The 288358-nt window shown below is 43.1% G+C and overlaps 1 protein-coding gene and 1 long non-coding RNA gene across 2 annotated transcripts; one reads left to right on the forward strand and one right to left on the reverse strand.

Annotated features, from left to right (window-relative positions):
• Window positions 1-61353: 61353 nt before the first annotated feature.
• Window positions 61354-98152, reverse strand: LOC144328672 (uncharacterized). Its single transcript, XR_013393860.1, has 2 exons — window positions 98017-98152; window positions 61354-61892 (listed from the first exon to the last, which is right to left on the reverse strand). It is a non-coding gene; the product is annotated as an uncharacterized LOC144328672 (long non-coding RNA).
• On the forward strand, window positions 97131-241635 carry ANGPT1 (angiopoietin 1). The gene is made up of 9 exons (XM_028736293.2): window positions 97131-98265; window positions 169192-169347; window positions 172931-173052; window positions 187092-187324; window positions 195630-195757; window positions 199916-200017; window positions 211663-211832; window positions 226631-226761; window positions 237983-241635. Exons 1-9 carry the CDS (start codon window positions 97969-97971, stop codon window positions 238141-238143), a joined length of 1500 nt encoding a protein of 499 aa, XP_028592126.2. The 5' UTR covers window positions 97131-97968; the 3' UTR covers window positions 238144-241635.
• The last annotated feature ends 46723 nt before the right edge of the window (window positions 241636-288358 follow it).

Here is a 288358-nt window from a genome sequence, read left to right on the forward strand (position 1 = left end):
CAGTTTCCCTGAACCAATTTAAACCACTGTTAGTATGACAGCTACATCTTTACCTTGATTGGTTCAGGAGGCTGAGAAACAGAAATACCTTCTCTTTCTGTGCCATGTGTGCAAAAGCTAAGAGACAACGCATAGGAAGTCTTTCCTGAATGCTCCTTAAGTTGTTTTATACTGCTACTGCCTTTGAGTACTTTTTAAGATAACCAAGTGCAGCCTTGGAGCTCACCAGATGTTTCTGGACTGCAGATCCCATCATCTGTGACCATTAGCCAATGGGGCTGATGGGAATTGTAGTCTAAAGCATTGGGAGGGCAACAGGCCAGTAAAGACTGTTGTATATATAGATTGCTGATACTTATTACAATATATTGTTATAAGCCAGCTAGGTTGGATGGCCATTTGTCATGGATGCTTTAGTTGAGATTCCTGCATTGCAGAGGATTGGACTAGATGACTCCGCTAACCCAGAAATAGTACCTCGGGTTAAGAACTTTGCTTCAGGATGAGAACAGAAATTGTGTGGCGGCGGCAAGGCGGCAACGGGAGGCCCCATTAGGTAAACTGGTGCTTCAGGTTAAGAACAGTTTCAGGTTAAGAATGGACCTCCAGAACGAATTAAGTTCTTAACCCGAGGTACCACTGTACTCATTTTGTCTCTTCCTTCCCTTCTTGTTGGCCTCTTTCCACAGAATTGGAATAGTTGGATATAAGTGGATATATCTTTCTTATGTTTATATTTGATATTGAATCTTGGCATTTCCATGCTGAAAAGCACTTGCAAGCCACATAGACTCAACACCATGCATATTTCCTACCCAGATATTTCGACATGACAGAAGATTGTAAAGGACTCCATATTGGGAAGATCTACATACATAATAGGTGGATAATAATAAAAAGAATTGAGCAGAAAGCACCGTTTTTAAAGGGCTGGCTCATACATTAGCTTCTCTGAATCCAACAATTGTAGTTAAAGCTGACTCTCTTTCATGCAGAACACTGGTGTGCTAAAAGCCACAAAAACCCTCTGCCTCAGATCACATGGTTGTGGCAGTGGCTAGTGCTTGTATTTTGTCAGTGGGAGATATAGCGGCACCTATACACACATTAGAACAACAACTGAAAGCACATAAGAGCAATTAAAATCCATTCTTAAGACTGATAACAAAACGGCATTGGCTACAGCAGATTTGCAGCACTTTGATGCAATAACAAACCCGTCATTTTAGAGGCAGTAGCCATTGCTACTCAGAAACATGGTGAGTGACCTGCTCTGAAAAACAAGAAGACTGTATGGTTATTCTGATTGCACCAATATACATTACTTTCTGCCCTAAATTTTGACAGAAAGTTGTGCAACTTTGAAGTGCTCCAAGTTAATCACTGGAGGGTCTCAGAGTTTCCACTCTTCCTACAGCACAGGATAATGAATTTTGCAAAAACTGCACATTAAGAGACAATAGATGGCAGACTTATCTCTTGAGAATAGCTCCTGTCCTTAAACATGAACTAATGGCTCATAACAGCAGTGTACCGTGTAAATTATAGACTTCTATTTGCTCAGGGGTCTTTTATCGTTGTCTGTATCAAATACAGACATAGCCAAATGGAATGATATATTCTCACTCCTCCATTTCAAAGATTATATATTGAAGCCATAGATATCAATTTACAGTACTTACTTTTGGCTGGGTCCTGAGGTCCTTATTATTATTTTTCTGTTCCAGTTTTCGCTCACTGTAATGGGACTCTACCTAAGTGAAAAGTGAAGCGTGACCTCAGGATTTGGCCACATAGAAAATGATCCTTTCACAGATGTCCATACCCGAAAACTGAATGGCCTTAGGATGGGGGCATTCTGCACAAACATATTGTGGATCTGCTCCTGATTAAACTGTTTAAAGGCTTTCTGATGACGTTTCCAAAACACTGTGGAATTGTGGACCTGCTTCTGGTTCCACTCAGAGGAAGAAGATCTGGCTTCAAAGTTCTGTGAGAACGGATCAATCCCTAAACATGCCACATCTAGATGTTCTGACACAGGCTGCTCTGACCACAATTTAAAGGCCATTGACCATAGGAGAAGAGTTGTGCAACACAACATCAAAAAACAGAAAGCTGCCTTATATGAAGTCAGACAGTTTAGCTCAATATTGTCTCCAGTGAATGGCAGTGGCTCTCCACTGGAGATGCAACCATCCAAGTCTCCTGCTTCTTCAGATAACCGCCCTGAACAGTCTCCCAGACAACATGTATACTCCTATCTCTTTCATTTCTCCAGATCCCTCCTCAAGTCACCTTTTTGCAAAACCCCACGGACCTTCTAATGGATGTCATGGAGTTCTCTGTTCAAATTAAGCAATACTTCTTAAAGGGAAATCATCACGGTCCCCATATCTTACTGCAAAGGTTAACCAATGGGATGCCCTCTGAATAATGTTGGACTACAACATCTCTGACCACCACTGGTGAAGCTGCTTGGGACTGATGGGAAGTGTAGCTCAACACCATTTGGAGGATGCCATATGGCTATCTTTACCCTATCATAAAGGTAAAGGTAAAGGTAAAGGGACCCCTGACCATTAGGTCCAGTCGTGACCGACTCTGGGGTTGCAGCGCTCATCTCGCTTTATTGGCTGAGGGAGCCAGTGTACAGCTTCTGGGTCATGTGGCCAGCATGACTAAGCTGCTTCTGGCGAACCAGAGCAGTGCATGGAAATGCCGTTTACCTTCCCGCCAGAGCGGTACCAATTTATCTACTTGCACTTTGATGTGCTTTCGAACTGCTAGGTTGGCAGCAGCAGCGGGAGCTCACCCCATCGGAGGGATTCAAACTGCCAACCTTCTGATCGGCAAGTCCTAGGCTCTGTGGTTTAACCCACAGTGCCACCCGCGTCCCTACCCTATCATAAAGGTAAAGGTAAAGGTACCCCTGCTCGTACGGGCCAGTCTTGACAGACTCTAGGGTTGTGCGCCCATCTCACATAAGAGGCCGGGGGCCAGCGCTGTCCGGAGACACTTCCAGGTCATGTGGCCAGCGTGACAAAGCTGCATCTGGCGAGCCAGCGCAGCACACGGAAACACTGTTTACCTTCCCGCGAGTAAGCGGTCCCTATTTATCTACTTGCACCCGGGGGTGCTTTCGAACTGCTAGGTTGGCAGGCGCTGGGACCGAGCAACGGGAGTGCATCCCACTGTGGGGATTTGAACCGCCGACCTTTCGATCAGCATGCCTTAGGCGCTGAGGCTTTTACCCACAGTGCCACCCGCGTCCCTACCCTATCATAGTCAAGCCTAAATACATGTCACTTTATTAGAAACTGCTATCTGAAGCATCTCTCCCTTTATTTTAACATCACTCCAGGAAGATTACTTCAGAGATAGTAGATTCTAAGCCTGTTCAGTTCAGTCTTGTGACCCAGTAATGTGGCATAGAACATTGTTTTAAAGGCTTACAGAGAGCAGCAGTGGGAGCAGGGTTTAGATCTGCTGTAACGCTATGCCCACTTAATTTACAGTAGCTTGTTTTATATCAGCTTCTTGTACATAAAATTGCTCCAACAGTCATTCTATTTTTAAAAAAATCCTATCTGGGCTATCAGTCCTTAGATCTGAATTATTATTATGAGTATGCAGTATAAATATAATGTAAATATGGATGCAATTAAAAGCATTACTTCTCATAACTAAGGATGAAGAAATGCAACCAGACAAAGCATTATTATTTCCATTGTTTCTGGGAAAAGGCAATGCAGCCTTCATTTTTGTGCCTGGTAAAATTCTGGACCACAATTCCCCACTATCCTCAGCTCTTGGCCACACCAACTAGGGTTTATGAGAGTTGTAGTCCAACATCATCTGGAGGGCACCACATTGGTTACCGTTCATGTAGACAACACCGAACTACGTAATCCATTGGGCTGATTTAGAATAAAATCATTTCCTGTGCCCCTCTTACACATTGGACACAAAGCCAGAGGAAAGCCATTTTGCCCAGTAAAAAACAGCTTCATAGATTCCCCAAAGGTTACACTAGGGGAAATAATTGCATTGTGACCTGGCAGCAGCCATCACAATAGGCTGTAACAAATGGGGTAAGAGAAGAGATGCATTGATAGCATGACCTCTGCTGAGAAGTCTTGCTCCTCTCCAGCTTCCTAGCATTGTGACCTGGTAGCAGCCATTACATTAGACAGTACTAAACATGATGACTGTGCTCTGTCTCTGGAGTCAGCAATTTGGCCACTGTGAGAAAAGGATGATGGATTAGCTGGGCAATTGGCCTGATCCAGCAGAGCCTTCTCATGTTCTTATGTAATAGAGAAAGGCATTGTGCAATGGTGGAGCTGAGAGGCCAGCAACTCTGGCTCCTCCTCTTCTTGAACTTTTCCACCCCCAGCCAGTCACTTGTAAACCAAGATCTTGAAGAAAGCTCATTTCCTTCTTCCATTCAATCCATTTTCCTTTTGTGTCATGTCTTTTTAGATGCCTGTGGGAAGGGACTGTTGTGTCTTTGTGTACGATGTTCTGGGAGCCTTTTTGGCATGAAGAACTTCAAATAAATAAAGAGAGAAGAGGCAGACTCTTTTTGGGTGGGCTGGTAAGCCAGGCAACTCATCCGTTCCATCGAACCTGCTATCCCTCCATACACAATGCCCTGGACCTTCTCTACATACCTTCCTGAGTGACTTGTTGACATGGAATTACTAGGTGCTACACAGTCTAGCATGCTGCACTTTTATATGAGTTTCTGGAACAAATCACAAATTGGAGCAGAAATTTTAAAGCGCAACTGTTTGATTTCCCTCTCTAATCTTATACCAATAAACATATTGGCAAGGAACCCTTTTCGGTTTTTCATTTGCTAGTGGAACGATTTCAGCAGGGGGTCAAGGTTCAGAGGGATGCAAAGGTCCCCTCTGGGAGACATTCAAGGTTGCAAAGGAACATTTAGTGGAATTATTTTCTTGTTTATTCTTCACAAAAAGCTACAGAAATTTTATTGACACAGAACCACCTCCTCCCACCATCTTTTTGGAAGCAACTCTTTTGTGAAGTGAAGAGTTTTGTGCCTTTGGCACACACGCCAAATACGCAGGACCATTTAAATATTTACAGAAGCTTTCCCCAGCCTGGTGCCTCCAGAAGTTGTTGGCCTACAACTCCCATCATGCTTAACCAATGGCCATGCGGGCTGATAGGAGTTGTAGTCCAAAACACCAGGAGGGTGTCAGGTTAGGGGGAAATGGTGGTTTATAGCAATAATCAGCAGGGATGGAGAAGATGTAACTTTCCATAGGTTGTTGGACTCCAATTCCCACCAGCCCCAGCCATTGTAGTTAAAGGCCAGGGATGACAGGAGATTCACCCCAGAAACTTCTGCCTCATCTCAGGCATTTAGATTGTTAATTTTCTTCAGGAACTGAAGGTATTTGGGGCTATGTGTTTGGTGACCGAGTATGCATTCAGGGATAGAGGGGTTTGCTTTATGGTCTGACCACCTTTTTGTCTGTATTGTATCAATGTTTTAACATTGTACTTAACACTGGATTTTTTGCAAGTCACTTTTAAGCCTGTTTTTTGAGAAGTGACTTGTGAACAGAAGAGAATCAGGCACCATCTTTTTACAGCTGGAGGTGGTTCCTCTTCTCCTTGACCTTTGATAGATGGACTACTATTACTCATGTCCTCCAATGTATATCTTGTTCCGATGTGGCATGTGGTATTTCGGAGTTTGATTCTTTCTATTTGTTTTTATGGTATGGCCTTTCTGTACATGCAATCTGCCTTGGGACCTTATGTTGAAAGGAGGGCAACAAATACGACTACTACTACTAATGGCTTGTATCCAATGTAGCACTATGTAGCCATCCTATCAGCGAAAGGATTTCCACTTGTGCAATGGGTCTCTCCCCTCCCAGGCCCATAAATCTGTTCCGAGGGTTCCCCCAACCCTCCAGAGCAGATTTGGGGAGGGCATGGGATGCACATAGGGGGGAGGATGGGAGAAGTCCCATTGCACAGGCAGAAATCCTTTCATTGATGAGACAAAGGAGTTGGATACCACCACCACATATCAAGAACAAGAACAAGAGCAGCAGCAGCAGCAACAACAACAGTTAATAATAACAGTAATAATAATTCTTCACTGGAGTGAGTTGGACACAGAAACAGGTGTTCCTTCAGGAATAAACATATATGACCTGAACATCGGTGATGGTATACCTGAAGGAGTGTCTCCACCTCCATCGTTCAGCCTGGACACTGAGGTCCAGCTCCAAGGGCCTTCTGGTAGTTCCCTCACTATGAGAAGTGAGGTTACAGGGAACCAGGCAGAGGGCCTTCTTGGTAATGGCGCCCATCCTGTGGAACACCCTCCTCTCAGACGTCAAGGAAATAAACAACTACCTGACTTTCAGAAGACATCTGAAGGCAGCCCTGTTTAGGGAAGTTTTTAGTGTTTGAGGTTTTATCACATCAATAATAATAATAATAATAATAATAATAATATTCTGTTGGGAGCTGCCCAGGGTGGCTGGGGAAACCCAGCAAGATGGGTGGGGTATAAATATTATTATTATTATTATTATTATTATTATTATTATTATTATTATTATTTATTGTAGGGATAGCTCATTTCCTGTCAATATGGCATTCCTGCTGGTCCATAAAGTTCAGCTTGCACAATTAACCTGTTTTCAGGAAGGCAGGGAGAGCAAATGGGTCGAGTGAGTCTTCCTTAAAGCAACCGCTGTGCGTCCCTTCTTGAAGATTAACTGCGTTGCTGAAATAAATACATGGTGCATTGTGACACTCTCTGTGTGCATCCCTGCTTGCTCTGGGTGGCTTCCAAGGACCTCCTAGAAAGAAGAGTTTTCATGTCGAGGGATTGCTGCTCTAATGAGAAATATTGGAAATATGTTTTACTTAACGGCCATGTGCTTTGACATCTCATCATTCCTATCTAACAGATGGCTTAGTGGAAATCTGGCACGGGTTGCTTTGAGTCACGGAAACCTCTATAAGCTGTGGCTAACTAAAAAAAATAAAAATAAAATTCTCTGGAAAATCCATTTCAGAATGGGGCCCTTTTCTAATTAGTCCAGTGATCTGGAAATGAAACAAGAGGGGTGGAGAGGGAATCCTGCCAAGCTGGGCATATTGGGCCAATGCCATCACTGCACCGAGGCTGTTGGCCTCTTACACAGTGATATGGGGGGACCCCTTGCAAGACGTGCTTGAGACCCGCTGCTCATTACCACATTTTGTGGTTTGAAAAGTATGTGTGGGAAAGTATGTTACGAAGAACCTCCCAAGAATACAGCATGTCTAATGCAGATGTAGCATGAAGACCTTGTAATATGCAGTGGGGGTTATGGAAGGGTTGATAACATGGGTGGACTAGGGGTGTCAGCTACCGCAGATTTCAAACTGGGGGCAGCTGGTCTCATTAAGCAGCTGAATCTCCCAAGTACTGACAACTGAGTCAACAGATTCAAGAACTCCTTTGTCCTGCTGGCAATAATGACATATATATATCTCCCCAAACTTTGTCAGCTCTTTCGTCTGAAGTGCTTGTCAGAAAGACTTGACATTGAGCTGCTCTCCAGAGCTTTGCAAACTCTTCAAATCCCTCCTTGCTTGCTAGTCTTGACTTTCCAGCTTTTGCATTTTTCTGCCTGGTTCTAGACACCAATGGTTGCTGTTTTGAGAGCTATTTGTGTATGCCCAGAGCAGGGGGTGCCCACTAGATGTTGCTGAACTACAACTACAACTGTTGGTGTTGACCTTTAAAGCCCTAAACGGCCTTGGCCCAGTATACCTGAAGGAGCGCCTCCACCCCCATCGTTCTGCCCGGACGCTGAGGTCCAGCTCCAAGGGCCTTCTGGCGGTTCCCTCATTGCGAGAAGCAAAGCTACAGGGAACCAGCCTTCTCGGTAGTGGCCCTGCCCTGTGGAACGCCCTCCCACCAGATGTCAAAGCAATAAACAACTACCTGACATTCAGAAGACATCTTCAGGGAAGTTTTTAATGTGTGACATTTTAGTGTATTTATGGTCTCTGTGGAAGCCGCCCAGAGTGGCTGGGGAAACCCAGCCAGATGGGCGGGGTACAAATAAATAAATAAATAAATAAATAAATAAATAATTATAACTCCCGTCATCCCTGACCGTTGGCCATCTTTGCTGAGGCTGATTGGAGCTGAGTTAATGTATAAAGGGTTTATGCATGCAGAGAAAAATGCAAAGAAAGGGTTAATTTAGGTGCACTGGTTAATTTTAGTTGTGCTTGTCCTGCACTTGCAAGTAGTTAAGTGTGAGTCAGCAAGCATGTGAGAGTGACTCAGCACAATCTAAAGTATAAATACCCTTGTGTTTGAAGCAAGGTTGCTCTTCACCCCTGCCCATAGCTAGAGCGTAATCTGTGTTGAAATGCTGCACAGAGAATATATTACAACTGTATGTAACCGCTAAGCTGTAGAACTGCATTATACTGTCCATAAAGGAACTGACCCTACCCAAACTGCCTGGTGTTTTTCTATTCTATTAGCACATTCCACTGGCTTGTTGAGTGGGCACTCTACACATGCCCCAACAATGTATAGTTCAACAACGTCTGGAGAGCACCACACGAACTAACCCCCATAGTGGCTGGTGCCCTTTGAGGCTCATAGGACAGAAGGAAGGGAGGCCAACAGCAGGTGGAGCCAGAGCCAATGACAAGCAGAGTCATCTAATTCTTGCTTTGTCACCATCCTCTTCCCGGTTGAGTTTTGTAAAGGCAACACCAAGACAAAGGAGAAGGGAGCTGACAGCCATGGTCATTCCCTGAACTGGTTGCAAGTATTAAGGCAGGCAGGTGGGGACTCATTGAGGGCAGACAGAAGTTGGTAGGGAAATGTCTTAGTTCACCTGATGGACCAACCCCCACTGGCTATCGCTGACTTAGAGATATATTATTCATCTTACTGAATCATAATCAACAACCCTTTCACCTAATCCTATCTGTTTTTTGCCCAGGATAGGATTGGGTCTAATCAGTACAGTTGTACCTCTGGTTAAGAACTTAATTCATTCTGCAGGTCCGTTCTTAACCTGAAACTGTTCTTAACCTGAGGTACCACTTTAGCTAATAGGGCCTCCTGCTGCCGCCGTACAATTTCTGTTCTCACCCTGAAGCAAAGTTCTTAACCCGAGGTACTATTTCTGGGTTAGCGGAGTCTGTAACCTGAAGCGTTTGTAACCCGAGGTAAGGTAAAGGTAAAGGGACCCCTGACCATTAGGTCCAGTCGTGACCGACTCTGGGGTTGCGGCACTCATCTCGCTTTATTGGCCGAGGGAGCCGGCGTACAGCTTCCGGGTCATGTGGCCAGCATGACTAAGCCGCTTCTGGCGAACCAGAGAGGTGCACGGAAACACCGTTTGCTTTCCCGCTGGAGTGGTACCTACTTATCTACTTGCACTTTGATGTGCTTTCGAACTGCTAGGTTAGCAGGAGCAGGGACCGAGCAATGGGAGCTCACCCAGTTGCGGGGATTCGAACCCGAGGTACCACTGTACAAAAAATGCTGTAACACCCTGGAGTGTAAATGATTTTTCATACAGGCCTAGCTTTCCTTACACAGAGACAATTTCTATGTAGAGGAACGATTATGTATGTTGACATTTGCAAACATCATGGGGCATCTGTTTCCACACACTAACACATGCTTGCAAGCTGTAGTGGCTTTCATGCATAGTTTGCACAGAAAGTCTTGAGTTTAGTCAACAGCACATCCAATAGAATTGGGAAAGGCTCCTGTTTGAAACTCTAGAGAGATCTGCCAGTTATTGCTGCTACTGTTATTATTTTATTAATTGCCTCTGTAATTGACTCAAAGTGATATACAATAAAAACAGGAAAATAAAAACTGAAAACACACAAAAAACTGCATATACATTTAAAACAAAACTAAAACTAAATAAAATAGACACTCATGGCAAAGTCCCATTTAAACAGCTGTGAAAAGCTGTTGGAACAAAATTGTTTCTGGAAAGCGCAGGCAGTGAGCACCTGTCGTATCTCACCAGGAACGCTATTCCATAGAGCAGGAGCAGCCCCACTAAAAGCCCTGCTATGAGTTACCACAGATCCTGAGATCTTTGGAATTTTCTAGAGAAATTTTCCCACAGACCACTGTGAGCTACTGGCTGTAAGGGATGAGGCAGCCTCTCAATCTAATGCTGGCAATACAGTGGTACCTCAGGTTACAGACGCTTCAGGTTACAGACTCCGCTAACCCAGAAATTGTACCTCAGGTTAAGAACTTTACCTCAGGATGAGAACAGAAATCGTGCGGTGGCGGTACGGCAGCAGTGGGAGGCCCCATTAGCTAAAGTGGTGCTTCAGGTTAAGAACAGTTTCAGGTTAAGAACAGACCTCCAGAACGAATTCAGTTCTTAACCCCACTGTACCACTGTACTGGGTTAAGACCAGAGGCATAAAGCAACTTGCCTAATTCCCTGTGTTATTTGCATGCATCATGTGACCTCTGTTTCTCCACAATAACACATGTTCAGAAGCTGCAGTGCTTTCCATGCAAAGTAGAAATAATTCTCTCAAATGCTGGTGCATTATAGCATAGTCACTGTTTTCTTAGTGGCTGTTCCCAGACTTTGGAAATCTGGAGAAATTAGACTGGCTCCATCCTTGTTGTCCTTCTGCTGGCAGGTGAAGCCTTTCCTGTTGCAACAGGCTCTGGGAAACTGACTGCTTTTAATGAAAGGGCTGGATTTTATTGTAATTATCTGTATGGCTTTAATAGACTTTTAAAATGTATAGATAGTTTTAATTCTATCAATGCTTAATTGGTTTTTTTAAAAATGATTGCTGTTTTTTGCTGTTCTTATCTTTATCTGTAAGGCACCTTGAGTCCCTATCAGGGAACAAAGTGAGATATAAATCATCATCATCATAATCATCAATGATGTGCTTTTCTTCTGGAAAAAATGGTACTGGTACTGCATAACCTTAAGTACCCCCAGAAAAGTAATAATAATAATAATAATAATAATAATAATAATAATAATAATGCTGAATGCAATGCTCTTCCTCAGTAAACAGCGTTTCTCCAAAAACAATGAGGACTAGATATTTGTTCTCTCTTTCTTTTTAAAAGAAAGCTGTGGTTTTCAGGATTCTCAATTTCACGCTATCTTTAGTGCTAGGCAGCTGCATTCTCTGGTGCGCAGGCTTGCTGCACCCCCTGTATCTAGGCATCTGCTAGCATGTGCTCTGCAGAGTTGTCCTTTCTCACCAGCTTGAACTCATTAATCAAATCAGATATCAAGATAAACAATCGATGTATTATGGTGGCTGTGTTATGAAAATAGAGTTACCTCACAAAGGCTTTTGGTTTCTCCTCACACATTTTTACAGCTCGTTCTTCATGTTTTCATAGAAGCTTCCTGTTTTCCACGTCTTATTCATCGTCACTTTCACACAATCTCCTTTTCATGGGTCCGCATTCCTCAGGACACCCCCCCCCTCACAAATCCACATTAATCAAGCCCAGCGCATGACATGCATTGTGCTGGCAAGGCCGCCATCAGACCTGTTTGAAGGATAATGGAGCCTGAAAAGTATGAGACTCTAAACAGATCTCTGGCAAGCCAGTATCTCCTTGGGAGCACTGGAAACCAATCAATGGAAACTCTGTCTTAGCTCAGTGGTGCTTGTGGATGTTCTCAGTTTGTCCGAAAGGATTTAGTAAGGACTTGATAATCTCTTTGGAAAGGCAAGCAAACCCCATCTCTCCATTTTCCATTGAATGTTATAATGCAATGACTCCTTTACTAAAGGCAAGTTGCTCCCCCCTCAAAAGTTCAATCACCTCCAGTCTTTTTTCTTTCATAAGATTCTTTGGTAAGATGCTCTCACCTCATCATCCAAGTTGCATTGTTCTCCTTTTCAAAAGAATCAGGTGACTTTAAGATCCCTACATCATGCCAAACCACACTTATTAATAATCATTTCATTTTAAATATATAATGAGGGTGATATGTTTCTCCTGCTTTGCTGGACTATGTATACACAAAGGTGTGGAGGGCACCAGCAGTATCAATGTTCTAATGTACCAATCATTTTCTGTTTGGATAGTTGTTACAATGAAGTATGTGCAACCAGACCCAACAAACCTGAAGGAGCGTCTCCACCCCTGTCGTTCAGCCTAGACACTGAGTTCCAGCTTCAAGGGCCTTCTCACTGCAAGAAGTGAAGTTACAGGGAACCAGGCAGAGAGTCTTCTCAGTAGTGGCGCCTGCCCTGTGGAACGCCCTCCCATCAGATGTCAAGGAGATAAGTAACTAAACAACCTTTAGGAGATATTTGAAGGCAGCCCTATATAGGGAAGTTTATAATGTTTTATTATGTTTTTGTATATGCTGGAAGCTGCCAAAAGCAGCTAGGGAAACCCAGCCAGATGGGTCGGTTACAAATAAAATCATCATTGCGTGGACAGGCGGAGTCCCCAGATCCCGCGCGGTCCCCCCGTCATGTGGAATAACGACTCAAGACAACGTGCTATGGGATTAAATTGGCCACAACTTTATTAAATTTCAAATGTGGGTAGACCTTGGCTCAGGCATTGGGCGTTCTCCCTCCCCAGTCCCCAGCCGGGGACCTAGGGAGCATCAGGGTTATCCAGTGTGTGTGTGGGGGGGGGGATGGGCCGGCTCTGGAGAACATATGTTCAAGCAGAGATAGCCGCCCCCGTAACGCCGCCGCCGCAGGGGAGAGCAATGACAACCTTTCGGTGCACGGCCAAAGCCTCCCTTCAGAAACCCCTTTAATGGGGAACCCTGGTATCGCCGCCGCAAAGAGGAAGATGGACTAAAGGATTCCGCCCAAGGCCTGATACCGCCAAAGTTGTGACGTTTTGCTACGGGAAAGGCGAAACCTGCCAATGCAGGGAAATTCCTTTCCAGCCCTTTAACAGCGACCTTATCGTAGCAGCGCCCGCATACCTGTGAAGAAAAGTTAACCTGCAAAACCTGTGAAGAAAAGTTAACCTGCAAAAATAAGACCTTAACTGAGGGTGGGTAGGGTGGGAGAAGCTCTGGAGCCAAGTGAGGATTCCCAGGTAAGATCCTCCCTCTATTGTGTGGGCAGGTAATCCCTCCCCTACTTGGCCTGGTCTCCTTGGCAATGCTTCCCCCAGGTGGGATTGGACAACTGACTGAGGTAGGCGGAGACCTCCAGGTATCCCACCTGAGGGAAGGCAAGGCCAAGCCTATGCTGTTGGAGCCGCTCTAGATCTAGGGGCTGCACGCGTCCACGCAAAGGGCGCCCCCCGTTTTAAGCAGGGAGCGGTCATTATCACCATTATCACCATTATCACTATCATTATTGTTAACACGCACCAGTCACCACTGCTAATATGGGAGCCCTCAGGCAGAAGAGTAGTGTGGAGATAGATGTTTCAAATGCAATACATAAACAAAACAAAGCAACATGTCTAGAATCTTTCCAGAATGGCCTACTCCAGAATGTCAGTTTCACAAAGACTTCTATACCCTGCTGGCTGAAATGACCTTATTTCAGCTAAGTGGCATCACCCACCATCACCCTTAGGGGAGATGTGATACAGTGGTGCCTCGCAAGACGAAATTAATTCGTTCCGCAAGTTTTTTCTTCTTGCGAGTTTTTCGTCTTGCGAAGCACGGTTTCCCATAGGAATGCATTGAAAATCAATTAATGCGTTCCTAGGGAAACCGACTTCAGACCAGGTCCGGGGACAGTCTGTCCCCCGACCTCTTCTGAAGGCTGGGGGGGGGGACGAAGGGCTTTTCTTCCCACCCCCAGCATTTTAAAAAACCCCGGGACAGCGGAGGACTTCTCCGCTGTCCCGGGGCGATTTAAAAGCCCCCGGGAAGGCAGGCAGGGGGGACAAAGACTTTTGCCCCCCGCCAGCCTTCAGAAGAGGTCCTGGACGGCGGCGGGAGGAGGTCCGAGGACAGTGGGGAAGAGGCGCTGCGCTTCCCCGCTGTCCCGGAGATTTCCCTATGGGCTTTCGTCTTGCGAAGGAAGCCCATAGGGAAATTCGTTTTGCGAAGCGCCTCCGCGACGGAAAACCCTTTCGTCTAGCGGGTTTTCCGTCTTGCGAGGCGCTCGTCTTGCGGGGCACCACTGTATTCTGATAGCAGCCTCTCTCTCTTTGCTTGGTGAACAAGGAGTTGTCCTAAACCAAATCCATGCTAGCCTCGAGTGATTCCACAGTAACAAAATGCGAAAGAATGTGTGTGTACAAAAAAGAAGAAGAAAGCAGACCTTTTCTTAATGCGAGGCTGGGAGAACTGTACAATCATGAAAGTCTATCAGAATTAAAAACATAATGCATCGTGACTCTTCAGGGAAATATATAACAGACTTCTTTCCTGATATTCAGCCAGCAATCTAGGCAGATATTCTAAAAGAATACAGATACATGCAGGGAATGGGGTAGAGGAGATGGAGTAAATCTGGGGAATGAATCTTGCAAAGGTCTGCATGCTGGTTGTCCAACATAAATATATATAAGTAGACTGGAGACCTGCAGCCAAATATTGTATGCCTTATCCTTCAGGCACTTGTACCCATTCCAAACAACTGCATGTGGCTCTAGGCATGATGCACCATTTATCTCTTTGGCTTCTCAAACTTCATGTCTTCCCACTCTCTTTGCCTGCATTACACAGCTCTCCTTGTATAAGATTTTAAACCCAGCTGCCATATGAACCATGCTGGCCTTTCCCAGCAGCTACATTATTTGTCTTTCTCTCTCTGTCTCCCCCCACACCGATCACAATGGGCCAACTTTGACAGGAGCTGATGATCTGCTCATTGTTGGTGCTTGCAAAGCCCTGCGGGAACCACACCTTTACCCCAGCCACACCTGATGTCATGCCTGGTATAGGACAGGTTTGGCCCAAATCACCTGTTGGGTCAAATGAGGAGGCTTGATGGGTTTCATTAGACCCACTGGTGGGAGGCCCCCCACTCCCACTACTAGTTTGCAGGATGCTCCAAGGCACCCTGTTCTTTAGTTCTAACTGTATGCTTTTTGCACCTGGCTCTGGTTCAATAGATCTTGGGCTTCTAGCGAAAGTAGATCCAATAAACCTGTAATCTCTTGCTACAAATCACCTGTTCCCATTATTACACCATAGTGGTTCTCAATACCTTTCATCCAGTCTCTCTGATGGTGAATGCTTGCGATTTGATGGACTGTTTCCTAGCTTCCTGGCCCTCGCTCCTTTCCCCTGAGGAATGCAGGTGTTCCCACATGGGAAAGACAGAGAGGGATGGGCCAGGTGTGCCTGCTGTGCCACAGGTGTGCTGCTGAGTGATGGCAGAAGGACTTAAGAAGAACACTGCTGGATCAGACCAAAGACCCAGCTTCTTAACCATTCTGTTCCCACTGCAGCCCACCAGATGAGTCCGATAGCCCTGTTGTTCTCCACTGCAGGTGCCACCTTCTCTAGAAGATTGAGGGGGCCCAATGTGATGTTGCACAATGTTGTAAGGGGCCAAACACCCCCAGGAAAAAATTTGGGCCCCCAAAACTGCCTCAGCAGTTCTCTACCATCTGCTATTCAGAGGTACACCGCATTTTTGATACTGGAGGTAAAATACAGTGAATAGAGACATGCATCCTCTGTAGCCTTATCTTCCATGAATTTGCCTGCTTTTTAAAGCCATTCAAGTGTGTGGATATCACTACACTTTGTAGTTTCCCCACAGTACATTTCCTCACACTTTAACTATGCACTGTGTGAAGAAATGCTTTGCCCTGAATCTCCCACTCTCGACCTTCATTGGTTGACCCTGGGGGTCAGAATGAGAGAGAGAGCAAAACATCTCCCTCTTCACTTTTCACACACCATGCACACTTATATTCACTGTTGCAGCCTTACCTCGCTGGGGCGTTGCTCTGGCTCCTTGGTTATTTAGGTTTGCCTTTTCTACAATCCTTCCAGCTCCAAAATACGATTTTAAAGGAGAAGTTGGGAGGCTTACACAGAAGCCACCATGTCAGCTGAGCTCATTCTTCGATATGGCTCATAACTGCCAGTCTCAATCCATGCCCGTCATTCACATTCTTTCCTTTGGAAACCACTTTACAGTGGTGCCTCGCAAGACGAAATTAATTCGTTCCACGAGTTTTGTCGTCTTGCGATTTTTTTCGTCTTGCGAAGCACGGTGTCGGGAAAGTTTTGGAAAAGCTTCAAAAATCACCAAAGTCTTTAAAAACCTCAAAAAAGGCTACCACACCGCGTTCTATGAGTTGCTCCTCGAAGTCAAGTCGCAACTGTATTAACGGTGTTAAGAAAAAGGAAACAAACTTGCAAGACGTTTCCGTCTTGCGAAGCAAGCCCATAGGGAAAATCGTCTTGCGAAGCAGCTCAAAAAACAAAAAACCCTTTCGTCTAGCGAGTTTTTTGTCTTGCGAGGCATTCGTCTTGCGAGGTACCACTGTATATCTTTTATTTTTAATTAATGTGTTGATCACATAACAAAGCATCTCATGCGCAGACCTCTTTGGAGTATAATGGGATTGGTTAGGGAGAGGAACAATCCCATAAACCTTTTCCTATTACTTAACATAAACCAATTCATTTTAACAATGCCAGCTTCTACTGTATGCTCAGTGACCAGGTCTCAATCACTCTCTCTGTCTGTCTCTCACTGTTTCTTCAGTGAGCTACCCTACCTGCAAGATAATCAAAGTGCGTGTTTTCAGCCATAATTTCTAAGGGAAATGCAGATCATATATTTTAAGTACTATGCTAAAATAAAAAATAAAAAATTAAAGCTTGATATAATTTGTTCTTTGAGACCCAGTTTGACCTGTTCAAGGAAATAGGAATGTTTCTCTTTCTACTTTGAAGCTGAAAGTCCTGGGAATTTTGATCTGCTATTGATGCTACATTCTTGAAGTGCAGTATTAATCACTGTGGCCACAATTTGATAAAAGTAAAGATGATTATCTCTCTTGATTTGGTGCTATTCTTGCATACTCTTAAATCCTGCACCACTTTTTCTTTTCCATAAAAACAACTGAATAATAATAATAATAATAATAATAATAATAATAATAATAAATTTCATTATGTATACCCTGCCCATCTGTCTGGATTTCCCCAGCCACCCAGCATATATATTAGTAGAACAACCTTGGGCAAAGAGCACATCTGACCTGCCCAGTGTAGCAATTAATTTAATTATTTGTGACATTTTTATATCCCACCTTTCCTCCAAGGAGCTCAAGGTGGCATGTATCACTCTCCCCCTTGACCTTTAAAGCCCTTTGTGGCTTAGGGCCCTCGTATTTATGGGACCGCCTCTCCTGGTATGCCCCGCAGAGGACCTTAAGGTCCATGAATAACCATAGTTTAGAGGTCCCGGGCCCTAAGGAAGTCAGATTATCCTCCACCAGGGCCAGGGCCTTTTCAGTGATGGCTCCGACCTGGTGGAATGCTCTGTCCCATGAGACTAGGGCCCTTCAGGATTTAACCTCCTTCCGCCTGGCCTGTAAGACAGAGCTATTCTGCCTGGCTTTTAATTTGAATTCAGCCTGATCTTTTATTTCCCTTCTCTCCCCTTCCCCTTCCCTTTTTATGAAGATCATCCGCTCTGAGACCCCACAGCTAATTCTCCCCTGGCCTTCTCGCTGGCCCAAGTAGGACCAATTCAGCCAGCTAGCCCTGGGGATTATCTAATGCTTATTTCCCTTAAATTGATTTCTGAATTTTGAATTTTATTGTTATTCATGTTTTTATACTATATTTTATGCTGCTTTTACAATTAAGTGTTTTGAATTTGTTGTTGGCTGCTCTGAGCCCGTTTTTTGAGCTGGGAAGGGCTGGGAATAAATAAAAAATTATTATTATTATTATCATCATCATCATCATCATCATCATCATCATCATCATATTGTCCTCACAACAACCCTGTGAGGTAGATTAGGAGTTTATGACTGTCCAATGGTCCCCCAGTGAGCTTTATGACCACATGGGGATTTGAACCCTGGTCTCCCCTGGTCTCTTACATTAACCACTACAGCATGATGGCTCTTCTGCCTTCCCCCAAGGTCCCAGAGATACAACATCCCTTTATGTAGGTGAGTATTCATCACATACACCTGCCCTACTCATGACATCATATATGACATCAGTTGTGGCTGAGGTACAGCTGCGGCTAGATAGAAACAAGCAGAAGGTTAGGTACAAGAGAGCTGGATTTCATTTTGTCCCTTCCTCCTCCCCCCAAATAATGGATGACCAGACAGTCTGATCAGTGAGCAGACTGTAACAGGGGGAAATGTCTTTGAAGCACCAACCGATATTTTGTGTATGTTTTTCTTGAAGCTGGTTGAGACAAAATATAAGACAAATGTAAGTGGCTTTTTGGAAGACCCTGAGGACCTATCATGTTCAATTGGCCTTCCAGGCGTGTGATGTTTATTAGCTGGGATGATGGTCTGGTTGAATTACATCCCCCCACTCCCCAACTCTCTTAAAACACACACACACACACACACACACAAACACACACGCACACAAAGAGTGTTGCTGACTTGTCCTTTTAAGTTCTAAACCTTTGTATTATTATTCTTTTCATCTTTTGTCATTTTAGATTGCTAGCCTACTTTGGATGGGCATTTGCCCAGAAAAGCAACTTTGAAGCGCTGTAAATAAAACAAATAAATGAAAATAAGTGAATGCCTCTCAGCTAAACAGTATTATCCTACGTTGGCAAGGGATATACAAAAATGTTAGTCTGATATTCTAACATGGCCGTTCTTCGAGTTTCTGTTATCATTTTGCACAGCCCTTGATATCCAGGGGATTTTCATTTGGCAAAAGCGAGGCACAGAACAACTCTCTGCCCTAAATTATGCACGACTTTCCTAAGCTCAAAGGGAGACTCACATGTTTAATGCATTATAATGAAACCTGTGCTTTGGCAGCTTGCGGTAATACGTTTGCTTTCTGTCTGAAATTTGGCATGGTCCTGTCATTAATAACATCTTAATCATTAGCAAATGAGTACAAAAGACTTGTGGAGCTCGAGCATCTTGTATGAGTTAAATTAGCTAATCAAAATAACAAGAATTCATTCTGGGCCAGGGCACACTTAGAGACAGCTCAGTAGTACCTAACTTCAAAGTGGGCCTCGTCTACTTAAATTCTTGCTAACATTTAGCAAGACTTGGCAAGCCCTAGGATGCACAGCAGACTGTTGCATTCTGACCTTTTATCGGGTATCTCTTGCCGCTACCCCACTCCACTTGGGCTAGTTTCCACTAGGAGCTCTCCAAGGTCCTGTAGATCTTGTCCAGCTTGCTGTCTGGAACCTGCTACTTGTTGGCAGATGGCCTTCACTTCAGCTTTAGCACTACTGTACTCAGTCTTTAGACCAGGGATGGGGAACCTGTGGGACAGATGTTGTTAGACTACAATCTCTGACAATGGGCCAGGCTGGCTGAGGCTGGTGGGATTTGGAGCCCAAGAACGTCTGAACGACCAAAGGTTCCTCAACCCTACTTTAGACAGTGTATCATGAGTTCTTAGTCCAAGTGGTATAGAACAGTAGTTCCAGTTAAGAGGCATCTACTCTTTTATCATTTAGGTATTTGGTCAATTCTACAATGCTATTTGATATTTATTACTACTACTGTTTTTAGTTTATGATTTTCCCCATGCAGTTTTACACATTGATCTGTAAGGTGCTTTGGGTATATTATAGATAGGAAATGCATAAATCTTTCAGATAGGCATTTCTTTGATTGCTTGATCCACACTCTGCTGTTTTGAACACTATGTTGTTTAACTGGATTGTTAAATTTGGTGTATTTTAATTATGAATATATAAAAAGTTAATGTTTGTGTAATTGGTTTTTACTTTGGTTTGATATACTATATAACACTATATAAATTAAGAACAAACAAATAGTAGAATAATAGTAGAACAATAGTTACTGAGTAACCTTTTGCCTGTTTTTTCTACCACAATGCCGTTCCCAGCTTAATGTGAGAATCTGTAGGGTGTGGGTGATTCTTTTGGAATTGTATTTTTGTATTCCAGATTATCCCATAAAACATAACAACCACTTGTGTGGCAACACTAGTTTATTTGGTAGTATACACAAAGACCTTTTAGACAAACCAGAATAAAGTAATGGACTGGAAAAAAATCAGAACTTTTTTGTTACCTTCAGCTGAAGTAGAGGTCATTGCAAATGGAAGAAATGCAGATTTGTGGAAGCAATAAAGCAGATTTAAATATAAATAAATTCAAAAGCATGTAACCATAAAAAGACATCACACTGGACATCATATAAACTCAAAGCTTGCACAGTTTATATATAAAATTTCCTAGAACATTGATATGTACACCATGCATTCAAATAATATGTTTGGTTAATCAGATTTAAATTCTGAAGAACATGAGCTGTTCCCTCAAGATGTTATTTCAATATGTTCTCCCACAATGCTGTTTACATATTACAAAAGAACATGAGATATTTGACTACAGAACACAAAAAATTATAATGCAACTTTGTAAATAAAATGAAAACTCTCTCAAGGCTTGATTTTTCAGTGATGGAAAACTCTCTATTAAAGAGAATAAGAGGTGGATTAAAGCCTTTAATAAAGATATGCTATGAGAAGGCCAAGTCTACCAAATGAACAACACAATATGTTGCTAGGAAAAGAATATTTGTTATTGCATTTCTATAGTATACCCAGTTCCAGTTGTGAGAGATCAATATCTTTGGAACAAAGTGTCCCAGCTATATCATATAACATAATTTCTCTCCAAAATAGGAAACAGAGGACCAGTACAGCATTCAGCAGCCTATTACAAAATTTTCATTTGCCTTGTATGTGGGAATATATATATGCAGGTTTTGGTGTCCTCGGGTGTCTTCCCGTGTAAAAGATGGGGTGTCTAGGCGACGTTTCGACGAGGTCTCACTCGTCATCTTCAGGCTGGTGCTTTCGGCTTCTTGTTACTGGAACAGAGTTCCTCGTCGAAACGTCGCCTAGACACCCCATCTTTTACACGGGAAGACACCCGAGGACACCAAAACCTGCATTCCTGTACCCGTGAAAATCTACGAAAGCGAATATATATATATATATATATATATATATATATATAGAGAGAGAGAGAGAGAGAGAGAGAGAGAGAGAGAGAGAGAGAGAGAGAGAGATTTCTTTACACTACAATATATACTTGGAAGCTTGGTCTGTACATCTGCTTCATCCAGATCCTGAGGCAGACATATTCAGAATGAAGCAGAGACCTCCTGAAGAAGAAGAAAAAGAAGAAGAGTTTGGATTTGATAACCTGCTTTATCACTACCCTAAGGAGTCTCAAAGTGGCTAACATTCTCCTTTCCCTTCTTCCTCCTCCACAACAAACACTCTGTGAGGTGAGTGAGGCTGAGAGACTTCAAAGAAGTGTGACTAGCCCAAGGTCACCCAGCAGCTGCATGTGGAGGAGCGGGGAAGCGAACCCGGTTCACCAGATTACAAGACTACCGCTCTTAACCACTACACCACACTGGCTCTCTTGAGGCAAGACAAGGCCCCTTACAGGTGATCCAAGTGGAAGTGGGCCCCACAAGTTCTTTGGAGATATCTAGAGTTTCAAAAACTGCATTCTAAGGCTGTGTACACGTTGGCAGCTTGAAACACAGGGAGGTCACACCCCACCACCACTACGTTCCAGTCACATTCTTATATCGCAGTACTGACCACAGAGGGGACAGGGATGTCTTCACCCATTATCTGATCTGTTTACCCACTGAAGCTGCCATCTGCATGTGTGTAATGGTTGTCTGAAATGTATGCACACCTCAGCTTAAGTGCCCCGTGGTGTGTATAAATTTCATTAACAACAACAACAACTGCAGCTTCTGGTTTTTTAGCAAGATGGAAGGTAGTTGAAGGAAAGTGCATCAAATGGGCATATCTCTCAAGAAGCTACAGGGCTGTGGTTAATTTCACATGCACTTAGTTTCAAACACCAGTGTTGGGGACAAAGCAAGCAGTAATATGTACATTGCTTATGCTAGGCAACCCATCTTCATTTTTTTAAATGTAAACAATATCATATAAAGAAAACACCGGGGGAGGAGAATGGGAAGGGAGATGGAGTTTGCTGACTTAGAGCTGCAGCTTCCAATCCAGGGCTAGACTCTCACCCAACACACCACAACTGAACTAAGAGGAAGGCACATTTGGCAAACCATCACTGTGATCAACTTCCACCCGGAAACCTATTTCCCCATCGTGGAAGGATGTATAGATCCAGAATTTGCCTCCACAGTCACTTACGGACACATCGTTAAGACCATATTCATGGAAGACAATCTTGCTTAGCTACAAGCCAAAGAAGAAGACAATGCTTAGGGTGAGGGATGTTGATTCTATTAAAGATTTCCCATTTTTGCACTCTTTGGTTAGTTCTCTGAACATTACAAAGAGTTTGTTAGTGGCATTTTGAATCAGCTTGTATTTCTTCTCATCCCAGCCTTTCTACCTGTTCCTTTTTCTTCAGTTCTTTTACATCCTTCTCAAGCTATCCCAGCTCCTTCTTCATTATAAAAACAGTAGTTAATATCTACTATTTTATTTACTGTCAGTCAGTAGTTCTTATCTACTATACAATGAAAATTCATTTATGAATCTGCCTCAGCTCAATAACTAACAGGAATACAAAAAAGTGTACTTTAAGCATATTAACTTTAAGTTACCTGCATAAAGATGAGGGTGCAGAACAGGAGGTTCTGGCCAAATAGAAAAAGGTGTTTTTAATATGGTTAATGCAGTTTGTCTTTAAGTATGGAAACTAAGCGTATTCTACCTTTACCTAATTTGTGTGCATGTTGTCCTTAACATTGCCCGTCATTTAAGTGCTTAATAAATACAGACTCCTAATGTGTCAAATCCCCCCCACCCTTTTTCAAACTGCACATTGTTGACTTTCTAACTGCACAGCCCCCCCCACTCTACATTTTTGGCCAACTGCCCACTAAAAAGAAGAAAGCAACCTCGTGACATATGCTAACCAATATAAACAACCCCAGTGACATGACATGCTCCTGGAGAATTGAGGGCATGGTGTTTCTTATTTCTCTGTCACGACAGGGGAAGCTTTCAGCCAAACAACACAAAAACACAACCTGAGCTCTGAAGAAATATGCCAGAGAGCGGAAACCAGCTCAGCTTTCACCGCTCCTGGTATAAACAGGGCAGCTGCAGTGAAGGAAAAGAGATGGATCCCCTTACACTCAAGGCTTAATATGATAGCCTTTCACCTATGACATTAAAACAAACCAAGGTGTGTGTGTGTGTGTGGAAGGGAGAAGAGGGGGGGGGAAATTTCCTATTCAAAGCAGGGTGCAGCAATAGCAGGAAAAATGCAACAGAGTGAATTGTGTGTGATCATAATTTAACAAATCCCAACACATGTCGACTTTAAATACTAATGGTACCCTAAAGTTGTATTGCGTTAGCAACATTGGAACATGAATCATATTTTAGGGGGTTATTGTTACGATTTAGGCTTGTGTGTATCTTTCTATCTACTTACCTGTCTGTATTGCAGCTTCCTCTGCTGAAGACATTTGGAATGAATGGATGAAAATATTTGTTCATTGGTTTATTCGATGTAATTGCTAATGGTCACAATCTAAACAGATGTTAATCCATGTCAGGTAGGGATCCTCAAGCATCCTGCTGTTTGCTGCAAGAGGGGCTCACTCCTTCATGTGTGCTCCAAGAAAGCATGTGCAAAGCACTCATGGGGCTCAAAACACCTGCTGTCTCCAGCAATGGCTTGCCTGTCCTCCTGCCTGCTAGTATCCCCCCCCCCTTCTGCTTTGATTTCCATTTAATTGTAAGGCTGTGCCCTTTGCTTTCTGGGATTAATTTCCGTGTCCCTCCACCTCCAGTGTTTTAGGCTTAAGCCTGTCAGGACAGACATCCCACCTTCTGGTGCAACTGGTCACCTCTACTCACAAAAGGAATAAGTTCACATAACCCATGAAAATACTGAAGAAATGCATTCCATGGAACCACATAAACATGGTACATCTCTCTGCTTTGAACCCAACACAGCATTTGGAGGATGTAAGAAAGATTTTAGTTCATAAATGAATACGGAATTCCAGTTTCCATAGAGTGTAGCCCTGTAAGTCTGAAAACAGAAAAATCTTGTGATGCCTCAAAGACAAACATGGCATATTATGGCGTATACCAGCCTATCCCAATGTACAGCAATCCAGATATGGTTGGACTGCAACTCCCACAAGCCTCAACTGGCCTAAACAAAGTGAGCCAGAAGCCAAAGTGAGAGCATTTGGGTCAAAATTAAGGGAGAGAAGAATAACAGTGACCTCATTGTGGGAGTTTACTATAGATCCCCAAGCCAAACGGAGGACATAGATGATGCCTTCCTGGAACAGATGGCCAAGCATGCAAAAGGAAGGGAGATAGTAGTAATGGGGGACTTCAATTACCCGGATATTTGTTGGATGTCAAACTCAGCCAAGAGCATAAGGTCAAACAGATTCCTCACTGCCCTTGCAGACAACTTCATTGTCCAGAAAGTGGGAGAAGCAACAAGAGGAACAGCCATTTTAGATCTGGTCCTAACCAATGTTGATGACCTGGTTAGTGGGGTAGAAGTGGAAGGATCATTAGGCGCGAGTGATCATGCTCTTCTGAAGTTTACTATACAGCGGAAAGGAGCAGCCAAGCATACTAGGACTCAATTTCTCGACTTTAAGAAAGCCGACTTCATAAAGCTTAGGGAAGTGCTGGGTGAGATCCCATGGACAGTAATACTAAAAGGAAAGGGAGTTCAAGATGGCTGGGAGTTTGTTAAGAGGGAGATAGTAAAAGCACAACTTCAGGCAATACCAATGAGACGGAAACATGGAAGGTGCCTAAAGAAGCCAGGGTGGCTATCTAAAGAACTTTTAACTGAGTTAAGATTAAAAAAGGATGTGTACAAAAAATGGAAAAGGGGGGAAACCACCAAAGAGGAATTCAAACAAATAGCCAGCACGTGTAGACACAAAGTCAGAAAAGCTAAAGCACAAAATGAACTCAGGCTTGCTAGAGAGGTTAAAAGCAACAAAAAAGGCTTTTATGGGTATGTTCGTAGCAAAAGGAAGAACAAAGAAACCGTGGGGTCACTCAGAGGAGAAGATGGTGAAATGCAAACAGGGGACACAGAAAGGGCTGAACTCCTCAATGCCTTCTTTGCCTCAGTCTTCTCCGATAAAGAAAACAATGCCCGACCTGAAGAATTTGGAGCAAATGATTCAGCAGAGGAAACACAGCCCAGAATAACTAAGGAGATAGTACAAGAATACTTGGCTAGTCTAGATGTATTCAAGTCTCCAGGGCCAGATGAACTGCATCCAAGAGTATTAAAAGAACTGGCAGATGTGATTTCAGAACCACTGGCAGTCATCTTTGAGAATTCCTGGAGAACAGGCGAAGTCCCGGCAGACTGGAGGAGGGCAAATGTTGTACCTATTTTCAAAAAGGGGAAAAGAGAGGACCCAAATAATTACCGCCCAGTCAGTCTGACATCAATACCAGGGAAGATTCTGGAGCAGATCATTAAGCAAACAGTCTGTGAGCACCTAGAAAGGAATGCTGTGATCACCAATAGTCAGCATGGATTTCTGAAAAATAAGTCATGTCAGACTAACCTGATCTCGTTTTTTGACAGAATTACAAGCCTGGTAGATGAAGGGAACGCAGTGGATGTAGTCTACCTTGATTTCAGCAAGGCATTTGACAAGGTGCCCCATGATATTCTTGTAAAGAAGCTGGTAAAATGCGGTCTTGACTATGCTACCACTCAGTGGATTTGTAACTGGCTGACTGACCGAACCCAAAGGGTGCTCATCAATGGTTCCTCTTCATCCTGGAGAAGAGTGACTAGTGGGGTGCCACAGGGTTCTGTCTTGGGCCCGGTCTTATTCAACATCTTTATCAACGACTTGGATGATGGACTCAAGGGCATCCTGATCAAATTTGCAGATGACACCAAACTGGGAGGGGTGGCTAACACCCCAGAGGACAGGATCACACTTCAAAACGACCTTGACAGATTAGAGAACTGGGCCAAAACAAACAAGATGAATTTTAACAGGGAGAAATGTAAAGTATTGCACTTGGGCAAAAAAAATGAGAGGCACAAATACAAGATGGGTGACACCTGGCTTGAGAGCAGTACATGTGAAAAGGATCTAGGAGTCTTGGTTGACCACAAACTTGACATGAGCCAACAGTGTGACGCGGCAGCTAAAAAAGCCAATGCAATTCTGGGCCTCATCAATAGGAGTATAGCATCTAGATCAAGGGAAGTAATAGTGCCACTGTATTCTGCTCTGGTCAGACCTCACCTGGAGTACTGTGTCCAGTTCTGGGCACCACAGTTCAAGAAGGACACTGACAAACTGGAACGTGTCCAGAGGAGGGCAACCAAAATGGTCAAAGGCCTGGAAATGATGCCTTATGAGGAACGGCTAAGGGAGCTGGGCATGTTTAGCCTGGAGAAGAGGAGGTTAAGGGGTGATATGATAGCCATGTTCAAATATATAAAAGGATGTCACATAGAGGAGGGAGAAAGGCTGTTTTCTGCTGCTCCAGAGAAGCGGACACGGAGCAATGGATCCAAACTACAAGAAAGAAGATTCCACCTAAACATTAGGAAGAACTTCCTGACAGTAAGAGCTGTTCGACAGTGGAATTTGCTGCCAAGGAGTGTGGTGGAGTCTCCTTCTTTGGAGGTCTTTAAGCAGAGGCTTGACAACCATATGTCAGGAGTGCTCTGATGGTGTTTCCTGCTTGGCAGGGGGTTGGACTCGATGGCCCTTGTGGTCTCTTCCAACTCTATGATTCTATGATTCTATGATTCTATGATTCTATGTTCAAGGAGGATAGGAGTTGTAGTTTGAAACACCTGAAGGGCACTAAAGAAGGCTGGCGCACAAACTTTGTGGACTCACCCATTACTTGTGATGAAATGAGCTGTCCCAGGGAGGTTTATACTGTACTATGATTAATTGTGTTAGCCCTGATGTCCCCCCCCCCCCCCAGTCACAATTATTCTATCTCTCTCACAAACACACATGCCCGCCTGAGGTATTTGCTTGCATTTTGCAATCAACATTGGGCCTTGAAACTTGGCACCCTGAGGGCTCTAATATTTATAAGAGGTGCCCAGAGCCTAATTTTGCATAGCTGTGCAAATTCCCCTTCGGTATGTTAGTCCATGACAGGAACACATCTATAAGCAAAAGGGAGCTCTCACTTCCTAGAAGGAAATGGGAATTGGGTTCCATTGTTCCTGTGGACTTTCATCAGGGTTGTGGACCCTCAAACCCCACTGAAAATGTTAGGGTCACAGGAGTCTGTCAAGTCCATATAATGAGGGAAATTCATATTGATTGATGACTCTCCAGAGGCTTGGAATCTGGGTGAGTTTTGGACAAGTGCAGATCCTTATCTAAATATCTAGTATATGCAGCATTGTGCTGGTAATCTTGCAAGACCGGGCTTCTTTTGGGAATAACCAGAATGCTCAGGTCATATCACAGAAACTCTTTTGTTTTCCTGTTTTGGCTTTCCTATAGCATCTGGAAAATAGAAGTAGAAGCTAATTCTTTATACTTTTTTGTGATTTTTCACCATAACCACAAGCACACCTTTAAAAATATATAGATCATTTTACCCACTATGCATTATGCTTCAAACAACAGGGCTAGCCATTGTGCGGTCACCCTGCAATGTTGTTGGATTCTAGACTCCCACAAGTCAATGAGAGCCAGTGTGGTGTAGTGGGTAAGAGCGGTGGACTCGTAATCTGGTTAACTGGGTTCGATTCCCCGCTCCTCCACATGCAGCTGCTGGGTGACCTTGGGCCAGTCACACTTCTCTGAAGTCTCTCAGCCTCACTCACCTCACAGAGTGTTTGTTGTGGGGGAGGGAAAAGGAGATTGTTAGCCGCTTTGAGACTCCCTAGGGTAGTGATAAAGCGGGATATCAAATCCAAACTCTTCTTCTTCTTCAAGTGGCAGGCAGCATGGATCAGGGGAGTTGTAGCCCCATAACACCTGAAGGGGTCACCATGTTGGTTTCTTTAAGTGAGTGGGATTGGTGCAAGAAGATAGTTCTTAAGTGCAAACAAATGAGGAATGCAACATTCCTCTCAAATGTATGTTTGCTATGAAGGGCTACTATCTCATGAGAATATATTTGAAAGCCTGGATCTCCTAAAGGAATTTTGAATGGGGCGGGAGAAGTTTGTATGTAGGGGGTTGACGACCAACCTCTGATCTAAAAAAAATAATTGCTGCTGTTTTGCTGATGCTAGAAAAGTTATAGCTTGATAGATGGTTGCAGTTCACTAAAAGATGGCATTACCTGTTTCAGAAAGCTACCAATTGCCACAGCCAAAATGATATGGAAATCTTAACACATTCAACTTAATCACCTTGTCAGGAAAAAAGAACTCTGTGTCACTGATTAACTGATTGCATAAAACACAAATCAAGTGCTTCCAAAGAATAAATCAGCGATCTTTCCAAATATTGTCAGAGATGCAGACCAGACTTTGAAGGAACAAAAATGTTCTCTTAGCTAGCACTGTGTTTTGCTCATTTTGCTGATCTTATTTATTTGCAAATTTCTGTTCATGAAGATCTTACAGCAGAAATCAGGAGCAATATTTAATTGAATTTAAAACAGCTCTGTCAAAAACATGTGAAAACTCATTTTAATTTATGTCAATGGCTAAATGAAGGAGCTGATCCTACTATCATTCTCTATATAGTCTGTTAAAAATATTAGGCCCCTGAATTAAAAAAAAGAAAAATCTATGCCACAAGGGAAATCATGGAAAGTCATGAAAACATTACAGTTTGGATCTCAATTTGCCCCCTTGGATGTTCTGTGATACAGAGGATCCTCATACAATATGCTCAAATAGCTCCCAATTTTGCCCCAAAGTCAAGATTAGGCTTTTAGTGTTTATATATTGATCAGAGGACATTTTTAATTATATTTCTAGATCAACTTGCAACCATAATGGGTTCAAAAGCTTTTCACAATTAAGCTGTTTAAAGCAATGAAATGAAACAATTCTATGCATGAAAACAACTCCAATCTTCTTTTACAAAACAACAGCATCAGAAACCCAATAGGGAAAGAGCTCAACCAAAACGCAGCAACAACAACAAGAAAGCAAAGAATGGAGAGTTACAGCAAAAAAGCTGATTAAAAAAAAAAAAATGCAAAAATAGTTTGGCAGTGAGAATTTTGGCACCACAGAAGTGGAGAAATGTTTCTGCACTATCACTTAAGGAGTAACTAGTTAACATACGGCTGAAATAGGATGGATTCAGGCATATGTGGAATCAATAGGACTTAGGTCTAACTTAATGGGACTGACTTAAGCAGGGCTACTGCTGTGCCTAAGCCTGGCAAAGGAAAAGCAAGCATTTAAAATGGTGTTCTCTGCTGGGTTGCCAGTTCACATAGGCAGATCCTAAACCCATTCAGCTTCTCTAAGTTCCCCATTTCTGGTCCCACCCTGCCACACTCTTGTAACAACCCCCTTGGGGAACGTATGCCAGCCTCAGCTCAGCTAGTTTTGGCTGAGCCGACTATGCCATGATGAACAATTTATGTTGGTGTATCTTTTGAGCCAGGAATCAGCCAGTCAAGTCAGAGATCTGCTGCATCCATATATATACATCTATATCTATCTATCTATCTATCTATCTATCTATCTATCTATCTATCTATCTATCTATATCTATCTATCTATCATCTATCTATCTATCTATCTATCTATCTATCTATCTATCTATCTATCTATCATCTATCTATCATCTATCTATCTATCTATCTATCTATCTATCATCTATCTATCATCTATCATCTATCATCTATCTATCATCTATCTATCTATCTATCTATCTATCTATCTATCTATCTATCTATCTATCTATCTAATCTATCATCTATCATCTATATCTATCTATCTATCTATCTATCTATCTATCTATCTATCTATCTATCTATCTATCTATCTATCATCTATCTCTATCTATCTATCTATCTATCTATCTAATCTATCTATCTATCTATCATCTATCTATCTATCATCTATCTATCTATCTATCTATCATCTATCTATCTATCTATCTATCATCTATCATCTATCTATCATCTATCTATCTATCTATCTATCTATCTATCTATCTATCTATCATCTATCTATCTATCATCTATCATCTATCTATCTATCATCTATCTATCTATCTATCTATCTATATCTATCATCTATATCTATCTATCTATCTATCTATCTATCTATCTATCTATCTATCATCTATCTATCTATCATCTATATCTATCTATCTATCTATCTATCTAATCTATCTATCTATCTATCATCTATCTATCTATCATCTATCTATCTATCTATCTATCTATCTATCATCTATCTATCTATCATCTATCTACCTATCTATCTATCTATCTATCATCTATCATCTATCATCTATCATCTATCTATCATCTATCTATCTATCTATCTATCTATCTATCATCTATCATCTATCATCTATCTATCTATCTATCTATCTATCTATCTATCTATCTATCATCTATCTATCTAATCTAATCTATCTATCTATCTATCTATCTATCATCTATCTATCTATCTATCTATCTATCTATCTATCTATCTATCATCTATCTATCTATCTATCTATCTATCTATCATCTATCTATCTATCTATCTATCATCTATCTATCTATCATCTATCTATCTATCATCTATCATCTATCATCTATCTATATCTATCTATCTATCTATCTTCAACAATAAATCAATAGTAACTAATACATCAATTCACTACAGTTGACCATCTTTAACAATAGTTAACAAACAACAAAACATCACTTCGAGTTAGTCAACTTTTCATATTTAACTTTATCTCTTTCTTAGCAAATCAGAAAAAAGGAGACTAAGAAAAGAAAGTGAGAAGAGAGAAAAAATTAAGAAAGAAAGAAAATGAAAAAGAAAAGAAGAAAAAGAAGAAATAAATTAATAAAGAAAGAATTAAAAAAGAAATACATTTAACTTCCGATTAGATTATTATTATTTCTATTGTTCTTTCACACAGTTCCAAATTACTGTATTACTTTCTTTGTTTTTATCAGATAACAAAAACGTTATGTTTCTTAGTTTACAAGAATCATTCTAGTTCTGCCAGGAGATGTTTATTATAACAATAATTTTCCAGGTATTCTTTAAACATTTTTCATTCTTTCTGTACTTTCTGTACTTTCTGTTTTGGATATAATAAGCCTTGCAGTCAATGAGACTTTCCCTGTCATCATAGACAACTGGAGATATTCTATCATTTGGACCTGCCACTCATTTATCGTAGGTGTTCTATCACTTTTCCTGTTTCTTGCAATTAAGATCCTGGCTGCTACTGTCGTGTACATAAAAAGTGGTCTAACATCTTTTCTAATTTCTGATGACATTATACCTAGGAGGAAGGTTTCAGGTTTTTTCTTAAATGAGAACTTAAATAACTTTTTAAATTCATTGTAGATGTTATTCCAGAATTCCTTAATGGCTGTGCATTCCCACCACAGGTGCATATATGACCCTATACTGTTTTTACACCTCCAGAAAGTTGGTAATCTATTTTTATACATCTTTGCAAGTTTTGCTGGAGTGTGGTGCCATCTGTATTGCACTTTCATAATATTTTCTCTGAGATTATAAAAGGTAAAGGTAAAGGGACCCCTGACCATTAGGTCCAGTCGTGACCGACTCTGGGGTTGTGGCACTCATCTCGCTTTATTGGCTGAGGGAGCCGGTGTACAGCTTCCGGGTCATGTGACCAGCATGACTAAGCCGCTTCTGGAGAACCAGAGCAGCGCATGGAAACGCCGTTTACTTTCCTGCTGGAGCGGTACCTATTTATATACTTGCACTTTGACGTGCTTTCGAACTGCTAGGTTGGCAGGAGCAGGGACTGAACAACAGGAGCTCACCCCGTCGTGGGGATTTGAACTGCTGACCTTCTGATCGGCAAGTCCTAGGCTCTGTGGTTGAGACCACAGCGCACGCTGTAAATTTAATATCCTCCCTCCATAGTTTCTCCCATTGATCCATATAGATGTTATGCCCTAGGTCTAGAGATCTAGAGATCTGCTGCATCCTAAGCTGCTCATTCTGGTGGACCTTGCCATAGGATTTCCCCTTAACTCAGATAACTTGCAGAGCTTAATATTGAAATACAACCAACCTGAAGAATTTCAATCAATAACCTTGGCACGAATAGGGGGAGATTCAATGTGTCAAACAACTTTCTTATGTGAAAATTTAGGAACTGTGCATCTCATACAGAATTTCTGTTTAAATCCTCAGGAGGTTAATAATAATATTATTATAAATAATAATAATAATAATACAAGAACGAATTCCTGCTCTTTAGTTTGCTGAACCCAAACAGATTAGCAGGAGCCAAAGCTGCCATGCAGAAAAGCACAAATCCCAGTAACTTTATTTGGTACATAAAAATTCTAAAGAGCATGTTCACATTTCCTTTTTTTATTACCGTTTATGGGAGCATTCAATTTTGCAGGTTTGAAGAAAAACACAGATGACTCATTCAGGAAAAAAGCAGGTCTAAGAATGAAATGTGTTCCTTCTATCCTGTGATACAGTAAAGAAGGAGGAGTTTCAGAAACATATCTGGAACTGTTCATGTATTTGGAATCAGGTGCCTTCGCAGACGCATTTGTCATCCCTCCCACAGAAATTGCAGATGGATTTACTGTGCAAAGCCTGTCAAAAGACAGTTGTAAGGCCTGACTCAAGAAAGACATTCTTCAGAGCTCCATTCCATCTGCTGAAAGCTTTCTTGGCTGGGAAATCTCATCACCTGAAGGTGTTCTGAGGCAGGGATGCACTACAAATTGGCAAGCTCCAATGAGACTTTGCAGAGCTCTGTATGCTTATTATTAAGCCACCTCAGTAGTTCAGGGCTGCTGCCTATGCTTCCTGGTATAATTAGTCATCCAAGGCAATAAGCCTTGCAGTCAATGAATGTTCATAAACATTTATCACCTCTTCAGGTGCTGGTAAAGGAACACACACCAGATTTATGGGGAATAGCTTGTGTTTGATTACCACCAGTGTGAGGAGGCAAATACTCAGACTTCTGACTCGGAGGTGCAGACAAGGAGGATAGAACTGAATTGGAGGAAGAGCAATCATCCTCACAAGACGCAAAGCTACAGTAAAAGGTGATTAGTTCTGCCCAACATCTCCTGTATAGATGTCAGTCCATTGTGGGAAACCAACTTTGCTTCTGCCATAATGACAGAAAGAGATCCAGAATGGATTGTACATGAAACATACTTAGGTCTGCTCTTTGTCCCCCCTTCAAAACTTAAAACACTTCCCAGGGGGTATTTGTATGCGGAAAGGAGCTGAAATGGTCATGGAAGGTAACAGGAAGTCAGAGTGTATGGTGGTGTGCCAAGGTAATATGCTATTGGCATCCTACCTCTGTTAGAAATTATGATGAGATTCTGCATCTTATGAATCTGCCAAAACACCATAAAGGGCAGCCTTTATGGGTGACCTCTCAGCAGAAAGGGGTGCAATCTTTTGGCCAAACTGGGTTGTTGAAAGGTGCTCTTGTTGCTCTCAGAACTTAGCTGCAGTGTTGAGTCTAGGAGCATACAATGGCTGTAGTGAATTCCCCATAGTCCTCCGTTTGCTTCTTACAAGCCAATGAAGGGGCTTAAAGGTAAAGGGACCCCTGACCGTTAGGTCCAGTCGCGGACGACTCTGGGGTTGCGGTGCTCATCTCGCTTTCTTGGCTGAGGGAGCCTGTGTACAGCTTCCGGGTCATGTGGCCAGCATGACTAAGCCGCTTCTGACGAACCAGAGCAGCACATGGAAATGCCGTTTACCTCCCCACTGGAGCAGTACCTATTTATCTACTTGCACTTTGACGTGCTTTCGAACTGCTAGGTTGGCAGGAGCTGGGACTGAGCAACGGGAGCTCACCCTGTCGTGGGGATTTGAACTGCTGACCTTCTGATCGGCAAGTCCTAGGCTCTGTGGTTTAGACCACATTGCCACCCGCGTCCCTAATGAAGGGGTTTACCTGGGATCAAATATGTAGAGAATAATATTACTGGAGACAATGAACAGTGCCTGATAGTTATGTCTGACAAAGAGTGCAGGAATCCAATCAGTCATGCAACTTTGCGAGGGTGTGGCGAAGTTGTCTTAACTGTTCCACCAACACCTTGACAATGATCCTGACGAGATTTCAGTGCAGATACTGAATATGGGGAGTTCTGTATCTGCTGGGATATGGATGAGCTTTCTTGATGGAAATTGTGGGGAGGAGTCATTGTGCACAAGTAGAGCTTTGTATATCGAAGGCTTCAGGTCTGAGCCATTTATTTCTCTGTTTATTTGGAGTATTACACCCTGACTTTAAACTCAAAGAATTTGCATGGCAGTTTCCAACCATAAGATATTCAAAGGCAACAAGAGAATAATAAAAGTAGCATTATACTGTTCCAAAAACATAGAATCATTCTAAAATAACAGCAGCTAGAACAATAGCCATAGCAGCAAAACAGCGATCTGATTGCACACACACACACACACACACACACACACACACACACACAAAACCATGGGCAAAATAAAATGGTTTTTGACTTAGTGCCTGAAACCTCAATGTAATACGTGTCAGGCGAGGATCCCTGGTGAGCATGTTCCATAAAGTCCTGTGAGTTTCTAAGGGCGTGGTGCGGTTATCCAAACTGCTCCGCCAACAGGCAAAGATATTTTCTATTCTCGCAGGCCCTTTTGGAGTAGCTTTTCAATAGTTTTTAATTTGGTTAAAATAGATTTAATGAACTTGTCTGCTGCTGTCTTCACTGTGGTTTTGAAGCTTGTTCTTTGTCTGTTTGGATGCTTAAATACAGCTATTAAAATGATTTTGTAAATTGCCTTGGAATTTTTGAGGAAGGCAAATACAATGTTGGCATGCCTACATAAAGGAAGGAAGGAAGGAAGGAAGGAAGGAAGGAAGGAAGGAAGGAAGGAAGGTCCAGTCTTACTATCCTCCAAAGCCTCTGGGAATGATATTCATTGGTGGTCAGGTTCAAGATTCTCCTGTTATAACAATAGGTAGCTGCCCTTTGTCCAAGTTATCATTTATTTATTAATATTTTAGGCATTTGAACCAGCCTTTCAAATATGTTCACATAGCAGCTTACCACAAATTAGGCAACTTGTGAGCTGGACAGACCAGCTGGTCTGACTCAGAAGAAGGTAAATAAATACGTTGCTTGCTTGCCACTTTTATGAAACATCTGGAATGGTTCTGGAAGCAGAAGATCAGGAAGGCAGCATGTTAATAGATGACTGTTTCAGATACTTCATTGCATGGATATTCTCTGTGCTGTCCAGGCAGAAAAAGGCTTGCATTTTTTAAGCGGAAAGGTAGAGCTTGCTGATCAGCCTTAGAAAATACATGAATTACAGTTCACACGATGGGCTTCTTTCCAGGATCCTCTCAGTTGCCTTCAGAGATGGATTATGTTTCCACAAATGGTTCCCCCCTCTCCCCAATTCCTCCAAAGCAATAATCACCTCGCTAACCAGAAGGAAAGAACTTAATCTCTACTTGAAAAGGGAGATGAGGTTTCCTCTTTTCTGGGTACCAAGAGAGGACAGTTATAAATTGTCCTTGGAGTCTTACCAGTGGAAGCTGTCAATGAGGTACTTCCTTCTTCCAGGTAAATACTTCCAGGCAATTTTGCCAAGTGTGGCAGATGTTATGGCAACCCCATTAGCAGAGCAGGTGCTAAGGCACATGTTATATCTCATTATGGCTTTCTAGGCAAAGCTCCACTTAAAATCAAGTGGCTTACTTTATTTCCCAAAGCTTGTAGAATAATGCTTGATAAAATACATTTTGTTTTACAGTTTAGTTTGTACTGTATTGAGTTTAGTTTTGCAACACACATAAAAAAGACTGATTCATTTGCTTGGCTTAGATAAAAATAGCTCTAGTCACACCAGAGGGATGACTGATATTTGTCAAGGGAGACATCTTGGATAATCGTAGCCTGATTCATTTGAAACAACAATAGACTATTGAATCAAAAAGCACAAAACCAAACCGAACATTTTCCACATAAATCATAAGACCTTAGACAAAGATACAGAAAAGTGTTTTGGGGTGTTCCTGTTATTTGTATTAAACAATACCCCAACCCAAGAGTCTGTACAGATCTCCCTTGTTGTTGTTTAGTCATTTAGTCGTGTCCGACTCTTCGTGACCCCATGGACCAGAGCACGCCAGGCACTCCTGTCTTCCACTGCCTCCCGCAGTTTGTTCAAACTCATGCTGGTAGCTTTGAGAACACTGTCCAACCATCTCGTCCTCTGTCGTCCCCTTCTCCTTGTGCCCTCAATCTTTCCCAACATCAGGGTCTTTTCCAGGGAGTCTTCTCTTCTCATGAGGTGGCCAAAGTACTGGAGCCTCAGCTTTTGTCCTTCCAGTGAGCACTCAGGGCTGATTTCCTTAAGAATGGAGAGGTTTGATCTTCTTGCAGTCCATGGGACTCTCAAGAGTCTCCTCCAACACCATAATTCAAAAGCATCAATTCTTTGGCGATCAACCTTCTTTATGGTCTAGCTCTCACTTCCATACATCACTACTGGGAAAACCATAGCTTTAACTATATGGACCTTTGTTGGCAAGGTGATATCTCTGCTTAAGACAGCATCTTAAAAAGCAGAGACCCTAGACCCCCAAAATACCTACTATAGTATACTTTGTCAGGCAAATCTTCTCCAAGGTTTCAGGGAGAAGCCCTTCCCATTACTGCTACTTGGAAATGTTGTGGACTAAACCTTAGAACCTGCATGCAGACTAAGTTATGTGCACTGCCACTAAGCTATGACCAAGTCCTCTGTGCTGGAAAGTGTAGTGATTTTCTTGATTCCAGAGAAAGAGGAAATCCTGCAGTTCAAGCCACCACAGTCTACAGAAATGCTGTGGCTCATCTATTTTGAAAGGGAGAATGATTTGAGGGAGAATGTTTTTAGCTTAAGCATTAGACATTCACAGTCTTGAAGACTGAGTGGAGGAACTTTAGATCGCATTTGCATTTTATCCTATACTGAAGCCAAGTGAGTGAGTGCTGAGTGGAGCAAGTAAAGGGGGAGGGGGAGGGAGGAGGAGGAGGAGAGTTTGGACTTGATATCCCACCTTTCACTCCACTTAAGGAGTCTCAAAGCAGCTAACAATCTCCTTTCCCTTCCTCCCCCACAACAAACACTCTGTGAGATGAATGAGGCTGAGACTTCAGAGAAGTGTGACTAGCCCAAGGTCACCCAGCAGTTGCTTGTTGAGGAGCGGGGAAGCGAACCCAGTTCATCAGATTACGAGTCCACTGCTCTTAACCACTACACCATGCAGAGCTGCCATCATTGAAGCAATGTGCTTTCACTCCTGCCCTCTCCCTTTGTGTGGCACTTGGGGATGGATGGATGTGCCTCAGTCTATTCTTACATTCATTCCCATTTTCACCTGCTCTTTTTCATTCCACTGAAATTGGTTTATTTCACACAAAGCTCCCCCCCCCCATTTCACCATCAACCTTCAGATTTCCCTTGGGTCCACTCCTGGGGAATGTAAATAAACCTTCCCTGACCTCTGCACCCAGTTCATCACCAGATCTCCCACCCTCCTCCATTTGTTTCTCTTGTTTTTGCTTGACCTTGTTATGGACTTCAATGGCTGCCATATTCAGGACCAGACAGGAATTTTCCAACCAGGCCAATTGGCTCTTGTCGGGTGGCTTTTGCCTGTCTCTTAGCAATTGTCACAACTTTGGGCGGATTGGAATTGGGTATGCCTTAGTCTTGGTTGGAGGGGAGGTTGTAACCTCTGCTTGTCCCTCCAAGGGAAAGGGATTAAAGGGATTTGAGAAGAGATTATTTTGCCCAGACACCCAGGTGGGTGTTGGCTATTTTTCTGCGTCATACAGAGTGATACAGTGGTTTTACCCTTGAAGCCCTAGTGATGAAGTAGACTCCACACACAAGACTTTGAAGAGGACTCTTTACTTGCAGAATGGCAACTATTAACAAGCAATAGTATTTATGCATATCAAGTCCAAAAATGTGTTTCTCTCCCTTGAGCGCCTTTCTTGCTTCTTGCTTCTAAAACTCCTTTGTCTGTCCTCACAACAGTGTGTTCTTGGAATCTCCACACACAGCAAAACAACCAGCCAATCTTCAACTCCCATACTTCCCATAAGACACACACATATTCACTTTTAAAGAGAGTTAACAAATTGAAAAGGCAATGATTCAGCATTTCTGTGACCTGAATTGGAGACAAGATTTTGCAGCTGTTACATTACATTACATAGGTTTTCTTTCCCCCAGTATGATTTATTCTTTGTAAAATACATCTTCTAACAACTACAGTACAAATAATAACAGCGGGGTCTTGGGCCACAGCGCTGCTCAAGACGGCGATTCCACAGAGGCATTCTTATTTGATGTATGTCTTAGGACTCCGTCACTGCTGGGTTGACCCAGGAAATACTTCCAGCAGGCGGGCTGGAAGTCAACAGTTATACTCTATGCCTGTGCTAAACCTCTAGTGTAGGACTGACTAGCAGAGACCCTCCAGGCTTTCAGATACGCATTTCCCTCCAGTCCTACCTGGAGATGCCAGGGATTGAACCTGGAAGCTCCTGAATGCAAAGCAGATGCTCTACCAGTGAGCTATGGCTCTTCATCTTGTGTGGGAAAAGCCACTCTGGAAGTGGGCATGAGAATAAGAAGGATGCTGCCTCAGCCAAAGCTGGCCTCATGACAGTATTTTCTGCATATAAAATGTGTGGTTAATTATTGTTAATAGAGGATGTGAACAATATGTAGATTGGTTGTGAACTGCTATTTCACTCCTCATCTGTAGGCTGTTGCAGATGATTTCTGCAGCTTCTAATGCAAAGGAAATAAAATCCAAGCTAAACAGAGATGCATACCATCGTTTTTGGAAAACTGGGACACCAGTTATGAAATTCAGAAGGGAGGCAGACTCTCTTCATTGTCATGTTGTGTAAAGATAGATGTCACGCAGATCTGCAAATGCTTGGCTTGATTAAACATGTGCTCTAATGAGAAATTTTTGAGGTTACGCATGCCTTTGGGTTCCATAAATCAGAATCACACTCTTAATCGTCGGTAGTTTCTCATTGTTTAAAACCTTCATCATTAAACTAATCTGGGCACTTAAGGTTTTATGAGGCTGGATTTAGAGTTCCTGCAAAAAACATTAGCCATCAAAGGCTGTTGATGGTGGTTCTTGAAATGTTTTGATGGCAACAATGTGTTGATGTCTAGAACATTACAGATCGGTAAAAAATTCCTGTATGTTAACACCCTCCAAAGCACCCTAAGAGAGGGATATAGTTCAGTGATAGAACATCTGCTTTGAACACAGAAGATCCCAGGTTCAACCTCTGGCATCTCCAGGTAGGACTACTAGCCATCCTACCAATGGCTGCCAGCCATGAGGGCTATGCTTTGTCTCTAGGGTTGGAGGCAGTAATGCTATTGACTACCAGTTGCTGGAAGTCACAGGAGAGGAGAGCACTCTTGTCCTGCTCAGGTCCTGCTTGCTGGCTTCTCACAGGCATCTGATTGGGCACTGTGACAATAGGATGCTGGACTACAAGGGCCACTGGGTCAATCCAGGAGGCTCTTCTTATGTTCTTATGCCCGAGAGATACACTCATCAGTTAGTGTAGACAATGCTGAGTTAGGTGGACCAGTAGTCTGACTTAGTCTTGCAGGTTCCTAAGTTTCTCTATCTCTTCATCAGCACAGCTACGTTGAAGAACACTGGTGGCCGAACATGTTTATTAGGGGCTCCTGTGAAGGCCACCAATGAATATCTCTGTAATTTGATTTTTGCATTCATGATACAGCCTAGTGTGTTTTTCATTATTTCTTATTCTTCATCCATTACTATCATTAAAATAAATAAAAAATTGGAAACTGCAACAGATTTGATTTGGATGTTCACAAAATCAAATCAAAAAGTGTATATTAAGCATGGAAGATGCTGGCAGAGATCTCCAAATGTGGGCACAGATACAAGTTTTGGTGAGCTTTACAGGCCCCCAAACTCTTCTCTGACTCAGAATAAAATTCCAGGCGTACCCACCCAGCCGCCATGATGCCCAAAACACTCTTCCTCCCAGCTCCCTGATCTCCAAACCCTCATCCCTCTCCCTTTTATATTACAGTTACGGGGTAGCACAGGGATAGCAGCAATGTTGGCACTCCAGCTGCAATGGAGGAAGACTAATGTGAAGAGGGAGGTTGGGTTTCTCCTTTCCTTCTCTCTTGTGTGCTGTTAGGACAGTAGTTGTGGAGAAGTTTCCAGCACCCTTTGAGAGCAATGGTTTTTCTGAGGGCTACTCTGATTTCCAAAGTCAGACTAGATTGTAAACAAGATGAGCTGTTTCTTCTTCGGAAATAGTTGAACTGGCAAAGCTCTACAAGCTGAACTATTTAATGTATATTGAACTGTGCCTACATCTTGTTACAGCTGGCTTACCAGTCACAAAAGTTACTAGACGAAGAGAGCTTGTCTTCAGTAATCTTTGCTCTAAATAAAATCATAATTGGCTACAGTATTAAATCTGTACATATTCTTCTCTTCATCCAAACCAACAGGAGACATTTCAAGCAAAAGCACCTGAGTAGGGCATGGAGCAGGATTGGCCTTGAGAAGGTGCAAGGTCTAGAGCAGGCATAGGCAAACTTGGCCCTCCAGATGTTTGGGGACTACAACTCCCATCATCCCTGACCACTGGTCCTGTTAGCTAGGGATGATGGGAGTTGTAGTCCCAAAACATCTGGAGGGCTGAGTTTGCCTATGCCTGGTCTAGAGAGACTCTTGAGGACCAGGTATAGAGATCTGAAGGGCTGCATTTGGCCCCCAGGCATAAGGCTCCTCAGCCTTGAGACATATGATTTTGCTTAAGATATGTGTCAGGCTCATGTCCCAAAATGCAAGGACAACAACTTTTAGCTGAAAATAAGGAAGAGCTCTTTACTCATTCTAAATAGCAGTACAGGCTCAGCAGCAAGCACAAGATCTAGAAGTCAAGATTCCACGGTATATGAGCAAGGCAAGAGATTCATACCTAACCAGAAGCTATGAAGATGTCCTGACTGGTGACATGCCTCTTCTGCCAAGCTATTAAAGATGATGTAGGATGAGCTCACTCATCTTATGCTTTTTCTCTATGGTTCTACCATGCGTACACACAAACATTACACCTGGCTGGGTGCATCTGATCCCACTTTTGAAGGCAGCACCTGGTTCTCAGCGTCAACACTGTGTCCTGCCCCTCTTCCTCCAGCTCTGCTGCCGCCGCCTCCTGTTGGGTCCCTCTCTCTGGCACATGAGGCTCTGTGATCTGTAGGAGGGGCAAGGGAGAGAACTGGTAGATCTGCTTCTCCCTCTCTGGCATCTGGAGTAACAAGAGAAGGACCTTCTTCCTTCATCCCTGAGATGCTCACCTTCCAGCCTTCCATCTGTTCCTTTTCCTTCCTCCTCCACTTGCGTCTGGGGCTGTGAAACCATGCCAGATCCTGAAGAAGTCAAGGAGCCTGTGATAATACATAAATAACTTCGAAGGTATCACCTCTCTTGGTTGACATACACTACATCTGGAAAGGTTAGAGTGGAAGAAAATGGTTAATGCAGCAGCGGAAAGCCTTCAGGGGTTACACTGCTATAAAATAATACTAGTCATTCTGAGCATCTGCCTAAGAAAACTACATCTCAATTGGTCCCATTTCCGCCCCCTCTGTTCCATGTCAATATTCCATGCCTCATATCCATACAGCCATGCAGATCATACTGTACATAGCTTTTCATCACTGCCATTTTTGTTTTTCATTCTTGGGAAAGGTATCACTTTACCTATTCTCTCTGTGGGACATTCCATGAGACTTAACCCAGCTATAATTCTCCATGTGAAATGTTTATTACGGTTGTCATACAACATGTGCAGTGCCCATTCTTGGTACCCCTCCATCCCTTCATTTCCATGGTATGCTGGTTCTCCTCATTGGTCTTGACTTTGTTGTTTATACACACACACAAAGATCTGTGTCTGTTTCCTTTTTCCTTTCATTAGTGAGTCAAATGGCCCAATTTTTTTGGCAGGCAACATTTCGGAGAGATGTGCTATTGCAGGTGTTCCACTAGAAAGCGAGGGCCAATTCACACAACTCTCAGTGTGCTCCCTGATGCGAGCTGGATCGTTTCTTTATTCAAATTGGCCATTGGGCCAAGCCACTTATGTGATTATCCTGTCAAATGCTCACTTTACCCATCAAGATAGATAGGTTAGAAAACTTGGGGCTCCCCTTGCTTGCTCATTGGTAAACAGCAAATCACACAGTTGCAATGTGCAGTCACCTTAAGCAACCACATTTTCACAAGGGGGGGGGGGGCTGAGAATGCCATTCCATCAGAACACATCATTTCTCTTTGTTGTCCACAAAGTAGAAATTGGAAAAAGACATTCTGAAATATAATATTAGGGCTGTCTTGACTGATCATGGATGAACACTTTTGGATTTAAAAGGGAGCTTTTGGGAAGGATTGAATCATTTGGCCAAACTCTCAAAAGATTGCCATTTTTTTATATTTTCTAACCTCTGGACAGCTGTTGGGGCATTTTTTTGGTCTTCCGTCAAGACTTCTTCATCCTTACAACACAATCCCAGCCAATCAGGGATCACCTTGGGAATGTATCGATGTCACAATGCCCAAAAACCTGTCATATTTGCTTGTTTGCAACAGTGTTAATGTGAGAAAACATAAGCCAATTCAGAATGACACCCAATGTTTCTGTACCACTGCACCAATGTTTCCTGTTTTTAGGGTGATGAGAAAAAGGAAAATGGGAGGAAAGGTTGTCTATGAATAGGTTGATAGTGCATGCTTGAGTGTTCTGCAGCACAAGTGACCTATAGAACATACCCTCTAGCCTTCAGACTTTACAATCCCAAAATGTACTTTTAATCTGAAACTGCAATAAAGGTCCCACTTCATTTTTATGTACCTGCCTGTCTTTCTCTCCCCCTCCCCATCATCTCGTTCTCAAAAGCCCTTCCCCAAGTCTAAACAACAAAGAAAGAAAAAAAATGATGGTAGTGGACAATGTGTGACTCACTCATGGATCCTGGCCTTGACTTCTAAACCAGCGATCTTGACAATGTAGCTCTTAAATTCAATATACAGATATGGGAAATGCCACAAACTGACTGACGCACTGGAAAAAATGAAGTAAACATTCACTCAATCCACATCTTGGCATGCTCAGAGGTTTGCGTGTATTGGCCACGAGGGGAGCTGGCTTGAAACCTTAAGTCATTTCTCAGGGTTTTAGTTTATTTTATTAGTATAACTACATCAATTACAAGAGCAACTGCCAATGGACCCTTTGTCAACTTGATCCTACGAATGTATACTTAGAGAGCAATCAACCCCGCCCCTCCCATCAACATTGCTGCAGGGGTTTAGGAATAGGCAGAGGAGTCCCCCTGCCAGGCTCTATTTGCAGTGGGGAATCTCCCGGTCTGGAGGCTCTCACAACACCCGCCAAATGCAAGCATGGGCAGCCAAGAAGCTACCGCCAACAGCATCCCATCAGAGGTAGCCAGCGAAGGCCATCTAAATGGGGCATTATGGGAGAAGGCCAGGGCTGGGCATAGATCTGCAGGACCCTGGGTCAGTCCATTTCCTGGAGAGGGGCCTGACCTGGGACTCTCTGAGGATGCCATAAAAAACAAAAAAACAAAAACCCACTGCAGTCCAAATACCCACAAATAGATTCCAGTACATATAAATACAAAAAAACACACACATACGACTTGGACATTGGATAAAACTAAGCTACTCTGCATGTAAACATCCAGTCCCTCACAGCTCTATGAGAATTTAGTGTAAGTGATCTCACTGTAATTTCTTTCCACAATTTTGTAAATAAATGTAGTATTATCATGCCTTCATGGGTCCATGTCCAAGCGACACTGGCTGGCTAAGCCTGGTTTCAAGCTGGCATGATAACTGATCATGTAAGTCAGTGGTGGGGTCATTAGGTTCAGTGCAGATCCCAATTTGGCACATTAGGACATTTTCACCAAACTTCCCCCCATGACCATCACATCTATATCATGTGTGCTCAGAAGAACAGGAGAAGCGGGACACTTGCTTTTGGTGTCTTCAGACTAGATCAAACATTTATGGAACACAGGAAGCAGCAATTCATAAGCAGTTAAAGCCCTACATGCTCCTCTCATGATGATTACAGCACCTTTCTAGGAGCAGAAATGCACTTTGGAGTTCAGTGATGTATATATCAGAATATCATTCACTAATGTTATGAATCAGAGATGGCTAACCTTTCTCTTTTTTTTTTTATAATAAATTTTTATTAGTTTTCCATAAGTAAAGAAAAAACAAAGCAGAAACATAAACATAAACAAACACAAAATCGACTTCCCCATACCACCCCTTTTCTGCATTCTTGTTTCAAGATTTTTCAGCAACCCTCTGATAATAAACTTGATATTATTTCATATATTTAACTTCTGTTAGTTATTAATACAACTGTAGTTCTTTATCTCTTATAACTCTGAGCCCCTAATTTTCCAAATTACAACAGTTTTTGAGATAAACTTTAAATTTGTTCCAATCTTCATCCACCGCCTCTTTCCCCCGGTCTCGAATTCTGCCAGTCATCTCTGCCAGTCCCATATAATCAATCACCTTCGTCTGCCATTCTTCCAACGTGGGTAAATCTTGCGTCTTCCAATACTTTGCTAGAAGAATTCTTGCTGCTGTAGTGGCATACATAAAAAATGTCCTATCCTTCTTTGGCACCATTTGGCCCACCATGCCCAAGAGAAAGGCCTCTGGTTTTTTAACAAAAGTTCTCTTCAGAACTTTTTTTATTTCATTATAGATCATTTCCCAGAAAGCCTTAATCTTCGGGCAGGTCCACCAAAGGTGATAGAAAGTTCCCTCCGTTTCATTACACTTCCAACACTTGTTGTTGGGCAAATGATAAATCTTTGCTAACTTAGCAGGAGTCATGTACCACCTGTAGATCATTTTCATAATGTTTTCTCTTAAGGTATTACATGCCGTAAATTTAACACCAGTGGTCCATAACTGCTCCCAGTCAGCAAGCTCAATGTCAGATGGCTAACCTTTCTCCCTCCAGATGTTGTTTGTCTTCAGTTCCCATCACCCATTGGAAAAATCAAATAAAAGTCCTTAGGAGAACACCAGAATATAACTATTTTTTCTCCCTGTATTTTCTTCACCCATCTGTCAAGCACTGTGGTGGGTGGGTGGGAGGGAAAGGTTTTGAAATCTTTTGCATCACACAGAGATCTGCATTGTGAACCATTTTTAACACAATGAATAGTGTTTGGTTCCCCGTCTCAGATGTTAAATACCGTATTTTTCACTCTATAAGACGCACCAGACCACAAGACACACCTAGTTTTTGGAGGAGGAAAACAAGAAAAAAAATATTCTGAATCTCAGAAGCCAGAACAGCAAGAGGGATCGCTGTGCAGTGAAAGCAGCAATCCCTCTTGCTGTTCTGGCTTCTGTGATAGCTGTGCAGCCTGCATTCGCTCCATAAGACGCACACACATTTCCTCTTATTTTTTAGGAGAGAAAAAGTGAGTCTTATAGAGCAAAAAATATGGTAATTTAATGATCAAATATAATTGGCTACATGCTGACTGTTGCTTATTTCCAAAACACACACACATGCAACGTCATCCGTTCCCGATTTTATAAGTCGTGACAATAATGCACAATCCTTTGTGGAAAAGACTGCCTATTTTTACCATTTGAACAAAAAATACAAACCATTTTGTGGGCCACATGAAAGCAATAAAGCCTATAAAAATAATGAGAAAGTCTGCTTTTCATTATGGTGAGACATTAAACTGGGTACATTTTTTAAATTAAAAAAATGCATATTGTAGGTGACACATGGTCATATTTTGTCCTGTTCATAGGTACTTTTGATTTGGAGGCTGTCGATGTTTCAGACTGTGATTTCCTGTTCCAATACTATATACATGCATATATATTTGCCAGGTCAAGAATGTAAAAATGAGCATTGGTTGCATTCTATTTATTCTGAGGACAATTTGGCTCTGCAAACAGCATCCTTTCTATTAATTTTCTTAAGATTCCACATCTCGGTGGTTTTCTTCCTAAGATATAAAAGTGCCCGTATTATGTAGGAAGTCCACCAAAACGACTTCATATGTGAAAGATTGTACTCCAGAGGTTTCTGTGAAAAACAATTTCAAATGCCGTTGTGCAAGAGCATTCCGTTTGTCAAAACCCAGTAATCATTTATATGGGCCAATTACATGTTCATTCCTTATTAATTGCAAACCTGTCTACTCCACATTCCCTCATAAAAAGCAGCTAACGACAATCTGAATGGCCAAAACATAAAATGAAAATCAAAACAAGTAAGGACGATCCATTACAATGGGGATGGGGAACATGTGGCTCTGCAGATGTTGCTGAACCCCAGATGTTGCTGAGCCCAGCAGCCCCAGTCACCATGGACAGTGGTGAGAGATAATGGCAACTCCCCTTCATTAGCTGAGCTCTACAAGGCATGAAAGCCAGCCTGGCCTCCCCTCCGTGCTTTTCCCCTCGAAAGGGTGGGTTCAAAATCTGATCCCTGCACAAGACAGCCTGGGGATCATTATTTCCTGAATTAAACTTGGAGGTACGCTTCACTCTTACAATCAAGATTTCTTTTCACTAGATCATTAAAATCGTAAATAATACCCACCCTTTGAGGACCACAGACACTGTGTTCCTGTGTTTTGACACTTTTTGAGCATGGCAACAAAGACTCTCCTCCTGCAAAAGATTCCGTTAAAGGAATCCGGCGGTCGTGTATTCTGTCCGATGCCTGCGTGGCAGGAGGCCATGGCACGACCTTCGGTGACATCAGGGGAGAGCTTATAGTTGGATTAGCATCAACAGGCTCCACCTACTGGTGAATAAACCCCCCTTTTTAGACTCACCCCTCTCCAAGTGGGTGGAGTCAACTGACGTAATCCAATGCCTAAGCCAATACCTTTTCACTTGCTGTAATCAATAAAGTTGTGGCCTTTTCTTGCCCATTAACCTTATATCACATGTCCGTGTGTTTTCATTCCACTATGCGGGGATCGGGTCCTCGAACCACAACTTCCAGGTGGGTAGCTGTGCTAGTCTGCTGAAGCTGAAATGTCAAAGAATCTTGTGGAAGATTTCTTCCCTGAGATTTATTGTAGTAGAGGCTTCCGTGGTCTGGATTCCACTCCATCAGAGCTCTGGTGCATCTGATGGAAGCTTCCAGGAATCTCATCCGTGGAAGCTTCTTTGGTAACAGATCAGTGGCTCTACAAAGATTGTTTTCAGCATAACTCTCAGTCTGAAGGGGTGAGAACACTGATATGGATAGATACAATGGGCAGCCTCTTTTGGAAACAGGTAAATCTCCTGTCTTTTGGTAACGTGAGTGACTAGATGATTTGTTTATAGCTGATGGAAGAATGGACAAAGTACGGCACAGACCAAGGCAAGATCATGAAGAGATGGTTTCTTTTGTGGATAGATCCTTTGGGGTTCCTGGGAGCCTTGAATTGCTCAGTGGAGCAAGATTGAGCACACTGCATCAATCCTGGCCTGATTGCACTGGCTGCCAATTAGTTTCCGGGCCCAATTCTAAGTGCTGGTTTAAGAGCCTTAAGTGGCCCATTGGAAGAAATTTAAAGACTATTTGCAGAAATACTGTAAAATTAATGAATGTTAAAATGATGTTGGATTGAAAATAAGTGGTATTGGTACTAAGATTAACAAGAATATGCAAATATGGATTGATAATGAATGAAAATATATAGTTATAATAGGTTAAGATATAGAGTAAAGATGGTTGAAAGAGGGTAAGGATTTGCTGAAATATCTTTGTGAATGGGAATACAAAAAGGGGAGGTGAGAGGAGGTCAAGGAAACAAGTAAACGAGTCCAAAGATATTGAAAAATGGATATTTTTTTCTTTTTAAATTTTTTTTCAACTGTATGCTTTTTTTCGTATTTTGTACTCCTTTTATTCTTTTTTCTATGTGTGTTTTTTCTTAGTTTGTAAACTGTTGTTATAATTTTAGTTTGTTCATTGTTGTTATAATTTTCTCTATTTTGTAAACTTATGTGTTTTTTCTTCTTTTTGGAAAATTTGAATAAATATTTTTTTATTAAAAAAAAAAAAGAGAGCCTTAAGTGGCCCAGGACCACAAGACGCCAAGGATCACCTCTCTCCAAATGAATTTACCTGGACCTTGAGATCATCCTCTGAGACCCTTCTTTGTGTGGCTCCTCCATAAGAGGTCCAGAGGGTAGCAACACGATAACAGGCCTTTCTGGAGTGGTTCAGTTGGTATCTTCATTATACACCTTTAGGCGCCAGGCAAAAAGGTTCCTCTTCAACCAGGGCTTTGGCTGACTGACGTTCAATGTCATTTTAAATGTGTTGTGGGAGGGGGCAATTTTTTGGGGGGGGGGATGTTCTTAATTTTATTATGTATTCCATGGTCTGTTTGTTTTTTTAAGATTGTAATTTTATATTGTGATTTGCCCTGAGATCTATGGGTAAAGGGGAGCAGACAAATTTAATAAATAATAATACAAAAATAAATAAATAAATTGAATTAATTCATTTCTTGTGATGCACAAATAGTGTTGCCCCAGCCTGCTAATGTTCTGCAATATTTGTAACTTGCTGATTTAACAACTGACTATATTTCCCATAACTTCTGAAGACACCGGGCCAGTATGCCTGCTGGATTAAGAGAAAGTGTTTCGTGTCCAATTCATATTCCTGGGACTGAAAGCCTCTCCATCCTCTGGGCACATGGCCTTGGGTTTGCTGGCACTCCCTGAGTTCTCCCCAATTCTTCCTTACACCACTCTTACATCCAATATAGTTGCATCCATACACACATGCATGTGTTCATCGCTTCAGATATGTGTTGCCTCACACTCAGCCTTTAGGGAAAGAGGGGATTTTAAAATCTAAATAAGTGCATTTATCAGTTCCACAGTCCCAGTGTGTTCATAATAACCAGGTACTTAAGGGGAGAAGAGGGATTTTGAGGGTTTGGTCACCCTGCTGGGTGTGAGAGAGTTTGAATGATTCCAGCTGTGGCTAGTTGGGCAGCTAGTAGGATTCCTGGAAGCTTCTTCCAATCTGCTGTGCCTGCAGTATGTTGCCAAACTGGCACAGTTGCCTTGCTTTGTTTGCTCTGAAAGCCAGCTATTTAGCTAAGGCAATGTGCCAGGCGAGATTTCGAGATGACAGGAGATGACATTACAAATGCAAAATAGCAGAGGCATATGGAATAGGTTCTCCATTTTGGCTGGACGTTGGCAGTGTGACGCCCGTATATGTTTGCAATCCAGGTGGTGATCTCAATCCTCTCAGCTGACGTATAAAAGGAAGGGAAGAGCACTCATGTGTCTGCTGTCTTGAGAAGAGTAGTTAAGTGATGTGACCAGCTTAAGTATGCAGAAACAGTGAGCTACAAAGCCAAGTGCAGCTCACCAGCAATAGATCATGGTGTGCCTGTAGTTTCTCTCCGCTTTTTGCTACATGCCTGGGACTACAGAAAGAAGCTAGCGAATATATATTTATATTTAGAAAGACACACACACACACACACACACACACACACACACAGTCAGAGGAATTCAATTCAGTTGTCATTTAAAAGTGAACCCACATAATTTGCTCTTTCTGAAACAATATGCAAACACTGAAATGTGTGCTTCTTTGAATTTTACAGTGCAGCACTCCAGCTAAGTATAGAAATACCCATACTAAAGTAAAGTAAGCATAGAAATAATTGTGAAAAGAACATGCGATTTAAAAAATATCATTGACATAGTGATGACAGAATAGTTACAGTAGACACTTTTGTTGTTGTTGTTTAGTCGTTTAGTCGTGTCCGACTCTTCGTGACCCCATGGACCAAAGCACGCCAGGCAGTAGACACTAGGGCTGTGCAACCACTTTGCCCAAATCCTGAACAGAGTCAGGTCAATTTGTATTGAATCCAGATTGGGTTTAGGCAGCTATAAATCACAACAGAGCAGATTGGATTGACCCAAACTGATTTGTAATGATGTGTGCCAATTGGGAGCTCAAAACAGTCTCTGACAAAGTCAGACGGACTTTCTCCTAAGTGTCGCAAAGCGTGTTCACATCAAAAGAGAGCACGTGTTGCGGTTGGGGCCGAACAAAACCCTAAGTTAGTGAACAGGCCTTGGATGACCAGAGGCCTGGGAGCAGATTGAGGTGGCTGTTACTAGGGCAATTTGGATGTTGCCAATTTAGGGGTGGGATCAAAGGCTTTATAAGCAGGGTCCACAGCTTTCTCTTTCTCTTTTGCTGTGGACACCGGATCTATCTCTAGCACCGGAGTGAACCAGCAAGAGACCTTGGTCGTATAACCAATTTTCCCTTCTTTCTCTTTCCTCCCCCCTTTTTTGATTTATCCCCTTAGCTATTCCAGGGTAATTATTTTGATCTCCCCTTTCATTATACTCCCTTACCTCCTCCTTGTGGCCCTCGGGACGCCGGTGGGGGGGGCGCAGGACCTCCCGGTCCAGGGCGGCTTACGGCCCGCTCTCGGCTGAGCCGTTAGCCCGGGCGGGAGGGTGGAATTTTCCCCTAGGCCTCCCCGCAGGGCCCGGCTTGGTTGGGGCCCGGTTATCTGGACGGCCTCCCTGGCCTTGGGCAGAGGCTCCCGGCCCTGACCCGTGGACTACGGTGCCCGGGGCCTGTGGGGGCGTCCGCTGCTCCGCCCGGCCAAGGGCCGGTGCCGGAGTTGGGGGGGGCTCTCTCCCGAGCTGGGCCCGGCCGGCGGGGGGCCTCACTGCGTCCCCGGCTGCTCCCCACCGCGCTTCCTGCCTGCGGGCCTCTCCGGGCCTACCGCGCCACGTCGCTGCCGCCTTCGGCGGCGCGGGATCGCCCGCGGCCCGCTGCGGCCTGGTCGGGGCCTGCGGTCCGCGGCCGCCTTTGACCCCGGGCCTGCGGGCGCCGGCTAGTTGCGGCCCCGGTCCGCGGGTTTTCTGCTCCCCGGGGGCCCGCTCCGGCTGCCGGTGCGGCGCGGGCCGCCTCGGGCGGCGGCGCCGGGGGCCTGCGTGCCGCGGCCGGGTTCGGCCCGGCTGGGGGTGGGTTTAACCGCGTTGCCGCCCCTGCCTTACCTTTGGGCCCGGCTGGGCCTGCAGCTCCGCGCTGCTTCCTCTCGCGGCGCGGGGATCGGGCCTGCGGCGGCCTAGTTCGGGCCTGCGCGGCCTCGGCGGCTTCCCCCGGGCTCCCGCTTCAGCCGGTGCGCCGGTGCGCCCCCCCCATCCAGCACAGGCAGTGCGGGGGTGCGTGGGGCTGTGAGGGCCTTGGGGGCTTGGAGCGGTCTAGGCCCTGCTGGCCTGCCTCCGGTCCCCTTGGTGGGCAGAGGCCCTCCATTTCTGGGGTTTGAATTGGCGCGAACGCCATTTTCCTCCTAACCCCCTGGCTCCTTCCAGTGAGCTTTCCGGCTCAGTAGTGGCCTCTGGTGGCCAGAAGGTGTAACTGCAAGGTTTGCCTGTAATTTGTGAATTCGCTCCACAGTGACCTCTAGTGGCGGTTTTGGTATTGCAGGGTGCCTGCTTGCCTGCTGTTAGGAGCTTCTGTACCTATATTGGCATAAGCCCTGTTGTTACGCCTGCGGCGTTGGGGCTATTACCGTACCTGCTGATTCTCCTTAATTCCTTTGATTAATTCTTTTTCCAGCGTTGTAATCTTTATTAATTTATTATTATTGTTAATTTTATTTATATATATATATATATATATATATATATATATATATATATACACACATATCTATTTCTATTCTTCTCTTACCTTCAATTAGGCTACTTAGTCGGTCCGGATTTAACCCTTCCTGTAATTGATTTTCTGTTCAAGCTTCAGCAGGAATGGCGCCAAAGAAGGCAACGAAGAAGTCTGGCCCTGCTATTGCTGCAAAGCGGCCCATAAAAGGCCCATCACAGGCGCTGCGCTCACCGCGCCCTGCCCAGTCTCTACAGCGCATCCAGTCCATGGTCAACAGCCTGGCGGGTGACCCAGAGGCCTTGGCGAGGGTGGAGTCCGAGATGGATGGTCTGCTCCGTCGCTCCCCTACCCCATCACCATCTTCTGCAATATTGAGTCCTACCTTAGGCGCCTCGTCTCCGGCGGCGTCATCTAGCGAAGATGAGGCAGGAACGTCGTTAGCCGGGGGGTTGTTGCGTGGTAGCCAAACAGCACGCACCCCGGTCCTGCCTGCGTTGCAGGTTACTGCGGCAAGGGGTCGTAGCCGTTCCAGGGTGGGGGCCAGCCGGAGGGGAACAGCTCGGGACCGCATTGGGGGTTCGCCTCCGCGGTCTCCGGTAGCGGGGTTGCGAGCGCCTCGCCATTCACAGTCTATTTCTTGTCAGTCGACCCCAGGTGCGGTGCAACAGGCTGACTTTTCGGAATCCTCGGTGGAGGATAGCCTTCCCCTTCCTCCAAGGTCATCGACTGGCGGGATGCGTCGCCGCAAGAGGAGCTCCAAGAGGCGTGCCAAGAAGAGACATAGAGGCACCTCATCCTCTTCCTCAGGTACCTCCTCGCATAGTTCCAGTAGCGATGAGGAAGCGTCGCTTAAGCTATATTGGGGGTTTGGCGAGACCTCTGGGCTCCCAAAATGGGTGTGGGAGCGGAGGGCCAACTCCCATAGGGCCAAGTATGGGACAGTTCAGGATTGCCTTGACGGGGCATTGGTGCCTGACGTAAAAGTCTCCACCAATTCAGCCAGGGACATCATCCCCGGGGCCCACCTGTCTGCCAAACTGCGGTCCCGAATCCTGGATGGCCGCTATGTCGATATTTTCAGCCTTGCCCCCCCGCTCGAAGGTCAGGAGCCCTTGGACAAGGGCCTGCCGGTGTCCAAGAAGCGGTCGGTCCTGCCAAAAGCAGACAGGACTTTTGAAAGGTGGTTAGATAGCTTCCAGGTTTTTGCTGGAGTTGTGTCGGCAGCTTATCCTAGGCGATCCCTGCACCTGTGGGTATACCTGTCCATCGTCCGCTCGGCTTTTACGATGGCCGGTGAGACCGCTGCGCTGTCTTACGATCAGAACTTCAGACGTAGGGCCGCCAAGATCCCCACAGCCCGCTGGGATCGGAAAGATTTGGACGTATGGACCACTTATGTGGCCCCTCGTATTGACAAGAAGCTGCCTGATCCGCAGAAGTTTCGGCCCGCCCCGGCTAGGTTGGGCCGCAAGCAGTTCTGCTGGGATTTTAATAAGGGTACTTGCTCAAGGCACCCTTGTAAATACGTGCATGCGTGCGGCAGGTGCTCTGGGAATCATCCCGCATCCACGTGCGCAGGGGGTCGCCGGCCCTTTCGAAAGGGGGGGGGCTCCCAGCAGCCTCCGAAAACAGCCGCCCAGGCCCCCGCTGCCGGAGCAGGAAAGTAGTGTTTTATCCTCCTTAGCTTACACCCCAGTGCGGTTGCAACCGTTGCTATCATTGTTGGAGTCCTACCCGGACACCAAAGCGGCGTCTTATCTGCGTGAGGGTTTCTCCGCAGGCTTTAGAATCCCGGTAGTTTCCACCCCAATGGCCAGGAACCCGGCAAATCAGAAGTCGATCAGGGACATGCTAGAAGTAGCACGCAGAAAAATAGAGAAAGAATTGGCTTTGCGTCGCATGGCCGGTCCTTTTGCCGCACCGCCTTTTCCCAATTTCCACATTTCACCTTTGGGCATGGTTCCCAAAAAAGCTCCGGGGGAATTCCGCCTAATCCATAATCTCTCTCATCCTACAGGCACGTCAGTAAATGACGTGATTCCCCCGGAGCTTTGTTCCGTGAAATATGCTTCTCTTGATCACGCGATCAAGATGATACGGAAATTTGGGAGGGGCGCTTTACTGGCAAAGTGCGACATAGAATCGGCTTTCCGGCTGCTGCCGATTCATCCCGACGATTTTTGGTTGCTGGGATTTCAGTTTGAGGGTGGATTCTATTTTGATAAGGCCATGCCCATGGGCTGCTCGGTGGCCTGTGCGGCTTTTGAGTGTTTCAGTTCATTTTTAGACTGGGCCTTGCGTGTAAAGACCGGACTGGGCGGAGTCACGCATTACCTCGATGATTTTTTGGTCGCCTCGGCAGACAATACAGGGGACTGCGTGGCGTTATTGCAGGCCTTTGCTTCCTTAACGGAAGATCTGGGCGTCCCGTTAGCCGCTGGGAAGACCGAGGGTCCTTCCACGCAGTTGACTTATTTGGGTATCTTGTTAGATACTGTGGCGCAAACTTCTAGCTTGCCGCCTGAGAAGATAATCAAGTTGAAAGAGGTTATTCACGATCTTCTGCCCTTAAAAAAGGTTACCTTGCGGCAGCTCCAGTCGTTGCTGGGCCATCTAAATTTTGCGTGTAGGGTGGTCTCCCCCGGACGACCATTTTGCTCCCGATTAGCCAAACTTACCTCGGGGTTGCAGGCCCCGCATCATAGGGTACGCCTTCCTAGTCAGGTACGGGCTGACCTTCATATCTGGTTGGAGTTTCTGGAGGACTTCAATGGGGTGTCCTTGTGGCAGGACACATTGAACCTGCACAACGACTTCCAGGTACATTCTGATGCTGCTGGGTCTTTGGGTTTTGGGTTGTATTGGGACGGCAGATGGTGCGCTGAGCGCTGGCCGCCCGCCTGGCAGGGGCAGGCTATTACTAGGGATCTAACTTTTCTTGAGTTTTTTCCCATCGTAGTGGCAGTGCACCTGTGGGTCGAGCATTTCAGGGATCATCGTATCTGTTTCTGGACTGATAACCAGGCGGTGGTGAATGTACTGGCCAAGCAGTCTTCACGCTCCCCCAGGGTTTCGGCCCTCCTACGGGCCTTCGTGTTGCATTGCTTGCGTTTTAATATTGTATTTTCAGCTCGTTTTGTCCCGGGAATTTCTAAGGAGATTGCCGATGCTCTGTCCCGTTTTCAGATGCAGCGATTCAGGTCCCTGGTGCCAGTGGCTCGAGACCGTCCGGAAATTTTCCCGGATCATCTCTGGAACCTTGGCAGAATTTAGTTTTACAGGGAGTAGCTGCATCTGTTGCACCCTCTACCTTGAGGTCCTATGAGAAGGCCTGGGCTGACTTCTTATTGTTTAATGGGCAGTCTATTGGGGAAGTGATCCACTCCCATTCCACCTCTCAGGTGCTCCGGTATCTGGCGCATTTGTTCCAGATGCGTCGTGCGGCTAGGACCCTTCGTCTGCACTCAGCAGCGATTTCCTTTTTTAGCAAGGCTTATTTTAACAAAGACCCATGTCAGAAGTTTGTAGTCCGTAGGGCCTTGGAGGGATGGGGGCGTCTCACTCCTTCCAGGCCCATTCCCAGACGCCCCATTACATTTGGATTGCTGGCGCAAATGCGCGCAAAACTGCGGAGCATCTGCTGGTCCAAATTTGAAGCTCGGCTATTCTCGGCAGCATTTTCATTAGCCTTCTTTGGGGCCCTAAGGGTCGGTGAGGTGGTTCTCGAGCCTAAGCGGGACGGAGGCTCGAGGGGCTTGCTGATACAGGACGTTAGCGTGTCTTCACGTGACCTGCAGGTTAACGTCAGGAACTCAAAGACGGACCAATTGGGGAGGGGTGCCTTTATTACGCTCCCTGCAACTGGTGGAAGCGGCCCTTGCCCAGTAAAAGACCTTACCAGGTACTTAGCCTTGCGTCCCGGCGGTGAAGGCCCCCTTTTCGTTCACGAAAATGGCCGCCCGCTGGCGAGACACCAGTTTACCAGTGTGTTACGAAAAGCTGTTGCGGCTTGCGGCCTCCCAGCTTCGGAGTTTGCCCCTCACTCCTTTAGGATTGGAGCTGCCACGACCGCTGCCCACTGGGGTTTGTCGGTTAAAAGGATTAAGGACCTGGGTCGATGGAGATCGGACGCGTTCAAGGTCTATGTGCGGAAATGAGTTCTTGTGTACTTACATATGTGTGTTTTACCCTAGGTCGGGCTGCTATCCACATCTGGGTAGTAGGGCACAGTATTGTGCACTGGGCTGCGGACAGAGCTCGCCAGTCTGGACGGGGCGAAGGCCTGGGATTCCCGCAGCACGTATATGTGTCCTGGATCTCCAGAAGGGGGATGCGGTGGAGAGATTTTTTACCTCTCATGCGAGGGCGTGTCCTCCAGTTCGGCCCTCCTTCGGCGATCGTGGTGCAGCTCGGGGAGAATGATATGGTTTCCTCTTCCTGCTACGGGCTGCGCACAGCCATCTTACAGGACTTGGGGGAGCTGGCGGCACTGGTGCCGACTTCTAAGTTAATCTGGTCACAGCTTTTGCAACGCCGCATTTGGCGAGGTAGTCCTTGCCCTGCTGCCACGGAACGTGCAAGGAAGCGGATTAATTCCGCAGCGAGCAAGCTGGTGGTGAACCTGGGCGGGTTCATCATCCCTCACCCTCGTATTTCATTCCGGGCGATTGAGTTTTATAGGGATGACGGGGTTCATCTCTCGCCAGTGGGGAATGATGCATGGTTGGATGCTTTGGTGTCCAAGTTGAGGGTGTGGCTTGATTTGTGAGTGGTTGGCGGCGAGCGTAAGGGCTCGAATGGCGGTTAGGCATTGGTTAAAAATTGCTTGGTGGAGGGGTACGGATTGGCTGGGCCTGCCCCTCCAATGCTGCTGCTGGCGGGTATTCCGTTAAAGGAATTCTGAAGCTTACCATCCCCTTCGTCCAAACCCTGACGGCAGGGTGCGGGCCGCGTAAGCTTCAAGGGACAAGCGCGGAGTAGCTGAGGGTCTGTGACGCAGCTCCAGCTGACTCTGTCCCTTGTTTCTCCGGGACTGACTAGGGAGTCAGTGCTGTCCCCCCAAGGCGGGGGGGTGACAGATAGTCATAACCAATGCCTAAGCAACCACTCTCAATTTGTATTTAAATAAAGTTGTGGCCAAAATTATGCCACAAACCTTAAACAAAAATTATGTGTGATGTGTGAGTTTTTGGGAAGGGGGGGTTTTGGTGGACCTCAACACGCAAAGCGTGTTCACATCAAAAGAGAGCACGTGTTGCGGTTGGGGCCGAACAAAACCCTAAGTTAGTGAACAGGCCTTGGATGACCAGAGGCCTGGGAGCAGATTGAGGTGGCTGTTACTAGGGCAATTTGGATGTTGCCAATTTAGGGGTGGGATCAAAGGCTTTATAAGCAGGGTCCACAGCTTTCTCTTTCTCTTTTGCTGTGGACACCGGATCTCCCGCCCGCCCTCCCTTGTTTGGGCTTGCGCTTTGACCTTGCTCTGCCTGTCATGGGGTCGTCCGCCTTGGTGCGGGGGCCCAGTAGGAATTTTTCCAATCGGCTGATTAGTGCGTGCCTTTTGGGTTTTGCCTACTGCTTAGCAAATCGTCACAACTTGTAAGGTTGGCGGTTAGGCATTGGTTAAAAATTGCTTGGTGGAGGGGTACGGATTGGCTGGGCCTGCCCCTCCAATGCTGCTGCTGGCGGGTATTCCGTTAAAGGAATTCTGAAGCTTACCATCCCCTTCGTCCAAACCCTGACGGCAGGGTGCGGGCCGCGTAAGCTTCAAGGGACAAGCGCGGAGTAGCTGAGGGTCTGTGACGCAGCTCCAGCTGACTCTGTCCCTTGTTTCTCCGGGACTGACTAGGGAGTCAGTGCTGTCCCCCCAAGGCGGGGGGGGTGACAGATAGTCATAACCAATGCCTAAGCAACCACTCTCAATTTGTATTTAAATAAAGTTGTGGCCAAAATTATGCCAAAAACCTTAAACAAAAATTATGTGTGATGTGTGAGTTTTTGGGAAGGGGGGGTTTTGGTGGACCTCAACACGCAATTACAAAATAAATACAAAATTAAAGTTCTAAAAGAGTTGTTTACCCTGTTCAACCCACATTTTACCAGCTTCCTTGCAAGAATATTATGGGGGACTTTGTCAAAAGCATAACTGAAATCAAGATACACTTTGTCCACAGCATTCCCCTGATCCAACACATGTCTGGCCACAATATATGATTGGTGGCCTGTATGTTGGGTCACATTGTAGTTTGGTAGGTTGCTTAACCACTGAAAACAAATGGGTTTTGTGTCTTATGAGCCACAAGCCAGGATGTGAGTACCATGAACAGGAATGTGTGGAACATAAAGGAATTTCCCTTGTACATTTGCTTTTAGGTGCATTCTGTGGAAGATACGCCTGCTTGTTTAGAATCGGCCACTGGAAGCCAGCTGTGCAGACTTTTTGCATAGGATGCATTGTCAATGATGGACATCATTCCTGCTGCAAAAATAAAGACCCTCTGTATGGTAGCAGCATGAAGAACGTGCAGTGTGCACAAGCCCAATCTTCTGGCAACCAGGGATGTCTGGCTTGTGTCTCTGCTGCTGATAATGACATGGGCCCACTGCATCCTGAAGAGACCTTTGCACAACAGGATAAGGCCTTCCCCACTCATCCCACACTTAGCCACTGCCAAGCAGTGTCAACACAGCAACACAGTACTGTCTCTAGAGTGGCTTAACTGACTGCAATTCATTGGAAATATATTAATTGGAGCAATTTCCCCAACTTCTTTGCTGAGCAGCTCAGTCATTTTCTAAGCACACTTTCCTTGTAACCAACACAACCCACTTTAGATTGACAAAAGCAGTTTTGACTCAGACATCTGGCTAAGTGTTCGTTCCAGGATATTAAAGAAAAACTTTCAGCAGCCACAGTTATTTGTGAATTTCCTGAGTTTTACATGTGGTTCAGAGGAGCGATTGTTCAATCTGCGACAATATTAATTAGGAGAGGGAAATCTTCGAATGGATTTGTGTGTGAAATATTGATTGAGGTAATCTGGAAATAAATATGGAGCGCAACTTTAAAAATGCACCTGATGGCTTTTAACGTTTTACAATGTACATGCGTATGAATAAATACAAACACCCCTCTCAACGGTATGTATTTTTCATAAACCTGTCATGCCATCGCTGGTATATTTCCCCAAAACATGCATTGTTTCACAGTAGAACATTTTTGATCAGTTTCAAGAAAACGTCAAAAATGACAGGGAGACTGGTGAAAGGAAAAAAATACGATGAATGTAGAACTGAAAAGATTTCATGGTAAAGGGAAGAGGAAACCTCGTCTCAGTGGTTAAATCCCCAGCTTGGCTTTGAACCAGCTGTAAGACAAAATGCTTCATATTTGGATTCAAGCTGGGACAAATATCTCCCCCAGGCACACATGTACTTTTTTGGGGGGGGTGGAGGGGTTTAAAAATGCTGTCTTATCTTACAAGGTGGCCAAGGATTTCCCCGTTTTGCCTTATTTCTATCCAACAAAGCCTTTCTGCGACTTCAAGCAGCAGCGCAGCTGTTGCAGCTGCATTGCTGGCCAAGTACCATCGCCCCCTGGGACACCCCAGCCAAAACTGTGCCCATGTGTAGCCTGTGACAAAGACTGGGGACACTGATGCCATGGCATCAAGTCTAGAGTTCCAAATAACTTTACAATCCTGAATTTATAAGGACTGGTGTCCTCAGAATGGGAGAGATTTGGTGACATGACGATCCTACCTGGACAGGTCTCATAGGCCAGGGAATGGCTGTAGTTGAGCGGTACAGCATCAGGTTACCATGCAGCCTCTCCAGATATGGCTTGGGATGTCCCCTGTCTGAAACCCTGATGAGACACTGCTGTTCACTGTAGAAAATCCTGGGCTAGGTGAACTAACACTGTGACTTCCTGTGTCTGAGAGACATGGCCCAGGACAGTATTTTTTTAGTTTTTGCAGGATCTGTGTATTTCCGCTGATGTTGCCTTGGCTGTTTTCTTGCCATCTACAGATGGTTCCCATATCATATCAGAACTTACAGCGGTCTATCTGGTGAGTGTGCAAAGGAGGGCTGTTTCTACCACGTAGGACTAGAGTAGTAGTAGTAAGGTAAAGGTAAAGGGACCCCTGACCATTAGGTCCAGTCGTGGCCAACTCTGGGGTTGCGGGTCTCATCTCGCTTTATTGGCCAAGGGAGCTGGCGTACAGCTTCTGGGTCATGTGGCCAACATGACTAAGCCGCTTCTGGTGAACCAGAGCAGTGCACAGAAATGCCATTTACCTTCACGCTGGAGTGGTACCTATTTATCTACTTTCACTTTGATGTGCTTTTGAACTGTTGGTCGGCAGGAGCAGGGACTGAGCAACGGGAGCTCACCCCGTCGCGGGGATTCGAACTGCCGACCTTCTGATTGGCAAGTCCTAGGCACTGTGGTTTAACCCACAGCGCCACCCGCTTCAGTAGTAGTAGTAATTTATTTATTAACCCCCCCTCTATCTGGATGGGTTTCCCCAGCAACTCTGGGCAGCTCCCAACAGAATATTAAAAGCACAATAAAACATCAAACATTAAGAACTTCCCTAAACAGGGCTGCCTTCAGATGTCTTCTAAAAGTCAGATAGTTGTTTATTTCCTTGACATCTGATGGCAGGGTGTTCCACAGGGCGGGTGCCACTACTGAGAGGGTCCTCCTGTCCTTGTTATCCAGATATTTTAGGATGAATTTGCACAAATCCTTTAAAAAAACAACCTCTCAGGAACTTTCACCAAATTCCTGTCCTATCTATAGCTTGGACCCAGCACTAATTTTGGTGGTGGCATGAATATAACCCATCAGTTGCAGCTAGCCCTAGACCCAGAAGCTAACCATGGGAACGGGAACACAGAGTTGGAGATCATTCCAGGCCTGGATTTGTATATGGCTTCCAGCAACCCCAGCCTAATTTTGACAGTGCATTCCAGTTTCTAAAGGCTGGCTTGCATATAGGCTTTGTGAGAAAGATGCCAATTTGGAGGGCATGAGGGTAAGCCTTGGGCTAATTTGTCATCTGCTGGCATCCGTTAATATAAGCCAGGGCTTAAACACATCGTTCCAAACAGGGCCTGTCCATGCAATCTATCTATCCTGAAGAAAGGATGGGTGAGTGGAAACCCCTACAGCAAAAGTCTGCAATTACAGCTGTACAAATGTATTTGTATTTTATTTTAACAATCCTCATCAATTAACGATATAAGAAAGCACCTTGAAAAGGAGAGAAGAGAAACTTTCAGCAAAACGCTTTTCAGGTGGGGCATAATTTGGTTTTTTGTGAGTGTGCTTTCAATTCTACAAATCTTTTCTCTGGTCATCTGCCTTCTGTAGTCTTCCCAGGTGCCCACACTTCCTGAACACCTCATGGTATCTTTAGCTGGGCCTCTCACGGAGGCCCATCTCCCATGATCCTGACATCTGTTCATGGTTTTTTTTTAAGTGAAGTCTTTTTGTTTTTACATAAATCATTGTGAAGTATGTGTGTGAGAGAGTGTGTGTTTAAAGAAGACAAAGGGAAGAACTTTCCCAAAAACAAAGTCAGCAAGTGCATTGATTGCTGGAGAAATCTGGCATCCTGAACTTCACTTAAAGGCTGTGTGGAGGTAACATAAGGTAACTCCACCCCGGGGCTTTTTCAAATCACAAAACATGAGGCGTTTTCAGATCAGGAAACCTGGAGCTTTTTCACCCTAGAGGGGAAAAAAAAAGAATATGGAAATAAAACACACACCACACTAAGCCACCTCACAGTGGCAAGGTAAACTCAACCTTGCACCCACCTGAATTCTAAATCATTTATACAGCATCTTGTAAATGAGGCCCCAAACCATAAGCCTCCTTAATGGGGGAAGAAATCTTTTGAGAAACTGGAAAACAGGTTTCTGCACATGCTTACTACAATGCTACATTACTGTTTCTCTTGACAAATTATCCAAGTGTTCTTTTCTCCCCACAGAAGAGAAAATATTACCTTTTATTCTGCCTTCTACACCTTTTCAGATATATAATTAGATAACTGCCATATAACAGCTGCTGCAATTAGTTTGCCAAGGCACAACACATTTATCTCTCTACAACTTTCTGTTTAACTCAAGTTTCTCCTCTTACTTTCTCTGTCAACAGCCTCCAGTTTCCTAATCTCTTTAATAATGTGGTGCCCAGACCTGAGCATAAGATTCCAGAGGCAGTCTCAGAAGAGCTTCATGAAGAAGGGCTTGCTTCTTTCCGATGCTCACAATGGTGCCACCCCAAAGCATTCTGGGATTTTAATCCTGGCACATAGGGTGCTACTTTGATGACTTGTTTTTATAGATTGCTATATATACCAAACCCCTTCATGGATCACTGCCTTGTTGTGGTGAAGGGGCTTGAATAATTCCATGAAGCTATGAGCTATTCCGTGCAGGGCCACCCAGGACGGACAGGTCATAGCCAGTGGCGTAGCGTGGGTTGTCAGCACCCGCGGCAAGGCAAGTAATTTGCGCCCCCTAAACCGTGGATTTGCGCCCCCTAACCTGTGGATTTGCCCTAACCCCAGATGTTGCGCCCGGTGCGGCCGGGCCCCCCCTGCACCCCCCACGCTACGCCACTGGTCATAGCCGAGAGTTTAGACTAAATGTGATCCACCTGGAGAAGGAACAGGCAAACCACTCCAGTATTTTGCCAAGAAAACTCCATGGAGATAAAAAAAAGGAGAAGCTTTGAGAAGAAAGTGAGAGTTTTCAAGGCATGCTCTGGTTCATGGGGTCACGGAGAGTCAAACACGACTAAGACGACTAAAGAACAAATATATACCAAAAAGAAGAAATTCACTTGTGATTTTGTGCTACAGTGAACATAAATTCTCAATATTTCTCCATTCTTCTTTTTCCCCCTCTCCCTATCATGCATTTTCGTATGCTATTTTTGCTTTTATATGCCCAACTTGTTCTACAGAGTATATATATTATTGTATACATTACTTTGCATTGCAGCATTTGGAGAAGTGTGAATTTTGAAATATGGTTGTGTTTCAGTCTGTGTATTGTTTCAGTAAATGTGAATTTGTTAAGTTTACCTTTAAATGTGGACTCAACCAAATTTCTTCCCCGTTCTTACTTTCAGCGGAAATAAAACAATGTGGAACTTTTCTATAGACCCATCATGAATTATCTTCTGTCATGCACTTTAGGATTTATGTGATGCATGAAAAGAGATCTTGAATTTGAAACAGAACGTGAACTGTTTCGTCATCAAAAGCAGATATCTGAACTGAACTGAGGACTGAAGAACCTCGTCAATCATAAGAAGAACATGTGGCTTAGACAAATGTATTGAAAATAAATACAGCTGTATTCATTGGTGTAATTTTAGTTTGCTTTTAAACTCAGATGTTCAATAAAAGTCACGTGGCTTGCAAAAACGGATTGCAATTGGCTGAGTCTTGGCTGTGCCAGGACAATCAAATTATGCCAGCGAAACTTTAGCTGAACTGGGGCTGGGTCAGCTGAGTCAGGAATCAGCTGGCTGAGATCTACTGCAGCCTAAGCTGCTCATCCCAGTGGATCTTAGACAGCATTTCCTCCCTAAATCCAACCCTCCATTGCCTGACTGACTCCCAAATAGATGAATGAAGCTATTGATCACTGTATATAGAGTCCCATCTTTTGGCTTGGGCTTTTCTGTCTGGAAAAACACATTCATGTCATTAATCCGAATACATGATTCATACTGTTGGATCACAGCACATTTTCCTGATCATTTGTCTCAGTCATTATATTTGTCTAAAAATGCTAAGAACTATTTGCAAGGGTAATAAAAACAATGGGTGAACTGCCCTTCTGTCAGCTTACAATTAAAGTTCACAGAAATTTCCTAGACCATTTATGCGACATCACTTATGCAGGAAGGCTCAGTTACTTCTTGTTAGATCTTTTTTGCCTTCAGACAGTCAAATGCTTCTGTGTTTAAAAAGATAACACAATTGAAATGGGAAGCTTTGCCTATCTTTATAAGAAATACGCACATATATTTATGAGCTTTGCCTGTCACATAAAAAGTCTCATCTGGATTGTTTAACATGTTTGGTATTTTTTATATGTTCCAAATGCCAAATCAGCCCACATAACACACAGCCCAAAGTCTTCACCTTGCAATTATTTCTTAAGCTTTTTTTTTTTTATGAGGCTGCCTTCCCCTGCATGTTGTATGTCAGTTAACACTTGTTGCATAAAGCTGACAAAGAGCACTTTATGTAACTTCGCAACAAGAATATATTTGCCAACACTTCAGAGCTATTTTGGGTTCGATAGGCTGTAATTATCTTACTCCTCCTAGATTTGATAACAGAATAATAAACTTGAAAGGCCATGGCTTAGCAACACCTGGATGTTGAAAATATGGCTAAGCTCATATCATCAAACTCACGGCTTATTCAGAATCCAGTACATGACTCCCTTTACAGGCTGTAAAATATTTGTGATATATGCACTATAGCAGCTTCTGCTAAGCTGGTGAAAAGAATACGAACTGAACCCGAAGATGAAACACTGAATGGAAAGGCAAACATTTGCTGGGAAGAGAAAATGTATTCTGCCATCCAGGACACAGGGAACAAATTGCCTTTGGTATATTTATGTGCCTGCAGTAAGTAGTAATATGTTGGGGGAGGGGAGTAAAAAAGGTAGACACTCTTGGAAATGGTTGCAGATGAATCAGTCTATTTCTGGACTGTGTTGCCATCACATCTGCTCACTCATAAATTTGTTCTGTCTCAGTTCCACATCAACCTGCAATTTACTTCTTCTTTTTAGTGGAGAACTGCATTGCAATATTTCAGAAGTGCGAAAGCTGGTGGATAACTAAGTTCTGATTCACAAATCAGTGGAGGAGGCGCAGATGAGGTCACCTCAAATCGGAATTCACAAAGATAAATTCTGCAAGCATTCCTGGGAAGAAGAAAGTTGCTGACTGCTGTGCATTCATGCAGTCCAATTTCTGGATTATATTGGGCAAAAGGAGTGGCTCATGAACACAGGGAACATGGGTGAACTCCAGAACCCATACCCACCCAGTTTGTGGGTGTAGTTTAAAGGTAACCATTAGGTCCAGTCGTGGCCGACTCTGGGGTTGTGGCGCTCATCTCGCTTTATTGGCTGAGGGAGCCGGCGTACAGCTTCAGGGTCATGTGGCCAGCATGACCAAGCTGCTTCTGGAGAACCAGAGCAGGAAATGCCGTTTACCTTCCCGCCAGGCCGGTACCTATTTATCTACTTGCATTTTGATGTGCTTTCGAAATGCTAGGTTGGCAGGAGCAGGGACCGAGCAACGGGAGCTCACCCCATTGCGGGGATTCGAACCACCGCCCTTCTGATCGGCAAGCCCTAGGCTCTGTGGTTTAACCCACAGCGCCACCCGCGTCCCTTTGGGTGCAGTTTAGGTCCAGTCAAATGTTTTTTGTTGTCTGAGCTGAAGAACCAGATGACACCCTCTCCCAGTTCCACAAATTGGGACTGGCGGTTGAACCTTTCTTCAGCACTGGCAACAGGACATTCCCCTCCAGCGCATCAGAGGGCAGTAAGCCAGCTTAGCCCTGTGTGGCACACTAAGCTGTGCCCTCCAGCATCTGTCCCCTGGGGCAGCTGCCTCAGTCTGCCATGCCTGGCCCACTTTCTATGATTTTATGCCCTGGTTGAGGACCTCCACAGCCTCCTCAGAGTTGTTTCAAGAAATACAGTGCTGGGTGCTGTCAACATATTAATGGAGAGGAATCAAATGTGATTGGTAGGACACATATTTTGATGCTGAAATTCCCATGCTCAATCCCTAAGAGGTAGCACGTAATGGGACAGGTAATGCCAGAGACCCTAGAAAGGCATTAAATGAATAAGGCAGAACCTCACAAGAATTAGGGCAGGATTGACCTAAGGAGCCCCATCAGTGTATACCCTGTGCAAGGACTTCCACTGCACAAAAGGCTCTCTCCCCTCCTTCCTCCCCAGGAAAGCACATATGGGAGGAGAAAAGAGATTATTCTGTCTTGTCAGCTGCAATGCTTGCACAGAGGGAATGACTATAAGAGTGTGACACTGAGTTCCAGCTGTATACAGCCTAACCCTATGCATGTTTACTCAGCAGTGAATCCTACTGAGTTCCATCATAGGACTCACTACAAAATAAATATGCATAGGATTACAGCCTATGACCTTTAACAGTACAACTCTATACAGGTCTCCTCAGGAGTAAGCCCCCCTGAGTTAAATGCAAGTTACTCCAGGTCAGTGTGCAAAGGTAAAAGTAAAGGACCCCTGGACGGTTGTATGGGATTGCCACCTAATACGCAGAGAAATCGTGTCCTCCCTAAAAGAGGGCACATGTTGCGGTGAAACCTGGAGACCGAACTCCTGTGTTGTTGGGTGGGTAAGATTGGATAGCCACAACACCCGATTGGTAGGTCCCTTGATGTTGGGTTCAATCTGGCCAATGGGACGCAGTCCAAACAGATAGAAGGACCTATATATACCCATGCACGTGACCCAGAGCTTCCTCTTTCAGCTCGTGCATTCGGAACACCTGCCCATCTCTCCCTACTTTTAGGGCATTTTGCGATTGACATTGCTATGCCGTCGTGTGTCGTCTGTTGTTGGGACAGGGGGGCATCTGGGTGATGAAAATAGTCTGTTCCCAGCTGTTTGCCTACCGGGTGTTCACCCTTGGCTGACCTATGCTGGTGCCCTGGGTCAGTGCTGCCTGCAAGGGTGCAGGGAGCTAATCGAACCAGAGCCTATGCAACCAGTCACTTTCTGTAATCAATAAAGTTGTGGCCTAAATTCTGCCAAAAACCAAAATTAAAATTTGAATCAAATGTGACTTTATTTAGTGGGGAGGTATCTGGGTCTGAACACGCAAACCAGAACTAGCTTGTCATATGCAAGCCTTTCACCTGTGTAGCAAATGCATACAGTTCCTTCTCAATTAACATTTTTAGGCATGGGAAATATTTAGCAGAGCGCTCAGCTCATTATGTGGGAAATGGTGGCGAGAAAACCCCTTTTACCCAAAGTAAGATGTCACTTTGGGAATAAAAATGAGGGGGAAACATTTTTTTCCAAGGCAAATGTTTAATACATCATAAATGAGATGACACATTTCTATAGAAGTTCATGCTGTGTTCAAAGAGAATCGTAATATTTCTCCAGAAAGAGCTGGAGCCCATTTCAGATTTGCTTTATTGGAAACCTAAGGAGCCATGTAATGTTTGTTTACCTGAAGAGCATTACTAAATTCCTGAAATAACATCTGAAAGTTTCACAAGCCATTTTATTTCTCTCTGTGAAAAGCTATCTGTCAAAAGTTAACTGATATTAAAAACCGCCAGCCACCAGCAAGGCAAGACTTGCCTTCATATTGGGCTTGGCAGGATCCAGCTATTCAACCCCGTTGCCTTAGAGGACATCAGTGGGAACCAACAGCAAGGGAATATTTGCCTCCATCATTGGCTGCGGAAGTTCCAGCTGATCTGCCTCAGAGGTCCTCAGTGAGAGCTGTTGCCTATCAACTGCCGCCATCTTTGAAAGACTTTTGGAGTTTTGAAGCAGAATATCAGTATTCTATAGAGAAGATAGAAAGAACAATATCCTGGCATGTGTAAAGATCCCACCCTTTTAAAAGTTACTTGGAATAAAATAAAATAGGGTATTTTTAAGTGGTAATTATTTTTATTTCAATTTGAAATTTGAAACTTCAATTTGCCTGCCTGGGAAATGGATTATAGATCCATATCCATTATGGATATTGTGGACTGTTTCATGCCTGTACTTCTGAAAGGGTAGCACAAAGCTCATGATGAGAGTGTGTTCCCTCAGCTGGGTTCCTTACCATGCATATGATGAGAAAAGGTGCTGAAGACTGCAACTGGGAATCCTAGGGATGGGAGACGTTTGTTTGAAATGTCCTCCAAAATAGGAAGAAGGCCAGAGACCAAGCAGTGACCAAAATCAGAAGAAGAAAAGTCTACATGGAAAGGTGCAGGCATTGAGGAGAAGTGTGTCCCGTCGTGTGAGAATGAACGAAAATTGGGTCTATTGGGTTCAATTTTCATTCATTCCAAAAGTCATGAGTAACGGATCGGCATGCTTTTCATTACCCATATTTGTTTCCATTCAGACCCATTTGCCAGTGATTTGGAGATTGTGAGGGTTTTCCTTCCCCAGGAGCAGCTGCTCTTAGTTTTGGTGACTGCTCTTGGCAGTCACCATTTTTGTTTTTCCAGAGCATCTCATATGTTGTATCTTTCTGGAAAACATTGCCCCACCCACCCACAGAATGCCTTGGAACGGCGCAACGTCTGAGGCATCTTGGGAAAACAAAATGCATCTGCCAAGAGGTGACTGCTGAAATCAGCTCTGTCACTTTTATTGCCGTTTTGCATGATAAGCCGTGGCAAAAAAAAAAAAAAAAAAAAGATGTGAAAGATAGATGTAAGAAAAGAAAAGGTGGGCAGCAGAACAAACCATAAAATTAATGAGAGTTTTAAGAACAAAAATAAACCAAGAAACAGAACAAAATAGAAACTCTTGAGCACCCAAGGAAAACCACAGGGCCACTCAATAAAGAAGTAGGAGTGCAAGAAAGAAAGAAAGAAAGAAAGAAAGAAAGAAAGAAAGAAAGAAAGAAAGAAAGAAAGCCTACTCAAGAAGTGATGAAAGAAGCAGAAGCACATTGGTCAAGATGAGGGAGTTGCATTGTTTAATCAAAGAACTGAAAATAACCTCTAAGGCAAAATACAGTGGTACCTCGGGTTACAGACGCTTCAGGTTACAGACTCCGCTAACCCAGAAATAGTACCTTGGGTTAAGAACTCTGCTCCAGGATGAGAACAGAAATCACGCGGCGGCAGCGGGAGGCCCCATTAGCTAAAGTGGTACCTCAGGTTAAGAACAGTTTCAGGCTAAGAACTGACCTCTGGAACGAATTAAGTTCTTAACCCGAGGTACCACTGTACTTCAAAGGCTGAGTTGGGAGTTGTAGTTTAGCAACATCTGGAGTGACGAAGGTTCCCCACCCCTTATCTATCCCAAACCCCTGGAAATCTGCAGCTAGAGCATCCTTAAAAATTGGCCATTGAGCCTGTGCTTAGAAACCTCTAATAAAGGAGAGACCACCACTTTCTGGGTCTGTTTGTACTGTCAGTATGAGGTAAAAAAATGAGGCATAAGGCAGATGAAAACAATGTGGAAAGTAGGGGTGAAAACCCATATAGATTTCATCAGGGTGAGCTCACTGAGAGCCTCCTATTCAGGGCTTTTTTTCCCAGTGGGAACTCTCCAGAACGCAGTTCCGGCACCTCTCAGGTGCGTACCATGGCCATGATAACAGAACAAAGGAGGTGTTCATGGTGAGTTCCAGCACCTCTTTTTCGATTTCGATTTGATATCCCACTTTATCACTACCCTAAGGAGTCTCAAAGCGGCTAACAATCTCCTTTCCCTTCCTCCCCCACAACAAACACTCTGTGAGATGAGTGGGGCTGAGAGACTTCAGAGAAGTGTGACTGGCCCAAGGTCACCCAGCAGCTGCATGTGGAGGAGCGAGGAATCGAACCCGATTCACCAGATTACGAGTCCACTGCTCTTAACCACTACACCACACTAGCTCTCTTTTTCTAGAGGAATAGCACGGCTCCAATTGTTTCTAAACGTGACCACGTCAGTACAACGCAGGGGGCATGCATAGATCTCTTGGGATACGTTAGCACTTTTGGTAACTTGGATTTTTTAGTCTTTGTTATACTTTCCTCTTGTGGCATGTGGAAACACCCAATAAAGATTTTTTCTTCTTTTCAAAAACAGAGTATAGTGCCATCTCCTGCACCAATACACAAAAAAGAGCGTGAAAGGAATGTTCTGGAAACACCCCTTCCATCTGGGCCAACCAGTTCCACATTGTAAACCAGTTCCACATTGTAGCGATAATGTGAATGCTGGAGCGTGTCACAGGAAAAGCAGCATAATGCATTAACTTACTTGAGGTGGAGACCAAGAGGGATAATGAAAAACGCAACATAGCTGCAGACTCACAGCTCATGTCCTCTGTCCCTGAGCACTTAGCCTATTATGACCTGAGGGCAACAGTGATGGTCAACTATCCAGATGAGTACCACATATCAGCAGGGAATATTGTTTAGCTTCCTTTTCAGCTCTTTTGTTAGTCTTGTTTCACATATAATTATTAATAACTTCCATTCACGATTTGTTAATCTTACGATACAATTATGTGCTGGAACTGTGATTTTTTTTTTTTTAATTTTGCTGTTCTTTATTGATTGCAATCTGCTTTGGAACTTGTCTGAAGGAAAATCACCATAAAAGTGCCATCAATTAAGTCCATATATAGGTAACAATAAGTGATAATTAGCAGGTGGATAAATGAGAGAATGACTCCGAAAAAGTTGCACTGAGGCCAGATGACGTACCGTACTTAGATGATGAAGTTTATACAACTTGTAGATCTTCAGAAAATACTAGACTGATAGTTTTTCCTTGTGTCTCTCCCACCCCCCATTATCTGGCTGCTTAAATTGTAATTTGTCAGAGTTGTTTTCCATTATGTGGCAGCGCTGAAGTTCTTTGCCAGAGCTTTGCATAACAAGTCATTTTAACAGTTTAGACTGCGGAAAGGACCATAGCCTCATCTGCAGAGCATTGGCCTGCTCTCCTTGATGGATCCTTGACGGATAAAACCTTTCTTCACTTGTGGAATTGGCCCACAAGTATAAATGGACTGAGGTAAAGGAGTCCGGGTGACCCAATATATAGTCACAGTGTTCTTTCTCTTTAGAACGATGCCTGGAGACTTCATATTTGGTCACCAAGGCAAGGCTAATTTATGGCTGGGTACACTGCTAGATTTTAACAGTATCGCTTCTTTCTTTCTTTCCTTTTGTTTTAACAAGCAGAGATAATGACAAATATGACCTGTGTCTAGCCTCGAAACTTCGCCTTGTTTACCTTCTAAGGGAAAAGAGCCTTGGACAAGACCAGCGGTTAAATAGCATGACTTCTTTATAGGGACATAGAATGGGAGAACAGAACCCTCTTAAATTGCAATTAGTCAGATAATCGTTTGCAGTTTGAATGGACCATGGCAGTAACAATTATTCCTACAGGCAGAGTAATACAAAGCACATGTCTCCTAATTAAAAACACGGGTCAGTAGGAAAAAAAACAAATATAAAACCAAATGCTTCGCAAGGTCTTTAACATGGGTTTTTCTTTTCTTTTTCTTTTTAGCAATGTCCACAAAACTACAACAGAAACCCAGGTCACACAGTAAGTCACTATAGGAGCCTAAGTCACAAAATTCCCATTAGAGAAATGTTACTGTCAAATAATTAATCTCACTTTAATCCATTTTTTAATTGGGGAAATGTTTAAGCCATGCTTTGAGCCAAAATAAGGATTCCAGAGCAGTGTGCATAAACATAATACAATGAGCCGCATTCAATGAAATCACAATGATTCTGACTAGTGCAACAGAATTACCTGCTTCTCTCTTTCCCCACGCTACCCGAATCGGCTCTGGAGGGTCAGGAGAACATCCAGAACAGCATGCAAGGGAGGTGAGCGAAGATAATTCTGCTGTGCAAGCAGAAGAGTTTGCACTGATGGAACAAGTGCCACACTGAATACAACCTTATATTAAAATAACTTTTTTTAAAAAAAAAAAAGCAAGACAATGTGATATCTGAAAAATAATAAACCAAAATCTATTCCAACAGCTAAAACAATGCCATAAATTTAAAATGGCCAGGCAAATAAAAAAGTCTTAATCCAGTACAAAAAAAATCACCATATAGATATTTTAATGTAGTTTGTCTGTATGCTTGCCTATGAACATTTTAATTTTGTTTCCTATTAGTGAAGGGTAAATTTCACTTGCTTGACATTTATGAGATTTTTTTATTGTGTAAGTACAGTGTTAAGAAAAGGTTGCTCCATTCTGTTTTATAATAGTGGCTCGGCCATACTGCTCCATCCCTATTATGCTAACCGGTGCAATTTGCAGTTGCCAGCTCCAGTTGTAGTGGAGAACCACTTGAAAATTCAGCCACTTCCTCTGTCTCAATACCTCCACTCCTAACCTCAACACATTCATGAATGCAATGGAGTTTTAGATCTGGCTGGGGGGGGCAGACACCTGCCCTATGTTTGTTAGAACCAATTGAGTGAACTGATCAAAATCACAGAGATTTTCACTAAAATGACAAAAACCACAGAGATTCATGCGTGCTTAAAAAAAACAACCACTTCTGTTTTGCAGTGGGGTTTTCACTCTCAGACAGAGAGCTGTGCAAAAAGCTGGTATGTAAGGTTCTAGAACATAGGTTGGGACCTTTTTTCAGCTTGAGGGTGACATTCCACTCTAAGCAACCTTCTGGGACCCCATGACAGTGATGCGTTGGGCCAGAGGCAAAGGTGGGTAGCACAATTAATGTAAATTTCATCCTTGTACAACACACCTCACAAACAACCTTCTCTATCCTCCAGACCCACATCTGGCCTCCAGGCCTGAAGCTCTCCACCCTTGCTCTGCAGAACTGTGCAACATACAGCTCAGTGACAGACCCAAACATCGGGAACAAGAGACACCTAGAACCCCTAAGCTCGTGTATGTACTGATATGCTGGTGAATTTTCATAATATTTTTTTTTAAAAAAAATTGCAACCTGCTGTGCAAATGTTGTGCATTGAACTTAAGCCCAGAGCAATGAAAAACCTTCCATCCCTACAACCAGGGCATGAATGCCGAAGACACTGCTGTTTGCCCCATTCCCCAGCAGCTTATATTCACTCTTGCAACCGAATGTGGAGGTTTCTTTTACTCATCATGGCTGAAATCCCCTGACCTCCATAAATTAGTCCAATCCCCATATTTAAAACCATCTTAAAAGCCCTGAAGTAACCTGGCCCCTTCTCTGCGCATGGTCTATAAAATTATGCCTGGTTTGGAGAAAATGGGTAAAAACATCCCCACCTGCACTCACATCACTGCTTAATTCTAAATATCTATAGTTCTGTGGCTGTGCCGCCTTGCCAAGCATTGGATCTCTTCCATTGTGGAGACAGCAGGGGGAAAAACAAAAACAAAGGATACTTCTGGTTTCTCCAGATTTGTAACAATTAAATCCTTGTTCTTGACTCACCTTCTAAAGAATTATTATAAAAGAATTTCACTTCACTGGGTCCAAGTTTTCTAATTTTCATTTGCGTGATGAGAGATCCTAGATACCATAAATCTTAGATTGAGATACTGCTTTCTACTTAGGTAATACTGGAACCCTTAGCAGTGTGCCAGACATTTGGCAAAGCCAATCCATTTTTCAGGTGCCAGATTTCTGTGGCCGCAAGCGAGAACTGGCAGCATACTACTGCAATGTCACAATATCTTATATACAGACTATTCCAGTTCCCTTCTAATACCAAATCTGATGGTTGTGTGACTATCAGTCTGGCTGCAGAACGAGGCTACCCACAGATAAGGTAGTGGCAGTGTCTGGGCATAGTTTATCTGGGCCTGGAACAAACTGTAGGAAGAAAGGCGCCAATGATGGAGCGAGAGGGGTAGATCTTATTGGCCAAACATTATATATAATGCTCACAGTCTCTACAAAATAATTTCCATCCTGGAAACAGAAACCTTTGTTTTTCTGCATCTTTGAGATTTCATCTCTCGCCCCCTCCCTTCCTACCACCCAGTACAAACCTTGAACATGAGCTCTCACAAAGCTGCTTTACACAAGGTCATGCTGTTTACGCATCTAAGCCAGTATGGTCTACTCCAGATATAACCAATTAGATGCCCTCCGGATGTTACTGGGCTTCAACTCTCATCATCCCTGACCATTGGTGATTCTGATTAGGACTGGTGGGAGGTGGAGTCCAACAACATCTGGATGGCACCACATTGGCTGCCCCCATTCTCCACCGATTGGCAATCACACTTCAAGGTCTCAAGCATAGGTCTTCCTCATCACCTGCTACTAGGGATGGTGGGGATTAGATTCAGTTCACATTTAAAGGTGAAAAACAACAAAAATTTCATTATTTATATGTTGCCCATCTGACTGGGTTGCTGCTGTCACTCTGGGCAGCTTCCAACCAAATATTAAAACACAAAAACCCTCAAACATTAAGAGCCTCCCTGTAGGAGGCTGCCTTCAGATGTCTTCTAAAGGTCAGGTAGATGTTGTTTACTTTCTTGACATATGATAGGAAGGCATTCCATAGTGCCGGTGCGACTACCAAGTAGGCCCTCTGCCTGGTTCCCTGTAGTCTTCACTTCTCCTCCTCATTGCTGTTAAGGTCTAGCAAAATCCAGATACTAATACTTAAAAAAATGTGTTGTGAGCTTCCATGGGTAAACACTGAATTGCTTGCATCTGTGGGTTCAGTGTCACCATACTACAGATCTATGAGCCAAGAGCACACAGTGTTGACATGCTAATGTTGCAGGTACCAGTGACAAAATGTTTACATGACGCTGAGCTTGTAGAACCACACATGGCTAAAAAAAAATTTCTCTGCATTCTTCAGTTAGCCTGCATCACATTTGATTTGGGCCCCAGTAGACAAAATGGAAAGCTTCTGGTGATCTGTTTACATAAGGGCAGAGCTCTATAAGACTCCCCTAACAATCCTGACCAGATGACTCCTTTGAGGTGGTAAAAAGTTGTTCCAAGGGGCTTGTTCTGTGGGCTGGTTCCAAAAACAAGTTCCCTGAGATGTGGATCATGGGCTGCCAGCCCATAAACACAGAGCTGGAAACAGCTGGAAGCCTGGTGGTGATTGACAGTAACACAAAACACTTGGGACTCTGAAACAGCTGGGAAGCCAAATGTCCATCTTTGCAACAAGCCAGGAACCAAGAGATTTTCTTTCCTTGATGTTATGATACAGTGAATTAGATAGCTACCAATGTGATATTAAAGGGCCAAGCACTGTACCAATCTGCAAAAATAAAATAAATGGAAGTTGCACCTTTTTGTTCAACTTAGGCAGGCACCTGCAATTAACCTCCAGAACCAGAGGTTCCACCCTAAGCATTCTTAGGAGTCGTCCCCACTTCGCCTCTATCTCAGTAACCAAGGGGAAAGGGTCAGTGAGAAGGTAGTCCTGGGCCCTGGTGCAGGTACGAACATCCATTTATACACTTGATCTGCCATGCTGGAGGGGCTGTGGATATACAGAGATGCTCCTCTAATCTGTTTCAACTGTGGGGAGTCACTGCCACCACAGAGATCTCTGCTGTTCCTGTCAAAGGCAAGCAGAAACCACCACATGCTGCAGCAGTGTCCTCAGGAGCTGGGGTTCCAGTCAGAGACTTGCATTGTTTCCAGCAACTGGAAGGCTCAAAATGATGACCTGATATACCCTGGCCTCCCTTGCCATCCCCAAGGGGTGTTGAAGTGCCTGGACACAGGTAGGTACTGTGGCTGCACCAAATGGATTGGTGGCAATGGGTTGGACTAGGTGACTCCCAAGGTCCTTTTCATGGAGATTTTCTGTAGGCAGCAGGTCATTTTAGCTGAATGAACACGCAATCTTTTGCCCCTTCATCTTTTTAGATCAGTGTATCAAGGATTATCCCAGGGACGCGGGTGGCGCTGTGGGTTAAACCACAGAGCCTAGGACTTGCCGATCAGAAGTTCAACAGTTCAAATCCCCACGACGGGGTGAGCTCCCGTTGCTCAGTCCCTGCTCCTGCCAACCTAGCAGTTTGAAAGCACGTCAGAGTGCAAGTAGGTGCCGCTCTGGCGGGAAGGTAAGCGGCGTTTCCGTGCGCTGCTCTGGTTCGCCAGAAGCGGCTTAATCATGCTGGTCACATGACCCGGAAGCTGTATGCCGGCTCTCTCAGCCAATAAAGCGAGATGAGTGCCGCAACCCCAGAGTTGGTCACGACTGGACCTAATGGTCAGGGGTCCCTTTACCTTTACCTTTATCAAGGATTATATAGATGACCTTCCATTTCAAATTTTGTCCACATGAATGAGTCTGTTGGTTTTGGTTCCCAACACTTTCTCATTTTTCCAGTTTCCGTGTGTGTGTGTGTGTGTGTGTGTGTGTGTGTATTCTGCAATAAAATGTGTATGCATTTTTCACATACATTTCCCGTTATGTACTGTATTGCAATTTTTGTACAGACTCTAATATACACATTTTACCCCTTATAGAATGCATTGTTGCACATTATTTTCCCTGTCATTAACATTTTTTTTGTATGCACCTTTCATATCTCTCTCTCTCTCTCTCTCTCTCTCTCTCTCTGTGTGTGTGTGTGTGTGTGTAAGCGTCACATTTTTGGATTAGAGACATGCATCACAACATTCAGAAAAGTGAGAATTTCAAAGGATGGCAGAGTTTCAGACCACACATTCGTTTGGAAAATATGACCTCGATAGGTTACCTTCAAAAATCAATCTGAAAGAATTCCTCCACCCTGATTCCTAAGAGGGGCATGTAGACACTACAAAACGCATGCCTGCCCTGGACTCTTCTCCTAGGGATACTCCAAGCATCTCCCAATTGTCGCTGGTCATGTGAGTGCTGAGAATTGGTTAGGAATCTCGACTCCCCCACTTCAAAACTACAGTTCTCAGAGTCTCCTGGGGAGAAAATGAAATTATTAAACCACAAGTCTGTGGGATAGATATGCCTTAAGATTCAGTTGTGACCCTGTCCTGCTGAGCTCGGGGAGCAAAATGCCCCACCACATATTTCAGCAGGGATACTGCAGCCTTTTCTGACCCTGTATTATTTTAACTTTTAAAAACAAAACAGTGCTGTTTCTCCTTTGTCTCTCTGTTATGTAAACCATGTGATGATGCCTCCCAACCGCATTTGTTCATATCCCCCACTTGCTGCTACGGGGTGGGAGTTCTTTTCAAAAGTGACACTTGAAAGCATTGACTTTTGGGTGGGCAACAGCTTTGCTGCTGTTGAAAGGCAGGCAGCATATATCAATATTTCCAATAAATATGTAATAGTATCAGATAAGTTTCCCTGCAGCTGCTGGTAGTCAGCCTTAGGCTAGTAGCGCAGGAGGAAGTGGTGTGCATTGATTTATTTTGAAAATGCAGCCAAAAGAGCCATTCTAAAGAATACAGAAGGGGGTCTTATATGACACTTTGATTAAATTTAGTTACGAAATTGCAGAGCAATCCCAACACTCTGATCAGAGTTTCTGAATAGGGTTAAACTGTGGTGCCCAGAATTGGGCACAGTGCTCCAAGTGGGGTCTGATCAAGGCAGAATAGAATGGCACTATTACTTAAGCAATGTATACCTCACCTTTACATTCCCTGGGCAGCTAACAGAGTCATAGGAAACACACCATCCTCTGAAAAACACCCACACACTTATTCTTAGGTCCCTTAATCATGAACTGTTGGATGAATGAGAACAATGATGTTCTTTGCATTTGATATTGTTGGCAGTTTGGGTGCAACTCAAATAGAGTAGGGAGCCAGTGTGGTGTAGTGGTTAAGAGCGGTGGACTCATGATCTGGTGAACCGGGTTCGCTTTCTCGCTCCTCCACATGCAGCTGCTGGGTGACCGTGGGCCTTCTCTGAAGTCTCTCAGCCTCACTCACCTCACAGAGTGTTTGTTGTGGAGGAGGAAGGGAAAGGAGATTGTTAGCTGTTTTGAGACTCCTTAAGGGGAGTGAAAGGCGGGATATCAAGTCCAAACTCTTCTTCTTCTTCTTCTTCTTCTTCTTCTTCTTCTTCTTCTTCTTCTTCTTCTAGGGTGCGATTCCCATACTATCCCTGTAACTTTGTCTGCTGACTTCTCTCTATTTCTTTGATGCTTTGATGATAAATCTTAGGTTGCGTCCAGTGCAGGGGCTGCTCATCAGTGCCTGAGGAGGGTGTGTGGGATGCATGCCAGGTGGGGGCAGAGCGTGCTTGCCCAGCCTTCTCTGTCGGGCGGGCATGGGGGGCAGGTCACAGGGGGTGCTACTGGTGAGAACAGAGGGTGACGAGCACTCGCTCCCCGCCTGGTGCTTAGTGGGGGCAGAGGGTGCTCTCCGCTCTCATCAACCCCCCCCCCACCGCTGGAGCCAGGCAGGGTGTGGGGATCTCTGCAGGGGCCGGGGGCACCTGGTTTATGCCCCCCAAGATTCTGCACCCGGGGCATTGGCCCCTCTGCTCCCCCCTGCTATTCCACTGATCAAATGAACAACTTGATGTTAGAATTCCTGCTCCGTGATTGCAGTCATAGGATTGTTGTCTATCACATGACGGTACATGTTTTGACTCCACAGAGTGGGAAGTTATGGAAACAGGATGTTTGTGTTACTGTGTTCCATGAACTGGGACTATTGTCCTTTGTTCTTTTTCTCTTTGCCTGTCTGATGCTAGAGAGAGAGGGAGGGCACATGCCAGTTGGGCATGTGTCTCTGCCAGGGTCCTACTCGAGTGTAGGCTGAACTCCTGACACTTCCTGCTCCTCCTCACATTCTTTCTCCGGACCTCAAGGCAAGAGGTCATCTTGGATCTATCCTCTGAGAACAAAAGGCAGAGATTAGTTTAGGGCAACATGACCAGTTCTGCTGCACTGGGCATTGAGCCTAGAGAGCACTCTAAAGGTAAAGGGACCCCTGACCATTAGGTCCAGTTGTGGCCGACTCTGGGGTTGTGGCGTTCATCTTGCTTTATTGGCTGAGGGAGCCTGCATACAGCTTCCGGGGCATGTGGCCAGCATGACTGAGCCGCTTCTGGCAAACCAGAGCCGCGCATGGAAACGCCATTTACCTTCCTGCTGGAGCGGTACCTATTTATCTACTTGCACTTTGACTTGCACTATTTATCTGCTTTTCAAACTGCTAGGTTGGCAGGAGCAGGGACCAAGCAACAGGAGCTCACCCCGTCGCAGGGATTCGAACCACCAACCTTCTGATCAGCAAGTCCTAGGCTCTGTGGTTTAACCCACAGCGCCACCCGCGTCCCTAGAGAGCACTCTAGGACATGACAAATATAATGTGGCATACTGAGCAGAACAGAAGGTGAGAGGCGGATTTTGGCCTCGCATAGGACACTGCTGAAATTTGAAAGACCAAAGTCTGCTCCTGCAAAGGAGCAAACATGGCTTCTTTGCTTTTCCAACTAGATAGTTGACTAGAACTATAGAACCCTAACCCAAACAACAATAAAATAAGCATGGATAAACATCAGCTTTCCTATTTTATACCAAGTCTCAGTGTAAGTACCTTTCAGCTGAAGGTCTGCTCCAAGCAAGGATTCGTTTAATGAACATTAACTTTTGCTGCTACATGTAGGGTCTATAGGCTAACACTCATATACTTCCCGCAGAAGATTTTTATTTTGTCTGTTGAATATTGGAGTAAGAAAAAGATTGTCAGCTTGTCTGCCACCCCTCCTGCCAAATCCTAACTGCTTAGTGTTTTGGTTTTATTTTCCAGGAAGCTGTAACAAAAATCCCTATAATTGGCTATCCTGTAGCATGCTGCGAACTGAATCCAAAAATATTTTTAAATGGTTGTTTGAGATTGCATATGTAGGAAGTTTCACCCCTGGAGTTTCATTTCAAAATGTATGAATTAGAAGCAAAAATTAAAGTGAATTGTGGTGTTTGTGTGTGATCCAGTCACCTGCCATTGTAGGAGGGTGCCACAGACAGACTCTGTGTAATGATTTTAAAGTGTGATGTCAACTCCCAAGGGCATGTAAACATTTCTTCTGATAAATCTGGCTCACAAACAGGGCAATATCTAATTGAGTTATTGGAATGTTTATTGATACAACTATCAGGTGAGTTCGCTCTAATTGGCAGGTCCCAGAAAGCGTAACCTTCACATTCCTAAACATGATGTCTATAATAATATGCTGACAGCAGCACTGCCATTTTAATTTTTTGATTCCTTGCTAGGCTTCCAAGACAGAACACATACAGCTAAATCACTTAGTAAAACAAGTCATTTGTACAATTACTAGGCATTATCCAACCCAAACTAAGAAATTAAGTCTGATAAATTCCAATTGGAAGAACTTAAGTGCACACTCAGCTATATTGTCCCACAACCAATATAAATGTTTATTTATAAATGTTTTATAATGGCTTTACTATCGTTGAGATATCTGCATTCAATACGAAATTTTCCATTTTTCAAGATCAGGGAATTAGAAAGTCTCTCAGGTGAGGTGGTTGGTGACAAGGGACTAGTCCTAGTGACATGCCAGGAGAATATATGGCTAATCTCCCAGGCTATTATTTGCGTATGGCTGCATGTTTAAACCAAATTCTCTACTGCAGTATGTATGCTAAATTTAAAATATATTATATTTATAATTTTATATGTATTTTTTTTAAAAAAGTTTAATGTTTGTTATTTTTGTGTACTTTTTGTGATTGCTGAACTGGCAAACTGTGGTTTGAACAATCATTAATAGTTTGCAATTTACTTGCAGTTTACTTATTCAGACACCACAGTAAACTATGGTCTGAAGAATTGATTACAAAAAAAAAAGCAAAGGAGGAAGAAAGTTTGTTCACTATGTATTTGAACATTTCTTAAGCACCACTCGAAGTCCACTCTGAGAGGAATAGAACCTCTCATAACCAAATTTTGCATGATGGTTCTTGAGATTCAAGAGCAGGTTTTTCCTCTGTGTTTGGATACAAATGGACCTCATTCTGAATCAAATGGTATAATAATAATATAATAATTTATTATTTATACCCTGCCCATCTGGCTGAGTTTCCCCAGCCACTCTGGGCAGCTTCCAATCGAGTGTTAAAAACATTAAATATTAAAAACTTCCCTAAACAGGGCTGCCTTCAGATGTCTTTTAAAGATAAGATAGCTACTTATTTCCTTCACATCTGAAGGGAGGGCATTCCACAGGGCGGGCACCACTACCAAGAAGGCCCCCTGTCTGGTTCCCTGTAACCTCACTTCTCGCAATGAGGGAACCGCCAGAAGGCCCTTGGCGCTGGATCTCAGTGTCCAGGCTGAACGATGGGGGTGGAGACGCTCCTTCAGGTATACAGGACCAAGGTTGTTTAGGGCTTTAAAGGTCAGCACCAACACTTTGAATTGAGCTCGGAAACGTACTGGGAGCCAATGCAGATCTCTCAGGACCGGTGTTATGTGGTCCCGGCAGCCACTCCCAGTCACCAGTCTAGCTGCCGCATTCTGGATTAATTGCTGTTTCCGGGTCACCTTCAAAGGTAGCCCCACGTAGAGCCCATTTCAGTAGTCCAAGCGGGAGATAACTAGAGCATGCACCACTCTGGCGAGACAGTCCGCGGGCAGGTAGGGTCTCAGCCTGCGTACTAGATGGAGCTGGTAGACAGCTGCCCTGGGCACAGAATTTACCTGTGCCTCCATGGACAGCTATGAGTCCAGAATGACTCCCAGGCTGCGCACCTGGTCCTTCAGGGGCACAGTTACCCCATTCAGGACCAGGGAGTCCCCCACACCTGCCCGCCCCCTGTCCCCCAAAAACAGTACTTCTGTCTTGTCAGGATTCAACCTCAGACTGAAACTGGCAAAACTGCACTGATATTAATCACTGATTTCAAAACGGCACACACTGTTGTTTTTCTTCTTCTTCGAATTCCAATACAACCCCTGGTCCAAGGCTGTTAGTTTCATAATGGGAATTATTGGCCAGCATCCATGGAAGGAACATGTGTATGCAGAAGAGAACCATGCATGCTGCTGGAGCATATTTTCACAGTTTGTTGCTAAAGAGATAAGCCACTGTTTTAAAAGTGCAGAATTATATTTGTGGCAAAAATAGGATGCCAAGCTTCAGTTCTCTCCTAGATGCAATTTCTCTCCTTTCAGTCTTGGACATGGTAAACAATGGGCCGGATCTATTTTCAAATGTTATTGGCAAACTCTTGTGTATGTCATACTTAACTGAGGGCCAGGACTGGATCGACTACCAAAGCACTCAGTAGGGGCATCAATATATTTAGGGAACCAATGAAGCACAGCACAGTTTAAGTGATTATTTCTTGCACGGATACAAAGTATGCTGGGTAGTGTCATTAGGACTGCAGGCATACGTGCCCAGTTTCAGAGTTAACAGCCTCCTCAGCAATGTGGCAAGGACTTTGAATTGCACAAGACATCCACTTGGGGGAGCAGGATGTCTCAGCCTAGCCACATGCATGATTGAAAAGTTGCTTACAGATCAGCAATTAGCAACTAGAGTCGATCTTCTTGCAAAACCGTAGATAGTGCTTTTGATTAATGAATCTCAGCAGGCTTGATACTGGTCAAGGTTAAACAAGCAAATGCCTCTGAAGAGATTAGCCAAAGCTTGAGTATTTTCTCAGTGAGCTGCAGATAGTCCCGTTCACATAATTAAGAATGATACTGTAATCAATTCCATAATATTTCATATAGTACTGACAGGTCAAGCCATGTGTTATGTTATGCCACTTTTTTTTTTTAGGTGTGCATATCTCCATTTAGGTGCACCAATATTAAAAGAAATTAACTGGCTGCCAATTCATTTCCAAGCCTAAGCGAAGCTGCCCTCATTACTTCAGTTAGGTTTTCAGGTATGTCTTTCATCATTTGAACCTGCCCAGATGTCTTCTGCCTATCCTCTCTTTCAGATCCTCTCACCATCAGGAGGTCATTATAAGTTCTTCCTGTGTGAGGGGAACTCCATGTTTGCAGCACTGAGTTAAATGAGTTTATATACTAGGTATCCATGAAGCCAAAGGCAAAAATCCTTTTCTTGCTGTTCTTTTTCAAAAGCAACTTACAGTGTACCTCAGGTTACAGACGCTTCAGGTTACATACTCCACTAACCCAGAAATAGTACCTCAGGTTAAGAACTTTGCTTCAGGATGAGAACAGAAATCGTGCTCCGGCAGCGCAGTGCAGCGGCAGCGGCAGCGGGAGGTCCCATTAGCTAAAGTGGTGCTTCAGGTTAAGAACAGTTTCAGGTTAAGAACGGACCTCCAGAACAAATTAAGTTCTTAACCTGAGGTACTACTGTATTAGAAAGTACAACAAATGTCCTCAAAGCACACTGCCTTTTAAAATGTAATATTGAGTGTATCCTTTGTTTTGTTGTTTAGTCGTTTAGTCGTGTCTGACTCTTCGTGACCTCATGGACCAGAGCACGCCAGGCACTCCTGTCTTCCAGTGTCTCCCGCAGTTTGGTCAGACTCATGTTAGTACCTTCGAGAACACTGTCCAACCATCTCTTCCTCTGTCGTCCCCTTTAAATCCGATTGCAATTGTATCATGAATGCATGAAGTGGTTCTATGAAAAAAGCATTGTGACAGACATGATGGTAACTCTATCACAATCAAGATGAACAAAATTCCAGATACAGTGGTATCTCGGGTTAAGTACTTAATTCGTTTCGGAGGTCTGTTCTTAACCTGAAACTGTTCTTAACCTGAAGCACCACTTTAGCTAATGGGGCCTCCTGCTGCTGCCGTGCCGCCAGAGCACGATTTCTGTTCTCATCCTGAAGCAAAGTTCTTAACCCGAGGTAATATTTCTGGGTTAGCGGAGTCTGTAACCTGAAGTGCATGTAACCTGAAGCGTATGTAACCTGAGGTTCCACTGTAATTGAAATGTATATTATTAAGCAGAAGCAATTGCAATAGATTACTTAAAAAAAAACCTCCAACCAACCACCAGTTAGAGAAACACATTATTTCTTTATAACTGCCCCATTGTTATCGGGTACTTACTGTACATTTGATCTTTGAAGTATTGTAAAGTCAAAACATATGGCTAAATGGTTTGGGAATCACATTACTGGAATTTAATATTATTTAGTCCAAGTGAAGCCAAAAGACTAAACTAGGTTAAAGCTAATGTACCTTAGCTCAATTGGTTTATTGATTAGGCTTTGAGTTGAGTTTATACATAAAATATTTAAATACTTATAGACTGCATTTTTAAAAAATACAACAAGGAGAGAGAGAGAGAGTTAATTGGAAAACTGAGTTACTCAATTGCTGTTCATTGAACGGCTTATCAACCCTGAAGAAATCTCCTCTCTGTACATTCAGATCTCTCGGAAAAAGTCACAGCTATTACTACTGTTCCAGTAAAGAAAATCATAACAATATGCCATGAGTATTTTTTTTTGAAACATGCTGTGCTGTGGTCTTTGTGGGTTAGTGTGGAAATGTGTGTCCCAGATTAATGTTCTCAACTGATTTTTAAGAAAGCACATGGACTAGGGCGTTATGACAACTGAATACCTGCACCTACACAGTGTAACTCTGCGCATGTCTACTCAGAAGAAAGTCCCCAGGAGTTCAGGAGTTCTAGATAGGTATATATCAGTCTGCAGCCTCCGACACTGCTTGAGATTCAGCGAGGAACTGCAACGCAGGAGAAAGAGGAAAAGAATAGGGGTTTCAAAACGGAAAGCAATTCAACAAAGCTAATGAATTCCAACTACTAATATTACAGAGAGAACCAATGAGGGTGTGAATAAACTATGCAGGTGCTGTGCTGAAAGATCACACGTGCGCCATGGTTCCTGTTGTCAGGGTTACCATTTCCTCTGTCTGAAAATGTTCAAAGCAGCTGCCTTTATTACCAAGTTATCATGCAAAAAGGAAAAAGAAATGGGACATTGGAAAACAGCTCAAGGAAACAAAACTCAGTGTGGTGTTTCCCTTTCCAGTGTATAAATTGCATTGAAATTGCCTGCCGATTATAAGCAAAGGCCAGAAACGTAAATATATTGCTTGCGTCGTGCACAGGGCAGCCTAATAATAAACAAGGGAGGATGCACATTAAGAAGGGGCAACTAAAGGGAGGCACAATTCCAAGGGAAGCAGAAAGGATGAAGAGCAAGAAGGAGGTCCAGCTATGGTTGCATAAAAAACATCAAGGATAAATTATGGTGGATGCATATCCTAAGATGAAAATGGGGTTTGAGAATCCTTAAGAGAGAGCACCATCCCTTGCTTGTGTAATTGGAAAGAAGCTTCTTCTTCCTCCTCTTTAGTGATCACTCGTAGCCATGTAAGATTGTCTTCCAATAATAATAATAATAATAATAATAATAATAATAATAATAATAATAATAATAATAATAATAATATATTATTTGTACCCCGCCCATCTGGCTGGGTTTCCCCAACCACTCTGGGCATCTTCCAATAAAGATTAAAAATACATTAAAATGTCACACATTAAAAACTTCCCTGAACAGGGCTGCCTTCAGATGTCTCCTAAATGTCAGATAGTTGTTTATTTCTTTGACATCTGATGGGAGGGCGTTCCACAGGGCGGGCGCCACTACCAAGAAGGCCTTCTGCCTGGTTCCCTGTAGCTTTGCTTCTTTCAGTGAGGGAACTGCCAGAAGGCCCTCGGCGCTGGACCTCAGCGTCCAGGCACAACGATGGGGGTGAAGATGCTCCTTCAGGTATACTGGGCCGAGGCCGAGTGACTGTGGAGGCCAATTCTGGATCCACGCGTCCTTTCACACCGTAACTTTGAACTTCCTCCTTGGTAAGAGTGCAAAGATTTTAAAGCCTTTGGCAGGATCACATTCCACAAAAATAAATTTTACGGTAGTAACATCAAGGCTGCAATCCTGTACCCCAAGAATGAGGAACCTGTGGCCCTCCAGATGTAGCAGAACTACCTCTCATATCATACCTGGGCCAGACTTGCTGGCTGGCACTGATGGAAGTTGTCCTCAGCAACAACCAGAAGGCCGCAGATTCCCCCATCTCGGCTATACCCACTTAACTGCAAGCAAAACTCTTTGAATTCAGTGGGGCTTATTCTGGATAGAGTGTATTTATTTAACAACTCGATGTACTGCTTAACATTGTACCAGACCCAGCAACTCAAATGTAACCCTGTAAGGGAGATGCAAAGAAAAGAACAAAAATAACAATAATCCAAGGAGGTAGCAAACATAGGGTGCGGCCAGGTGGTCTGTAGTGGTCCTCCAAAAATTATTGACGGCAAAGACTTTAGCTCCTTCCCTTCACTCTTATTTACCTGCTCTCTCCCATACTCAAGGACCTTTAAAAAAATCTTCTGTAAAGTGACAATTCTGGAAACATTGGGCCCAGGGATTAATAGTTGCTGCTGAAATTTAGCAGCTAACAGCTCTGACAAGCATTTTTACTGTTCTGCTGCTCTTCAGTAGTATGAAAACACAACAGCTTCCTGATGAGTTTATAGTAATCCCAATGAAGAGTTGCAGACACCAGTTTAAAACATGCAGTAACCGTGGCAATAGGTCACTAGGGTGCTATATTGTTAAAAGCGAAATACCATTAAGAAAAAGAAAGCTGGCTTGCTGGCTGGGCGGGTGGGTACTATGCAGATGATAGGCCGTTTTGCACCACAAAATGAATCTGTGCTCTGTTTACACTAGGAAATGAAACTCATTGGCTACTGGAAAGCTACTGACCCAGGGCATAAATCACATGTGCTCTTGGTGACATAAATTTAAAGAATGGAGGCTCATATTCGGGGCAGAGCTACGATGAAACTAATGAAGCTTAAGCTTCATGGCCCGTATTCCCAGAGGGGCCCCAGAAGCGAATTTATTCATGCACGTGTATAACATCTCCCTAATTTTCATCTCCTCCATTAATCACCCTCTTCAATGGTGTTCTATGTCTTTGTTGTGCTGTATACCACCCTGATATCTTATGAGAGGGAGGTGTATAAATACTTTTATAAAGTATATCACACACACACACACACACACACACACACACACAGTATAGAGGTATACAGGTATAGAATTGCATTTTTTTTCTTTTTTAAAAAAATATTTAAATTCAATTTCTTCCAAAAGTTTTTGACATGGACGCAAAAGTTCTGTCTCGTTTGTGGCAAATCTAATTTGTGGCCAAAAGCCCCATGATGAATTTATTTAAGTGCAGCAATGCTACTTTGTTCCACTATCCATTCCTATTAGCAGCACCCTATTTTTAGTATAGCAAATAAGTGATAATCTCGGTTCCTATTTTCCCTTCTGATTGCAAGCATGTGGATAGCTGTCCTCCCTCCTCCCCCCCCCCATACATTTTCTCAATTAAAATTATCTTTCCTTTCTAGTTGCTGTTTGTTCCATGGAGAGAAACATACAGCACCATGTAGGTATTTGCATGTTTTGTCCTATTGGGCAAAATCGGAATGCAAAAGGGAAAGAATTAACTCTCTCCTGAAGAACCACAGTTTGGAATCAAATAGGCTTCCCACAGCTGTTATAACCTTTTAAATAGTTGTAGGAGATCCTTTTTATAGGTCTCATATTTTGCAAGTAAAAAGAGAAGAGTGGGAATGAGCTGTGTGATGCAGGGATGCTAGTGAGTTCTCTCTATATGCCTTCCAACAAAATATCGCAACTCAAGTAATCTTGGATTATGCATGTGGTCAGTTTGTTGATGAAATATGTTAATGATTTCATGTCTCTTGTTCAAAGTTAAAGGAAGTTCCTCTCCCAAAAGAACTCTAGGGAAAGTGTTCCCTTGGAATAAGGCTGAATCTACACATGTGAAAAAAACACTGTGAAAATGTTTTTTTAAAAACATTTTAAAATATATGAGGTATTTGCCATTAACTTACCAGCGTTATCTAGTGTCACATTTGTATAATGCACTTATATTTTCAGCTGCATAGCTGAGTCCCAAGTGTGCACCAATTTCCTATTCTGGTCTGGCAATACCTCAGTCATTTGGGAGTACACCATATTTTCCCTTTCAAACAAAGGATGAACAAATCTATTTTCAGTTTGTTCTTGTGGTAGGTGTCTTGAACCACATGTGCACTATATTCCAGGTCTCTATCTGATGTGGAACTATCAACTAATCTTGTACCCCACCAGTAAGTAAGAGTCAAACATTAAAAACTTCCTGATACAGGGCTGCCTTCAGATGAACTACTGTATACAGTGGTACCTCAGGTTAAGTACTTACCTTATTTTTCGCTCTATAAGACGCACCTGACCACAAGACGCACCTAGTTTTTGGAGGAGGAAAACAAGAAAAAAAATATTCTGAATCTCAGAAGCCAGAACAGCAAGAGGGATCGCTGTGCAGTGAAAGCAGCAATCCCTCTTGCTGTTCTGGCTTCTGGGATAGCTGTGCAGCCTGCATTCGCTCCATAAGACGCACACACATTTCCCCTTACTTTTTAGGAGGGAAAAAGTGAGTCTTATAGAGCAAAAAATACGGTAATTCATTCCGGAGGTCCGTACTTAAACTGAAACTGTTCTTAACCTGAAGCACCACTTTAGCTAATGGGGCCTCCTGCTGCTGCCGCGCCGCCGGAGCACAATTTCTGTTCTCATCCTGAAGCAAAGTTCTTAACCTGAGGTACTATTTCTGGGTTAGTGGAGTCTGTAACCTGAAGCGTATGTAACCTGAAGCGTATGTAACCCGAGGTACCACTGTAGTTCTTTATCTGTTTGACATCTGCCACTACTGAGAAGGCCCTTTGCTTGGTTCCCTGTAACCTCACTTCTCGCAGTGAGGGAACCATCAGAAGGCCCTCAGAGGAGGTCCTCAGTGTCCGGGCAGAACAATGGGAGTGGAGGCACTCTTTCAGGTATACTGGGCCGAGGCTGTTTAGGGATTTAAAGGTCAGCACCAACACTTTCAATTGTGCTTGGAAATGTACTGGGAGCCAGTGAAGATCCTTTAGGACCGGTGTTATATGGTCCTGGCAGCCACTCCCAGTCATCCGTCTAGCTGCTGCATTCTGGTTATAGACAGATATGCATGACTCTACTTCCTATATATAAATGGCTCCTTCTGAGCACAGTGTTCAGGGTCCTGCTTCTTCGTTTATAACCATGCATATACTCAGAGCATCACAGCATGAAACTGAAGGCTGGGTATAAAAATAAATATAAAGTTCTGGCAAGCCAAGCACTGTATAAAAATGTAAGTGATCTTTCATTAATAAGCTGCCTTGCTTAAATAAGAAATAGCTGCAATTCTTGAATCTGAACTTTGTCTCCCTCTTTGTCTCTTTCTCACTGTGTCTGCACGCTTGTTTACTTACCTTCTAATCCTTCGTAGACGTCTCCTGCTTTGATGGGTGCTGTCTTCAGGGTCCAAAATAATTAGTGTTGAGCCAAGAATAGAAGAAAAAGGTATGCTTGGGGTCCATGGCAGTGCCCTATGGCAGGATTTGACGCCTTCTCTTCTGAAGAACCAAGGCGTTCCAGAGAAACAGCCTGGGGAGATGCCATCATGTGGAGAAAGTAGATAGAGTAAAGTCCTCACCCCCACAACACAGAATTCATGTATATCCCGAATATTGGAAGGTTCAAGAACTTATAAAGGAAAGTACTTCTACACATAGGTAAAGGTAAAGGTACCCCTGACCATTAGGTCCAGTCACGGACGACTCTGGGGTTGCGCGCTCATCTCAATCTATAGGTCGAGGGAGCCGGCGTTTGTCCGCAGACAGCTTCTGGGTCATGTGGCCAGCATGACTAAGCCACTTCTGGTGAACCAGAGCAGTGCATGGAAACTCTGTTTACCTTCCCGCCGGAGCGGTACCTATTTATCTACTTGCACTTGGACGTGCTTTCGAACTGCTAGGTTGGCAGGAGCTGGGACTGAGCAACGGGAGCTCACCCCGTCACGAAGATTCGAACCGCTGACCTTCTGATCGGCTAGTCCTAGGCTCTGTGGTTTAGACCACAGCGCCACCTGCGTCTCCTTCTACACATAGTGCATAATTAAACTATGGAACTCACTGCTGCAGGAAGCAACAATGGCCAGCAGCTTCCATGGCTTTAAAAGAGGATTGGGCAAATTGATGGGAGGTCAGGGGGCTATTGATGGCTGCTAGCTATGACGGCTGTGCCCTGCATCCACAGTTGGAGGCGATAATGCTTCTGAATACAGTGGTACCTTGGGTTACATACACTTCAGGTTACATACGCTTCAGGTTACAGACTCCGCTAACCCAGAAATAGTGCTTCAGGTTAAGAACTTTGCTTCAGGATGAGAACACAAATCGTGCTCTGGCGGCACGGCGGCAGCAGAAGGCCCCATTAGCTAAAGTGGTTAAGAACAGTTTCAGGTTAAGAACGGACCAACGGAACGAATTAAGTACTTAACCCGAGGTACCACTGTACCAGTTTTCAGAAACCACAGGAGGGGAGAGGGCTCTTGGTCTCAGGTCCTACTTGCCAATTTCCCATACACATCTAGGTGGCCACTGTGAGAACAGTCTACTGTATTAGATGAGCCATTGACCTGATGTAATGTGTTTGCCATTCAGATTTCAGCCATTGTCCTCTCCGTCCTGCAACCGCTACTGAAAAACCCATCTTGCCCTGAGGAGAAATGGCTACAGATAGTTGCCTATTCTGTTTTGCTTGTAACATTTTGATTGGTGCGTCTTGTTATGTTCTTGTGTAAACTGCCACAGAAAGACCTCAAGGGCACCATTGCTCACACCAGGGCCATGTTAGCAACATCTGAACTATGCATTGTGGTTTGCTTGGGTGCTTTGCAATCTGTTTTCAATCCCAGGCAGGTGCCAAAACACGGAGGTATACCAAGCCCCTCACAGGCCACCTCAAGGTGTGTATGTGTTGGTTTCTTTCTAAGCCTGTATGTGGTAATTCCTCCGACACCCAACAGAATTTTACTAGAGTATAGACAAGGCCTCGTCTGTTCCCTGTCTGAAAATTACTTTAACAACAATAGCGAAAACCCCACTAACAAACAGGATGGGAAATGAAACTGAATTAAAGCAGCTGCCTTAGTCAGTTGTGTAATTAGGGAACCTGCCCAAATAACCTGCAACTGATATTCCTCACAATATAATCACATGTGATAGGAATGTTCAATGAGCCCAATTTGACTGAAAAATAGCTTTCATCTTTCCTTCACCTGCATTCCCAAGCACGAAAAAGAGCCCTACCTTACCTTGAGGAAATATCTCTAACTTTCCCATCATGAGTGGGAAAATTAATTTCTGCCATCTGATAAGCGTCTTCTGAGGGAAATGCAGTCACTTCAGCTCTGGTGGTGCCCTTCTTCAAAGTAAGTTTTATTCCACCCCTTTTGAGGCAGGTCTAAGGAGTGGGAGACTGGCATGGAGGGCTTGGAGACTGCAGGGATAGGCTGCAGCCCCCATTACATGGTGGGCCCAGCTTTTGACGGGGCTTGATCCCGACTCAAAACAAGGCTGGGATTTTGAGAGGGGAGACTCTGCATTTTGAAACTCCCCCTCCTCCAACATCAGCACCTTCGTTACTCCAAAGTAGGCATCGTCACACACCAGGTTGTGCCAACTCATGTGGGCCAAGCCCTTTTCTCTCCCCAACCCAAAGTATTTTTGGAAGGGAACCAGCCCCTCCCACATGTCCCGAAAAATCCGGGGGCGGAGGAGGCCGAGTGCAGAACCGAATGTGGCATGGTTTCAGTGGCTGGTTCCTAGCTGCAGGGGGAAGGAGGGTTGAAGCAGCCCCCCACCGGTGGCTGCGGCAGGAGGAAAGGCCATCTGCCATTAAAGCCACGCTACCAATGTGTTCGGCTCCACCCGCAATTCCACCCAACATCAGGACATTGAGCACGTGTGAGGCCATGCAGCATTGTGTCAACCCCCTTAATTGCCCTCGCAAGATGGCGCATCTGGCACACACCATACATTTAACCCCCTGGCCCCCAAAATTGTGTGTGTGTGTGTTAAATGGTGTGTATTCAGGTTGCGTGCTTGGCATGCAAGTCTATATGTCTATATGACCTACTTTACAGCGGGCAGTCCTCTAATGGGAGGGCCCTCAGAGGTCAGGGCTCTCTATTTGAAGATGTCCTCTGTCAGGCTTCAGGGAATTGACTTTCTCCCCACGTGGCAGTAGATAAGCAGAAGAAAGGAAAATGAGTCTTCTTACCAGTTTGAAACTTTAATAATCACAGTGAGAGAACAAAGAACACATCTCCTAGAAATGGCAGTGCTTCCAGATAAGGTTCACACCCTCTTTCATCCCAATTAATCTTCTACGTCTTGTAATCTGAGTTTGTACCCTCTGTGCTTTCTGTTCGGCAGCTTTCTGAGCTCTTGGTGACTTTGGAGAAGGGTGTGTGTGAATGCTGTCCAGAGACTGTGAATCTGTTAACCCTCTCTCTTCCAGTGTTTCATCTCCTAGCTGTTCCCCACCCAGTATTTCCCAGCTTCTGCCTTCTGAACTAGGTCCCTCTGCAAACCACTGTTCCAAATCTATACTGTCTTCCTGCTCCTAGGAAGATTCAGGAACCAGATCTGGGGTAGGGGAGGGGGAGGGGGAGGCTCCCACCATTCCTCATCTGTGCAGCCCTCTTCAGCACGGTCCTTGACACCCTCCGTTTGAAGGACTGTCAGCCCAAGGCCAGTTTAAAGACAACAAGAACAAAAATAATGGGAAACAGGGCCCCTGAAGCTGCCCATCAACAGTTAATACCTGGACAACCTCCTGGCCACTCTTGCGCTTTTCTGCTTGAATGTCCATCTGCACCTACCCATTCCCAGATATCGACTGGTGTTGCAGGACAACAGCTTCCATCAACCCTGAGAGTTGGCCATGCCACGTACCATTGCCACAATGTAGGGGCAGCCAGTCCGGCAAAGCCCTGATGTTAGACTTCAGTTCTCACCAGCCCCAGTCAGCATGGCCAACTGTTAGAGATGATGGAAGTTGTTGTCCTGCAACATTGGGAGGGCATCACGTTAGCTACCCATGCCTTAATGGAATAGTTTGGGTGACATAGATTGGTCCCTGCACCTTTAAGAGTGTTCCTAGTGTGTGGTGAAGATAGTTGAATGTCTCCCTTGCTGCAAGTTGTTCTTCATTGGCTTGGGCTCCTGCAGTTATGATTTATATGGTCTCTGAGGCAAGTTATCCTGAGACCTACAGTGTTTGCTGTATATATAGACTTCATATGGATCTGAGTGTCTTCCTTATAATTTATTTACTCACGAAGCGGATAGGAAGGTATTTCAGCAATGCACGACAAGTACAGACCCCACCGTAACCTCAGTTTAGCCCCAAAATCTCCTGCAGCTCTTGGCGCAAGGAAGTCAAAGCTGCTCCTTTCTTAATCTCTGATTAGAAGTTCCTTTTCCCGTTGTGGGTAGGTGTGCCTTCCAGGAAAGTGTTGTGCATTCAACCGACATTTCAGGGCCCCCACCACCCAAGATGGTTTAGTAGATCATGAGGCAATTCATCATATACTTGCTAGAGTCTTGAGAGACAAAGGAAGTACTTCTTTCACATATCTATATATTTTAATGGATGGCTACAAATTAGACAAATCCAAGGGGGATATGTTGATTGTTCCCTCTATTTCTGATTGTCAGGGTGTGAGTATCATTTGTTTTGTAGCCCAAATTGCACAACCAATGCACCAGAGGGAAATATTAGTAGGCTTGTGGAGAACCCCAAGGTTTGCAGAAGTACAAAAAACTTTATGGGGTGGGGAGAAGCCCATGGGAAAGTCTCACCACTGAAGACTTAGCAGTCTCCGTTGTCGTAGAATGATGGACGAATGTGGCTGCATACATGCCATATATTTAAAGCACAAGATGTCCCCCTCCAAAACCCCTAGGAACTGCATTTAGCTAAGGCCTCTGGGAGTTGTAGCTCTGTGAGGGGTGAAGACTAGAGTTCCCATGATTCTTTGGAGACGTCTTGCGTGTACACAGCCTGTGTGAGTGGCTGGAGGAGAAACTGAGTGAAGGGGCTAGAATTCTGAACAGCAGTCCTTCACAGTGCAACATTTTATTACAGGTTCTACCTGTCTGTAGCCATGATGGCTAAGGGTTTAGAAGAAGGGGGGTTTCCTTCTGAATTTTCACTGCTAAGGCCTAAACAACAGGGAATGTCTGTCACCTTTATATCCTGTTCGAACTTTCTGAAGGCATATAACTGTGTTTGAAACTTACTGAGGAACTCAAAAGACCTTTGATCTGAGCTTTATGGTCATCTTCTTATGTCCACGCAGTTCCTTCCGTTACTATGATTCTGTGCTTCTTTAGTCAAGGGCTTCCCACTTTGACAGTTGTTAATGCCGGCTATTAATTGAACTGTGTGAAGGTTGTGTCAGAAGCACATTAGGTTGTAAATCATGTGTCTGGTAGAAAAGAGTTTATGATTTCTATTTTTGCCATGAACAGGAAATTGGGTTGGAAGGGATTCAGGTATTTTGTGTGACGTGAACGTAACTTAACTTTATCTAGCAGCCTCAAAAGCGGGCAGGCAGACAAGCAAGCAAGCAAGCAAACAAGCAAACAAAAAAACCCTCTGCCAAACCCAAACAAACAAACTCTGCAAACAGTTTGTCACCCTTTTCAATGCCAAAGATATCAATTCATGCACACTTGTACTGATGCCGGTGTGCACAGATAGACAAGATATAGATTATGAGATAGACAAGTGGATATAAAAGCATCTTAAACTCTGGGCTGCAGACACACCATATATTTAAAGCACTTGGCTTCCCTCAAAGAATTCTGGGAATTGTAGTTTATTAAGGCTGCTGGGAATTGTAGGTCTGTAAACTGCAGTTCCTGCAACTGGACTTTACCTACCACAGATCTACAATTCCCAGCAGCCTTAACAAACTACAATTCCCAGAATTCTTTGAGGCCATGTCCTTTCAATGTGTTTTAAATGTACTGTATGCTGTGTACGCAGCTTTAGGGGCCATTCCTTCTCAAGTTTTTTTGTGGGTGTGTTCTGCAGTGTCCTTGACACAGTAACTGGGCATTGGCAGTGAATTTGTTCGGCTTTGATTTCTTCTGCAATGCTACCACAATTGGTTGCACTGCAGCCCTTCCAGACAGTGATAAAGTGAGACAAAAATGAACTTGAATATTTCAACTCTTCATGGAAGAGTTCAATTTACGAAGGCCTGGGGGCACATACCTCTGGGTGGCGGTGAGAGATCATTCCAGAGTTCAGGTCCCACTATGGAGAAGGCCATTCTATGTGTTCCCTCCTTCATCCCCCAATCGCAGTGGCAATCAAGAGAAGAGTGTGCCTTGTCAGGATTGAGTTGGGTGGTAATGAAGGGGCTTCTCTTACAGATACTTGGATCATTGAGTTGTTTAAAGGTAAAGGGACCCCTGACCATTAGGTCCAGTCATGACCGACTCTAGGGTTGCAGCGCTCATCTCACTTTATTGGCCGAGGGAGCCAGCGTACAGCTTCTGGGTCATGTGGCCAGCATGACTAAGCTGCTTCTGGTGAACCAGAGCAGTGCACGGAAACACCATTTACCTTCCCACCGGAGTGGTACCTATTTATCTACTTGCACTTTGACGTGCTTTCGAACTGCTAGGTTGGCAGGAGCAGGGACCGAGCAATGGGAGCTCACCCCGTCGCGGGGATTCGAACAGCTGACCTTCTGATCAGCAAGTCCTAGGCTCTGTGGTTTAACCCACAGTGCCACCCGCGTCCCCACTGAGTTGTTTAGGGCTCCATAAAACCATTACTATCTGAGCAAATGTCTAGTTCACACCCACCCACCCACTCTTACACATATACCATATTGTTATGTCTGGCTATAAATACAAATCAGGGAGCCAGGGATGTAAGGAGGTTGAAGAAACCGAATGATAAGGGGTTAAAAGACACCAATTAATCCTTCAAAACAGACGAGGACTTTTTCCCAGTCTGGCTCAAACAGTCTGCTAACTAAAGTAGCAGATGAACAAAAACAACAACAACAAAAAGATTTTATCTATGAAGAAAAGCTGTAATTCTGATCTGACGCTTTCAAAACACATTGGGGTGCGAAAACAATCAGAATTTTTTTTATGAAGTTAATTGGTTCTAATTATAAATTGTAGCTATGTCGGTCAATTAGATTTGACAAACTGCCCCGTGATATTCTTGCAAGGAAGCTAGTAAAATGTGGGCTGAGTGGGGTACAGTAACTGTTAGGTGGATTTGTAGACGATAAACAACAGTGGGCCCAGAACGAAAACCTTTGACACCCCATTTCTTGCTTTTTCCCAGGATGATGATGGTCTGGAGAAAGCCAAAAGACAATGACAGAGATTGTTTTTTTTTTTCTGCTTGACAAATAGGCACTGGGCTGAAATCTGAACATATTGTACAATATCTGAATTTGCCATCGGCAACAAGACCCATTGAACATAATGATGCACTTCCAGTTATATAGCCACAAGAATCTTGGAATTTTACTAAGAATGACACTGAAAGTGAAAATCTTGGCTCTGAGGTGGAAGCTCAGTGTGAAGTACAGGACCACGACCCCTTATTTGCAGGACCTGGTTCCTCAACCGGCCCTCATTTGTTAAAGCTAAGGAGGTCTTTTGGTGGTGGGTCAGCACCTTGAAGGGAGACCACCTAGTAACCCCATGCAAGTGAATTATAGGCATGGGATTATATACAAAGTGAATACCTGGTGTGATATCCTATGGATATAGAACACTATTATAAAATGCATCTGTGGTGATAATTCAATGCAGCGCAACAGATCCAGGTTCCAAGTAGGGTTTTCCTTAAGTCATTCGTCCTCAAGCAGCTTCCCCAGTTTTAAAAGTCACGTGCTGAGCTGCAAAGGGGACTGCAGGAGGAAAATTGCCATTGCAGAAGTTTAATGTGTACACAGTATTAGTTGCAAATGTGCAGTGCGGCTCAATGGATCAGTGCCAAGTTGTTTGAAATCTTAGTCGGGGGGGGGGGGGAACCAGCATTATTGCTTCCCTCTTCCACATTATATATACAAACACACTTTTCAATCTTGTATCGACATGCAAAGAAATAATCTGGTGAGTTACATTTCCCAAACTGTTTGCTTTTGCTTTAATCACATCTCCGATGCAGAAATGATTCTGTGTTTTGATGAAAGAAATGAAATTGGTCTCTGTTCTGTTATCATGCCTGCTTTCTACACCAATCGTTTGACAAGAATCGCAACCCACTCTCCGATTTAGCATTCCCTGAGAGAGTCGCTCGGTCACATACCCATTATACGAGAGCAGATATTTTCCATGTGCGGCGGTCTGTGTGTTAATGTTTACTGGAGGGGGACGGGGATTACAGCAAGCCTGGACCCTGCAAGTCCATTTAAATAGTTCAGTTTGAACATGGGAAGTCTATTAAGGTGGACTGTTCGACTCGTTAAACTTTGTCAAAAGGCTCTTAGCCGTTTTCTGTGCAGAGGGAGCTGAGCAGGCGTGCATGTTTGAGGTCATGCTTCGAGCCAGAGTGTAAGATGATCCTTCTTTGCCGAACCCATCAGGCATCCCTTCGCACAGGGACACACTCACTCACACACATTCCACTCAAGTCATCTTGTGAAAGGCTGCCGGCTTCCAACTTGGCTTGAATGTACAACCTTAATAAAACACGCCGAGGTCTCCGAGAAAATAGCAGTTCAGCCGCAGCGAGGGTAGGAGAAAGAGGCTGGGGTATGCCTGGGCAGCTGACTCAAAGAGGCTGCACGCTGAAGTGTAACAGAGAGGAAACGATAAATCCCGGCTACTATGCAATAAATTGCTCAAACTCCGGCTAAGGAAGCAATCAGCTCTGGTGCACTTAGTCACTGTTGTTGTTGTTGGTTTTTTTTAAAGTCACCATTTATTATCTGAATCTTCTTCACTTTTCTTTACCTTCTCTGATCCCCCAAAGGGATTTCAAAAGACAAGGTAAAGCATTTTTTTTTTTTTAGAAAAAAAGAAAAGAAAAGGAAGGAAGGAAAGAAAGAAAGGGGTTGGGTCAAAATTGTCTCTAAGAGCAGGAAAGGAAAGGGACAGTAACATGACCATATTCCTTCAGCTTGCTTTCCTTGCTACACTTCTGACTCACCTAGGCTGCAGCAATCCACGCCGGGGTCCAGAGTCCAGTGCCAGAAGATATAACCGGATTCAGCATGGACAGTGCACCTACACGTTCATCCTTCCAGAACAGGATGGGAACTGTCGTGAAAGCACCACCGACCAATACAACGCGAACGCTCTCCAAAGGGATGCCCCCCACATGGAGCAGGATTTCTCTTCCCAGAAACTGCAGCGCTTGGAGCATGTGATGGAAAACTACACTCAGTGGCTGCAAAAGGTAAGCACTCCATTTTTTTCCGATTCCTCGCACACCTTGCTCAAGTTGTACATGCTGTTCTGACTGAGATGTTATATTGGCTGGGCGAACATTGCGTACGTGCTGATAAAACGGTGACAGCATCCTCTCTGTTGTGGAATAAAGCAAATCAAGCTTGGTGCATGTTTCTTGAAGATTCCCCCCACTCCTAAAACAAAAAAAAGTTTGATCTCTTTAGTTTCCGAACATAAAAGCTAAGGCTTATAATAATCTGTTAGGAACTTCTGAAGAAATATATTTTATATCATTTGCTGGTAGCTTATGATCAGCTAACCTGTCGACAAGCTAAAACAGGCTCTTAAAAAATAAACTGCATGCAATATTTTAAGCATGATCTTGGTGCTCATGGAAATAAGTATTGCCAGTTGGTTAGATAAGAGATTAAGCATTATGGATCTATAAAGAGAACTGTAAAGGTTTTTTTCTTTTTTAACCCTCATAAAAATAAAACAGCTTGCATCTGATATCAATATCAAGTTGAAATTTATTCCAGTAATAAATTTCAACACTGCAGGGGATAACTGATGAATGGTTTAAGGGTAATTACGGTAATCGTTCAGTACATTGTGCCTCATCAATAAACCACTGGACTCCTACCATTTTTATTTTTATTTTGGTTCAGCTAAGAAAAAGTTGATACAAGTTAGGAATGTTATAAATGTGCTTAGTCAGAAGAATAATGCTGGAAGTTTTAGATGAGACATGCATGCACCTTAGTAGAACTGTGGCTAGGTAAAGGGTTTGCTGTTTTTGTTTACACTGGGTTGTCATCTGAAAAGCAGCTTTGAATCACACATCCCAATACATCACCTAACTAGTGATTTGAAAACTTTTTGGCCATTCTCTGTGCCTGAATATTCTGAGGCTGCCTTTCTACATTCTATGCACAATCCATTCCTTAATTATACAAAATGGTCACCAAATGTGGTTTATTATATCACAACAGTGATAATCAGCTGGACAGGTGGATTTCATGAGCACAATCCTGCACTACAATCCTATGCACCTCATCTCAGAAGTAAGACCTGCTGTTTTCAGTTGGATTTACTCCTACATAATGGTGCATAGAATTGCAGCTTTAAAGCTTTCCAGAGAAGATCTGCCTCATTTAGACTTATGAATGTGTTGCTACTGCAGTTTTACTGGTTCAATGTTGCATTTTAACCTGAAGAATAGCTTGGGAGGAACCCACATGGCTTCCATGTTTTGGTGAAATTGTACAAAATTTGATATGCTGTGCTGTCTTTTACTCTTCATAGGCATGCATCACAATTCCAAGTGCATTTCCCTAGAGATAAGACTAATCTAATGCATTGGGAATTCCTCCCAGTTAAAGGTTTGTAGGATTCCAGCCTGTGCCTCCAACTTCATTGAGAGGAGACTTAAAGTAGTGGAAATGCTTTTATAATAAACACTTGTTCTATTCAGCATGGCTTTGAGCAAACCTTATGCAGGAGAGAAATGCCTGCATTCACAAATCCTCTGTGTTCACGTGTTATTGCTTCTCTTGTGGAAAGAGCTGCTCTGCTAGAAGGCATCTAGGATGTTGTTCCGTGTTCTGCATTTGACCACTAGGGACTGAACTAAGCCCACTGTTTTATTTGCAATCTGCACAAGAGGGGGGGGGCGAGAGAGGGGGGAGTAAGGGAGGGAAAAAACCTACTTCTGAATTGCAGTTGGCACCTAGGCTCCAAGAGAAGATAGCCACTGGCTGACTCATCACCTAAGTGGTATGTCTAGGGAGAGCACCCTTCAGTGGTTATTGGAATTTTGAAACTAGGCAAAAGGTTTCCTGACGGGTCCATTCAAAGCAGCAAACAAACAAAGGTCACATCTCTTTCTGTGTCACAGAACAAAATAGCCTGCTTCCCAGCATGATAGGTGGTGGTGCAAACGACTCTTCTATTGGGCTCCGTTATAACATACCAGCACAATCCATTTGCTGCATTGTTGGTGTCAATGTGGGCCATTTATATTGCAATTCCTCCTTTCTAATAGCAAAGACTATATTACAGTTCCAAAGCTGAGGTTTATGCCCCCTAATCCCCCCCAAAAACCCCTGTCTGTTCAAATAAGTTTCTGTTTGAGCAATATATTGCCACAGACAGAGTAAATGAGAAATATTACTAGTCCCATGGCTATGACCCAAGCGCAGCATTAGAACTGCTTTAAGAATCTGGGAAGATATATATTTATATTCACAGTGCTTGTGTCTATGTGGGTTCCTGAGCCTTTCCTGTAATGTATCACATTCATTAAAACTGTTCGGCATTAGAGCACGTCAGGACATATTACTCCTATTAGAGCATATTCCAAACACAGTCTTGTACACTTTGGAAAGCAGGCTGGCAATGTAAGAAAGGATTGTAGTATGCATTGTTTAACGAGGAAGTTGACATTGCGAGGGTCTTAGTTTAGCTAATCTGGAAGAAATGTAGCCTGATCTTTCTTTAACAAAAAGCGAAAGGCAGCAGATTTTGGGAAACAAAATAAATATTTTTAAACCCCTCTTAAAATGAACTGTCAGTTTGAATCTTTCTGAGGATTGCCTTGTCTGAGTTTCTGCATTGTCCAATGACATTTGCATATTCAGGGTTGGTGTGGAAGTGATTGGCTGGAAGAAGACCCAGCTTAGCAATGAGGGGCTCTTTTGCCGAAACTACCAGAAGGTGATGGTTTGGGAAGCCTATTTAGCCCTTTTCCCTAGAAGGATTTGTTTTAACAAGGGTAGCTTCCTTCGTTATTTAACCCTGGGCTGCGCATCTGCCATGTTTGTTCTAACAGCGTCAAACAGACTGCTTACTGGTTTTTATTCCTTGCAATAACTGGCTGTCACGCAGCATTGAAATGCTTAGGTTGTAATTTCAGTGTTTAAACATTGTCAAAGAATAACTGACATTTTTAGCTTGGCAACTATTCAGGATTTTTTTCCCATGCTGAGCGAATGTATGGTATCAATAGAAGTACAAATAGTTTCACAACTGTGCAGATGTATGTATGGTATCCATTTAGTCCTCTCTCAACACAATGCTTGAGATTGCTGTAGGTGGATGGAGTTGCACATCGGCATAATGCGGCCAGCATTATTTTCTTTTTTCTTTTTTTAAAAAAGAACCTCTCTCAAAACCGTTTCTAGCAAAAGTGTTTGGCATTCAATACCCAACAGTTAAAAGCATAACCTTGTTAAAGAGAAACCACTGGTGGTTGTTTCTGTAATCAGACAAAATCTAAATTAAAAATGGGTCTGTTAAGCCGATCTCCCATGAATCAGATTGGAAGATAATTCAGGGGAATGTTCTCTGTTCCTCTTACCATGTTGCAGAGTTTTCATGACTGAGTAATTTGAATATGTTTTCATAAACCTCTCCATATACGCTTGGGATGCCTGATCGCATGTTGTACCTATTTTCTGACCGTAGACCACTTTAGTCTGTTAAGGGTGTTGTGTATGGAAGGATGGCTCAGCATTTATGATAGCCTTACAATGTTGACGTTTCCTGAATTGAGGCAGACAGAATGTCTTTTCTGTTGTCATTCTCAAGATCCTATCTTTCCTGTCTGTTTCTGTCCTGTTCATATGTTGCCTTTCTCAGGCCACATCCACAACTATACATTTAAAGCAGTATCATGCCACTTTAAACACTCATGACTCCCCGCAAAGAATCATGGGAACTGTAGTTTGTTAAGGGTGCTGAGAGTTAATTTCACAGTGCTATAATTCCCGGAGTTCCCTGGGAAGAGGGATTGGCTTAAGCTACTCTGAAAAAAGATGGAGGAAGGCAGGTTTCATCTCAGACTCCAAGTACAACTTGGCAATGCAGTGCAAAGTGCTAAGTGAGCCCTTGTCCTTCAGTGCTTGTTTTATGCAAGCAGGGAGATGAGCAGGTTGTCATTGTTTTGCATACAGCAGCTGTTGAAAATGTTATCCCCACTCACAGTCTGAGGTAGTACAATCCATTCTACCATCTCATTCCCGTCTGGTTTTGCTCCATGTGTAGCTCAGTCCTAACCATCAGTTAGCAACTAAGAATGATAAGTGCCATAGCATAGAGAACCATGGTCCAATTTACCTTTTAAAAAAGGCCTTCTGAGCAGTGTGACTTGGCCATTTCATAATGTGTGCTGAATTTGTGGAGTTTTATTTATTTATTTATTTTAGATTTGCGCTCAAATTGTTGTGTATGTATTTATTTCTCTTAAACGTTCTGTTTTCTGATCTCTTTACTGAGCACCACTTCAGAAACATTGGTTGGCAGCTCCTTTATAAATTCTTCAATAAACAAACAAACTGAAAAGCCACTTACCGGTAAGTAACACAGATGGAGTTCAGAGGGAAGAGAAATCCCAAAATGCTTTACTGGAGAAACTGTACAGAACAGTCTATAATATGAGGAGAAATAGAGGCTTTATCTTTCTGACTTCAGGCCTTGTAGACAGCAGGGAGCCATTCAATCAAACATACAGAGGAAAACTGGCTCAGTACTACATAGCCAGTGAGGCCATGTGCTACCTCAACCAACATCATGCCGCTCTGGCTGGTTGCTAAGCAATACCTTCACTTGTCCAGTCTTGGCTAGTTGGCTAACAGAACTAACCCTGAAGTTGCACATGAAATTATCCTTGCAGTTACACTTCAATTAAAAGGTACTCTGAACATCAATGTTCTACCCTGAGTAGTTGGTTTCTAAGGGAGTAGGAAATCTGTGTATGGATTTCTGCAGTTGCAAGGTGTTGTAGATCACATGCCCAGGGTGGATGTGACCCCTTTTCTCTCCTTTTGCTATTCCCTTCTCACTTTTTTCTGATACCTGAATCTCCCTCCTCCTCTTTTTCCCACTTTTTCTCCCCACCCCAAAATGAACCAACTTGAATACTCTCAGAATTATTATTATTATTATTATTATTATTATTATTATTATTATTATTATTATTATTATTATATTCCACCCATCTGGCTGGGTTTCCCCAGCCACTCTGGGCAGCTTACAGCACATAATTTCTTTTGGTAAAACATTAGGCATTAAAAATTTCTCGATACAGGGCTGCCTTCGGATGTCTTACAAAAGTCAGATAGTTGTTTATTTCCTTGAAATCTGATGGGAGGGTGTTCCACAGGGTGGGAGCAACTACCGAGAAGGCCCTCTGCCTGGTTCGGAACAATTGTATGGGAAGCAGCTGAATCCAGTAAGAAATTCTCCAACTCCACGTTCGACCAGTGCTTGCTGGGATAGAATCCTTAGTTAGAATATCAGCTGAGATTTATAGTTTTTCTAAGCATTACTGAGATTTAAAATGTGGCAATAAACCAAATCTCTTCTTGGCAGTGTCCATGAAACACTTTTCTGATCATTTTGTACAGAGAAAAAACCTAATGCACAGGCTTTAGTTCATTCAGTTATGATAGCCTCCTCTCCATCTCAAAAACGAGAGAGATGTTGGATGATGCTAGTTGGTGCTATTCAATGAACCTCTTTTCAGTGTCACCCAACTAGGAATGGAGGAGAAATTAGATTCGGTATGCATTTAAAGATGAATATATCAGATTCACACTTTCCAAAACAATATGCAAATTGAAACACATCTTTCCTTTGAAATTCATAGTCCCTCCCCCAACAAACATCCTTTAGCAAACATGCATAAAAATGAAGATATTATTGAAAAGAACATACAAAAGTCTATTTTCTATTAGAGGAAATTGCTTGTGAAATGTGTGCATTACTCAAAACAGCATTTAAAATTTGGAGACATTCACATTACAATGCTGGTGAAATTTCATGCGGATTTACATAGATATAGTTATAAATTGCTGGAAAATGTGGAGAGCTGTATTCAAGATTGGGTTGATGAGAAATGGAGAGAAGTGAAATTGACAGATCCTTCCATCCTTATGGTTAGCCACCCACTTTGCCTCTAAGCCAGAATGACCAGGGAAAGTAGTGTTTTGGGAAACTTGTGGCTGGTGACGAGGGAAAGACACGAGACAGATTTTAAAATGCAGTGGGTTGCTCTTTGTTGGTCAACCCAGGGTAGTCTCAATCTGATCTGGCTGAAGCCCTGATCCACCCAAATCAGGCTGATTTGGGTCAGTACTTGAGCTTTGACCAAACTGGCTACACAGCCCTATTTTTCATCACGTAGTCCTTTAAGCTGGAAATGCTAGAGACAGAACCAGGCACTTTTTTAGAATGCAAAGCATGTGTCTGCCCCTGGGTTAAAATGCTCCTTGTATGACAGAGCAGTATTGCCCAGGGTCTGGGAAGGAAATTACCCACAGCAGGACCAATGGTGGTTACAAAGCAGTCACTAGGAGTGGGCAAGAAATTCAACTTCCCTACGGTCTGTTTTGGGATTCTTTTACACCTGCGGCCAAGAACAGAGTCAGGCTGGAAGCGGGATTTTATTTAGCAATGAAAATTGTCTCAAAAGCATTGCACTTTGTGTCCAAAAATAAAAATAGTTGGCTGCTTTGGGCATTAAAAACATCTTTCTCCTATTCATGTGGCTGAATTTCGTTAAGAGCTTTATTCATTCACATTCTGGTAACCCACAGAGATATTCCAAGTGCCCACAACAAAAGTCAAGGGATCCCCAGCGTAGAAATGCTAAGGATTGGTCAGAATTGAGAGATTACTTATTTGGCAATGATAAAATAAATACACGCAAGTGGAAGCATCAAAGGGCCATTAGAAAAGAGAAGCAGCCTATCTTGCTTTGGGGGGGGCATCATCACATTTCTTTAGTTTCTCAAAATGTTTCCCAGGCTTTGATGGAGAGCCTTGTCACAATGGGCCATCCAGCCCCAAATTATTTATTTTCATTAATAACAGTGGTAGGTCGGCGCTTTGCGGTCACACTAAATCATAGAAAACTATCAGTCATCAGACTTGTCTCTAGGCTTGTCCCTGACATTCTCCCTGGGAGAACTCGCTATCCCTAAAGCACCAGTGTATATTTTACTAATCAAATGCAGAGGACAAATGGAGGCAACTGCTAATGTGATGAATAAATGGTGTATGTATGAGTTGATAGGGTCCAACAAGGGATATCTGCAGATGGCAGTCAGCATCTTCCTGCACATCTGTTGCTGGTGTGGACATGCATTTGGATGTGGGTCTACTGGCTGGACCGAAATGGCCCTCTGCATTTATTTATTTTTAAAATTAAAGATTTTCTTGTCTTAAAGAAGTATGTGTAATGTCTCTCGTATTTTTTCCATGTAACATTTTTACAAATCACTTTCATTTGTTGAGACATTGGGGGGGGGAGGGGGGAAGATGAGGGGGTAAGGTCGGGTGGCAATGTTTCTATTTTGCTTAATGTATGTAGGGTTTGGTGTCAGTGTTGCTTGTGCTGTTCATTTGTGTTTCTTTGGTGGTGAGAGAGGTTGGGGTTGGCCTAGGGTGTGGTTGTTTGTTTGTGATTGGCTGTGGTGATCTTTGTTTGTGAGTGGGGTGGGTGGGTGTTTTGGATCACGTTAGCCATATTGATTTGTATGCTGTTGGTGGCCAAGAATAAGCCCCAAATACCTGCACCTCCCCAGCTCAGAAGGAGGATGGGGAATCCCCAGCATAGAAGCATATTACATTGCCAACCAAATACGCTATGTTATGCCATATATATTAGAAGATGAGACAAAACAATGGGTACACCTAGAGAGGGCCCTCTGCATTTTGTGGCCCTGTTCATAAGCAATGAAGCAGGGGGAGATTTATCCCATTGTGGCAGGGGAGGGAGGTTTACACATTGAAATTTGCCACTGTTGTGGGGTCACTCACCTTTAGCAGATGGTGTCTTCTTCGTTCTATTTTTAAACTTCTGTGAGTGGGTGCTTTGCTCTCTCGTAGCTCCCAGATGCCATACCTAACAACCAAGGGATCATGAGACATTGTTGACAAGGCTGAAGACTATGAGAACTCTTGAGTTGCAAGGGTCATACATACATACATACATACATGCTTAATGTTATGATTTTTGAGAGAGCATTCAAACATGCTATTTGCCACCTGGATTCTCGTGGTGTATTTTAAGTGAGCTGTGCCATATGATGATTTCTAAGAGAGCATACATAGGTTTTCAGCAAAGCTTGGGACAAAGACATCCTTATGAATCCTCTTGGCAAAAAAAGTCTATTTTGCCTGGGTTTTGCTGGACAAGATTACAGCTTTTAATTGGGAAACATTTAAACCTATGCATTGATCTCGTCCCACTCTTATTTACATTGAATGGTTTTGTGTGCGGTTCTATATTGCAACAATGAGTTACCATTTGTAATATGCTTGCTGTCTTTCAGCATTACACAGGTCACTGCTCTCAAGGAGCTTACAGTCTACAGGTCCCCATCTCTTATTTTGCTTTAAACCCCGGGAGCAAGGATTTAATTTCACCCCATTCCTAGATTGGTGTGAGTTTCTTGGAAAGCGATTTGCATTCCATAGGATGGGTGGAAGCAGGGAAAGTTGTCGTTGTGTCTTTGGGTGGCATGCAAACTACAGCTGTATGTGCATTTAGATGCTAACAGACTCCTCCACCAACCCAACCAGTGGCTGTTAGGGCTGGTGCAACTACTTTTTGACACCTTTCTAGACGCAGTAACATACCTAGAACACCCACACATATACACTCATGGAGCTCCATACAAGTAAAGATGTATCTGTTTTTCTGCAGTGTTGGGGAAAGCTTGCTTGTTCTTGCACAGTGCTTCTTCCTTGCTGCAACAAATAGGATAGCCTACCTGAAATTCTGGATTGCAGCCAGCAGCAGCAGCTTTGCAAAAATACTGGGCCCTGGGGAAGGTCGATTCTGCAAAACGTTCATAATTGCTCCAGATTAATAGTGATGCTTGTTTCAGTTTCTAACTAGATCCTCTCCAAAACGGACACAAGTTGGGCAACAAATCTGATAACAAACATGGGGAGTTATTAGTTAGTAGGACATTTTAAAATTGCACTGTTCCAAAGTTTTACAGTACTCTCTCCTGTCTGTTTCAATATTTACCTGATCTACATTTCCTTCCTTCCTTCCTTCCTTCCTTCCTTCCTTCCTTCCTTCCTTCCTTCCTTCCTTCTATTGCTACCCATGATTTATCTTCAATAGGGGCGTGGGTGGTGCTGTGGGTGAAACCACAGAACCTAGGACTTGCCAATAAGAAGGTTGGCGATTCAAATCCCCACGACGGGGTGAGCTCCTGTTGCTGGGTCCCTGCTCCTGCCCACCTAGCAGTTCAAAAGCATGTCAAAGTGCAAGTAGACAAATAGGTACCACTCTGGCGGGGAGGTAAGTGGTGTTTCCGTGTGCTGCTCTGGTTCGCCAGAAGCGGCTTAGTCATGCTGGCCACATGACCCGGAAGCTGTACGCCGGCTCCCTCGGCCAGTAAAGCAAGATGGGCACTGCAACCTTTATTTATCTTCAGATCTACTCCCCCAGTACAGCTTTTCAATGTTTCTATATAGAAAATGGGTTTCAGAGCTGCTTAAATAACAACATTCTTATAGGCTGAAAGAGCAGGTGGTGGAGACTTCTATCAAGCATTTATACTTTATGTTTCTCAGTATTTTAAGGTCACCACGCAGTAGAGCTTTAAATGCATGTAGGGTTTTGTGGCAATCACTATGCATTATGAAGTTATTCCTGACAGCCCTTGAAACTAACACTGCTCTTAACTTGGGTGCATTTTATCTGATAATTTGAGAAGTATATCAGTTGCTGACCTTTGGAGCATTCAGTGATCTTGGAAAATATTTTATGCAGCTCTGAAAGTTCCAGGGATAACTCTTCAAAGCTATATCTTAAATAGCTTTTCTTTTTCTTTCTTTTTATTCTCTTTTTCAAATTTTGCCCTTCAGAGACACAGAGAGTTGACTTGCCCTTTATGTCTTATTTATGTGTGCTCTAAAGTTGTCTGCCAATGTGTAAAGGAGCTTCCTTCCTAAAGATACCATCTCGGGATTAAATATATTGCCTTGCCCAGGTCAGATCTAAGGAGCAGCTGTTTGGGACATTGGCTCTCACTTCGCTAGGGAAGAATTGGAGTCAGTCTTCCAAGGCGGGGAGACATTTATGGGATGCCAACACTGTTTGGAGATGTGAACTTTACCTTAAAACCAGAGGAAGCATGTAAACATGAATAATGTGTCTCTAATATGTCCTGGTTTTTATATTATATTATTATTTTATTTTATCATTATTATTATATTATTATTCAGATGCCTCCTGATTCTGTGTGGAATGGGAGGGCAACACTGCTGTTGTTAAAATGCAGATTGCATCCTTTGCAGAAGCTGATAACTTCCTTGAGCAGATATTTTGGCACAGAGAACTTTGGCCTGGTTTCAGTCAGCCACACCCAACATATGCCAGTTTTGTTTGTTTGTTTATGTTCTGTTCCCTATAGCTGCCACAACCCAGTTATTGCTGTAGTGGTCTTTCTCAAGTGAACAGCCTATATACCATGGCCATATTACATGTACATACACTACAGATGGGGAAATTGTGGAATTGTCTGTACAATGGTACCTTGGGTTACATACGCTTCAGGTTACATACGCTTCAGGTTACAGACTCCGCTAACCCAGAAATAGTGCTTCAGGTTAAGAACTTTGCTTCAGGATGAGAACAGAAATCGTGCTCTGGCGGTGCAGCGGCAGCAGGAGGCCTCATTAGCTAAAGTGGTGCTTCAGGTTAAGAACAGTTTCAGGTTAAGAACGGACCTCTGGAACGAATTAAGTACTTAACCCGATGTACCACTGTAGTGGATGTATTTGCTCATGCTTTGTAAGTGTAATTATTTGCAGTTGTGAAAAATTCTTCCCCTACCATGTCTAGGTCACACTAGAGGAACATTCTGAAGATTCACCACACCTTCTTTGCCTTGCACCACCACTATTATCTTACAAGCACCTCCCCACTCCCTTGCTTATGGAAAGTTTTACACATTTGCTGTGCTATTGTTGTGTGAAGTCCTCTGCCAGAACTTGTACGGTAGTGTCATGGCTGTAGTCTCTTCTAATAGGTTATTTTTGTATCCACCAGAGGATATTTTTTATTGCATTTTTAATAAAGAACATTATCTAATATAAGAATGTCGTGTCTTGGACACAATGCAAAACCAGTTGTCAATGAGAGGCATGCCAGATATATCTTGCATGATGCCGATTAACACAGAAACATAGATTTGCAAATGTTCAGGCCATGTTGTCTTTCAGCTATTGCCAACATGTTTTTGAGGAGCTTTTTGGAATAGCCCAATGAAATTAGGTCACCTCTCCTGTAATGAGATCACTTACCTCATCTGGGATCACCATAAATAGACACACATTCTATTTATTCTGTAGGACTTAATTGGTGTGTCTTCTAGTAATGGCCGGATAGGGAGGGGTCCGTTCTTCTTCCCTCAGAATTAGGCCTCTGTGGGATTTCCCAGGGCAGCTAGGAAACCCTTGTTCCCCTCATAGAGCTACAATTCCAAGAGTTCCATGGGAAGAGCAATTGATTGTTAAGCCATTCTGGGAATTGTAGCTCTCTGAGAGGAAAAGGCGACTGACTCCTAACAACTCTAAGTATTCTTTGGGTGAACCCACTGTTTAAAGTGGTATATTGCTTTAAATATACCTTGCTTTTTAAATGAAAGTTGGGAATCTGGGGTTTATGGGGGGTTTGGGGGGCAACTACTGGAGTGTGCATTCATGGGGTGGGTCCTCTGAAGGGTAATCTGCTCTGGAGAAGTTGGAAGGCCTCAGTACTGCAGTTTTTGTCAGAGCAGTTGGCTCACTCTGAGATTCTGCAACTCTAGCCTCTGTTGCTGATGATCCCATTGCACCCTGTAAGCTTGTGCTTTAGGGTCAAGAAAGGAAAGGAGGGTTAATTCATACTCAGCTCAAAATGGTGGTGGTGCACATGCTAGCTTTCAAGCTACCATAAAAGATTTTTTTTAAAAAAAATGCTGTAGACCACTGGTCCTTACATTTACATAGCTGTCAACTTTCCCCTTTTCTTGCGAGGAATCCTATTCGGAATAAGGGAATTTCCCTTTAAAAAGGGAAACGTTGACAGCTATGCATTTATCAGACTTCATTGCATTCACGAGTGACAGCAACTAGCTGACACTATGAAAAAGAGCAGCTTTATGTAAACTTACTATAAAGTGTTACATTCCTTTTGCCCTTCTGCAGTAATTAAAATGAAAAAGAAAAACATTGTTGAAACCTTGAGTGTGGTGTAAAGAAACCGAGAAGTGTGTTACCAGATTTGACTTTATGAATCAACATTTTTACACTCCCACATATCCCGGAAAGATTTAGTGGTTTGTCCCATAGAAACTCTGGAGGAACTGTGAAAAGCTGGAAGTGTCTCACACTCCCTTCCCCAACTGTTACACAGAACACAACCATGTGACATAAATGCTTTTAGAATGATGGGACCTGTGACTTATGTACAGAGGAAGAGTGCATGTGAACTTCTATGAACAAAAGTCTTGGCTTTGAAGTCACTTGAGTTTTCTTTGTTCTTTTTCCACTGAACGATAATTTAACGTGATGGAATATTGGAAACTAGCTGTAGACTGAAATCCCACTTTTTTATCCTTAGCGAATTTCAAGCTGGATTCCGTCAGCTCTCCAAATGTCCATGTGGTTTTGAATCCTGTCGTATAACTCATTCCTACTTTGGAAGGGTATCAGAAAGTCTAGGGCTGTACCTATTTTGGGAAAGTGTGTTGGGTTGTGTAGTGTGTGTATATTTTGGGTTGTGTGTGTGGTCAAACCCCTTCCCCCCATTATAGTACAGACTTCCTGGCACACACATGCTGTCTTTATAAATCAGAATTAATCTATCCATTTGCATGCCAAGAAGTCCGTAGTTCCATTGTTGTTAATTTGATCATTCTGCATAATAGAGGCCTAATAGAGGCATCTAATTTATGAAGTGTTTGAAATCAAATAGCAGTGGGATGTAAATCAGTATCAAATCTACTCAGACAGTTTTGCCCAGTTTAGCATTCATTAACCCCATCATTCCTCAAATAATTCACTTGTGTTTTCATGTTCTTCCATATTATTTAGTAACATGAAATTACCCCAAAATAGCAACCCACTACTCACCAGCAGGTCTATCAACAATTATTAAGATGATAGCTAAATGGAGTGTTTGTTTTCAGAGCTAGTGGACCTCTGAATACCAGATGTTGAATACCAAATGCTGTGGACAAATAAGAAGGGAAGCCTCCATGCCCTGCTTATAAGCTTCCCAGGTGCTTGTAAACATCTGGCTGGCTAGAATTGTTCAACTGTGAGGATTGCACTCCTGCAGAGCTCCTATTAAGATCTTATCTATTTTCAGCTTGACTCACATCTGTTCAGGGGTGAACCAGATTTATTATGTAGGGTTATTTGCTCTTGGCTTAGACGAGGCTCTGGTATTTGAAGGCCTCTGCACTATGACCAAAGACCACTGCAGATGTAAAGATATGTAGTCAAACCCCCAACTTACCTGTGGTTCAAAGGGAGTTGGAGAAGCCAGATGATCAATGCACCCACAGCTGTACTTGAGAGTACAATACAGGACTTCCTTTACACCAGGGATGGATGGCCTGTCACTCTCCATATGTTGTGAGACTCTTTAACTCCCACGAACACCTGCCAGCATGGGAGCTGTAGTCCAACAACACCTGGAGATTTATAGGTCTCCCATCCCAGCTTCAGGCTCTTTGGTCTGTTCAGAATGCTGAAATCATCTCTCTCTCCTATTATAGTTATCTCTTTCTGTTTCTCTGCACTCTCAACTCCATCAATTTCACCAGGTTTGTTCAACAAGGCTAAATACAGCTCAGCAGTCAGGTATTTTGGCCTACCAGGTGCCACGCAACTCTCTATTTTGTTTTTACACTCCTCGAAATGCAGTAAAAATAGGACTTAATCCATTTTCTGGCGGGCTGCTTGCACGTGAGTGGATATTCTCAGACATTTCATGGGTGAAAATACAGACATTTGGATCATTATATGTTTTTCCCCTGGCCAATTGCAGGTAGCTAAAGAACGTTTTCTGCCTGCTACATGCTGTGCTTGTCTAGAATCTGTCTTCCAGTGGCATTTGAAGCAAAGAGTCTTAGCAAACCAACAGCAACAGTGTTCAAGAAAGAAAAAGAGAAAGAAAGAAAGAAAGAAAGAAAGAAAGAAAGAAAGAAAGAGGAGGATTTGTTCATTCAAATAATGTCAGTGCCTCTTTTCCAAATGTAGCTCAGAAATGTAACAAACAACATTTTTTAAATAAAAAAAATCAGAAACATTGCAGAACAGGACCAATATAACAGCTGAGTTGTAGCCATCAGCTCAACCACTAAGAATACAACCCCAACTCTGGGAGGAAGTTTGGCTCAGTGGTAGGGCATTTGCTTTGCCTGTAGAAGGTCCCAGGTTCACTCACTGGTGTTGTTTCCAGAAAGGGCTGGAAGAGAACCCTGCCAGTGTATACAGTACGGGGCTAGATGGCCCAATAGTCCAACTCAATATAAGGCACCATCGTACATTCCCTTTCAAAAAAGCAGACAAGGAACATCTCCCCAGCATCTAATGGTAGCTTACTCCAAATTCTTGCAGCCTTGACTGAGGATGGACTTCAAGTGTTGACAGACAGATGGGCATGTAATAGAGTCCAAGTCAGAAGTCAGCACCTTGGTCAGTGCACTGTGGGAGTCAGACTTGGTGTAGCTGCAGCAGGTGTATTTGGATCAAGGAATCAATAGCTTGGAATGTTGCTGCAGCACTGGGCTGGCATATTGAAGGCTGAAAGTAGTCCTCTGGGGACGACTGTGTCTGAGATTCTTCCTCCCCAGTTAAAGAAGCCATGCTTTCTTTCTGAGGCATATGATTCCATGGGGGTTTCACACCTCCTGCTTCCCACTGATAATGGTGAAGGTGGGATTCCCAGCAGATCAGGGAGCTTTTCTGGATGAGTTGTTGATGTCTGAAGATATCCCATTGTTGCAATGAAAAGTTTTGTTTGTTTCTTGCATGCCCTTCTCAAGGTTTCTTATAAAATATGGTGTCTTATGGTGAGTTGATTGTCTGAACTGGACCCTCATTTCTGGAATGGTCATTGAGAGTTCAAATCTCCATTCCTGCTTAATTTATGTCATAAGCAGGTGTACACTAGGCAGTGGTGTTAAGTTGTCCAGTAAAGAAAGGATGTCGTCTCTCCTTGAAAAACAAGAACCATGCTCAAATACAAGGAACTACAATTATATTTATAACTGAAATCACCATGAGCAGATATCTAAGCTGGAGCTGGTGGAGCAATGCCAAGAGATCACTTCTGCATGGAATGAAGAATGAATGAATACACATCCAAGGAGCAACCATATCACAATGTATCTTTTTAGACATGGAAGGATTGCCCACAGAGTTAGAATTTTGTGATGCATGAAACCCCAAAACATATGTAACTTAGCTTCAGCTAACCAGATTTCAGGTTGGGCACGCTTTTGTGAAAAGCAGCTTGGCCTGGATAACAAACTCTATTTCTCATGAGAACTTCATTTCTTGAGAGATTTTTTTTCCAGGATATTCTTTTTCATTGACTATATCCAAAATACAGTCCGAACAGATTTGTCTGTGGTTTATCACCATCTCTGGTTGCTGTTCTCTTGTTTGGTTTTTGGATCCCCTCCCCCCCCCCCCCCCCCGTTATGCCAGGAGATATCCTGAAGACCTGAGGTGCACATCACTTAAAACAGCAAACAAATAAAAATTACCAAACCATTTAAAACTAGAAAAGTGATTTCCCCTTTGGTTGTGTTTTTTCTTCGGAGGAAAGTCAAGATATTATGGAAAACAGGTGGTCTTTACTGCTGCCTTGAATAAACAAACATGGGAGATATTTTCAAGATGTTCTGACCACAGTTAATGAAACAATGGAAAGGAAGAGAGTCAAATCATTTCTTTACTTACTCAGTCTTTCATTGACAGGGCGCTAAATGGATTCTGAGCTGCAACCTATAAACGTCAATTATGTAAAATCTAGCCCCACTAGGGGAGATATATATATATATACATACACACATTCTGTGAAGATCAGCATTCAAACTCAATCTTTGATTAGTGTGTGTGTGTGTGTGTGTGTGCGCACACACACACACACACACACACACACACACACGTGTGTTGGAACATTTTTTAATGTATTTATGCTAGAAGAGCGCTCTGGAGAATTCACTCATCTCTATATCTAAGAATTCCTTTTTAAAAAGCAAAAAACTAAAAGCACATTCAGAATAATAAATCAGTAACTTCCCCCCATGTGCACTAGTTTTTGTTTCAGTTCAGAACTAATACTCCTTGTTGACAATTCTTTTAAGTCATCCTGGAGGGGAAAAACCTTCCTCCAGAATGCTCAAGAATATATATGTGTATATATATCAAAACCTCCCTTAACAGCTGAACTGGGAAATAAACAAGTGAGATGAAGGATGAGGGTCTTTACAAAATAATATATCACTGTTGTTGGTTCTTCTCAGTGCTCCACTTAAAATGCAATCTTAGAATCACTGAAGGAGGAAACGCGTCTTTTTGAATTAATATTTTGGTTGTGATGCAAAATAGATCATTAAAAGGCATGACTCACTGTTACTTGTGACAATGGCTATTGTTCTCTAATCATTCCCTGCAGCCTCTTGTCTACCCTCTTCCTCCGAATGCCAATTCTGCACAAACATATTTGAGCAAGTTGGAGAACCTTTGGTCCTCCAGATGTTGCTGAATTGCGACTCCCATCATCCCTGGCCAATGGCCATGCAAGCTGGGGCTGATGGGAGTTGTAGTTCAGCAACTTCTGAAGGGCTGAGATTTTCCCACCACACATCTAGATACTCATTTTGAAAGAGTTTCAACAGCGTTGCTCTTTTGACGTAACCTGTAATGTTGATTTACTTTTGCCATCTTGCAGTTCCTTCAGTGGCTTGTTGGGTTTCCCCTGTTAGTTTACCTGTGAAAAGCTAATCTAGCTGCTTGAAAGAGCCTTCACAATGTCTGACTCAGCAAGCCAAATACTGTTAACTGGTCTGCCATAGCCCTCCGGGGTTTGGGTGCTTGTCTGAGACTGCAGAAGCCCCAGACAGGCCACAATATATGACTGCTGATTGTGTTTGGCTTTGTGGTTAGTAGGCTGTGCAAAGTTTATAGTACCTTTATCCATAATCATATGGATAGGTTAATACAAAGCCAATGGTAAGGCAACATTTCCACCTGAGTGCATAGATTCCCGCTGATGTCTCTGTACTGTAGGAATGCTTAAAGAATTCAGTCTTTGCACAATCCATAGAATGCACTCCTCTCTGACTACTTTGTTTATATCTTGCATTCCCATAAAAATGATCAAGGTCTCTTGAGCCAGTGTGGTGTAGTGGTTAAGAGCGGTAGACTCGTAATCTGGTGAACCTGGTTCGCGTCTCTGCTCCTCCACATGCAGCTGCTGGGTGACCTTGGGCTAGTCACACTTCTTTGAAGTCTCAGCCCCACTCACCTCACAGAGTGTTTGTTGTGGGGGAGGAAGGGAAAGGAGAATGTTAGCCGCTTTGAGACTCCTTCAGGTAGTGATAAATCAGGATATCAAATCCAAACTCTCCTCCTCCTCCTCCTCCTCCTCCTCCTCCTCTCTTTCTCTGGCATGCAAAGTTTATGTGAACTACTACTGAGACACTGCCACTCTGCAATATCATTTCAGTTGTCTCAAAGCAGATGCGTTCTACCAGCATCCCTGAGTGGTATTGAAAATTTAACACCACACACAGTACAGTGATATGTCTGCCTGCTTGTGGAGTTACTTGTGAGTGATTAATCAAACCAATTATTGTCCCACATTGCTCATGATCTCAGTTTATTATTGCTTGAGAGTTACACGTAAGCAAGGAAATACAACACCATCAAATAGTTTCTGTTTTATTTTTACAATTAACACAATGGCCTTGTAAAACGACTGCTATGTTCCCAAGCAGAGAAAACCACAAGCACGACTTTCTTGTAAGTATCTACTTCTGGAGTCTATGTATTCAAAATGGGCTGCCCCTGCAACTTTATGAAGAGATGTGATCCTCCTGAGGCACGTAACAATGATTTCTGGTTGATTTCAGGTTCATGTTGTGTTAGAATAGCAAAGTCATAGGTAAACCACTTACCCACCACAGTTTCTGATGACTGAAGAACATGTGTCCATCATCGTATGTGTTAGCATATAGAAACATCTGTTATTAATACAGCAACTGAATTCACAATAACCATTTGGTGGATTTTATCCATGGACCAAGCATTATATTACTGTTTCATTAGCAAAGATTTGGTCGTGCGAAGGCATTGAGAGTAAACATGTCCTTAAACCTGGAATGGGTAATCCATGGCCTTCCAGATATTGCTGGACTCCATTCCCATCAACCCCAGCAAGCAAAGCTCCTCTCCCCTCTGGTCTCCCAGGACCAGAATAAGTATGAAGGGAGAGGAGCAGAGACAAACATGTTGACAGAGTCTCAAATTGCTTGGGAAGGACCTGGGGAAGAAGGAGGTTTAAGCAACTGTGGGAAGGCGGGGACCTTCAGTCCTCACAACTGCTTCATTGGGGGCATGATCTACCAGGAAGAGTTGCTGTGCTTACTAGGCCTGGCCTCCTGAGCTGTTTGTTCCTTTGAATAAAGAGTTAATTTTAGGAGCCATAGGTTCCCTACCCCTGCCTTAAATAATCTTCAGTTTCCAGATAATTTTAGCGTATTAGATTCCTTTTTTAAACAATTGAATTTTTACTAGCAATTTACATTTACAGTCTAACCTTAGTTCCCAAACACCTCCGTTATTGTACGTTTTGACTTCTGAATGCCGAAAACCTGGAAGTAACTGCTCTGGCTTTTGAATGCCTTTCGGAAGGCGAACGTCCAACGTGGCTTCCATTTTGAGTTTCCCTATTGTATTGAGGCATCCTCTTTCAGTTTTCAGTTGTCATACATTTCGGAAGTTGAACGGTCTTCTGGAATGGATTACATTGGACAACCAAAGTTTTACTGTATTTTTATTTCTTCTGCCCTTGCTTCACCACAAGGTCCCTGGACTGGTTATATATACAATTATTAAACATATCAGACAGTTACAACCATAAAGCAATGGTAAAACAGTCCCAAATATTAAACAATTTTAAAATTTCATATCTATCTATTTATCATCTATCTATCTATCTATCTATCTATCTATCATCATCTATCTATCTATCTATCTATCTATCTATCTATCTATCTATCATCTATCATCTATATCTATATATAGATATTAAAACACCACATTATTTTTGCTCTCTTTTTTATCTTTTCTGTCCCCCCCTTTTTTATTGTGCTTCAGTGGTAAGTTATGCAAAATGAGAGTTTATGTCAAGTTAATTTGCCAATAGAATCTAAGTATAAAAAACTATGCACATTGCAGATTAACATTTGATGTAAAATTAAAAATAAAACAAGTAATACTGTTATATAACCATAAAACAAAGCAGTTCTGAATATAAAACAATTGCAGGTGGAAAACAATACAAAATATTTAACAACAATTCCACATATAGAAGCAGGTAAAAGTATTCCCAGTACAGATGCAAACTGGAATGAAGACGAACGGGATATAGGCAGAAGTCCTGAATGAATGGCAGCTGCTTTAAATTCACTTTGGCAATGCACTTTTGGTCACACAGATCGAGAAACAACCTTATGATGATGTTACATTTGCATTATAGGAGCTGTTGCAGCACATCCTGTTCTTGTGCAGTTCCAGTGAAGTCAGAAGACTTGACAGATATGGCAGTGAGCCTGGCAATGAGGCTCTTTCCCATGAAATTATTGCCTCACCCCTGAAACTTGGGCAAATGGAACAAGTAGTGTTGTGGAGTAGTAAATGAACAATACATGTTGCAGCAGGTTCTGTACCATAACAATATTTTAAGGGCCCTAAATTTTTTCAATATTGATACAACCTGATGGAACATAGGAAGCTGCCTTATTCTGGCTCAGAAATGCCATCCATCCAGTTCAATATTGTCTATGGTGCCTGACAGTGTCTCTCTAGGAATTCATACAAGGCTCTCTCCCAGTTCTACCAAGAGATGTCAGGGATTGAACCTGGGACTTGCTGCAGGAAAATCAGATGCTCTTCCACTGAGCCACAGCCTCTCCCCAATGTAGGGAGTTGCCTTTTTCTGCATTAGTTCATGTGTTGTTGTTTAGTCGTTTAGTCGTGTCCAAGTCTTCGTGGCCCCATGGACCAGAGCACGCCAGGCACTCCTGTCTTCCACTGCCTCCCGCAGTTTGGTCAAACTCATGCTGGTAGCTTTGAGAACACTGTCCAACCATCTCGTCCTCTGTCGTCCCCTTCTCCTTGTGCCCTCCATCTTTCCCAACATCAGGGTCTTTTCCAGGGAGTCTTCTCTTCTCATGAGGTGGCCAAAGTATTGGAGCCTCAGCTTCACGATCTGTCCTTCCAGTGAGCACTCACTGCTGATTTCCTTAAGAATGGATAGGTTTGTTCTTCTTGCAGTCCATGGGACTCTCAAGAGTCTCCTCCAGCACCATAATTCAAAAGCATCAATTCTTCGGCGATCAGCCTTCTTTATGGTCCAGCTCTCGCTTCCATACATCACTACTGGGAAAACCATAGCTTTTACTATACAGACCTTTGTTGGCAAGGTGATGTCTCTACTTTTTAAGATGCTGTTTAGCTCATGTAGCTGAGTGCTTTCTCTTCTTACAGACAGCAACTCTCCAAGATCTTAGGTTGTTTCTGGATCTTTCTACGTGCAAAACAATACAGAACTAAAATATCATTGAAAGATCCAGAAACCAATATAAAGGTAAAGGTACCCCTGCCTGTATGGGCCAGTCTTGACAGACTCTGGGGTTGTGCGCCCATCTCACTCAAGAGGCCGGGGGCCAGCGCTGTCCGGAGACACTTCCGGGTCACGTGGCCAGTGTGACAAGCTGCATCTGGCGAGCCAGAGCCACACACGGAAACGCCGTTTACCTTCCCGCTGGTAAGCGGTCCCTATTTATCTACTTGCACCCGGGGGTGCTTTCGAACTGCTAGGTTGGCAGGCGCTGGGACCGAACAACGGGAGCGCAGCCCGCCGCGGGGAGTCGAACCGCCGACCTTTCAATCGGCAAGCCCTAGGCGCTGAGGCTTTTACCCACAGCGCCACCCGCGTCCCAGAAACCAATATAGATGGGGCTAAATAAATAAATCTGCATGTGCCCCACCTTGGCCTTGACTAGAATTGTAAGTAAAGTCTGAATACAAATTCAGAATGAATATGGGGGCTCTCTTAGGGCAGATGAATATGCACCCTCACAATATGTGCTGCGTCTGTTGAGTTCAGGTACGTCTCTTTTTCCTAAATGTAACGTGAACGTAAGAAGGGTGTCACTGGATCAGGCCAAAGGTCCACACACCTCAGCCTCTTGTTTTCACAATGGGCCAGCCAGATCTACAGGAAGCCTGGAAGAAGTGCGATTCATTTGCTGCCAAGGAGCAGAATAGGCCTCCTCCTTCTCCCACTTTGATGAAGGGTCATAGCTCAGTGATAGCACATCTGCTTTGCATGCGAAAGGTCTCGGGTTTAATCCCTGGCATCTCCAGATTAGATTGGGAAAGGCCCCTGTCTGAAAGTCTGGAGAGCTTTTGCTGGTCACTGTTACCAGACAATGCTGAGATAGATGGATTAGCATTTAATCCAGGAAGCTGGTTTATACCGAGTCAGTATACTTAATCATTAATTAGTAGTCTGACCCACTATGACAGTGTACAGACAACAGCAGAACGCAGAATATGAGAATAAACTATATTATGCTCAAATATGAAACAGCAAACAATAAAAAATAGCAAAATAATTATAACACATAATGGAAAATGGAGCCCTCTTTGGAAGTCTGTTTCCTCTAGCTGGTCTTTTTCAAGTCCAAGTACAGTGGTACCTCGGGTTACATATGCTTCAGGTTACATACGCTTCATGTTACAGACTCCGCTAACCCAGAAATAGTGCTTCAGGTTAAGAACTTTGCTTCAGGATAAGAACAGAAATCGTGCTCCGGCGGCGCGGCAGCAGCGGGAGGCCCCATTAGCTAAAGTGGTGCTTCAGCTTAAGAAACAGTTTCAGGTTAAGAACGGACCTCTGGAACGAATTAAGTACTTAACCCGAGGTACCACTGTAATATGAAAACTCATAAGGCGGCTCTTATTTTCTACGTCCTTTTGGGAAGTTGATCACATGTGGATGAAAATAACCAAGCCTCCTTCTCAAACATGGGCAATCTGCCACAATACCCATGAGTCTGTGAGTGCCTTCCACAAGGGCAACAGAATCCAAAGCCTCTGGACTCTGCTTTTAAACAGGTACGGAGAAATTAGCTGATGGGGTCATGATAATATGCAGATTCCTTGAATTAAAACCATGTACCCTGTAAAAAAAAACACCTTCTTCTCTTTCTTATTAAGTATCAAATTGGTCCAGCATGAAAACCATTTGCTCTTTCCCACTGGGTGGTTTGCATTTGCTTTTCTGCTGTATGCATATAGAGTAATACCCAGGGACATTCATCTTGTCGGACTCTAAAACCGAGGAGTGAAAAATGAAACCTGTTGACAATGTTGTACAATAAACCGTGTAATTTATTAGGAATGAAATTCCTCTCTGCTATGATTAAAAGTAGTGACAGATAAAATAGAGTTTTTGCACCTTTTGCATAGATCAGACTCAAAGCCTTGTCCAAGTGATTCATAAATACTAAAAAAAACTTGATGTAATTTAGTTGGAAGAAAGAGTTCCATTACTCTTTGCTTAATCACCTCTGGGAAAAGTTAAAAGCTCATTACAAAAAGGAAAAATGGGGGGGAAAGCACTATACATTTTTCATTTGGAATTTTTAAAGGTTATCCCATTAAGCTGAAAAGTTTTGGGCATCATATTTTTGTTATGTACGTGTTTCAAATGCCCGCAACTGAAGAACAAAACAAAACACAAAACGCTTTGGGTTGTTTCACACATAATCATTCCCCCTTCTGCGGGAACATGTGATAAATAGCAGATCTGAAAGAGGTATCACCTATCAAAGACTGCTGAGAGAACTTTTATCATCTTAAACTAGAGCTGGGACAAAAAAATTCTTCCTCTGAACTTTTTTCAGCTTGGGTTTCTGTGTGTGAAGAAAGTTCACTGAAATAATGTAGCAGTTGATCTCTCCCCACTACTACCATTTCTTTGTGGGCATGATGTTTGTGATCATTCTGCAGGAAATCTAGGCTGCTGGCTGACATTTTTAAATAGGTTCCTATTTCCTATTAAATAGGTTCCTATTTCCTATCACAAGGTTCCTGAGTGAGGGCAGGAAGCAATGCCCTTACTCTGATTTGGCTTTATGATCATCCCAAATCAAACTGTGATATTCTACTGGGGTCTGCTTCCCCAGCGAATTCCCTGTGGAGAATATGCTGGAGAAGCAGACCCCTGCAGCCTGCGGAACTGAATCAGTTCTGCTCAGTTTGATTGTTTGTGTGTTCCCCTGTTGGAAACAGGCATGCTCAAACCACTTTCCTTCCCCCCCCCTGTCCAACTCACCACCCCCTAACAGCCCTGGATCACTCTGCAGGGCCCAACCAGAAATGGTCTAGGGTGCTTCCACCCAACCTAGTAGAAGCCCTACATGACCTGATTCACCTTGGCCTCAACTGAATATGGTGCACAGCCCTAATAGAACCTCCTGTCTGTTCTAAAACAGGTCCCCGCTCCTAAAAGCAGGGGCCCCATATTAGAGAACATGTATTCAAGGTCTGGTCTCTGAAATGCCTTACCACAGTCCTGGTTCATGCCAAGCAGTCTCCAGTGCTGAGCAGTCCAATGTGCAGACCTTAATAGGAGTCTACTTGGCTGGTCCTGTACAGACTGACAGTAAATTTGGCTAAGAGGAGACACAATTCAAGGTCCTCTTTTCACTACATTAATGAGCAGTGTAGGGTTTTAGGGCTGAACTGTTTTCTTCAAAGTTAAAAGCCAGTGGTTCTGCCTTACAGATGTTCTGTATTGAGCCTGCATTACAGTTGGAATAAGTAAAATAGAGATGGGGATTGGCATTCTCATTGTAGCATTTCTACAAATCATTAACACTGTGTGTGAGTGTCTTAGTTTTGCTTTGGGAATCTGTCAATGAACATTTGCTTTGTCCATTCTTCTGTACGCATGTGTATGTCAAAGCAGTAGGTGGGCAGTCATAGGCATTTCTTGACCATGTCACTTTGCAAAATGGCAGCTGTGATCAGGAAGGTCCCTGTGGTTATCCTCATATATGCAGCTGGCTCACACTAACACCATCTCACTCTACCTTCTCAGTATGAAATCAGCTTGTGAAAATCTTTGTGGCCTGTCAATGTGAAGGGATCCCAAACCATGATAGAAATCAGGCATTTACCACGAGTTTTGCGGTCTGTGTAAGCTGTGATACTCCAACCTCAGAGCAGCACCCGCCCACATACATACACTAGCATGGTACCAAAGGATACTTGAAGAATTCAGTTTTTGTGGATTTCTGTGCAAGCTGACATCTTATCTAGATGTGGACTGCTATGTGGGCCACACTGGTGTGTGGGGTAGACCCTACTTAACATTCTGATTTTACATGTCTCCTTTCCTTTCAAAAATAATGTTCCTGACTCAAAAACGATGCATAAACCAAAATGCATTACAAAAGTCATGTTTTAGGATACAATATGTTTATAACTGTGTAAATTGTGATAAAATACATATATATTTAAATATGATTACCTATATATCTCTATTTATGCACAGATTAATGCAGAAACAGGCTGGAATGGGCTTGTATCATAACAGATTTTCATGACTGCATCTGTATTAATCAAAAGAATCCTTATGAATGAATATGCATATGACTTTCGAATGAATGAAATTGATATCCACCAGAGATAGACAGAGATGTGTCCATCTCTAATGGTGACCCAATAGTGGAGTTTTAAGCCTCCTAGTTTTTCTTCCTGATTACCATGAACTGCAGAGATGGAATTGTCAAGCACCTGGAGGACCAGAATTTGTGGCTGGTGTGTGAAGAATGTGTCACCGTGCTATAAAAGCAGGGCTTTGGGGTCTTGCTTTAAAGTGGGTTCCAGTTTTGAATGTTTCCCACATTACTAAATTGAGAGTTCAGCGCCATATTTCCTGTTAGTCATAGATGAAATGCCAACATTTTTAGAGTAAGCCCTAGGGCTAAACTAGACAAAATAAAGGAAAGCTGTGATGAGGATCTCATGCGGCGTTTTTGTTGTTGTTATTCATTAGCAGCTCCTCAGGGATGATTTTGAAAATTGTGGATGTGCTGGTGTGGGAGAAGAGGTTTTAAAAATCATTATCATTATATTATTACATTTGTCAGTCATTTTGTATTTAAAAAGTCTCAAAGGTGAGCTAACAAGACTTACTTAACCCTTCCTATCATGGCCTTTCCTGATGTACCATATTTTTCACTCCATAAGACGCACTAGACCACAAGACGCACCTAGTTTTTGGAGGAGGAAAACAAGAAAAAAAATATTCTGAATCTCAGACGCCAGAACAGCAAGAGGGATCACTGCGCAGTGAAAGCTTACTTTTTAGGAGGGAAAAAGTGAGTCTTATAGAGCAAAAAATACGGTAATTCCTCCCACCAACCTGCTTTCAGCTCAGCAGGAGAGGAAAACTGGTGCATATGTTCTTCAGGTCTCATCACCACCTTTGCCACTAATAGCAGCTTTTTTTGGGGGGACACAAGGAAGACAGGGTTAAACAAAGCACTTTCTCCCAGAGCATCACATTTCGTAATGTCAAAACTATGTTGTGTGGCTGCAAATTAGCAAAACAAGTCTGGTGTGGCCCTTAGTTCATCTGCCTCATAAAATACAAGGTGCATTTTAACAACAGCCGGGTATCAGTTTCTTGTTTTTAGGGTAGATTCACGCACACAGATGGGATCCTGTAGGCCGGGTGAGTGAAACAGGCACCTTGGCCCTCCCACCCACAGCAGAGGCAATTTTCAAAGTGGACAGCATATGCAGAATTTGCTGCGTGGATTTTGCCAATTTGCACAAGCTTTCCCTTTCAAAAAGAAGAAGAAAAGGGCAGACTTTGCAAATCAGATTACATTCCCTGCTTCCCAAACTTGCATTGTAGCATGGTGATCACTGTGCATGCAAGATCCCAACCTATACAGAGATGACAACTCCCCTGTTGTGTTTATAAACCAGCCTGTGCTGTCCCAGGTATCTCCAGTTAAAAAGGGTCAAGTTACAGCAGTGAGGAAGATGTCTGCCTAAAACCCTGCCAGCCAAAGCTGACAGTTCTTAGAACATAAGAAGAGCTCTGCTGGATCAGGTCAAAGGCCCATCTAGTCCAGCCCTCTGTATTGTAGTCTCATTGCTGGGCCGCAATGGAGTGGGAGGCCAGCCAACCAGAAGAGTCTCTGAGGTCTACTTGCCTGGAGGCAGAGTCAGCATCCAAAGTCAGGTCCAGTCCTAGGGTTGGGTGACCATGTGGTCAGATGGGAAGCCGATGATCATGGGGTCAAAGGTCAAGATGAGCAGGCAGCAGAAAGGAAGGACCAGGAACTACAAGTGTTTTTTCTAGCATCTGACTGCTGCTGGAAGCTCTGCTTAAGAAGGCTAAAGCCACCTGGCTATAATCAGTGCCTTCTACTCTGTGTCCTTGAAGGCTGATCAGCTGCAGATGGAGTCACTCCCTTATCCCCCTTCAGGCTGCTGTTCAGCAGTTGAAGCTGATTCCTGGCCAATGACACTCTGTTCTCACAGTGACTAACCAGATGCCCATGGAATGCCTACAAGCTAGATGGCAAATAGTCTGGCCTGGTATAAGGTACCTTCTTATATTGCTATGGCTTCCTGTTTCACGGGGTCAGGGCGTGATTAGTCATATTGAATGAACTGAACACTGAGGACAGAGAGTGGTGAGAGACAGTTGGGCTGTCTGGCTGCACTGGTTGAGAGAGGAGTAACTAGAGGGGAAAGAGGAATATTGGAATAGTACTGTTCCACACTGAAGCATGGTTAGACCTATGCGCAATAAATAATACCGAACTCATAATTTAGCAAGCAGCGTTGAAATCAGACACAGTTTCCTAACTTTGCATAGCACTCCAGATACTTTCTTCCTGGTAGTGATTTCCGCTTTGCTTGGATCTTACATCTGAAGAGTTTCTAGCAAAATGGGTAATTTTGCCCTGTAGCCAGCCCAGTTCTCAGTTACAAATATAGCTCCCCTCTCTTTCCTGGGATCCGTATGCAGGTCAAATTACTGGATTCAGTCACTTAAGTATTGCGTTGTATCATATTTACAACTGTTAATTCAGCAAGTTTGTACTCCTATTCCCTCTTGTTGTTTTCAGTGGTTAAATAGCACTTTGACTATATCTGAAGAGAAATGGCAAACAGTAGCAAAGAAGAACTGTAAAACCTGAACCTCTTGGCATGCTATATGCATTTGCTCTTTGATTTTGCCAGGATTTTCTGGGGAAAGGGGATGGTGGGGGATTGTTCTGGCAGTCACTACAGGTATGTTTTGGAGTGAATGCCATCATAGCCTGCTACTTTAAGATCTAAGCTAATAAAACACAAGAGGTCAAAACTCAGCAAAACAGTGAGGGATAATAGTAAAATTGTCAACCAACAGACAGTAGATCTTGTGTTCAGAAGTTGATGATTTGCCATTAGTTCTGAAGGAGCAGAGCACATCTTGGAGCTAGGATAAATAAACCAATTCAGAGACAAGAAGCAGTGAGTTACAATGGAAATATTCTACAAGCTAACATGAACTTTGCCAGTTAATCAGGTAGGCCAAAGATGGGAGATATGTGGCCCTCCAGATGTTACTAGACTCCAACTCTCATTGTCCCAGACCACTGATGGAGTCCAACAACATCTAAAGGTTTTCCACTCATGAAGCTGATTTAAAAAAAAAAACCAGATTACATTAAAAATGCTTTAACACCTTAGCAAGGGAGCAGCTATAAGAAAATGAAAGGTTTTACTTTAAATACTATTTTGAGAGTATATACAGCAGCAGTTTGTATGGGGCAGATGATGCACAGCTCAGCTGTTGAGGCTGAAGAGTGAATAAAGGAGGAAGAGCAAAAGTGGGTCACTGTTATTTTAAGAGGCTGTCACTTGTTAAAGTTGGAAGTTAGGGCGGTCTACCACTGTACCAATCAGGCACTGCACCCAGATTGTGCATTGTACTGGTCAGTGCAGGCTGATTGTGTCACTGGCCTACAACTCTGCTTGGCCATTCTCCCAAGTGTGGTGTCAACAGCATGCATTCCTGTGTACATCAATAGGCCACTCCATTTTGTTGTGAGTCGGGGCTTCAGCAGCCTAGAGGCAAGGCAACCCTTCGGTGGTACCCTGGACAGCTCCCTACAGGGCTCAGGTTGAAGACTCCATACAGCTAGAGCTCAGGTGTTGTTTCAGTGACAGGCATTGTATGGCTGGAACCCTCAGAGGGTAATGAGAGGATCAGAGAGGTCATTTTGTTCAAGTGTTTCTGGTGTTGTATGTACACCTGAGGCTGGATCTGAAGGCAATTTCCACTCTGAATCCATGGTATCATCCCCTGAAGAGAGTCTGACCCAGAATAAAGGAATACAGTACAATCCGTTAGTGGCAGGCAGAATAGGAAAGAAGTAGCACATTTATTCTCTACTGAATGTGCCACCAGTGATTTTGTACATCAGAAAACAACCATGTGAATAAACATATTGAATGGGATTCAGAGAATGAACCCCATCAGCAGAAGCCCACACAATGACTTCCAGTAGCCCAACAGGGCTCCCCACTCCCTCTGTGCCTCCCCAGTTTTTGTCTGTGGGCTTGGGAGAACCCCCAGAACAAGGTGGAGGAGAGGGCCGATCATTCTATCAGTGAAAGCAGAAATGCTTGTACTGATGGAATGATCTGCCTGGTGCTACATTGAATTCTTCCCTTGGTGTAACATAGTTTTACATAGAGACAAACATTATATGTGATGGCAATGGTGATGGTGGTGTAAAAGGGGGCATCTGTGACAATAAAAAAGGTTGTGTCCAGTTAGAATTTTGCATGTGTACAAAACAACAACAGCCGCTTGTTTGGGTAAACGTTTCCAGAAACAGAACCGTAACATGGGCGCAAGATACTGCTTTCCTTTCTGGCAGATTTCTGGCTGCACAAATTTGCAATGGAAGAAGACTGACCAGAGCAAGGATTTAATAACCCACTCCGCTGCACTCAACCTTTCTCTTACTTGGCTCATTTTCATACAATAGTTATGCTACACCATTTTTAATAGGTCTTGTAGGATTTAAATGCAGGATGTGTGGTTTCATGGATACAACAAAAGAGCATAATATTTAGGTCAGAGAATGAAGGGAAAACTAATTATATAGGGCAGCAAATCATCACTTGCTAAAATTAAACGGTTTGTAATATTTTCCATTACAAATGACTTTCGTTTTATTTATCTTCTCTCAGTGCTGGCCAAAGAATGCAACAGAATGAAGCTGTAGAGTATACAGACAGTAGCTACTCACCAGATACATATAGTACCTTGGTAAATCTTGGGAGTAGACTGGAAGGGAGGCATTCTGCCTCTAAAAACCAGGGGATTGCCAAACAAGACTAACATAGAAGGTTGGTTTTAAACATTAAAGCTTCCCCCCACCCCAATACCCCAGACGGATCTCTCCACAGTTTGGCAACCTTAAGCCACTCTAGAGGGACTCCTTTGCCTGCAAATTCCACACACTTCTATGAAAAGGGGAAGAGATTTAGCTATTTGTAGATTCCCCTTTATATTTGGTGAGGGTCAGATTTTTTTAGGTCCTGAACAACAGGTCAGATTGGAAAGATGTAGATGGATCTGAAACAGTTCAAGTTGCTTCCCAGTGCAACAGATACACACACAAGATAAATCTTATGGCTGGTGCATTGCCGTAGGACATCATTTCCATGCAACTGATAACTCCGTTCCTGATTTCTCCTTCTGATCACTTGTGAGTGTAAAGTAGCTTTTGCAAAAGCTTGGAAATCTTCTTCAACGCTTTAAAGCATACTGTGGGTCTGTGTGACTCTCTGTGGAAGATGAGAATTGAACTAAGTAGTAATAAAATCCATAAGATGCACATGTAAAGAATTGTTAATAGAATCTAGCCCCTCCAATTAAAAGTTAATCTTATGTTGCTAGATATATATTTCTTCCAGAGGGATGTTATGCATTTAATGCTTCACATTCTTTATTCAAAATAATACTCTTTCAACCCTAACTCATTATAATCTTCTGAATATATAGAAGATTCTTCTGCACTGTGTGAGAAAATTCTACCCCTTAAAAGAGATTATATTTTTGTTCATATCTGCAAATCAAACATAGTTCAACTTCACTTTTTTTTTACTGAAGCAGACAGAGGGAAGATACATTATATGAGAGCACAAACACATCTGACTTGCATTTATGCAAATATGCATTGATGAATAATCATTAGTGAGCCATGTTAAAAGTATCAACTTTTTAAAGTGGTGAGAGAAACTGCTTTAAATCACTCCCCACTCTCATGTCTGAGAATGAGGACTGAGTGGGGAAACATCAACTAAGAGTTTACAGAATTTGAGGAAGGTTGGATGGATCAGTCTACTTCTGCTCTGTGCCATTTTCATAGTCCATTCTATCCCATTTCAGCATTCATCTGCATTTCCTATCCCCACCCCCCACCCCAAATAACCCCCCACACATAATTTTTTGACATGTAGCTTTATATAATTGTTTTTAAATTACTGATTATATTAATATTTTGGGGAAAAACATGCCAATTCGTTTGCAATGTTTGCTTTTACAGTGGTACCTCTGGTTAAGAACTTAATTCATTCTGGAGGTCCGTTCTTAACCTGAAACTGTTCTTAACCTGAGGTACCACTTTAGCTAATGGGGCCTCCTGCTGCCGCCACCGCACGATTTCTATTCTCATCCTGAAGCAAAGTTCTTAACCTGAGGTACTAGCAAAGTTCTTAACCCAAGGGTTAGCGGAGTCTGTAACCTGAAGCGTCTGTAACCTGAAGCATCTGTAACCCAAGGTACCACGTTATTGGTTGTTTTTTAAATGATTATTTTAGCCTGTTCTTTGTAAACTGCTTAGAGGCTTTCTGTCAAGTGAAGTGTTGATCAATACATGTTGATCAATCAATCAATCAATCAATCAATCAATCAATCAGTCAGTCAAATATTGTACTGATGTTAGGTGCCTGAAAGTGTAACATTTTGGTGTTGCATGGCACTGAAACCCAACAAACAGAAAATATGGTAACTGTATGGTTTAATCACTCCAAATAGTCTTCTAGGTTTATACACCTCAAAAAAAAATCTATATGCAGGCTATCCACTCAACTAATCTTTGGGATGGGTGGCCTAAACACCAGCTAGTGACAAATAAATTGCAGCAGAGGGATAACGCTGGCGCTTTTTCAAAGAGAAAATGGGAGATGACTGTGATGAAAGCATATATAGTTGGGGGAGGTGGCCACCAATGCCCATTTCTCCCCCCTCCCCTCCTTTCAACGTTGTTTCTTGAGGCAGTGGTACAAAACAAGAGAAAGGGTGTACCTCAGTGGGAGAACATTTTCTTTCCATGCAGAAGAAAGTTTGGGAATGTTTCCTGCTTGGAAACTTGTTGCTGTCCGTCAGTGTAGACAACACTAAACTCAATGTGAGCTCAATAAGAGCCAGTGTGGTGTAGTGGTTAAGAGCAGTGGACTTGTAATCTGGTGAACGGGGTTCGCATCTCCGCTCCTCCGCATGCAGCTGTTGGGTGACCTTGGGCCAGTCACACTTCTTTGAAGTTTCTCAGCCTCACTCACCTCACAGGGGGAGGAAGGGAAAGGAGAATATTAGCTGCTTTGAGACTCCTTCAGGTAGTGATAAAGCAGGATATCAAATCCAAACTCCTCCTCCTCCTCCTCTTCTTCTTCTTCAATGGACCAATGGGCCTGGTTCAGGACATGGCAGCGTCCTATGTTTCCATGACTGCAAAGTATGTAACCCAGTGAAAGACTCAAGCCGCCGGCCCCACAAGCCCTTTTCACTGTCACCAAACACTTCAGCGCAGATTTTTTTAAAAGGAGATAAAAGACACCTAAGGGTCTCCTGTATTCTGCCAACTTGTGTCTGTCTTTCTTTACCATTTGTGATGACTGACTGACTCTGTGTTTCATCAATGAAAGATGTTTCAGGCTACAGCTTTTTTTCCTTCTTCCCCGGTGATACTCTTCAGCATGTTTAATAGATTCTGGTTAAGTAAACATCCTCCCCCAAAGCAGCAAATGTACAGTTTAAAGTATAAATAGTGCTACTGTGCCAAGTTCATAATTACTTGCACATTTAGCACTTTACCAACGTCTTCTGCATGGCCCATCAAAACCAGATCTGCATACTTACTATAATTGTCTTGAAACCCAAACCACTCAAATAATGCCGCATTGTTTACATATTTTGGATATTTGCTCCGTTTATATAAATCCAAGCATTTGTTTCAAAGTGTACATCTTAGCAGAGTGATAATAAAACCTTCGCCAACAAGCATGCAAAACAAGAATGATTCCATCCAGGCTGGAATATTTTTTAAAATAAAATAAAATTAAAATTAACATTTTATCTTAGCTCCTGCCTTCTGAATTGATTTTGTTCTTTCAATTGTAGGTTTGGATATATTGCTAGTTTTCATTATGTTTTAGGCATCTTTTTGTACTTTGTGCTGCATTGGACATCCCAGAAAAGTGGGATAGATACATTTACTATGCATTGTTTAAGTAAATTTCGTATTTTTGTGTACACTTTTTGTTGCAAAATCTGGGGAAGTATCTAATCCTACCAGCAAGCAAGTTTGGGAGTGTCAGAGTGGTCTATGGCAAAAAATGGATTGCAGGAATTCCCACTCCACTCCCAGCTCCCAGATGACTGTCCTTGTTACCCACAATGTTCTGGTGTGCTGGGCTTCCCAGTCACCACCCTTCTGCTGAAAAAACAGCTCAGTAAACATTGCCAATGGGAATCAGCCACTCTGCCATTGGGGCATGGGAATTGGAAGATGGCTGCAGGGATGGGAGGAATCTTTTGTGGGGTAGGGCAAGAAACGCATTCATTCATCTCATTTCAAAGCATTGACAAGTGTCAGTGTAGTAACTAGACAGCTGTCATGCGGTTGTGTACCACAGAGACAACTAACGCAGTATCCGCTGAGTTGTTTCTTGCCAAAAGGCTGCTGGCAAATATATATGTCATGAGACAAAAAATTGGAAGGGTATAAGCAGAGAATTTCCTGGCACTCAAGAGAATGTGGCAGTCCATTGATAAAGCATGCACAAAGGCACCAGAATCATTAAAACCGGAGTATGCATTCTACAGCTGGGTGTCTCAGGCTGACTCTTGCATTGGGGAGCATGACCCAACTGTTCTGTAAGCAGCGGCTGTGGCTATGAAGGTTAGGTTGTGGTTGTGTGTAGGGATGGGGGTGGAGCATGTAATCACCTCCGGAATCATAATCCCCACTCCCAATTTTTAAGGTCACTCTCCTGATAGAAACCATCTGGTTCTGAGCAGCTGAACTATCAGAGCAACTCAGTTGTGTGAGTTAATAAACGTTAGTGCAACAGTCAAAACTGAACAATTGTGGATTTGGATAGCAAAACAAAATGATTGAACTCCCCCCCTTTTTTAACACAGCTAACAACACGGTTGGGAACTGGGTACAACTTGTCCTGCCAACTCCTGATTTTTACTGCAAGCCCTATCTACATGTAAATTATTCCAAAACGAAGCATAACAGATCTGATAAAATCTAGTGTGTGATATAAATAAGACATCTGGATAGCATCCAGCTGTGAATGTTTGCACCTCCACATCCATCCAAGTTCCTTAGTGTGGATGGTCTGTACCAAGCACAGTAACATCCCCATAATTTGGGAGTAAGGACTCCAAACATTTTAAAATATTTTCAGACACATGAAATGTTTATAGATGGTTTCTAATTGCTTTTTAATGTTTTTAGTGTGTTTTATCTTATTTAAATTGTATTGTTTTAACATTTTGATGTTTGCCATCCTGGGCTTCTTTGGGAAGAAGGGTGTAATACAAATTAAATAAATGTATGAATGAGAGAAGACTAGATTATTGTTTGTATTCTAGTCAAACAAAAGCAGATATTTCTGGTGGCCTCCTCTCCTAGTTGTTGGATGAGGGTCTCAAGAAGCACTAGACAAAGTAAAAGGTTCAAGGTTGGTTCACTACATTGAAGTTCATCACTTGATGACTGCAGTATCAAGTGATGACTTACAGGAGTGAGAGATACAGTAAGAGAACTTGCATATACTTCACACCTCCAAATACAACGTGCTGGATCCAAAGGAAGTTTGTCACTGTTTAGTTCCCTTTAAATCAACAGGACAAGTTTTTCATGACTCACTTAAAGTTCCATTTATGTCAATGGGACAAACATGTGATCCAACCCACATTTTCCCAATGGAGTTAGTCCACACATTCGGTTTCAAGCCAAGAAGCATTGCATCATCCAGAGTAATACACCAGACGGAACACAATGCTTTGGGGGGGGGGGGTCACATAAGGCCACAACTTTATTGATTGCAGATGTTAGAGGTGTTTGACATAGGCATTGGGTACAACCATTGACTTCTGGCCTCCCGCCTCCCAGAAGTATACACTGGGTCAATCTAGCAGGAGAATCCTATGACTTACATCAAATAGGAGCACACCTGTAGGATGGCCATCTTGAGGAGTGCGGTACCCTTTGCTAAACTTGCTTGAAACCCTGGAGATCTGCCACTTGTCACTGTAAGCTATAGTGAGCTAGATGGACCAACAATCTGACTCATGTTAAGGCAATTTCCTGTTATTTGTCTCTTTGCAGCGAATGTGTTCCATCAGTGCAAGGATTTATGCTTGCATAACATAACTTTACCCCTCCCCAAATCTGCACTGGGGAAACTGACAAGGTGTGTGCAGGGGGAGGAGAGGGGTGAAATTTGATTGTGCAAGTGTAAATCCTCACACTGATGGGATGTGTTAATTGGATAACATGCTGTGTCTGACCTTCCTCATCCAAGATAGGTTTTCACGTAAAATTATTGTGTAAAATTTCATTGAAAGTCTTGATAGACTAAAAGTAAGATTTCCAGTCTATTTAAAAAGAGTTCTTGAGTCTACATCATGTCTGGATTGCCCTACTTGAGTTATGTTTTCCCACTTTCTGCCATCACCAAGCCTTGTAGTGTTGGCACTTTGAGCCATCCAAATCTCGGTCTAAGTTTGTTGCTTGGCATCGTTTCTGAGACTTGTTGATGTCAGGTTTTGTCAAGAATAGCTCTTCATTTTTCTTCATCTCGACTGATAGGAACCATCTGGTTCCTGGATGGCTTAACTAAATGAGCAACTCTGCTGTCTATAATAAATGGAGTGCAACTATCGAAAAAGGAACAACTGTGGACTTGTAGAGAAAGAAAACAATTCCCCCTGTTTTTTAAAAAATCTAACTCCATTGTGTGCTTACCACACAGCGCAAAGATGGTGAATCCTGCAGAAGTCAAGTAGTGTGAACATTTAAGCAGTTGGCATGGGGTGGGGAGTCAGAAAGAGACTGCATATCTGAGTGGATGTTTATTATCACCTTTCTCCTAGTGAAGGTCTATTTTCTGCTGAACCTTCATTGCCTCATGAATCACTCCCATGAAGCACCCCAACTGATTAACAATAAAAGATATGGATGTACTTGCCTTTGGCTGGCAGCCTTAATTCACTATGGAGGCCTTCCTATGCCTGCAAATTGAATCAAATTCTGTGAAGTTACAGTCATTTTTAGATTCCCCATGACAACGAATGGGGGAAGACAAAACTTTGTTTTTAACAGATCAAATTCATTCCCGAATAATGGGTTGAGCTGGAAAGACACACAGCAGCTCCAAAACAGAAGAAGCTGCTTAAAAAAGCTACAGACACAAGTTAAATCTTGTGCCTGGTTGCAAACTCCTAAAATGAGCCCTCAGAATGGTGTTTGAACTGCATTCACCAACTCCTGCTTGGACGTGACATGTTCTACAGTGGATAAAGTACTAAATGAGGACTGGAGAGATGAGGTTTCAAATCCCCAGTCAGCTACGAAGTTCATTGGGGTGGCTTCAGAGTGCTGGTTGGTGCTGATGGGAGTTGCAGCTGAAGAAAATACAGAAGGCCATGGATTCTGCATCCCTTCCTCAGCTGAGGAACCAGAGACGGATTTTGGGGAGCGCAACCAGTTTGGGCACCAAGCCTCAGGTGCGCCAATGGGGGAGCCATGACACTGATTTAGAATGGAGTGAGAGAGGCAAGGGGTGCCAAATTTTGGTGTTCCACAGGGCACCACTGAAATCTGGGACCCTGAGGTCTGAAGCCAACACTGACACTCCTCTTCAAATGGGCAGACGTTTGGATTGCAGTAGATCAGGCATAGGCAAACTCGGCTCTCCAGATGTTTTGGGACTACAACTCCCATCACCCCTACCTAGCAGGACCAGTGGTCAGGGATGATGGGAGTTGTAGTCCCAAAACATCTGGAGGGCCGAGTTTGCCTATGCCTGCAGTAGATCTCGACAGCCTTGACCTGCTGCTAGTTTTTAATGATATTGTGTCACTGCCTGCTTTCTTTTTTCTCTTTTGATTGTTATTCTTTCCTAATTCTTTTATGTGCACTCTTATTATGTGCTACAGCTTTGTCATATGCTGTGTTGAGCTTTGGGGGAAATGGTATTATTAAATAGTGCAAATGTATAAATGAACGTATTGAAGCCTGCAGTGTCAGGAAGGTTTGCTCACTGTTGTTGTGGGTTAGAGTGAGCCACAATGCAGCTAAGTAGGAGATGGATTTAAGCAACCTTTTTTCTTCTCTGGGTGCACTGCATAGAATGGGGTGAGGAGAGAGAAAGGCTTGAATTGGTAACTCCTAAACCGGCCTTTTCTGCTGAAGTTAGTGTGGTTGGTTTGCCAGCACTTGAGACCAGAGCGGGATTAAGTAGAGAATAGGCCTAAGTAAAATAAAGGCCAACTTAAACCTGTGCAGAAATAATAGAGCAGCAGTAAATGAGGAGTTTTGCCTTTTGTGCCATGTCTTCTTTTCTTTCTTTCTTTTAATTGCTCGCTCCGAAAGAAGCCATGCATAAACTCATTAAAATGCAACAGTCACGGTATGTAGCAAACTCATTGTCAGTAAAAAGGAAGGCCAGCTGAGGGGGAGCTGGGAGAGGGAGGAGATTTCTACATAGGAGCTGGAGAGTCTCCACTTGCTTTGTTGCCCAGTTAAGACCCTGATCCTGTCAGCCGCTGTAGCATTTCCATTAGTCTGGCATTCTGTTCACCACGTGCCTCTGGGAAATGTACAGGCAGGCCATGAGTGCAGCGGCAATATCCCTGCTTGTGATCCTCAACAACTGGTACAGTGGTACCCCGGGTTACAGACACTTCAGGTTACAGACACTTCAGGTTACAGACGCTTCAGGTTACAGACTCCACTAACCCAGAAATAGTACCTCAGGTTAAGAACTTTGCTTCAGGATGAGAACAGAAATCGCGGGGTGGCTGTGGGGCGGCAGCAGGAGGCCCCATTAGCTAAAGTGGTGCTTCAGGTTAAGAACAGTTTCAGGTTAAGAACGGACCTCCAGAGCGAATTAAGTTCTTAACCCGAGGTACCACTGTATTTGGAGCCATACTACCTCTGTTACTGGAGATAATATATCATAGCCACCATGACTAGTCACTATTTTGACCACAACAAATGGACTTTTGTCATGCATTACCAAGAGAGACGCAAGTGGCGCTGTGGGTTAAACCACAGTGCCTAGGACTTGCCAATCAGAAGGTCGGCGGTTTAAATTCCCATGACGGGGTGAGTGCCCGTTGCTCGGTCCCTGCTCCTGCCAATCTAGCAGTTCGAAAGCACCTCAAAGTGCAAGTAGATAAATGACCTGGAAGCTGTACGCCGGCTCCCTCGGCCAATAAAACGAGATGAGTGCCGCAACCCCAGAGTCGGTCATGACTGGACCTAATGGTCAGGGGTCCCTTTACCTTTACCTTTACCTTTACCAAGAGAGAAATTGTAATTTGTGCAGAAACATTAATACATAAGAACATAACAAGAGCCATCCTGTTCTTACGGTGGCCAACCAGATGCCCAGGGCCGGATTTAGGTTTGATGAGGCCCTAAGCTACTGAAGGTAATGGGGCCCTTTATATGTCCAGCTGTTCTTTGTCAACAACAAATTGTCACTGTTTTTTGTGTTGAATATATGCTATATGGTAATTTATGGACCTAATAGGTATCTAAAAGTAACAAAATATGTATTTTATCAAAGTAATTGTTGAACTGGAATACAATTAAGAAGAAGTATATTAATAAAGGTAAAAGGACCCTGATTGTTAAGTCCAGTCGCGGATGACTCTGGGGTTGCGGTGCTCATCTGGCGTGCAGCTTCCGGGTCATGTGGCCAGCATGACTAAGCTGCTTCTGGCGAACCAGAGCAGTGCACGGAAACGCCATTTACCTCCCCGCCAGAGCGGTACCTATTTATCTACTTGCACTTTGACGTGCTTTCGAACTGCTAGGTTGGCAGGAGCAGGGACCGAGCAACGGGAGCTCACCCCGAGCAACGGGATTCGTACCGCCGACTGAAATACAATTAAGAAGAATTATATTAATAGTGAAATACAATTAAGAAGAAGTATATTGGGGGGAGGGCAAGAGAGTGGGGCCCTAAGCTATAGCTTGTTTAGCTTATACGTAAATCCGGCACTGCAGGTGCCTGAGGGAAGCCCAAAAGCATACCCTCCAAGTGTCCTTATTTTCCAGGGATAGTCCTGGAATTAGGAAAGCCATTCCGGCTTTTGATTTGATCCTGGAATGCCCCTATTTTCCCTGCCAGTGCTGCCACTGAGCTTGGGGAGAAGGATCAGCCAGCACTTGTCTTGAGTGACTGCAGTGGTGGCAGTGGTGACTGCGAGGCAGCATCCTGTTACCTCTCCACGGCCCCTCCATGGCTGCTCTTGCTGGCCTCCTTGGGTAGCTCATAGCAGCTGCTGGAGAGCAGGCGAGAAGGAAGAGAGGCTGCCACCACTGTCATGCAGTGACTACATTATTACATGAGCACTGTTCCACAGCATTTGATATTTTCATTTAATTTGCATTCATTCAAAATAAGATGGGTTTATAAAGCATTCTATATCCACCCACCATGCTGATGAAGAATTCTATGAAACAGTAGTCAATAACTGGAATTACTGTTCAGCGTTGGACATCATTGTTGAATACACAAAGCTTCACAGCTTGTCTTCCACCGTACAAAAGTTTGGTACCTCGCTTCATTTAAAGATTTTCAGAGACTTTGAGACTAAAGATTTCATTCTGAACTTTTTATGGTTTGAAGGAATTCTATAAAGATTGTCTATTACGTATGTATATGGTCATCGTGTTGCCTAGACATTGTTGACCGCTAGCATGCAGGCAGAGGGCAGGGCTGCCCTGGATGGGAAGAAAGGGAGACCGGAGCACTAGGAGTCTTAATTTTAAAAATAAAAATAAAAAAGCTTTATGCATCTGCGTCTAATCTTGCCCCTTTCTAAAATGCATTTATTGGTGGGTTTTTCCTTTTTTGGTAAATCTACCAAAGAATAAAATAAAATTGGGATTAAGGGGTATACTCAGGATCATGGAGGGTGTGTATGTGGCATCCCGTTGGTGTAGTAGTGTTGGAAGTGCGAATGAGGGGTTGAGAAGGGCAATGGGGGGTGGGTAGAAATGCCCCAATTTTCATATGAGGAATCTTGGAGGTTATGCAAGAGCAGGACCTGGGTGCAACAGCACCTGTCCCCTCTTGTGATTCTGAAGCATGCTGCCTCTGACAGTGGAAGGTAGAACAGTGGCTTGTGGCCTTTTCCTCCAGGATTTTGTCTAATATTACCTTTTAAGTCTATCCGACTGGGTTGCCATCACTACATCTTCAGAAAGTTTAAGAATGTGCTGTGCGAAGTATTTGTTCTCTGCCACCCAACCCTTTCCTCACTCTTGGTTCTGCGGATAACAATGCATGGCATAACAGTATTTATTTATTGGATTTATTTATTGGATTTCTGCCCAGGCTGTTTACAATTTTAAAATACTGTAAAAAATAAATAAATACATTATATAAAATGTAGAGTGACAAAAGCCTCTCAGGCCAACTGGGAGTCAATGGTATCTGTGTTCCCTAGCCTGGAATCCCTTTCTTCGGCCTTTCCCTCAGGGCAGGTAAAAGCTGGTTTTAACCTTTAAAGCCCTATATGGCCTAGGACACTCGTACCTACGGGACCGTCTCTCCTGGTATGTCCCACGGAGGACCTTATGGTCTTCAAATAAAAACATATTGGAGATCCCGGGCCACAGGGAGGTTAGGCTGGCCTCAAACAGAGCCAGTGCTTTTTTGGCCGTGGCCCCAATCTGGTGGAACACTCTGTCACAAGAGACTAGGGCCCTGCAGGACTTGACATCTTTCCACAGGGCCTGCAAGACAGAGCTGTTTCACCAGGCCTTTGGCCAAGGCACAGTCTGACCCACTCTCTCCTTCTATAATCTTCATAGAACTCTAGCCCAATGGTTGCCATTAATTTGATTCTGAATTGATTTAAGAATGTATTTCAATTAATTGAATGTGATTTTATGTAAATTGTGCTATTTTTACTGTTGTTAGCCGCTCTGAGCCTGGCTTTGGCTGGGGAGGGCAGGATATAATTAAATAAATAAATAAATAAATAAATAAATAAACAAACAAACAAACAAATAAATAAATAAATAAATATTATTATTATTATTATTATTATTATTATTATTATTATTATTAAAGCTGCCTCAGCATTTATCTCAGGCCATTGCTGGTTCTGTAAGGAGCCAATGGTGTGTGTGCTCCCTAGTCTGGGTTCCCTTGCTGCTAGAGCTCTGCATCACTCATCGAAGTTGTTTGATTTGGGATGGACAACACAAGGTATTTCCTCACACAATAGATGATTAATCTGGGATTTTGTGCCTCAAGATATGGTAGTGGCCACAAATTAGGTTAGGCAAATTCAGGGAGGGTAGTTCCTTCAATGGTTTTGTAATATTGTAGCCAAATGGAGTCTCCATGTTCAGTAGGTGCTGAGGACGAGTAACAGGGGAGCGCTGTTGTTTTCATGGCTTGCTAGTGAGTTCCTCAAAGATATCTGGCTGGTCATTCTTGGGAAAGAGCCGGTGGACTAAATGGACCCTTTGGCTTGGTTTGATTCAGTGTGGCTTAAATATACAATAAACAAATAACGTAAGAGCTGTGTTCTTATGCTCTTACTTTGTTTGTTTATTGTGCACATTTTATTCTGAGCGAGCTCAAAATGTTTGCACAGTAAAATCATCAAAACATTATAAAAGCCAGATAAAGTCAAAACCACAAAAAAGACGAAGGGATCACAACAACGCAAGATGGTAAGTTGCATGTCAAACACACACACACACACACGTGTCTTTGTGCGGCTGCTTTTTGCTAAGGCTACCGTCGGGTGTTGAACATCACACTGAGTGAGGAAAGTGCACTTCAGTTTTCTCTTCTGACCCATTTCCCCCCACATCAAAAATCACCCACCCAAGCTGCTTTTTACCTCATGAAGGAAGGCAAACAGTACTTTTATCATAACTTTCCTCAGAAGAGTGAAATTGGCCCACAGAGAAAGAGGCAAGTGCTCCAATGATAGTCTGCTCCAGGTTGCTGATTTCTAAAGCTGCTTTGGCCTTTAAAAAAACAACCCCAGGAAAATACTTGTTCAACTGATTGTAATGGGTAGTTCTTGCTTGTGTCTGGTCTTTCTTCTTCAGACTACAGGTGGTGGTGGGGTATGGCTGAGGGGCATCCCATACTTATGTGCAGGTGAGGAGGAAGAGTAGCCTACCACCTTCCCCTGGGTGATAGGGGATATTTTTATATGGTGGAGCATCCAGTCATGCTTAGTTCCCAGCCTGAAGCTGTAAAAAAACAGGCACAGGTTGAGAACAACACCATAAACACATCAAACGTCACCAAAGCACAACACTGAACAAGTGAGATCTGCAATATAGTGTGCAAGCCATATATCCAGGCCAGGCCAGGCCAGGCCATTCCAGTCCCGTTTCTCTATTGGTTTACTGTGCTTCTCTCTGTCTGTTTCCCACCGGGCACAATTTAAGGTTCTGGATTTGACCTGTGCTACCCTAAATGATAGGGACGCTGGTTGCTCAGTCCCAGCTCCTGCCAACCTAGCAGTTCGAAAGCACACAGTGCAAGTAGATAAATAGGTACCACTCCAGCGGGAAGGTAAACGGCATTTCCATGTGCTGCTCTGGTTTGCCAGAAGCGGCTTAGTCATGCTGGCCACATGCTGTATGCCGGTTCCCTCGGCCAGTAAAGCGAGATGAGCGCCACAACCCCAGAGTCATCCGTAACTGGACCTAATGGTCAGGGGTCCCTTTACCTTTACCTTTACCCTAAATGATACCCACAGGAGCACCTCTGTCTATATAATCCATTGGGCCAGGAAAGGCAGGGAAGAGGCTCTAGTGAGCACCGACCTTTCTCTACAGGATATACTTGCTATAGTTTGTAAGCAGAGCCAAAATATCAAAAGGCCATTCATTTTGCAGAGCAGAGATGACTCTCCAGATAATGCTGGGATCCAGCTCCCCAGAGTTGATGTCCAGTAATGTCTAAAGGGCAGTAAGTTCCCCATCCTTAATGTAGGATGAGAACCTGTCGTTCCTGTTGGATAAATCGTTGTTTCCTGCCATAAAACAGGTGATGATCAGCGGTAGAATTAAAGTGAACCCAAACGTTTTCGGATTTCTCTCATCCCCCCCCCCACCTCAAAATTTTAACTTACGTATTGATACTTATTCATAGATATATAAAAATACATACCCATTACAAAGTACCTATTTATAATATACTAAGATAAAACAGCTACTTTCTTGAGAAAGAACAAAGTTAGAAAAGAGAAAAGAAAAGAAACACCCCCCAAAAAAAGAGAAAGGTAGAGAAAAGGAAAAGAAGGGGGAAACTACAGAAATATAGAAAAGAGCGAAAGGACGTCCAGCACTCTGTTCTGCAGCTGCATATAATATTTCTATCTCTCTCTCTCCATAAACATTGATGCCAACAGATAGAATCTTTAAGTTATCCCAGATACTTGACATTACAGGATTTGATATCCTGTATTTGATAATTAAGATGTAATATATTTAGGATTTGACAGGTGCCAAAGCACTCAATTTTTTAGTTAACATTTCACCTGAAAATGCATTTTTTTAAAAAAACAACAACCAATAATTTCAAAATTTGGCATCCCCCCACAAAAAAAATATAGACAATATCTAGTGAAGACAATACTCCTTAGTTCCAATTATCTTCCCAATAACTGTGGTAACATTTTCTACATCTCATAGGATAGTGTTGAGGGGAAAACAAATAGGAAAGCAAAGAGCTGTGCCATTTAAAATCCTCATTGTTACTCAGCGGTTTTTCACATGTGTGGACTAAATTCTTATCAGTGTAGAATCATTATTATTTATTTAATTGCAGGCTAAGGAGGTGGGGTCATTTAAGTTTATAACCATTTTTATTACTTTGCTTCTCCCCATGGATTTTGCTTTTGCTTTTGTTTTGGAGGAGGAGGGTGGGGTGAACACTGGAGTAGGCTGTTGGAAAATCCAGTTTCATGGTCCCCTTCTAGCCTTCACTCCTGATAATTTCATTTGACTTTTGGCTGGATGAAAGTCTTCCTAATCGGATCCCATGGAGCACAGATGAAACAGATCCAAGGGGATGTCTCATTAAGAAAACAAGTCAAGGGGAATTTCTCCCCCTGTTTGTACTGTGCACGATATTGACAGAACCTAACCTCTTTTTTTTTTCTTTTCTTTTTTCCCCCCTTCACTGTCCGAGCCTGAGAGATCAGATCTTGTTTGGAACGTACCCCTAGAGTGCTTTGGCAAAGAGCATGAGCTTGCCATGGCTGCTACATTTCAACAAGGCTTTTAGATTGTTTGAAAGTTGCAAAGCAACATGGGATTTGACTGTCATGCTTTGCCAATTTCATTCGGCTTTGGCCAGTGGTGCAGGTCAGTCTTTAAATCCCTACAAAAGCCTAATAGACATTTTTATTAGGCTCAAAAAAGAAAAGAAAAATAGCAAGCGATTGGGCTGGCAACTGTCCATGCAAACTGTGACTAATACTGCCCCTCTTTTATGTTGAGAAGAGAGGAAAAGACAAAAAGAAGACATGGTTTTCTTTTTTATTATCCAGCACAGGAAACTCACAGCTACCACCTGTTAAGTAAAAGGCTATAAATTGTACACCTTTGCATGCTCCTCTCTGATTGCACAGCAACAAGGCAGTACTTTCAACAGGCCTGGAGGAGGAGAATATTCAGAACTGCAGAAATAATCTGGGTAAAGTAAATAATTAGCATATCCACGCCAGTTTCCCATTACTGTTGACCAGAATTCTTTCAGTCCATTGCCCATTCCTCTTCCAGGCATGGAAGTTAAGAAACTCCATAACTGGTGCTTTCCCCTCTTGGCTGCACTAAATTATAACTGCAAGGAAAAGGTATCAAAACAACTCACAAGGAGTAGCCCGATCCTATGGAAATTTACTTGAAAGTGAGGTAAATTTCAGAGAAACTGCCATCCATGTAAATGTCCTCAGGAGCTCAGCCTTACAGGACATCTGTCTCTATAAAAGTTAAGTCCCACTGAGTTCAGTGGGGCTTACTCTGAGGTAAGCGGATATAGGATTACATTGCTTGCCTAATCACTTTTTTGCCACCCACGTTGTTATCATCTAATCATCTTATCCAATTGAACAGGCTTCCAAACAGCCTGCAGACTCAGCTCAAGATGTTAGCTACTGATTATCTCATTGTTGTGCCTTTGAACTGCCTGGACTGTTTTCTTAGAAAAGCATCTTAAACTCAAATAATGCAAGAAAGAGCCATTGATAAGCCTATCCTTTATTATATCATTGAATCCCCCTTTAAAGCCATCTAAACCTGAAGCCATCACTACATCTTGTGGGAACAAAACAAAGTATGCATTTGCTCTATTAGTAGGCAAAGTGAGACACGCACCTCAGGTGGCAAATGCTAGGGAGACAGGAATGACCTCTGTATGTGGAATGGGGTATCTGTATGTTGCCATATTTTCCTTTTCCTTAGGCAGTGAAGTGTATCAGGTCGGTGCTGATGTGAAGAAGTCATTTATTTTGTCTGTCCTAATTCAACTCTCATTTAATAAACCTTTATAATTTCTATCCTCCCATCTATTTTGCTAAACTACAAAACCTCAAATATTTTATCCTTCCATCCGTAGGGAAAGAACTGGCTGGTGGACAAGATGGGCCATTGGCCTGATACAGTAGGCTCTTTTATGCTAATTACATAAGTTAAAGCTCCAGTCAGGATGGCAAATTCTGATTTTTAAAAAATATATATTTTTTAATCATTAAACCAGAATTCAGGAAAAATGGAATGCAAGAATCCACGAGATAAAGTGTAATGGTATGTAACGAATCCTTTCAATCCCTAATGTCAAGCTCTCATTTGGGATATTGTCTATAACAGACTAATATTACTATCCCTCTGGGGTTTGGATTGGAGCCCAAACAGTTAGTGGTCCTGATGGCTATCAATCTTGCCACCAATATAACTCAACAATGGCCCCTGAGACCTAGTTTACAGCAATGCAGTGACAACTTACTATTGTGTAAAAGTTGCTTAAATCTTCCCTAGTTTCCTAATTCAAGGCTGACATGCCAACATTAACTTTTGGAACAGCTTGAATGTTAGTGTATAACAAAACAGGACATGTTCCACTGTGATTTGGAAATCAGATTTTTGGTCCCTTGTTGACTGTATTCTCAGAACAATACAGTAAATCTGCATGTTTAGATATCCTTTCTTACAGTTTTGCAGATATTATACACATCAGAGTTCACTGCTACCCTGGGGGGAATAATAAGTTTCCATATCCAAAAGAAACCACTGGATGATTTGGGCTTCTGCATTAACTCTTATTTTGCCTAAGTCTGGTGTTCATAAAGCCAGCATCCTTTGAAATAGGGACATCATTTGAAACGTCCATTCTCTGTGCTGCATAAACAAGTACCGAAGACAAAACATGATCAAACCAAAGTCAGTTTTGATCAAATGAATGGATGTACAGTACAAAGTGAAATGCTCTTCATCCTATTGCCTTTGATGGGACTCAAGAGACCACCTGAGCCATCAGAGAAGCTGATAATAGAGGAAAGAGATGTGGTATGTAAACTGAATGACGCTCAAGTGGATTTTCATTATAGTCACTATGGTGTAGGAATTATATTGTTGGATAGGAGGGCCTGGGAAGCACAGGTTCAAATATCTACTGCACTCTGAAGCTCACTGAATGACTTTCAGCCTAAGAAATCAAAATGGGGAAAGAGGAAAGAAACGGTGTACAGGTATACTTCTCTGAGCTCCTTGGAAGAAGGATGGAATGAAAATGCAATAGCAATTAAGGTTGCGCTGAAATTTCGCCACTTGAAAAGGAAAACAACAGACCTGAAACACTTTGGCCGACCCCCTCTCAATTTTTTTAGCCCCCCTCCTGATTTTTCTGAGAGATTTTTGTTTCACTTTTTCTACCTAACTCTAATAATAGTAGGGACGGGGGTGGCGCTGTGGGTCAAACCACAGAGCCTAGGACTTGCTGATCAGAAGGTTGGCGGTTCGAATCCCCGCGACGGGGTGAGCTCCCGTTGCTTGGTTCCAGCTCCTGCCAACCTAGCAGTTCAAAAGCACGTCAAAGTGCAAGTAGATAAATAGGTACCACTCCAGCGGGAAGGTAAACGGTGTTTCCGTGTGCTGCTCTGGTTCGCCAGAAGTGGTTTAGTCATGCTGGCCACATGTCCCGGAAGCTGTACACCGGCTCCCTTGGCCAATAAAGCGAGATGAGTGCCGCAATCCCAGAGTTGGTCACGACTGGACCTAATAGTCAGGGGTCCCTTTACCTTTACCTAATAATAGTATGTACTCTGACCTTATCTGAATTAGGCAACCAGATTTCTCTACTGGTTTTGCAACTCAATGGTAGCATACATGGGTTACAAACAGAAAGTCTCAGGTTCAGTTCAGGTTCAGTTCCTAGCTAGGGCTGGGAAAGTTTCCTGCCTGCAGAACAGCTGCCAATCAGTGCTGACAATACTGAACTAGGTTCTGGCTTGGTGATGTCATTTACTGTCCTGGTTTCAAACTTTCATTCAAGTGCAAAGCTCAAGGGGTGACATTGGCTCTGTCTGTCTGTCTGTGTGTGTGTGTGTCTCTGAGCCTTACCTATGAGGTTGTGAGTACAATGGGACCTCGAGTTACAAACGCCTCAGGTTACAAACGCTTCAGGTTACAAACTCCACTAACCTGGAAGAGTTACCTTGAGTTCAGAACTTTGCCCCAGGATGAGAACGGAAATCGTGTGCCGGCGGTACAGCAGCAGCAAGAGGCTCCATTAGCGAAAGCGTGCCTCTAGTTAAGAACAGTTTCAGGTTAAGAACACACCTCCAGAATGAATTAAGTTCATAACTAGAGGTACCTCTGTATAATATATTTTTGTGGATGGATGACACCATGTATATAATTCTCAGTTCCTTGGAGAAAAGATTGCATGCAAATTCATATATATATATGTCAACAGGCCAGACTGAGTTTCTGAGAATAAATTTAGTCAAAGACTGCCTGAGCTCTTCAAGTGTATTTGAATTTTAAAACCAAGAATCTGGATATGTATCATTTTTAGGTGTACTACATATGTGTTTCCGTGCGCTGCTCTGATTCGCCAGAAGCAGCTTAGTCATGCTGGCCACATGACCTGGAAGTTGTCTGCAGACAAACGCCGGCTCCCTTGGCCAGTAAAGCGAGATGAGTGCACAACCCCAGAGTCATCCGTGGCTGGACCTAACGGTCAGGGGTAGCTTTACCTTACAATATTTTAAACTCATTCATGGTGCAGCAATGACTCTCCCTCAGGGAAAAATATGCATCCAACAATTTTCCATTGATGTTATCTGTGATACTGCACTTAGCAATTATACTGTAGCAAAGTTTGGAAACCATGTATAAGTGTTTCCTCGGTATACACCTGGAAAAAGCAACATTAATATAATGCTAAGTAATGAAAATAGCTTTTAGAAAGAACTATTACCAGGAAAGCATTTATAGACTAGGGTAAAAAGAAAACTTTGTGGATTCCCTTTGAGGAATATAATATTAAGAAAAGTATTGAGCAGATCTTGTATTCTACATAAAAAGTGTGTAAAATAGTAATAACCTGTTACATATATTTCAAAGGTTTGTTTCATACTTTTATTTAAGGATGGCGTACATGCTTATAGTACATTTAAGGGTTTCTATCTAGTGGTATGGAGGTCTTAGACCCCCAAAATGCTTCTGTGATCTGTTAGCTAAGGGCAGTTTTAGATGTGTATTTACTATTTCAGAAACCATAGCTTTGGGAGAAGTAGAGTGAAAAAATGGGATCCAGTGCATTGATAGAACTGTACTGATGAAATACATACTTCTGGCTATTTCAAATAATATGTTCAATAAAACTCTTACTACCAAATCTATGTGATTTAAAGTAACCAATAGTAATTTCAGCCTATAAACATTTAATAGCCACATTCTTCATATTTCAGGGATTCCTTCTTCTAATTTCTTTTTTAGTGTCCCAGTTTTAAATATATTGTAGCCAATGTGACACTCTCCAAATTTGATTAGACAATAATTCTCATCACCCCTGATCATTGACCATATTGGCTGGTGGGGCTGGTGGACTGTAATCTAATTACATCGCCAATTACATTGGCTACCCCTTCCTTAGTCTTTAATAAAGCATTTTTAAATAATTTTTTTCAATATATATTTAAAGCCAAATGACAATACATTAATAAATTACAAATATAGCACACAGTTATCAGATGCTGCAGAATGGACTGCTGCTATATACATAATCTAGGATTGAGAGTAACCAGAAACTGTATCGGTTACCTTTCCTTTTGTGTGTTCAGACCCAGAAACCTCCCCCCTAAATAAATTCACACTTGACTCAAATTTTGGTTTGGTTTTTGGCAGAATTTAGGCCACAACTTTATTGATTAAAGAAAATGAATGGTTGCACAGGCTCTGGTTCAACTAGCTCCCTGCCATGCAGGTAGCGCTGACCCAGGGTCCCAGCATAGGTCAGCCAAGGGTGAACACCTGGATAAGCAGAAAGCCAGGAACAGGCTATCTCCACCACCCAAATGTCCCCCGGGACTCAGGCATGGGCACAACCCCCTCTCAGGGGTTGACCAAACCATCGAGTCCCTGGATTCCTTTAATGGAATAGCCTTCACATAGGGATGGCGAGAGCATTCTCCCATCCCTATCACCTGAACCAGAGCCTGTCCGCAACCTTACAAGTTGTGATGATTTGCTACATGGCAGGCAAAACCCAAATGGCAACAGCCAATCAGCCAAGTGGGGAAAATTCCTGCCGTGCCCCTGTCCCAACAACAGACAACACATGATGGCATAGCAAGGTCAGACGCAAAGCCCTAAAAGTAGAGAAAGGTGGGCAGGTGTTCCGAATGCAGGCACTGAAAGAGGAAGCTCTGGGTCATGTGCATGGGCATAAATAGGTCCCTCAAACCATTTGAACTGTGCCCCATTGGCCAGATTGCACCCAGCTTTGAGGGACCTACCAGTTGAGTGTTGTGGCTGACCCACTGTACCCACACACAACACAGGGTGTCAGTTGTCCAGGTCTCACTGCAATACATGCCCTCTATAAGGGAGAACCTTATTTAACGTTTAGTCATATAAGACTGTGACACGCTATAACTTTAAAGCACCTTCCAAGTACATTTTCCCACTCAGGGAATTCTGAGCACTGTAATTTGTTAAGAATTGCAACACTCTGAGTGCCAAACTACAGTGCCCAGAATTCTTTGAGGGACAGAATGTGCTTTAAAAGCAGAGCATGTATGCAACCTAATAGATGGCAAAAAGAGTCTAGAACACGCAGATCAGCAAAAACAATCTTGTAGTAAATTGTCCAATTAAAGAGAAGCTTAGTGCCAACGTTCACAAATGCGCTGTCTCCATTAGGGTGGAAAGGGCCTTTTTGACAACATGCCCAAATTGTGGAGCCTCCTCCCTGTGGTGATCTTTAGTCTTAAAATACAGTTAATATGTATTGATGTAAACGAGGAAGTGCAGTGAAGTCACAAGGAAGCTGGAAAACCACAACGAGTCTGTTTTTATTAGCATAATTAGAAAGTGCATGAGTGAGGTATTCCAGCCATCCAGAAATCTTGAGCCAGGTCCCAACAGCTTGTACAAACTTATCCCTTGCTCCACTTTTAGTCTGTCTGGTGCATTTAAAATAAAAATTTTAAATGACAGCAGCATCTTGCAGAATGCTGTTTGGCACCTTTGCAAGCCTGCCTGCCTGCTTGCCTTCTGCAGCATAAGTGACTCTCTTTAGGAAACTGGAAACTTTTCACATGGGAAAAGTCCTGTACATGTTCACATGGGAAAAGTCCTGTACATGAGTTCAAGGTGACATACTCCCAGGTATGTGCACACGATTGCAGCCACAGCCTCCCAAACACCCATCCTGCCATTGCTTTCCCCTTCTTTAAACAGACCTCAGTGGCCACCGAGACCACATAACACTGGCCTTGAAAGACCTACATTGGCTCCCAGTACATTTCCGAGCACAATTCAAAGTGTTGATGCTGACTGCTTCACACAGTCCTTCACAAGATGGAAGGTGACAAAAATGGGGACAGGGTGGGGTGTGGAATAGTACGCTGGTCCTCACAGCTCCCCCCTTACATGGTTCCATCTCCACCTTTGTAACGCTTGAAAAGAGCTCTTCTTCCTGGCTCTTACTCTGCTATTGTCTCTGGTCCTTTGACTCTCACCTGCCTGATTTCAGGCCTTGACGTCCAGCCCATCTGTGACCAAGTCTGTTGCTCTTCTTGTTCTCTTCCGCCCTCAGACAAAGTGGGTTCCAGCTGCAATCCGTCTCGGCTGAGCTAAACCAGGGCCGGACAGTAGCCACATCTACTGCCAATGCAATATATTTGTATCTGCTTTGAAGATTAATAAGGTATGTGCTCAGGGAGGGACAATGCAGGTGTCCTAAAGATGAGTACAAAAATCCTTTTCCAAGTTCTTTTTGGATAGGTTACCTGAATGGATGCGGAGTCTCAAGGTCAGCTAAAATCAGTTCCAGACATGTGCATAAGCAAAACGTTTTTGGAATCGAGATTTGGTCTTTTCCCGAACAGCTGTAGTCTTTTCAGAGAACACAGGTCTAAGCTGAAGTCTCTTGATACCACAGGCAAAGCAGTTTTTCACTGGTGTAAATCCAACTTGAAAAAATAATCTGAAAGGTTAGAATAACTATAGCTCAGGTGCTGAGCTGGCAGATCTTTCTTGCATTTCTAGAGTACTCCAGTTCATCCTGAGGAAGCCTCTTCAAAGAAAATGCCATAAGCCTCACAAAGATTCTTCAAAGATCCTTCTTCTTTGCTGAGCTTATCCCTCAGTGTGTGGATGGGGAAGGGGAAGGGCTTCTGTGGCTGTGGCAGCAGGCATCACCCTTCTCTCCTCTCCTTACTGTCTTGATCATTTGGGAAGGCCCATAGCTCAGTGGCACAGCATCTGTTTTGCATGCAGAAGTAGAATTCTCAGGGGAGGGGATTTCAAAAGTATGGAGCCACCACTGAAAAGACCCTATCATTGGCACTTGCCAACCTGAATGAATTTAGCAGCAGGCTAGAGAGCTCCTCTGAGGCTAATCCTAGGGCATGGGCAGGTTCATACAGATCTAAGCAACACATTGGATAACCTGGTCTGCAAGACTGTCTCGGTTTTACAGGTTAGCACTGGCATTCTAAACTGAGCCAGGGTAACACATGCAACAGATGCAAAATCGGTATGGTCACAGGACCAAGTTGTCTAGCTCTTGTTTCAAGCTGACTAAGAAGTCATGTGTGTTTTTATTTCATTCTTTCTCTATGTGTGTGCAGTTCTAAGGTAGCAAACAACTTACAAGGGATTACTGCATGCCATGAACAAATATACCGTTTGTCCTCCACCGTGTAACATAATTTGTGTATTTAAGGACATGCTGTAACTGAGCTTTCATCATTTCATCAGAACCCTTTAATGTAACAAATACTTTTTGTTTTGTTTTATTTTTAAAAATGGCTTTTCATTAGGAAGGAACAGTCAATGGTTGAAAGAAGCTATTAAGCGCTAGGAACCCCGAGAGTATTTTCATTCGTCAAGAAAGGGTGTAGAAAGAAAAATTCAGGGTTGGTTTAAATTTACTGGGGGAAAAGTAAGGATTCTGAAGGAAAAGCATTTATTTCCCATTTGTTTGAGTGACAAGCAAATCTACTAATATATCCCAAAATACAATGTAAAAACTACACACTATGTAAAAGATCTGAAAGAAAAGCAAAGAACTTTAAATACCGGCTACTATTTAGGGAGCTCCTCTGGGATATTTCTTGGTAGATTTCAGGCTTTTTGCCACGCAGACTGCAAATTATGCTCCTGCTTCAGCTGGGCTCGTGCTACTAACATAGAAGTGGCATGATCAGAGTCACTTTAGAAAGATGATATCCTAGCCGCTCCTGTGCTTCATCATTCTCCGGGGTTCTAACAACTCAGAGTTTGTTGCCCTAGGCAGCGTGCACCATCTTGTGCAACACAAGCAGGGCAAGGTAAAAACAAGAACTTTAAATATACCATACTTCCAGGAATCAGGCTCATCCTCAGCACTTGGCATGGTGAGGCAAATGCATGTCAGAAGCATCCCATTCCCTTTATTATATTTAAAGGTAAAGTAAAGGTACCCCTGCCCGTACGGGCCAGTCTTGACAGACTCTAGGGTTGTGCGCCCATCTCACTCAAGAAGCCGGGGGCCAGCGCTGTCTGCAGACACTTCCGGGTCACGTGGCCAGTGTGACAAGCTGCATCTGGCGAGCCAGAGCAGAGCACGGAAACGCCGTTTACCTTCCCGCTATAAAGCGGTACCTATTTATCTACTTGCACCCGGGGGTGCTTTCGAACTGCTAGGTTGACAGGCGCTGGGACCGAACAACAGGAGCGCACCCCGCCGCGGGGATTCGAACCACCGACCTTTCGATCGGCAAGCCCTAGGCGCTGAGGCTTTTACCCACAGTGCCATATTATATTTATTATGTATTAAATCTGTTAGCCACTTTATCTTGTCCAAGGCAGCTCAAAGCGACTTACAATTTCTTTTAAATTAGGGTTACAGAAACAGAGGTGTTCTGCGGGATGAAGATGGGAGGCGGCTGCATTCTCACTCAGTGCTTTGCTTCAGAGCATTTTTACTCCTTCAGCCTTGGTTTTTAAAATAAAATAAAAGGGGAAGGTGCCCACCTTCACTTCTGGCCGCCATCACCTGGAAGGCTTATGGGGGAGGCACCAGGAAGGCATAGTGAATCCTAGTGGGCACATTGTTCAGACCTCCATCTGAAACCTGGGGCTGGCCCTGACCCAAAACTACACTTGGAGGATGAGTTCTCCAGCTCAGGGTCAGTGGTTGGAGCTCGAGATTCAGCAGAAGAAGTTAGGTGGAGCCTGAAGTTCAGGTGGTGGTGCTATGCCAAGAACAGCAAGTCAGGTTGTGACATTTGCCCATTCGTTTGAAAAATGTCTGTACAGGGGGAGAGAAAGGGTTAATATGTAAACCAATAAGAAAGCCAGAGGCGGAGCCTAGCTGTATATAAAAGGGCTTAGCCTGAGTTAGTTGTTGGTGGTTAGTTGGTTGGTTTTAGTGGGTTGGTTGGTTGGGAAAGGCAGTTGGAAAAGCAGTTGGCAGGCAGTAGTAAATAGAGAGACAGTTAGTGCAGTGGGTTCTTGTGTGAGGGGAGGTAGAAGAGATAGAGACAGGATAAAATAAGACTAAGAAGGTAAAGAGTAACAACATTTGGAATGCAGTTAAAGTTTGCTTGTGTCTGAAATAAACTAGACTCTTCTTTGTTAACTTGAGAACCTGACTGAGACTAAGTGATTTACTGGGGAGGAGCTGGTTGGTGGCAGCGGATTAGTGGTGTACAGGTCAGTAGTCCGTGAGACGATTGGGGGCTCCATACGAATGCCACACAGGTCCTTAGGACTGATGCCAGCCAAACACAGCCAAGCACAGCAGCTGAAACTTCACCCACACTGGTTAGCAAGTAGTTTGCTCTTCGCTTGAACTCCTCCGTCTTGCTGCCATCTTCCTCTTCCCTTCCAAATTACTGCTTCATGTTTGCAACTTTTGCCTGTCCAAATGATTATGCACCAGCCTCTCCATCTAACCACAGTCGGCTTCAAGGCAGACCCTGAGCCACAGTCAGATCCTGCAAATAGCTGGCAGTTTCCCATTCTGATAAACAACTTGATGATAATAGACACAGGCTACTCTCATTCTTTCTCTCTGCAATTTATTCATGGAAAGATATGACTCTGAGATGCATGATAATGATAGTAAGAAGAAGAAGCGTTTGGATTTGATATCCTGCTTTATCACTACCCTAGGGAGTCTCAAAGTGGCTAACAATGTCCTTTCCCTTCCTCCTCCACAACAAACACTCTGTGAGGTGAGTGAGGCTGAGAGACTTCAGAGAAGTGTGACTAGCCCAAGGTCACCCAGCAGCTGCATGGGGAGGAGCGGGGAAGCGAACCCGGTTTACCAGATTACGAGTCTACCGCTCATAACCACTACACCGCACTGGCGTAAGAATCGTCATCATTATATCATTTGGACAGCGGTTTCAGGTGCTCAAGGTTTTTTACCTGCATTATCTAGCTGTAATCCCAACAACACACCTGGACGGCAAAAGCAGCTAACCTTTATGGTACTAGAGCTGCATTGATGGTTGCCCAACCTTTCAAGGGTTGTCCCCCTCAGCCACATACAAAGAGATGTAAACACATTGCATACAAACCTTCAGCCAAGGGTGGTTTGGAAGAGGGGCAAGAAGGGCATTGTTTATTTTTAAAAAGGCAACAAGAAAGGTCTTGGTGATCACACAGAAATGTTGGGTACATGATGCAACCTATGGGTTAGCAACCTCTGCTATTCTTATCCCACATATTGCATATGGGGCTGAGGCCAAAAGAGTGGTTTGGTGAAGGCCACCCTGTGAGTTCATGGAAGAGGCAGGCTTTAAATTAGTGACTTCCTAATTCATAGCCCAGATTTGCAAGCTCACAAATGCTCCTGAATTGCATTAGCTGCAGAAATGTATTTGGTGTATGTACTATTTAGAGGAAGATGAGATTAGGAAAACATCTGGAAATGAATTAAGTAGAAACTTGTAAACCATCTATCAGATAGAGAACCTTTTTTTTCATATCTGGTCCAACCCAGATATTAATCACACACTTTTGCCTGCAAAACCTGAAGTCTTCCTTGGAGATTACTGTTTACATGTATATGTTCTGTTACTTACAATTAGTGAGCACATTTGCTTACTCACTGCCAAGGCATGAATTCAGCCAATCAGCTTCTTTTTCCTCTTCCGAATTCCAGTTAAACACAAGATCCTTCCAGGAATAAAAAGCTCATGCATTTCAAAATCCAATTTGTATTGAAATTTATCCCAGAGTTTAATAGGACACTTGATTAATGATCAGCTAACTAAGTTTGGAAGCTTGTTCTACGTTGTAAAAATAGATTTGTACCATTAGGTCTCTCCTCCCTTACAAAAAGTTATGTAAGATTTATTTGCCTGTAATTTGAATTTAATCCTGTCCGCCCTTCTATTGGTTGAGTAAAAAAGAAAGGAAGAAAGCAGCTACTCATTTCATAGAAAGCCAGAGGTGGAATGCTCTGATGAGGTCATTCTGTTCATCCTTTGCCAGTTCAGGATTATGCTGTCTAGAGTATTGCCCCACTGCCAACTCAACTGGAGCCAATTATGTACTGTGTATGTGTGTGTGTGCATATATATATATATATACACAAATATGCATCTCACTCTTTTTTCTCAATAAAAGCTTTACAGTGCTCCTAAGAATAGAACCGAGTTTAAATAGAAGGGAAATGATATGAAATGCCAATCATATTAACATTTTGTAGCCAGAAAAGCCAGTTTATATTAAATCTTTCTCGCCTTTCTTGTTCTTAAAAACAAGTGCTAAAAGGTGAGGATTAGCAAAAGGCATTACAAAGAATGGCTTTTTATGTTGGCCTTTTGTGCTGGTTCTGCTGGTCCTTGGTACAGTCTGAGCCAAGTTTCTCCGCCTTTGTCCAATCAAACGTATCCCTGCATTTATCCATACTTGACATTTGCTGTTGATGACTTTGATTCCGAGCTTCATTAGTTATTTGTCTGAAAGCCCTCGCACAAGAATACGGGTTAAAATAATCAACCTCTTTAAAAGTTTCATGTTGAGGGGGGAGGGCTTCAGCATTTTCCCAGCACTCAAATTACAATGCACCGCTGCTGGAGAAAATGGGATTCGTTCCCCAACTTGGGGGCAGAGATGGGGCTGAGTTTTGGGCTGCTAGCATGCGATTGCATGGTTGTTGTCATGGGGCGCTTCTGATGTGATCGCTGTTGGAGCAGCATTGTGGAGCTGCAGTTGAATTAGACAGACAGCTGTCATTAGATGCTATGTCAGACGTGCAATCAGTGTATAGTATATTTGTGGTGGGCTTATTAACTTTGTATATGTTTTGGGTGTTTCTGATTATTCATTGCATGTGCATAGTCTTCCAAAGCAACTACTCTATTCCGAACTTAAAAATGGAAAGCCTAATGCTGGTGGTCAGCAAAAGAGGTTTAAAGACTGTCTCAAGGCAAATCTAAAAAAAATGTAGTATAAACACTGACAACTGGGAAACACTGGCCTGCGAGTGCTCCAGTTGGAGAACAACCTTTACCAAAGGTGTTGTTGGCTTTGAAGACATTCAAACTCAGGACGCAAGGGAGAAATATGCTAGGAGGAAGGCACACTTGGCAAATCCACACCGTGTTTATGGAAGACAATCTTACTCGGCTACGAGTGATCGAAGAGGAGGAGGAGGAAGAAGAAGAAGAAGAAGAAGAAGAAGAAGAAGAAGAAGAAGAAGAAGAAGAAGAAGAAGAAGAAGAAGAAGAATCCACACATTAAGAATCTGCCCAATTCTGCATGTTGATTAAAGCAAATTCCCATATATATTTTCCCAATCACGAGGGATTTGGTAGGAAATGTCAGTTTCAGATCCAGTACATTTCTGAGCACAATTCAAAGTGTTGGTACTGACCTTTAACACACTAAATGGCCTCAGCCCAGTATACCTGAAGGAGCGTCTCCACCCCCATCATTCAGCCCAGCCACTGAGGTCCAGCGCTGAGGGCCTTCTGGCCGTTCCCTCACTGTGGGAAGTGAGTCTACATGGAACCAGGCAGAGGGCTTTCTTGGTAGTGATGCCCAGCCTGTGGAACGCCCTCCCCTTCAGATGTCAAGGAAATAAACAACTATCTGACTTTTAGAAGACATCTGAAGGCTGCCCTGTTTAGGGAAGTTTTTAATGTCTGATGTTTTATTGTGTTTTTAATATTCTGTTGGGAGCCGCCTAGAGTGGCTGGGGATACCCAGCCAGATGGGTGGGGTATAAGTAATAAATTATTATTATTATTATTATTATTATTATTATTATTATTATTAATCATGCAGGGTTTGCTGCTCATCATGATGTCAGCATAATAGTAGCAATAATTTTTACAGCCCTTGACTCATGAAATAATTGTTTACAATGAGATGCCTTTATGTATGTTAAACAAATCAGACCCAAAGGTATGCTGCGTTGCAGCTTTGCCACCAAGCTAGGAAAATGAATATTTTCCTGATTCCACCCTCCACTGACAACGACCCTAGTTCATGATGTGCAAATATTTCAACATGTCCTACACCTCATATAGTACACTCCACCTTTCCTTCCTTCAGCTGGGAATTCATGGAACGATGATGGCTCACTTCAACTGAAACAGAAGCACTTACGAATTTCCTTTTCATGCTTAACAAAATGGGTGGTTTGTTCCAAAGGAAACAAAGTAAAAATCCCCCTGCATACGTCTTGCACTAATGTTAACAGCTCGAGTTTTAGAAGAAAATCATCGCGGACAACATGTGAGGAAAGTTTACAGTGAAAGGACAAAACTCGTTGCCAGAAACGTCAAGCAAGGCTTCCGAGGGTGGGTAATACTGAGGGGGCTGGTCAGCAGTTTGTCAGCCTGGAGAAGAATTATTTGCGTCTCTTTTGGGGGCAGGAAATAGCTTGTCATTGACCTCCCTGTCTCATCCTTATAGAGGGCTGCCTGCTGCTTTCCTACAGATAAATCTTTATATGCCCTAACCTAAACCTGCCCTTAACAAGTTATTCTCATTGGGGAAGATTTTAAAGAAAAACATGGAGAGCAGAGCCCATATGTCAGATCAGATGCCACTAGCAGTGTATTGGGCTTGTGTTCTTGCCGCTGGTCTTGGACCTGATCTTGCCGCTGCCTTGAACCCAGGCATCCCATCAATGTAAGATGCATCACACATGTTTCCTGACTACCTTTCGATCATGGCAGGACCAAGCTCCACTCAAGCTATGGTGTTGCTCTTTCCTCAGACTTCATGACATGATATAAAGTCTGTGACCTAGTTAGAGCTGCTTCTGAAGGCTCTTCATTCCCTCCTCCAGGATTCGGATGGTCTCTGATTCAGTACCGTATTGCTTTTGTGGGTGCTGTGATGAACGATAGCCTGCATCCTCATGCGTCATCCAGAGACTCAGTGCAATAAAAAGCTAATATTTCTTCTCTGCAAAGCAACACGGTTCACCGTCATTCCACAAATAAAAGTCTGAACATCACATATCAGTGTTTTAATGTCCTTGAATGTGATTTCAGAGAATGCAGATCTCCCCTTTCCTTTTCGGAAAATAAATAAATAAATTGGCAGCCCTGTTATCTTTCTCCGCTGCGCTGTTTTATGGACTTCTGATTACACTGTAATGTCTTAGCATGATTACAAAGCTGTTCCTCTGGCCAAGGCTTTTACTTGGCAGAATAATATAGGTTTATTAATGTCCACTATCTAACTTGGATTTATTGTAGCACTGAAATGGACCGCAGGAGAGTCCAGGAAAATGGAGCCAAGTTTTTTAAAAAATAGAGAGAGGTTATTATTATTATTATTTTAACAAGACTCAGATGAAGAGCTAAACAGAAATAACAGCAAGCAGTATTCTGTTTAGTGGTGATGTCAAGCTAGATGTGCAAGTGGAACTTGCTCATTGTTCATCCAAATGGCCATGTCACTCACAGGCAAAGCCTCTCAGTTTTGGCTTGAATCTTTTTCAATAGCCAGCATGCTAAGTGTTTGTTATTGCAGTAACAAACCACTGCCCAAGAAAAGCTAAGAGGCATGGGCAACTCATTTCATTCTATTTCAAGTGGAACATATGGATCTCACCAAAATGGAGTTCTCTGAGCACAAGGTGGCCTTTGGGGTTGGTGAAGAAGAAGAAGACAACTTTGGATTTGATATCCCGCTTTATCACTACCCTAAGGAGTCTCAAAGCGGCTAACAATCTCCTTTTCCCTTCCTCCCCCACAACAAACACTCTGTGAGGTAAGTGGGGCTGAGAGACTTCAAAGAAGTGTGACTGGCCCAAGGTCACCCAGCAGCTGCATGTGGAGGAGCGGAGATGCGAACCCGGTTCACCAGATTACAAGTCTACCTCTCTTAACCACTACACCACATTGATGAAATCCACAAGTGCTCCCTTACCCTTTACATTAGGACTCACTTCAGCTTCTTTTTCTGTAAGTGGTTCTTTATGATGGATTCTCCATGGTGGGATGAAATCCTGTACCCACTAACCTGATATTAACCCCCTAGCTTCTGATTAGACATGCACAGAATTGCCCTGATTCCAGTTTATGGTATGAATGTGCATGAATCCACCACCTTGCTGAAACAAAGCAGGTCTGGATTTGGTCAGTACACAGATGAGTGACTGCCCGAGAAGCACATTTACACCACCTTAAGTTCCACGCATGGAAGAAAGACCGAAAATAAATGTAAGGGTGGAAGGGATTAAATCTGGTAAGGTTTTACTGGTGCGATAAACATATTAATGGTTTGTTATGTGTAATTTCACACACAAACCCTTGTGTAACAGCCAAGCCTTTTTTTCTTTTGCTCAGTGGAATACAGCCACACCCAACACTTCTAAGAAATGACTACACTTGGTATTATCAATATTAAGGGCATTCAGCTTTATAGTTCGATGTCTCAGTAAAGCCAAATGCAGATTTCCCTAAATTCTAAACAAGTGGAATCCAGAGTCAGGCACTAAGCCCAATGTTGAAAATACTCAGCGGTCATTTTGTTTTTCATGTGCGATTCCGAATACTGGTGCATCCTGGGTAAATGGAGGCTGCACACTTACGTTGAAAGTTTTTGTTCTCAATACTTGGAGAGTTTTATATGTGGAGAGTTATGCAGGCAATCTCATTAAAAGTAAAGTTAGGGCTAAGGCCATGTGGAGTTTAATAGATGGGTACAGAATTATGGGAGTGGAAAGGAAGACATGTACTGTAGTTTCCATTAGCATTTTGCTATTTTTATGGTGCTGTGGGAAACTGAAAATTGCTCCTTTATTGCCATGGTCATTTCTGGAATTGTTCAGTTTATGTGCTCCTACAATTATAAAGCAAGTCCAACAGAGATGTATTGATACAATTCTTGGGGAGGAACTAAAGTAAACATTGCCATCTATATGGAATATTCATCACTAAACCACTTGTGCTACACATTAGTGCTATAAAAACTGAAGACCATAAATATACCAAACTTTATAGGACACCAATGAATATGGTTGTCTAACCATATTAAGCGAAGTTGTAATCAAAAGTAGATATTACATGTAAATCCAGGAACAGAAGTGCCATGCATGGGAGAAATAATCCTCTATCTAATTTTTAATTGCCGGTGACTAGAAGTAGCTAATCAAGTTTTCTGGTATGTATACCATCCTCTGTTTATTTCAATGAACAGAGATGAACCATATAAATTAGATTTTTGGCTTCCTTTGCCTTTAACGGCAAAGTTAATTGCACATCGTTAAAAAATATTTTTTTATTAATTTTGAATATAGGAACAAACCTACAATAAATTGCAGTTTCATCCTCTTCCCCTCCCTACCTGCATAACAACCCCAATTAAGTCCACTTGGCATTAGTGTATTGTAGATGTGTCATTCTTTTGATATGAATTCCTCTTGATTTAATCTTGATTTATTTAAATCAAGAGTGAGAGTCTCTCTCACGCTTATTATGAGTTACACCTATTGGGGGAGAAGTGCAGTAGTGAAATACAGTATAATTTATTGTAGTTAATTTTAAGAGTATTTCACCGCAGATGTTTGTTTGCCCCTGAAGATAATAGAGGGTCATACCTCCATGAAACATTATGATCATTGGATATGGAAATTCTAAACTTTATTATCTGGGATTTCAGGAGAGCTGAACAGCAACAGTGGCTATAGTCTGGGTTTCACTGCTTTCATTGCCTTCAAGTGCACCCTTGAAATGTCATCTTTTTGTTGTCCATGTCTTGGAGATGTGCAAAAGGGCCCAAGAGTCTGATTTTCCACACTTCTCTGTCTAAGTTATAATTAACAACCAGGACATGGATGAATAGCAGAGAAACACATTAGATGACTATGCAATCTGCTCAGCTATTTAACAAAAGTTTCTCCTTCAACAAACCTGAAGGGGTAGGGAAGTTTAAAAGATCTTGCAGAGCTGCTGCCTTTTCCCAGTTTGGGAGAAAGGTGGTATATAAATAGATTAAATTATCATTATTGTTATTGTTATTGTTATTATCCAAAGGGACTCTCCTGGGTTAGCAAACCCAACGCACTCAACATTTCTGATCTCAGCCTGCACTTTGGAATTCCCTGCCTATTGAGATCAAGCAGACATCTTCACTGTACTATTTTTGGTGCCTGCTAAAAAGTTTCCTGTTTAGAAGAGTCTACCAAGACGCTTAGAAAATTGAGGTGATTTTAATCGGTTTTAGTATTCTAATTTTTGTATTTTTTGTTGTTGTGATTTTTTTGTCGCTTTTATTGTTTTATCTTTTTTTTGCTTTTTGAGGGGGGTTTTAATAATCAAGTGGTGTATACATTTTATGAAATAATAAAGAAATACTATAAATAAAGAAGATGAAACAGCTTGTTAATTTCTAATTTAGTGCAGGAAGGAAAATAAGTGCATTTTGATCATGGCCATGAAGGCACAGGCAATGGTGGTTTTTCACTGGCAAACACAATATTTTCCTACTCAAATTGTGCATATATTTTTATTTTTCAGTAGGCATTGTTGCCCTAAGGTGATCCTTATCAAGCACAAGTGCATTCGAACCCTTGCTAGGCAATTGGATTAGAAGCAGCGCATTTAAACATCACGTACTCCAAATACAGCTGTGTTTACTTCAGTGATTGCACATTCAAATAAACACCAACTGTTTATTTGTATGTGTGATCCGGTATACATCTCAGATAAATGCTCTCAATATGTTTATTGAAATATCATGTTGAGAGACAGAAAGTGAACATGTGTGGTCAGCCACAGTTCTGTAAAGGCTTTCTCCGCCCCCTTGATAAATCAGCTGCTAACTCTGAATTATCCCTAGTGAATGGATGTGATTTTCTTGTTTTTTAACAGATTGTGCCGGCAATTCAGCCTTGACAGATATAAGTGGCTTCAGCATGGAGCAATATGTTGAGAAACACAGGGGCAAATCTCTTCTTTGTGGTCTTGTTCACACATTATAGGAAGCCCAAACTATAGCTGACCAAGGACTGCAATTGAATGTGTAGATAGAGAGGAATTCATAGCCACTGTCTGCTCCCTGGTCCTTCTTACTGCCATACCCCACTGATCTAAGCCAAGGTTTGGCTTAGCATGTTGTCTGAACCAGACCCTGCAGTTAAGCTCTCTCATCATTAACTGCGAGCTGCAGCCAAGAACAAGCCTTGGGTGATATACAACAGTAAAAGAATAAAAGAATGTAAGAAGTAAAAACTAATTTCCAAAAAGTTCTCAAAAAAGAAGTCAGATACTTCCCCACTAGTCAACTCATCCTTCCGGGAAAGGCTGTAAAAATAATATTTTTAGTGTTTAGCACCCTCCGAAAGTCTACCGTGCCAAAGCCTGTCTTTCAATACCTGAATTGCCTTTATGGAAAAGCTATGTATTCTGCAACCATACATATATGTGGGACTCTCCCTTGAGGGATATATCTTTGACCTTGTCCTTAGCAGCCTTTGAACAGCTCTAGGAAATCATTTTCTTCCCCTCTGCCCTTTAGTTAAAAGTGCAGTGTCCAATATTTTATTCTTTATACTGATGCGGTCTCAGTTTTAAATAGTTTTGAGTTGTATTACTGCATTTGCTTGTGCTAGACTATGGAGTCCTTTCACACTGCCGCTTACCATCTTAATTAATTTGATTTTATTTGTGTTTCGGAAGGCTTCGGTCCTGAACCACAGCAAATAAATGCTGGTAATAAATAATCAGCCTACCTGGTGCACCAATCAGTTTGTGAATTACACTTCACACATGCTCATAGTTCCTTTCCCAATGCATAGCTGTCTACTTACAGATTTGAAAATAAGGGACCAGCAGCCTTGAAAATAAGGGATCAGCAGCCAAAATAAGGGATTTTCAGAGCACAGGTATGTTCAACTTCTGAGCCCCTCCAAGCCAAAGGCAGAAAGCCCAGCCAGCAGCCAAATGAAGCCTCAAGCGATGGTTCCCACAGCGCAGCAACCCGGCAAAGGGGATGCAGCAAGAAAAACCACTGTTACCTCTCCGCTGGGAAGCGCTGAGCAAAGGCGAGTCCCCAGGCAACGCGGCCGATTTGATCGGCTCAAGGCATGCAAGCTCCACCCCCCAGTCGTTCTTAGACTCCTTATTGAGTGAGCAACACAGCCAAGCAACACAGTTGGAGCCTCCCTCCTCCCTGGCCAGCAGGGAGGGAGGGAGAGGAGCTGCTTACTTTGAAACCCAGGAAATTTAAGGGACATCATCAATAAGGGACAGCAGTGGGAAATGGCGCTGGGATAAGGGACTTTCCCGCCAAATAAGGGACGGTTGACAGCTATGTCCCAATGTTGTTCACGATTTCTTTGCCTTTTTAGTATGGATGCATGTTCCAGCTGCCATGTGTGCTGTTGAGCTATGGAGCAATCTATCGCCTTTCATCAACCTCCAAAACACACTGTATACTTAAAAGGTTTTTAACGGGTTTCAGCTTGAAAACCATTTCTTGTCATGCTAAGCTTCACCCTCTTACTGAGGCCAATTAATAGAATTCAGAAGCCTATTTGTGAGCTCAGAATCATCTGGGCACCCATTGTACTTCTTCCGGTCAAATGTAAAAGTGTAAACTACACTGAGTAATAGTCAATCAAAGTAAGAGAGAATAGCTCTTATGTTATTTATAGGCATATGCCGGAAGCCACTAACCTTAACATGCACTCATGTTCAGCCTTTCTGTTTGCGTTTTAATCATTAGCGTTTGGGTGGCTTCTATAAAGATCATTTGGTAAACACCGAAAGCAAAAAATAAAAAAAAAACAGTTATTCCTAATACGCGATCTCCTGGAATGTTTAATAAACAATAATATTTAACTCTGTGGCAGTTTTATTTCGGAGAACGTTGGAGCTTTATTACATCGCTGCTGAGTATTACCACATTGTTGAAAACACAGATTCAGTGTAATGAGTGTTTACAGAAAGCAGATGCCGCTGAATTTAATAGCATGAGCACCCATACCATTATGCAGGCAGGCTGCAAGCTAACATAAAGCATAAAAAGAGCTGGCTTAGACAGAGGCTCCAAAGCAAAAAAGAAAGGAAAGCCATAAAGCGAATAAAGAAATGCATAAGAAAGCCTTTCCTGTCGAATCAACAGCCAACTACGGTTTAGTATTATATACAAATGAGGCCATACAATCTATGTTGTCAATCTCATGTCACAGGAAACCATAGTTAATGGTTTACAGTGGTACCTCGGGTTAAGAACTTAATTCGTTCTGGAGGTCTGTTCTTAACCTGAAACTGTTTTTAACCTGAGGTACCACTTTAGCTAATGGGGCCTCTCGCTGCCGCCACCACGCAATTTCTGTTCTCATCCTGAAGCAAAGTTCTTAACCCAAGGTACTATTTCTGGGTTAGCAGAGTCTGTAACCTGAAGCGTCTGTAACCCGAGGTACCACTGTACTGTGATTGTGCTTCTTTGCTCTGTTTTGCTCCTTCCAACTAGCTCACAGAGGAAACAGACCACAAGTCCCGTCTTGGAATTGCATCCAAACCAGAGACTGTGGTTTGTTTCTCTCCCAAAGAAGGTTTTGTTGTACAAACCATGACACCCGGAACTTAACCTAGTGAGTTACCATCAGTCATGTTTTCTAGGGTTGCCATAGTTCAAAAAGTAAAATTCCTGACACCCACAAAGTTGCTTTTTTTAAGAAACCAACCAAAATTGTTGAACCCCCCCCCCCACACACACACAGTAATTTTAAGCTTTTGGAGCTGCTTCTGCTGCTTTTTCCATCACATTGCCATATATCTGGGTTTTCCCTGACATTTTGCCGATTCTGCAAAATTCACCCCGAAGTCATTTTTACAACCGAAATGTCAGGACATGTCAGGAATTTTCCTGATGTATGGCAAGTCTATGCTAACTCTTGGTTTTTCTCTAGGTTCATTAGTGCAGAGGGGAACAGGTTGTTCCACTAGAAATGGGTGAGCTGTGCTACACTTACCTTGGATTGACTGGGAAATGCTCAGAAGACTTTTCACATACAAGATTGCAAAAGATCTAGGATATTGATTGAAGTCAATATGATGTGTTTTTTAAAAAATAAATATATATACATACATCACTCCCTCGCTTTGGATGTCTTTGTGTTTTTAATGTTTTATGGGCAACCCAGTCAGATGGGCAACATATAAATAATAAAAGTAGTATTATTATTATTAAAGGTAAAGGTAGAGGGACCCCTGACCATTAGGTCCAGTTGTGAATGACTCTGGGGTTGCGGCGCTCATCTCGCTTTATTGGCCGAGGGAGTCGGCGTACAGCTTCCGGGTCATGTGGCCAGCATGACTAAGCCGCTTCTGGCGAACCAGAGCAGTGCACGGAAACGCAGCTTACCTTCCCGCCAGAGCAGTACCTATTTATCTACTTGCACTTTGACGTGCTTTCGAACTGCTAGGTTGGCAGGAGCTGGGACCGAGCAACGGGAGCTCACCCCATTGCAGGGATTCGAACCGCCGACCTTCTGATTAGCAAACCCTAGGCTCTGTTGTTTAGACCACAGCACCACCCACGTCGTCTTCTTCTTCTTCTTCTTCTTCTTCTTCTTCTTCTTCTTCTTCTTCTTCTTCTTATAAACATCTTGTTCTCACAGTGACTAAGCAGATGTGTATAGGAAGCCCAAAAGCCAGAGCTGAGTACAACAGCACACTCCCTGTTTGTGATTCCCTTTTTATGAATCCTAGCATTTGTAAGAAGGGGCCCTTAGAATGCCAGGTAGCATGTTTGCACTGGTATTATTCAGTAACTCAGCATTATTGGAAGCAAAGCCTGTGATATTTCTGAGCTTTTATTCTAATGCTTCCATTGGTTTTCTCCCTTTTCTGAACTGAAAAATCATCTCTCAATCACCTATATTTGTTCTGGAGGGAAAGCTCCATTTTCTTCCTCATAGGCAAACATTCTCTGCCTCCCACAAAAAAACAACCCAACCCCCCCCCCCCCCCACACACACACTACTTGGAGTTCTACATAGACAATCAAATTTGTTACAAATCTTTCTTGACCTCAGCCAGTGCAATTCATCAGCCTTTGCCAGTCTGGCATCTGCAGAAGTACATAGATAAAAGATGAAAGGGTGCTTTTGTATTAATCCCATGCTGTACATTTCCCTTCTTACTTTTTCCCTCAGTCCCTAAATCAAGGCACACATCTGGCCCGTATTGGGTGCTGCTTACTGTTCAGAATGAAACATGCTCACTTCCCCTGTAGCATTTCAAGTTTAATAGAAAAGGAACGGCAGTAGAACTTGAGGATATTACCCGACTAAAATGGGGAAGGCAACTTCAGAGGGCTGGTTCAGATGTAAGACTAAAACTTTGCTTAGTAGGGAAAGGAGCCTTTAAAAAATGCCTTGGGATTCTCATAACAATGTGGTGTAAGTATAAAAGTGATTTAAATCTCACATATGAAAAGTTCCCAGGTTGTATAAAGGAAAGTTCATACACCTCTGAGCCTCCTTCTGGGTGTGACCAGCACATGGGGCAACATTGCCCAGCAGTGAAGAGCCCAGAAACAGGATGGGGGAGGAAGAATTGTGTCTGCCCTCACAAGATCTCATGGGGTGGTGTTCATCCCATGGGAACTCAGGTGAGAAAGGAAGGGCGGAAGCCATTAAAAGGGTCTCTGGTTCTTTCCTCTCAACCTCAACTGGCCTCTTTGGAGGCTTGTTTGTTTGTTTGTTTCCCTTTTCCCTCATTATGTTAAGCATTGGAGAGAATTTTTGTAACAAGTGTGGGTGGAAATGGAATTGGGTAGGATCGGCATAGTAGTAGTAGTAATAATAATAATAATAATTTATTTATACCCCCCATCTGGCTGGGTTTTCCCAGCCACTCTGGGCAGCTCCCAACAAAATATTAAAAATACAATAAACCATCAAACATTAGAAACTTCCCTAAACAGGGCTGCCTTCAGATGTCTTCTAAAAGTGAGATACAGTGGTACCTTGGGTTACAAACACTTCGAGTTCCTCGTTTTCAGGTTACGGACCGCGGTAAACCTGGAAGTACAAGAAATGGTTACTTCTGGGATTTGCCGCTCACGTATGTGCAGAAGCGCTCATCCGCACTTTGTGCATTCGCAGAAGCTAATACATAACTGGCATGTGAAACACTGAAAATCTGACATGGGAACGAATATCCTGCACATGTTCAGGCAGGGACAAAGAAAGAACGGCTTAGCCAAGACTCAAAGACTCTGAACCCACTTGCAATGCTTTCCTCTGAATTACATTGACTTAGAAAGTTGCTAACTTTCATTGATAGTCAGTAAACCCAAGCTAGACTTTCATATCTTACCCAGTGAATATCATCTGCAAAGTCCAATGCATGTTGAGCCCCTTTCTGTAACCATTGTGAAGGGAGACTCCAGAAGAGGCAATCTGAATTGCTCTGTCTGAAGACAAGATGGTGGTGTCTCCATTTGCCTCCCTTTCTCAGGGCTCTCTCACAGGGCAGTGAGATAATATCACCAGGGGAGTGAGAGGTCCATCAAACTGATTCACAGACATGTGTATGAAGCTGTCTTTGCCTACCTCTTTCCCACCTACATTCGTAGATCTCTAGGAGATGGGAGTTTTACATTTACCCACCAATTCCATTGACTCAGAAACCATATAATCTGATGAGTATGATGGGCACTAGTTTTTTATGCAGAAGTCTCAGCTATAACTATGACTATGAATATACTATTTAATGTAGCCTACAAAAATAAACTAAGCATATTTCAGAAATGGAGCTGAATAGTTAGACCATGATGCTAATGTTGTTGTTGCTGTCATTTCAGTTATTTAATAAATTTATAGTCCTCTTTTCAAATAAATAAAAAAATTCTTCACAAACCAGTATGTAAGTACAGTACACAGTTAGCTAATGATCAAATTATATAAATGTATATGGAAAATTAATCACATGACTTAGTAATATGTACATTTGACTTTGTAAGCTGTGTACTCCTCATTTACTGTCCCAATAATAAAATACAGATTCCCCCCCCCCTCATGGCCATCTGTAAAAACCAAGATGAATATATTTATTATGGCATAACCTTTTGTGGACTATAGTCCACTTCAGTTGATGCAGGTATTGGATTATAGTCCACAAGAGAAGCTTATTCATCATAAATTTGTCAGTCTTTAATGTGCCACAAGACTTTCTTTACAAGACTTTCTTGTTTTTATTTCAAGAGACTAACAAGGATATTTCTCTGGAAGTTATTACAATGAAGTTCTGTGTTACAATTATTCTGTGAGAGGTTATCACACTCTAAAAATGTCATCAACCCAGTACTATTTTGGAGGAAATTAGAACTGCAATTTTGCTACTAGATGTGTAAATCTAGCCTTCCCATTGTAATATATTATAATGTGTTTTCCATCCACCACTTTGGACACTATTGGTACTCCCCAAGGCAACATTAGAGGCCAAAGGGAAGGTAAGAGTTCATTTGGCCCCAACTGACTTTATTATATGGCTCATCACATAGTTTGTTGAATCAGCTGTTGTGTAAAAGTACGTTGGGTGATTGATTTTTACAAGGGAAGCTGCAATGAACTTTTGTTTCCGGAATGGTAGGATTGATTCCTAAACATACTGCATATGAAAGGGCTACATCTCACTGTAGAAGAACCACAACTCACCTTGTCTTATGAGAAAATGGTATGCCTGAGGCTGCTGGCTATGAATCCAGGGAAGCTAAATGTTGGAAAATTCAGGACAGTGTAATTCTCCACACTAGATTCCAGTGAATGTAATGATGGCCGCCACTTAGATGGCTATAAAAGAATATTAGACATATTCGTGGTGGATAAGGCCATCAATCTCTGCTGGTCACAATGGCTGTTCTACCTCCACTGCTGGAGGCAATATGTTTCTGAATACCTATTGAAGTGAATCACAAGCAGGGACGGTGCTATTGTGGTTCTGGTCCTACTTGTGTCCTTCCTGTAGGCATCTGGTATGATACCAGAAAGTTGGACTAGAATGTGGGCCTTTGGCTTGATGGCAGGACTCATCTTCTGTCAGGCTTCAGGGAATCAGATTCCTCCCCCGGTGGCAGCAAAGAAGCAGATAAGAAAAGAAGAGTTCTTACCAATTAGTTTATTCAATAATCACAGTGAGAGACAAAGGAATGCAGTCTCTCTCTAGAAATGGCATTGCTCCGAGTAAAGCCCCCCCCCCCATCTCTCTTATCCTACGTCATCCCTGCGCCGACTGAGCTGGACTTTCTGTCTCTGAGCTTTCTGTTTGGCTACTCTCACTGCACACCTAGTCCCAAGGGAAGTTGGCTCAGGAATGCTCTCCAAAGACACTGAGTCCGCCAGCTGTCTCTCCCCTGGTGTTTCTTCTTCCTGCTGTTCCTCTACCAATATTTCACAGCTTTCCCCCTCTGCAATCTCTGAACTAGGTCCTTCTGCAAACCACTGTTCTAATTCTATACTGTCCTTCTATTCTTGGGAAGGTTCAGGAGAAGGGTGGGCACCATTCCTCCTCAGTCCTGCCCCTGAAATCTTCTTATGTTCTGTTGCTGATTTTACTTTTGTTTGCTGTGCTGGTAGTATTTATGGGATTGCTTCCAAGCATTGTTATTTTTGCTTTGCTTATTTTTATTTTTATTTTAAAAAACTCTTTCATTTCACATTGTTTTGAAGTCCGCTATGGAGAGGAAAAAGCGCTTATAAATTTATCACACACACACACACATTTAAATTGCAGATGCATTTTAACATAAATACTTTGCTGCCATTTAAACTCGTTACCTGTTCTCTTCCATAGCTTGAGAACTACATTGTGGAAAACATGAAATCAGAGATGGCGCAGTTGCAGCAGAACGCTGTGCAGAACCATACAGCCACCATGCTGGAAATAGGAACCAGCCTCCTCAGCCAGACAGCAGAGCAGACAAGAAAGCTCACAGATGTCGAAACACAGGTATGTTTCCATGGTTGCATTCACCAGGCCATTAACTATGACAAAACATTTCCCCCTTTACTCCCTTTTTTTCTGTGTCATTTCCTCATACTGTGCTTCTCGGCATTTATTTATTTATTTTTGCTGCAGGAAACACACTTCTTGATTGGTGGTAACAGCAGCAAAGGCTGGTTTCAGTTAAAGTGTCCTGGTTTGGGCCAAATGGGAGTTGCTTGGTATAGTTTGCTCTGCATGTGTTATCTCAGGCTGGACTAGCCAAGAAAGTGAGCTGCTGCTGCTGACTTCAAATAAACAGCTTGGCTACTAGCTGTGAGCAACTGAAGCATCAAATGTGTCGAAAAGTTCTGATTGTGCCTTTTATATATGTGATCACTTGCTGCTTTAGGCTTGCTTGGGTTGCTTTGATTTTCTCTTGAATGTTCACAGCCATGAAAAATATACTGTGCCCATGGTGTATTGCTATCGAAGACAATTATAGAATCCCAGGGTTGTGGAAATGTAGAATTGGGAAAGACCTTTGGGGTCATCTAATCCAACTGCTTGCAATGCAAGAATCTCAACTAAAGCAACAATGACAGATGACCGTCCAACCTCTGCTTAAAAACCTCCAAGGAAGGAGAATCCACCACCTTCCAAGGGAGTCTGTTTCATGGTCAAACTGCTCTTACTGTCAGAAAGTCCTTTCTGATGATTAGTTGGAATCTCCTCTCCCTTAACTTGAATCGCTGGTGCAGGTCGTACCCTCTAGAACAGAACCTGTGGAAGGCACTTTGCTGTAGGTCCCCTTGAACCTGGATCCAGCCCTGGGACCTGGGACCAGCCAAAACACAAGTTTATCATCTCAGTGAGAACTTGGCCTGAATTGTAAGTTATTGTAGGGGCTTCTGTGACGTGCTTAAGATTGCAAGTCATTTAATGTCCCATGTGTAAGTTCATGTCCAACAATACTTCTCCTGTTGTTTAATGGTGATAGTGGAGGTGGGACGGCCTAGGGGAGAGCCAGCATGGTGTAGTGGTTAAGAGCGGTGGACTCGTAATCTGGTGAACCGGGTTCACTTCCCCGCTCCTCCACATGCAGCTGCTGGGTGACCTTGGGCTAGTCATACTTCTCTGAAATCACTCAGCCTCACTCACCTCACAGAGTGTTTGTTGTGGGGAAAGAAGGGAAAGGAGATTGTTAGCTGCTTTGAGACTCCTTAAGGGGAGTGAAAGGTGGGATATCAAGTCCAAACTCCTCCTCCTCCTCCTCCTCTTCTTCTTCCAGGGCTAAAGAAAAGACCAGACCCTTTCTGCCTGTTCTAGCTGTAATTAAGTAGGGACCCTGTTTCTACATAGCTTTTAAAGAGGATTAGACAAATTCATGGAGGAGAAGGTTATCACAGACTGTTAGGCAAGATGGCTATGCACTGCCTCTACCACTGGAGGCAGTACTGCTCCTGAATACCATTTGCTGGAATCCACAGGAGAGGAGGGGGCTCTTGTGTCTGAATCCTGTTTCGCACAGGCATTTGGTTGACCACTGTGATAACAGGATGCCGGACAAGATGGGCCATTTTGGCCTGATCCAGCAGGCTCTTCTCATAGTCTTATGTTCCCAACTGTCTATACCTAAGGCTAAGAGGTCTAGAGAACATCTGTTTGCTAATTGCAGTCCTGTTGGGAACCCATCACAGACAGGGCCTGGGTTTGAAGGGAGGAGACAGAGAAGTCCACAAGATCAGCATCCCAGCTTCTGATACATGTCCGTTGGCCCTAACTCATTGAGAGCCCTTTGATATTATCTATCTGTTCACAATTCATAATTCTCCGCCACTCTTTCCCTTACAGTTTCAAGCATATGGTATCTAGCAGATGCTGCGCATCCAGACTGTCTGCTTAAAACAAATGTATGCATGTATGTAATCACTACACTGGCCAGTTAGTTATACCAGCAGAGTGTTTGAGATGGATCATATTTTTTGTATTCTCCGAGCTTCAAACCGTGTTTACAGTATCCTTTCCTGAAATGATTACTTAAAACGCATATCAACATATAGAGTAACAAGATCAATTACACAAGAAAGGACAATTAATTTAGTCTAGCTAGAGATAATATACACATGGTGATGACAATATAGTCTTACTCAAGCTCTCAGCTTCTTAGTTTTCCATGGAAGGGCTAATAAAAGTTTCATATAAGACGGCCTTAGCTTGTAGGTAATGGAATATGAGCATGAGAAATTGCTGGAACCAAAATCTTATATTTTTAGTCTTAAGTCATAACAGAGAATAGAGGCTACACTATATATTTGAACTGCATTAGGAGAAAATAAGCATGTCAAGGTCAACTCACCCATCATCCTTGATAAACAAAGGCCGGCTTTTATATTACCAGAGCAGTGTAGATGCTGATCCCCATTGGCTTAGTCCTGCAGTCACAGTATTAAACATAAGAATTGACTTTTGGCACACATACAATATAGGGGGGATGCCCACTATCAGAAGGCAACACTAGAATTTATGCTTTACACAGGATTTCAGCCAAAGATTGTGACCTTTTTTTGTTGAATCACTCATAACACCAACTATTTTTCTGGCAATCTATCCAAATATGTAGAGAATATATGTGTTGTGATACAACAAGATAAATGTGTATTATTCAATAATTTTCTAGACAATCCCCCATCAGAACCGCCAGAGCCTTCTCTTTCTACTTTTATACCGACTCCCCCAAAACCTGATTTGATCATGCACAAATAAGTAGATTCACAATGTGATCCACAAGATAGAATTCTTGGATCTGAAGTGACTCATAGCTGGAGTACACATGATTTTGGGTCGTGGTAGAAAATAGTCTGTCTCCCTATAATGACAGGGCTGTTATATCCTATGGCAACTCTACATTTGGTCAATGGTGCCTTCTTTAAATAACACACATGCACCATGCTTGGCATGCCGAGACATGATGATTGGTGGTGGTCCTATAAATTCTCCACAACCTGATTGGCATTGACAGCCTTACATTTTATGTGTATCTAGGAAGATTCCCCCATCCCCATATATAGGAAGGAATGGGTCCCCCCCAACATGTTTGGTTTAAAGGTGGGTTGAGGTCTGAGAACACTGAAGGCTACTGTTCTAGGTGGTGTTGTTCGGTAAGGACACAGGAAGAACCTAGTGAGGCTTAGAGTGACTGAAATTGAAGAAGCTCAAAGGAGGAATGTAGACTTACTTCCAAGGAGGTATGCAATATCTGAAGCTATGCTATAAATAAACCTAGACCAAACACAGCCAAAGAAATACCTTGGGACAATGATGTTTTGGAACTTCTGTTTACAGAACAGAAGCTGGGGAGCAGGTTGGCTTGTGTTTAAATTTAAATCACCCTGGCAAGCTACTTAGGTAAATGCACTTCATAAAAGAACAATGGAAAACCTGTAGAGACCAAAATAAAATGTCCTATTGGTGTGTCTCTGTTTTGCAATATTTTTCTTTTGGATCATTATGATATGTCTGGGACCAAGCAAAGCAGAACAGCAATGTTGACTGCTAAAGTCAAAAGTATTGGAAGGCCTATCTATTATTTCTCGCTTGCCTCCTTCAGGTACTAAATCAAACGTCCCGACTAGAAATTCAGCTGCTGGAGAATTCATTATCTACTTACAAGCTGGAGAAACAACTGCTCCAGCAGACACATGAAATCTTGAAAATCCATGATAAAAACAGGTGAGTGCAGAGTTCTTTAATACTGTTGTAAAATATGCATGGAAGAACATTTGCAGTACCAAGAGGCCTTCTTCCGGACATTCTCTGATTGATTGATTGATTGATTGATTGATTGATTGGATTTCTACTCCACTGTTTCTCAAAAAGGAGTCCAGGCTGGCAAGCAACGAAACAATACAATTATATATGAGACTATCAGGTAAAACGGCGAGTACTCTGTACTGTTATGCTTACATAACAGTAGTGGTGTAGAGAGCCAGTGTGGTGTAGTGGTTAAGAGCGGCAGTCTTGTAATCTGGGGAACTGGGTTCACGTCTCCGCTCCTCCACATGCAGCTGCTGGGTGACCTTGGGCCAGTCACACTTCTCTGAAGTCTCTCAGCCCCACTCACCTCACAGAGTGTTTGTTGTGGGGGAGGAAGGGATAGGAGAATGTTAGCCGCTTTGAGACTCCTTAAAGGGAGTGAAAGGCGGGATATCAAATCCAAAACTCTTCTTACAGTGACCCTAAACTTTTGAATGATACCAGTGGATGAGAGGCAGCAAGGTGTGATATTGGCATCTCAAAAGAACCTGGGAACCAGAAAGACTCATGAAGGGGCTCTGCTTCCCTTCACCCCCATGTCAATCATTGGGGGAAGGTAAATACTGAGCAGTACAGTTGGTGAAAGGAGTGTGAACTCTTCTTTCATACATTTGATACAATCACTGGCCCTGAATGAGTGCTAAAGCACTATATTGCTGTAGGTAAGTGGTAGCTAAAATGATGGCCCTCTGAATATTGTTGGACCCATTAGGGCAGGCTTCCTCAACCTCAGCCCTCCAGATATTTTTGGACTACAACTCCCATGATCCCTAGCTAGCAGGACCAGTGGTCAGGGATGATGGGAATTGTAGTCTCAAAACATCTTGAGGGCCGAGGTTGAGGAAGCCTGCATTAGGGCTATATGAATGTGCCTCATTCCATTCTGACGTTCATTCATACTGACATGTTGGTAAATATGCTCAACTGAATTTTCTTTCCCCCTTGTAATATGCTACCCGCTTCATCATTCACGTAAGTAGAATTATACCGTATATGTATTTTTGTGGTATGTAATGCCATACATAGACACCATATTTTGATATTCATTTTTGGGCATTATTTTCCTTACATCTCACTTCTTTGCAGTTATTTCATTGTGGAAAGGCAGTGCTATGCTGCACTGTGCTTACAGTGGAATCCTCTGACATTCCTAGTGCTAATCAATCACAGCTAGCATGGTAAAAGAGAGGATTTGTAGTCCAGCAATGCTGCTGATTGGTTTGGGGAAACTATGGCTCTCAAGATACTGGTCAGTGATCAGGGATGATGGGAGTTGCTGTCTAGCAGCATCTAGAGAACCACAGGTTAGCTATACCTGCTCTAGTTCGATGGGGAGAAATCGGGGCAGGGCAGATTGTGGAGGAATATATTTATTCATCTCCAACCTGAACAGTACAGTACATCTCTCCTTCCTTGCTTTGGAGATTTCTTTATTTCTCTTGTTGATCTTGGAATGAGATTGTCACCCCCACTTACATTCATCACTAGCATTGTTTTTAACTCTTTTTAACATCTATAGCTCAGGAAGGGTCTATGCATACTAAATCCTTGGGAGGCTTTTGGGGGAGGGTTTCTCTCATTCTTTAAACAAAGTGCTACTTTAAAAAAAAAACAGCAACCTAGGAAGTCTCCCAGGTATGAAGAAATTCTTACTTTGTCTGTGGGTGGCCTCATGTCACTGCCCTGTTGATTGGCAGAGGGACACCAAGTTAACTATAGGGGGAATTCTATATGGCCCTATCAGGAGTATTGGATATGGAGTAGGGCTATTCATGTTATCTTAAGAAACATTGTTCCATGTAAAGGCAGGGGGTAGCTTAAGAAAGGGACAAATAGACAAATGAAATTGGATATTATTATGCTTTCCTAAACCATTCCAATTATTAACTAATATCAAGGCTGTTCTCGACTGCTTTTTGTGCTGTTTGAAATGTACTTCTTGGACAATTGCTGCACAAACACTTACACACACTGATATTCTCAAAGAACCTAGGAACAGCTTCGTGCTTAGCAAACAAGTTTGCATGTATTCAGAGATGCTTTTAACAGGACATTCACTGATCGTATCATTTTGCAGGATCTTTCTTTCCATTAATTGCACTTAGGAGATGATAAAACAATCTCATAGAGAGATATCGCATGATTCCTAAATGACTAGTTCATCAAGCAATTATTGTAGTCACCAAGTAGTTGACTTGGTTGTCACTAGGGATGGATGGAGCAGTCTGTTGCTAATCAATGCCTGTTTCACATGTTTTCATCCCATTTCCACATTGGTCTGTACATTTTGGGGGTGGGGAAAGAATCCATATGAAAATTTGCATCCAAATACTTACTTAAATGCATATTTTATCACAAAATGCAAATTCACATTTTATTTCAATATAGACATTTCTAGGCATATTTTACCCTAAAATATGTACTTTGGTGCATTTTTATAAAAGAAAATAACCATATCACAATATCTGGAAAAATCCAAAGTTTAATTACAGGCTCATCAATGTAGTTCCTCCCCCAAAAGCCTCCCAAGGATTTAGTATGCATTAGTCTGGCAATTGTTAAACAGACCAGTTTGCTTAAAAAATGTGGAGCAGCACCCTTCATGTCACAAGAAAGCACAGCAGCCACTCATGCCATCTTTCCATTCTGTTGCAGAAATGAAACCCCAGAACCATTACATAGGTGTTTCCCATCTGATATTCATCCCACTGGGAAAGACATCAACCATTGGGTGAAAATTGCAATTGGCTCTGCTCACATTGTTCTTAGCATTCAACCACACTTGTACAACGAGAGGTAAAGCTGTGGGAACATGGTCTCTGCACCATTGTGGTAATGCATAAAAGGCCACTTTTATGAACTGGCCCTGTAGGAAGGCAGAGCAGGGAGATTCGGTAATCGGCTGAAATCTAGACCCTTTATAGGTAATGTGCTCTATCAACTTTTGCTTCTGTATTATTGAATTAGCTGCAAGACCATTACAAAGCTTCAGTGTCAAAGTGGAAATGTGTGTGGCTTTTTAACCCACTGACCTACTGATTGTATTAGTGACCTGCCAATTATCGGCTTAGGCCTAAGTATTTATTTAGAATGTGGAAACGGCAGAGATTCCTATAGGTGATAACTGGTGTGCTTAATATTTTGCATTTATTTATGTGCTTTAACAATGTGTCACAGTGTTAAGATATGTTTGGCAGCAAATAAACATGGCCTGCCTTGACCTCTGTGTGTGGCTGCATCGACTTACACACTGATGTGCCCTTTTAATGTGATGAAATAGCCTGGCCTTGTATATGGAAGGAAGGGATGTGTTGAAAATCAACCTATTTTCATGCTGCAGTTAAAGGGGGGAAGGGGAGCAGAAATGGTTTGTTCAAGAAAGCAGAATGCAGTAAGGTCCATTAATAAAATGAGCAGGAGTGAGTGGACTGGAGAGATCATCTTTTCTTGTTATAGAGATCACAACTTTTTCACTGTCTCGCTAATTTCCAAAAAGCAATTGAATTGGAACAACAGGATTGAGATACTAGGCTACTCAGAAACTTCCCTATAGATAATGGAGAAAAGTTGCCTAGCCCATAACCCACAAACGGGTTGAATTGAAAATTTGGATAATAACTGAGTGAGGATGGTTCCTCAATATGCTTGTGGCATTGCTCCCTTCTAATGTTTTACCCAGATTTTAGAATCTGGTTTTATTTCCAGAATGGCACTGATGCCTTAACTGTGCATCATACCTTAAACAAATAAAAACCAAATAAAAACCCAGAGTTTGTTCAGACCCCTGCATATAATCAGTTTGATGCAGTTTGCAGTTAACATCTTTTTCCTTTGTGGATTATGAATGCAGACCAGTACATATTCTCTTACTGTTTTGTTGTTTCTGTTTTAACTATCTATTTGTGATTTTTATCTCATGTTTTAATCTTGTGTACCATCCTGAGATCTTAAGATGCAGGGCAGTATATAAATCTAATAAATCTAATAATAAATCTAATAAAAATAAATAAATATGCACTTAGATTAAATCGCAGCACAAAAAGGAATCAGTGTGATTGCACAATCACATCACAGTTCTTTTAATCAATGCATGTTCTTCAATCAATGCATTTTTCATACATAACAAAATGCAGGCAAAACGATCACATCTGTTCTTTTCAATGAACTGGCAGCATGCATGCTTTCAAAAGTAGAGTCCAACTGCAACTCAGAGCAAAAAGTATCTGCATGTGAGATCATCACCAAGAACGACCCATGCCAGGAGTTGGTGAAAGGTAGCTCGGGATCTGTTTGTGGACTGGCAACTTCCAATTGTTTAACAGTGGCAATGGCAAAATGGCTTCCCCCACTCCAAATTATATTGCTGAAATGAAGAAAATGGGGGAAGGGAGACACACAGGAGTGGGGTTTTAAGGGCTGTGCAATCGGTTCTGGTACTGAAACAAATCCTTGGGCTCAGAATTCTTTAATTCTAAGTACAGTTGTACCTTGGTTTGCGAACACCTTGCGAGTCGAACGTTTTGGCTCCCAAATGCGAACGTTCTTTGGAACCCAAATGTCTGACGGGGCTTCCACAGCTTCCAATTGGCTGCAGGAGCTTCCTGCAGCCAATCAGAAGCCACGCCTTGGTTTCTGAACATTTTGGAAGTCGAACAGACTTCTGGAACGGATTCTGTTCTACTTCCAAAGTACCACTGTATGTCTTTTGCATCCAGCTTTGACTGGTTGATCTTAAGGTTCTAGTTATTTTTTTAAAAGGCTATGAGTCATGAGGGTTATGTACTACCTTCGGTGCCAGAGGCAATATGCCTTTGAACATGATTTGCTGAGAATTATGAGTGGGAGAGGACCACTCCACACATGTCCTGCTAACAGACTTCCTGCAGGCCTTTTGTTAGCCACCATGACTAAATGCTGGACTAAAGGAACATTTGGTCTAATCCTGCAAACTCTTCTTACGCTGTCAAACAAAATAGGTCTTGTCAACTGAGTTTGCCCATCCTGATCTACACATGTTTCCTATCCCTCCCCCCACATACCAATCTTCCCCTGTAAGAATATTCTAATTTAAGGAGCAGCCTTTCGTTGGAAAGGATATCTCTGCGTTTCCAACACTTGTGACTGCTCAGCCATGAACAAAAAGTGCTTAAAAAAGGATTTTGGCATGAGAATTGCCACAGCAGCGACATTATGATCCCTTCACCATTTTTTTTTAAAAAAATCTGTAGTGTTAGTATAATGCGCTGTCAAAAAACATCTGGTGCTATAATATTCCGTGCAAGAGGAATGTCTAATACCTTGGACGTAATTTTTTTTTATAGATGCATTGAAAACTATGGGCCAAAACATACATGATGTGGTGGGACATCTGTAATCAGAGCTCTTGATGTTTTATTACAGCTCTAAGCAGCTGTGGGGCCCCCAAAATTAGACGAGGGCAGTGGCACCAGGAGGTAGCGCAGTGTTGAAACCTTTGTCTCTGTGCTGTTTTCCTAGTTAAAATATGTCCCTTCCCCTGAAGTCCCATTGGGGGAAGCTAATAAGCTCAGGGGGTCCCCTTTCCTCCTAGTAGAGCTAATAGTAACTTGGGGAAGGGGATTTTGGTCAGGGAAACAGAGCAACAGGGAAGCACTGGACATCATTTCCCCCAGCACCCTGCCCCATTCCAATTCATGCCACCCCACAGCTGGTATCCTGTGCTTCCACAAATGGAGACAATATGTTTCCGAATACCAGTTGTTGGAAACTACAGGACGGGAGATTGCTCTTGTGCTCACGTCCTCCTAGCGGGTTTCCCACAGGCACCTGGGTGGTCAATGGGCCATTGGTTTGATCCAGCAGGCTTTTCTGATGTTCTTCTGCTATGAAGCCTTTTTAACAAAATAAAATTAAAAGCCAGGAGATCTGATCTCCTGCATCACATCAGCAGCACCTCTGCCTGCGAAATCCCCGCTGTGGAAAGGCTCCGTGGGCTCCTCTGTTATGGCGTTTTGATTTGCGGCAAAGCCTCAGTAGCTTGCCAAGCTTTTGTTTTTCTCCCATTCCTGCTGTTTGCTTGCATTCTGTTTGGCTCTGTGTAAATGATCCCAGTTTGTATTGCTTGTTATTTTGTGGTGTGTGTGTGTGTGTGTGTGTGTGTGTGTGTGTGTGTGTACATGCCTTCTAGGTGGCCCCATTGGCCTGAAAGGTGAGTTGGAGAAATGCTCTTATGACTAAATAAAATGTCCAGTTTACATCCCCCACAATACATATTTTATTTTATTTCAAAATTCAAAGTTACATTTTGTCACTCAACAGTTAAAATCCTATTTAATCATCATCATCATCATCATCATCATCATCTTATATATTTATATTTACATGCTGCCCATCAGACTGGGTTGCCCCAGCCACTCTGGGTGGCTCCCAACAAAATATTACAAACACAATAAAACATCAACCATAAAAAAAAACCTTCCTGGAATACTGTTGCCTTCCCACTCACCCATCCTCAATGTTTATAATCAAGATTGCATACAGTTTCATTCTAAAATTCCATCACATCCAGTTTCATCTTCTTTAATGGTTTTCTTAATAAGTTCTGCTCTTTTGTCCCCTTAAACTTCAAACCCCACTGTGGACTTCGCATATGGAAAATTACTTTTTAAATAGACTAGAAAAGGTTTCCAGTACTCCTTGAAAGAGCCAGTTTACATCTTCAGTATGAAATAACATGGATTTTATTAATAACAGCAACAACCGCAACAAAATATGCCCCACCAGGTAGCTCAATGCAAGGGATTGCTTACGGTTGTTGTTTTTTTTGTAAAAGGATGACAACTCTTACTTCTGATGTTTGTGAATTGCTTTATTTGTTTTAAAATACTTGTAGGCTGAATCACCAAGTTTCACTGAACCATGTTCCACTTATGTGCTAAGAAATCAAAACAATAAGCCAGATAAAACACATTGACCTCCTAATACAAGACAACAGAAGGAAAGCTCTCTCAGAGAAGAATATTGCTGACGTGAATGCCAAGTTTCAAGTCATTCAAGCCCCTTGGGGGAAAAACTGGCTTCTGGAGGTGAGGCAGTAAAAGATTCCGAAGCCATGAAGCCACCACAGAAAAGGCCCTGTGCCTTGTGCCTGTCTGTCTCACAGATCTAAGTTGTAGGTGAGCAAGGAGGGCTCCCTTTGTTGATGTTAATGTTAATATTTTTAGCAGAACCAGTAAGGGAGTGAGACTCGAATTAGAAAAAAAAAGTGTGCAGATAAACTCCAGGTCAAGATTGTCAGAGAATTCCATCTCTAAGACAACCGTTCCAGCTTCATAGCAGGTGAAGTGTCATCTCGAATTCCCTTATACATATAAAATACAGTAAAAATGTAGACGATATGCAGGGCATTTATCCCAGTGATGGCAGTTATCTGTATCTGTTGGGCAGACTAAATCTTATTATCTGTACTTTTAAAATGTCCAAGCTCTTGAGAACCCTAATATATATCTAAGTAGTGGTCCACATCCTGTTCTCAAATGCATCTGAGTTAAAATCCTCTTTAAACTTCAAGCATGGTCTGGACCGGATTAGCAGATCTACCTTGCAAAGGAAATTGTCTGAATCAAGCAATCCTAGCCCCAGGGGAGAACCATCAGGGCTGGTTCCACGGTCTACTTCATCACCTTTTTTTTCCACAGTAGCTACAACAGAGAATTTTTTACATTGGCCTTTCTGTCTAACCTCTCCCTAAGAATGAAGTTTATTAGCAGAACAGGGAGAAGGGGGTTAAGTATACTCTCCTGCTGATCCACCCTGCTGGTTTACATCCTGACAAACGTAACGCACCATTTCTCCAGTAGAAAATTGATTTCGGGCCTCATTTAAGATCAATAGACTTGACAGCATTAGATAATATTGTGGCATTTGAGACTAGGAACTAGCGGCTCTTAAACGTTGCCATCTAAAGGAATATGCCTCCTAGCTAACATGCCCTAAAGACAACACACTTTTCTTTGCACCTTTAACCTGTTCTTGCAACATCTAAAACCTATTTCAAATGATCTGTATTTCCTATGTGGGCTGTAATAATAGACACAAGCATGATCATTATTCATGAAAATCCACATGTGGCCTTCTTGCTTTTCCTACATGCTCTCCACATAGGAAACGTATGATATTTGAAGCATCCTTAATTATTTCCTTGAAATAGGGATGGATCTGTCACGTTTTGTTCTCCCAGGCTCATTTTCCCAACATTAAATTGAGTTCTCCACATTTTTCAGCAATTTGCTAATTCTTTTTCTTCTTCTTTTAATCCTTGTGAAAATTTATCAGCATTTTTGAGTGAATTTCTCCTAATAAACACATTTTTATATGCAGGGTGGTTTTGTTTTTTTACTAATGTACCTGTTTTTTCAAGAACTTTATAATGCGCATTTCACAAAACAAATGCAATTCGTTTCCCTTTAAAAATGCCAACACTTGATCTTATCAAAAAATTTAAATAAATAGAATCCAAGTCTTGAGCTGGCCGCAGTGTGCCCTTCAAACTCTGAAGTAAAAGGCTGATAGATGGTCTCAACAGTAGGACTTTATTCTCTGCTGGTATTTCTGCCTTTAAACATGGCTTTGAAATCTACCATCTAAATATAGGCCTGTGGTTTCATTGTGAGGTTTGTTGTGCAGCTAAATAAAGGAGACATGAAATTAGTGGTCTGACCACCGTTGACAAGTAATTACCATGTTACTGAGAATGTCACCCTTTCTGGATCTGCATACCACTCTGAACACTTCAATATGGTTTTCATTGCCATTTCTGCAGAGAGAATCATTAAGGCAGTGTGTATGATTCCCTTATCTATACACTGATTCTGAAATTAATGCAAAACCACATTTGTAAATATAAACGGGAAAGGGAAATCTAAAATATCCAGACTCTTTACTGCACTACATGAAGCTGACATGACTTTCATGAAGTCATCTATAAATGGTCAGATGTGTCGTTGCTTAAGCAGTAAAACATCTGTAGGCTTCCTCATTCCACGACATCCCAGTCAGTGGGGTTAAAAATGCTACCATCTCTCTTCCTTCCTTGACATAGGCAACATTCCACTAATCTAACTCCCGTGGCCGACTCATTACTGGGAATTAATTTACTGTTATGTAAAATATTGTCTGGGAGGTAACAAACAAGACAGCATGCTGCATTGTGGAAATCAATAGATATATACAGACACCCCCTATCCTCCCTCCTCAAGGAAGCAGTACATCATAGATCCTTTGAAATTTACGCTTTCCTGAATTTTGCAATGCAGGTCTTCACCCAAGTAGCGTGTACAAAAATGCATATACTAAGATGAAGTGTGTGTGAAAGTGCATATGCACACGGCAATAACATAGAAAAATGCATTTGATTTGGGGAAAGCACTTGCAAAAATGTTTATATTTTTCAAAACATACAAAAATATATTTACAGTCGTACCTTGGTTCTAGAACGACTTGCGACACAAACTTTTTGGCTCCTGAATGCCACAAGCCCGGAAGTGAGTGTTCCAGTTTGCGAATGTTTTTTTGGAAGCTGAACATCTGACGCAGTTTCCCCGCTGCTTCCGATTGAGTGCAGGAAGCTCCTGCAGCCAATCGGAAGCTGCACCTTGGTTTTTGAATGTTTATGGAAGTCGACTGGACTTTTGGAACGGATTCTGTTCGAGAACCAAAGTATGGCTGTATTGGGGAAAAATACCACATTAAAATGTTGGCGTATTTTCATGAGGATCTACCAAAAAAAGAAAAGCAAAAAGCAAATTGTTGCAGAAATGGTGCATAGAGGGTTCAGTATGTGGGGGACACGGGTGGCGCTGTGAGTTAAACTACAGAGCCTAGAACTTGCCCATCAGAAGGTCACTGGTTCGAATCCCCGCGATGGGGTGAGCTCCCGTTGCTCGGTCCCTGCTCCTGCCAACCTAGCAGTTCGAAAGCACGTCAAAGTGCAAGTAGATAAATAGGTACCACTCCAGCGGGAAGGTAAACGGCGTTTCTGTGCACTGCTCTGGTTCGCCAGAAGTGGCTTAGCCATGCCGGCCACATGACCCAGAAGCTGTACGCCAGCTCCCTCAGCCAATAAAGCAAGATGAACACCACAACCCCAGAGTCGGCCACAACTGGACCTAATGGCCAGGGGTCCCTTTACCTTTACCTATGTGGGGGACAGCTTTCTTATGAGCATCCTAGAAAAGCCAAGCAGAAGTGGTAGCAAGAATAAGAACTGCACTAACTGCTTTGAGCTTCTCAGAAACATCTGGTTGGCCATGGTGGGAAGCAGGGAGGCTGGACTCAATCGGCCTTTTGCCTGATCCAGCAAGGCTCTTTTCATGTTCTCCTAATCCATAATCCCTCCTACTTTTCACTTTGTGAGACAAAAAGTCATGCTTTTAGGAGGTGTGTTTCTTGTACATCAAATGTTTTATAATTTAAATGGAAAGCATATTTGTGTTTCATTTTCATTACTTTTCCTTTCTAGAAAAATATTACTCCAGAGTGTAGAAGCAGATCCATGGCTTTAATTAAGAATATGTTTATCATATGTAACATCCCACATTGAATGTCTGTGATAGTCAATAAAAACAATAACATATGGATACTATTATATCCCGAGGTTTGGGTAGATGAACTGTGTTCAAGGCACTCTGCCACTGATCTGTTATCCAGAAATAAAAGCCTTAAGAGGGATGTGGGGGGAATTTCAAATTAAATCTTGGATAGCACGTGGATCACTGGCAGTCGTGAATCCACTGGTTAGTCTGTGGATATAAAAAGCATGATCTTTGGCATACGGAATCAAAAGACTGGTCTGCAGATGGGATATATTTACATCTTCCTTGTTATAACAGAAAGGTTTTGATGCTAAAACCTCCAAGCAGCACCACATGAGTGGTTTTATGATGCTGAGTCTTGATGCTAATACTGGACTACCACAAGTAGTCCATTGCTATAGTGTCCAGTGGAACTCTGGGACAAAATGCACATCCATTTATGAAGATCCTCCCCAATCATCTCTGTAAGAGGAAGACCCGTGATTAGGGATATGAGAGAAGATTATCAGGAACAGATACAGCTTTTAGGAGCTCATAGTGCTCACCTCAGAGAAGAGTGAGCGGGAGAAGAACATGTCCCATTTAGATTTGCAGTCCTCCAACCCTCTTCCTTCCTCTGAAACCAACAAAGCCCATAGCAGTGATGTGCCCACAGGGAGAGGAATGGGAGAAAGCCATATATTTTCCTCTTTCAGGCTAAGAAGGAGAGCAGGCCAAGAAAAAGGATGTCGGTGACCCCTTCGTAAATGTAGTTTCCAGAGAAAGATGTAAAGATGCTTGTGATAGGAGAACCTTGGCTGTTTGGAGACCTACCTCAAAAGGAGAGGCAACTCTTCCAAACTCTGAGCTTCCTATCCCACTGGGAGCAAGATCTGAGTGTGGGTGGGAATAAAAATCCCATAATAAGGAGGAGCATGTTCCCACATGGGGAACTTTCCAGAAAGGGCTGCATTCCAGTGGTGGGTAGGGCCAGAGAGAAAAGTGGCTGGCGCAATGGAGGAGACTCTTACTTTGGACATTTCAACTACACAAAAACCAGGGTTTTCTATACGTACCTCCCTCCTCCATTCAGGGAAGCAATAGGCGTTCTTGTGGTTCAAGGACATTCTGGTTAGGCCCAAACACTTGAGGAGAGTGTGGATCTGGGGTGTTGAGTAGTGTGACCCTGAGAGGGGTCTGTGGAGAGAGTACTGGGGGTCAGAGAGGGACACCGAGAAGACCACATTCTGCCCCCAAGTCCAAGGTTCCCCCATCCCCATATTGTAGCCTGAAGTTCTCAATGAAGAGTGAACGCCCTCTGATTCACCACAAAAATAAATTTCAAACATGCACAAGCCAACTTCACTGAAAGAAATTCTGGCAGAGTGAAGTATCATGTTAGCTTGTGCCTAATTTCCTCTTTGGATGAACTATTATATTCTTTATCTGGATCACCTTTGCTGTGTCGGTTTTCACTTCCCTGTTCTCTAAAGACGCTATGTACCCTACAATCTGAGAACAGGGTGCCATATTTCCTCTGACACCTCACAGAGAAATTAAGTAGATTTGGAGAAACTGATATTTTTTAACTTTAAATGTCCTTGGATTCTAGTACAACTAAAGACTACGGCGGCAAGGGGGACTCACGAGGATCTGGGTATCACTCTCATTTAGAGAGAGAGAGACAAGATCTTACATCACCTTGCTTTTTCTAAACACATATTTAATATATTCCTGTATGCTGTACATGTTATCTCACTTGGAAATCTGAATCGTAATAAAATGTGCGCGGGGGTGGGTGGGTGGTATTTTTATTTTCCATGCAGCCATAGTCAGTCTAGTCACCTTTACTCTTTAGCCAAATATTAGTTTTCAGATAGGAAACCATTCACATTATAGCGATGGTATGTTGCCAGGTGTCAAGGTTTGGCCATGTTTGTCAGCAGTATTATCCAGAAACAGGCCTGCGTTATGTTGCTCCTCTGAGGATGAGCACTAGGCTTTTCGAAACTCATTTCTGCTCCCTTTGCAGTTTCTCCAGCCAGTAACCTCCAAACTGTCTTGAAATGCAACTCGGTGCTGTATTTTAGTGCAGACTCTTCTGCTGTAATGATAAACTATGGTCGGGGGACGACGACCCATCCTGTTTAACCACCTGTGGCAAAACAGGAGGTGCCCTTTCCCGCAGAAGCCTCAGTTGCCTATAATAATAATAATTTATTATTTATACCCCGCCCATCCTGCTGAGTTTCCCCAGCCACTCTGGGCGGCTCCCAATCAGTGTTCAAAACAGTACAGCGTTACATATTTAAAACTTCCCTGAACAGGGCTGCCTTAAGATGTCTTCTGAATGTCAGGTAATTATTTATCTCTTTGACATCTGATGGGAGGGCGTTCCACAGGGCGGGCGCCACTACCGAGAAGGCCCTCTGTCTGGTTCCCTGTAGCCTCACTTCTCGCAATGAGGGAACCACCAGAAGGCCCTCGGCGCTGGATCTCAGTGTCCGGGATGAACGATGGGGGTGGAGACGCTCCTTCAGGTATACAGGACCGAGGCCGTTTAGGGCTTTAAAGGTCACATGGCAGTGGCTTCTTCTGGCAAGATCTCGGAGAACTCTCACGAGATCTCACAGAACTCTCACGAGATCTTGCCAGAAGAGGTCATTGCTGCACAAGTGCTGCCCCGCAGGATTCCACCACCCAAGGCGGGAACATCAGCCCACCTCATGGGCAGGCATGCCTGGACTATAGTTTATAGTAATAATAAGGTGAGCTTTGGGCTAGTGTGCTTCTCCTTCACTCCTCCCCTTATCCTCCTTTTCTTTGCAGATGCTAGCTGCCCACTGTATTGGGAATCCCCCCCTCAAAAAAAATGTGTATTTTAGGAGAAAGTTGCAGTTCAATGCTGATGCATTTTCATGAGGATTTTTTAAAATAAAAAGTTGCAAACTGATGTGGAAATGTGGAGAACTGAAACTAAGAGTGAGGAAATTGAGAAACCGAGAAACCAAAAGTGACAGATGCAACCACTCCTATTGTTGGGAGGCTACCCTCCAGAGCTGGGTTGGTTCTCAAAGGCTTTGGGCCCCTTCCACATATAAAAGACAGTCAGCATGGTGTACTAGTTAGAGTGATGGACTAAGACCTGGGAGACTAAGATAATAGTCCCCACTCAGCAGCCTTGGCCAATCACTCTCTCTTAGCCTAACCTACCTCATGGGGTGGTTGTGAGGGCAAAATGAGATGGACAACCATGTGTACCATGTGGAGCTCCTTGGAGGAATGGTGGGATATAAATGGAATGAATGAATGAATGACCTGCAGCCTCTCGTCTCCTCTGCTTGATTCTCCAGCCAGCTACTCCCATACACTAGCACTAACAAAGATGTGTTTTTCCCCTACTAGTTTATTGGAACACAAAATCCTTGAAATGGAAGAAAGACATAAAGGGGAGCTGGATACGTTGAAGGAGGAGAAAGAGAGCCTGCAAGGCTTGGTTTCACGTCAGACCTACATCATCCAAGAACTGGAGAGGCAGCTGAGTAAGGCAACCACCAATAACAGTATTCTGCAAAAACAACAGCTGGAGCTCATGGACACCGTTCACAACTTAGTCAGTCTTTGTTCTAAAGAAGGAGGTAAGATGGCATATGCTTGAACAATTAAATCAGGGGTGGTTATGGATTTCTCCCCAGAATGTCTCGAATACAATGACTGCCATCTTATTGAGTCAATTCTGTCCCAGATTTCTATTAGCATGTCATTCTGAGGATAAAACTATATTTTCCAAATACCTGCTTAGGCCAGCTTCCTTGAACACATTCAGAATCAAATGACCATTGGGTACTGAATTATGCTCCTTGTGGATTGTAAAGCCATTATCCAATTTAACACCTAAGATTATAATGTAGGCTTTCAGAACCAGTGGCGTAGCGTGGGGGGTGCAGGGGGGGCCGCCCGCACCGGGCGCAACATCTGGGGTTAGGGCAAATCCACAGGTTAGGGGGCGCAAATCCACAGGTTAGGGGGCGCAAATCCACGGGTTAGGGGACGCAAATTACTTGCCTTGCCCCGGGTGCTGATAATCCACGCTACGCCACTGTTCAGAACTACTGTAGTATGATTCAGTGGGCTACTAGATGCCCCACCCCTAAGTTCTGCATGTCCCCATCTGACCTCACAGCAGTGTCGTATGAGTAGAACTTAAGCATAGTTAAGTGGGCAAGAGTAAATAAGACAGCTTAAGGAATTGTTGGGAGAGGGATGAGTTCCAAGGCTGGCTTCTAAGCTTAAACACAGCAACCAGACTCCCATTTTTGAGGATTTTGCTAGGTAGCCACCAGGACCAGTCCTACCAATGGACTGAGTGGGACTAGTAAGTGCCAAGAGATTTCCACGGTAAGCTTCATAACACATGCATGATACAAGCATATATTGACATGTTTGTATTAAAGCAGCACTCATGGAAGTTTTTCCCTCAGAACAATCCCTTGAGGGAGCATAACAGTGAGAATTGTGGCTGAGCTGGGACTTGTGTTTGCCTTGGGAAAGGCTGAACTAAACAGAGTGGGGTGTGGAAGGGACCCTGGGTCAACCTGGGTGAGCCAAGTACATGTTCAAAACCCAGGATGACAAGAGTAGCAGATCACTACAGTTCCACATAGCAAAGATGACTGGACACAGGGCTTGCAGAATCACAGACAGATCCCCAGGAGGCATCAGAGTCAACCACTTGTTCACAACAAAGTCCCTACTCCTGCAGAGCCTTTATATCTCTCTAGGCCCTGTCAACCTCTCCCGGGTCTCATTTGCTTTCCAACCAGTAGGGATCATTGAAAGGGCAGCCCCCAGACCTGAAATGGAGCACCAACCACTTGGTGTGCTCTTTGTGACCTTAGGAAAGTTAGAGGTCTCTGCTGCGGTAGGACATGGTGGATCTACTGTCACTGGGGATCATGGTCACTTGGGTGCAAGTGCAACGGCATCAGAGCTTTTGTCTTTACTAACCTACAAGAAATTTTTGACTCTCATTAGCTGAACTTTGAATGGAACTATACAATCTTAGTAATGAGTAGGATCAACAGTCTTACCAACAAGTGGGATCACAAACCCACGTCTGCGATCACTGTTGAATAGTCGAGCATGCAATCAGGAAAAGTCAGTTTTAGGTTAATATAACAACCATATTTGACAGATATTTGAAAAGCCACAAAGCACTACATCCTTCATTAAATCAACATGTGATTAGAAATGTCAGGAAATGTTGAAATATGCTAGTATCAAGATAAGCATCCTTCGATTAGTAATAGGATTGGTTAATTTACATCGGAACCAGTAAATACTATGTTTTGAATTTCTTATTCATTGTGTCAGATCTTAGATTACTGAGTAAATCAAAATTAATTTTGCTTGACACAGCCTTTTCTCAACATCCTCTGATATATAATATCGCATTATTATCAGGGGTTTGAGAATTACTAAACTAGCGTTGGGCAATCTTTGGTTGATCAAAGGAAAGTTCCTGACTCCATATGAGGACAATTCAGAATCTATTCACACCAACACAGGAACACATGAAGTATGACCATTGGTTCGTCTAGGTCAGTACATTGACTGGCAGCACCAGCTTCTGGGAGTTCAGGTGGGGTGCTCTTTACCTGGAGATTGAGCCTAAGACCTTCTGCATGCAAAGCAGATGTTCTGTCATCAAGATACAGCCCTTCCCCATGCATTAGGGAGTATGGTTGTTGTTGTTTAGTCGTGTCTGACTCTTCGTGACCCCATGGACCAGAGCACGCCAGGCACTCCTGTTTTCCACTGCCTCCCGGAGTTTGGTCAAACTCATGTTGGTAGCTTCAAGAACACTGCCCAACCATCTCGTCCTCTGTTGTCCCCTTCTCCTTATTCCCTCAATCTTTCCCAACTCAATGGACAAAAACAACAGGGAGTATGGTAGATGCAAGGAAATGTTACAAGTGCCAGCCTCCAGCCTAGCTTCCTGTGTCCATCAACTCCTCCTTGCAATATTCAGCTTTTCACACTTCACCTCAAGGTTTATTATAGCATGAAAAAAGCTGAATCCCAACACTAAGGAAATACTGTGTCAACTTTGAACATGCACATTTCCTAGGTAAAAGGTGGGATTTCAAGGAGTATAAAAATTTCCACAACAACAACAACAGAGTTGGAAATATTGGAAGCTTCCGTTCTAAACCAAATAATGCCAAATTGTGAGGGTGATTTTCACTAAGAAGGCAATGTGGGAGGAATAAGTTAACCCCACTCCCCACACACTGCAATTCTGATCCTGATTGGTCCTCCAGCACTGGTGTTGACACACACACGTACACACATTCACTCACAACAGCAATTGTTGCATTGAATATCATATGTAGTTTGGCCTTAAAAGAGAGTATAGTAATTGCAATCTTGCATTGTTGCTGAGTGACAGTCAGCAAGGTTCTATCTACACTCCAGACTTGGTTATCTTGTCTAGCACAAGCTACTGGGAATGCTGAAGTCTTCCTGTGATTAATTATACCCCACCCCATAAATAGGTATAAAACAGACAAGCTTCTGCAGCTGAACTGCTCCACTTAGCAAATTAAACATGATAATTAAACATTAATTAGTGCAAATTTAAACATTAAAAAGAACCCTGCCACATCAGACCAAAGGCCGATCTAGTCCACCATCCTGTTTCCCACAGGAGCCAAATAAATGCCTAAAAAACAAAACAAAAGCAGAACATGAATGCAATAACTCTCTCCTACTCTTGCTTCCCAGCAACTGATATCAAAGATCACTATATACCCACAAATGTTTATTTGCATTTATGCTTCAATTCCCAGCCAAAAAAAGGTTCCAAAGTGGCTGTGAAATGAGGGTGTTTTTTTTTTTTTAAAGTGCAGGCATAGCACTATTGTGGTTATTAAAGCACACAATATACTTTGCTCCCTAGGATCATACTCCAATGTAGTAAAGAGGCCTAACAGCCTACAGTACATGGATGCCTTACTGCTGCTGCCCTTTTCTTCTCAGCCAGAATCATCTCTGTGGAGAGAGTGAATGCCCATTCATTCTAGCATTCCGTCCCCAGGGATGTGACTGGTCCACTGGGGACGGAATGCTAGAGCAAATTCAAGGAAGGAGAGTCAAGCTAGGCTCAGCTTTCAATGTAAGCCCTAGATATGAAGCCAGATCATGAAGAGGCTGCCATATACTGAGTCAAACCATTGTTCCTATATCACTCACAATGATTTACAGGTTTAGAGCAGCTCTCCAAGTTTCAGGAAGAAGTCTTTCTTCTGCCGCAAGCAGTGTCCGGGTGGAAAATCTGCTAAATGTTCCTGGAAAATCTGGACGTATGGCAGCTGATGTCGGCAGTGTTGTTTTTGCTGATTTTCCTAAGGAGAAAGCTCAAAATCTCTTTGCTGTTTAGCAGAAATAAGCTCAACAACTTTTTCTGTCCAGGTTTTCACTTATTGAAATATGGCAACCCTACCAGGCATGCTTGGACATCCCAGGGACTGAACCCAGGATCTTTTGCATGCAAAGTAGAAGCATGTCTTCTAGCTTTAGGTTATTATGGTCTTTCATGTTTAACTGTGAATCCTACCGATGTCTGCAGCATGGGTAGCCAATGTGATGCACTTCAGATGTTGTGGATGATTGGCTGTGCTGGCTTGGGCTGATGGGAGTTGCAGTCACCAAATTCTGGAGTGCACCACATTGGCTTTGCTGGTCTCCCAAATTTACTGCTAAGTTAGTGTCTTAAGGGACACGGGTGGTGCTGTGGGTTAAACCACAGAGCCTAGGGCTTGCCGATCAGAAGGTCGGCGGTTCAAATCCCCGCGACGGGGTGAGCTCTCGTTGCTCGGTCCCTGCTCTTCCCAACCTAGCAGTTCGAAAGCACGTCAAAGTGCAAGTCGATAATTGGTACCGCTCCAGCGGGAAGGTAAACGGCGTTTCCGTGCGCTGCTCTGGTTCGCCAGAAGCGGCTTCGTCATGCTGGCCACATGACCCGGAAGCTGTATGCCAGCTCCCTCGGCCAATAAAGCGAGATGAGCGCCGCAACCCCAGAGTCGGCCACGACTGGACCTAATGGTCAGGGGTCCCTTTACCTTTACCTAAGTGTCTTAAAGAAGTATATCCTAAATCTCTAAATAAATAAATAAATGTCCAGTAGCACCTTAGAGACCAACTAAGTTTGTTCTGAGTATAAGCTTTCATGTGCTTATAAGGTGCTACTGGACATTTTTTTATTTATTTTGACTGCTACCTACCTGAATCTAAATCTCTAAAAGCTGCTTGTTAACTAGTAACCAAAATGATCAAGGGATTGCAGCAACATTTCTAGAGGAGGAAAGGGTTACAGTGTTGAGGGGGGGGTTCAGTTTAGGGGGGGAGCAAGTAAGGGAAGATAGAATAGAGGTGCACAAGGGCAGTGACTGGAAGATAATTCTTGGCACGGAAGTCATTTCGTTTGGATACAAGAGAACGTAGTTCCATCCTGGAGTAATTACAAATTGGAACTTTGCCAAGAAGGCAAAGGTTTTCGTTGCTCACACAAAAAAGAGAAAGAAAGAGGAAATGCATCAGTCTTTAAGGAACACAATTGCTTGGCAGCTCAGTTTTCATGCCAGTTTTATTTTGGGGGAAAGGCACCTGTAAGGGAATTATTGTTCCACCACACCATGCTGAGATTCCTGATTTGATTTAAAAACAAAAGGAACTGAGTTATCAAGCTTGTATTTCATTTTCTTCATGTAGTCCTTCTTCACAATAAAACATTCCTGCCATTTTTTCCTATTGTTTAGTAATAAAATCAGAGGCAGAAATTCAACAGATAGAGAATAAGTGTGATTGTAAATGACCCACCTGTTGAACTTCTGTGTGTACTAAACTTTTTTTTAAAAAAAATTATATTTATTTTTTCATAAACAGATAAGTATATATACAGATTTGTAAGGGGAAAAAACTAATAAATATTTAAAATAATAGATGGGGAAGTATGAGGACAATCAATGACTACCCTGCTGGAGAAACAATATTCTGTTGCCATAAATAAAAACTTTCCCCCAGAAATTCGGCAGGTAGAGAATGTGTGTGATTGTAAAAACAAAACAAAACAAAAAAAACTCTCTACCTGTTGGATTCCTTCCTGCAAGTGCTTTTTGGTGGTGGTGACTTACAGGAAACAAAACATCTACCATAAAAATAGCAGGATTCTTCCTTGGATAGTGATCACAGCATGCAATTCACTCCAGCTGGAATGATAGAATATGGTGACATCTATTGATCGGATCAGCTGCTGGAATTTGTATTTGGCCTAGGTTACAAAACAACCTGCCAACCTAGCAGTCCGAAAGCACACCAGTGCAAGTAGATAAATAGGTACTGCACCGGCGGGAAGGTAAACGGTGTTTTCGTGCGCTGCTCTGATTTCGCCAGAAACAGCTTAGTCTTGCTGGCTACATGACCCGGAAAAAGTGTTTGTGGACATACGCCAGCTCCCTTGGCCAATAAAGGGAGATGAGCGCCACAAGCCCAGAGTCGTCCGCAACTGGACCTAACGGTCAGGGGTCCCTTTACCTTTACAAAACAATTCTTTTAGCTAAAGTTCTTCTAGGTAAAGTTCAATATGCTGACTTTATTTTTTAAGGCCTGGGACCGGCATAACACAGGGAGCTTCTCATAGAAGCTTTCTTGCTCAGCAAGACTGGGGCTGTTCTGGGTTCTGCCTTTTCTCTTTATCAGAGCTTCAAGGCAACTGGCAAGCCTTTATAGCCTTAGCCGTTATTTAGTGGAATTTGCTTCCCAGAGGAAGATAAAATCTTTTTTATCTCAGCAATCTTTCAGCAACCCAGACTGATGATAACATTTGAATGAAGCCAACAGCACCCTATTTTATTGTTCCGATTTCTCATTCTATTTTCCCACTGTTTGACTTCTAAGCTGCCTTGATTTTTCTTTCAAGATAAACAGCCTAAAACAATAAACTCTGGGCCTCATCCATCGGGCTGTGCTAGGAACTCAAAAGAAAAGTGAGGTGAAGAAGGCAGCAAATGGATGTTTTCCTTGATAATAAAAGGGAGAGAGTATGTGCTAATCTGGCAATGTAACAGTAGCTCTGTTGCCTTTTCCCTCTCTAAGTGTAACAAAAGACGTTAAGATTCCTCCGTAAAACTTTTACTGCTGCTACTGTTTAACATTTATATAGTGCCAACAGATTGTGAGTCACAAATCCTGCCATTAATAGGTAATGTGAGTTTTATGTATCGTAGCATAACTTAAACATAGGGCTTCCACCTTCGTTCGTCAGCAGATATTGTGTGCTTCAGATAGGCATGTTGGCAGGATAGAGAAGCTTCCTCCATCAAACCTGTAGCTGTTTATTTCTATCTGTTAATTTACTGCATGGGTAGGCAAACTAAGGCCCAGGGGCCAGATCCGGCCCAGTCGCCTTCTAAATCCAGCCTGTAGACAGTCTGGGAATCAGCGTGTTTTTACATGAATAGAATGTGTGCTTTTATTTAAAATGCATCTCTGGGTTATTTGTGGGGCATAGGAATTCGTTCTTCTTCTTCTTTTCAAAACATAGTCTGGCCCTCCACAAGGTCTGAGGGACAGTGGACCGGCCCCCAGCTGAAAAAGTTTGCTGACCCCTGATTTACTGTATCATTTGTGGAGAGGTCTATACCTTGCTGAAGGCCTTCTCAGTAACAGCAGCAGCAACAACAACAGCAGCAGCAACAACAATAATTTATTGCTTATACCCCACCCATCTGGCTAGGCTTCCCCAGCCACTCTGAGCAGCTCCCAACAGAATATTAAAAACATGATGAAACATAAGACATTAAAAACTTCCCTAAACAGGGTTGCTTTCAGATGTCTTCTAAAAGTCAGGTAGTTGTTTATTTCCTTGACATCCAATGGGAGGGCATTCCACAGGGCGGGCGCCACTACCGAGAAGGCCCTCTGCCTGGTTCCCTGTAACCTCTCTTCTCACAGCGAGGGAACCACCAGAAGGCCCTAGGAGTAGCAGGGTTATCGTCCTCACTTCCCCATGAGGTCCAGGTAGCATCAACACTCCCCATCTCTTTAGGCACCAGGTGAGGACTTGCCTCTTTCTGCAGGGCTTATCACTGGAGTCTCAAGTGGCTTTTGTGGCTATGAATGCTTCTGCCCAGTGTAGGCTAATTCACCAACTGCAGCTGTTCTTGGGCTGGATCTACACTGAGCTCTTGAACATTATTTCCCCCTATTGGAACGCTATTAGATATGTCGTCCTAAAATGTCACAGGGCATACTTGTTAATCAAAAACATTTTTTAACCTTTGGTTCCCCCCCCCCATCAAATGTAAGTAATACCTGGCCACACTGGTTGCTGTGCTCTGCCATCTGGTCTCACATTTTAATTCTTCCTCTCTCCCTCCATGTCCTTTGTTATCTGCCCCTTGAATACCATGGGAGGGGGGTCAGAGTTTGAATGCAGTAAAAAAAACCAGACAAAACACTACCTAGGGACATATGACCAGTGTTGCACTGATATAACAGCATAAAACAATTAAAAATTAAGTGATAAAAAAGACAAGGTAATAACGTTTTATGAACATAAAAGTAGGATACCATGTGTCCATCTACATTATCAACAGCATCCCTTAACCCATCCTTAATGTTAAAAACCACGAGTGTGGATCTGCCCTTTGACCAGGATAACCTAGACTCAGTTGCTCAGGCTGTGGTATCACTCTGCTTGTCACTGAATTAAATGCCTCTAATTTTTGTATATTATATTGATCTATTTATGAAAGTATTTTTATGTCACCACATTGTAAAAATATTAGAGCAACCATTAACAAAAAATACACCATTAGAAATAACACTGCAATGCGGCTGTTACTGCTGATGTCAACACCATATTCGTTTTCTGTTTTTCAGTTGTACTAAAGAGTACAAAAAGAGAAGATGACAGGCCATTCAGAGACTGTGCTGATGCATACCAAGCTGGCTTCAACAAAAGTGGTGTCTACACTATTTATGTTAACAACATATCAGAACCTAAAAAGGTAAATAATTTTTGTGGGTTGTTTTTTTAAAAAAAACTGTTTCATTAGATACTCTTCAGAGCTCAGGAGTTGGCCTTTTGCAATCTGGGTATCATATCTTTAAATTCTAATGTTGAGAGATGTGATGCATCCCTGGCCCCTCTCCTCAGTTTCTGCAGGAAGGGATTTTAAAGCAGGTGTCTGCTTAACAGGGATTTTGAAATTTTGCAGTAATAAGGTAAGTTGCAATATTGTGCCGAAGAAGAAGAAGAAGAAGAGGAGGAGGAGGAGGAGGAGGAGGAGGAGGAGGAGGAGGAGGAGGAGTTTGGATTTGATATCCCGCTTTATCACTACCCTAGGGAGTCTCAAAGCGGCTAACAATCTCCTTTCCCTTCCTCCCCCACAACAAACACTCTGTGAGGTGAGTGGGGCTGAGAGACTTCAAAGAAGTGTGACTAGCCCAAGGTCACCCAGCAGCTGCATGTGGAGGAGCGGGGAAGCGAACCCAGTTCACCAGATTACAAGTCTACCCCTCCTAACCACTACACCACACTGGTCCTCTGATCCTCATGATCCTCTAAATACAAAGACGTCTAAAGAAACTAGCAAGAAAAAGCAATGCTTGGAGCAGTGCTAGATAGTTTCAAAATGCGTGTCCCATCAGTGATCCATTTCACTGGTATCTCCAGTTACCAGAGGGAGAGAAGAAAGAGTCCTGGGTGCAGTCACCTATGTACCACAATGACTTCTTCTGACCAGTCCATCATTAGGGATGTAAGAAGGCATCCTTTTTCATCCTGCCATACATTAGTCACATGTGGCATTGTTTCCATTCAGCTACTGTTCACCTTCGGCCAAAGATAACGTCATTTGTGTTGCTGTACCCATCATAGTCACTGGATTTATTCTTTACCAGACATGGGACAGAAAAGGAAGATGACATTTCCCACTCCTGTTTCCATTTTTGATGGAATTCTTTCAGCTGACATATGACTGGAACTGGCAGCATCTGAAATAAAGTTGAGAGCTATGGTATATTTTAATCCTAAAACAACAACAAAAGCACACGCTTCCATAGGGTTGTTGTAAATTTGATACATCTCTTATCAGTTTAGGGAGTTTCATTTCATTAGACTCCACTGCCTTGTGATGATTCAGGTTATATTCCATCCACTATCAAGCAAATAAAATAAAAAAGCAGAGCAATTCAAGTTCTTATTTCGTGTGTGTATTCAAGTTTCGACCTCAAAACATGTTAAAGGTGTTTAATAGCTGAGTGCCTTGACCTTGTCTGGGACATGAGCCAGTTGAGGACATTTGTTGGCTCAGATAGTGGCAAGCTAACATTTATAATCAGCCTGCCATTCCTGTTAATGTGGCAGGTGTTCCCTTCCATTGCTATGGAGTGGACCAGACCACACAGTGAATAATTTAGTGCTGCAAATCCCTCTGTCATTGTCTGATTCCTCGTTTTTAATTTGCTACATTACTCAGAACAGTAAAACTCCCTAACCTGTTTAGGAATGGATTTTTTAAATAAATAAATAAATAAATAAATAAAATAAATAAATAAATAAATTTTTAAATAAATAAATAAAAATTTAAAAAATACACTTCAAGAAGTTTCCTGTATGTGTGGGTGTGCTTATATATCTCCCCCAGCCGTGCCCTCCCCCCAGCTGCCATATGGAAACATAAGCCTACAGAATGGTGTATGAGGATTTAATGTGCAAAAAAAGTAGCCACTGTGTTTCTGGGAGCTTGATGCGAGCGTTAAATAAGATACATGAATTGCTTTAAAAAGGCGGTTATAAATCAAAGACCAATGAAGCCGCATGGTGCAGATAAATGTTTGCACTCAAATGTCATTGTGGGAGGAAGCAGAGAGCCAAATTGTTTTTCTCCAAGCAAAAGCACTTCTTTAGATTTTTTTCTTTTTTTTGATCTTACCTCCTCAAATAAGGCTTCCATTTGGTGGCAGGGGGTGGGGGACATTGTACAATCCCCTTCCTCTGACACAAAATGTGGGGTTCTTGGCTGCATAAAGCGGACTGGAAGTTCATTCAGTAGTGGGAACCGCATAACACCAGAACGGACAATACCCCTTGGAGTGAAAGGCATGGAATTGATTCAGCTAAGGATGAAATAGCATCCTTTGGACAATTATGAAGGAAACAGTTGAAAGGAATTGGGTAGTGACCCCCATGTGATCAGGCCATGTACAGCGCTATGTTACCAGCTAGTGTCATGAGGTCCGGTTCCTTCTATGTTCCTGCGTGAGAATGCTGAGACCTGCACTGAATTCATAACAACTTTTGTTAAAATCATGCTCTAAACACCAGCGGAGCATGTAGCTTTGCTAAGAGATCACATTGAGAGGAACTCTGAAATACTTTCAACCATTCTGGAGCATGTGCATCTGAGTATGAACATATTTAAGGAAATTGCTTCAAGTAAGAAGACTGAGCAAAACCTGAAAATCAGGGTTTTTCATTCCCCCCCCCCCCCCCTCCTGGGAAAGGGAAAGGGCTGAGAATATTTTGACTAACTTGTTTCCTAAATACATGGCCATGTAAGCTATACAATCAGTGAAAGCTCCTTTTGGCATAGGAATGCATCATATATATATATATATATATATATATATATATATATATATATATATCGTATTTTTCACCCCATAGGACGCACCGCCCTATAGGACGCACCTAGTTTTTTTTGGGGGGGGGGGAATAAAGAAAAAAAATTATCCCCCCCCCAGGCATGGGGCTAGCTTCCCCCGACCCCAGCCCCCAGAACAGCCTGCTATCCGGAAGCCTAGGGAGCCTCGCCGGTCTCCCCAGGCTTGCGGACAGCTGTGCGAAGCCCGGGCGTGCTAAAGAGCATGCCCGAGGCTTTGGAATGCAGAGCTGCGCGGACCCCAGGAGGGCAGGCAGCTCTGTGTGACCCTCCGGAGGCCAGCGCGGCTTGGCGCCGGGTTCCGGAGGGTTGCGCAGAGCTGCGTGGACCCCGGGAGGGCAGGCAGCTCTGCGCGACCTTCCGGAGGCCGGCACGGCTTGGCGCCGGGCTCCGGAGGGTCACGCAGAGCTGCGCGGACCCCGGGAGGGCAGGCAGCTCTGCGCGACCTTCTGGTGGCCAGCGCAGCTTGGCACCGGGCTCCGGAGGGTCGCGCAGAGCTGCGCACAGCCCGGGAGGGCAGGCAGCTCTGTGCGACCCTACGGAGGCCGGCGCGGCTTCGAGCCGGGCTCTGGAGGGTTGCACAGAGCTTCCTGAAGCCTGGAGAGCGAGAGCCTCTCACTCTCCAGTCTTCAGCGAAAGCCTGTATTCACCCCATAGGACACACCCACATTTCCCCTTCATTTTTGGAGGGGGGAAAGTGCATCCTATAGGGCGAAAAATACGGTATATGGCCCAGCATCTCACATAAAAGATGTGCAGTATAAAGCGCACAGTGGTGTGGATCCTTCGTGCCATTTGCATGTACCTGCAGGAACATACTGCCCAACCCTTCCCACACGTGGCCAACAGTGGTTGTGTGGGTCTCTAACTGTTACACTCTCTCAGCTGAGGCTAGAAAGAATTGTGCTATAGATCCCATCCATGTGGATGTTTCAAAGCTGTGTTAGATAGCACCTGAGGGAAACAGCTCTGAGAGAGCTGCTGGTGTGTGGAGAGGGGGCCTTACTTACATAGTTAAATGCATGTGGGCAGAGGTGCATTTCGCACAGTGCGAGTGGTGCAGCGCCTTCTCAAAGTGTGGTAAGTGCTTGCCTGTCTTCTGAGGGCTCTGACAGGGTCAGAGAATAGTGTAACTCAAACTATTTTGAAGGCTTGTTTTCCCTCTGTCAGGCTTAGCTTGTGGCTCCACTGCTAGTGGAGTTTGGATCTGGTGTGACTTATGCCAGCTTGCTTTGTGCCAGCTTCTTGTGTGTACGATTGCTCCCTGGGTCACTGAGATTGAGAAATCCACCCTCCATGTTCAGTAACTCTCTATTCCCCGCCCCCTTTTTTTGGTTTAGAATCTAGGCATTAAAAACATGGGTTACTATCTAATTTGCTTTTTTGCAAAGCTTTCTGAAGACTCAGATTGGCCACTGCAGGAGGCAGGAAGCTGACCTGGATCTATCAAGGGCCCAGATCCGCACAGTGAACCTGACGAGTGTATCTTCTTATGCCTAGGTTTTTTGTAACATGGAGACCGCAGGAGGAGGCTGGACAGTCATACAACACAGAGAAGATGGGAGCCTAGATTTCCAAAAAAGCTGGAAAGAATACAAGATGGTAAGCTGGGGGGAGTTACTTACAGGAATTCTATCCCTAGAATCCATGGGGAAATTGCTATAAAATCATTATTATTTTGAAGCGGACACTGTGTTAAGAACTTGTGCTGGGAATGTGGCCTTTAAACAGGAAAGCCAGAAGAACCATGTGACTCAAGTCTCATATAGCCATCTAAAGACCCCTTTCTTGATTTGATTTAACATGAATCATACTTCTTAGAGCTCCTCTGCTCAGAAACTCCCCATCCCTCGCAGATTTTGGGATGTATCTGTTGCCTTTGTCTATGCTTTCCATTCCTCAACCCAAGAGGATGTGTCACATTCAGCATGAATAATAAAAGTAACCTTGGGTGAGCTCCAAACTCCCTTGTGAACAAGGGGAAAGGACTTCTGCTCAAGAATGGGAGCTTCTCATGTAGTGAGGGAGATTTGTCTCTGAAAGGAAACACGGGGAAATGACTAGTATTTTAAAGGAGAAAGCTGGTTTGGATCACAGTCACTGTTCTGAGGAAAACTGCTATACTTGATACCTTGCCCTAGATCAGGGTTTCCCAAACTTGGGTCTCCAGCTGTTTCTGGACTACAACTCCCATCATCCCTAGCTAGCAGAACCAGTGGTCAGGGATGGTGGCAATTGTAGTCCAAAAACAGCTGGAGACCCAAGTTTGGGAAAACCTGCCCTAGATTATTCATTTACAAATTATGTATTAAATTTGTATTAAATTTGAGGTGGGGGAACAACAGATGTTAGGGCTGTGGAGAGACTCATTGCTGGGATGCCCTCAGATGGAGGTGCTGTTTGAACTTGTGTCACCACATAAGTGTTCTTGTCCAAGTGGGTAGTAACTGCAGCCCATTGAATGTTCCAGTCCAACATGAAGGGAGCAGACCCATAAGCAGTTCACGTTCATGGGAAGAGTATATGTTGAAGGCAAGAGTTCAGGGTCAAGGTAGAACCATGGACAGCTCCAAGAGCAGCTCAGGCTGTAGACAGACTGACAGGAGCAGGCTCAAATGTTGCTTCAGCACCAGGCACTCCTAGACTGAGACTAAAATGGGGCTGTTGCTCAGTCCAGCTGGCTTCCTCTGCCTCTGGTAGGCAACTGCACTTGGCCTGCTTTAGCAGCCATTGGCTCCACTATCACTGATGAGACTGAGGCTATGGTGTGGTTTCTCAGAATGAATAATCAGACTCTGAGGACATCTGCATTCCTTCTGCTGGATTCAGTGCTGAAAGTGTTTTCCTCTTCCATTTAAGGACGGGCAGACCCGCCTAAGTCCATTCTATGTCAGTTTCACTGGTGTTCTCAGTTATAGATCTGATACGTCCTATTTTTTTTCAGGCTTTCCAAAATTAACAGAAACAAAGTTCACATGTAAATTGTATGAACTTTGAATTCATTTACCCATACAATATGCATTTTCAATGCATTCCTTTTCATCCTAACATACACATTTTGTGTGCTTACTAATGTTTTTAAAATGTGCACCTTTTGAGACCACTATTGCAGAGCAAAATCCAAAGAAGTGGGTAATCCAACTAATAGTTGTGTTCTACTGTGCAAGAAAACTCAGAAATGCTGAATTGAGTTGGTCTTCTTCTTTTTAAAGGACACAATGAATTTCTACACCACCCTTATTTGTATTCAGTCACCTCCTCTGAACTCCTGTTCTGAAGTCAGTTGGTGGTAGCTAACACTGATTTGGGCTTTTCTGTTCTGCATTTACCGTAATCCCAGAGATAAAGGGACGACTATTTAAATAGTTGGGTTTTTTGTTCCATTACGAAAGTATTTGTATATTGCCATTTGTATACTATAACATCAGGATGGTGTACAAAAATAATTCACAATATATCAGTACAAAACAGTACAAAACAATCATTAAAATGACTGACCTGGGGGGTGGATTAAACAGCTGCATAGGCTGTCAGCATTATTTTAAAAAGAGAGAGAGAGATGCCTGAAAGTCAAAACTGATGATGCTTGCTAAACCTCTGCTGGAAGATTGTTCCACAGCATGGGGCTACTGTCACTAAATGCCCAAATGTAATTGAAGCCTGTTGGGTTTCTGGAACACAAGGAACAACTTGACAGCACTTCTCCATATGATCTTGTGACAAATGAAATTAGCTGTCCTTGTGCCCTCCAGAGGGTGCCAGGGTATAGAGAAGTTTCAAGACTTTCTGAAGGATGCCAGGGTACACCACAAGGCTAAAACTAGAAAACATCATGTCAAGCAGCTTATTAAATTAGGAAGAAATTGTTCCTGATTAAATATTTTCCTCTTTTTTTTTCAAATGAGGTGTTGACTACATTTTTAAAAGCTTTGTGTTTTCAGAGTTAGTCATGGCTGCTTCACTGTTTCCATTCTTCTCTCACTACTAATGATTTTTTTTTTTTTTTTAGTGGGAAAACCACTTTTACATGCATTTGTCAAACAAAAAACATTTGGCTTAGTTTGAAGGGTATGTTTTTGATCAAAATAAATATTCTGCATTTTTAAACTACTCATGCTATTGATTTTACGGTTCTTTGTTAATTTAAATACAGCTACTTTAGATTATTTCAGTTCCTTGTTTCTGGCATGTGGTATACTTAACCAGGATAAGGATGTGCATTATATTCAGATGAGTTCCGAATCATAGCAGGGTTACTTTGGTGGGATTGAGGATTTCTAGAGGTGAAGGCAGATCTCTGTGAGGTGGTATGAGTTGACCAGGGATCCCTGAAACACTTTGTGGTGCCTCAGCAATCTAGACATTAAAGGGGGGAAATGCTGCAAACAGGCATCTTCTGAAAGCAAAATTAAATGCCTATAAGCCTACAATATACAAGAAAGGCCAGGGTGGATTATGAGAAATTGGAGAGTAGTGGCTCAGTTATCAAGAGGCCAGGTATGTGCCACTGCTTGACCAAACTGTCTGCAGCTGGGTGAAAGGAGAAGGTTGAGTGGTATGGATGGACAAGATCAGAGGAAGAAACTTGCTGTGCCAAAAATCATGTAACCAGAAGCTGAGACACTTCCGCCCCACGCAGTTCAGCAAACCTATTAGATAAAACCACAAGCCACCACATACATTCTTGTTTAATTAATTTATAGTCATTTCTCAGCTACTGAACAAAAAGCTGATTACACTTTCTTTGCCTGAGCTTGTGGTAAAAAGAATCCGCTATCCTCCCTTTGTGAATGTTACTGGATAACATCTGTTTGAGGAATTGTGTTGACGTGCGGCTATATATCTGCTTGGTTCAGCTGAATACAGCATTTCTAGGGATGCTGTAATAAATGCTACCCATGTATTATTCAAATAATACCCATATGGCAGCCTTCCCTAGTCAGAAAGGACAAGGAGAGTTCAGCTCTAGCAAAAAGAGTTGTTTCATAACACATAGCGCTTGGCTGCATTGTATATAAATTCTGTTGGGGAAATTATAGCTGCCTTCAGAAGATTTGCTCATGCAATGCAGAAGGGTGTCCCACTTAGCCTTGACCCAGACATCACATATTCCCGCTTCGCCATACCACACAAACATCTAAAGTGCAGAACCCTGAAATATCAGGTTCCCAGATGTGTGGATGCAAAGGAAAAATGGAAGTAGGGCGAAGCAAAAATCTACTAACACTCACCATCCAAACAGGAGAGGGAAAACTGCAAAGGAAGGCCTCCCTCCCCTATTCCGGGCAGCCTATCCAGGAGGATACCATGACTGATGGCATCAAAAGCCTTCAAGAGAATCAGCAGTGTTGAACTCTCTCACTCCTCTCTCGGCAAAAGTAATCTCACAGGGTGACTAAGGCAGTTTCAGTTCCAAAATCAGGCCTAAAGCCCCACTGAAATGGATCTGGAAAATCCCATTTCATTCCAGAGAACCTGGAGCTAGTTAATGACCATTCACTGAAACACAAAATAGGAAGTCAAAGCACGTAGGATTCCCAATCAGCCTCCTACCTAAGTACTAGCCCAGGCATAGAAGAAGAAGAAGAGTTTGGATTTGACATCCCGCTTTATCACTACCCAAAGAAGTATCAAAGCAGCTAACATTCTCCTTTCCCTTCCTCCCCCACAACAAACACTCTGTGAGGTGAGTGGGGCTGAGAGACTTCAAATAAGTCTGACTAGCCCAAGGTCACCCAGCAGTTGCATGTGGAGGAGCGGGGAAGTGAACCCGGTTGACCAGTTTATGAGTCTACCACTCTTAACTACTACACCATACTGGCTCTCCATTCATCCCTGACCACTGGTCCCCTTAGCTAGGGATCATGGGAGTTGTAAGCCAAAAACATATGGAGGGCCAAGTTTACCTATGCCTCTACAAGCCAGGCTCAACCCTACTTAATTTCTAAGATAAAATGGGATCGGGTTATTTCAAATGGGATTGTGGCAAGATGAGACCCCTGCTCTGGTTCTCAAACAGGTCTCCTCATGCCTTATCTTCCTGGGTGAGAGTAGAGAAAAACCATGGCTTCTTTGTGGTTTTCTGAGATTTGGCTCTGGTGGGTGAGCTAGAAGACAGGCAGTGGGTCTTCTGCAGGCACATGGAGGAAGCATGAGGATGCACACCATTCATAGCCAAACTATGGAATTTATTACTAGAAGATATAGTGATGGCTGTGAAGGAAACGGGCTGCTTAAAAAGAAATAGAAATATTGTATATAGTTTGGTTTGGGAATCAAGGGGTTAATTTGCTATCTTTCTCAGGTAAGCCTCTCAGGAGGTTTTAGGAAGTAATGAGGTAAGGTGTGGATTCTGGGTGGGCCAGTCTACAAACTGATTCAGACAAAAGTGCACTTCTTTGATGTTTGTGTCTGTTTGTAGTTTGGGATATGCAAAGGTATATTTAGCCAGCTACTTGCAATGATTGTCAGACTGGCACAGATCTCTAGAACAATAAATCATGTAGGTGTTGGAAGATGAAAAGCCAGAGGGAGCTGCAAACTGCCAATAAGGTTTCTAGGACTTTTATCTTTAAGGCCTTAACTCTCAGCTGTTGGGATGAGTTCAACCTGCTTTTGTTTTCTGTACAGTGGTGCCTCGCAAGACGAAATTAATTCGTTCCGCAAGTTTTTTCTTCTTGCGAGTTTTTCGTCTTGCGATGCACGGTTTCCCATAGGAATGCATTGAAAATCAATTAATGCGTTCCAAGGGAAACCGCCTTCAGACCAGGTCCGGGGACAGTCTCTCCCCCGACCTCTTCTGAAGGCTGGGGGGGGGGGGACAAGGGCTTCTGAAGGCTGGGGGGGGCTGGGGGGGAACAAGGGCTTCGCTGCCGACCCCCAGCATTTTAAAATCTCACCGGGACACGGGGAGATTTTAAAATGCTGGGGGTCGGCAGCGAACGCTTCGCTGATCCCGGGATGGCAGGCAGATCTGCACCGCCATCCAGAGCGGGGTGGGACTTAGCGCCCCGCTCGGGATGGCGGCACAGATCTCCCTGCAGTCCCGGGACGGCAGACAGCTCTGCGCCGCCATCCCGAGCGGGGCGGGACTTAGCACCCCGCTCGGGATGGTGGCGCAGATCTGCCTGCAGTCCCGGGACGGCAGACAGCTCTGCGCTGGCATCCAGAGCGGGGCGGGACTTAGCGCCCCGCTCGGGATGGCGGCACAGATCTGCCTGCAGTCCCGGGACGGCAGACAGCTCTGCGCCGCCATCCCGAGCGGGGCGGGACTTAGCACCCCGCTCGGGATGGTGGCGCAGATCTGCCTGCAGTCCCGGGACGGCAGACAGCTCTGCGCCGCCATCCCGAGCGGGGCGGGACTTAGCACCCCGCTCGGGATGGTGGCGCAGATCTGCCTGCAGTCCCGGGACGGCAGACAGCTCTGCGCCGCCATCCCGAGCGGGGCGGGACTTAGCACCCCGCTCGGGATGGTGGCGCAGATCTGCCTGCAGTCCCGGGACGGCAGACAGCTCTGCGCTGGCATCCAGAGCGGGGCGGGACTTAGCGCCCCGCTCGGGATGGCGGCGCAGATCTGCCTGCAGTCCCGGGACGGCAGACAGCTCTGCGCCGCCATCCCGAGCGGGGCGGGACTTAGCGCCCCGCTCGGGATGGTGGCGCAGATCTGCCTGCAGTCCCGGGACGGCAGACAGCTCTGCGCCGCCATCCCGAGCGGGGCGGGACTTAGCACCCCGCTCGGGATGGTGGCGCAGATCTGCCTGCAGTCCCGGGACGGCAGACAGCTCTGCGCCGCCATCCCGAGCGGGGCGGGACTTAGCGCCCCGCTCGGGATGGCGGCACAGATCTGCCTGCAGTCCCGGGACGGCAGACAGCTCTGCGCCGCCATCCCGAGCGGGGCGGGACTTAGCACCCCGCTCGGGATGGTGGCGCAGATCTGCCTGCAGTCCGGCGACTGCAGGCAGCTTTGCGCGGCCATCTGGAGCGGGGCGGGCATCGCCCCCGGCTCCCGATGGCCGCGCAGAGCTGCGCTGATCCCGGGACGGCAGACAGCTCTGCGCCGCCATCCCGAGCGGGGCGGGACTTAGCACCCCGCTCGGGATGGTGGCGCAGATCTGCCTGCAATCCCGCGACTGCAGGCAGCTTTGCGCGGCCATCTGGAGCGGGGCGGGCTTCGCCCCCGGCTCCCGATGGCTGCGCAGAGCTGCGCTGATCCCGGGACGGCAGACAGCTCTGCGCCGCCATCCCGAGCGGGGCGGGACTTCTCTGCTGTCCCGGGGAGATTTTAAAATGCTGGGGGTTGGCAGCGACCGCTTCGCTCCCGCCCGCCAGCATTTTAAGATCGCCCGGGGCAGCGGAGAAGTCTCCGCTGTCCCGGGAAGGCAGGCGGGGGGGAGCAAAGACTTTTGCCCCCCGCCGGCCTTCAGAAGAGGTCCAGGACCTCTTCTGAAGGCCGGCTGTGGGCGAAAGTCTTTGCTCCCGACCACCAGCAATTTAAAACAGGTCCCCGGAGATTTCCCTATGGGCTTTCGTCTTGCGAAGCAAGCCCATAGGGAAATTCGTCTTGCGAAGCGCCTCCGAAACAGAAAACCCTTTCGTCTTGCGGGTTTTCCGTCTTGCGAGGCATTCGTCTTGCGGGGTACCACTGTACTTTGCTCCTCTTGTGGGATTGATTGTGTCTATTATAAAACTAATGAATCTTAAGCATCAGGGCCCCTGATCCCAGAGGGGGCCCAGAAGTGACCTTAGCCAACATTGCTTTAAAAATAAATAAATGGGTCTAGTAGACGTGATATGAGTCACACAACTCAAATTGATCAATTTTGTGTTACTCAAAGTTTGAGAGTCAGTAGCACAGGTGTTGTAAAGGTTTGGTAATCTGTCACGGAACAACCCCATTGAAGAAGATAACAGTGGTTACACAGACCTCTTTGCTGGTTACAAAGGGGCCCCCATGACCATTCAAGATTCAGACCCCCAAAATATAGGTCCACCACTGATTGTGTGCATGTAACTATTCATATGTGAAAACATTTTATCCTAAGAACAACCTTTCTATTTATCCTTTTCATTAGCTTTTAATCTTGGTTCATGAAACCTTGTGGTCTCTATTATTTTAACCACCCACCCTTAACAACCAAACCCCACAGTAGAGGTGTCCTTGGGGGAGTTTGTAGCTTTTTGGTGCAGGCAGCCTGGTGAAACGAAGACTTTGACGTTGTGGTAGCGAAACATTAATCATAAGGGACGGCAAACAGAGAGGAACAATCTGGTTGGTCTGATCTCCCTTCCTCTGCCAAAGTGTGGATTATTATGACAGATGTCCACAACCTGAATGACTTTAAAAGGGCACTGGACAAATTCACGGGGGTTATCAATGGTTGCTAGCTTTGATTGCTATTCTTACAATTTTGACTTTGTTGTTGATTCCCCCCTCGCAAAACGTTATACATACAGTGGTACAGTGGTACCTCGGGTTACAGACGCTTCAGGTTACAGACGCTTCAGGTTACAGATTCCGCTAACCCAGAAATAGTACCTCGGGTTAAGATCTTTGCTTCAGGATGAGAACAGAAATCGTGCTCCAGTGGCGCGGCAGCAGCAGGAGGCCCCATTAGCTAAGTGGTGCTTCAAGTTAAGAACAGTTTCAGGTTAAGAACGGACCTCCGGAATGAATTAATTACTTAACCCGAGGTACCACTGTATTGTTTATGGTGTGTGTGTGTGGTTTTTTGTTACTGCCTTGTGAGAAATATCTAAAAAGTGGAGTATGCATCAAAAAAAGAAATCGTGCACAGTAATAAAATTATTGCCAGAAATGTTCAAAGACTGCTGCGTATTCCCATGTAAAGCTTGAGAATCTCCCTGATTATTCTTTATAGCCCCTGGAAAGGCATGCTTGCTGAGATTGGGGTTTGGGGCCTTACCTGACATATTAACTGCTTTCTTCAGTGCGCTATCTGACAAGAGATGAACCCATAGGCTATACTGTCTGTGTCTGGTTTCAATTTGGAGGGAGTGCCTACAAAAAACACCAAAGCTTCCTATGAACATTTTCAGACAAAATAAACAACGCAAGAGAGAAAATGGTTTAATGACGCTGAAGGAACACGATTCAAATAGGATACCCTTATGAAATTTGCCAAAAGTAATAAATCCCTTTTGCACCATCCATGGGATTTCCCCCTGCCCCCTTGTTAACATCGAGTCTGCAAATTCTGAGTGGCTCTGTTAAGAGTCATGCAAGAGCCTTGCAGTCGCTTTCAAAACTCACACAGACTCCCTGACCCTTTTTGTTATTTCAGCTCCGCTAATTGCAGCACAATTAACGGGTAATGTAGATTGGCCTTCGGTGGTTCTTGCTAAGTAGCTGAAACATTCTAAAATGCCATTTGTCTCCAGTTCCCTTTGTTATATATCCCTCTGATCAGACCGTCATTGAAGTAAAGTTTTAACAATTGACTATTCTTATTGGACACGACTGGTTTCATGTAGCCATATCAGTTCGCACCGACACAAATGGTGGTCTTTATAACTGCAGGCTCATCACATTTGCCCTGTGATGTCCAGGCACAGGACTGAGAGGTTTTAGGTTTTTCCGTCTACTTCCCCCAGGAAAACCTGCTGTTTACTGCTGAATCGGAACAAACGTCAAGCAGGTTTTCTGCAGATTGACATTTGTTCCAATTCAGCAGTAAACTGTGGGTTTTCCTGGGCAACAATAAAAACAGGACAAAAGAAAAACCGCCCAGACTTGTGCCTGGAAATCACAGGGGGGAAATGGAAGGAACCATGGGACAAAGGAAAGTAGGCTTCTTATGCCTAGCACGCTGGGCAGAGCCAAGGAAAACATCCTCCCCTCTGCAATAAGGAGAGCCGAGTGATGCATAATGTCCTTAGACCATTAGGGAGCAAAGCCCTCTAAAGTGACGTCCAACAGAGCTGTCCAGGTTCATGTCTTTTCTTCTAGTGCATTCAGCACCAATGCTTGCTGCTTTGCCAGTTCAGCTACACAACCGGGCAGACAATGCCAATGGCTCTATGGGAAACTCCAGGTGTCCTAAGGGATAAAGGCATCCCACTTAAATGACAGTCTGCCATTTTAAAACATACCACAAGGGCAATTAGCTGTGTCCCAAATCAATGTTGCCTTTGCTTGCCAGGTTGTTTATTTTATTTCATGGTCAGCAGTAAATATTGCCAGTTTGATTGTGTGTGCATGCATGCACATGTGTGTGAGTGTAGAGGGCTGCTGGATGTCCCAACCAGGCCAAAATCATGAATAAAAACAACATTATGTTGTAATTTCAAGAGCCTTATCAAGTGGGCATAAATATGTGACTTAATTATAACAGGCATTTCTAGATATGGTAATCCTTTGGGCCTGCCATTATGTTTTGGTAGTAGCGGTGCTGTTTTTATTTTCTACATAGATGTTCCTAATGTGGCTCACAACAAAAGTGTAGAACCTATCGGTTTGGAAAACACATGCTGTCTTCTTTCTGTTTTTCAAAAGGTCTTTCCTTTTCAATATCATCTATTAGTAGACAGCTATTTTAGCAGCTGGGACACAGGTGGTGCTGTGGGTTAAACCACAGAGCCTAGGGCTTGCAGATCAGAAGGTCGGCGGTTCAAATCCCTGCGACGGGGTTAGCTCCCATTGCTTGGTCCCTGCTCCTGCTAACCTAGCAATTCAAAAGCACACAGTAAAGGTAAAGGTACCCCTGCCCGTACGGGCCAGTCCTGACCGACTCTAGGGTTGTGCGCTCATCTCACTTAAGAGGCCGGGAGCTGCCGCCGTCCGAAGACACTTCCGGGTCACGTGGCCAGTGTGACGAAGCTGCACTGGTGAGCCAGCACCAGCGCCGCACACGGAAACGCCGTTTACCTTCCCGCTATAAAGCGGTACCTATTTATCTACTTGCACTTAGGGGTGCTTTCGAACTGCTAGGTGGGCAGGAGCTGGGACCGAACGACGGGAGCTCACCCCGCCACGGGGATTCGAACCGCCGACCTTGTGATCAGCAAGTCCTAGGGACTGAGGTTTTACCCACAGCGCCACCCGCGTCCCACGCAGTGCAAGTAGATAAATAGGTACCGCTCCAGTGGGAAGGTAAACAGTGTTTCCATGCGCTGCTCTGGTTCACCAGAAAGTGGCTTAGTCATGCTGGCCACATGACCCAGGAGCTGTACGCCGGCTCCCTCGACCAGTAAAATGAGATGAGCGCCACAACCCCAGAGTCATCTGCGACTGGACCGAACAGTCAGGGGTCCCTTTACCTTTATTTTAGCAGCTAATGCTGTCCATCTCACCCATTCTCTCCTGGGAATTTTTTACCATCCTTTTTTGCATTTTCTAGACAACATGAGTTGCATTCAAACTAGTATTATTATTCCTTTAATTTTATAATAAATTCATTTTAAAATCCTAGAACAATTAATAGCATTAAAGCCATAAAACCAACGCTTTAATAAAATTTCACATGCAAAAGAAGGTATACTGTGCACTCGTTCCATGAGTACAAGAATTTATGCCTGTGCAATGGGATTCCCACTCCTCCTGCCGCTGCAGATGCCCTGTATCCTTCTCAAATTTGATCCAGAGGGATGGGGAGAATTCCAGAGCAAATTTAGGGGGTACAGGAGAAGGAGAGAGTGGAAGTTCCATTGCACAAGCAGAAATCTTTGTGCTAACAGAACGGGTTGCCTAGCACTACATTGGATACAACCCAGAAATATAATTAATAATTACTAAAGTAGTATAGCAAAGTAATTAATAAAGTAGAGTATAAATGTTCTCTGCAGCAGAAGCAAACGCAAGGTCTATCAAAATCAATTGGAAAATTAGGGTATCATGGCTACCTTATGACTAACTTTGTCTGGATCCAACCTGATATATTTTAATTCTTTTGCAAAGAGTACATCTGATCCGGCCTAAAGCTTGCCATGTTTTAATAAATGAGGAGTTGGAGAAAATAAGTAGTAACTCTATGCCTCAAACATGAGGAAACTTTCATAGCAATCTCATGTCATCATAGTCAACAGACGTGGCAAAAATAATAGTTGTCAACGAAAATACGAGCTCGTATTTCCAAATTGCATCTGACAACTTCAATAATATTGTGGGTATTAGTCAAGTTTTATCACAACTATGAAAGTTGGTTTCCCTTCAAGTGACTGTTGCTATAGTTAAAGTATTAAAGAAATGTAAGCAAAGACCAATAAATTGAATATTATCTCTTTTTTTCTAGGGCTTTGGTAGTCCTTCTGGTGAATATTGGCTGGGGAATGAGTTTATCTTTGCAATAACCACTAGTCAAAGACACTATTCTCTAAGAATTGAACTAATGGATTGGGAAGGAAGCCGGGCATATTCACAATACGATAGATTTTACATAGGAAATGAAAAGCAGAATTACAGGTGAGTCCAGATGTTTTTGTCACTGTGTGCATGCAATGAATTAGAAACTCACTAACCAAACATATACAATTGGAAGGTTTTAGTAGATGGAATATGAGAAAATATATGAAGCTCGTTTACATGAATCAGACTATTCTGTATTGTCTACACTGACTGCCTAGGTAGAAACTTATACTTGTTGATATATAAGATATCCATATACTATGGACATGTAAATATAAAGTGGTCATGTTTGACAAGGCACCCCCATTCTGCTGGTATAACGTTCTAGAGATATTTCCCACAACTACCTATGTTTACTTCAAAGTATGTCTCATTATGTTCAGTGGTGTTTACCCCCAGGTAGGTTTGCAGATCGTGTTCTTGCTAATAAAGAGTTAACTCAAACTTGGACAGTGTGATTTACTGCTGGCTTGCTCCTGACAGTAGGTGTGCAAACGGTTGTACCCTAAAAGAACTTAAGTGCTGGAATCAGCACTCTGAATTATAATGACTTTTCTTTTCTTTTCTTTTCTTTTCTTTTCTTTTCTTTTCTTTCATTCACTGGATAGATTGTTGCACCTAAATCATGTCACTGAGTCAATTCCTTGGCTCAAAATATGAATCTTGGGACTCATAATGCTCACCTCATTTTTTTTATTTTTATTTTTTTAAGTTCAGAGTCTTTCTCTGGCTTGGATTGTAATCTGAACCAGAGAAGAACTCCTCCACACCACAAATCTTTCCACCATTCACCTATCTGGCAGCTCATTTTCTGGCACTTTCATGGATGCAATGAAAGAAGGAGGTGTCTCTGTCCCCCCCCCCACTCCCCCTGGTGTATAGATCATTATTATGGCAGTGACGCAGATGCTAACAGACTGGGAAAGGTAATTTACCCAGGGACCTGCATTTCTGGGAGCTTCCTGTACCTGGTTGCTGCCATGACATTGTTCCCAGTGCCAGGGAAAAGCGTTGAAGGGTGTGTCAGAGATACAACTGTCCTTGCCTCTAGCATTGGGGGAAGAAGAATAGAGTTGAGAGCTGATATTACCTTATTGCACATCCAGTTCCATCATCTGCAGTGCAACAAGGTTCAATTTGGTTTATAATCGGGTTTAGAAATCACCAAACTATCGAATTTTGACTTACCGTAATTTTATGCATATTTTGAAAATACTGGGGGGAAATAATAGTGGTAGAGTTTTTTTAAGCCATACAAGAAAATTCTGCTTACATCAGTTAAAACCCCAAAGATTAACATTTCCCAAGGTAGAAATAAGAGACTAGCTAGTGATCTAATAGCTGAGGTTAAGCTGCAAGGTTCTTTCTCTAGCCAAGCTCAGTTTCTTATCTGTTGGAGCCAAGATCCAACAGTGATAGGGGAATCTCATGGACTTGATATACTGGTGCTTGTCTCCTTATTGCCCAGCTTGTCTATTACAATTTCAAAGTCTGTAAACTCACAAAATCTTATGGATAACTTTCTATTAACGCAAATAAAGGCAAAAGCGCCCTGTCTCTCAGCACCTGAATATAGCCTTATCTAGCCAAAGTCAGGCTACTTTCATTTTTCTAATGTTTCTTTATATGATAATTTCCATGTTTTTTGTGATCTTTCACACTCTGTAAAAGCCACTTCTGGAAAAGTACCATCATCTAGTTTAGCAATTATCTCCATGTTATTTGCGGCCAGAAAAAAATCCATTTGTTATCCTGTTAATCTGGAAAATCACAGGAGTTTTCAGTTGTAATTCCACATGATGAAATATGGGCCAGTGTTCCGGCATACTGTTCTTCCCTCCACATCAACCCAAAAGCCACAGTACCATAAGGCAACAGGTAATGCAGTGTGAAAGGAACATTAAAATCCAGAATAGAAGTGCTAGCTTTGTAATCAGGAAAAGTAGAGCAATGTTTGAATGCACCCTTAGTCTCAGATTTTAGTCTCAGTTCCTGGCAGTGCTTCCCCACCCTGGCACCTATAATAATAATAATAATAATAATAATAATAATAATAATAATAATTTATTTTTATTTATACCCTCCCATCTGGCTGGGTTTCCCCAGCCACTCTCGGCGGCTTCCAACAGAATATTAAAATACAATAATCTATTAAACATTAAAAGCTTCCCTAATCAGGGCTGCCTTCAGATGTCTTCTAAAAGTCTGGTAGTTGTTTTTCTCTTTGACATCTGGTGGGAGGGCATTCCACAGTGTAGGTGCCACTACCGAGAAGGCCCTCTGCCTAGTTCCCTGTAACTTGGCTTCTCACAGCAAGGGAACCACCAGAAAGCCCTCGGCACTGGACCTCAGTTTCCGGGCAGAAAGATAGGGGTGGAGATGCTCCTTAAGGTATACTGGACCGAGGCCGTTTAGGGCTTTAAAGGTCAGTTTGTGGGCTGGTGCTCCCCTGTCCTGCTTTCTGCCTTTACTTACTTCTGAGAATACCCAAACAAACATTTCAAGTCAAAATGCAAGCTGGCCAGCATGTGTGAGTCTACTCTTTTCTTTAGATCTATGATTCCACCTATCTCCTAGCCACGAGGGTGGGGGCAGTTCATCTTTCTCTTTCTTCCATCTGTCTCCTGTGAAGCGGCAGTGGGCTTTAAGGTTTCCAGCCAGGCTTCTACCATTGCACATGTGTGCATTTGCATGAGGGCCCTTCCAAGCTGCCCTAGCCATCTGCCTGAATCTAAGAGAACGAGGGAGGTGGGGTCACATTTATTTGGCCTACACCAGAAGCAGGGGGGACCCCCAAACCAGCTAGGGAGGCAGCTTGTTGTAGTTTTTAGCACCTCTGTGGGCAGTGAACGCAGCTGTTGTCAAACCAGTAAGGAAAGGTAAAAGGTAAAGCACCCCTGGATGGTTAAATCCAGTCAAAGGTGACTATGGGGTTGTGACACTCATCTTGCTTTCAGACATGGCTAGCATGACTAAACCACTTCTGGCACAACGGAATGCTGTAATGGAAGCCAGAGTGCACAGAAACGCCATTTACCTTCCTGTCACAGTGGTACCTATTTATCTATATTCACTGGCGTGCTTTCGAACTGTTAGGTTGATAGGAGCTGGGACAGAGCAATGGGAGCTCACATCATCATGGGAATTTGAACCACTGACCTTCTGATTGGCAAGCCCAAGAGGTTCAGTGGTTTAGACCACAGCGCCACCCACATCCCTAATGTCAAACCAGTATCTGTTCAGGGCTGCCCGAGTCACCTGGTGACTTATTGTAACATGTTGAGTTATGGTACCTGTTTTTCTTGGGGGGGAAACACTGGTTCTTGGCATCTTGAGTTAAAATGATCAGGTCACAGGTGAAAATTATAATTATCAGACATTCTGCGAAGACGCAGGCTGGTCAGAGTAGTTAGAACTAATCCTATGTGTCTATTTATATTGTGCCATCATGATACTTTACACAGTAGCATAAGTCATACAGCAAGAGCCTTTTCCTTTACAGCTAACAGTCTAAATCACTGCTAAAATAATGAGGCGTGTTACCAATATGCAAATCTCTTCATCTTGGGAGATTTAAGCTTGGCCAATGTCCCCCCCCCCCAGTTTTTTTTTTAACCAAAGAATGTTGATCATCAAGGCATTAGTGTAGGAACTTGTTACAGCCTCGTGAATAAAAAGTCTCACTTCCCTTGCCAAATCTAGGATGGCTACAGAAGTTGGCTGTGGAACTGAGGAGGGAGCTAAATCTTAAGGCTGGATGCCAAACAGCTGGCCAACCTACCACAGAGCAGAGCGTGTCTGTGCCTTTGATGGCGCAACTTTCATTGGTTCGCATTGTGCATAGCAAGCCCAAGAAGTGCCTACTGAGCAAAAATCCACTGTTGCTTTCTTTTCGCATTGCTAGTTGCCGGTTGCGTCTACTGTACTCTGAATATCCCCCACGGGAAACAGACTCCTTTCAGCCAAGCAAATGATCTTTCTTGCTGATGAAACTATTAACAGCAACAATGATCCTGCATCCAATATTTCCTGTTAGCAAGAAAACACAGAGGAAGGATGCACTGCATTTTTAACTTCCAAATACTACCATTTCCATCAGCAATAATAAGAACCAGCAAAGAAACTGGTTTCCAAGTTGGCCTGGGCATCACTTCAAGGAAACCTAAAATAGAAAACAGAAAACAACGTGAAGGAGTGGGAGGGGGGAAGCCTTGGGAGGTGGAAGAAGCGCTTTGTTTGCATTCAGCACAATAATGCCTTATCAAAGGACAAATAACACTGCTCCAACATTTCCTTGCAATCACTGATGTAAGGATTCGGAGGCTATGGAGTGATATATTATGCCTGAGAAAATATGGAAAATCATTTTTCATGCGGCTCTACAAAACACTATAGAAAGTTTTGATTCAGCCTGGATCATTCCCAATTGGTGACTTCAGACATGTTCTGCTTATTCTCCTAACTGTTTGTATTTCCTTCTTTCTACTACTTTTTATTAGCCTAAAGGATCTCTGATTTGAAAGCAGTAATGCTGAACACATGTACATTAAAAAAATATCCTCTCTTTTCAGAACCATACAGCTGCTATATATATATATATATATATATATATATATATATATATATATATATTCTGAGAAGGCAGGATAAAATACATCCCAGATGGGTATAAAAAAGTGCGAAGGAGCTTAGAGTATTGGCTGATAATAAGTGGCATTTACTAATCAATGCTGAATGATGACCTAATTCCTGAATCTGAACGCAGCTCATCTGATTTATATGTTCTTTAATATTACTTTCTGGCAGTATTTGCATGCAGAAATGATTAAACGGGTTATCTCCAAGTATCCTTTTAGACCACAGGGTAACTCTATTCAAGTAAGGTCCGTTTAGATACACTTTTTAAATAATGGCGAAATATTCATATTTACATTCCAGGGGCCAAATTAATCTCTTTCTATATCTATATGAGGAACTAAAGAGAGTTAAACAGAAGACTTTGTAATCATGGGGAATGCACATTTGTTTCTGGCATGCCTTGCATATACTTTATGAGCTTTCATGTGTGTTTGTTTCAAATTAGAATATTTGGCTGAAACAAATTTTCACATTAGCATTCACATTCATCAGATGTATTTGATTTAAATAGTATACACCAGAACATAAACTTCTCTCTGATTTTGCAAGCAAATTTCAGATGGGAATTTACTAAATAATGTGGCTGGGAGAAAATATGGAGGGGGGCAATGGCAAGAAGTAGTGTGATGGGAATTAATGAAACAGCCAAACAACGTGTTGCACTGAACATGGGGATAGCATCCTGCCATTACATTCTCCACTCTCAAATATAATGTGGGGGACATTTCACCCATGCCATGAGACTGCCTTGTTGTGCTTTCCCCTGCCTCCAGCAGCATCAACAGCCAATAATGGTAACAGAGCTAGGGAAGTACATAATATTATGATATCACAATGGGAAGGATGTACTCCAGAACAGCCTAGGTGGGTTGGAACACCCAATTTTCGCCTTCTCTAACCTCCAAGTTCCCATCAAATCAATCCTAACCCATATGAGCTCGTTCAAGCCATATGATTGTAGAACACAACGCTGTAGAACGCAACACATAATAAGATTTTAGCAGATGTGCTTTCTGTACATATTTTGCAAATGTTCTCAACATGGAGATTTATTCCTGCATTCAACAGGCCGCCATGACTTCTCAGGAATGACTTGAAATATACCCAAACGTGTAGTGATTTAATCTAGTGCCCATTAGCAAGAGGCCCATTTTGGAACAACGCCAAAGTGCTTTATCAGTTGAGTGACCAAAGTCCGAAGTGGCACTGTGTGAGCTATCTCTGAGAATTAGCAAACGTTAAGAGAAACGTTGTTTGGCTAACTGAAAGCTGACGCTATTGTTCTCGTAAGGTTTGTAAACTCACAGTTGTAGCTTAATCCAATCAAATCCCAGTCCATGCAATATGTTGACAGCTAGACAGGACACATCCATTCATCATCCATCAATTTCCACCCTTCACCCGCCCTGTGTTTTTTTTTTAAAAGAGAAAAAAAAAATGAAAGCTGTCGTCAATTATCCCTAGGCATTTGCAGTAGGTGTGAGCCAAATGCTTCCCAACCCCCCCCCCCCGGGTTTGTTTTGTTTTGTTTTGTTTCTTGGCTAAAGCTTGCCTCCCCATGATCTGTCTGCCTCCACCCCACGCTCCTCAGTTGCACAGAAAATCCTCCTCAAGGTGTGGGGGGGCCTGGGAGAAGGGGTGTGGCCTAGAGAGAGTGCCAGGAAGGGCCGATTCAGAAGCTTGGTGCATTGCTTGCTGTAGATGTCCTATCACTGATCTACCACAACTCAACAGATGAGTTCACATTCATCTGCTGATACGCTAGTTCAAGACTCCTGCTCTTCTTTCTCCTGCTTCTTAATCTTCCTTCTGGACTGGGACAGCCATTCCAATAGAGGACACCTTCAAATAGAGGACTGTCTTTGGTAAAGCAGGCCATCCCTGGACATGGTGAGGCAGGAGATTCCACAAACAAGCAATTACCATACATTTTGCTTTATAAGACTCACTTTTTCCCTCCTAAAAAGTAAGGGGAAATGTGTGTGCATCTTATGGAGCAAATGCAGGCTGCACAGCTATCCCAGAAGCCAGAACAGCAAGATGGATCACTGCTTTCACTGCACAGCGATCCCTCTTGTTGTTCCGGTTTCTGAGATTCAGAATATTTTTTTTCTTGCTTTCCTCCTCCAAAAACTAGGTGCGTTTTATGGTCTGGTGCGTCTTATAGAACGAAAAATACGGGTACATGAGACTTTTATCAGAATGGAAAACTAAGACCTGGTTGCATTAAATCTCCCTGACAATCTGCTGCAAACCGAACCATGCATAAAGCAAACTCATTACTGAGTAGTCTTTATTAGTCTGTTTAGCAGTAATAACAAGCCCCATGTACCTAATTCCTGATTCTATTTAAAGAGACAGAGTCATAATTCTGAACTGCAGATTTTTTTTTTATAAGGCCATGACTCTGATTTTTAAAAGAAGAAGAAAAGTGTTCAGGGTTCAGGGTTCAGTCTGAACCCTCCTGGCCTGGTCAGTATGGCACCAGCTAACAACTTAAAGTATAAATAGATGACAATGAGTGAACCTTTCACTCATATCTGACTCTAGAAGCCACAAATGACGCCATGGGAGTAGAAATATGTTTAACAGGCTGTTTGTGTTTTTCAAACTGGGGTCTTAGTGGCACATAATTCATCTTGGCACTTCTTGAAATCCACATTATGTCCTTAGAAAGCAAATCAAGGATTCCACGGCAACATTTATTTATTTCAAATTTCTGTAAACATTTCCAGGAATACCCTTTCCAGTTCTTGATTTTTCTGCACTGATTACCTACACTTAGAAATTAGCTGTTCGTTAAAGAACTTTCGTGCCCCGAGTTATAGAATGCCAAACTGTGTTTATATGAACACCCTATAACCCAGTTGTGACATCATTATAGTTGGGCTGTTGAAGACAGGCTTTGCAGCCACTTGCATAATCTGATTCCCTCACTCGTTTCCCAGTATGAGTAACGCATAGCTAATCCACAAGCCACAAACATAACCCTAGATCAACTGTGTCTTCCATTTCTGATTTAGAGACAAACAATGGTTTTAATAAACCATAGGTTCCATACGTAGATAAACACAGCAATCTATGGTTTGTTCAAACCAGGGAGTCAGTGGGAGAATTAGAATATACAGGTATAAAACATGACAGCCAACCCTTATTGTTTGGGCATCATGTCTATGCTTGGTGTATGTTTCAAACTACACACATTCCTTAGGCATTTCTGTATCTCCGACCAACTCATGGGTTCTACACAAACCCCCTCCCCTCCACATTAGCATTACAAAGCAAGCACTAGTGTGACAACCTCTTGTTTTCCATGTAATAAGGGATGGGGAAGATATTAGGCTCATTTCATCTTTAATGCAAACCTACTTAATCACATTTCCTGAAGCTAGTGAACTGAAACACAACTATCCTTTGAAATTCACGTTTCAGGTCCTTTGCCTAAGCACCACTGTCCTGTCTGAATTAAGTGTCAATTTGTTTGCCCACATCCAGTCCTTTGCTACCTCCAGACACTGGTTTGGGACCATAGCTGTCAACTTACAGATTTGAAAATAAGGGACCAGCAGCCTCGAAAATAAGGGATCAGCAGCCAAAATAAGGGATTTTAGTCAACCAGCAGCCAAACGAAGGCTCAAGCGGTGGTTCCCACAGTGCAGCAATCTGGCAAAGGGGATGCAGCAAGGAAAACCACCGTCATCTCTCCATTGGGAAGCGCTGAGCAAAAGCGAGTCCCCAGGCAATGCAGCCGATTTGATCGGCACAAAGCATGCAAGCTCCACCCCCCAGTCGTTCTTAGACTCCTTATTGGGTGAGCAACGCAGCCAAGCAACACAGTTGGAGCCTCCCTCCCTGGCCGGCAGGGAGAGAGGGAGAGGAGCTGCTTCCTTTGAAACCCAGGAAATTTAAGGGACATCATCAATAAGGGACAGCAGCGGGAAATGGCGCTGGGATAAGGGAGTTCCCACCAAATAAGGGATGGTTGACAGCTATGTTTGGGACCTCCACCGCCTTCCTAGAATAAGGCGTAAAGGAGAAATCAATATACAATTCAACTCTCCAGGATTTCTGCTATGTGCATAGTCCAAGTCTGCAATTCCAGCAAATATATCTGCATCATTAACCAGGTTAGGTCAAGGCAGCGTCAGTCACTGCCTCTGAACATAACATGCACATGTGCTTATTTTCTTCTGCTATTAGTGAATACAGAAGGAAATCAAATAATTTGTGGCATAGAAAATAAGCATTTTTCTTGTAACTATGACAATTACTGTATCCTATTATGCATTTTCAAATACTTGGGAACTTCCCCGTAATCACTGTCTTGCCTTAAGTGAATGTTCCGTTGCCAAAGTAGGAGGACATCCCTGAATATTTTTGGCTTCAGATGAATTGAAAATATACAATTACTGGCGCTTGATTTTGCAATAAAGTTGAATCAACGCCTGGCATATTTTCAGATGAGGCTCATTCTCTCTCTCTCCTTTTACCTCTAGATAAAAAGTGTTTAGTAGTTAAAGCAATAAATCAGAATTAGGACATTACTCAAGCATAATCTGGACCAGTTGTTGCCTTTTGAGGCCTCCTTAGAAGACCCAAGCCGATCAGAAGAGATAGATGTCTAGATTTCGTCCCAGGGGAATTAGTCAACCCCTTTGGGTAACTCACTTGGAAATACAACCCTTAGAAATAAAGGAAGTTTTCCTAAATATCTCATTAAAAGGTCCAATTCCAGGCAAAGAGTTTATTTGCTTCTGAGTAAACATATTTGAATCCAGCTCCAGATTTTATCTGCTGGATTCTGAATCTGTTGTAAATGTGTAAATGTGATCAGTTCTGGGGCCTGCAATCCTAGGGTCCAAGAGGAAGGGGGCATTGCAGAGACTATGGGATAAAGCAGATCTCTGTGTATGAAGCTGGAGAGAGATTTCCTTTCTCAGAGAAGGGGACCTCACTGTTTTGGTCCAGTCTTCACCAACAGTCAGTAGATGTTGGTGAAGGCAAAAAGGAAGCTGATAAAGAGCATGCTGGGTATGATCAGAGGAAGGATCCATGCCATCCCACCTCCTCCAGGGAGGGAAGTCCACCCTCACAGCTGGTACAGCAAATTACATTCACATTGTTCCGAATGGAAGGAAAATTCCTAAAGAAGGCACAGAGACAAATTGCAGGCTCCTTTCACTGTTATTCTGCTGGCATTTGACAAGGCAGTTTGTCCACCTTTGGTGATCAGCTGCCTATAGAATTGGAGCATTAGTGCTCTTGGTGAATCTTCCAGTATTCATCTGTATTTGATGTCAACGAGTCCACTTTCTCTGTACCTTGCATAATCATCTCTGAAATCCACTGAAGAGTGGATTTCATGTTCTTTATTCAGCTCATAGTGGTGAGGAGGAATGGAAGTTCCCCCAGGATGTCTGCTTTATATACATTATTTACACAATGGGCCCCACGTGATTGGCTAATTCTGGGATTCACCTGTAGGCCAATCAGGTTGCGGATTCACTTCCACCTGGAGCTGGATTGGGTGGCTCCTGTGGACCAATCTGACTGCTGCATTCTGAATCCTATTGTTCTAGGACTAATCAGACTGCTGCATTTTGGATCCTATCCAACTCAGTACATAACAATCCCCTTACTCGCCTTTTGCCTAAACTAAAAAGCCCCGACTGCGGCAATCTTTTCTCCACATGTGAATTGCCCTCTCTTTCTGTTTCTCACTTAGAATCCAGTTCCATGTGTGTTCTGTTACAGATACTCATTTAGCTGTGTCTCACTGCGCAGTCTCCTGTCAACCACAATCTCCCTTCCATCTGTACTGGAGACCATCTCTGTAGCATGATGTGAAAGATATGTTAAGCCATTAACACTAGAGAAATCAAAACTCAAAATTGCAAAGGCCCGAAGAGAACTTCTGGTAAAACACAATTATGCTATTAGACTGGAAGAATGTCATAAATATAGACAGCTGTGGGAGAGATCAAGGAAAGAATTTAGTCCATTCTCCTCTTTCGGCAATCAGGGGTTTTTTTCCCCTTTACAGTGATACATCAGGTTACAGATGCTTTGGGTTAAAGACACTTTGGGTTACAAACTCCGCTAACCAGGAAGTGGTTGCTCCAAGTTAAGAACTTTGCCCCAGGATAAGAACAGAAATTGCGTGCCAACGGCGCAGCGGCAGCAGAAGGCCCCATTAGCAAAAGCACGTTTAGGGTTAAGAACCATTTCCTAGAATCATAGAATCATAGAGTTGGAATAGACCACAAGGGCCATCGAGTCCAACCCCCTGCCAAGCAGGAAACACCATGGTTAAGAACAGGCCTCTGGAAAGAATTAAGTTCTTAACCCGAGGTACCACTGTATAGTTAACTTTCCCCTACATGCAAAAATTATTACAGTATATGAATTTTATCAACAGATAGTTTTATCACCAGATACCCCAATGAATGACTCATCTATCATTATGGGGGAATAAGGTGGTGCTCAATCCCACAGCGGGTGGCACTGTGGTCTAAACCACTGAGCCTCTTGGGCTTGCTGATTAGAAAGTCGGCGGTTCGAATCCCCAAGATGGAGTGAGCTCCCATTGCTCTGTCCCAGCTTCTGCCAACCTAGCAGTCCGAAAGCCCGCCAGCGCAAGTAGATAAATAGGTACTGTTGTGGCAGGAAGGTAAACGGTGTGCTCTGGTTTCCGTCATGGTGTCCCGTTGCACCAGAAGCAGTTTAGTCATGCTGGCTACATGACCTGGAAAGCTGTCTGCAGACAAACGCCAGCACCCTCGGCCTGAAGCGAGATGAGCGCCGCAACCCCATAGTTGCCTTTGACTGGACTTAACCATCCAGGGGTCCTTTACTTTTTCATTTACCTCCTCCTCAGTCAAAGAAACTTTACAGTGCCCAGTCTGATTTCTTAGTCAGTTGCTTCACAGATATTTTATGCTTTTTCATCATAATCTTGTAGAACAACGTGGTACTCTGTAGGTGTTTGGTACTAGAACTCTCATTAGCACCAGCCAGCATAGCTAATGCTCAGGGATGATGGGTGTGGTAATCTAAAACATCTGGTAGGGACTAGGTTGTCTAAGCCTAGTCTACAATATTCAACATTATTAATTAATTCAAAGTTCAGTTGGGGGGATTTTTAGAAGCTTCCTTACCAATCAGTCTTGACCGACCAATTGCAAAGTCTTTCTCTGTGCAGATACTGAAGTAGCACATACTGCTAATCTAAAATGGCAGGGCAAAGATTGCCTTTCTTTGAGCTCTGGTACTGGCAAACCAGTGAGAAATGTTAAGTTGAGAAGCAATAACTGGCCCAAAGTCACCCAGTGAACTTAATGGTGTCGTTTGACCCTTTAATTAGTCCCCTTTCCCCTCCTATAAAAACTATGAAAGACACTCTGTGTGTATAAGAGTTTATGCATGCAGAGAAAAAGGACAAGAAAGGGTTACTTTAGGTGTGATTGTCCTTTACCTGCAGCTGGTTAAGTGTGAGTCAGCAAACTTGTCAGTCAGAGAGTGACTCAGCACAATCTAAAATATAAATATCCTTGTGTTTGTAGCACGTTCCACTGGATCCCCACCCCTTGGCTAGAACCAATTCTGTGTTAGAACGTCACAAGGAGGACATTTTGTTGGAAATACATTTTATTAATTTTGCTGTAAACTACCTCAGTCTGTTGGGACAGACTGAGGTAGGGTTACTTTATACTACAGCTGTACAGTATGTTACTGCTAAGCTGAGGAACAGCATTATATTTTGGACTGCCTGTCAGTGAAGGAACTGACCCTACCCAAACTGAGTATTTTCTTTGACAACCGCATCCTGGGTTTTTGCCATTTGCACAATCTGCTGGCGTGTTGAATGGGCACTCTGCACATGCCCCAACACATGGCCGAGTGGGGATTCGAACTCTGGTCTCCCAGGTCCATTCACTACATGGGTAGTGAATATGGGACCTTCTGTGTTCTGTGTTCATTCATTTCCATTCATGCTCTTTGTATGCCGATTTCCCACAAAATAAAATTATGCTGAAAGCAGCTTACAACAAACGAAACAAGACTGCGTTTCAAACAAACAGTTCAAAAACACTTTCATAATGACATAGCAAAACAACAGCAATGACCTACAAGGAAACCACATTTCAATGCTATAAACATGACAAGATTATTTGTTCATGTGCTGATTATGCCATGACCAGTTTGGATTTAAGTTGAGCAAAAATTCTCATGGAGTTTCTATACATCCAGTTTAAGAAACCCCTGGCTCTTTTTTTAGCACTTTCGGCTATTGGCTTCATGATGGGATTTAGCCAGAGTTCTTTAAATGGTGTCAAAAAGCCAGGTTCCACTATTTCTGCTGACATTTGCTTCTGTGAGCTTGGCAGGGGGGTGATGTACTGACGATCTGTGACAGTTTAAAATAAGCTTGTAGATACCATGTTCCGGAGTCGTTTTTCTATCAGCACTATTCCGAAGGAGTTTATTTTCCTCTAGGGGGGAAAAAAAGTAAGATCATTTACCAAAATAAGCCATGAGAGTCCAAGTTCAGTAAATCTAGAAGGCTTTAATCTCAATTTAGTTTGTTTATATTCAAGCAACAACAACAAAAAGCATAAGGACCGGCGGAATACTTATTGCTCCAAAACGTAGCCTGTGTATTGCTTTAGAAAACAATATCTAATTGGCACTGCATTTCAACTGTGCCTCATAAAGCGTGACTGTTTTTATGCCCAGCCTTTCCCTGACTTTTTCCAAGATACTTTATCTTAGCCCTGCATTTGGAACTTCCCCTGCATTGGATTTATCTTGCCATTTTGATTGGCCGCATTCTTTCCAACGTAGTGCCCTTAATTCTCCCCTTACTGGTCCAATTCTGGCTGTGTGTAAAGGGATTGTGCAGCAGCGTTCTCCTAGTTGGGAATGGGCATTGTGTAGCTGACAGTGCAATCATATAAGAACACAATAAAAGCCCTCCTGGATCAGGCCAATGACCCACCTAATCCAGTATCCTGTTCTAACAGCGGCCAACCAGATAGAAGCTTCTGGGAAGTCTGCAAGCAGGACCTGAGCGCTTAGCAGTCTTTCAAATTGTGATTCCCAGCTACTGAGTTGAGGAGCACACTGACATCACCAGTGGAGGTAGAATTATAGAATCATAGAGTTGGAAGGGACTCAATGGTAATCTAGTCCAACCCAACCCCTTGCAATGTCAGAATCTCATATAAAGCATTCATGACCGATGGCCATCCAGGTAGAACAAATCCATCACAGATCACAGCCATTGATCCTCCATGAACTTGTGAATCCTTTTTTTTTTTTTTACTTTTTTAACATTTCATTTATACTTTCCAGATATATACATTTCACTGATCTTACAATCATTCTAACATTTTAGAACCTGACTTCCTTCCCTCTCTTTCTGCAGGTTCCCTTAACTTTATTTTTAATATCTTCTGCATATCCAAATTAACTTAACATATTTATTTATCTTCTTTAAATATATACTCTTATGTAGCTGCGGGTTATTACAACAACCCTGCCTGTGTTTTTATCTGTTTACAATTTATCTGTAAATATTCGATAAACCCTTTCTGTTCTTTTATAAAAAGTTTGTTACCTTGGTTTCTTATTCTTCCAGTAAGTTCCGCCATTTCTGCATATTCCACAAGTTTTCATATCCATTCTTCCTTTGCTGGGACTTGTTTAATCCTCTGTTAAAACCACCTAAGTTGATGGCCATCACTACCTTCTGTGGGAACCAATTCCATGGTTTAACTGCACACTGTGTGAAAAATTCCTTTCTTTGGTCTCTCCTGAATCTTCCGACCTTCACCTTCATTGTATGTCCATGAGTTCTAGGACTCAGCTAGACTGGTAAAGAAAAAGTCATTTATATGTGTTGTATGTGTGATATAACATTGTGCCACTGGATGGCGACATAGAGTCCCATTTTCCTCTACCTGTTTTCCCTGTTTAAATTTACAACTCTTTAAACTGAAATGCTTCTTTGATGTGTCTAGATCCAGTCCTAGTAGGGAAATCACAAATGAGTTAAGTCATAATGATATGGCTGAAATATGATTCCACTGACCTGCAGCATTTTCAGGATTTCGGGAATCTTCCTGACTTGTCACCACCACAGAATTCCAAATCAAGTGTGGTTCGTTGTGTGGCTGTATTGGCTAACATGAAGAACCTCTCCTGTCTCTTTGTAGGCTGTATCTAAAGGGTCATTCAGGAACCGCAGGAAAACAGAGCAGCTTGATATTGCACGGAGCTGACTTCAGTACCAAAGATGCTGACAATGACAACTGCATGTGCAAATGTGCCCTTATGCTAACAGGAGGTAAGTATCAAATGATAAAAAACACTCATAATAAAGGGATGGATGGACCAAAAGATAAATGAATGAATGAATGAATGAATGAATGAATGGAGAAAGAGCTACTTTCTACTGAATCATGATTCTAATCCTTCTAGCCCACTGCTACCAACAGTTTTCCAAAGGGTTTCAAACAGAAGTTCTTTTCGGCTTACTGAGATTCCTTTAGCTAAAGTTTCACTGAAAGTCAATGGGAAATTGGTCTTCCTCCTTAGGGGAAACATCTGCAGGGTTTTAAGGGAGTCTTGTTAAGCCTTGTGAAACCTGGTGTGTTCAAAGTTTTTTTTCTGTTACTGAGCTACCTTCTGCTTCTGTTACTGCTCTCTACCTTCTAAGAAGTGACGAATTGATTTAAATCTTTTTCGTGTTTTTTTTTAAAGAAAGATGCAGGGCCAGAGGTGCAGATAATGGAGACCTGGTTTTGGGTCTCCTGTCTCACAACATTATTGTTCGATTTGGATTGGGACCACAGTATTCATTTATATTCAGTAGATTTGTTTCTGTTCTGGAAATGGGACAAATAAGAGAACACTGGGGATTTCAGTTCCAGTTTCTGATTCTGTCATCTGCCCCTCCCCATGGCTGCTTGTTACAAATGATAGTGGTGATGGTGGGACGGTGGGGGTGTCATCTGATCTCAAGTCACTATCATCTTGGTCTATTATTTATAGCGCCAAACAAAAATAATACCGCTGATGTATTGATAAGAGTCCAATGGGAAATTCACTGGGAATGTTGAGTCAGTAACCAAGATGCCCCCTGTCCAGGGTGATTCTAGACATTTGAAGTGAGTCCTAGTAATTTCTTGTGGAAAGCTTCCAAGTAAGAAAAAGCTATATGGACATATAAGGAGATGCTTTTACCCGTTTTTGTCAGCTGTATGACTAACGATGCTTGACTCATTTTTTTCAGGGCCGGTGCTACTAATTGATTGTGCATAAACATCTTTAAATAGGACATGATGGGTTATTTTTTTTCATGGATTTGCAATGTACAGCCAGCTTCCTGTGAGATAGCACTTTGAGCACTTCACAACACTGAACCGTAGAAAGATCCGTTCAATTCTTTTGTCACAACAAACTGCCTGATAACAAAAAGTGGCTGTGATAACTATGTAATAAAAATAATTCATCTTGTAAAATAATTGTATCTTAGACAGTAGAAAGCCTTATCAGACTTTCTGTTGGTTTTGGCAACACCATAGACAGCCTTTTGATTATGAATTCTATAAAATATACACAAGTTCTGCAGCTATCTTGACAGCCTGGAGGGTTTTGTAGTCTCTGGGAGATGAGCAAAATATTTTATGTGTAGCAAGTGACAAAAGAGATGATCAGAGATGGAGACTGGAATCACCAGAGATTAAAAACTACAACTGGAAAGCCACAATTTATTCTGTACTGTTGTTAAATGTTTTAGCACCAAAGTCCCTTGAGGAAAGTTTGAAGGAGCTGGGGATATTTAGCCTGGAGAAGTAATTAAAAAGTGACACGATAGACATCTTCAAATAATTGAAGGGCTGCCACAGAGATTACAGAATCATAGAGCTGGAAGGACCACAAGGATCATCGAGTCCAACCCCCTACAATCCAGGAATCTTTCACCCAACGTGGGGCTCAAATCCACAGCCCTGAGATTAAGAGTCTCACACTCTACCAACTGAGCTGTGATAAAGCAGGTTCATTTTATGTTGCTTCAAAGGATGGGACCTAAAATAACTGGATTGAATTACAAACATGTGATTTTGACTAGACATTGAGTAGAACTTAGGAACATAGGAAGACATTCTGAAATGAAACATATTTGATCTTGTTATAGGATTAATGCAGCAAATGTGTATAAAACTAATTGGAATATTCAAGTGCAACGTCCCATCACTGCAAAGATTTCTGCTTGTGCAATGGGATTTCTGCCCCCCCTCTCCTCCCCATTTACCCTACCCAGATCTGCTCCGGAGGACTGGGGGGATCTCTAGGACAAATCTGGGTGATGCACAGCAGGAGGAGAGATCATTTGTCAAGTCAACACTTGATTTAAAGACTAAGAAATATCAAGGCCAAAGGGAGAAGATTTTGGGTGGAATTCAGTCTTGTGCGAAGGTGTTTGCTCCATCAGCACAAACATTTCTGCTTGCCAGATGGAACAATCTCCCAGCCCTCCCAAGCAGACTTGGGGAGGGTGTTGGGGAGGAGAGAGGGGAAAGTCCCATTGCACTGGAGAGACTCATTATGTTGGCTTCCGCCAGCTCAACAACTTGGTTGAATTTCTCTTTCCAGCATGATGTGGAACAGTGGGCTTCAAGTTTGGCCAAACTTTAAAGCTCTGTGTAGAAAACTCTATAGTTAATGCTCTGATCCTTCTAGGTAGTATTCCAAAAGCCGTTATTTATTTTGCATCTAAAATGTTTGCATGCCATTCATGCAATCATTTGATAGGCTGGGTGGAACCCAAAGAGGTAATTATGGAAGGCCAAGCAAGATTTAGAGCAGGTAGATCTACCACAGTCTATTGCTGTGTGCTGGCATACCTGGCTCAGAGGTTTGCAACAGGATATAAAAGGTCCCTTGATGCAGCTTTTGTTGACCTGTTATGATCATAATAATTACCTACAGTGCTGTGGAGTGTATACAGATTGCAAAAGTAGAGCAGTCTGTTTCCAAAAAGGTTTACAATCTTCACTGAACCATCAAAACAGGTCTTTTTCATTGAAAACCCGTAGAGCACATTTATTATTAAGACAAGGCCATATTTAAGGCCATTTGCATATTGAGATCACATTTAAATGCTGCGGTGGCTGGTGCACATTGTCAATGGTAGGACGGAAGGCAGAGGGAGCCACCGTAGGCAGAGACAGAGCCAGTGGCAGGCAGAGCCAAGTCATTCTAGTTTTGCCCCCTCCTTCTTTCATGTACAACACTGAGACTTAGAAGGAAGAAAGTGACAGGCAATTTCAGCCCCTGGACTGGTTTGTAAGTAGGAAGGGAGGCAGGAGAAGGCTAGCTGAGGGCAGACCATAAATGGACCAGCCTCCACAGTTATGGAGCCAATGTCCATAGAGTTCGTAGGCATATAGTTACAGGACATTGAACTGTTGTGTTTTACATTGCCTGTTGCATGTGTGGATGTGCTAAATGCTGAGCTGTATGTTATCATAAGGGACGCGGGTGGCACTGTGGGTTAAACCACAGAGCCTAGGACTTGCCAATCAGAAGGTCGGTGGTTCGAATCCCCGCGACGGGGTGAGCTCTCGTTGCTCAGTCCCTGCTCCTGCCAACCTAGCAGTTCGAAAGCATGTCAAAGTGCAAGTAGATAAATAGGTACCGCTCTGGTGGGAAGGTAAACGACGTTTCCGTGTGCTGCTCTGGTTCACCAGAAGCAGCTTAGTCATGCTGGCCACATGACCCAGAAGCTGTACACCAGCTCCCTCGGACAATAAAGCGAGATGAGCGCCACAACCCCAGAGTCGTCCGTGACTGGACCTAATGGTCAGGGGTCCCTTTACCTATGTTATCATAATGGGTGGCTTTTTTTAAGGAACAGACATACAAAACAAAAATGTACTTTTTCATAGGATCTAAGCAAAGTTCTGTGTTTGTGTGTGTGTGTGTGAGAGAGAGAGAGAGAGAGAGAGGGAGAGGGAGAGGGAGAGGGAGAGGGAGAGGGAGAGGGAGAGAGAGAGTTATGCACATGCAGGCAGCCAGTTTAACCTGAACTTGGGGACATAAACACAACATTTCTACTGAAAACTAGTTCATCAGTGTTCTGTGCATTCATCACTTTCTGGCTGCACTGTCAATGTATGTGCCCATGAGCCATCACAGACCTAATACCAGAGATGGAGCAGTCATATTATCCAATGGCCCATCAAACAGACATTATCAATAGTAAGTCTATGCCTTCAGATGCCAGTCTTTTCATGTAGACTAGGCGAACTCCAGCAATGTGCATACATGAGTGAACTAGTTCAGAATCATCCGAAAAATGTTTTGTTTTGTTTTGTTGGATGGATTTCCAAGCTACCCAACAGCAAGTGTGGTGCAGTGGTTAAGAGCGGTAGTCTCGTAATCTGGGGAACCGGGTTCACGTCTCCGCTCCTCCACATGCAGCTGCTGGGTGACCTTGGGCTAGCCACACTTCTCTGAAGTCTCTCAGCCCCACTCACCTCACAGAGTGTTTGTTGTGGGGGAGGAAGGGAAAGGAGAATGTTAGCCGCTTTGAGACTCCTTTGGGTAGTGATAAAGCGGGATATAAAATTCAATTCCAAATCCAATCTCTAGTTGTGGAACTTTCTGCCTCAGAAAGAGAAAGATAGAAACCAGCTTGAAGACAAAAGATTGTAAACCGCAGTGTCCCTATTTTCCAGGGATGTCCCTGGTTTAGAGAAGCCATCCTGGTTTCTGATTTGTTCCTGGAATATCCTGCTTTTTCCTTAGGACGTCCCTATTTTCATTGCAAAAATGTTAGAAGGTATAGTAGGATGTCCTTATTTTCTTTGGAGAAATGTTGGAGGGTATGGAGTTATTTGACTCCCGAGCTGTCTGAAGGCAATCTTGTATAGGGAAGGTTTTTAAAAAAATGTTTAATGTTTTATTGTGTTTTTATATATGTTGGAAGCTGCCCAGAGTGGCTGGGCAACCCAGTAAGATGTGTGGGGTATAAATAGTAAAATTATCATTATGGAATGGGATGTCCCTATTTCCATCAGAGAAATGTTGGAGGGTATGCTGTGGTTCCAATAAATAAAGACATATTTTTAGTTAGGAATATTGAATTAAAATCAGCAGATGCTCAACTAGTAATCTAAACAGAAGGATGAGGATTTAGAAACATCAGTAGAATAATTTCTTGCTCTCCCCTTACAGGTCCATAAAAAGCAAACCTTGATTGTTTTAGGCCAGTATAATTTCTGGTATGAATGAATAAATGTTTACTGTTGAAATGATTGAAGCCATTGGCCATAACAATATTTGAAGTGTTTTTAAAACAACAAAATAAAAAAAAATTCTAGAATGATAGAACCACCAAGAACAATGCGAAATCCTTCCAGTTATATTGAATCATTCTGGCAGTATAATTAATATCTCTAGGGATGAAATGGACCAGCTCAGCAGCTGATTGCAATTCTATCTAGTCAATCATTAGCTGTATGAGAAAAAATCAGAGATTTGTAGGGGAGATGGCTGCAATTCGGATGTGGATTAATTTAACAGGCTGCAATTCCTCTTTCCCCGTTTTATCTGTGCAGTTATCTGCCAGTCTACTGTTGCTGGGCTGGGGATAGCGCCATAAGTAGAGTTTAAAAAAGACCAGTCCTCACATTATTCTCCAGAATAAGTTGCAGTTGCTGCTTAGCAGAAATCGAACCTTTGAGGCAATGGCAACTTTTAAACACTTGAAACTATGTGGAAAATATGGAGATCTGTCCTGTAGCCAGATCAGCAGGAAGGCAGGAAGTTAGTATCCTGGGACCTGTTTCAGCATTTGCTGACTTTTGTCTTGGTTCATACCTACATACATATATATATATATATGTTCCAACATATATATATATATATGTTCCAACTCAAACAATGCTTTTCCAGTGAAGATGCTTCACACATTCAGCTGAGAGATCAAGTGATATATATATATATATATATATATATATATATATATCACTTGATCTCTCAGCTGAATGTGTGAAGCATCTTCACTGGAAAAGCATTGTTTGAGTTGGAACTGCATGAGATACAGGTTTTCTCTGAGGGGATTAAACTGTGATAGCTCATCCAAGCAAACGAGCAATGATTTGATGAGGCAGTCAAGAAGGGATAAACAACACATGTTTGTGTGAGCTGGACCACATAGATAAAGCGTAATAGACATGTCTCCAGTACCCTATAAATGAGACCCCACTTAATTGTGCAAGTCAGGCGGGAGTCCTTAAATGTGGTACGTACTTTAGCAGATCGTTCCTGTAGGCATAATTTAGGTAGTCTGTCATGTAGGGCTGCTTTGGGATTACACAGTGTTTAGGTTGCCTTGCTCAGAAAAGAAAAATATCCCCAAAGAAAGTCTGTCTTTCATGCTATGATGGTTGTTGTGAAGTAGAATGGTAATAGATACCACTTTCCTGCTCCATACTCCTGACAGTGTAAATGGAGCTGAGAGTCGCTTATGTGTTCCAGCCTCAGCTCTGGAAAGGGGGGGGGGGGCGAATCGAGGATTAGATTTTTCCATGTTTAGCTTTGTCTTAAATTTCTGCAAGATTATGCTCTTGTTACAGTCAAACATCAGCTGTGCTGCTTTCTTTTTCTTTGGTTATTAGCCCCTTAGGTATAGCTTTGTAATCAAAGAGAGGTCAGCTGTATCAAAATAGCAGAATGCCAGAATGTATTTGGCAATGATCCTTCCCCAAAGATCTTGTTATGAAGTGTTACTTCGGGGGTGGGGAGCCTACAAAGTATTGTTCAAAAAAAATAATAATGCAAGAAATTACTTTGCAAGGCTCAAGTCATAAATTCACTCTGGTCGAAATGCAGAGTCGAGTAAACCTTGGAGCTATGCGCTGATCATTGTTACCACTGGTTAAAAAAGAAAAAAGAAAACAAGGGCTCCTTTCCTTTGGATGGAATGCAGAGGACCAGATCTGCTGACAAAGTGCACAAGCCTCATGGGAAGCACATTCTGCCCACACAAAAAAAAGAAATTTGTGTTTAATTCCCCTGCATCTCCAGAGATAGGACGGGAATCCTTGAACACCAAAGGTGTCTTTTATTATTTTTATTATTCTTTCTTCCCCCCCCCCCCAAAAAAAAGTTAGTAAGCATTTCAGTTTGGAAGACGCCGTGTTGTTCCGTGGAGTCAAAGAAATCTCACACCGCTCTGCTAACTGTGTGTGCTCAGTTTTGATTGTTACTTGGCTCTGCTAGGCTCCCCTGCAGATGCTTCCAGCAGGTTCACAGATGCTGTGTTGCTGCACAACACAAGCAACCTCTAGTTTAAATGGAACAAAAGGTGCAGACTGGCTTCCTTCCCCTTTGGGAGAAGGGGAGATCTCTTTATTTCACTATTAGCCTTCAACCCCCAAAGCACAAACCTAAGCTGTCCTGCTATACTGTATACTCCTTTCAAAAAAGGGACTTTTGTAATGAGTAAAGCCATGCTTCTGATATATTGCTTTGCTTCAGAATTCTTGTCTTGCAGGTCCTTCTGCACTGTGCTTTGTAGAAGGAACAGTTTGTCTGAGGGCCAAACTAGATTTGATGTGAGTGGGAACCATGATAGTTTTTAAATTTGGTAAAAAGCAGCCAGGTGGGTTTGGATTCAGTCTGCTTTGCTTGGATGAAAATGTCCCCAAACTGCTATCAGCAATGGAGATAACCTACATCCATACATTAAAAGCACTTTAATAATACTGTGAGAAGATTGAAGCATCCTGGGAACGGTAGTTTGTTAAGGGTGCTGGGAATTATAGTTCTGTGAGGTCATCACCTTTAACATCCTAGAGTTTTCAGGATGTTCCATGACTCTTAAAGTGGTAATGGTGATGATAAAGTGGTGCCTTGCAAGACGAAATTAATTCGTTCTGCGAGTTTTTCGTCTTGCGATTTTTTCGTCTTGCGAAGCACGGTTTCCCATAGTATTAACGGTTTTAAGAAAAAGGAAACAAACTTGCAAGACGTTTTCGTCTTGCGAAGCAAGCCCATAGGGAGATTCGTCTTGCGAAGCAACTCAAAAAACGAAAAACTCTTTCGTCTTGCGAGTTTTTCGTCTTGCGAGGCATTCGTCTTGCGAGGTACCACTGTACTCAATGTTATAGATAGTTTTTCCTGCCACCTAAACAGCAGCTTCCAATGGGGGTGCAGAGTTTTAGCTTAGCGAGATGAATTAATATCCCCTCCCTAGCACTACAGCTGCAAGTCAAGTGAAATTGCTTCCACGGTGGCTGCTTTTAACCAAAGGAAAAGATTTCAGGAGATCCGGTCAGAGATCTCCCACACACTATTTAGCTTGGCTCTTAGAGTGACCGCTGAAACGTTACCTAAACTGAAATTCAAGGCTAATGTGGGGGTTCCTTTTCAGGTGACCAGCTTTTAAGGGTAGCCCAATTTTTTTTGGAAAGAGTACTAACAGTTCTCACAGGAGTTTCACATATCCCTTATTGATTTGCTTGGAAAAAGGGGTTGGGGGGTGGGAGGAAGGAGAATTGTAAGTAATATGAGGTGGGGAAGGAACGTCCACATTATTTTATTCTCTCATCAATGTACATGGCGAGTCCCTGCCACAAATCTGCTGACAATCTAAATTTCATTGGCGCCGGTTGGGGGGTACCAAAGAGGGCAAAAAGGAGTGGATTTAAGAAACAACAGAAAGAAAGGGTGAGTGGGTAAAACAGTGGTGTAGCGTGGGGGTGCAGGGGGGGCCGGCCGCACCGGGCGCAACATCTGGGGGTTAGGGTTAGGGGGCGCAAATCCAGAGGTTAGGGGGCGCAAATCCACGGGTTAGGGGGTGCAAATTACTTGCCTTGCCCCGGGTGCTGACAACCCACGCTACGCCACTGGGGTAAAACCAGTGTTAACAAGGCTTTTATGCATTTACAGTGGACGCTTGGGTTGCAAACGTGATCTGTGCGGGAAGCATGTTCGCAACCCGCAGTGCAGTCAACGTCTGCACATGTGTGGGTCGCAATTCGGCGCTGCTGCACATGTGCAAAGTGCGATTTAGCACTTCTGCGCATACGCAAGTGCCAAAACCTGAAAGTAACCTGTTCCGGTACTTCTGGGTTCAGCGCGGTGCGCAACCTGAAATCACGCAACCCAAAGTGTCTGTAGCCCAAGGTATGACTGTATTTATTTATAAAAGCAGCTATATACCACCAATTCATACAATATAACAAGGCAGTGTATAATAATTTATACGACAAAGTATAAACACCATATAAACAGTACAAAATGATTAAGGTGACTGGCTGATCAAAAAAATTATACTGTTGCATAGGCCTGTCTTCAAGAGATGCCTGAAAGTCAATAGCAAGCATACCTGCTGAATCTCTGCTGGCAGAGTATTCCACAGCATGATCCTGGTAACACTAACTGCTCGACTTCTACGGGAGGTCAGTCAGGCCTCTGAAACATGGGGGTTGAATGGGATAGCCTCCAAAGTCCCTTACAAGCCCATGATTCTATGCCTGCAAACATATCATCAAGGGTGACCAAGTGATAGAGGATCTGGAAACCAAGACTTATATAAGGTTTCCAGATTTTTTTCAATGAATCCGGGGACACTTTTCAACTTCCATGGATTTTGTATGGGGACTGATTTGTAAATCCGGGGACCGTCCCCGGGAAACAGGGACTTCTGGCAACCTGACCTTATGAGGAATGGTTGAAGGCATTGGTTATGTTTAGCCTGGAGAACAGAAGAGTGAGAGGTGTCATGATAGCCATCTTCAGGTATCCGAAGGGAGCAGACAAGAAAGGAGATTCCAACTACAGTGGTACCTCGGGTTAAGAACTTAATTCGTTCTGGAGGTCCGTTCTTAAACTGAAACTCTTCTTAACCTGAGGTACCACTTTAGCTAATGGGGCCTCCCGCTGCCGCTGCGTGATTTCTGTTCTCATCCTGAAGCAAAGTTCTTAACCTGAGGTACTATTTCTGGGTTAGCAGAGTCTGTAACCTGAAGCATCTGTAACCTGAAGCATCTGTAACCCAAGGTACCACTGTAAACATTCGGAGGAACTTTCTGGTAGTAAGAGCTGTTTGACAGTGGAATGGACATATGGAAAGTGGTGGGCTCTCCCTTGCTGGAGGTTTTTAAGCAGAGGTTAGATGGCTATCTGTCAGGGAATCTTTGGCTGTGATTCCTGCATTGCAGGGGGTATGATTTGATTTAGAATAATAGAATTTTAGAGTTGGAAGGTACCCTAAGGGTCATCTAGTCCAACCCCCTGCAATGCACAAAGTTCTGCCTTGCTCAAACTGTGCTAGTAAAGTGATATGCTGCTTCCCTGTATTCTAATTAAAACAAGTTGAGTTTGTTTGAGTGAGTGTCATCGAGAATAAGAGTCTGCAAATGTTTGTTTCTGAATGATTTATTTAGCCATTGTTTACCTCTTTAAAGTTTGGCTACAAATATTTAAACAACCCAAAAAAAATATTCAGAGGGCAAAACTTGATCTCACATAATTTTATGCTTTCAAGAAGGAAATGTTGTGATCCCCCACAAACACGGCTGGAGCATGTATGCTTCTTAATTAAGGAAAGAAACAAGCTTCCCTGTTAAAAAAAATCTTTGCAGTTCTTTCATACATTTAGGGAGCAAGCCTATGGCAAGATTCACTGGGATGAGCAGTTTAGGATGCAGTGGATCTCTGGCCCAGCTGATCAAGTCCCCGGCCCTGCTTAGGCTGAAAATATGGTGGTGTAACTTGCTCATCCTGCCTCAGCCAGGACTCAGCTGGCTGAACCAAAGCTGGCTGAGCTGATTCAAGCATAATTCACCCAAAAAGGGCATTCCAAGGGCGTAGCAGGGGCAGAACCATGGACTTAGCTGGATCCTAACCCCATTCAGTTTGGTCACGTGGCCTGGCAGCCCAGCATAAGAACTCTATTCCATAAGTTTAGAGACAATGACCTGAATGAATAGATTTGCAGATGCACCCATGAAAATCTATCAGCTTATAGAAATGCATGCGCGTTGGGTGTCAGTGTTGTGAAATGACTACAAAATAAGATGTTAAGAAGTCAAACAAATGGAAGGATGTCTTGTTCAGTGTCATTTGATCTAGAATCAACTCTGATTATAGGCAAGGACCCAAAATTTAGCTGCTGTCAAGGGTTTGCAATATCCGCTGGAATAGTTGTTCCTTTCTTTTTGAGAAGCGGACCTGTATGCCACATAACAAAATATTTTTTGAAAATTCCCTCACTTTCAGAAACTGTCTGCTGTTTGGTACAGAGTACTGCTATTCCTATTTCTATCATTATGACTGTTTTTTATGTAGCCACTCATGCAGTTCTAAGAATCCCAACCTCAAAATATTTCTTCTTTTTCAAAAAAGAAGAAGAAGAAACTCAAAACATGGCCTCCACGGCTTTTACCAAGTTGGATTCTACACATTTGCCAGCCAGTGTGATGTTGCAAGCCAAAGTGAGCATGCTTAGTTGGTGTATGTTCTAATGGTTTTGTTCTTAATGATTTCAGGATGGTGGTTTGATGCCTGTGGGCCTTCCAATCTCAATGGAATGTTCTACTCTGCTGGGCAGCACCATGGAAAAATAAATGGAATCAAATGGCACTACTTCAAAGGCCCCAGTTATTCATTACGTTCCACAACTATGATGATCCGGCCCTTAGACTTTTAAACGCACCAAGCAAAAGCAAGAACAATGTGCAGTATAGCTACCATATTCTGAAGAACTTCGTATGTGACCTTCAGAAGCAGAGGGTGAGGACTTCCTGAAAGCATCAAATGGCAGCTGCCCATCAGTACTCAGATCTTCCCTGTCACAGGCTGCAGTAAACGGACACAAGTCACCACCCAACACACCAGGATGCAGATGACACTGTGGTTGTTTGGACTAGCGAAGGTGTTTATTGCGATAGATCAGTGGACAACATTACGGTTTGGTTGCCACAAATGAACCTAATACTTTTGAGCAGAAGCTTGTTTGCTTGTACAAAACTGCCAGATTAAACTAGATGAAATTTTGTAAAGCAGAAATACATCATCATCATCATCACCACCATCATCATCATCCGTGGAGAAAAGGATGCTTGTCAGTGAAGGAAATAGCACAGAATCTATGCAAAAAAAAAGCACAACCGATATTTATTTTAATTGGTACACGTGCCTTAAAAAAGAAACACAAAGATGGTCATTCAAAGCGTTGCTTGGTATCAGCAAACACCATTTAGATGGATAACGTCTCTTTAATGTAGGATCAATATGGTATGTTGGAGCAATTTCTCATTAAGTCGGTTTCAAATGTGAAACATGCCCCCAATAAAGAGACTGTGAATCATGATGGAGAGAGAATGATAAGAGCAATATGCAGAGAGTTGTCAATGGTTCTGCATGGCTGGGGTGAATGTAGGTAATCCTGATAATTGGCATAATCCTTCAACTGGGATTTATAGCATGATAACAAAAGAAAGCAGGGATTTTTCTTTCTGACTGTTACGGCTCTGGCCTCTAGCAAATGAAGTCTGAATGTCAAACCCAGATATTTTGTAAGGTGAAATAAAGGTTATTTTGCAAATGGAATTTCCTTTGAAATATACAGCATGGATGCAGATGGCGTAACCACATATTCCAACTGGATTTGGTTCATGAAGCAGTGTTTTGTTGTTGTTTTTGCATGTGCACATTTTAGAGTTAATTACTTCTGAATTGCTTTTAGACCTTCATTTCTTCTCTATGTTATTCATCCTTAATCTGCAAAATAAGTTAAGCAGGAGACTATCAGTTCTTTGCTGTGCTTCAGTTACTGCTGTGAAATAGTAAATACAGGAGAACTAAGGGAATACTTACAGTTATGTATTGTAATTGCAGTGGGCATGGGCACAGAGTAGCCAAAGTTAAAGGCATTAATTTCAGTGGGAAAACTAAGCCTATGCGTAACTCTTTTATTTGAAATGAATGGGACTTAAAAGTGCTCATCTGAATCATGTCCCATACGTAGGGCTGCAATAAACGTGTAGCTTTCGGTAGTTGTATGGAAGGGGTTTGTTGTGCTCTAGTACTACAATGTTGATTCCTGAATAACTTGCCTCCAATGTATGCACTTCTAGAATTTCATGTGCTTCCTTGTGTACATTGTCGACCAGCTCAGACAGACATATGGCCCAAGGGAAACGCACCTATGCTTCATTAATGTAACTCATGTGCATGAAAGATCTCATACATAGGAAGTTGCCTTATACAGGTCCCTCTAGTTCAGCACTGCTTCTGTGCAGACTATCGATATCTTTCTAGGGTTTTAGATGTGAGTTTCCCCCAGTTCTACCTGCAGATGTCAGGTATTAAACCATGTACAGTACTCTGCCACAGAGCTTGTGGTCCTTCTCTTGCAGAAATGGGTGAGATAACCATTCACACGTAAAAATTAGGCTCATTCCATTATTTTTGAGAGCCATCCTTTTTAAGAAAATGGGGATCAGAGAAAGCTGACCGGCCATACATTTGTATGTGCAACTATCTGGTCCACATCCAATATTATTTGCTCAGTTGGCATTCATCTATGTGCATTTTCAGAATACATAGGAACTTATCAGGTCCACAAGACTTCAGAGCTCCAGTGCGCATGAGAAGTTAAATGGGGAAACCAATGTGAATGGGAACTCAAGGAACCCGCAGTAAAATCTTCTGTGTGATGGGAACTTGTGTGCATGTGTGGCACTGAGCAAATGCTATCAACAAAGCATGGGACGTGCGCTGCACACATTCCTTATGTATGTGCAGATTGGGTTTTTTTTCAGCTATCAAGGTATCATTATCCGAGCTTTTCTATGCCATGAGAAGTATCTGAGTGAGGAAGGATCATCTTATGGGGGAAATCATTTACAAATCAGCATCTCAGGAAGTCCTTGTTGTAAGAACACCGTGTCCGGCATTGTTCAACAAGTCTCACTCTGACTTTCAACTGTGTTTCATATATCATTATAGGTGTACTTTAGGAGTGGCTAACCTGTGGGCTGCAGACCACATCTGGTCCTCCAAGAAGTTTTATTTGTGCCCCCTCATCACACACACCCGTTAAATGGGACAGGCCACTAGCCATGATGGCTATATTCTGCCTCCATAGTTGGAGATAGTAATGTTTCTGAATACCAGTTGCTGGAAACCATAGGAAGGGAGAGTGCTCTTGTGCTCAAATTCTGCTTGTGTGTATCTCACAGGCATCCAGTTGTCCACTGTGAGAGCACCATGCTGGACTAAATGGGCCATTGGGCTGATCCAGCAGGCTCTTTTAAGTTTGATGTCCTCCACCACTCCTGAAGACAACAGGCTAACATAGGAAGTGCAGGGCAGGCTGTGGTGTAGACACATTGCTCTGACTTCCGACACAGTCAATCCCTCACGCTCAGCCTCTGTCACTTGAGATGACCACCTCACTGTGTCTAATGTTTGATATATTTTTAACTGTTGAATCACTGCAAATTATTTTATAGCAAGTGATTCAGAAATGGAAATGAATAACTAATAAATAAACAGTAGTGGAATCTGGCCCTGTTGAAATGAGCACACAGTTGGGTTGCTCTGAAGCGTGAGCCTCTTTCTGAAGGAAATAAAAAATGTTCAACAAGTTTTTCTAATGTTGTGCTTAAGAAAGTTGACTACCCACCCACTTCATAGCTTGCTTTGCTTCCATTTATGGGAATGATGAAGCTTGCACAGGTTTCCTACTGAAAACCTGGAAGTACAAGGGGGTGACCACAGGATTATTTGTAACCATGATGGCTCCATGTCTCTCAAGTTTAGAAGGTCTTTTGTATTGATGTATCCGTATGTATTTTTCTTTGCATTATCCTGCCTGAAGGGTTAGTTTGTTGTGTTCCAACTTGTTCTTTGCTCAGTGGTTCCTTCATACTTCTGGTTTCTCTCTCATTCCAGCAGTCTTCATTTAAGTCCAAAAAGTGTGCTACTTCTCAAAAAATCTTTTTTTTTTTTTTTTAAGTCTCCAAATCAGGAATGCCATCGTGTAGATCGTATTGCAAAGGACAATTAAAAAAACAACAACCATAAAGGAAAAGATATGTCAAAACACAAGCATGATATTTACTGTTTATTTATCTCAGTTTGAACAAATGGGAACATGGTTTCCTATCCTTTATAATAAAACATTTAAAACACATTGGTTGGCTCCGTGTTTTGCTGTCTTTGGAGTGTACATTCTTGTGGTAGCCCACATTTGAGAGGAGGGAAAACCTAAGTAGAACAATATTCAGAAGTTCAGGCTGGCGATCTGAGGGCTGAGAAGATCAAGCCTCTTTGACACTACTAGAACTTGAAGACATCCAGTGAAGCTGGTTCATAGAATCATAGAATCATAGAGTTGGAAGAGACCACAAGGGCCATCGAGTCCAACCCCCTGCCAAGCAGGAAACACCATCAGGTTGTTGGAAGATTCAGGAAAGACAAAAGGAAGTACTTCTTCACACAGCACCAAGGTAAACGATGGAATGCAGTCCCACAAAAAGTAGTAATGGGCACCAACTTGGATGGCTTTCAGAGAGGATTGGGCAAATTCATGGAGGATAAGGCTGTAAATATGTTCCAATATGCCCCTGCATGCCAATTGCTGGGCATCCCTGTCGCGCCAGTGCTGGGGGAGGAAAAAAACTTTAACATGTAGCAGAGTTCCCCAAAAATAGACCGGAGGCAATTAATATTTCATTCAACAGAGCTTTTACTTTCATCTGAAGGCAAATGAGCATAATGGTCACAAATCCAGTACATTCAGGATTGGCACAGTCCATAAAAAATCAAGTTGCAGCACTTACAAAAATTTATAACAAGACTAAACCTTAACACTAAGCATACTATGTACAGAACACCATACCAAAAAGAAGAGAAATAGAAAGTAAAACCCAGGCTCCTTCTGGCTTATATTTATAATCAACATGACCTTAATTGGAAGAGATAAGAGAACCAGTTCAAGCCAGCTGTACTCAGCTTCTCTGAAGGTATAACCCAAACAATCATGAACCTTCTGCTTGCTTCTTTCACACAGAGGAGCTTCCAGAATTCTCTTGTATTAGTTAGAATAGGAAAGATCTCTATACATCAGATCAATACTTTCGGTACTAAGAAATGAAACCTGACAATCCCAAGTGGAGACAGGGCTCAAGCACTCAGCTTCTGCTTTCAGGCTCCCCCTAGGCATCTGATTGGCCACTATGAGATCAGAGTGAAGGACAAGATGAGCCATTGGCCTGATCAAGGAGGCTCTTCTTATGATCTAAAAGCACTTCACAATTTTTTTTAAAAAAAAGAAATATTCTGTCTCTTGCTAACAAACGATACAATTCCATTTCTTGCTGGTTCCTACCAGCTGATTACTACACAACTTCATTTGGATTTGGATTTCCTTTCTAATGACTCATTTTCCTTTGGGCCATCTTTGTATGAAATGGAATTACTTGTTTCTTCTTCCCTAATGACTTTTTATTCATTAATCACTCTCTGGTTTATGAAGCCTGGCAGTGGCCAGCCTCAATTAGCTCGAATTCTTTTACCAGATCCCAGCGATTGTTTCATATATGTAGCTCAAGGATGGAAGGAGTATTTTCAACATCTCTTTGTAACAGATTTATCCACTTTTTTCTTCAGGGAAGTTAAGCATAATTAGACTTCTTTCTTGTATACATTCAAGCCAGCCTAGCTTAAAGCGGGGGTTGGGGGTGGGAGCCAGTACAAAAGACATAGGGGAATGGAGCAATGTGTCTTTGCTTCTTTCAAGTCCTAGATTATCATGCCAATTAGTACTTACAGGCTCTTGTATGCCTTGAAAGTAAATGCGAAGGATTTTTTTTTAGGAAGGGGGTGGAATCCAATCTGCTGAAATGCATTTATAACTGTAGCAAAATATTAAGATACAGCATATAGATATACAGTGGTACCTCAGGTTAAGTACTTAATTCGTTCTGGAGGTCCGTTCTTAACCTGAAAGTGTTCTTAACCTGAAGCACCACTTTAGCTAATGGGACCCCCTGCTGCCTCCGCGCTGCTGGAGCACGATTTCTGTTCTCATCCTGAAGCAAAGTTCTTAACCTGAAGCATTATTTCTGGGTTAGCGGAGTCTGTAACCTGAAGCGTATGTAACCCGAAGCGTATGTAACCTGAGGTACCACTGTATAGATATACTGTGTCTCAGGTCTTTGTGTTCTCTGGATTATAAGGAAAATTGGGTGATTCAGTGAAGGTTCTCACATTTCCAAGTTAGATTGCACCATTAACAGAGTGTCTCAAAGTGAATCACGACCTTGCTAAGTTTGATTGGCTCTGTGGCCTTGGCTCTCCTAAAACAACAACAACAACAACAACAACCCCACAATGGCTGTTGCTTTACCACCCTGAGAAACAAAGCCAATCTGCCTGGGAAAACATCCAGAGTTCAAGAAGGGAGTGTGTGCAGAGGTGGGAATATATTTTGAGTTGATGGACAGGTCTAGCTTTTAGTTGCATTGAATGGTTTTCACAGGCCAGTTGAATCAGAATGATTTGAAGGAAGGATTAAAAAATGGGTTTATTTTGCAGGTGGATCCATGCCTCCCCCCATTTAAGTGCATGGAGAGCGCTCCAATGTCTCCCCCCAAAACTGTGGGGGAGTGAGAAGCCCACCCTCTTCCAATGTCCCTTGTGGTAACAGCATCTTTGCTGGGAATGAATCTTTACTGGGAAGCTTTACGACATCCCAGTCTTTACTGGGAGTCTCTGATATTATACCACCACACCATTCACCTATGCACATCAATGGAAAGAACTCCACATTTTGGATATGCCACCTTTTTATTTTATTTTAAATATATATATATATATATTTGACTGCTCCCTTGTGTGCTTTCAGGCAACTCTCTGTGCCCTAAAGGGTGCAGAAGAGTAAAGAAAGAGAGAGAGAGAGAGAGAGAGAGAGAGGACCTGAACAGGTGGTGGACATTATTATGATGAAGAAAACCATTTCTCCTTCTCCTAAAAGTCCTTTTTTGGGGGACAAGTCAATATGTTGAGTTCAGTTGCAAGTTATTGCTGGTCTCCTAGAAATATATAGAAGGCAAGTAGATGTTAAACTGTTTGTGGTATATCTATATCAATGCTATGTTTTGATACAGGGGAGCCTTCAGACATGCAATTCCCACCCTACATCGTGAAACAGTATAGTCCTGAAGGCGTAATGCCTTGTGATTTTTCTGAACCTGTAAACCTGCCTTGATTGAATGCTAAAGCCTTCACCAGCTTCATATACAAAGAATCAAGTTGGCTCTCAAAGTGGGAGAATAATGGTGCTGTCCTAACTATGTCTACTCAGAAATAAGTCCTACTGAATCCAGTGGGGCTTACTCACAGGCACTGATGACTGGTATCCATTGGGACTGGCAGGGTGGAAGACAGGAAAACCAACAGCCCGTAGAACCAGAGTCAAGGACAGGCAAAGCTAACTAATTCTGGTCTTGTCCTGATCTGCCTTCTGTCTCCTGAGTTCTACAAGGACAGCACTGAGATGAAGGAAGAGAAAGCTGTCACAGGCAATGCCACCCCTGGGCTGGTTGTCTGTAAGAAGGCCAGCTGATGGAGGCTGTCAGAGTTCAGAAAGTTGGTGGGGCATTGTCACATTCACCCTAATGGACCAGCCTCCACAGCTCCCATATAACTAGGGTTAGAATTGCAGCCTAAAGCATCTCATGGTACAAGTATCTAGCCCTAGCTGTGTAACTAGTCAACATGAATGGATAGTTTCAGATTTACTATCAGTATATCGAAATGTCAGTGGGCATCAGGCTCTAAAATGGATGACATAACCCAGAGAACATTCACTTTCTTAAAGAGACTTCGGCGGGGGTGTCTCAAGAAACAGTCCATATTTCTACTGAGTCAGGAACCCTTAAGTCAAATAAATCATCTTCAGATAATATTTATTCTTCCATGTTTAGATGTAGACCCATCCTCCAGTATCCCTTTCATGCTTAAATTTAGAAGCACTGTCTGCTCTCAGGGAAACTACAAATCTCTGATTTCTTCACATTCAGATGCATCATTGAACTGTTCATTTATTTTCTTTGGGGAAATGGAGCAGAACTCCTCGGTGTATATTTTCTTTTCCTTTTTTGTGAGGCAAAACTTTGAGATTTTTCTCCTCTACTAAAGGCTTTGGCTTTAGATCTTGTCTCGCATCCACTGTATGTTATTTTGTCTTCCCTCTTCTGAAAATGTGATTCCAACGGGGTGATAGCCAGGCAAAATTCTGCCTTCATAAAACCAGGGTAGAACCTCTCTTTTTGTTCCTCACATACGTAGTGGCATCTACAGCAGCAAACACCGCCATATAGGTCCAAGCAGGTTACACAAAGCTGACACGGACATGGTGTAGCATCATCCATCTTAATCCTTTATGGTTGCTCTACGGTGTGCATTAAACTGTACATCATAGATATGCAGACCTAACAGGGCCCAGATTAACAAGAGACACAGGCTGAAGGACTTTGCCCATGCTGGGGATAGGATGCATTAAATTAAAAAATGCAGCCACTCCTTAAATTAGAATCATGTGGTTGAATGCACCTTGATGGAATCAGCAATGCAGGAATTGTAAACTTCTTTAACATACATAGGAAGCTGACCTTACTTTCACGTCAGCCTACTTGTCTATCTGGCTCTGAGTACCAGTGACTCTCCAGGCAGGTAAGAGAGAGCTTCAGGCCTTTCTCATCACCTGTTATATGAGTCATTCAACTGCAGGTGCAAGAAACCTTCTCTGTGCAAAGAAAGTGCTCCACCACTCAGCTATGGTCCTTCCTTTAGGCAGCTATTGTAAGGAAGGCTAATAGCCACTCAAAAGTGGCATGCTATGGGCCTAGGTGTTTACTTGGCTGAAAGAAGTGCTGTACCAATGAGCTGTGGTTGAAAGAAGGGAGCTCAAATTTCCATCAGGTAAGTGAGGTTGATGAAAGTAGCATTCAAGAGTGGAAATAATGCTCACCCTCACAGACAGTATAAAATAAGGTTGTTATGCTACACATAGTTACACATACACAACTGTTTCCATCCAGCAAGAGAGCTCTATGCGTGAAAGTGAGCTTTTGTGAGACTGGTGACTGGGAGTGGCCGCCAAGCCCGCATAACACCGGTCCTGAAAGAGCTACATTGGCTCCCAGTAAGTTTCTGAGCACAATTCAAAGTGTTGGTGCTGACCTTTAAAGCCCTAAATGGCCTTGGCCCCGTATACCTGAAGGAGCGTCTCCACCCCCATTGTTCAGCCCAGACAATGAGGTCCAGCTCTAAGGGCCTTCTGGCAGTTCCCTCACTGCGAGAAGTGAGGTTACAGGGAACCAGGCAGAGGGCCTTCTCGGTAGTGGCACCCGCCCTGTGGAATGCCCTCCCATCAGATGTCAAGGAAATAAATAACTATCTGACTTTTACAACACATCTGAAGGCAGCCCTCTTTAAGGAAGTTTTTAATGTTCAATGCTTTATTGTGTTTTTAATATTCTGTTGGAAGCCACCCAGAGTGGCTGGGGAAACCCAGCCAGATGGGTGGGGTATAAATAAATAAATAAATTATTATTATTATTATTATTATTATTATTATTATTAATCATTATCATTAGTGCTGCATAGCCAGATTTTAAAGCAGCCCTGCTGCTGAACAAGGTAAAGATCTGGTGTAATTTTACACTGGCTTAATTTACACCAGCCTGCTTTACGCCAGCTTCGTGAGCATAGGATTGCTTCATAAATCCTACCAAAGTCAATAGGATTTGCCCACAGAAGACATGACTGTAAATAAGCAGTGAGGAAATGACCAGCACCTAGGAGCCATAATGAAATACACCAGGGTCTTTCAGTTGAGTTCTTTTGATGTCTGCTGCCACCTATAGCATATTAGTAACATTTTTAATGAAGCCAAAAGAGCCAAGTTCAAATGAACTGTTTTCACCATACAAAACTAGAGGAGGAGATTGAGGGCTGAAAAGCAGTTGATCCAAATTTTTGATAAATTGGCTTTTATTTTCTAAATCCACATCAGCGCCATGCTAGGATTATGTCCTGTTTAAGACAAAAGTACCATTAACATATCCCACAAGGGAATAAAGAATTAAGCCAGGACTGGTGCGGCAGAGTTTGACTTTTCATGAAAAGTTATGAGAACTATGTACAAACATTAACCCATCATATCCTGAGGTGTTAACTTCCCAAACACTCAGTGGCTTTGCTGAGGTCTAATTACTTCATGGGAGTTATCCTGTATCTGATAATAGTCAACTGGGGTTATCCTGAGCCACACTTAAGAATGTGGATGTCAGGGAACTGCCATCGGCTCAGAGACGAGAGATGAAGGGGCAGTTGTGTTACAGGGAGCTTCGGAAAATCTTGCGAAGCAGTTCCTCTTCTGGTGAGGAGGAAAGCCCCACCTCCAGTGGAAAAGAGGTGCAAGGACCAGAAGATGCTAGTAAGAGCCTTAACACCGCGCCTGAGCAAGCCAGAGAGGAAGGAGCCACGCCCTTGCCATCGCCCATCATGCGCAGTAGTTTGAGGCACAGGGAGGGGCGGAAAAGGCTGGGGGTGACAAAACCTTTATGTTGGTGAGGTACAAAAACAGACCACTCCCAGATTCTGCTAGCGATTGAGCCAGACATGAACTTATGATGCTCTTCACTGTAAATAGTTTGCACCAAAATAAAGCCTGTAAAAGACAGGTCGGAGTCCTGCCTGGTTACTCTTGAGCAACCGCAACAGCATCTGACAGTAGCCGTTTGCTTGATCAGGTCTCAGGTCTCTGAACAGAAGGCAAACTTCGTTAGCAAGACTGCAATAAACTGCCAATATTGTAGAACACAAGATAGCACTTAATGCAGAATTACATTAAAATAGATTTTTAAAGCATGGACCAGGAATCAAGATTGTGGTGATGATGATAATTAAAATGGAAGTTTAACTACGTGCTTTCCTTTATCTGTCTCAAGTCTTACAACATTCAGTTTTATCCATGAGTTTCAGTATTATGAGAGAGGGAGAATAACTTTCCTCTGTCAACTCTCTCCAGGCCATGCATAACATTATAAATTTCTATCATGTCTCCTCTTAGCTGCCTTTTCTTTAAGCTAAAAAAATCCCAGGTTCGGTAGGAATCTTCCTCCACCTATCATTTCTATAAACCCAAAGTCTCTCCTAGAAGTGTATGCGTTGACTGGAGGAGAAACAGGAAATATCTCGACCTAGATGGAAAATCCATCCCTGAACATTCACCTGCTATTTTCTTTCATGTTCAGTAGTGAAATTCATGCAGACGCAGGAACTTACACCATTGCTTACATTTCATTCATTGACGGCAACACACACAGAGAGATTTGTTCCACAAAACTAAATAGGGTGGACCTGCACTGCCTGCACTCGGATGGATCTAATTAGCAATAATAATAAAAAATACACTCCTTCTCCCACCCCCACAGTACCTGCCAAAAGGTACAGTTCTGGTTTGAATTAATAGCTTAGCAGGCAGCGAAAGCCGCTAATCTTCTTGCCCTACATCAGCTATCTTGTTTCTTTGACCTTTTCGCTTTCTTCTGTTCTAGCCAGAGCAGCATGCAGATTGGGCTCAAGAGGTCACAATGCTACAGATAACCTTTGCATTCTAGCCAGGACTTCCCACCATAACTAATTCGCTTTAACAAATATTTTTCGGGAAATCAATATTTGGAATACTGAGCAGATCCAGTTGTTGATGCCGTTCTCATCCCTTGCCCGTCAGACGAGTCACAAAAATCAGCTAGCCTGAATGAAAGCACGGATATGAACAGGAATAAAAATTACTCAGTGAAAACCACCTAATTCTTTGACACTGCAGTATTGGTTGGAGAAAGGAGGGAAATACCATTGTCAATGTGGTCCATAGAGTTCTGCACCATATATTAAAATGGTTTCCTGCACACTTTCCATTATTTTCCAATGTCCTGTGCTTTTTTTCATATACACAGTTTCATAAAATAAATTTTAACAGGCCTACCTATGTACTTAAACAGGATGATACTGAACACTTTTAAAGGCTCTGATCTTGAAGGGGTAACAAAACAGTGGACCATATGTGCATCTCACTGTGAGATATTTATTCACACAAATTGTAAGTTCTCCACTGAAGTTCTATGTTTCATGCAAAGCTGCTAGGAAGAACAATACTAACTAAGGTCTGTCTGTGCCCTGCTTTCTCCCATTAACATTCTTGGTATAGATCTGCTGCAGGGGGAGTCATGTCCCTCCACACTTTGCTAGACCCCAGTCCACATCAGTCCACATCAGCCCCGGTCCATACAGCCAATGCTCAGGGGTATGGGGAGCAGTAGTCCACTAACAGCTAAAGGGATATAGATTCCCCGTCCTTGATCGGCTGCTATGCAGCTCCATGTCCCACGCTCAAAATAGCATGATAAGGACCAGGGGTACCAACTTGAATGAAATATGGGGGAGGGGGGCAAGGAAGCTCCGCTCTGCAGAATTGATCACATGATGTGATGTACACATGCACACCATTTGAAAAGCAATGCCCATCAACTTTGGTGGGCCCAGGGGCCCTCAAATATGTTATGGCAAAGGGACCTCAGCCCCTAGGAGTTGGCTCCTATAATAAGGACTATGGTTCACTAGTAGAGCCAACACTGGGCTTATTTTCTCTGGTTTCTGGGAGCAGTGATGCTGGGAAGGGGAGATTCTCAGCTACCTCTCCTCCCCCACAGCCTGGGGCTATTTATGTTACCCAAATGGTGTAAGGTAAAGGTTAAGGGCCCCTGGATGGTTAAGTCCTGTCAAAGGCGACTATGGGGTTGCGGCGCTCATCTCGCTTTAGGCCAAGGGAGCCGGCGTTTGTCCACAGACAGCTTTTCAGGTCATGTGACCAGCATGACTAATCCACTTCTGGCACAATAAGACACCATGAGGTAAACCAGAGTGCATGGAAATGGCGTACAGTCATACCTCAGGTTAAGAACTTAATTCGTTCTGGAGGTCCGTTCTTAACCTGAAACTGTTCTTAACCTGAGGTACCACTTTAGCCAATGGGGCCTTCCGCTGCCACTGCACTGTCATTGCACAATTTCTGTTCTCATCCTGAAGCAAAGTTCTTAACCCGAGGCACTATTTCTGGGTTAGCGGAGTCTGTAATCTGAAGCGTCTGTAACCCGAGGTACCACTGTATACCATCCCGCTGCAGCAGTACCTATTTATCTACTTGCACTGGCGTGCTTTCGAACAGCTATGTTGGCAGGAGCTGGGACAGAGCAATGGTAGCTCACCCCATCGCAGGGATTTGAATCTTCTGATCAGCAAGCCCAAGAGGTTCGGTGGTTTAGACCGCAGTGCCACCCGCTCCCATAGTCAAATGGTGTGGCAATGGTTATATCATGAGAAGGAGTCTTGTGGCAGCAGGACACATAATGATATTTACAGAGATAGTTCAGCGCACAATTAAACTATGGAACTTGCTGCCACAGGAGGAAGTTAGGGCTACAAAGTTGGATGGCTTTAAAAGAGGATTTGACAAATTTGTGAAGGGCAAGGCTATCAGTGGACCCTTGGTTGAAAGCAGTAGTTTTTCTGAATGCCAGTTGCTGGAAACCACAGGATGGAAGAGTCGTCTTGTGCTGGGGTCCTGCTTGTTTCTGGATGGCCACTGTGAGAACAGTGGGTTAGATGGGCCATTGGCTTGACCCAGCAGGTTCTTCTTATGTTTTTAGATGGTGCAAAAAACGAGTTGGTCCAGGCATAGCTTGGAATTCATTCATAAACGATTCCGATCATGGGCCGAGATGACCCTGTTTACCCTTCCTACTCCTCTTCATTGGCACTGGCAGCTTTCTAATCTGAAAGAGTTAAGACCAAAAGGGAAATCAGCTGTACTGTAATGCATCAAAAAATGTCAAAACACTCAAAGCCTTGTCCAATGTATCTAAATGCGGAAGGAGATTGCTAGTGCCCGGCCAATGAATTAAAAGATTAGTGTCAGGGAATAGGATAAACTTGGGATTGCACCAGGAAATATTACATTACTTTGTTTATTCCAGAGAGTTTGTCTCCAGCGAGTGGCTCATGTGTTATTATCAGGGAAGATTGCACAATGTGTATCTTGACCAGCTACAATGGGGGTGGGGGTGGGGGTGGGGGGCAAGGGCTTCACTGAAAGCAAGATTTTTGTAATTCTTCACATAAAGTAAAACTGGATCTAACCAAAGGTCTGGCTGCTCAATATTCTGTTTGCCACAGCAGCCAACTATGGAAAATACACAAGTTGAAGGCAATGGATTCCCACCACCTCAGGAACCTCAGGCCTCAAATGTGTCTGGTGCTCAGGTTTATCACACCCCTCCCTGCAGCCCACACCCCTCAGGGTTCCTGTTCTGCACCTTCCTCAAGGGTCTTTGCCTGCCTGGAATGTGTCAGTGAGCAGTGATAATGCCTCTTGCTTGCCATTTTGTGCTGAATGATTTGCCTCCTTTTTTCTATCCTATTGAAGCACAAATGTAAGTAATGAAGCGAAGAAGTGTTGCCCTACCATTAGGCAAAATGAGAATGCAGCCTCAGGCGGCAGATGCTGAGGCAACATTGGCAGCCACCCGTTCCTCCAGCCATTTCCATCTCTTGGTGAACAGAACTGTATATGCTCCATGGCCTGACCTGGCTTCCCTTAGCTAACCCATTGCCAGTGTTCAAGGGAGATTCCACTGCCAGTCCAGCCAGCTTCTGGATGTGGGTTGGGGAAGGTAAATGTAAATGAGTAAATGTTGGAAATGTAAAGAAACTGAAGGTACATTCTTTCACCTTTGGTGGACGTGCCCAAGGATTAAGGCTTTCTGGGAGATGATTTATAATGAAATGAAAAAGGTATTTAAATATACCTTTCTGAAGAAACCAGAGGCATTTCTCCTGGGCATGGTTGGCCAATTGGTGTTAAAGAAGGATAGAACGTTCTTTATGTATGCCACAACAGCAGCAAGAATACTTATTGCAAAGTATTGGAAGACACAAGACTTACCCACTCTGGAAGAATGGCAGATGAAGGTGATGGACTACATGGAACTGGCGGAAATGACCGGCAGAATCCGAGACCAGGGAGAAGAGTCGGTGGAAGAAGATTGGAAGAAATTTAAAGACTATTTACAGAAATATTGCAAAATTAATGAATGTTAGAATGATGTTGGATTGAAGTTAAGTGGTTTTTAGCAGCAATGTTAAAGGAATATGTAAAAATGGATTGTTAACAGGGGATAATTAAAGCTATAATATATTAAGATAAAAGATTAAGATAAAATCAAAGAGGGAAAGGATTTGCTGAATTAACTAACTGAACTGGAATACAAAAAAGGGAGGTGTGAGGAGGTCTGGGAAACAAGCAAACGAAAGATAAGATATGGAAAGACTGATTTGTTTTTAAATGTTTTATTTTGTATTTTCTTTTTTCTTTTTTTCTTTTTGTAACATTTTGAAAACTTTAATAAATATCTTTTTTAAAAAAAACATTAGGCAAAATGAGAATGCAGCCTCAGGCAGCAGATGCTGAGGCAACATTGGCAGCCACCCGTTCCTCCAGCCATTTCCATCTCTTGGTGAACAGAACTGTATATGCTCCATGGCCTGACCTGGCTTCCCTTAGCTAACCCATTGCCAGTGTTCAAGGGAGATTCCACTGCCAGTCCAGCCAGCTTCTGGATGTGGGTTGGGGAAGGTGCAACATCTTCTGATGGGAAGGACCACAGCTCAGCGGTAGAGCATCTGCTTTGCATGCAGAAAGTCCCAGTTTCAATCCCTTGCATCTCCTCATGAGACTGGGAATGTCCCCCATCTGAAATCTTGGAGGGCCTCCATCAGTCAGGGTAGACAGTGCATTTTTTCTCAGGATACTCAAGAGTACACAGTATTGGCACCATATTTTTTTCTAAAGGAAAAGAATTGAGTGTAGACAATACTGAACTAGATGAGCTGATAGTTTAAAGTAGCTTCCTGTGATCCTGTGTCCTTCGCTTCAGGAAGAAACATGTGCTGGGCCAACCCTGAGGACAAGCTAGGTGGGCCTCAGTCAACACAGGTGGTATCAAACATAGTCCTAACTCAGTTGACCAAGCCTTTCATTCCGTTTCATGGGAATGGGAATCATAATCAAAAGTAAGCCATCTGTGGGGAAGCTTTTGTGATCGAGTGACAGGAGATGCTAATTGGGCAATCGCCTGTCTTTGTTGGCCTCAAATTGGCTGCTTTGCAATCACTGCCTTCTGCAAACGTCTTTTGTGCTCATCAACAGACTTAAACGCAAAAGTTAATATAGACAAAGTGTTGATTTCAGGAAATCGCCAATCACAGCAGGGTTCAGTTGAAAGTATGGAAGGGCAAAGGTAGATAAATAACCTTTGTGTAATTCTATTTTCAGAATTCAGTATCTACTGCGGAATTATCTTTAACAACCGACAGGGTGGCGTCATGGCAAGTGTCAAGTTTCGGACCTTTTCATAGCTTAAATTCCTACATTTAGTCAAAGGTTATACGACTCCTCTCGGGCAGCACAGTAGGTGGCCTAAAAGAGTGATATGAAGCTCAGGGAAATGATCTAACTGCCAAGTATCCTTTCGCTGAATGCCTTTGTGTGAATCCCATCAACAGTCTTATCCACACAACAGAGGTAAATCAAAACACTTGAACTGAAGCCAAATTAGACCCACTGAAGTCAACGAATGTCTTGGAATTAAATTCTGTTGGCTTCAGCTGATGTTATTGTCAAATAGCTGTGCATAAGATTGCGTCTTAAGCCAGGTTTAATGGAGATGCAAGCTGGGTGAAAGTTTGCTTCGAACCAAGACGAAAAATAGGAATAATCAGTCTCTCCCGTTCAGTAACTCCCCCCCTCCTTCCGCAAACTTATTTTTAAGAATTAGATAGCTTGATTGTGTGCAGGATTGCAGCCTAAGTAAAAGAAACAAAATCTAGAGAAACCAGTGAAATATATTTCTCTTTTGGCCACTTTGGAAAGAGCCTTTTTTGCAATCATATACTCCTTTGCATGGTATTTTGTCTTTAAAGAGGGGGGGGGGGAGAGAATAGTAGTCACCTTCTTTGCTTAACCCCTGATGTCTTGGGTAGTTAATGCACATTTTAACATTAATTCTTCAGATCAACTCTCCCCACCTAGAACACTAAGTTTTAATATATATGTGGTAAGGCTAATATGGTATATATGCTATAGTATGGTATATGGTATGGTATATATGGTATGGTATATATATGGTATAGTATGGTATGGTATACATGGTATATAATATGGTATATATGGTAAGGCTAATTGCCACCCATTATTCATGAAACAGATTGTATGTAGCATCCTTCCCTTACAATCTGTTTTTGATTTGAGGGGGAAACAACCAATCCTTATACTCTAATAATCACTACCGTACATTGTCTTGCAGAATAGTCAGCACTAATCAGAAAGGAGAAGGGGCAAAATAGTTTTGGGTCTTGAATAGCCATTTTTATGTTTAGCTTTTCTGTGCTTTTCGGCCCACGAAAAGGCATCTACTCTGCTTTTCTGTGCCTTTATTAGGAGATATTTCCTAGCTAGAAATAACATTCTAATCATTTTTTCCTTAGTATTTTCATCCTTCATCTTGAGTTTGTAGGTCCAGAGCGTATTCCTTTTTAATGAAAACACATACCTAGAGAAAGGCTTGGCTTCTGTTTTACCCGGATTAGCATCTTCTCGGGACAATTTATCAGGAACAAAACATTTAGGAGAGGAAAGAATTAATACTACACATAGTATGCATATACATGGATCTTCTAAACCACGGGAGCAAACCTCCAGATGTTGGACTTCAACTCTCAGCAGTCTCAACCTGCAAGGTCAATGGGCAGGAAAAGGGGACTTGGAGTACAAAAACATCTGGCAAACTACTGATTGGCTATCCTAGTTCTATGCCAGCCTTTCCCAACCTTGGGTCCCCAGATGTTGTTGGACTGCAATTCTCATCATGCCTGGCCATTGGGCTGTGTTGGCTAGGACTGATGTGAGTTATAATTCAAGAACATCTGGGAACTCAAGGTTGGAAAATGCTGTTCATTTTAAACTGGTTTGAGTAAACATTCATAGAACACAACCTGACATAAATATAGTATATCCATATATCCATATGGATATCTATTGATCTACCTATCTCTACATTTCTATGAGAAAGAGAACATTGTTTTAATAACGGTAAGTTTATTCCATGAGTATTGAGATCCTGGACCACATCAGTACCTGAACAGGTGACTCACCAGGAACCCTGTGAACATTGTCCTGGGTTTCACAGAGGATGCAAATTAATGACACAAAATATACATAAACTAAATAACGTTTTAAATGCTATATGCATTTCAAAGGCAGTATGCCATGTGCCATTGGGGGTGAGGCTGTCATTTGAGCAAAGTATCTGAAGTTCTGGTGGATACATGGAGTTCCTTTTATGGTGTGAAATAGACCTGAAGACAAAATTTTAAAGGAATGACACTCAAAGGAAGGTTGCATGGCAATTCCCGCCCCCTCCCACGGATGGAATAAATAAAGACACCGGACACCAGAACTTAGGTTAATGGGCGAAAATGGTCACAACTTTATTGATTACAGGTAAGAGTGGTATTGGCTTTAGGCATTGGCCCTAACAGACTATCCGGTCTAACCGGGAAGGGTTAAGCACCAACAGGGGGAGCCCCCGAGATGCACATCCCTAGGCGCTCCCCAAGGGGTTACCGGTCGGGAGCGCGCTTTAGGCCCTAGCCTCCGTAGGTTTCGGACGAGGCGACGCCCCCCGGAGTCCTTTAACAAACTAGCCTTCAAGATTTTTGGGGGGTGATGGCGTTCCTCCCCCCAAACTTCATTTGCATAACAATACCCCTGCCAATGCCTACCGCCAAAACCGAGGAGTTGTGACGTTTTGCTACGAGGTAGGCGAAAAAAAACCAAGTGGCGAAACAGCGAATGTCGTACCGCAGCCCAAGCTAATTCCCGTAACAAAGTAACACATCCAGCATTGCACTTTCTTCAAACGGGCCTGATCTCAACCTAATCCAAAAATGACATCTGTAGTTCTGCACTAAGTTGTGTTAGCTGGCTGATTAGATCTAATGTTTGACTTTAAGACCATTCCGCCTCTCTTTGTTCCAAGAATTTCCTAAGCTGTGAATTTACTCTACTTATTGTCCCGTGTTTCAAACTGGACTGGGAGCAATGAAATGTGTCAATAATTCTGTTACCTTAGATTCTCTACCTTCCAAAAAAACAACCACCCTGGTTTCAATTATATCTGGGCCAACATCTGTTTCTGACAATATATATACATATAAACCATGCTCAGCCCACTGAAAACTATTCTATCAAGGAGGTGGCAGCCAGAAATGGCCACATTTTCAAACATATCAGAGCCAATCAGAAGAATAGGGTAGGTCCTAATAATTATATATCAAATGGCAAACGCAAAGAGGTGAGCGATCAGCATACGGCAGAAGTTGCCTAACGAGGGTGTTAGATGCAGCTCTGTGGGGAGTTCCAAAATGTAGAGGCTGCCATGGAAAGCTGCCCTCTCCTGGGCTTTCCCCAAGATTCCCCACACTACTAAGAGGGCCTCCCTCTGCTTATCTTAACAGCTTGTAGCGAAGAAGGCTGCCTTTCAGATGTTCGTGGGATAACTCACTTAGGGGTTTAACTACGAACATGGGCACCCTAAATTGGGCCACTGGTCACAGTGTTGGTCAGAGTGTTGGGCAAGGACTTGGATGACCAGGGTTCAAATCTCCACTCAGCTGTGAAGCTAACTGCGTGATGTTGGGCCAGTCTGTGATGGCTTGGGACTCGGGCTCAGACTCAGAACCAGAGGAGTCTCGGTTTGCACTGGATCCTTTGCCTCAGGCATAATCTGAACTGAAATATACTCAGAGTCGAGAGTGGATTTCATGCTCTTTATTCAGCTCATAGTGGTGAGGAGGAATGAAAGTCCCCTCAAAGTATCTACTTTATGTACATTATTTACACAATGGGCTGCATGTGATTGGCTAATTCCGGAATTCTCCTGTAGACCAATCAGGTTGTGGATTCACTTCCATCTGGAGCTGGATTGGGTGGCTCCTGCAGACCAATCATACTGCTGCATTGTTCTAGGACCAATCAGACTGCTGCATTCTGAATCCTATTGTTCTAGGACCAATCAGACTGCTGCATTTTGGATCCTATTCAACTCAGTACATAACATGAACCAAGTCTGGGGCCTGGTCCTGAAGAGTTCCAGTCTGCACAGGTTCCCCTGCAACAAACACCAGTTGGGCCAAGTCAGGGGCCTGAGCCTGACCTGGCTCCAGATGTGGCAATTGCCTCGTTGCCTTCAGCTGGGCCATCACTTACAGCTGCTCCACTACCAGTTGGTTCAGGGGAGGCTGAGGCAGTCCCTGGGCTAGTAACCCACCGATGTCTCCTGAGCTGCAGAGACTAAGGTCTGAGAGAAGGAGAAACCTAAGTACTCGCAGGAGGAGTGCTCGCCTTCGGGCGAAACAGGGAGGTGAGTCACTGGGGGATCAGGCCCAGCCGCTACCCCGACAAAGATAAAAGGCTGTCGGACCCCACCCCAGGTTGTGGGAGCAACATTGCTGTATGCCTAGATCCTGTACCTGTCCTTGCCTGGTTTCCTGCCTTGTGTCCTGCCTTGGCCCTGTAGGACTGACTCCTAGAGGAACCTCCGGATTCTGGTCCGATCCTGGACCGTGTTTCACGGGTTACCCCTGGGCCCAGCACACAGTCACTCACTCCCTTCCTAACCAACCTTACGGGGCTGTTGTGGGGTTTAAATGAGGAGGGGAACAACCATGTAGGTTTAAAGGGGCACCATGGTGAAGGTGAGATATAAATGCGACAAATGAATAAATAAAAAGAAACAAATTAGAAACCAGGGCACCAGGTGTTATAGGAGTTATCAGAAAGAGTTCTTTCTTTTTACTGCCTTCTGGAGCTACTCAGTCAGCTGGGGTGTCTACCATGGTGCTGTGGCTTTAATGAACTTCTGCCGCCTTTCACAACTTTTTTTTCTGAGCTAAAAGGCCCCAAATGTTGTAACCTTCCCTCACAGAATGATTTTGGTTGCTGTTTTCTGCACTTTTTTCAGCTCTACATAGACTGGAGACAGGGGATTCAATCTAGTTCACAAATCTAACCAATTTGCACTTTCTAAAACAATACACAAACTGTGACACAACCATCCTTTGACGTGTCTCCAAATTTTGCAGTGCAGCTTCCCAGCCATGTAATGTGTACAGAATGCATATACTGGGGTCAAGTGTGCATAAAAGGCATAAGTGAAAATAACCTGCATTATATGAGGGGAAATGACTTTGAGGGGGAAATTTGTGTATTAGGCAAAATGGCATAAGAAACGTGTATTTGGATAATATTAACAAAAATTTGGACCCGAATGCTGATGGATTTTCATGAAGAGTTTTTTGGCAAACTGATGTGGAAATGTGGAATACTGAAGAATGGAAAACTGAAAAACTGAAGTGAAAGATTCACCCATAAATATCCTTTGATTGGTGTGATTCTAGGGTGTGATTGTCAGAACTGCATGCAGTTTTCCAAGTGTGGTTTCACCATATTGTATAATTGTTCTGTGATATTGACAGTTTTAGTTTGTTTCCTAATCATCCCCAAAGTAGGATTTTCCTTGATTTGCAACACCTGCACACTGGATCAACATTTTCATCAAACTATCCACCACAACCTCAGGATCCCTTTTTTCTGGTCACAGTCATTATCTCTTTATATTTTCATAACTAATATAAATATATATGGAATGATGGTCTTTTTAGAGCACTAAATGCCTTGTAGCTGTTCACAGCCAAGCCGAGACATTCGACTTCGCAAAAGTATCAGCATTTGAAATCACTCAAATGCTGACAAAACCTTCTCTCAGAAGAGGTTAAATGGATTAATGTTTAATTTCTAAGGACGTCTCCAGGCTAGTTTTTCATTAGAGGGTTATTCTAACTATGTTCCAGTCCCACAGGGAGCTCATCTGAACCAAACAAACCTGTGAAAATATCTGTTAAAGCTTCTCTCATTTCCACCCAAACTTCCTTTATCAGTCTTGGATGGATGTTGTTTGCCTTGGGCTCCTGACAACTATAATATCCCTGGCTCTGTAGCAATGGCAGCCAAAGTTGTTGGCAAAGCTAGCACAGTGTCTAATTCTTTGTTTGATACCTAGAGAAACTCCATCTCAGTTGGGGTGGTTTTATTGCCAAGTTCTCCTGGCACTTCACTTTTGGAATGCCATTGCAAAATAATACTCCTGCATTTCTTGGGCTTTGTTTTTAATTTCTATCTGCTGCAGACAACAGATGCTTTCTGTCAGTGAATCGTTCTCTGTGTGTGTATTTGTTGTTGTTTTTTTAAAAAAATCAGTTTGTCTTGGAAAGGTCCCCCCCTCCCACAGACTGTCATTCGGATCCACTGAATAAAGTCCACAAGCTGTAGTTTGTACCACTTGTGCATTTACCTAGCGGAATAGCATCTTCTTGGCAAGAAGGTTCTGGGTTCCTTGCGCTGATGGAACGAGCCACATAACGCTAATTTGGATATGACGCGTGTCCCACTTCCCTTTCTTCCATATTGTTTACATATTCTTTGCAGACATCCGACAAGAAAAGTGTCCACATGTTTAGCTATGTGTGTGAAGGTCTCCATGCAATTTGAAATCCTGATCATGCGGAATTGCTAATCAAATGGAAGCCTATGACTGAACACACATAGGTTCTTCTTTACCAATGTCCAAACTGAACAAACAGTCGGTATATCTTAAATATTAAATAAATAAGCCAACGTTTTCTTCAGTGGAGTATAAAGGTTGGTTGATGAATGAACAGAATCATTTCCTTGAATAAATTCAGCATTGTGGGATTTGCTAACATGTCTGCTTCAAAGGTTGGTGCCAAAGGAATTGAATGGGTGTGAGTGGGATAGGTTTTTTTATAAATTAATGAGGATGTTATGAAGCAATGATTAATGAATGGAACCATTGAAATGATGTCCTGAATTGAAATGTATTTGACCTTGCTATAGGATTAATAGATAGATTTATGGAGCTAACTGCAGTTAATTGACCAGGTAGGCAATCTCTCCGGGAGTGGAATGGGAGAGAAGGAACATCTCATAAGTAGCTTCAAAGGCCCATCAGAGAGGATGACGGATGGTTCAGGTAGAAAACCTACAAACACAATAAGTTGCCTTACACTGAGTCAGATCATTAGTCCATCTTGCTCAATATTGTCTACACTGACTGGCAGAGACTCTCTAGGGCAGGCATGGCCAAACTTGGCCCCCCAGATGTTTTGGGACTACAACTCCCATGATCCCTAGCTAACAGGACCAGTGGTCAGGGATGATGGGAGTTGTAGTCCCAAAACATCTGGGGGGCTAAGTTTGGCCATGCCTGCCTAGGGTTTCAGATAAGGTACTCACCCAGCCAACCTGGAGAAGCCAGGTATTGAACTTGGAACCTTCTGCATGCAAAGCAGCTGTTCTACCACTGAGCTACGACCTTTCAAACACCTGAAGAAGACTCCAGAGAAGGGGTCAGTGTTGAGGCTGAGGTATTGAGGGGAACTTAACAGACTCTGGTAAAGTGTATCCTTTAATCCTTACTAGCTCTATTTGAATCATTTTAGGCTGTGGATTGAGAATTTTGGCAGTACCTTAATCAAGCAATAATGCAGTAAAAAGATAAAGGACACATTAAAATATAATATTGCAAAATGGTACCAGGCTCTGATACTAACCGTGACTTCACTGGTAGGAGGGAAAGGATCATAATCATTGTTGGAATATGGAACTTGACATTTCGGTATAGAGCAGATTAGTGCATGAAAAAAGACAGAGTAGACCAACAGATTTATACATTTATTTATTTTGGTTTTATTTGATTCTATGTATGAATTGCTACCCATAAAATCTCGAAGCAATTTCACAGGTGTTTTTTTAAAAAAAACTATAAAAACATTTAAAAACAATCCCAATGTAAAAAAAAACCCAACCAGTTAAAACAGTTCCATGTGTAATAACAGTTCCGTACATACAAACAATTACAAACAAATCCATATGTAAAACCCGTTTCATATCCAACACAGCTACAGACCGGGGCACAGATGTGCACCTCAAAATAAACACATAAATAACATATATGTCAGGGGCAGTGCCCTGAAGTTTGGGTCTAGGAAGTGCAAAACCAGCTGCAGCTGCCACACCCAGCGTGTTTCTTTACGTTGCTGGGCTATTATTATTTTTAATGTATTATTATTTTTGAAGGGAGATTTTTTTTGCCAGCTGCAGGGGGCCTTCCAGGACCTGTGGCCACAACAGCCTTTGCCCCACAATGCCAAGTGCTGGTGCCAATCTGGATGTTCTAAAAATCCAGAGAGCACAAATGCTCCTTTAAAGAGCATTGCCTTTTCTTTAGCAAAATCACACTTATTCCAAAAGGCAGTTGCAGAGGTTTAGGAAATCTGTTTCTGATGAGGATTAATGTGATAAAGTTCTGCCAGGGTGTGTGCGTGTGTGTGTGTGTGCAGTCTTTATCTAAATAGAGATTTCCAGCTCTGCCTTATCACAGGCCCAGGCTCGCTAATATTTCCCTCTGATCTTTTTACCCTTTCTACCTTTCATTTGAATCCAAGCAAACTGCGCTTGCCAAAAACCCCATGTCATTTCCTCTCTTAAAGGCGAAACCCCCTTACCGTCTGCCTCCTGTTGTCATATTGTTTCCTCAGGCTTTTTTTTTTTTTTTTTTTTTTAAAGGAATATTTATGGTAGATTTCCCACTATCACATCAAGGCATCTAAATAAAGTGGCTTGCTCTTTTCAAAAGCTCCAAATCTGTGGTTCTAGTTTAGGTGGAACGAACTGATCGGCAAATCAACGTAACCGAGGTCACATTTCGGTCAAGGCCAAAACCCAGACTGTATGTTTTCTCCCGTCTTTTGAAATAGTCAGAATGTCTGTCCTGAAAGAACCACCGCTTGACTATATACAGCGATGCTTTCCTGACGGAAAGCTAACATAATTTGCATAACGCTCAGGAATATGACATTTTGTCCACAGGAGGTAAAGATTAGAATCTTTGGTATAATGTCACGTCCTGGGATCAATTCTCACCTCACCTTCACCTTCACCTTCGCACTTGGACGTTCATACCTGAATACTGCCCCAGCTGGTGCCCATTGGGACTGATAGGGTGGAAGGCAAGGAGGCGACCAGTAGGTGGCACCGCAGCCAATGGCAGACAGAGCCACCCCCTGACTGGTGGTACATAATAGAGCAGGCAGGCAGAGGTTGGTGGAGCAGTGCCCCATTCACCTTCATGGACCAGCCTCCATTGCCTTATTATAAAATGCAGGTAGGCTGACAAATACTGAGGACATTGCTGTGTAGAATTAGGTCTTCTACAGAGCAATAAAATCCTTTAGCCATACTGTTGTTGCTAGAATTTTCTCCTTTTTTTAAGTAAGAGGAAGGGAGGAAAAGAAAAACACCCTCAGCCACCTGGTCTTTAAGGCAGGGATGGTGTTGTTGGATAGCCATCTGTCATGGATGCTTTAGCTGAGATCGCTACAATTCTACGATTCTTTGGTTCTATGGAGCTAGGTTACACCTCTCATCAGCCTCAGCCAGCATGGCCAATGGCCAAGAATGATGGGAGTTATAGTCCAGCAAATTCTGGAGGGCACCATTAAATCATGGAATTCACTCCCCCCCCCCTCCCAAGAAATAGGGAGAGATTTTAAAAGAGGATTGGGTGAATTCACGGCTGTAGCTGAAGCCACTCTTTTAATTTGAAAAGGAATGGAGAAGGCCTGGGTAAACCCCTTGGTGTTCTGAATGATGCAATTCAGCCGAAGGTCATTTTGTGGTAAGAAATTAAATGGAGAGTTTTGTGCCCTTGCCCACATTGCACAACGGCCATATAAAGTTCATTAGAGAGAGGGATATTTGGCAACTGCAAGTCACAAGAGAGCATGGGTACTCTGATGAAAGCTGGTAGCCAAGCTACTGTGCATTTCTTGCCCTCAGAGGGTGATTTTGCATGCTTTGCAAGTGAAAATACGCAGAAGCTGCCTGTGTAAATACAGGTCTCTTGTAGAGCAAGTCAACTCCTATTCAGAACACCATCATTTTTTGCTTTAGTCATCACTAACTTAGGTAACAAAGGTCCGTATAGTTAAAGCCATGGTCTTCCCAGTAGTGACGTATGGAAGTGAGAGCTGGACCATAAAGAAGGCTGATCGCCGAAGAATTGATGCTTTTGAATTATGATGCTGGAGAAGACTCTTGAGAGTCCCATGGACGGCAAGAAGATCAAATGCATCCATTCTTAAGGAAATCAGCCCTGAGTGCTCACTGGAAGGACAGATCGTGAAGCTGAGGCTCCAGTACTTTGGCCACCTCATGAGAAGAGAAGACTCCCTGGAGAAGACACTGATGCTGGGAAAGATGGAGGGCACAAGGAGAAGGGGGCGACAGAGGACGAGATGGTTGGATAGTGTTTATGAGGTTACCAGCATGAGTTTGACCAAACTGCGGGAGGTAGTGGAGGACAGAGGTGCCTGGTGTGCTCTGGTCCATGGGGTCACGAAGAGTCGGACACGACTAAACGACTAAACAACAACAAAACTTAGGTACATAGGAACGTGTCTTGTGATGAGCTAGGGACCACCTAGTCCAGCATTGTCTACCTCGGCATGATGCCCTCCAGATGTTGTTTGACTATCCCTAATCATTGGCCATGCTGGATTGGTCTCTTGGAAGTGGGAATTCAATAACATCTGGAGGATATCCATGGTGTTCACTGACTAGAAGCAGCCCTCTAGGGTGTCAGGCAAGAATCTTTCCCAGTCCCACCTGCAAATGCCAGGAACTGGAGATGTAAACAGCAGCTTGGCTAGAATGTATACTGCAGATCCAAAAAGATACCACAACCAGGGCAAAGGAGATGCCGGCAGGGTTCGTGAGCAAAGTCAAGGAAGCTATTAAAGGCAAGAGGATCCCTTTTTAAAAATGCAAGTCTTGCCCAGATAAAGAGAACAAAAAAGAACACAAAATGAAAGTGAACAATAAGAGATGGAAAAAGAATTGAGGAGCACATCACTGAAAACTTTAAGATACTTTAGAATTTGCTAGTTGTTTCAGAAAGTGCTAATTAGGTATGTGAAATACACTCGGAGTCGAGTGTGGATTTCATGCTCTTTATTCAGCTCATAGTAGTGAAGAATGGAACTCCCACCGAAATGTCTGCTTTATGTACATTATTTACACAATGGGTCCCACGTGATTGGCTATTTCTGGGATTTTCCTGTAGGCCAATCAGGTTACAGATTCACTTCCACCTGGAGTTGGATTGGGTGGCTCCTGCGGACCAATCAGACTGCTGCATTCTGGATCCTATTGTTCTAGGACCAATCAGACTGCTGCATTCTGGATCCTATTCAACTCAATAAATAACAGTATGTTTGCCTTTGAATGTAACCAGAATTAAATTCCTTTCCCATCCCTATGAAACTTACGTAATTCCTTGGTGCTAGTGGGGAGAGTCAAAAGTTGTGTGGGATAGATTCTTTGTGTCGTGCGTTTATCAGCGCACACAAGCACACATCTTTGTTGGTAAAACACAACACAAAAAAGTATTTTGATGCAAACATATGTACACAATGACATCAAGACTGCTTTTTTGGGGGGTACTGATTTAGCACTGTAGTTGGGTACTTTGTTGATGTGGACTGGGGAGAGACACAAAAATGTTGAAGAAACTGAAAGCTGCAGCAAACCGCACAGGTGCGGTTCCCTTACAAAATTCATGTCCATGTTGTTTCTGGTTGGTGAAATTTCTCCTGGTTGGTTTGGTCCTCTTCATGGCAAGAGCAGCAGAGGATGACCAAACACTGCACCATATTGTACACAGACCCAACAGCAATAGGTACCATTTCTTCATAGCTCCTCTATTTCCTTTTAACTTTTGAATGGGGAATGAGTGGCATTCACAATTTGCTTCTCCACATCTGGACACAAAGGATTTCAATCAACATGCTATGGTTTGGAGAGCAGTTGCCTTCCAAGAATAATCCCAGAGGACTCATTTTTGATGATAAATATTTCACAACTTCCACAAGTGGAAGCCAGTGCAAAGCAGGATGGAAATTGATGCTGCACCGAGCCAACATATTTGGCAAGACAACAACTGATGTACAAATGAAGGCCTCTCTTTGTTTTCCTTGTCTTCTGTCTTAGTCCTCCTCTGTGTTGAACCTATAGAGATGCACAGGCAAGCTGGGGCGAGATGAAAACCCCAAAATGTATCTTCTCCTGGTTATAAAGCTACCAAGCCACAAAGGATGTTTATATGAATTGGTTGAATAATAACACATTCCAACTGCAAAGAAGGTCACAATCCAAGAGAGGATAACAGTAAAATAAACTTTGTACTAAATAGTAATTCCTGATTATTTTCTTAGTGGAAAATTCTTGTTTCACTTCATTGCTTTGAAAGCTCTTCTGCTTTCATTCGAACCCTGAGCCTTTGGTAAGCTTGTGTGCCCCTACCCCCCAAATAACTTTCTTTTCCTGAATCCCACTATTTAAACAATATTTTTGGCTGAGTCATCACATTTGCTGCCAAATAACCATCAGGAGACTTGGTGCCCCTTGAGAATAAACTAGGGAAACCACTTTTCCTATTATGGAGAGGGGCACAGCATATCAGACACAGCAAGTGCTGTGGTATGGCCAAGTTCATACAAAAACAAAATGTCCACTCTGTGCTTAAATAACTTGTAAATTGTTTTCCTCAGGTGGGACTTGCACAAAACGTTGTAGCATAGTGCACTGTTTTCCTGTTCAGTCAGCCATGCCCACTTCCACAATGTTGTTGTTGTTGTTTAGTCGTTTAGTCGTGTCCGACTCTTCATGACCCCATGGACCAAAGCATATCAGGCACTCCTGTCTTCCACTGCCTCCTGCAGTTTGGCCAAACTCATGCTGGTAGCTTCGAGAACACTGTCCAACCATCTCATCCTCTGTTGTCCCCTTCTCCTTGTGCCCTCCATCTTTCCCAACATCAGGGTCTTTTCCAGGGAGTCTTCTCTTCTCATGAGGTGGCCAAAGTATTGGAGCCTCAGCTTTATAATCTGTCCTTCCAGTGAGCACTCAGGGCTGATTTCTTTAAGAATGGATAGGTTTGATCTTCTTGCAGTCCATGGGACTCTCAAGAGTCTCCTCCAGCACCATAATTCAAAAGCATCAATTCTTCAGCAATCAGCCTTCTTTATGGTCCAGCTCTCACCTCCATACATCACTACTGGGAAATCCATAGCTTTAACTATATGGACCTTTGTTGGCAAAGTGATGTCTCTACTTTTTAAGATGCTGTCTAGGTTTGTCATTGCTTTTCTCCCAATTTCGTGACTGCTGTCACCATCTGCAGTGATCATGGAGCCCAAGAAAGTAAAATCTCTCACTGCCTTCATTTCTTTCCCTTCTATTTGCCAGGAGGTGATGGGACCAGTGGCCATGATCTTTGTTTTTTTGATGTTGAGCTTCAGACCATATTTTGCACTCTCCTCTTTCACCCTCATTAAAAGGTTCTTTAATTCCTCCTCACTTTCTGCCATCAAGGTTGTGTCATCTGCATATCTGAGGTTGTTGATATTTCTTCCGGCAATCTTAATTCCAGCTTGGGATTCATCCAGCCCAGCCTTTTGCATGATGAATTCTGCATATAAGTTAACTAAGCAGGGAGACAATATACAGCCTTGTCGTACTCCTTTCCCAATTTTGAACCAATCAGTTGTTCCATATCCAGTTCTAACTGTAGCTTCTTGTCCCTGATCACCTCATCTGTCTCCTGAGAAATCTCTATGTGGGACAAGAAGCTACATTTCCACTATACTCTGTCCCAATTCCCCTCCTACCCAGTTTTCATCCCCCCTCCAAAAAACAAATCACTCATTCCTAAATTGAGCCATTCTTAGGATCTTCTCCTTAAAGATTTTTGTTGTACTTCTGCAAATATTGATGTTTCCCTTACGGCTGTCAATATTTTCCCTTTGTTCATGGAGGGTGCTGTTCATATGCAACGATATTCACATCTGAACATTGACAACAGAAGGAAGGATGATTTCCTGGATCTGCATGAAAGATGTAATAAATTATACCTGATTGCCCATCCTTGCTGAGGAGCAAATGAAGGCTTAAAACTTCAGGAGTCACATATTTGCCTCCTTCTACTCCTTGAAACGCAGGTGGCGCTGTGGGTAAAAGCCTCAGCGCCTAGGGCTTGCTGATCGAAAGGTCGGCGGTTCGAATCCCCGCAGCGGGGTGGGCTCCCGTTGCTCGGTCCCAGCGCCTGCCAACCTAGCAGTTCGAAAGCACATCAAAGTACAAGTAGATAAATAGGGACCGCTTACTGGCGGGAAGGTAAACGGCGTTTCCGTGTGCTGCGCTGGCTCGCCAGATGCAGCTTTGTCACGCTGGCCATGTGACCCGGAAGTGTCTCCGGACAGCGCTGGCCCCCGGCCTCTTAAGTGAGATGGGCGCACAACCCTAGAGTCTGGCAAGACTGGTCTGTATGGGCAGGGGTACCTTTACCTTTACTCCTTGAAACAAAATCTTAGAAAAGTAGCATATCAGGTGGGAACCTTCAGCACAGTTCTCAGTTAGATCTTATTACACGTGGGAAGTTGTTGTTGTTTTTTTTCATGGGGAGATAATTATTAGGAAAAGTCACAGTTCCATGATTTGAATCTGAAAGGTCCTAGGTTCAATACCTGGCACCTCTAGTTATGGTTAGGAATAGGCCTAAAATTCTAGAGAGCTGTTGCCAGTCAGTGTAGACAAGGCTGAGCTAAATATGCCTATGGTCTGACTCAGTATGGTCTGGCTTCTTATGAAACACAAGAAATGTGCAAGTGGAGGTCTCCAGAAAAATGGAACTGACAGTGTTCTTCAGAAGAACTTCAGCAGTGCATTCTGATATGTTGTACCACCACTGCCAGGGGCAATATACTTCTCAATACCAGTTATTGGAAACTGCATGTGTTGTGGTGCTCAAGTTGTACTTTGGGACTTCCCTTAGGCATTTGACTGGCCACTGTGAAAACAGGCTGCTGGACTAGATGGGTTGCTGACATGATCCTGCAAGTTCTCCATACGTTCTTCTACTTTTAATGTCCCCTCTTTCCAATTCCTCTCATGCAAATTCAGGACACCCACAGGAAAATGGTTCCACTATCTGCCTTTATCAATCTCACCACGGACAGGTTAGATAGATTTTTAGCTTCGGAGGGTAACCAACTGTTATTCCCAGCTATGAACCATGAAAGAGATTGAGCAGATGAAGTGTTGCCAGAATGGTTACCAAAATTATTCTAATCTAGATCATCTCCCACTATAGTATAAGCCAAAAAGCAGCAGGGGCCAATTAAAGAAACAACCGCTCCCATAGTTGAAGATAACAATGTTGGATGCATTTCAGCAGCATGGAGAAGTGTCCAATCCTGGCTTGTTTTCTATGGAACTGAGCGTCCCTTTTGTGTTTTGGAACTCACTTGCTCATTCACTCACCATTTCATAGCAAGCCAAAAAACAGATGGTCGTTATACACAGCTAGATTCATATCTCTTGGCACCGAAGTGAATCATAAACGTAGAAGAACAGCGTGGAACAGATTTTGGGCAAGTATAAAGCCGTTTTAATATAACAGTAATGTATGGAAAAATGGAACCCACTGGTGACATCCAAAACAGTAGAAAACAAACGTCTAAAAGTTCATTCGGCTCTTGGGGAGGGGGCAGACAGCCTGGAGAAGCAGAGCCTCAAGATTACAAGTGAGATGTTTGATATGTTTCATTATGCCCAGATTCAGTGACCTCCTTTGCAGACATTGAGCTGACAAAATGCTGAGAGATAGAGACCCTAAGGCTGATTAACGGCAAGTTACAGTGATGTCCTTACATAGCAAGAACCAAAAGAAATGTGCTCTCATAACTCCCCACCACCACAGAAGAGATTCCATTTCATGTTCTAGACGATAAGACAGTAGCGGTGATGTGGTCAATGCATTACTTCACTGCCTCCCATCTGCATTGTAATTTATTCCAGGGTGAAGGGGTGAAGCTAGTACAGCACAAAGCATCAGTCAAAGCAACATGGCAGTGGTGGGGAATACATTTGTTAGAGTCACCTCTCTGCATTAAGGCCCACTGGGCCTGTTGCCCAGGAAATAGCCAACACAATGAGGTGTTCTTAATTTCTATCCATACAGGAAGAGCAAGGCCACTTGTATTGTCCATCTATACTTGATCTTTCCGGGTGAGAAGGTCTAAGGCTGGGCTGTAAACAGAGATGGGGAAGAGATTCAATTCACTTTGCATTGAAAGGCAAATCTACTTTCCGAAACAATATGCAAACCAAAAAACCCCCAGCCATGATTCAAAATTCGCACTCCTTTGAATTTTGCAGTGTAGTTCTCCAGCCAAGCAATGCGTATAAAAATGCATAATTCATGAAAATAACATACAAAAAAATCATTATATTAGGGAAAATTGATTTGTGAAGACCTACATTCTGAGCAACATTGCACACAATAATGGGTGCATTGGGAGAATTCTGCATTAAAAACACCATATTTTTCGCTCTATAAGACGCACCAGACCACAAGACGCACCTAGTTTTTGGAGGAGGAAAACAAGGAAAAAAATATTCTGAATCTCAGAAGCCAGAACAGCAAGAGGGATCGCTGTGCAGTGAAAGCAGCAATCCCTCTTGCTGTTCTGGCTTCTGGGATAGCTGCACAGCCTGCATTCGCTCCATAAGACGCACACACATTTCACCTTACTTTTTAGGAGGGAAAAAGTGATACTTATAGAGCAAAAAATACGGTAGATGAATTTTCATGAGAATTTTTATTTTAATTGCAAACTGAGGCGGAAATGTGGAGAACTCAACTTAAGAAAGAATAAATGAGAAATGGAGAGAAAGCCAAACTGACACACTAACCCATCAGTTGTGTCAACAAGGACGCGGGTGCTGCTGTCGTCTAAACCACTGAGCCTCTTGGGCTTGCCAATTGGAAGGTTGGTGGTTCAAATCCTCACGACAGCGTGAGCTCCCATTGCTCTGTCCTGCCAACCTAGCAGATAAATAGGTACCACTGTGGCGGGAAAGTAAAAGGCATTTCTGTGCACTCTGGCTTCCGTCACAGTGTTCTGTTGTGCCAGAAGCAGTTTAGTCATGCTGGCCACAAGACCTGGAAAGCTATCTGTGGACAAACGCCAGCTCACTCAGCCTGAAAAGCAAGATGAGCGCCACAACCCCATAGTCACCTTTGACTGGAATTAACCATCCATGGGTCCTTTACCTTTACCCTTTTTACTTATGTCAACAGAACTGCACTAGATGGATCAATGGTTTGACGGAGGGAGGCAGCTTCCTGTCTTCTTAAACTGTGAGCGATAACGCTGGTTTAGATAGCATCCAGATAACATTTGAGTTTTCACCACCAGTTAAAGCCTCATCTTTTCACCCAGGCCTTTTGTTGATTTTCTTTTCTCCTTTTCACTCTGTATTTTTATTTGTACTAGGCACCGTGCATTGCTTTATGTGGATTTCAAGTATTTAGTAGGATTTGAATTTTTGTTCAGAATGTTGTAAACTGCTCTGGTAGTCATAATGCCTGAAAATACAGCCTAAAAATAAACAATTGCAGTAGAGCTTCCCTCATCCCTAACCACTTGGTGTACTGGGTTGGTTAGTTGGGAGTACAACAACACCTGGAAGAACATTGCTTCAACATTCCTGGTTTAGGGCTTTAATGGAAAACAGAACAAAAAACTAAACATAATAGGCTCACCAGCTCAGCAGATGGCACAAAGTTATACCTTAAAAGCAAATGAATGCCCAACTCTGACTCCATACCATTTAAGTCTGGAGGTGTCATTTAAGGAAACCTGACTGCTCCAAGGTGTGTTGGTGTATGATAGTTGATAGTCAGAGACGAGGGTTAACATACCAGCTGAGAGCTGGAAGGCATTGGGCATGACTTTCAAGCAGAAAATGCATTATTTCTACTTCATGACAAAGTGTGGACAGGAAGCTGCTGAACGATACAGGAATCTGTCTGGAATAATGTTTGTTCCTATGACTTCCTATGAAAGCCCCTCACACAGCAATTTATTGGAAGAGACTGGACAGGCTCCAGGAGTTTAAACAGGACTGCTGCAACCTGCTGGTTGGCAATGCCAGCTTCCTCCCCCGGCATGACTTAAAAAAAAAAAAAAACCCTTCCCATTTTTCATGGGCTTTGATTTGTAATTCCATATTTTGGCTTCCAGTGTCTTAGAATATGATTTCCTGAATTGCTGATGTGATGTTTCCTCTTGCAGATGCCTACACTCCACCCCCTCCCTCTCAAAAAACCCCTCATTTCCATGCAAAGGAAACTGACACATTTTGCCTTGTCTATCATTTCTGGTCTGGATGAAAAACAGCAGGTATTCTGGCTGAAGTCTGCTATTGATAAAGCCATAGTGTTTCTAAATGACTAAAACGGGGAGGGGGGGGGAGTCTTTTGTCTCTGTTTGCCTGTTTCTTCCCACTCAAGCCTATCAAAATGCCTGAGGTGAAAAGAAAATTAAAAGGAAACAAACTGTTTGGAATGGGGTGGGAAATGAGTTTTGGACTTCACAATGACTACCCATTCAACAAAAATAAATAATAGATATTATATATATAACATTCCAGTAGCGTTAAGCAGGGGGTGGGGAATAAAAAGCACAGGAGAAAAGACTGCATTAATAGATGTGCACACATAAGAATTAAAACACTGTACGGGAGATTAATGGCAGTCTCTGACTCCAGCAAAGAATGGAAACAAAAAGCTTTGTGTTGCCATGGCATAGACAATGTCATTGCCCATCTAGTCTGACAAAATAGTATTTCTCAATTTGACTGGTGTCTACCCATAAGCTTATAGCAATTATGGCCCCACATATGCATCAGGTATCATCTGGAAGAGTGTACAGATCAGCTCCATGTCGTCAGTTTAATGGAGGAGCATTCTACACTTAGGGCAAACAATAATCTCAAAGATGGATGTGTTTTCCCTTGCATCAAATTGTAGGGTAGGTCAGAGAACACAATTCTTCCAACAACTTCCAGCTGGCAGCTTCTCTGACTTGTTCTCTCATCTTCTCTCTCTCTCTCTCTCTCTCTCTCTCACACACACACACACACACACACACACCTCTACACCTGTGTCAGCCAATGGTTTTAATCTGCTTGTGCCATATGGAGAACTGCAATAGGAAACTGCCTCCTAAATGTTTGGAGAACACATTTACATTTATTTCCCCATAGAATAGCCTTGAAACTTTTGTCTTACTTTTCATAGCCCCTGAAACCCAAAGATCAAAGGTTTTACAGAAGATTTGGCCACATCGGTCGATGTTTTATTATGGGCTTTGGTAAACATAGGAAGTCCCTTCTGTGATCTCTCCATCCTGGGTTCAGAACAATATCCTGCTCACCCATGGATAACTGGGTGGTTGGAATAGTTAGTTGAGCAGCAATCAGAACAAATCAAGTGACTTTTGGTTTCCAGTCCCAATATAGTGCCATCAGACCTACTTTTACAGTGTAGGCCATTAGCACACAATCCTATTGACCAATTCACCCTTGAAAATCCATCCCCAGTCCTTCCTGCATTACCTTCAGCCAGCCAGCATGTTTGCAAAGCACTTATTTAGATGTGTGTCGCTTCTCCACCAGGAAAACACATGCAATCTGATGCAAATCTATGGGCTGGCACTACACTGGAGCCGCTCCGATGCACATTTTAAATTTGCTACAGACTCACGGGCAGGTTTTATTTCAGCTTGTTGGAGGCTGAAGACTCACAGATGAAGTAGTAGCTTTGGCCCAGGGTAGATCTATGCCATATTATTGCTGGCTTAAAACATATAATTTCTCATGTTCTGTCTGCAGCTGAATCATTTGAATCCAGAGAGCAATAAATCTTGGGTCAAGCAGCAATGCGGATAAAGCTTGGCATTGCTGAACTACTGCCTGCAAGTCTTTAAAAGGCTTTTAAATTCATTTCAGTTTTTGCTTTGTCTGGTCGCAAAATAGAGGAGTACGTACTGAAAGAATTGCATAGCCCACTTCGTAACGGTACAATAAAGTCACCTAACATATTATCCTTTTACCAGAAATAAGTTTAAAAAAACAAAAACCCTCCAAAGCTGCTTTTTGCAGCTGCCTCTTCAATAATCCGAGACGCAACTCCCCAGATGCAAAGATTATGGAAGTGTACATAAGCACATTGAGGATTAAGCACATATTGGAACATGGAAATCCATTTTGGCATGCTTTATAAGAAACCATCCTCTGAAAGTAGAGTTACACAGTCATGTACATAGAGCCTAATCAGTCATTTCCCCAATCAGGTGTTTCATTGACTTGTAAAATAAAGCTGAGAAAATAAAAATTATTATTTCTATATTTTGCACATTGTAGTAATGATGCCTACGCATGAATTAAAAAAAAACTTCATAATAAGATGCAGCAACCATATACAGATTTGTATCATAGCCAACAGCGCTGTTCTTTTCTAGACAGCTCAGAACAGCTGGCATATAGGGATGGACATATAATAATGGCATAGACAGGTCAGTGTCAGGAGCTCGGCCTATACCCGATTGGCATGTTCTCTCCCTCCTGGTCGGGAGGGAGCTTTAAAAGCTTTCTTCAGCCTGAAAATCACAACGACCGATGCCAACTGACACCGGCACACTTAGGGATCCGCAGAGTTTGTGCATCTCACGTGACAGACCTCAGCAACTCAGCATTTTGGCTAATCTACTTTATTTACATATAAACACACACAGAGCACTGCCACATGGCTCCCTCTCTCTCTAGCATCAGACAGCAAAGAGGAGAAAAAGAACAAAGGACAATAGTCTTACTTCATGGAACACAGTAACACAAACATCCTGTTTCTGTCACTTCCCACTCCGTGGAGTCAAAACATATACCGTCATGTGAAAGACAACAATCCCATGACTGCAATCATGGAGCAGGAATTCTAACAGTCAGCCTACTTCCAGTCTGCATCATTTTTACCTGTTTTCACTGATAAGTCTGTTTTACCCTGTTTCTACAGTCCTATGGCAGGATCTGTGAAGATGAGCGCCTTGGGATGCAGTAGATCTCTGGCATATTCTAACAAGACTCCCACCCCCAGCCTGCCTGCAGATTTCCCCCTACTTTCTGCTCACAGAAATGTTCACTGGATAAAAGAGTCTTCCATCAGCAAATGGACATACTTAGGCACAATCCAATGTATAATTTGATGTGTGTGTTTACCATAGAGGATATGCCTTTGGGATTCTCTGCTTCAAACATAATGCAAAGCGACTTGGGGCTTTTGTTGCACGTCTCAGCCACGCTATGCAAAAGACCTGTTCCTTTTTTTCTAAGCAAAGAAAAAACACTGCTTTGTGCCATCAGATTCCTCTGCAGGTGACGAGTTCTGTTATATCTGATCAGATCTGGGTGGCCCAGATTATCCACTTAAACACAGGAGGGCCTGTGATAAGTCCCTGCTGTTTCTCAGCTAATAACGCTTCAAAAAACACTCTGAGGGGGGAAATTACTACTCACTTTCCTGAGTTTTCAGCCAAGCAACATGATTTTCCAAAGTACTTTGGGCTTTCTCTACCGACCTTGCTTTCCCATTCAATTAGTTGTTCTGCCTTCGCTTAAGTAATGCAAGTTGATCTGAACACAGCGGGAGGGTGTTAACTTCTGCAAGAATCCCGTCTTCCAATAAGAACGATAATCATAGTCACCACTCTTATGAGAGCCACAATCACTCTTCATTAGCCGAAGTCAGAGTGACATAGATAGTCCTCATTCAGTTACTACAATTTTCCATCATGTGTACCAAGTTGCAGTGCATAATTTAGAACAGGTTCCCCACCCCCACACAAATAAGTATGATAACTAAAGAAGTAACTTTTGATAGCTGAGTCGAAACTGGAAACACACTTCAATTGCGGTACAAGCCTATTCTTTGCTGGGGGTGATTATTAATGCAATCCAATGCATATTTACTCCAAGGTAAGCCCCAATGGATTCAATGGGACTTAAACCCAGGGAGGTGCATATAGGATTGCAGCCTTCAAAACTACTGTATGTACTCGAGTATAAGCTGACTTTTTCAGCACATTTTTAATGCTGAAAAAGCCCCCCTCAGCTTATACTCGAGTGAGGGTCCTTTCAGGCTGCTCCTTCCTCCTCCTCCGCCTTTGCCGCTGGCAGTGGTGGCAGAGGAACTAGATGTTAGTTTCTGTTTGCCACTGAGCAGCTGCTTGGAGTCACAAGGCTCTGTTTACATTCCAGAGACTGTCTAGGCTATTGGAAGTCTCACTGGAGACTAGAGACGGATGTGACGTTACTGGTTTCCTGTTTCCTTTGTTCCTTTGTTTCAGTTGCTCTCTGCTCTCACAGAGAGAGGATGTATTTTTCTTTTCTCTGTGTGTAGCTTAGAAATAAAGCATAGCATCTAGCCAAACCTCTCGTCTCTTCCCTGTGCTGGGAACTCTGCTGAATAAAATGTGCCTTGGAGCCTCATCAAAGGAGGCGATTCCAGAGACTCGGCCGGAAAATGGAGCTTTATCAGCTTGGCTGAGTGGAGATTCCGACACCCTTTCAGGCTGCTTGTTCTTCCTCCTCCATTGCCGCCACCAGTCTCTGCCTCTCGGCAGCACCCTAGATAGGCAGGGGGACGGGAGGGGCTGGGGGGAGAGAGAAGCCCCCTCTGCTGTGTGTGAATGTGTGTGCACATGCACTCTGGCCCACCAGGAGGTTTGTGGTGTGGTGAACCAGGTTATACTCGAGTCAATAAGTTTTCCCAGTTTTTTGTGGCAAATTTAGGTGCCTCGGCTTATATTCGGGTCGGCTTATACTCAAGTATATGCGGTAAGTTGGGTCTTTAAAAGAAGAGGGAATGCAAATCGGTCTTGCAGTCCTTTTTTGAAATAGTTACAATATAATAATAATAATAATAATAATAATAATAATAATAATAATAATACCAATTCATTGCTTTTTGCAACTATTCAGAAGGGGAAAAAAGGAAAAATTATTGACAGTCAACCACAAACTGTCCATAATCAAGTCAAAGGCCTAGCAAAATCCTTTCTTCCATCTGAAAGTCCTAATCAGAACATACAAGATGCAGCTGCCAAGCCCATTCCTACATCTTTTTCAAAAAGAAAGTTATTTGAAATCTAAGAAGCCTAGGTTCCTTCACTGGCGCCTTTGCTCAGTTATCTTTATTATGGGAGATGAAGGAATTACTGGGGGAAGTGATGGATGTTCCGTGATCAATTAAACGATGGTGTGTTTATGATTCCTGAAGGGCTAAGTAGCGAGAAGTGACTAACACCTTTCATAAAAGGAGATGATGAGTACATTTTGTACACTGAATTAAATGCAATCAGATTACAACTAGCAACAGAGGGATTGCCCTGTACCTAATATTTCAAAAGATTGTATAAGCCCTTGGAGAGTAGCTGAAGAAAACACTGCCACTTCCACAGTTCATGCTGATCCTTTTAGACAGATTTCCTGTAAGAGGAGTGAACTTATGAAAGACTAAAAAAAGATAAAAGCCTATTAAAAGTATATTTTTCCCCAGGGGGCTTTTACATTTGTAATCTTTCAAACATTGTCTTTTTTGTGATTAATGTGATGCATCAAAACATACTTATTTAGTTTGGATCTCTGACAAAACACCAGACTAGCTATTTCCCATGAAAAAAAAATTATTTCAAGAATGTCTTCTCAACTTTTTTTTAAATTTATTTACAACAGAAGCAAACAATTCAGAATTGTAGGCTATGGGTTGTATCCAGTCCTTCTTGGAGTAGACTCACTGAAATCAATGAACTTGACTTTCCAACCCCACTCCAGCAAACCTACCCAGCTATGTACCGTAATTTTACCATGCAATTTTGCATGCCATTTTAGTGTGTGTGTGTGTGTGTGTGTGTGTGTGTGTATATAGATTGTATAAATATAAACTTTATAAAACACAGTAAAAAAATAGGACAATCAATTGAGTTCAGTGGGTCTTTTTTGCACAAGGCTTATCTTGATACAATTCTATGCATACATGCATTGACCCATTCATAATTAAAAATGAAGAGCAGGAGTATCAAGGTGTTTTTCAGTGGAATTTACTTAAATGTAAATGTAGGGACGCGGGTGGCACTATGGGTTAAATCACAGAGCCTAGGGCTTGCTGATCAGAAGGTTGGTGGTTCGAATCCCCACGACAGGGTGAGCGCCCGTTGCTGTTGCTCGGTCCCAGCTCCTGCTAACCTAGCAGTTTGAAAGCACGTCAAAGTGCAAGTAGATAAATAGGTACCGCTCTGGCGGGAAGGTAAACGGCATTTTCGTGCGCTGCTCTGGTTCGCCAGAAGCAGCTTAGTCATGCTGGCCACATGACCCGGAAGCTGTATGTCGGCTCCCTCGGCCAATAAAGCGAGCTGAGCACCGCAACCCCAGAGTCGGCCACAACTGGACCTAATGGTCAGGGGTCCCTTTACCTTTACCTAAATGTAGTTTCATTATGGTGTTAGGCTGTTATGTGCTGCTGTGTGTGTGTGTCTATATCTATATAATAATGGATCAACATAATAACTGTCTACAATTTTGCAGTGGCGTAGCGTGGGGGGTGCAGGGGGGCCGGCCGCACCAGGCGCAACATCTGGGGTTAGGGCAAATCCACAGGTTAGGGGGCGCAAATCCATGGGTTAGGGGGCGCAAATCCACGGGTTAGGGGACGCAAATTACTTGCCTTGCCCCGGGTGCTGACAACCCACGCTACGCCACTGCATTTTTGGACCTTTGTTGGGGATGCAGCTATGGAGACTAGCGTGACAAGCTCCTGATTTTCAAGTTTACCACTACACCACTGCTTCTGAGTCAGGAACTGCTAGCCACTTTCCCGTGTGGTGAGCTGCATAAGTGCAGCCTCTCAGATAAGTCCATTTAAAAGATGGCTTGGATTCACCATCCCAGATTGTCCAAAACGACTTCCTTTTCCAGCAGTGCATTCTTTGAGCAACAAAGTCAACCAGAGTTGTAATGCGGCTTGCCTATCCTGTCTTGTTCTTTGGTCCTGATATTCTGTAGTCCTGCCTTCTGATTTGCCCTCCAACCCTGGTTGCTACAATTAGAACTGGATATGGAACAACTGACTGGTTCAAAATTGGGAAAGGAGTACGACAAGGCTGTATATTGTCCCCCTGCTTATTTAACTTATATGCAGAATTCATCATGCAAAAGGCTGGGCTGGATGAATCCCAAGCCGGAATTAAGATTGCCGGAAGAAATATCAACAACCTCAGATATGCAGATGACACAACCTTGATGGCAGAAAGTGAGGAGGAATTAAAGAACCTTTTAATGAGGATGAAAGAGGAGAGCGCAAAATATGGTCTGAAGCTCAACATCAAAAAAAAACGAAGATCATGGCCACTGGTCCCATCACCTCCTGGCAAATAGAAGGGGAAGAAATGGAGGCAGTGAGAGATTTTATGTTCTTGGGCTCCATGATCACTGCAGATGGTGACAGCAGTCACGAAATTAAAAGACGCCTGCTCCTTGGGAGAAAGGCGATGGCAAATCTAGACAACATCTTAAAAAGTAGAGACATCACCTTACTAACAAAGGTCCGTATAGTTAAAGCCATGGTTTTCCCAGTAGTGATGTATGGAAGTGAGAGCTGGACCATAAAGAAGGCTGATCGCCGAAGAATTGATGCTTTTGAATTATGGTGCTGGAGGAGACTCTTGAGAGTCCCATGGACTGCAAGAAGATCAAATCTATCCATTCTTAAGGAAATCAGCCCTGAGTGCTCACTGGAAGGACAGATCATGAAGTTGAGGCTCCAATACTTTGGCCACCTCATGAGAAGAGAAGACTCCCTGGAAAAGACCCTGATGTTGGGAAAGATGGAGGGCACAAGGAGAAGGGGACGACAGAGGATGAGATGGTTGGATAGTGTTCTCGAAGCTACAAACATGAGCCTGACCAAACTGCGGGAGGCAGTGGAAGACAGGAGTGCCTGGCGTGCTCTGGTCCATGGGGTCACGAAGAGTCGGACACGACTAAACGACTAAACAACAACAACAACCTGGTTGCTTTTTGGCCCTGTAGCCTCGTTTTTCTCTGCCTTATGTGTCAACTTGTATGTGCTTCATTCATTTTCTTCCCTCCTCTAGAGGAAATCTTTCCTCCAGAAAATCCAGCACTTTCTCTTGCTGGCTTTAATCATGGCTTACCTTTGCACATGCTAACTACAGTTAACACTGACCGGATTCACTCTTTGCAAATCCTCTTCAATTCTTGGTTGAGACAGAAAACCTGATTATCATCAAGGTAGTTGGTTAAGACAGTGAGAGGAGCATTTGTGCCAAGGAGTGGAAGGGAAGGTATCCCACCCTCATCCTAAAGATGTAATTAGGTTTAAGTCTGCAGGAACATATCGTCTTCATTTTGCAAACCCTCTTAATGCAACGGATAAATATTTGCAAAACCTAGGAAAATGTGTGTAACAAAGCATAAGGTATTGTAAGGATAAACAGCATATATTAAAGCACACACGCGTCATGCAGCTTGGGAACTGTAGCTTGTTAAGGGTGCTGGGAACTCACTGTATGGGTAAACTACAGTTTCCAGGATTCTTGTGAGAACGTGCTTTAAATGTATGGTGTGTTTGCAGCCTGAGCAAGTGAGGAGTTTGTAGTAAATTCACAGTCTCCTTTCCAAACTTTTCAAAATTAAACCTCACATTCATCCGTGGAAATAATTCTAATCTGTGCATATCAATAAAATAACAATGAGCCCTTGGGGACGTCTCTCCCCAATAAATTACAGAGTGCTTGATTCCAGGATTAATATGATTTGTTTGAAATGTGGTATTTAAATCTTCTTGATCCAAATATATTCCAACTGGGGCACAAAGCTTTGATATGTGACTTTATTAAAAACATAAACCAGGAAGGCAGACCTGAAGACACTTGACTGCTGAAAGCTAAATGGCTTCGTGATTTATTGTTAACATGACATTCCAGCCAGGAGTCCAGAGTCAGGTTTACCCTGCTCAGGTTGGAATGTGGGTGGGCCCCTTCCAAAACAATCCCTATGGTGCAGACCCTTGACCCAAGTAATTGTTTCACCATGACAGTAGGAAGGCATGAAATAATTATTTAAGGCTGCAATCCTAAGCACGCTTACTCAGGAGTGAGAGATCCATTAAACTCATTTGGACTTACTTCATGGCAGACAAGCACAGATTGGGCTGACAATCAGAAAGCCCAACTGTAGGTGATGTGGTAGATATTATCTGCCTTGTTATGAGCTCAGCCGGCATTCAACCTCTATGGTTCAACAAGGGATGAACTATAAGTAAACAGTTGCAGTTATAGTGTTAAAGTCTCTACTCCATGCAACAAAACACACAAGAAATGGTAGCAGAATAGTGTCGGGCAGAATCATGTTCAATAAATATGGATACTTCAGCCAGATTCCCACTTGTTGTTGTTTAGTCGTTTAGTCGTGTCCGACTCTTCATGACCCCATGGACCAGAGCATGCCAGGCACTCCTGTCTTCCACTGCCTCCCGCAGTTTGGTCAAACTCATGCTGGTAGAGAACACTATCCAACCATCTCGTCCTCTGTCATCCCCTTCTCCTTGTGCCCTCCATCTTTCCCAACATCAGGGTCTTTTCCAGGGAGTCTTCTCTTCTCATGAGATGGCCACAGTATTGGAGTCTCAGCTTCACGATCTGTCCTTCCAGTGAGCACTCAGGGCTGATTTCCTTAAGAATGGATAGATTTGATCTTCTTGCAATCCATGGGATTCTCAAGAGTCTCCTCCAGCACCAAGATTCCCACTATCCATCTCTAAATCAATTTCAGATTCTGAAAAGTCTAAGAACATAAGAAAGTAAGACAAGGCTGCAGGAGCTAGCCAGTGGCCCATCTAGTCTAGCATCCTGTTCTCACAGTGGTCGACCAGAGGCCTGTGGGAAGCCTACAAGCTGGACATGAGTCCAACAGCATGCTGCCCACTTGCAATTCTCAACAACTAGTATTCAGAGGCATGAAGCCTCTGACTGTATAGGCAGAACATAGCCATCATGGCCAGTAGCAGTTGGAAGCCTTGTCCTCAGTGGATTTGTCCAATCCTCCTTTAAAGCCATCCAATTTCTAAAGGCGAACTTCTCTCCAGAAGAATAACCACGTTAGACCATTGCAACAACCGTGTGTCATGTGATGCCTTAAAGTGTATCATTTACATTTCATAAACAGGAGCATGAAATGAGCAGTGAACAGGTGTGTGCATATTATAGAACCACAGGAAGGTGGGAATCAGAAGATTCATCTAGATCAGTATTGTCAACAGCAGCTTTCCATGTTTTCCTGAAGAAGCCAAGGATTGAACCTGAGATCCCTAGGATAGATAGCTCAGTTGGTAGAACATGAGACTCTTCATCTCAGGGTTGTGGGTTCGAGCCCCATGTTGAGCAAAAATATTCCTGCATTGCAGGGAGTTGGAGTAGAAGACCCCACTGTGGTTCCTTGCAACTCTACAGTTCTATGCTTCTGTGACTCTTTTGTATGCAAAGTTGAACTCTGGCCCTTTCATTCCTCACTGCCCACCTCATGAGATAAGCCTTTCAGAAATTGTGGTGGGCCTTTCTAGGCAACCAGTTGCTGTTGGAAGCCACCATGCTAAGGCAGCAGAACGTGATGAAAAAAAACCTGATGACTCCAACCAAATTTCCATACAACACCAGCAATCCACACCTGTCTAAATATCCCCACCCGTTTCCATTAACAAACACCCCTAAAATGTACCCGTGGGGCAGAACTTGAAAACATTTTTAGATAATCAAATGCAACAGCTAAAGAGCTTTTGGACTCTATAATATTTGACAGTTACAAGAAACAGACTTTTGCCCGAACTAGAGGGAATATCGGTATTCTATTCTTCAGAAGAATAGTCTACTTCTATAAAAGTATAAAAGGCTTTATTTCAAAGGAACTTCAGTTAGGAATCAGCCAATTAATGAATACTTTGCACTTACAGAGTTTTGTTTTGTTTTTTAATCTAAGAAAGTCAGCACTCTGCAAAGATTAATTGAAGCTGACAATCTTCTCCGAGGCAAGTATTATCACCCTGATAGTCTGCCTTTGTTCCTTCTTGACTACACGAATCAGAGAGAGAAATCTGGGTTGGGAACAGAACCCAGGAGAACATGTTCATTCCACATCTGGATTTATTCCTCTCTCTCCAGAACACACAAGATGAATGTGTAGCTCCATTGACAGTGGTGGCAAGCCACCAATCAATTGTCTGATCTTTCCGTTGTTTCTGGCAAGTTGTGAACACTCTGTTGTTCACACTGCATGCCATATTCCACTACGAGCCTGTTGATTTTCTTCTTTTTATTTCTGCTTCTTGTACTGCTTTCCCACATGATGGTAGTGGCTGTCCATCATAATAAACTTTGGCCCCATTGGCACTATACATTTAAAGCAGCATCATAGGCTTTAAAAAGTCGTGGGCTCCCCCAAGGAATCCTGGGAACCCAAGTAGTTAATGGCACTATAAGTTGTTAGGAAACCCCCTATTCCCCTGTCAGAGCTAAAATTCCCAGAGTGGTTGAACAATTAGTCCCTCTTCCCAGGGAACTCTCAACCTCTAACAAACCTCAGATCCTAGGATTCTTTAAGGGAAGACAAGATGGTTAAAGTGGTATGATACTTCTCCAAATGGATAGTGCAGATGGGACAAAACAATTTTACAGCTTGCACATCCTAGAATGTTGGTTTTCCGGTAAATCATGTAAGGTTTTTCTGACAAGGAAGATTGCCCCTACTATAAACTATTATATTTCAAAAAGTGAAAATCCGAACAGAAATGGGGGGGGAGTTGTTGAGCTTTGTTTAGTTTTGCATAAAGTTGTTGAACAGACGTATAGCAACCCTATATAAACTCACCAATACAGTGGTACCTCAGGTTAAGTACTTAATTTGTTCCGGAGGTCCGTACTTAACCTGAAACTGTTCTTAACCTGAAGCACCACTTTAGCTAATGGGGCCTCCTGCTGCTGCCACACTGCCGGAGCACAATTTCTATTCTCATCCTGAAGCAAAGTTCTTAACCTGAAGCACTATTTCTGGGTTAGCGGAGTCTGTAACCTGAAGCGTATGTAACCTGAAATGTATGTAACCCGAGGTACCACTGTACCCAGTACTTAGTTTCCCCCCTTTCTTTTTCAACATACTTGTAAAATAGTTTTATGCGCAAGTCTATTATTGTAAAAGCCAATTGTTAACAGAGCTATTTTATACATCACAGTGAAGAAAGTCAAGAAAGATACAAAAGATTGAACACCATTTGTGTCTATATATTAAAAAGAATGGCCAACTTACACCCAAAGCTTTTGTGCTTTTCTCTTGACCTTCAGATTGTCTTCAAGCTCCACTATTCAGAAACATCTCTGCTCTCCCTACCAATTCCTTCTTAGGCCACATTATCCTTGAACCCCAAGACAACTTTTCATTTTTATACTCAGTTGTCTTCATATTTAAGGACTGCAAAATGCCAACCAAGCGTGCCTTGTAAAAATAATTCTCACAATAAGGTTGTAAGGGAGTTCTGAAAGACCTTGTAAATAATTTAATAGAACTTGATATATGAGACCTTTTGTATTAAGGTACTGAATTTCTTACTTCGCTTGGGTTCTCGCAGCTTTTAGAGGCAAGGACAAGGAGGTAGTCAAACGTCTGAGAGCAATGCAGGACACAATTCTAATAGTTTTCTTCAACATTTAAGTATCTGCCACATGAAAAGCAGAATGTGTTTTCTATTATTACTGGATAGATAGATGATAGATAGATAGATAGATAGATAGATAGATAGATAGATCATGTATTGAATGCCGAGTTCTTTACGTTCTTCACCATGCTCATTCTTGTATCAACCTTATAATGCAGCCATGAAGAACATTTGGCTCTCCAGGTGTTGCTGAACTACAACTCACATCACCCCTTGCAATTGACCATGTACAACATCTGGAGCAACATCTGGAGCAACATCTGGAGGGCCAAAGGTTCCTGGCACCCATTATGGGTGGCTAACCCAGGTCTGTAAGCTGAATCCAGGTTTCCAAGTCGTGGGAAGTGGCCCAGAAACTGCTCTAGTTAGGAAATAAAGCATTCTGCTTGCTCTTTAGAGATTCTCTCTTTGTATGTTTCATGGTGGCAATGATAATGGCAACAGCAAATAACAAACCTCACCAATATGCTGTTGTTGTCATAGTTGTAGCTAACAATAAAATATCTCATTTTACAAATAGACAATGATGTCTCAAAGTCTCAATGTTAGACCCAGATACAGGTTTCCAAGTCTACCCAAATCACTTGTCACTGGTTCTCACAGACTCAGGTCAATTCATTCATAATCCTCTTAATGAGGTCTGTTGTGTATTGAAAGCACAATTTCTACTTATATAAGTCCGTAGAAGAGGAAAGCATCATACTTCCCCATACTTGACCCTGATGGTCATTCTTTTTAATAATAATAATAATAATAATAATAATAATAATAATAATAATAATAATACTGTTTGTTTGAAGATCCCCTTTCTATACCTGCCATATGCATATCTGAGATGGAGCAGATTTTGGCCTTTCCCTCTCACCAACAGTCACCTCCTTGCTGTGGTAACTTTAGCTGAAAACGGCTGCCAGAAAGTAGAATTCTGATCCACTAAAACTTTGCAGAATCCCAAATAAATTCAGCAATGCACTTTGGACACAGATGGAGATGCCTAAGATGGCTAGATGTCTCTCTATGTCTTCATCTAGACCCCAGTGTGATGAGGGGACATTATACTAGACATCCCTTGGCTACACTGCTTCTGTGTGACAAAGGCTCAGATAGGTTCAGGGTGACGGCCTGGATCATGAGGAATTCTTGTAGATAAAGAAGATTATATGACACAAATTCTGGTTTGCAAAATATTATTCTTGAGGTTTTGATTTTGATTTTTTTTTAGGGCATTGCTAAAAGAGATGCTTATGGTCCAATCTGATGTTATGCGGAATGGATATTACCCTGGGGTATGCATTCAAGTTCATATAAAAACATGGCTTATTCTTTGAGTAAGTGGTGATGATTGCTTGTGTATCCTTTACTTCATTTCCAGCTGCGTTTTAGTAATTTCTTAAATTCCATTCAAATGAGGGATTGGAAATAGGCGATCAAAGTTGGAAAAACAATTCTGAATGGCACTCCTCTTCTTACGGCAGTCCTAAGGAGCGGGCAGTTGCTCACATTTTAGCTAAGGGGAAAGTTAATATAAAAGGGATGCCTCATAAAAGGCAAAATCAAGAAGGCTCGTGCTAGGAGAGAGAAGAAAACTGAGGGACAGTTCCAGATGGCGGACTGAGTTTTGCATGAACAATGCAGTAAACAACTGAGAAGCCATGTAGATTGTGTAAGAGCTAATTATAATATAAATTTGTGTAAATGATTGTTACCAGTAGTTTTGTGTAAATCACTGTTCCACTGGATGATCTGGATAGACAAGAAGGTATCATTTTCCATTTGCCCTGGATTAATCACATGCAGCACTGTTTGCATTCTGCTGCAGTTCATCTGCCACCAAAACTGATGGTATCTGTCTCACTGTCCACCGTGACAAAATTGCATAGTTTATGTAACTTACATAGGGTAGGATTCCTCCTCTCATGAGCCCCATCAGCAGAAGCTCTGTGCAAAGACTTGTGCTTGCACAAGAGAGCTTCCCCGCTTTTCCTCCCGCACATGCCCCACAGTCCCCCAAAACTGGCTCTGGGAGAGTCAGGAGAACATTCCCTCAATGCAAAGGAAATGCAATGGGTAGAATATTATTGTTTGCGTGTTGAGTCCCACAGTGCCACCCCCCAAAAATTCACACATCACACTTCAATTTTTGTTTAAGGTTTTTGGCATAATTTTTGGCCACAACTTTATTTAAATACAAAAAATGTGAGTGGTTGCTTAGGCATTGGTTTGACTATCTGTCCTTGCCCCCAAGGACAGAGCTGGCACTTCCGGACACCGGCGGAAGCCAGCGTGGGAAACAAGTATTGGGGAGAAGTGAGGCTGGGAATCAGTCCAACACTTCTCACCCTCATGTTCCGGTGGGGCTTGCACGGCCCAAGTCCGACTCCGGGGACAAGGACGAAAGAATGGCAAGCCCCTGGATTCCTTTAACGGAATTCCCTTTCCGCATCATTTGGAGGGATAGGCACTTACCCCTCCAAGAACCAATTTAACCAATGCCTAACCGCCATGGAGCCCACAGCTCACCGCCAAACCACTCACAGCCCCAGCCAAGACCCCAGCTTAGACACCACCGCACCTAACCAAGCCTCATTACCAGATGCAGAAAGGTGCACGCCATCAACTCGAAAAAAGGATGGCTCCTGAGAGAAAATCTCAGGATGAAAAATCACATCTCCGCCCAGCTCCACGATCTTTTTCGACGCTGCAGAGTTAATGCGTTTTCTGGCTCTCTCAGTGGCGGCTGGGCAACGACTGCCCTTCCAAGCGCGCCGTTGTAGCAGCCTTGACCAAAATATTTTAGCTGTTGGCACCATTGCCCGCAGCGCCTCCAAGTCCGACAAAATTGCAGCACGCAGGGAAAAACAGTCCATAGAAACCAGGTCGTTCTCACCCAGCTGCACCACAATGGCCGATGGGGGTCCTTCCCATAGCAACTGCCTCCGAATCCGAGGCAGGAGCTCCGACCAGCGCATTCCCCATCTGGACAGCCAAGACAACTGAATATGCGGAGGAAGGCCGAGACCTGGACCCATTCCCTACTGCCGTGCTGCGACACCAGCCCAGTGGATGATGCTGTGTAAGATAAAACAAGCAAAAATTGTCAGACACCAATGTTAACGAACATAACCTTTGAATGCATTCGATTTCCAACGACCTGTATTTTATTTCCACTGCCTTATTAACACGCTTTCCGGCCTTCTCGGTGGTAGTTTGTCTAGGCATTGGTGCCCAACTAGCTGCACCTGACCTCAGCAGGGCAGCCCTGACGACTGGGCCCCACCATATCGTCAGTACCAGCAAACATTGTGGGGGAGCAATGCATCCCAAGGCAATCGCATCCCGCCAGGTGTCGTTCCCCATAGGGGAAAGATGCACCCCATCTGCCCTAAAGAGGGGAACAGCCTTGAAGAAAAATAGCAGGGTGCAATATTACAGAACCACGTAAAGCAACGACCTATTTTATTTGTTATATATATATATATATATATATATATATATATATATATATATATATATATATTTGCTTTCGTAGATTTTCACGGGTACAGGAATGCAGGTTTTGGTGTCCTCGGGTGTCTTCCCGTGTAAAAGTTGGGGTGTCTAGGCAACGTTTCGACGAGCTCTCACTCGTCATCTTCAGGCTGGTGCTTTCGGCTTCTTGTTACTGGAACAGAGCAGGATCTCAGTGTTTGAGTTCCTATAAATACTGATAAATACACCACACCTCCTCAACAGTATTTATAGGAACTCAAACACTGAGATCCTGCTCTGTTCCAGTAACAAGAAGCCGAAAGCACCAGCCTGAAGATGATGAGTGAGACCTCGTCGAAACGTCGCCTAGACACCCCAACTTTT

This window comes from Podarcis muralis, chromosome 8, assembly GCF_964188315.1.
Source record: "Podarcis muralis chromosome 8, rPodMur119.hap1.1, whole genome shotgun sequence".
NCBI classification, from domain to species: Eukaryota; Metazoa; Chordata; class Lepidosauria; order Squamata; family Lacertidae; genus Podarcis; species Podarcis muralis.

Excerpts from the sequence above, each read along its gene's own strand:
- ANGPT1 (XM_028736293.2), top strand. The coding sequence starts at position 97,969 with ATGACCATATTCCTTCAGCTTGCTTTCCTTGCTACACTTCTGACTCAC. Across the intron at positions 98,266-169,191 it reads ACACTCAGTGGCTGCAAAAG|CTTGAGAACTACATTGTGGA; the intron begins GTAAGCACTCCA and ends TCTCTTCCATAG. Across the intron at positions 187,325-195,629 it reads TCTTTGTTCTAAAGAAGGAG|TTGTACTAAAGAGTACAAAA; the intron begins GTAAGATGGCAT and ends TCTGTTTTTCAG.